The 254,325-nt window shown below is 35.1% G+C and overlaps 1 protein-coding gene across 1 annotated transcript; it reads left to right on the forward strand.

The window, feature by feature from the left end:
• The first annotated feature begins 33,057 nt into the window (after positions 1-33,057).
• Positions 33,058-195,689, forward strand: LOC133523769 (protein embryonic gonad-like). Its single transcript, XM_061859499.1, has 3 exons — positions 33,058-33,390; positions 116,463-116,540; positions 192,848-195,689. Exons 2-3 carry the CDS (start codon positions 116,463-116,465, stop codon positions 193,757-193,759), a joined length of 990 nt encoding a protein of 329 aa, XP_061715483.1. The 5' UTR covers positions 33,058-33,390; the 3' UTR covers positions 193,760-195,689.
• The last annotated feature ends 58,636 nt before the right edge of the window (positions 195,690-254,325 follow it).

The raw sequence follows: 254,325 nt of genomic DNA on the forward strand, positions 1-254,325 counted from the left end.
AACGATTTCGATGAAATTTGCTATATGGGGGTTTTCGAGGGCGAAAAATTGATTTAGCGAGGTCTCATCTCTGCTCTTGTAGTCATATCGATAATTTTTGTTAGAGATATTTCAACTGTCGGTCAGCTGCAGAGAAATACATATAATTTATTCAGTAGGAACCTTTTCTCTGCTGCTAACTGTATCTATCTAACATTACTATCTACATCTAGAGTTGCAGGAATGTCCACACTGAACCAACGCACCATCTATGTATATCATTATAATTGGATTAAACGATTTCTTTTGTCATTCTTCTTATACCCCATTGTTCTTACCCGTGTGTCTGACGGCGTCATAATGACCGCATACAACTTGCCACTTTACGTTTAGTTCTTGTCTTTGCATTTTAAATATTGTTCCTTCACCTTAGGGTTCAAATTTGTATTAGGTGAATGAAAGAATTAGGTAAAACCTAAATTAGCTATAGTACAAATTTTGTTAATACGGTTTAATGTGTTTCGATATTTCATTCCGATAGCGTAAAAGGTATAAGTACATTTAAATGGATGATTTAGAACAATCAGGTTAGATAAATTTAAAAGGGTTACATAAATACCTGATTTATGTATTAACTATATTTTGGGACAAAAAAGGATACTCGATACTCCCCATAATCTCCATCTATATTGATGTCCGAAGCAATACATCTCATTTGTAAATTACTTTTTGTACGATACTTTCTTGAAGCTTATAATTTGTCATTGAAATATTAAATAGGTACCTATTTTATTAGCTGATTTTGTCGTTGAAGAGCGTGTCAACGTTATAGTCAATAAAATTAAAGACCAAATCGAAATACCTCCACAGTGATAATTATCCGGATTAAATTTTAAATGGAATACTCCAGGCGACTTATTAGCAGGAATAATATTTTATGTAGATGTCTTAAATTATTACTTTAACACAAAGGCAAAGATTAGACGAATTTTTAACATTGCGAATATAACGAAATTGCCTCTAAATTTGTAAAATAAGGAAAAATAAATGATTGAAATATCCATTTTGACGACGTTTTTACGATCAGGCTAAATTATAATTATTATGGCATGGTTCTTTAGAAAATAAATTAAATTAATTAGTTAGGGGATTTGCGGAGATAAGTAGCAAAAAGGTTGTTATATTTTTCAAAAGGTTCGTATAAGTAAAGTTATTTGAAAAAGTTAGAGTACGTTAGCTCGCTGGTGAACAGAGGCCCTACCGTGGAAAACGAAATTTCGATTTTCTTGTCCCGCGGTAGGCCCTTAGAGCACATGATTTGTGTGACCCTGAATATTTAAAGAACGAGATGTCGCATATTCAGGAGGCACATAGATGAAACGGGTAAAAGGTAAAAAAGTGGCAACCCAGACAAAAATCAAGAGTGAAACGTCCTGATGTCTCCAGACAACCTACATTTTTGCCTTATGTAAAAGTGGTAATGGATGAAGTTGGCACAATACTCAGGAAATACTCTATAAAGACGGTGTACGCACGTATATCCAAAATCTCAAGAAACCGAAGGACGTTGTTCCGTTCCAGTCACCTGGTGTTTATAAAATTGATGCTGTTGTGGTAGTTCCTATATCGCAGAAACAAAACGCACCATAGTAGAAAGAGTTAAAGAACATGTCGCAGTTGTCAACAATCGTTACGTGAACAAGTTTGTTGTTCTTGAGCATTTACTAGAATCAGGACCAAACCCCTGGATTGAGCTGCATAACGCTAAAATCATTTTGCAACGTTTCTATAGTGGAAAAGTGCTGGAAGCCATTTGATTGAAAAAAAAAATACAATATTGATCGGGAAGATAGGTTTAGGATCTCATGAATCCATATGGAATCTAGTCATTAGTGTATGCGGAAACGAATATTGCCGGTTGAAAAACCGAACTAAGTGTTAGTTTTGTGCGTGCCGAAGTGTGCAAAACTTTCAAGTTGATAAACAAGACCAAGTCCAGGTAGTTAGAAAAACTTGCGCAGTTACCTAAAATATATGTTAATGTAAACTTACCCGTTTTATCTCCGAAAAACCGTCCAAAAATGCCGCTCCAGAGATATCGGAGGTATTTAGAAAAAAATAACTACGTAGGTACTGGTATCTTTTGTTCATCAGCGTAACGAAAACAGCTCCACCAAATCAATAAATCCCAAAGAAAAATTAAAGCAATGCTATATCAAGACAGCTTATAAATAATGTGTTAATAATTACGTACTTGTTTATTAATAAATATAACTTCTTACATTGTTATTATCAACAGCACAACAGCTATTTGATACTTTCGCGTCAGTGTCAACATACTCGATAAAACAAATCTTTACACACGCCGCATAAATTACATCGATACATAACCGATCAACTTTAAAACATAAATCATCGATAGTACGTATAATAAATCAATCGATCTATCAGTCGATTGAACCGATTCGATTCATCACTCGATTAGGGCAATTTGATCCGGTGCGAAACCATCGATATAGTGCTTATGAACTTTGATCAATTGTTCTGATTTCTTGAGGTCAGGGTCAGTTTTTGTTGTTTGGAATAGATTGTAACTTGTTCTTTTTAAGCTTTGGAATATTTGAAACGTCGGACATGTAGAGGATGATTGTGACTAAGGAATGAAGCTTGGTGCCATTAACATTATTAATACATCACTATTACTAATATATATCCTTTCTAAGCTTTTTATGATCCCGTTGTTGGACATGATTGTTCCCTATTTTTTATTCTAGGATTTTCCTTTGTTGTTGTAATTTTTTTTGCATGTGTTTTGTTGTGTCTGTGTTTAACGGTTGATGATTTAATGTCAATTAATTATAGAAATAAGTTTTTTTTAAGTAAGGGCATTATTATTAAAAGTGTGGGTTTTAAAAATTGCTATAATATTAATATCATTCTTACTGATTGTGTCAGGTCTGCATTAAATGCTTGTCCCAGGATTTATCTCCGGATGTCTCGAAATTCTATTATAAACTGAATCTCTAGTCTAGCTATCGATAAACAAGTTTATTACCTAGTCCAACATAGGCAAATTAGTAGCAGTACCTGATGCATGTCCATAAAACAATCAGCTTGGCAGCAACCTTATTACTTAGCATCATATATTATGCTACGTTGCACAAACTTAGTCCTTGTATGGCATTACATAGTTAAGTTCCGACTATGCATTACCTATGGATTTTCGAATTTCAACTGAATTCATTGCCGGCAATTGCAATATACCTTTTTCCGGATTTCATTATTTCGAATTGATACTGTACAACTTGTATTTTGTGAGCAGAACAATATAATCTTCAACAAATTGAATCAACGATCTATTTAAAAATGCACAATTCTTTTCCTTTTCTTCTCAGAGAGGTGAAACAGCAGTGGTCCACATTCGCTTTATATAATGAAAGCTATTATTACGTTTTTGGTCAGAGGCCTTAAGTCACAACACTCACAACTAATATGGTAGTGCCTTTAATATCATTACGATAGGCCGAAATATACATTTTGAGTATAAATAAATCATTCATGATAGAATTATCTGCCAAACATCATCCTCACTAGGAGCCTAGCCAAGATGATAATCGTACATCGACAAACGCCAAACGAAAAAAAAAAGAAGTATCGGGATGATAGATGCTACGAAAAGTCATGTGACTATTTCCATACATTAGGTATTTAAATTTCAATTGGCGTTTTCTATCAAAATTTGTAATCTTGGCTAGGTCCCCTGGTCCATTCAACTGCCAAGGCTTCATTTTAGCACTAAGTAAATATTTCAGTAGCGACCGCTATCCCAATAAGTTATAGTTTCTCATCTAAGGGCCACTTCCACTATCCAGGGCTAGCAACTAACTCGGTTAACACAGGGTTAAATTTGTACTGGTAACTCTGGGTTTAACCGGTTAAGCCCGAGTTAATGGGTAACCCTGGATGGCGCAAGTGGCCCTAAGTTAAATAATAATGGAAATCTTCCCCTTGGGATAAGAATTTTTCAAGCCAGATAAGCATTAGACAACTTAACCGTAAAAGTTTTCAAGCCGCTAATCAAGGACTAGTGTTGTTCATACAAATGATACATTTCCTAAACACGGAAGGGCTCACAACAAATAAGCCCAAATAAGGCCTAAGAACGTAAGCCACACCTTCGTGCATGACGCATGATAGAACGATCAGCTGTCAAACACCCCATTAAGCGGTGTGATGTATGCCTCATTGCGCAGGCAGTCCTAATAAAAATCAGTTACGGCCGCGCATTGTCTCGCCGACTCCCACGCTGGCTCTAGATAAATTATTAATAGTGAATTTGTAATGACGGCCAAAGATTAGGCAGAGAGTGTATGTTGAAGGGCATATAGTGCGGAAATAAGACGATGAAGTATTTATTTACATAATAGATACAGAGATATTACTATTAATAACTAGCTTAAATCTAAAATAGTTGTGCGAGGAAGCCGCCAGTTCTTCGGTCACCAGTTACGTCAACCAGACGCTTCGCAATTTCCGCAATAAACTTGTGCGAGCTGAGACCCCATGGACCTAGAGTTTCAACGCCAAATGGTACAATAGGTACTCTTTACCGAGGCTCTTATATTTATTACGTTGCAAAATTTCGGCGCTTTCCGCCGCTCCGCCTGCTTTTAAAATAGTCCGTTGAAGGTGGGATGGTAGTACCAGTGTGTCTACGCAGGTGGCGTCCCATACTCCGAGCTCCAAGGAACCAAGAACACCCCATCAAGCCTCTTGCCATGAAGTATTTTGAAGTATTCCTGACCGTTAAATCCAGAATTAACGGTCAGGAAGAAAGCCGCTTCCACATAAACTCTTACTGCAACTTCAGTTAAAAACATTGTATAATTATCAACTGGTGACAGCCCACTAGTAGAAATTGGTCTTTCTCAAGTGAGAGACATGATGGATAAAGGGGAACTGCCATAGTTTTCCATCTATGCTTAGGTTTCCTGCTGTACCCTGCGAATCCTTTCGGTTCACTCTATCTATGATAGACAGATACGAGTTGCTGCAGATACAGTGCATTAGAATCACAGGGTACTGATGTTTGAATCAGAGAGTTGATCCACCTTATTGCCGATATTTTCCAGTCTGCATACTTCGCAATTAAGTCAGCATTAAAGATCTTTTTTGCCCCAGCAGGCAGCCATCAGTTAAGAGTTTAAGAGCTATAACACGCAGTACTTTAAGTACTTGTTACCTGAAAAGTTGTTGAGTTGTTGTACCTGTTGCATACAGGGATGGTTTAGGGAAGCAGTCCGTAAAACAAATTTGATAGGTATGGGCAATACATCAAGGCGAACAAGAATTATCTCATCAATCTTGTTTAAACTTTAGAGGATTTTATTAAATGTTTGTGTGATAGTATAATGTTGTTAATAACGTTTTGTACCTTTCATGCTTCTAGAATGTTAAAATTTGCATTTACATGTCTATCCATCTATATGTCAATTTTAGAACGTATTGAATAACTAACTAGTTTATTCTTTTAAGTCGGTCCCTCACTACTGAGAATCGTTACACCGCTTGCTAATTTTCCTTATAGCAGCTCTCCACTTCTCCCCGTCCGTTGCTTTGTGGAAAGCGTTGCTTAGTGTGATGTCCATCTGTGATATTTGGTCACACCATCTCGTTGAACTTGGTCATCTAGGTCGTCTGCTGTCCACCTTTCCCATCACCACAAGTCTTAGAAGCATTTACAATCCCGGAAGCCTGATGATGATAGTAATAACAACTAGTTATTATGTAACTAATAATTTTAGAACACGTAGAATAGTTATTTTTTAATATACGTTGTTGTTATTCTTTGCCGTTTTCGGTGATCGTATAAAGTAGTTAGTCAGCGTACAATGGGCCGCTCAGTTCTACATAGTGTTACGTATTGAGCTATCGGCTTGTATTTGCATAATTTGTCGCCGGCGCGAATAATGGGGAACCAGAGTTGAGGACTCTTTTAAATGGGTCATTTTATTTTATTCTTTTAACTAGGGAATAAAAGTCTATGCTGTAAAACTATACGTGGCAATAAATATGGAAAATATTTTTTTGATTGCTGCCGATTTACACGATGTACCTGTAAATTATGAGTTTATGAGGTAGGTATGCCATAGTAATGACATAAAAATATTTTTTATTAGCACAACTTTAAAAATAATCCAATTAGTATGTAAATTATCCGCAAGGCAGGCTTCGTCAGGTAGCCACAGATGCAAATCAGCAACATGCTTCGTCCTTCACAAACCAATGACGATATCCGCAACAGGCTTCGTCATTTTTAAACAATAATTTAAGCTAAATAAAATAACCGTCATGAATCGAACCTGGCTCAAATATCCCCATGTTTTTTTTGTTGTATGAGGCAGGTATTATGATATTAATAAATTAATGTTTTATGTTTGTCACCGACGTGATATAAAAATTAATGGAGATCATTGTTTTTATTTTGAATTTATGCAATGTTTTTATTTTTCATAAAAAGTGGTACATACAAGTAATTAAAAGATATTATCGATATAAATAGCCTTAGGTATTCTATTTCCACTACCACAACATCATTGCTTTCCAGTCTGTGTCTGTTACATACGTCTAAACGGTGCCTCCCTTATCAATTCCGATTAGGGAATACTCTCGGTACAGACAATGTATGGTAAAAAACAGGAAGAAAACCTGTACCAAGATCACACCCCAATGAAAAAAAAAAGTAGATAAGTATTCTCCACAACTCGTGAACCGGGTATTAATGCAGTAAGTGTCTGGCATTGAGGCGTATTGCCGCTTCATTACAGCGATTATCCTTTTAAACTCTTAAAGCTTCGTGATTATTTAAATGTATTAACACACGGTGAGCTAACGCCGCCTTATGAGGGAATGATTTATATCGATAAAGAGATTGATCTAAATAAATCACGTCATACTTATTGGTTGCAACATGGTTAAGGATCGGTACCACTGAACCGTCTGTCACAGTTAAAACGTTCGCTAAAATTGGGAAGTTCAATATTTTACTGCTGAAAGACTGTGATCGGTCCGTCAATTATGGTTGATTAGCGTTGTATGAGCATTTAATGAGGAGGGATGAATGCTATATAGGCAAAAGAATGTTAGGAATGAATGTTGATGAACGAAGAGCGGATGGTAGACTAGAAGATAAGATAAGATAAGATAAGATTTCTTTATTGTCAAAGCTGTGTTTGTACATAGGTCTTATAAACATCACAAATGTCCATCAGCTTGCCCATTTCGGGCGTACAATAATAAACTAAACTAATACATGCAAACGTAAAACAATAACAATATCATAACATCAAAACAATTAATTTTCTATATACATAAAATATTCATTTAAATTATAGAAACTTTTTACTAACAGCCATTTCTTGAGCGTGTTTTTAAATCTGATCCCATCTTGGGCCTTTATATATTCAGGCAAGTGATTAAATATTTTTATTCCTGTGGCATATGTGCTCCTGCTTAGTATAAAACTAGAAGGTCTAACCGTGCAAACATCATATTTATATTGCAATCTTTATATTGATGATTGAGAAGATTTTTTTTTGACACGACACTTGTTTGCTCTTTGTATGGTTATGGAGGGTTGGACGACTTGGCCGACCAGTCCCAACAAAAAAACTTTTTCGTGAGAAAATTTTTTTCTTCCACATTTTCCTGATCAGAACACGATACCAAATATGCTCTTAAACAGATGCTCACTGTTTTAGTTACATTCTGTAGAGATGCAGTTTTGAGTCATTTTCTTTGTCATCTTGTTCTGTTTGCAACCTCATGTTCATACCTATGAACAGCTTAAAAATGGGTACTGTGTAGTTGACGGCAACGTGATGAGATTCTCGTAACAGTTATTCCAATATACTTAAGAGCAATGAAGACGGGTCAGACAATATAATTATTTTTGACCCGTTTTCTGTTCCTGTGAGAATACCTATGTAACTCAATTTGGGTACATGTATTGAGCGTATAATTCGTCGTATATTATTTATGAATCATACGCGTATAATTTATGTTTGTATTTTTGTCCAACAATAATTTACACAAAAATTTGAACCACAACACATTCGAGCATAATCAGTCTGCCACTTTTTCTCAAAAAGTCATATCTCTACCGAAGTTTTATATTGACTTATGACTTTTACTTACAAAAATAAATTCCAGCACTTAGTAGTGTTGACAAAAATATAAATAACCATCCGTAATGTTATCTCCCAAATCCGTAATAAATTTAGTTTTTTTTCTCAAGAATCTAAATTCCGTAGGTAATGTATGGGGCTGGGATGCAACAAATCATAGCTTTGTGCTATTTTTTACTTTAAAAAAGTCTTAAGTCACATTAAATTGGTATGAGATTTCGTCATTTTTGCCTGCACATGAGAGTAGTGTATTGAGAGGCGACGATGTGGAAAGATTTATGCGATCGGGTGACTTTGGAAACTGTTTTACCGTTATTGTCGTTACTTTACTACCCCGAATGAGAGGAGTTAGGGTACGTGTTTATAAGTACATAAATATTTAATGTTTTTGTCGATTTTAATGCAGTTGTTAAAATGAAGAATAGGTAAGGTCATTTAGAGCAAGTAACAACTGGTCCAATTCGTGCCTTCTTCTGGAAAATTATTATATTGTAATGTGTGCAGTGGTTGGCATGATTTGATTTAGATGTTTGTCACATATACTAGTAGTAATACTAGTAAGATGTGAAAACGGACCTGGATGACCAAAACAATGAACGCCTTATAATATTCGTACTGTGGCTAACTATAACCTATCAGAAATGATAATTTACGATTTTATTAATCAAAAAAACCGGCCAAGTGCGAGTTTGACTCGCGCACCGAGGGTTCCGTACAAACCTGTAGGTATATATTATTATATAAATAAATAAATAAATATTATAGGACATTAATTACACAAATTGACTAAGTCCCACAGTGAGCTCAATAAGGCTTGTGTTGAGGGTACTTAGACAACGATATATATCATATATCAATATTTATAAATACTTAAATACATAGAAAACACCCATGACCCAGGAACAAATATCCATGCTCATCACACGAATAAATGCCCTTACCAGGATTTGAACCCGGGACCATCGGATGATATGATGTAACTAAAAATTTACGGTGTTCGCAATTTGTTCTTTATCTGTGTTTAGAAGTTGCTTCGTACCAAATTTCAAGATTCTAAATTCACGAGAAGTACCCTGTAGGTTTTGATTCCCTTTGCGAGTGTCGAAAATTTGCGGCATAAACGGCTGTATCATTTGATTGAAACAGTAGTCCTGAAAATTTGAATTAAATTCCAGCTTGATACATCCACGCACTTCTGTGAAAAGGGGTCTTGACAGACAGACAGACGGACGGACGGACAACAAAGTGATCCTATAAGGGTTCCGTTTTTTTCCTTTCGAGGTACGGAACCCTAAAAATATGTTATAATGGTAGTATTTATTAAGTTTTTAAATAGAATGTACTAAATGTACATAATATGTGTAAAACTAGTCTGAGAGCCCAAGAGGGGATTTTTGTAGTTACTCGAGCGCAACAGATTACGATATGAGTGATATCTTACTATCCCGTGGAGTCTACATTAACCACTTTTAGCCGTCTATGTTGAGCCGTTGGTTGGTGGGGGATTGGTGGAGGGTTCAACAAATTGTCAAACAGATTATGGATTTGGATATTTTAGTCCAAATTATTGGTATAATTGTGCTATTGCTAAATTTGACGATTATTTGTAGGTATTTCCTTATTAATCTGACGGTTACAATATGAAAATCGGCCATCGAACTTCACAAGTCGTTAGATTAAGGAAATGCGTACAAATAATTGTCAGATTAAGTTATAGAAAAATTTAAGCATTAATTTGGACCAAAATAACGAAATCCACAATCAACTTAACAATTATTCAACTCTCCACCAACTCCCAGAAATTTTAAATAAATCTGTACACGCTTTCCTGCTCGCTGAAAAAGAAAACTTGATATAAACTTTTTTCTTCATATCATCTCATTTTTCGAGTCCAATACATAGGTCTCTACGATGCCCGAGTAATACTCACTTCCCCAGCATAACACATAAATACTTTTATTTATGAAAATTTTAAACATTACAACTGTTTACTTGATTGTGTGTTAAGAATGTAAATATGATTTTTGCTGGTCATTTGTATGTTCTATCTGTCGGGTTGAGATTGTTAGAGCAAAATGCAACCTGCTGTCAATACGATGCTTCCTCATGAGCTCTAGAAAATGCGCCTAAAACTTCAAAAATTAAATCGAACCCTCATGAACAATGATTTTATTTATACCTGCAAGTAGATTCATTGTTAAACATCAAGCTACTTATAAATACAATGTACTTCTGAACTCCATAAATGTCACATTCTCTATTAAAACCTTATTTAAAAGGCATTACAAATCGTCGACTTTTGTCGCGCCCCTTCAAAGGTATTTAATTGTTACAATTCTGTTCAATGCAATATTTATAGGCACTTAGAAATCGGACGGTTTTGAATTTACGACCCAATTTGCTTTCGAATTTTGTACTTTATTATCTCCATTTTAAAGTAGACATTTCAGGGTTGTTCTGTTGGAGATGATAGTATTATTCTGGTTTAAATGCGATCACGCTTCATAAATAAAATTAGCAGAAGTTATATGTCGTTCTGCCACCCTAGTTAACCCAGCTGTGGGGTGAAAATATTTTGACATTTTGTTTTGAGTGAACCATACAGCTATTTATATTGAAACTGGATGAGTATCATATGTTTCATATTTGTTTAATCATTAGGTATGGCGTAATATTGTAAGTAATATCATAAGTCTTACAAGTCGACATTGGACTACGGAGCCATCCGATCGCTACTGGTGTCAGGTTGGTGTGGGGATCCTCCGAATTGACTTGGTAACGTTTCGTTGGTACATTATCATTCAATTATTTATTTTACAGCAGTTCCATTTCAAAAATGCCAAATACCGAACTGTAAGTAGTTTAATTGTGTATGTACGAACTTAAATAAATTAGTCTCCAACATTGTTTAGATTTGTAATCCCACGCTGTGCAATGTAGGATTGTAAACTACTGTGAATGCTCTTTATCAATAATAATGTGAAAATGTATTCGAATTAGCCTATATTTCACTCCAAATACTTGTCAATGTCACATTATAATAACTAGAACAATAATATTTGACTGTAACAAGCTACTGGTTCTAGAGAATTATAATAATAAAACATGACATTGGATGCCTACATGATAAAGTAGGTAATACAAAATATGTTCATTAGAATTCAACATCTGATTGAATCCGTGATCATGTTGACGATATGTTGTCTCTCTAGATAAAACTGTTAAGGAACAATTTAAAATGAAATGCCTAGGTTTGCATTTGTTACATTTATAAGAAGAACTGCTAATATATCGTTTAAAATTAAGTTTACAAACTGGTTGCATGAAAAGCGTTTTTATAGTATTAGGGAGTACTTGGATAAATATAATTAGGTTTATAAGTATTGTACATATTGTATTTAGTAAGTAAGCGATGCTCTCAGCAGCACGTTGCATGTTGTACTTGCATGTACTATTTACACATCTGCATGCAGATTTAATACGATGGACCTATTTTATTATAAGATCTGTAATTGTACCGTGTTCATGCAAATAAATAATTTTGAATTTGAATTTGAAAGAGTTTACTGATTGTCAATTCTTTTTTCGACCTGGAACTTTATTCCAATTAGATTTGGGTAATTTTTTAAAATCGATTTTGGTTATTTCAGATTAATTGTAACATAGATGGAATGACGTTAGATTTGGCATTGACGTTATAAGTAAGTAATATCGTGACTAGAAGTTTGAAAATAGCCTGAAATTTCCAAAAGCTTTCGTTTCCAACCAACGAGTAGTTCCCTGATTTAAACCCCGGATGGCACCAAGATTTTATTGCAGCAGCATTAAATCTAACGCCACCACGCTTGTTTGCCACCGATGTAGTATAAAATAACGCTTGTTCACGAAACTGCGAATGGGCTATACATGTAAATAGACAGATATGAATCGGTTACAATGGTGTTGTAATAAGAGCATTAGTCACCAAAAGCTCGCGGTATGGTAATGAACGAGACGACGAGTAAATCATGAACTACCAAGGTTGGAACAATGAACTACGAACAGATTTCTGTGCATGATTATTATTAAAAACGGAACTTAATTTGTATTTTAAAAAACCTTTGGTACCGAAAATGATCACAGGAGTTGGCCATAGAAACTCTGGGATAAAACAACGTAACGCAACAAACGAAATATGTGTAGGTTTGCTAGAATTGTCTCAATGAGTATTAGTTGCCTGTTGAAAGAAAAGTGGTCAGCGATAAAAACTTGTATCAAAAATTAAATTTTTGTTTCTCATCTTAGTCCAGGTTTTTTATTCTTAAGCTATTTTCAGAGCATAATAGTTTTAATTAATTACTGCGTGAATAATTTTTTTCGTTTTATCTTACCGCAGACAGCTCTTTTATTTTCTGCAATTAAGGTATTAAACATACCCTCTACTCTGTCATGCAGATACTAAAGCACAGTAACTGGCAATTTACCATATTTTTTTGTGACGTATAATCAGTACACTCAGACGCATAATTATATGTAATCGATTTTCAATTTGGACACCTAGAATCATCATCATGTTTCGCGTTGTCCCGGAATTTTGCCACAACTCATGGGAGCCTGGGGTCCGCTTGGCAAATAATCCCAAGAATTGGCGTAGGCAATATTTTTTACGAAAGCGACTGCCATCTGACCTTCCAACCTAGAGGTCTTAATTGGATAATTCAGTAATTGACTGGTTCTTCCTACACAATACTTACTGCTTAAAATACAGTAAAATGGCTTACTGTTCCGAATTTTGGGCCAATGCAGACTAAACCGATGTGCAAATGTACTTTTGCATACCATTTAAACTGTACTTTTAGTAACACCTTAAGCGAGAAAATTAATATAAATGCAGTTTGCAATTTTCGTGTACTTCGTGTAGCATCCGTTTGGTTTTTGGGTATTATTACTATTTTAATTGCAATAAAACCAGTTAAATAGAATTTCTTTAACAGTAACTAACGCCCGTAGCACTAAAATTTAATCAAAATACGACCTAAATCACAGTCCATTAATATCATCTAAAAGCTTATACAAAACGTGTGCACAGTAATCGTTTTTATTGCGTTTTAAGTATAGTTTATTGTATTATTCAATCTATCTGGGAGCGCAGTACAAATTCAATTTTTTTTAAAGCCTTATATATTATTTTAGGAAAAACTCAAGTATTTGTTTTTGAGTTCATCGTATTGTGTGCTGCGAATATTTCGTTTTTCTTTAAAAATAAATCACATTTTAACTATTTTTCGGGTTTATCTCGAAATCGATTGTTTGCGGTTACAGCAGTTTAGGGATTACATGGCAGTAGTGCATCAGGACTGCTCCAGGTTTGAGCCAGATTAAATAATCAACATCATTTTGATAGCGTTGTCACGAGATTTGGCCACTGATTTGCTCGGCTATACATATAAACTCAAAAATTTTATTGGCGCAGGGATTATATTAAAGTCAGAAATCAGAAGAAAATCGTGACCTTTAATATTAAGATTAGTAAAGTTTCCTCACGATTATTTAATTTAAAAGTGACTGGTAAATCTTATCAACAGCACATCCAACAATTCATAGTTCCTCTCCCAGCATATTCGCCGACATGAGATACAGAATCATAGCGCGGCTTAAACTGCGCCCACGCAGCGAGTGTGACCTTCTGCTGCAGATCTTATTGTTCACGTTATCCCCACGACTGTGCGAGTTGCGAGCTTGCTACAGATACTTGGCTGTATAGTATAGAACACATTACTTATTTGACAGGCTCAAGAAATAACTAGAGAACGACTTAAATACTACCACCACAAGACCAGACGACGAGACCTAGCCCTCCAGTGGCGTGGCCAAAGCTGGATTTAGCGACTAACGCCGTTGCCCCTAGGTACCTGAAGATGCTCTAGTATACTCGTAGAAATGATATCTGTTTTAGTTTTTAGTCCCAAGAAAGAATTGGACACTGTTTTATTTCACGAACAATACGAGTAACTTGAGAAAAATTTATTGGGTTAAGCTTAACCATCTCTTCTCTAATTCCAGTCCCTAGTATAGTATTATAAAAATGTAACACTATAAATAATAAAAAATAAATAAAATATTTATTTCATTCAATATAAAGTAATACATAATACAACTTTACTGCGTATTTATAATATAATATGTTGTGTGCTAGGTAAATTAAATTCTGGTATTGTCGGTCTTTAAATAGTTATTACTAGGATTATGGAAGCCTCAATGAATATTACCTGCGTACGTTTGCGAACGAGGTCTTAACCCAGCAGTTGAAGACACGTAGTCTGACGGAACTCAATAGAAATAAAGATGGCAAGACGATCATATCTTTTGTGGCGATTGGCGGGAGACTGCACAAAGCCGTGACGAGAGACAGGCGGGAGGTCTTCGCTCAGCAGTGTAACACAATGTTACAAAAATTAATATTTAAATGTTACTGCGTAGGTAAGATGTAAGTACTTCACTTCCTATCATCCATCACACACATTCGACCGCAAACTAACATCCCAACAGCAGTGCATATTTACAGGCGTGTCGTAAACGCGGTAATGTTGTGGCTAGCTTCAAAGGTGTTAGGACTAGTGTTCTTATTTAGATGGAGTTCCGCTTTGGAACTTATCACTACCCATATTTTGGTGTATTTCACGTGCATATTTGCATAAAATACGTAAAAAAATACATGCACAAAGCGAGTCATACCTATCAGGCAACAAACTACTATTGATAAAATAGTAAATCCTTTTTTGCCAACACATTTTACTTCGTACGTACTTATGTATATATTTTAGATTTATTGGCTTAATAAATATGCAACCCTAATAAAAAGAAAATTAATGAATACCAACAATCATACCGGTAAACATTAAATACGAGTACACGGATTAAAGTACGAGTAACATTTTTTTACAACGAAATGTACCAAGCACCTTTCTCCTACTGGCATCAAATCAAAACATTATTAAAATCGTCCTTATTGAAAACCGACAAAGCGTTATCTTTTGCATAAAAATGTCACAATATGAGCTTGTTGCAGGCAAAATTGAACAAATAAAATCCCCACGCACCCAACAAGTTACCTCATACCCTCAAAGCTGCAAGTCGCCGCAAACCCCAACAATACACCGATCATTACCCCACACATGCCCCATACAAAACACTCTGTACGCATCGTACTTCAACCATTTAGTCACACTGCTGCAGGCAAGAAACAGTAGGTGATAAATTCCGTGTTTCTTGCTCTCGCCATTGTCAATTTTGTATTGAGGACGAGCTATTGTTGGATGGCACTTCGATTTTGCTCGGATTTGTTGGTGTGTGGTGTTGGGGAAGAGTGGGTAGTCCAAAAAATATTTTCTTTTGGCCTATTTAAGCCGTAGAGGGTATTTTAGATATATGTCCGACTCACAGAGATTATAAACCAATAAATAGATTCATACTATTATTTTCATTTTCGAAGTGGAATACATCAGGAAGTACCCGAGTCCTGAGGTATTTACTTTTTCGATACCTATGACATAGGGTCCTTCAAGAAGCGAGTATGATAGTTCTAAACGTTCGGCAACGCATAGGTAAGTGGCTCTTTAGATGTTGATTCCACCACCCACTTCCCATAAGGCGGCTCATCTGCTCGTTTATTCGATTTAAAAAATAACTTCACCTGTTTTTAGGCTTAAAAAATATGCTATAATATACTCCGAACTTAAAGCTGATTTATGATGCTATTTGAAAATTATTACCTACATTAAGTGTATGATTTTTTTCAAATGTTAATTTACCTGTCGCATCTTATCTACTTCTATGATAATCGATCGAAATATACTTACCTAGATAACTTTTATTGATTCTTCGGTAAAATAATCGCTCCTACTTGTACCTTGCGGCACACGCAAAACGCTGTGCGTTCGATTTTACTCGGATCTATACCGGCAACAATGTGGCTTCGTTAGAGCGCATAGTTTTACGAACTTTTTACCGCCATTATGACCCTTTATGCGGTATTAGCCTCGTGGGGCATGGGCCAGGAATGCGCTTTTTGCTCCTTAACCGTTCCATTACTTAGTATAGTGTGGTATTAAAGCTACGCTCGTAACTATATACTTTACGGTAATTAAAACTTTTGCGGCATAAGAATCTGTGTTTTTGAGCAAACTGGGATAAGGACTATTTAAATCTACATCTTGTCAAATAAAATTACTCACTTTTCGGTGATTGCGTAAACAAATCAATGAGTTTGGGCTACGTGTGCGCAGTAAACTAGAAAACAGTTTTCGCTAAGTAAAACGTTATCATAATGAAAATTTGCCGAATGTTGTTTGCAAAAGTTGCCTCACTAAACATAAGAGATGTAACTCATTTTGAAATGTCATTCAATTGTGTACCTTGTACTTGTACGGATATGTTCTACAATTGAAAGATATTTCAAAATGAGTTACCGCACTTATGCTTAGTGCAGCAGAGTAAATCATCTGCGAAAAGTTGGTTGGAAAGTGAAATTCGGACAATAAAACTTCGGCGAAAAGGCAAAACACCACTTCCAGTTAACACTAATCATTGTGTAAATCGGGGTTAAGTAACTATAGCTATGGGTAAACTACACGATGGTGGAGTATGTCTATAAAAAATAAGACTAAACCTAAGGCAAGGAGTACATTTTTTTCATACTACGCCCTAATCAGTCAATTTCCGTTTGGCCCAGTGGTTGACTGGTAGAGAATGCCTCAAGGTATTAAGACTATTAAGTCCACCTTATGTACTTTTTACTTTTTTTGTGCAATAAAGTTTTAAATAAATAAATAAGGAGCAAGCTTCAAAAAGTTTTGTGGCATCATATTTTAGACGAAGCCCAGTACACATATATAGGCAAGTGCCTATACTCGTATTTTATTAGTTATTACATGGAATTGCAACCGACCTCTGACATTGGTTTAGATTTACTGTCAAATAACACGTTTTAGCAGGGCCCGTTACATACTAAACTCGACGCCTACACGCCGTTTCATTGCTAGTTTGAGTTAATAGTCCTGTTTATTCCGCACATATTCTATAATAGCAGCTAAAACATATGAAATGAAGCACAAAGAGCAGGAGTGTGATAGTTTTTTTTTTTACAAATATTTGTATTTGGCAGTTGATATTATGAGAACAACTAGGGTCATCTAAATCGTTTTCATAAAGAAGCACTTAAATAGTTCTTATTCACTACTGCCCAAATGTATATACCTATTGTTTCCAGATTTTGAAAAATAATGTCAGCCTTTATGAGCTAGTATGGTAAAAAAAAATTTTTTGCTATGAATATGTAAGCTAAAGAAAAATTATGTAAGATTTGTAAGAACTAGTGTTCTATTATTTTTGAGTGTACGCGTGACCCTTGCAAGGTGCACACATTACGTTTGATCACCTACCTAAAAAAGAAAAACAATATTAAGAGGAAAGTGGACGACCGTTACTTCGTACACATGTAGTTTTCCTATTTACATATGAACAGTATTGAAAAAAAAGTATTTTAATAGTATTTCTATGAAAGAGAAACAAACTGAGGACATTTTTTTTGGAAACTAAATTAACTTTTACATTCATCACAATCGAAAAGGTCAAACCCCCTTCGTTGCTGTATGTAGTTAATATACATCAAATTGTGTAAATATATTTTCTATAATGTTAATGTCCAGAAAGGAAAATGGGACTATTTGTATGGAATAGTGGTCGTCTAATATCCTCTTAATTACCCTTCTCCTAATTTCATACTCTGCGATAAATAAAAATAAATGTCTAAAAGCAACTATGCATTTTAATATTTTCTGCCTTGATGAACTATATCTTGACTAAATTTAACAAATTCAATTTATCCTGTATTATCTAATAATCCCACACAACAAAACTATGTATAATCCTAAAGTCAAATAAAATCAACCGGAGTAACTAAAATAAAGCCAAATTCAAAATTACCTCATAGTCCACAATATTCCCATTACTTTTTTCCACACAAACAATTCAGACCAACAAAAAATCCCAAACAAAAAGTCGTAAATATCATCGATTTGTCCAAAAATCAGATAAATATTTATAACAACTGTCTGCAATCATAACCCCCAGCATGCTGCGAGATAACATCTCCACCTGGGCCTTTATTTCTATCCATAAAACATTAGTTTCATAAACCAGTATAAGTTTGGCTACAATATCCTTAAAACTATATGCAATTAGAGCTCACATTTACACAGGTTTTCTGGAAAGTGCGCAGAGGCGGGAATAGCATGAGACGATTGGGCCCTCATAATGTTGGGACAAACAGATGGTTTGGGACAAAAGGAAATTTGGTAGGCGGTGACTCGTAAACGGTTAGCGGTAAGTGTGGACAAGGTTTAATGTCTGGCAGCTAATTTGATTAGTGTGGATATAGCTTTCATAAGGATATTATTTTTCTTTTGACTTGTTATGCAATTAAACTAATTTTTGATTATATTAGGTATAATGGTTATGCTATCTACCTTTATCAACAGTTTAGTCTTGTCTTTTTTGTATTCGAAATAATCACAAAAATATTTAGGTATCTAATACATTTTTTTTCTGGATACACGCGATGTTTTTTTTAGCCACCTGCACTATTTTATGGGGTGAATATATAGGTCATACTGTTTAACTTTTACTATGGGATTAATACCGAAATTGTGAAAAAATTAACTCTCCTATACAAAATATTAACATCAGACCAGCCAAAATGTATGAAAGAGACAAAAAAATCTCGATTTCGGGATTGGACCCATAGTAAAAGTGGCTCAGTATGACCTATATATTTACCCCGTAAATTATTGCAGGTGACTAAAAACATGTCCTGTATTTTATGTACTACACAACATATAAATATATTTATTATGATATAAAGTTAACTAAGGTAGATGTTTGACGAAACTTAATGACAAAATACGTTTTATCAGTACAGTACACATTTTTCTATAGACGTTTATTTTGCTTGGGAAATTTTAACTAAATAAAAATTTTAAATTTTAACTATCTTTTATCTTTCTAAGTAGGGCGTGCTATATAGCATATACTTTTGGTTTTGGCTCACTAGTACAATATTGTTTCTTTGAGGTGCATGTCCATAGTTGCAATTATTTGTGATATCCAGATCCACATTAAGTCAATTTACCGAACTAATCCCACAAATTATACATAACAGTAAAAAAAGCAGTAGCAATTTATCTTCGCCGGCCACAATGGTAACGAAAACATTGTCCAAAGTATTGACATGTCGTTCACAATGTTTGGGGTTCGGACCCTTGAATAGCGGGGGCAGTTGGGGCTTTATGTACAAGCGATAAGCGGAATGACCAGCGGTAGTAATGCGACCCTGCTGCTACCGCTGGTCATTCCGTCGCAGTATCACAGAGCAAATAATGGGTACTCATGTCAGTACTAATTATTCAAATCAATTATTTGATTGCAACATGTTCTTGAATTAAAAAACACGTTGTTCAGTTGCTTGGTTTTTTCCTTGTGTAGGTAGTTGTTATGAGAACTTTTAATAGCAGATTAGGAACTAAAACATTATGTAAATTGTATATTACTTTCCATAAAAGCCGGAGTTTAGCACTATGATTAAATATAACAAAACATAACCAAAAGAAAGCAGTTTTACAAAAAATAATGTTTATGATTTAATATTTTGCTATGTAACCACTATAACTATAACATGTATACTGTATACGAGTCTCTTCTTCTTCGTGTAGAGGGATCAAACTTCGTAAAATAATTTTTTTGTCTGCCAATGCTTTGCCAGTTCTAGCCCTGGGGGTAAGGCCTTCAAGCCTCAGTGCACGTAGTTGTGCACAAAGGAACACTGTCTCATGTGTATTGTTGCTTGGGGTACTCCACACTCCACCTTACAGAAAACAGCAGCCAAATAACACTAGACCCTACTCATAGTGTTGTGTTCCTGCCGGTGAGTAAGGTTGCCAGAGCTCAATTAGGGGGGGGGCGGGTTTAGGGTCGGCAACGCGCATGTAACTCCTCTGGAGTTGCAGGCGTACATAGGCTACGGAGACTGCTTACCATCAGGCGGGCGTATGCTTGTTTGCCACCGACGTAGTATATATATATAAAAAAAAAAAAACTCGTAGAATGTATCACCTTGTCACCCAATACGACATATTATGATATATGATATGATTACATAAGCGCAAGCGATTGTAACCCGCCACCGCTTAACCGCTACCCCATAAACCCTCCACCCAATATTGTACGAGATCGTGTCAACGATTATCTGTTATCATTGCCATCAGTTGCCATTGCTCGCCATTGCTTACCATTGTCTGCATTGCGAGTGCATTCGTCAAGGTGCTTGAGCATTGTCGTTTTTTGTCAGTAACTTATTACTTTCAATTATTTATGTCGGTTCAATTATGTATGGGATTTCTAAATAGTTTTCAATGAGTATGTGGTGCGGTTTTTTGTAGAAGTATGGTTATTGTATGATGTTGCAGAATACATTGAATTGACGAGCTGTTATTTTTAAAAAGGTCTGACGAATGTTGTTTATGTTTTGTACTGTGGAACTTAAGGCAGATATCATGAACTTGGGATATAGGTCAGATCATTTTTACGGACTATCAATTGAACTTGTATTTAATCCAAATTAATCTTCTTTTCCTTTACGTCATGCATTGTAGATTAAACCAAATGCTGCTTACACAACTTAATTATTCAAATACTTGAGAAAGAGATACATTTTTACATTCAGTTTCACATTTGAATTAAATTCCAAATTGAACAGGAAAAATCGTAATCGTTCAGTTTTATTCTTAGTAGGTATCAAATATTTAGTTAGTAGTTTTTACGACCGGTCTTACCTAGTGGATACCCCTGCCTATGAAGCCGATGGTCCTGGGTTCGAATCCCGGTAAGGGCATGTATTTGTGTGATGAGCACAGATATTTGTTCCTGGGTCATGGATGTTTTCTATGTATTTGTATATTATATATATATCGTTGTCTGAGTACCCACAACACAAGCCTTAATGAGCTTACCGTGGGACTTAGTCTGTTTATGTAAGAATGTCCCTTTATTATTTATATATTTATTTTATCCTACCATTAATGACACTTGAAGGTTCTCCATGAGCTACAACTCTTAGTACACCATTGTTAACTAAAGCCAAATAATGATAAAAGATAAATATTTTATTTAACAAAATTTCACAACACGGGCAGGTTTCCGTAACTCGACGACTGATGCCTATTTTGCTTGAAGGGGGTGGAGGTAGGCTAGTCTAACCAGCCTCTCCTCAAGGAATCCTATCAAACCTTTGATGTTGCGTGGGATATTAGTGAAATCTCTCGGAGATCCGAGATGTTTCGCTCTGTGTACCTCTCCGCTGCATTCAAGCACTACATGAGAGGCTAGTTCTTATGTCTTCATACAACCAAGGTATCTGTATTACCTGAATTAAAAAGATAGTTGTTAAATGGTCTATAGCATGTTATGACATTGGTTACCAACCTCAATTTGACCTTACCGAGTTGAGGGAGCGCCTTTGTGAGTCTTTCATAGATGGAGTTTATAAAAAATAATTAACGCATAATTATGTTGTGAATAATATGCGTTACTTATTTCTTATAAATCTTAATCCTTCATCAGCGCTGTTAAGTATTTCGAAACCTCATCTTCAAAAAGTTTTGGTCAACAATTTGTTTACGATACTAACATAAATCATGTAACTTGCTAAAAATAGTTCGCATTCCACAAAGAAGCACAAAGTAAGCAAAAACTCAAAAACACCTCTACTAAGAAACGGTTCGCGATAGTCCCGAATATTCCGCGCTCCAATAAAAGGATGCTCCCAAAACGATAAAACTCAATAGAGAGCATTAATCAAAACGCGGTGCGCAAAAAATACGTCGCGTGGGCGAGGAGTTTTTATTGGTCAAGCGTGAGAGTTTATCCGCTGGATAGAGTCAGAATACGCTCCCTCTGCATGGGATTTGCAATTACAAAGTGTGGAAATGTCATTATTAACATCTTTTTTTTTATATATATGATAATATGACGATTATAATGACACTCCCTCATTTTGTTATATTCAAGTTGGTGAGAAGTTAGCTTAGACGGACTTTAATACGTTTATTCATGTCGGCGGCCGATCATACATGAGGAAGATTCGTAATGTTCCAGTGTAAATAATTAGACAGTAATCACAATAAACCAATAGATAGGTAGGATAGGTTCGTTAAGTTGCTTTAGATGTCCATATGGCAAACTGTGTAGATATAGGAGCCCCGCGCCGGACCGTGCTCGCTGATATCTCCATCCCCCATGATGAAAATCTCGTGAAAGCCGAGAAGGACAAGTCCAGCAAGTACCTAGACTTGGCCCACGAGATAAGCGCCATGTGGGATGTTGATTCGACGATCATTGTTCCGATAGTCGTGTCAGCGAATGGTCTCATAGCGAAGAGTCTCGACCAACACCCAGAGAGACTCTCGATGGGTGGCTGGATCAAAGGTCAGATGCAAAAGGGTATCTTAGACACGTCGCGCATAGTACGTCGGTTCCTCACTCTGCGGCCCTGACCACCGGCAGCTTGGGCCCTGCCTCGCTGCTGGTGGCACTCTAAATTATAGTTTTTATAGTGTGTTTATGTTTTGTATGTGTTTTTGTACTTTACTTTTATATCCATATTGTAAAATACCTTACCTAAGATCACAGCTAAGTAAAGGGAAAAATAATAACAGAGCGACGAATAAAATAATGATAATAATAATATTTATTTATTTTTATTTATTATTTATGTATGCATTATTTTATGGTTATTTTTCTATCTATGTATATTTGTATCAATGTGTATTCAAAACGTGCATTTCATTAATTTCAGTGATTGTACACTTTTGTTTGTGTTTGTCATTCATTCACCGTTACTTCTGTTTTACTCATTTCCTCAAAGGTTAACTGGAAGAGATCCCATACAGGGATAAGTTCGCCTTTGTTGTATTTAATTTACTCTGTAACTGTGTTTTTCGTGTTTTTATTTCTATGTACAATAAAGTATATACATACATACATACATACATAATGCAGTTTAAAAAGAAGTATCGATTATTTTTAGTTTACAGTGTAAAGAAGTCCTACCTTTTTACGCTATGAGTATCATTATGTAACATTTCTTTGAAAATTATCCGAGCGATCCCTAAATATTCGTGACAAGTTTTTTAGCCTCGACCCGTATTGGGCACAATAAAAATATTGAACGCGATCTGTCAACGGAATTAACGACCGATACATTACATACCCTTTGTTTTCGCTTTGTTTATTTTATTTGAAGTTTTTGGAATTATTGCGCGTTCCGTATCGATCGACTTTGAGTTATATTAAAGAATTTATTGGTGATCGATGTGCTTAAATTGTATTAAAAGAAAATTGTGGCATTGATATTATAAAAAAAATATTTGAATATAAGTTTTGAAATCTTTTTACGTTATGAAATCGTTTTTATTGCATCATCAGCAGTGCAAGTGCGTCAAATGTGTGTATGGAGCTAATTTGCCTTGAAGTTGTTTAATACCTGGGCACCGGTAGGAAAAGGTATTCAAATTAGGAGTGAGATTTTATTTCTATGGCCGCCCTGTCATTTATTTGTAATCAAAAACGAAAAGATCGTAGCGAATTTTAACTTACCTTAAATCCATTCGAGGATTTAATATTATTTATTTCCATTTTTCGTCTGCCTTATGTTAGAAGTCAGGTATCACTCTCATAAACAAATTTTTCTCACATTTTAGAAAAATAATGATAAACTTTTAGGGTCCCGTAATTTTTATTTCTCGGATGTCACCTTGATGAAAGTTCGTACGTTTGTGATGTCATTGCTCAGTGCGGTCACGTATTTTATAAAATAAAACTGCATTATCTTGTCATAAAGCCCACTCGTAAACTGAGCAAATGTTTATTTTAGCATTTCTGAGGACCGACATAAACCAAAATATGAATACTGCGATGATAAAGTTTATTTTCCTCAGTGTGCCTACAGTTTGTTTTATAGCAAGCAAGCTAGCGTAGCAGCAAATTGTACGGCCCGATTCGAAGAATGAGATACGATAACTTTAAGTTCTGGTTTAGATAAGTTCTCATTTAGATTTCGTTTGTATGTCGTATAATTGACAGAAGCAACCAATTCGGGCAACCAATGTCACTTTGACGTTAGAAATATCGTAGATAGATCTTATTGGCATCACAGCGGAATCGAAATAAACGTCAATTTTGACATGTCGTTTAGTGATCGATCTTTTAAAGATCTTTCCAAGATCTTAAACGTGTCTTAATCATTCTTCGAATCGGGCCGCTAAGGTAATATATAAAGTAAGTGGACTAATTAGTTTAAAAGATTATGTTACGTTTGCTTGATACAGTTGTGGTATTAAAAAATCTTTCACACTACCCTCGTTTTAGTGATACTTTAAAAAATAATTACATAAAATATTTGTGCACCTAGTTTGTTTCGTCATTCTCAATACATTAAATTAAATGCACATGATGATTATTTTTAGATGTTTTTTCGGTAAATGAAAACAAAAAAATAAGTAAGTGAGAACTTTCTTAATTTCCATTTGAAGTTAATTGTTTTAATGTACAGTACCATCTCTTAAAATATCGGTAACTAATTTGTTAGCTCTATATATTTCATGTATTTTTTTTTATTTTCAAATAGTGCAACTATAAAAAAAAATACTTACTTTATTTATCTAGAATAACCTCACAGAATCAGACTGGGAACGCCATCTGTCGCCGCCGCTCAGAACTTCGTGGCGACATCGCGCACGCATGCTCCGGTGCATTCTTGCATCTGCCCTAATGTGTCACGCATAGAGTGCAATTTTAAATGACAAACAGAATCGTTTGTGACAGAAAAGATTAAGTGATTTTTTGATCGTTAAAGAAGTACTTAAACTTAAACTTAAAGAAGAACTTAAACTTGCTAGTTTTATGGTTGAAATTGGAATAATAATTATGATGAATATACAATATTTTTGATGGAACCACTGAAATTGTGTAACTATATTTCAAAAGATTTTTCAGGTTCGTGGTCGATAGGTAGGTACGAGATAACAGGCGTATTCAATATGTTTCCGAAATGATACTGATATGTGAATTTCAAAAGTGACATTTCTTCAACCAAAAAAGTCACTGTTAGGCAGTACCCTGAGTGAATAACGCTTTTCGAAAGTCGCTCAACTTCGCTTGGAATCTCACCGTGTAATTATAGTCCAGGCGCAATTCTGATTTTAATTTCTTGTTATAGATTTGATCAGTCAGAAAAATGACGTTTCTTCTACATTAATGTAACTAATATAATGCTGATATAACATAATCCATAACAGTTTCAGAACAAGAAATTAAAATTTGTATCAGGCTCCTAGCGGCAGTTAGGTATCTCTTTCGTGCTGTTTGGTTTCCATACGCTTGTAATAAAAATGTTACCATCTCAATAGTTACTGTATTGACATGGCAACATTTCTAAGCAAACTATTTTTAAAGTTCTACGTACTTTTGATATCAGGAGTAAGGTTCAAAGTTGCTCATATATTTTTAGACGTTAGGATGTCCTCATAACTTGGCGTTAGAATTTCGTAGACACTGTCGCGGCTGCACGCTATCACAATAAATCCTGTTAGTTGACACCCTGCTTACTTATTCGAATGTCCCTATTCTGGTTGGGAACTTAGAACGACATCTTATTCGAATTCCTTATTTTATGTGGATAACATTTTGGAGTAGGTAGAGTCGAGAGAGGTAAGTGCTACCAAGGGGTTATTCCCACTAGTTACCACGAAGTTGTTACCCGTGGTAACTACTGGGATTATTTTTCCAACTTTTACCACAAAAGTTTTGTTAGAGTTCAATACTAAGAAAAACAGTATAAACAGTATTGTATAGAAATAAAGTACTTCGCCACTACCAACTCAGCTTGGTTCGGTTTGGTGGTAACTACTGCTTTTTCCCCCCAGTAATAATCACTGAAAAAATTCCCAGTAGTTACTGTTGGTAACAACTTGGTGGTAACTAGTAGGAATAACCTAACCAGAATGCGACTTATTAGTATGATATAAGAGGCAAACGAGCCGACGAATCGCCTGATGGTAAGCAATAACTGTCGCCCACGGACACCGGCAACACCGGAGGGGTTGCAAGACCATTGTCAAAATTTAAGAGGCTTTTCTTGAAGGTTTGAAATACCACAGGCGGCAGTTTATTCCATAGTTTAGCTATACCACACTGAAAGAAATGGTTTGCATAACTGTAACAAAATTTTGGTTACTGTTTACACAAAAATTGTGACTTGCGAACTATGTGTTATATGTTACAAAACCGTGTTTGGCTATCAGTGTTCAGGTACTGGGTATACACTACAAAATAAGTTTGTAAATTTATGCAAAGTTTATTTTCTTATAACCGTAGTTTAGTTATTTAGTAAAGTTACAAAACCAGTTCGGCTATCTATTTTTTTCAGTGCAGGCAGGGAGTTGGATATACTATTGGATATTTGACATAAGAAACAGGACTAATAATTTCTACATATTTAGGTAATATATTTTATCGTTGCTCGTTTAAGATCTTGGAAAGATCTTTAAAATATCGATAACTAAACGACATGTCAAAATTGACGTTTATTACGATTCCGCTGTGATCCCAATAAGATCTATCTACTATATTTCTAACGTCAAAGTGACATTGGTTGCCCGAATCGAGCTGCTTCTGTCAATTATACGACATATAAACGATATCTAAATGAGAACTCATCTAAACCAGAATTTAAAGTTATCGTATTGCATTCTTCGAATCGGGCCGTTTACCTACCTGTAAATAGTGTCATCATCTTTAGTCGCCTATAACATGTACAATAAAGTGCAATCAATGCGGTTACATATTGTTAACTGACCCGGAAAAACTAAAATTGTTTTCCGAATTAAAGATGATATTCTTGTAACGTAAAGGTACCTACTGCAACCATCTTAGACCCCGCGAGCCAACCCGGAATTTAAAGATTTTATGGACATACGAATTACATATATTTTATTGATTGTCTTACCCTCGATGTACAGTGTCTACTTCAGAACTCGGCTGCAACGGTAGTCGGAACTTTCATTTCATCTGCGGAACGCGTCGCAGTCTCGAGAATAGGGCCCCTGCCTGTTCGGGCCGCGCAAAAAACGTCAAGTCGTAGCAATTTGTAGCGCGCGCGCGATAAAGTCTTACCGCGCGACAGATTGCGAGACCGACCCATTTTATAATGGACTCCTTATTCCTTATTCGAGGGCTTTTGACTTGCTTAACGTTTCGCGAATAGAGTTATGACGGTAGTGTAAACGAATAGAATTAGTGAGCTTAGTAGCTGATACACACTTTCATATGACGACTGGTCTGGCCTAGCGGGTAGTGACCCTGCCTATGATGCCGATGGTCCTGGGTTCGAATCCCGGTAAGGCACAGATATATATATATGTTCCTGAGTCATGGTTTATTTGTATATTATATATATCGTTGTCTGAGTACTCACAAAACAAGCCTTTTTGGCTTACCGTGGGAGTCGTGGGACTTAGTCAATTTGTGTAATAATGACCCTATAATATTTATTATTATTTATCGTGTCATTCACGGAGACGCCTTGACTCGTATCGTCATGTTTTTAAAGATGATATATTTATGATGAGTCGTAGAAAAAAGATAACAGTTATTCTTTTCAAATATTCCTTTGATAATTTTTAAAGCTCTTGCAAAGTAAAATCCCTACATTTTCTTATTAGGAAAAAGTCTAATTTGAAATTACACCTTATAAAACAAAGTCCCCCGCCATGTCTGTCTGTTTGTATGTATGTTCGCGATAAACTCAAAGATTTTCATGCGATTTTCAGCAATCTTAAAGTCTTAAGAGTGACACATAAAGAAACGGCCCGATCCGAAGAATAAGATACGATAACGATAAGTTTTGATTTAGATAAGTTCTCATTTAGATATAGTTTGTATATCGTATAATTGACAGAAGCAGCTAGATTCGGGCAACCAATGTCACTTTGACGTTAGAAATATCATAGATAGATCTTATTGGGATCATAGCGGAATCGAAATAAACGTCAACTTTGATATGTCGTTTAGTTATCGATCTTTTAAAGATCTTTCCAAGATCTTAAACGTGTCTTAATCATTCTTCGAATCGGGCCGAACGTTTTGGTGTATAATTTATTAAGGTTTGTGTAACCCGTGCGAAGCGGTACGGGTCGCTTGTTTTATTTTATAAGTTATGATAAGTATAGACAAAGAGAATTTGAAAAAGAGGTGTATTGTCAAAGAAAACTTTGTAGCGACGTAAGTTTACTGCCATCTTTCGACACATAGTTAAAACGCTTAGAACGCCATTTGACTTTAATCCTTCTTAGTCACTGATATGTGTTCAATTTGTTAAATATCAAAAAGGGGCGCCATCTTACCGGGCACTACCTAAAGGTTATGGCGCCATCGCTCGAAACGATTCTGGTATACCTTTGGCCTTTGATCTGTTAGATGGCGCCACTTTTTTAATTTAACCAATTGAACGCATGGTGCTATGATTGTTGAGTCAACTGTCTCTTTATCTTATAAAATGGACCATCTTCATTAGATGAACGAGGACTGCAAACCGTAATCTCCGAGTTGAACCAAATCCCTAGGCAATCCTAAAAGTTAAAACCATCAGAACAATAATTTGAATAAGTTATCGCGCCAATACATGTATGGACAAGTACGAGCAAACACATTCTCCTAGACTGCAAACAGGTAGAAATATACAGGAGCAAATACCTAGGGACTCCGTGCACAATAAAGGAGGCAGTTCGCAACCTGAAAACATTACTAGGCTTGGTGGAGAAGCTGGGGTAGTTAAAATAGCGCTACCTCGATTTCACGCAAAATAGGCACAATGGTTGTCGATTTGCGGAAAATGCCCAGAAGCACTAACTAATTAACAAAGTACGGAAATACATGATTCGAATATCATTCTGATGTCAGTGTATGTTTTAATTGGCCGGTTTGTAAACGCAATGCCTAATCCGACTGTGAACGGCGGAGGATAAGAATAAAATTTAGAATAGAAGCGTTTATTTGCGTAGCGTACGTATCTAGGTACAAGGTATTACATGATATAAATGTTGTCACAGTATTCAGCCGAACCGCATACAAATGTTCAAATGTACTTAAAATATATAGAAATCCTTATTTTATACTTACTCACTCTGTTGGCTAAGCGACCCAAATTGAGACAGCCTCCGACACAAGACAGCGCCACTTTTCTCGGTCCTGTGCGACTTCTCGCCAATTGTTAACTCGAAGTTCGCGCAGATCCGCCTCCACCATGTCGCTCCAGCGATACCTGGGGCGTCCGATAGGACGTCCACTTGCTATGTGACCCAGATACGCTCTTTTCACGTTCCGATCTTATCCATTCTCTCAAGATGGCCCAACCAACGGAGTCTGTAAGTTTCACTCTCTCTCTCGATGTTAGGTTCAGCCACCAAGGTATTTGTTAAAATAATAATATATGCCAGCGCAGAGCGGCGTTGACCCATATCCCTACCAAATTCTAAAAATATAAACTAAGTCGGTATCTACTTTATGTAAAATTAGAAACCATTCGCTTTTACAAGCCAATTGAAAACCCCAGTTTAGACTTTCTAATTACAGTTTTCATTTTCAACCCGACTGTGAAAAGTGGAAAGCGGTGTTGCTGTTGACCCATATTCCTACCAAATTATAAATTATAATTGCAATGCGGGGGGTAAGTGGACTTTGACCCGCAGGCTGATTAAAGACTCTTGCACTACTCTTACACCCGGATTTACACACAATTATTTTCATCACACTTGCGAAGAAAGAACTAAATTTTAAGCGAAATAATTCTTACATATGTTGACATTTCTAACATTCGTCTGCCATATTTTCATTATTTGATGGTATAGGTTAGGCACAGACTTATCCGACATTCAGCCACGATTGAAAATTCCGTGAAAATATTTTAAACTGCTATTAAATTGAATATTTTTTAAGATAAACAATAAAAAAACAACAGTATTTTATAAGTTAAAGTCATTTATAACTACTTGGTTTGTACAAACTAGTGACACAATAAAAAAAACTATAACTCCCTCGTTAGTTAAAGCTTTTTTTTCACAACAATAAATCCCTTTATCCTTCAGTAATGCATGAAATAAGAAATTTTTCGAGCAAGTGTGATGAAAAACAAACCATCTGCTTTATGTAAAACTAGAAACCATTTGCTCCTAACGAGCCAGTTGGCAGACCCAGCCTAGACTTGGTAAACGCAATGTTCAACCCGAGTGACCTCTTGCGTCTTGCGCTACCACATTACATTAGTACCTACTTAAATTCACTTACTGTGTTGCATAAATGGTATGACTGTGGTTTTCCATAACATTTTTACTCATAACTACCTAAGGTAAGAAGATTTTATGGTTAGCTACTGCCTGATGGATTGGCTGCATGAAGCTTTGTATTATGTTAAGTATGTAAAAATATACCTAATATAATAAACTACATTTAATTCTAAAACTCAGCTATTTTCTACTAAATCACTTCGCTACTTAAATTCTTTACTAACCCGAGAAGATGAAGTAGGTAGATTAAGTATCGATATTCCGACCGTTATTCGACCTTTAACACTTACTAATAATTTAGATTGTACTCCTCAAACAATTATACTTTTATTATTAATTTTTAAAATTATGAAGTCTTATCATCTGACGAAGCATTTGAACGCCAATTACCACTTTTTATTGGATAATCAATTTTATTATGTAAAAGAATACATGGGAATGACATTTAATATTATGAATTGATTTTAATATATGATAATTATTATTTTATTCTCATATTGTACTTTAACTAGAGCATCATTATGAGATACCTAGGTATAAGTAGCCATATTGACATCTTTACCACAAGTATGCTTTTATTTGACATTGTATAATTATTTCCTAATATTTATTTGACATTAATTTATTTTGCTATTGATATTTGATGATTTTTTCTATCTTGACACTGTATATATTAAATATTTGACGATCATAATATAAATTCTAAAAGAAATACATCTAAATCTTTATACTTCCTATTTTTCATTCCATACCACTTCTGAATATTTTCCATTCTTCATAATTTTTAAATATGTTTTTGACACAATGAAAAACAAAAAAAAATTTTTTTTTTCAAAAAAGCGAAGCCTATAAACCTAGAACATATAATACTGAAGCGATGGACATTAAAATCAAAGTGATTTGTTAAGATTTAGTTAGTGGATACCGTTTTTTCCGAAATGGAATTTCATAGAAAAAGTACCGTTATTTCGGTAGGATCGCAAAGCTATTCTTCCCTCTTAAGGATTTAGACATATTTTCGAAATACCTATTTAGTTAACGAGTATCTGGGTATTTCTGTTTGAACTAAAACTGGCGTAACATAAGCTTAAAGCAAAAAAGGAATATGTTTAAAAGTATTTCATGCAAATTTAAACGTTAATGCGTATTAACAGAGTGCTAAATGTATTGCAGATTTTTTTGAGATGCCTTTTGTTTTGTTTTGAAGGCGAATCTCCAGTTATTTGGTATGCATGAGATGACTTTTGAACCCTGAAGCATCCTACAAAATACATTTATTTCCATCCATTATTATTTACAACTCTATTGCGACATGAAAACATAAAGTTTGCTCAGTAGCATGAACATTTTCATAACTTATTTTAAATGTGGGTCGTAAGTGTCTAGTTGAAATGGAGGAAAATGTGCGGAATATTTTTTATTTAAGTACGTTTATTGTTATTATATCGTTAATGTATAAACCTATTCGATTACCTGTAGAAAATAAAAATACCATACAATTACCTTGAAGTGCGTCGGGTATTTTTTATTTATTCATACCTCGTTAAGAATTCAACTATCTAATATTTATATGATTACCGTTTTATCGCCAAAACTTTATTAACGCGCAGTAATATTTCAGTCTATTTTTACTTTTTGAAATTAATAAAACTGGCTTAAAGTATATTATTTACAAAGTTAAAAATCATTAAATAAAATGATTTCTTATGAGCACACAATTACCTCAATTATTTCATAATTACCTACTAAAAATAATATATTTAAGGACCGTTACAGTCGCGTATTTGGAGAGTGTAGAGTTAATATACATACAACAGTAATGCAATCGATGCTCGGAGTACGCATATACTACAGGGTGTGACCGCTCTCATTAAAACCCAATCAACAACTCACAATTACCAATGTCACCCCACCACTTATGAGATTGATCCAAATCCCCACTTTAAGTCAATGCCCCCCTATAACGGTACCGGGCGTGGTTTGTGCGTGGAACGCCAATAGCGCGCGCGCGCAGCGAATGATCTAAATGATCTAGCGTGCTTGTCATTTCGCGACCGTGCGATTGGCTGACGACCGGACGAAATTTGGAGCGGCTATGTAGATCATAAATGCGAATTTATGACCAGTTAATATTCATTTAAACTTTGACCCACATATTTTTTTTGTTGTAATTTATTTATTCGTAACATTTTTTATGCTGTCAATGTTATTTTTATGACCTAATTAAAAATATGATTTATCATATTTATTAACGATAAACAATAACTGTTTGGCTTCTTGGCTACGGAAATAAAATGGACATCAAACGTCATAGACTACGTGCCTTATGGTAGAGAAAGTAACGGGACTATCGGACGCGACCTTCCCACCCGGCCGCCTCGTGCCAACTGACAGATGAGCCAAGCTTAACCTCTGATAATAAGAGTAAACGGCGAAGCACTACAAACCCGCGCCGCGCGCGAGCGGGACGCACGACGTATCTTCTTCGTGAAGTGCAAGATGGGTTTACAGTCACACACGGACCACATCCGAGTGAGGCGAGGGAAACGCACGCGCAGGCGCCCGTACGCGTTCGATTTACGAATTCGCAACTTTTTTCTTTTTTAAACGGCTCGCGAAAATTGCCAGTATTTTTTATTGACGTTTATTTTGATGAACTGATTATTGTGATTTTTGTGAGTGTATTGTGTAACTATGGAGAACGAATCTTGCAGCTGAGTGGACACCGGTTTTTTTTAAAATTAAAAATCCAGGGATAATCGTGTACCTAGACAGCTGATTTTTCAAGATCCAAGGTAAGTGTAATAAACTATTTAAAGGTTTTTCGTAGAAAAAAATAACACTGACATTATTGTGTACACTTAATATTTTTATTTCTACTACCGAATTACTAATATTATTTTTAATTTATATAGGCTTCATAATAAATCTACACAATACATACATAGCATTATTTAGCTTAAGCGTATCACTGCTGACCTAGGTACAACAACTTTAAATTGACACTGGACAGTAAATCCTTTTATCGATTATCTTATCTTTATTACACGATTGGTACACGTGGGTATCGTATCTGTACCAATATCTGAGATTGCACTTATCGGGACATCCCTATTGTTTTAGAGCTAAGGGCTACAATCATAACTAAGGATATACTAACTTATATATGGTTTCTTTATACTAATTTATTATTTTAAAATTGTGTCATACACATTTTATTGTATGGTCAACTCGTTCGCATCTTTCTTGTAGATACCGCAAAGACAATTTTAATCTAATTTATAGAAGATAAGCTACAAATTTACAGGCGTGATAAATTTTTTAGTACTTAAGAGTTAAATAAGCAAACCCTGAATACCCGGGTAACTTTTATTGTATTGACCACAGAAGAGATATTTTTGTATAATGTGTTTCGATCCAATTTCCATGTGATGCGGAGGGAAGAAAATTATGTAAGTCTAGTGTAACATAAATCTAAAACGAATTTCATATCTGTAACTGTAAGGTCTTGGTCCCTTTTTGACGACGCGACGTACGCTGTGTAGTATCACATGCTTTAGAAATGTTGCAGTTTGGAGTCAAACGAAGCAAGCTCCAATTATAAGTTAATTAGGGCTGTTAATTAAGGGAGGTAAAGCAACAAATAAGCTTAATGGATTATGGGGAGATTGAGTACCTTGAGTTAGCAAGAAAATGAGTGACGACTCATCACCTATTTTCTGTAGCGCCATTCACGTTTCATGTTTGGAAGAAAATATAACAATACCAACCTGAAGTTAACCAAGCCGTTGATGTTGTGGAATATTTGTTGTGGTTATGGTTTTTAATTTAAAATGATTATAAAAGTATTTATTTGATACTTATATGTGATATTTAATTATGTTCCCCATAGTGTACATTTATTCGATAGCGAAACGTGACGTACGTTTGCGTTAAGTCTCATTTTGTATGGGATTTTGAGTTTCCAAAACGGCCCGCTTGGCGCGCTGTTTCTAAATCCCATATTAAATGAGACTTAACGCAATCGGGTAGGTCACGTCACGAAATCGAATAAATTTATACTAAAGGGGCTCTGGTCTATAATATTTGTAAATGGTCACTAAATCTATACTTATTAATTCAGTTAACAACTCAACATTTTATGAACTCATATCTAGGTTTCGTGTCTGGAAAAGTTAGTCTAAACGTTACTCGAAGTAAATAATTGAATAAATAAATGTTATTAAGTTACATCCTATATTATACCTATATAATGTGGAATAGAATCAATGTAGAGTTTAAGTTTGAATGACGCTCCAGCTTTCATTATTCTTTCTATCTGTGTGCGGAAGAAATGCAAATTATTTTGTTATCTTAATACGTTTGGTTTTAGTAATATTAATTAGGTTTTGAGGCATATAGTGAATTATTATCTGGAAACCTTTTAATGCGTTGTTACTTGTTGTTTATAAGTTTGTAAATATACGAGTATATAAACTCACATATTTAATAACATTAATAATAGGCGATACATTTTTATTAAGTATATAAAATTAAAAACTTTCACGTTTTGAACACATTTTAAAACATATTTATAATATAAGTTATCCGTGATCACGACCAGTGAAACCTGCGTCAAAACGTCGGAAATATAGGTAACAGGATAAATTCGCGATAGACCTGGTTTTAAATATGTTTGAAAACATTTTATGTTTACAATAAAACACATCTCTGAAGTCGCTTTGCTACTCATACAACTTTTGATATCAACAACCTTGGTAAGACCGAAACTAATCGATCCATCTTATTTAAAACGTTATCCTTACTCCAAACTGTTGATAGACATTATAAAATCCGCTAGACGAATGCTTATTATTCATATGTATCAGTTTTTTTTAATCCGGAGTCAGATCCGTGACCCGCCGTAATCAAACGCAATAAATATCATATGTGTTTGTGATCCCTCACATACATCAAATATATCACACGCATGATTGATTATACGTACGTATTTCCTAATCGAATTATGTATATATAGTATTACAAATTTATATTTGCGGTTTTTGAAACGTGGTGGAGAAGCTGGGATGAAGAAATGGTGCTTTTTATTATTTGTTCGAGCGCATATGTAATTTTGTGTCCGTGGAAGACCTTGGTGCTTCTGTAGGTCATTATAACGCAATGTTATATTGACGCCAATTAATTTTGAGATTTAATTTGAGTTAATTAGTTTGTGGTTAAAAATGTCAGTCTGATATTTCTAATGACGCGAGACTAAAGATGTGCGTTATGAGTTTTATGACTTGTTTATTTTGACTTGTTTTGATGACGTTGTTTTACTTTTATTATTTATTAACCTGGTATTGATCTCATCTCAAAGCGGGTGTAGATAAACATGACAAGGACTAGTTAGAGAACGTTAGACAGAAAAGACTCCGCGCTGCTAGACCTCCTCCCTTGGACTCTAGTCATGTTTGTGATTGCTGTGGCAGAAGATGCCGCTCTGGTAATGCACTCTTCAGTAATCGCAGACGTTGAAATTAACCTCCGCAACACCTGATTTTGCCCGACGCTGCAAAAATCATCTGCTATAGATGACGTGGCCAATAATATAATATATTAAACATCAATGGTCAGCTATTAATAAGAGACATTGTATAATGTCTAAGATAAAGCTTTTATGCCCTTAAGTATTCTTCAAGTGAAACTTAGGCGTATATGTGTGGATATTATTGTTTCTTTTAAACTTTATATTTTTTGTGTAAGAATTTACTTGTTTATCAATTTGTATTATATCAATTTTTATTTCAAAATTTGTGTACTTATTTCTAATGCTCCATTACGTTATTTTACGTACGTTAATAACTTACAAGTGCACAAATTATCTCACTAACCCTTTGATCCTGATATGTACTTTACATCCGTGACAGCAGCAATCAATATCTCGATAATTAACTTAATATACGCATTGTTGAACAACCGAAGGTTTTTCCGACAGCCTTTATTAACAGTCAATCACGTAGAACAATCTAATTAAAATGCTATACAAATATTAAGGACCAATACGAGGTTACAAAGAAGGACACTTAAAACTCCGTTTAACATTTACGACAAAATGACGCATTTAGAATTACGCACCCAAAAAGTACGGCTTTAAAACGAAAGTGGAAAGGACCCGCGCGAAATCGCCTTTTCAAACAAACGTAGTCCTCATTTTCCTCTCTGGATATTCACATTATTGAAAATATTTTGACACAATTTATTGTATATCAACCTATGCGTACGGATTTTTTTTTTCGAATTTTTAATCATTATAGGACTTAGAAGCATTTAAAATTTTGTGTGAAATCTGTTTATCACTCCTAATTTTTATAGTAATAAAAAACGGGGCATAGCTATGGCTAATATATATTAAATTATGTAAAAATATTTCCCAAAATGTCTATATCTAGAGAGGAAAATGGGAACTACATTTGTATGGAGAATCGGCCGTCCTCTTTCCTCTTAAACCCTGAGGTCGAGGGTTCGAAGCTCAGTTCGCACCGATAACTTTTTTAATGGAAAAAATTATGTTTTAATTAATAAAGCATATTTTCTAAAAGGTTTCTTATTGTGGCGTCTAATACGAAACTTAAGAACGAAATTTTATAACACTTGAGGTAATCAGTTAATTTTCGATAAAGAAAAACATCGCGATGAAATTGGCTGAAAAAAGCGTGGAACAAAAATTGGCATTTTTTAGGATGAAAATACTAGACTAATATCTACTTATTAAATTTTTGGTTCTGTATTAAAGTAGCTTTATTATTTTGACCAATGAAAAACTTCAGACGTTCTGACCACAGGTTCACTGCAATCATCTCAATTCTCACCAACATACAAAAACTAATCTTACACACGCACAATATTAAGAGCATATTTCGTAACTATTGCATTATCTATGTCAAAATGTGGTAATATTTTGTATCAGAATTGTGTTTATTGCAAAATTTCCTTACATTTGACCTTTTATTTTGCACAAAGTTACGGTAGACCGCAGGCCGTCTTAATAGGTGGTTAGTGCAAGTAAGAGATGCCGGCGAAAGTAGGTACAGTAAGTCTCGGAAGCATAGACGGAAGACCAGCGCTAGCCCAGCCAGGCTAGTACCATGCTGAGCCGGGACCATTTCGTGGCTTATACGTTATCTTATGTTATGTTACTTGTTGTTTTCTTTTATTATTATTATTATTTTGCCACGAATAAACGCTCTCACTCTCTCTCTCTCTTTCTCTCTCCATAGTTGAATCTAATTTTTTTATTATTTTATAACGCGGCAAGGTAAAAAAAATACAAGGTGCTAAAGTAAGGTGAGTAAGGTTTTCATAGCTTCCGTGTCACAGTAATTTCTTGTTCACTTTTAAACAGGTCTATAATGTGTTTTCAAAACGTCCGGGTACTCTAATGGCCGCAGTACACATGTGTCCCATCATTATTGAAAAAATACCCAGCGAATTTTGATACTGATCATACTCTTCTTCCTCGCATTGTCCCGGCCTTTTTATCCACGGCTCATGGGAGCCTGGGGTCCCCTTGGCAACTTATCCCAGAAATTGGCGTAGGCACTAGTAGTTTTACGGAAGCGACTACCATCTGACCTTCAAACCCAGAGTGTAACCTTCGTCTTATTGGGATTATTCCGATTTCCTCACGATGTTTTCATTCACCGAAAAGCGACTGGTAAATCTCAAATGATATTTCACACATGAGTTTCGAAACCGGTACGAGCCGGAGTTTGAACCCGCGACCTCCGGATTACAAGTTGCACGCCCTTACTGCCAGGCCACCAGTGCTTGATACTGATCATACTAATATTTAAAAAATATAGCGACTAATACGAATATTTCTCAAAATGGATTTAAAACGTACAGTTAACGCGTGCTTATATTAGCTAAAACACTTCTACTGCTGGACAAAGACCTCACTTGACAAAGTGGCCTAAGTTCGCTCGTTCTCAGGTTAAAGGTTCGCTTCAAGCTTACACCTTAGGCCGTCCACACACTAGAAAGTTTCGAAACGAACGTTTTTACAATAGGGTGTGACCGTGGTCACAGTTTCACCGGTATTTATGGGCAATCGTCTGATGACAACAGGCGTGTTAGCTATTTACGTGTTTGTTACTATGTCATTACCTTTGTGTCGGTTTATAGATAATGCATCGTTTTGTATATGTGGTGGTTGGGATGTGATACTTTGTATCCGGATGTGATTGAATCCTAGCGAATTGAAATGTTTATCGTACTTTTTTCCTAAATGGCTTTTACTCCTCGCCAATTTTAGCAAGGTGGATTCTTCTTCTTTTAAAATATGGCTTCCATCAAATCTATGATGATTTTGCCAATGTCAAGTTTCGTTGTAAGTTTTAAGTGTGCTCGTAGAGCATGACGTTGTTCGGTAGTTGCTTTTAGTAAAGAGATAGATTTTACTAAAAGCACCGATGGATTGCTGGATGTTGATTAAAACATGGTTAAACGCGTTTCAAGATTAGTTTTTCATTAACTGCACACTTCCACGATAGTTCACTGCATAATAAGCTATCAATACTACACTTTGAACAACATAAATGAGCAAAACACAAAAAAATATTCTCGAGACGTCTTCGCCATCTTCAATCTCAACGACAACCCCCAGGTAGATTCTTCCAATGATGTTATCGTACTTTGACACTAAGTACGTTATGCTGTCTGTCTCCTGTCAAAGCCTTATATTTCGCAAATTAATTTGATAAATTTAGCTATCAGAAAATGAAATAGATTAGAAAAAGTGACTAAAGTCTTCCGGTACTGCTCAGGGCTGGGATCGAACCTGCCTCTTCTGCATTCGTGCTAGACACCTTAACCTTTAGGCACCAATATTTTAGTAAAATGTATTCGATTTGTTTCCAGTTTGTATTAGGTTTAAATAAATCAAGTGAATTTACGCTAATCACACAAATATGTGCTTTACCGGATTTGAACCCAGACCGTTAACAAATATAACGGCGTCGTAAAATACACTAGATTCTGTCTAATTAATAGTAACTGTTGAGTTATCTTGCCGTCGTGATATATCACAAAAACAAGTCCAAATAGAAATCAGATCGGAATGATATGGCGCAATAGTGCGGGTTGAAAAAGTCGTAATAACCTTATGCGTATATAACGTTTAGGACTTAAAAAAAATATGGCATTGGGAAACGTACAGACAATTTATTACTTAACTTTTATAACATTACGTCAATAATTAGGTTAAAAAAATACAAATTTCAGCAGATTAGGTGTGTGATATTAATTCCTTTGACGGAAAGTAAGGTGTATTGGAGTAATTTTTGAAGTTCCCTTTGCACCTTAGTAGATTTTTTTATATCACATTGGTATCCAGTATACAGTCCGTTTGATGGTAAGCCGTTAAGTAACCATTCTGCCCGAATTTAACTTTAAGATACGTCAAAAGGTTTAGATACGATATGAACGTGCTGAGATAAGGCCATTTCGTGACACTTTATTCTCACTATGTTCTTTTATGTATGTCTATTCATCTATTGACTCTGTGTGTATTTGCGAATAAAAAAATCTATTCTATATGAATCAGATATGTCAGTATCAAAATTGACGTTTCGTTAAACAAAAACGTATAATATCTAATATTTGACGTATCTTTAAGTTCGAATCGGACTAATTGTCTATTATAGATGGGTCAACTCGGTGTCACATGCACTTTACCGACTATTTCAAAACCTGTATATTTGATTATCGAAGAATCCATTACAATTCAGAATTTGAATAGTAATGCGGAAAATAGTGTATTGGAGACTTTACTGGCCGTGTCCGGCTTTATTGAATGGGCTATCAGAACGTTAATTCGACCCTAATCAAAGGGTATTGATAGTAATTAGATTCGATTGCTATTTGATCAGCCAAGTAATTACTGGGTGCGAGTGAGTCTGTGAGTTTAAACACAGTTCACAGTTGAACAGCAGTAAGACAGATATGTTAATATATTATTAGTACTGGTTATAGTCATTAGGCGGGTCCACACAGAGCGAGCATAAGCGCGAGGCAATTGCCTCGCGCAGATGATCACTCTGTGTGGACCTGCCTATTGCAAATTGATAAAGTGGTATTGCGAAAGAAGTTAATAATTTGACAGTTAAAATGATACTTAAATCGACTCTAGATATTTCGACGCGTGTAATTTGTCGAAATATCGGGAGCTCGAAAACAATACAAAAACTAATCACGGTCCATATCCCAGTCGATTTGTCTAGTGAAACTAACCGTGAATCATCCAAAACTATTAGGTAGTTAAAATTATGTTCTTAGTCAAAATGAGCTTTGTCATTTATAACTAACCCGTCATAAGTCGTGAATATTGACAACTTCCAATACAAAATTTGTACACCTAGCGTATTTTTGGTGGTGAATGTGCTAATAAATAGTAGAACATCATACAAATAGCAGTTATTTATACGTATACTGAAAATGCACCAAGACGAGGAGGAGATTCATATAATAAAATTATGACAATCATAAGCTGATCCTATAATATTTTTTACATAGCTTGGTCAATTTAATTTTGCGTTTTAAGCTTATAAATTGTATGGAGCGAACAGCTGTCACCGTACCCATGCTACCTTATATATCATATCTTGTCTTATATGTTATATCGTAAGATATAAAATTAAATTCTTTTATTATATGTGTTATCTTGTATGTTATCTTTTCGCGGATTAGCAAAGTAATATTTTTTGTTTTAAGTACCCATGCTATGTGAATAATATTATAGGTAATATTGTTGTCGTGTTACTGTAGTGCTAAATTTAAACAATAAACTTTATTCATTTTTTTTTTTCACAGTTTACCTTGTACCAATCGGGCTTACATTGCCGTACTGTCTTACTACGTTCTACTAAGACCAATTTTCTCTCTACGTCGCCCGAGATAGTTTTGTGCTGACATTTCGGATTTATTGTTTTTTTTAATCACCACTTAAACCAAGGCCAGTCGTTTCCTGAATTCTCGACATTCCAGATACTGATGTGATAACAGTTTGACATATTAATGGGGTGTTTACAAAGTGAGCAAGTTTTTAGGGTTCCGTAGCCAAATGGCAAAAAACGGAACCCTTATAGATTCGTCATGTCCGTCTGTCTGTCCGTTTATGTCACAGCCACTTTTTTCCGAAACTATAAGAGCTATACTGTTCAAATTTGGTAAGTAGATGTATTCTATGAACCGCATTAAGATTTTCACAGAAAAATAGACAACAATACATTCTCGGGGTTCCCCATACTTAGAACTGAAACTCAAAAAATCTTTTTTCATCAAACCCATACGTGGTTTCTAATATCATTTTTTTCTAAACTGAATAGTTTGCGCGAGAGACACTTCCAAAGTGGTAAAATGTGTCCCCCCCCTGTAACTTCTAAAATAACAGAATGATAAAACTAAAAAAAAATATATGATGTACATTACCATGCAAACTTCCACCGAAAATTGGTTTGAACGAGATCTAGTAAGTAGTTTTTTTTTAATACGTCATAAATGGTACGGAACTCTTCATGGGCGACTCCGACTCGCACTTGGCCGCTTTTTATTTACAAAGTGTAATCTACAATACAGTGTTTACAGAAATAGTTGAACTGCTGACCTTTCTCGGGGCATGTGATGTAGTGATTTTCCGCACTAGCATTAAAATACATTGTTGTTATTAAATACACTACAGTCTGACTATCCGGCACTAATGCTGACACAAGAGAGGTGGATCTGGAAAATTCGGATGTCTGGAAGTTAGGGCAAATCTGCCTATTATTTTGATGTGGTTATTACTATATAGTAGAAATACATTTTACTAAAATACTAAACTCAAAGAAAATCCTACTGTTATCTGAAACTTAGCCATGTATTTATTTAATAAAATTTTATCGCACAAAAGAAAAATTATCGTACATAAGACGGATTTAATGCCAAAAGACATTCTCTTCCAGTCTATCATATTATATAAAATATTCAATGAAATGTATACATTCAAGCATAATTCAAATCTCTATGTTCAAATTTAAGTATGGCAATTTTATATTCAAAACTCCTAGAGCTTTCAAAAACTTACCGGTCGTTATTCCCAACGAATAGTCGTTTGCCACTTTTTGTATTTTTGTAATTTATAAGTAAACCAGCATTTATACTTCAGTCCACTCTTATTTATCACTTCGACAATACCTGACACCAGCGAAGATTTTACAGTAATATACTTGAGATTTTTTTATTACATGAGTTTTGTAATGTAGAGACGTAGAGCGCGTTGAAGTCTTTAACAATAGAGCCAACGAATACCAATCACAATAATAACACAAATAATGTAATTCTGATTTCCTCTGTAGTTGTTTTTTTATAACCTGTGGTTATGAAAGTTTTAATTGACTTTTTTTTCTTGTCCCCGAATTAAGTTTCAGTTTTTTTTTACATACAAACGTAAACTAGACGTAGGTTTAAGTGCTATAAAACAATTCTTGAAAGATTTTTTAATTTAGTCCCAACAACCAGAGAATAATTAATTTTTGAAAATTTTTCAAGCGTCAATGTATTTCGTACATCATGATCACTTGTGACAGTTTGTGACATTGCGTCATTAAATGCGACGTTTTGAGTTAAAACAAATATACATGGCGTGCTGAATTATTTTATATGGAAAAATAAAAGTCGTCTGTTTTTTCTAAAACCTCTGAAACTGTGTTCATTAAAGTCTAAACTAACTACCCTTTGGTTATGTGGTCGTAACAAAAATACACGATGTATATTGCATTAATTAGACGCACAAAATACACTAGCAATTTAGCACTGATTAACTAACACAGTAGTACAGGATGTTTATTTAGTCACCTGCAATAATGTAGGGGCTGAATATACAGGTCATATTGAGAAACTTTTACTATGGGACCAACCCTGAAATCGCAAAAAAAAAAAATATTCTCCCATAGAAAATGAAGGTCAGACAGCCAAAATGTATGAAACAGCAGTTTTTTTCGCGACTTCGGGCGTGATCCCATAGTAAAAGATGCTAAGTATGACCTATATATTCACCCCGTAAATCATTGCAGGTGACTAAATTAACACCCTGTATTTGTCTTTTTATATGTTTGGAATACATAGTGTTGTATCGAGAGTTCAAAAGAACTAGGTACAATTGACCACAATGCCTACGCAATAACTAAGTACCTTGGTAATTCGTAAAACGCACTAGGCACATCGTTCGCACATCGTCTGAACAACACTCATTGCAGTCTTCATACTTGGGACTTTGTGCGGGTGTTCACTATCGGGCAAGTACTTGTACCAGTAGTTAGACTAAGACTGGTGCAAGTAACTGGAATCGAATGTTCGTCTTTTTAATTTGATTCTGAGTAGAGAATGTACACAACAATGTTCAGTATAAGTTCTTGAATGTTTGAAACAGGTAAGCTTTTAGTGACTTCGCGACGCAAGCCGTTAGTAACTAAGTAATCAAATTTTTAAGTACTTGTCGAAATAAAATGTTGAAAACCGTCTGAAAATTCTGAAACTCATATTCTTATGGATTTTTGGGTAATTTTCATCTGAATTCCGGAATTATCCGACAAACGAAACTACTCGAATACACCTTAAAAATTTGGAAATTTAACTTCAGATGGCTAAATAAATAAATAGTGTTCAAGTCACTAGCACTTTGGACAAGGATGCCGTAAGAAAAAAGGAGCAATTTTTTTTTTCTTTATAGGTATAGGTAGGTATACTTCTAATTAGTTAATCGACTCTGGCAAAAATAAATTTTGTCGAGTGGCTCCTTATCATTGAAAGGTTAAAAATTATCCATTTAACTAAATTATCGCCTCGCCAAACTCCTTCAGCCATTCAGACTATGCAAATTAATCTCATTTTAATACTACTGGCTACTGATAATCAAGAAGCAAGATACTTTCTTGCTCTTAATTACGCAAGTGAATATGTATATAACAGGTTAAACATCCATCGTGTAGAGTATTGCTACTCGACAATAGATATCGCGGCAGCAGTTTTGAGAGTGCCGCTACTCGATTCTAGATGTCGACTGCGAAAATAATAAGCATTGTGGTACCAAAACTTATGTATGGAGTTGGCATTCTATTACTTCTTATTTCTCTATGTCAAAACCTAACTATCACGCTCACCGAGTACTAGTAAATATTTATCTTCATCGATTGTAATTCTACAGATTTCAGCCTTGTAATAGTGAAAGTACTGCATACAAAAATACAATTTGTAAAACTTGCTTTAGACGAGTAGATAAAGAAAGCACAGGCCGAGTTTTGCAATTACGCGATGCCCGCGTTAAGTAACATCACATGCGCGTGAGTTTCCTAGAACGCTGCGCTAAATGTGCGCAGCCTATGCGCCAGTTTGTTATTAAAATAACTCAGTATGAATTAAATGAATACAATTTATTACGGAAAACAGATTTCATAAACAATTACGAAATTTAAACTAGATAAGTAATTATTTTATTTTATTAATGCTTGATTTGTGTTAGTCACACTAGTAATTATAATCCTGGTTCGAGCTGGCGTCTTCAGCTTACGCAGCTAACGTCCTGACCACTAGACCCGGTCACCATCTTTTTTAGGGTTCCGTACCCAAAGGGTCAAATACGGGACCCTATTATCAAGACTTCGCTGTCCGTCCGTCCGTCCGTCTGTCACCAGGCTGTATCTCATGAACCGTGATAGCTAGACAGTTGAAATTTTCACAGATGATGTATTTCTGTTGCCGCTATAACAACACATACTAAAAACAGAATAAAATAAATATTTAAGGGGGGCTCCCATACAACAAACATAATTTTTTTGCCGTATTTATAAATAATGGTACGGAACCCTTCGTGCGCGAGTCCGACTCGCACTTGCCCGGTTTTTTCTATAGTATACTCGTATACATATATGAAATCTATTTCAGTTTATTACTATGAAGGTAATCCGTAAAAATTTTCATCCATAAAAAACAGCTTACTCCTATCCATATTTATGTCCTTCGTCTTGTCTCAGATTCTCGCCATGGCTCGCAAAAAGATAATAAGATCCACCGTAACCTAATTTCAATAATTAGCGCAGAACAGTAGTCGTAGGTAGACTTTCCAATTCAGAGGACAGGTATAACCTAATGGGATTAGTCCGATTTGTGATGATGTTTCCTTTCACTGAATATTGACTAGTAAATAATCAAATTATATTTCGTCTAAGTTCCAAAAACTAATTGGTAAAAGTCAGGGTTCAATGTTTACTGAATATTATCAAGAGAAAGAAGCACCTAAAACAAAATATAAAAATACGTAATGATTTGGTGTTGACTCTTATTTCTATGAACGATGAAAATCCACTTATCTATAGAAAAACAAGCTTGATACAAGTTAGATCGTTTTCCATTTTCACATAACATCACATATAAAAAAATGTGTGTAAAGGTGACAGTCCATTTCTGACCGCAGCTGCACTACTGCTCCGACATTACTGCAGCGGCCTGAACGCGTCGGTTTTATTGTCAATTTCCATAGTAAAATCAATGACGGTACCGACTGCACGTAATATGGTAATTTTAACGTATTTCCGACCGCAGCTGCACTACTGCTCCGACATTACTGCAGCGGCCTGAATGCGTCAGTGTTATTGTCAAATTCCATAGTAAAATGATGACAAGACCGACTGCACGTAGCATGGTGATTTTTAGTGTTTGGTGTACATACGACCGCAACTGCGAACCGCACGTCAAATCTTTACAGAAATGTCTTTGGTCACAGATATTAGTAGCTCTAAGCAAAGAGGATATAACCACTACAATATAAGGAGTTTATTACACCCGCGGATAAACAACCCCGATAGTTTCTGTGTTTCGCGGTAGTTCCTCTGTATCTTGGCGTTGCTCTTATTGTTTTTTAATGTTTCCTGATAAATTCATTAAATAAACAGTTCTTTCCTTTTTTCGTAGTTTTCCGAGAACAGCTATAAGCTCGAAAGGGCAAGAACGATAGAGAGGCAAATATACGATTTTCAAATTAAGATTTTGATGGTAGGCAATAAGTAGATAGTAGCTATGTATGTATGTATATATAAATTATTTACAAACTAATAATTTTAGTGAAAAAACTGGAAAACTAGTTCGCCTTTGTATTAATGATGAGTGTTTTTTTCCTGTTTTGTGTTCATTTTTGTACAATAAAAAGTTTTACTACTACTACTACTAAATTACAGGACGCACTTATGTGTTAGAATAAGATCGATGTAGGTATGCTAACCATTATCGTACAATCATGTACACATAGCATAAAAATGCAGCAATACTGAACGGAGTGGTCGTATGCAATTTCCTCTCTCTTTCCTCTTTCTCTCTTTTTCCAAATTTTGACTGAGAAAATGTTTCGAATGAAATAGCTTACTCTGTATCCACTGTATTTGTGTTAGGATATTACGAAACCACAGTAAATTACATTTTTTTTAGTGGCAACAATGATCGCGCACTGTGCGGCTTGAGAGGAATTTCCTCCCGCGGGCGCTCCGGCTTTAGTATGAGGGAGCCGGAAAGCCACTGCTTGCTTGCCGAGGTTTTTCTGAAGGTCTACAGTATGGGTTCTTGAAAAAAGAAGTGTACAGGTTTTTAAAGGGTCGGCAACGCGCATGTATCACTTCTGGAGTTGAAGGCGTGCTTAGGAGTTTCAGTGATGCTTATATTTAACAGGATTAATTACTGAATTCTCGCTGACAGTACCGTGGCGTCCGTGGCACAGTGAATTTGGCGTGATAAAATGTGAAAGTGTCGTAATATCATATTATATACACCGTGGGTTGGTAAAATCCGACAGATCTTAACCACGCATTCCTGAGGATCAAAAAATGTTTAGTAAAATTCGGAAAAAAAATGTTCTGTTTTTTCTTTTAGCCGATTTAAAAGCCATTTTCTGCACACAGCACGTTATTTCTTTCTACATCTTGGCGGGAAAAAAAACGTTACAACGAAGAAGAAAAGTTTTCTTAATTCATCTATAGATCAAAATTACGAGTGTTCTTTTTAGTTGAGTAATGTTTGTCAGAAGGTATGACTAAACCAAGTCACATAGAGGCAGCGCCGCAGCGAAAAAGGCGTTTTTCACAAAGTTATTGCAGAAACAAATTTTCGCAAGAATTGCCATTATCTCTGAAAGAAGACCGATTACAGAAAATTTGTATGATATTTTAGCCTCTAAATGCGATTAAGAATACAACTTTAAATCTATCAGGTTTTACCAGTCCACGGTGTATAATATCGTGACACTTTCTCACTTTGTCATTTCAAAGCCATTTCTGAGATAAAAGAAGCAATAATTCAGTTGTATTACCTAGAAATACAAAAGGCAAAGTTGTTGTTTAACACCTCACGGTAGCATATGGATACTCAAACGTAAGAAAAATTACAAAATTGAACCACAAGAGAAGCGACAGCGGTTTTAAAATAAAATTGTATTGACAGTTGCGGGGACTTCAAGGCATGAGGGTTAAACAAACTTTGCTACAGAGCGCAACACGAATTTATTTTATCACACCATCACGAGGAAAATATTTATTATTCCAATTAATTTATTAAATATTCTTTCTATCAGCCCCTTGGCTTTAATGGTAAATAGCTTTCTTCATAAAGGATTTCTTGTCTCGCCCATCAAGTTTTATATGGTCTAGTCATAAACTGTATCTGCCACGACCACGAGTGCCGTCGCCCATGGACACCTGCAACACAAGAGCGATTATAAGATTTAAATTTGTGTTTTAGTTTGAAATAGGAAACTGGACAATATTAAGTGTAAATTGCGTAATTATAGCTCTTACAAATCCATTTATTCGTTTATTCTTTACTTTTAGGTAACTAATGAAAGATTGGTTTAATATGAAAACTCAGAAAGATAAATCTGTAATATTTTGCTAACACTGAACGACTACATTGGAGAATTTATTTTGTCGCATCGCCATCTCCGAAACCCACGAATCCCTTTGCAAAAATAAAGTAAACCCGGGATAAAAGAGCCTACCTAGCTTTTTGAGGGGACGTTTATCGCAGACTTCTACATCCAGGCGGTACTAGGCCACCAAAAACGTGCAGACACCACCGGCTGGATTTGGCTGGATCACGTGATGCAAGTGGATCAAGTGCGCATACCGTATCCATCACGAGCAACATGAGTCCCGCTCTCGTCGGGTTGCTGTGTGCGGTGGTCACGCATTTAGTCAAGAGGATGGGGAAGATAATTTCAAAATGTTAACTTACCTTAAGTGAAGAAATATTTCTCCTCTGCATTCATTTAATTCGAGTAATTTAATAATATTGCGTAGCTGCCTTCGACTGACTGTGACTTTTGTAGAAAGGCAAATTGTTTTTCGTTTTCGTGTACCATGTAGCATTATCGTCACTTACTTCTTCTCGTAAAAAATACAAATAAGTAAATTAGTAATTTTATTTATACGTCTGACAGTGTCATTATTCATTGACTTTGACAATCAACTGACGAACGCTGCCGCGACTGCACGCCGCAAACAGCAGCAGTCGGCCGCTGCAGTAATGTCGCACCAGTAATGTCGCAACAGTAGTGCAGCTGCAGTTGGAAATGGACTGTCACCTTAAGTCTCAAGTTTTCTGTAATTCGAGCCAGGAACTGAATTCACGACCTTTGATTTAAAAGCACGCTTGATTACCTCTACTGCAGTAGCTCATGTTTATAACCACACGTCTTTCTGGACACATATTTTTTCAGTTACTCATTCAGAGTATAAAGAATTGAAAAAAAAAAACTTCTACAATCTTTACCTTACCAATTATCTCGTATGTTTAATGAGATAAATTCAGCCGTAAAATAAAGATATCATAAAACCACATATCTTAATTAAATATGTGGGTTTATGACAAAAACTATAACGGAGACCGTAAAAGTAAAACTAGTGTTTTACAGCAGTGATTTTGAATTTTATTTCAATCAATTTCTAGTTAAAGGTTCGTAAAATGCCGAAGATGCATACGAGATGCTTTATCAGAAAATGACTATTTTACTGCATTCGTGGAAGTACAGTACGTAAAAATTATAATAATTCTTTCGAACTATATATATTAGGTACCGTAAAAGCCCGTTTTTAGTGAAAACCCGTTTTCTTTAATTAAAACTAGTTTTCCGTATCACCTCAGTGAAAACTCGTTTGCACTAGTTAAAACTAGTTTCCGATTTTTCAGTCAAAACTAGTTTTCGCAAAGTCCCTGGATGAAAACTAATTTTAGTTAGAGATCCCTAAAAGATTTTTTTTTGCTCATTTTTTAAATTGATATCTTTTTGATTTAATTAAAAAAAAATCCTCACATGATATATTATATGCTAGTTTTATTAAATATACAATCTAGAAACATTCACGACTTAATTAATCTATATAATTTTACTGGTACAAATTGCGTTTCCCAATGCATAATAATTAACAAAGTAAATGTGTTTCTATAAACGAGTATACGAAACAGGTACAGATAGAGATGTCAGTACTAGACGATAACATCATCTATTTCATTGTATTCGTTCAAAGTTTTTTTGTATATATCGTGTCATTCACGAAGACGCGTGCCTTAACTCTTATGCCATCTTATTAAAGGATAGATTTGCTAAATCTGTGCGTCATCGTGGATGACACAAACTATAAATTCTGTGAAGGGCCGAAGTATCTACTCAAGCGTCGCCTTGAAAAATATAGTCTCAATAATCAAGGCCAGTTTTAGAGATAAGCACTCCAATGTATCCAGACTGTATAATTAATACAGACACGTGTAGATACACGTCACACAAACACAAAAACAAGAGCACCTCTCAACTTTCAAACATAAATTTAGCAGATCACCGGTGACATCACCCCCATGTCACAACAGCGATATCACAAATTATCATTAAAACCTCGTGAATACGGCACAACGGCCACTGGTTTCTATCTAATCCACCGCAGTCGTAAAAATATGAAATAAACTTTAATGTCATTTTATGTCGATTTGTCGATACGCTATGTAGTTTATATTTAACGTCAATTCGTTTTATTAAGGACATTAAACGACCTACGATTTTTATGGTTTTTATTATCTATGAATAAGGTTGTTTCAAGATATGGCCAAAGCTTCTCGCCGTAATATGCCGATAAGTTGTTATGGGTACTATATACGCGGCGTATTAAACGCTGGGGGGTGACTTTTATAGTTCAGGGCTATAACTGTGTCTAGGATCTGTGGGTACTTAGAGCAATTAACAGGTTATCGGTGGGCCTTATGTGATTGCAATAAGAATTGTTGCTTAATAGCGTGGATGGGTGATTTCGTAATAAGCAACAACGTCTACAAATGATACCGCAATGCTTATAAATAAAGAAAAAGTGTGATTGCTGCGATATTTAGTTTAATAGACCTATCTTAGTTTTATCTTGTTGTTACAACAAATGGTAAATCATGTTTATAAATTATATACTTATGTGTCACAAAACATTAAAAACAGGTCATTTTTGGTGTATAATATATTTTGGTGGCCATAGGAAATTCTGATATTTATTATTTTTTTATTTACAAGTTAAATAAAGCAACAAAGCCCATATTACAAATACCTTACAGACTAATATGCATTCTATAAACTTAAAACTAAACACTATTTGGGCGACAAAACGGCGTAGTTCTGTTGAATCGTCTGGTCTTGTATCGGATTCGGCAGTTTGCTCCGGGACCTCCGAAACACGACACCCTTCGGCCAGCAGTCGGTGCACTCGATGGTCCCCTGCAGAGTTGAAGTGCACGTAGTGGCGCGATCGAAGCTGGAACACCCTCAGCGTATAGCCGAATGGACCAATATCGGATGTCAATACCATTGTCGACCGATATTGGAGGCCCTAATGTAGATGATAGTACGTATTCGGCGACTGACATTAGCGGGAGTGACAATCTCATTACGAATGGAAACTTGGAAACCTAATTGATTCAGAATATTTGTTAGTAACTGATTGTATTAATTAAGTAATTTTCATTTCAGGTAAGTAATAACAACTACTAAATGGCGACATATATAAGCAGGCTATATAAAGTAAGTACCTAACCATATGCATAAAATACTATGTTTATCTAAGTCAATTTACAACGTGACCTAGCTCTGGGCTGGCTCATTCCTAGGCCAAAGAATTGGCATCAATGGCATCGCCATTCAGCGTGGGAATGTGTTCTAATGTTTAATATAGCAAATAGGTCCAATAATAGGTACAACAGGTCAGCATATAAAACTAATTCTACGTTTAAAGAGTTGTTTCAAACTCAATCATTAAAAAATTGAACAAAAAAACAGCCAGCAATTACGAACTACTAATAAGCCAATTAAAAAATTAAAGCGATCTTCTAACGCTTTATTCAAAAAACGTCCAACACATCTTTATTCTTACTCCCAGTATAACTTGACCCTTAGATTAGTAAACATACATTGTGTATAAAGGGCAGTAGACAAAAAATTACGACCGAGTGTGAATCGAAGCCCGAAGCCGAGGGCGAGGGCTTAATTAACACGAGTTAATTCCTGTACTGTCCTTGGCAAACACAATGCTTTTCATCACATTTTAAGGAAAAAAAAATCTGCCTAATTTCGGACGCACATTACAGCCCCAAGTCGAAATTTAGGACTTACTGATGTGCCGCATCGCCTAGCAAGTGTGACGAAAAAATACATTACAACCCTAGGTCCCTAGGTCATTTAGGATTTACGAGCAAGTGTGATGAAAAAATGATTTAAAACTTATACTGGTCATTTAACGAAGCTTTTTGAAATGCCGCTCCAGTTTGGAACTTGAGCGTGGCGAGTGATGTGACGTATGACGCATCGTGACGCACCGTGACAGTCAGCTGTCAGACTGTGACGCGACCCGGATCATAACATGGGTGAAGATCGTGTGTTTTGTAAATGCAATTAAAGAATTTGGAGCGATCCCCACGCGCTTAGATAGAGCAACGTGTGTGCAATATGCGGTTTGGTGCGAAGAATCTCTCTAAGTTTGTAAAGGTTAATAGAGAGAGAGATTCTTCGCACCAAACCGCATAATGCACACACGTTGCTCTATCTAAGCACGTGGGGATCGCTTAATACCTACGCACTCCGTTTTCACCTAATAAGAGGTAGATTAGAAGATTTTATGAATAATAACAGTTTATTTGGTTAGTTTTGATATGAGATTATCAGACATCTGAGAGATCTCGTAATGTACCTATGACTAATTAAACGGGATCGTTTAAACACATTTTAGCATACAGAGAGACCCCACATTAGTGTTTTCTGAGCGTCGGTGTCTAGTCAACTCTATGGCTGCTGCTCGACGCAACGTTGGCGCAACTATGCAGCTATCCCATTTTCCATAGCGCTGTAACCCTTAGAATAAGTCGTCTCTAATAGTAAAAAATATTTTAAAATAGAGTCAGACCAAGCTAACTCTACATGGCATTTGCTATGATAAGTGTAAAAATGTCATCATCAATGTCAAATCTCTATGAAAATATGACGTTTATAATGACAATTCCACATTTTGTCCTTTTCAAATTGGTGCAACGTTAGATTAGACGGACTGTAGCTGCCAAATGACGATTCAATTATTTTAGTGTCATAAATACTAGTATTTTATACAATCGTGATATTATAGACAGGTTTTTAGTCGATTACCGTGTTTAGCTAAAGAATCTTGCTGAGTTGCGTAAGTAAGGTACAAGATTGAAAAGCTTGATTATATCACTATTGTATACAATACTTTATCTACGAGTAATCTAAAATAATATACCATTTTTAATATAAAACGTAATAATTAATGAAAATTGGTAAGTATCTCAGTAGACAAACATGTAGTACAAAAGACATAAATGCGCGACCTGGGAGTCAGGGGCCCGCCCGTCCCTCGTTTAGTCTTTTCTATGGGAGCGCGGTGGCACGTGATTGGTAATTTTTTTATAGTTGACTACACCATATCGTAATGAAAATTATAGTTGAGTTAGGAGCGCATACATGAAAAGTAATTATAGTTTGGTATACGAAATCTTAATTCTACCATTACCAGTCGACGAGTAGAAAAATTATGTTAATTGTTTTCCTTAAAAAACATTCAATAACAGCAATAGTTACAATATAACACTTATTATATCAGCTCATCAAGACCATAAACAAGTTACCTTTTTAATCTGTCATTCTGACGCTCGGTCATGACATGACATGTCAAATCGTCTGCCGTGACACATGAGTTAATTTGAGCTGTTTAAGCATTTTAGGGTTCGGTAAGTTTCGGTTAGGGTAGCGGTTTTTAGGGTTCTCTGTCATTTAAGAAGAACCAATAGTCATGGATTATCTGATAGTTAAATTGTTTACGGTTGCGTAAATAGTAGATGTGAATTTTGACACCAATTTCCAAACAACATACGAGCATGTTGAAACTATACTAGCACGAAATTGAAATATCTAAGAATGAAGAACTTTAATCATAACTTTTCTCCAAAGACATTAACAAACTACGATTTTTCTATAAATAACTGCTTTTAAAAATTTGGATACGAGGGTGGTAAATCCCGATAGCCGCAGGTTTGAGGGAATTAAAGACCCGAGTTTGCAATATTCTTACCCCCGCAGTTACACACAATGTTTTTCTTCACACTTGCGAAGAAAAAACTAAATTTTAAGCGAAATAATTCTTAAATACGGTGACTTATAAAACATTCGTCCGCCATTTTGTAATTTATTGGCAGTTGACAGGTAGTAAGCATCGAAGGCACAGGCCTATTCGGCATTCAGCCACGATTGAAACTTATGTAAAAATAATTTAAACGGCTGTTGAATTAATCAAATTAAATAATTTTAAACATAAACAAAAATAAAAAAAGTTAAACTCATTTGACTACTTGGTTTGTATGAACAAGTGACAATAAAAAAAATGTATAACTCCCTAAGGAGTTAGAGCTTTTTTTCACAATCCGTAACTCACACGGGAACAAAATAGGCCTTTCTCCACTTGAATGAAATAAGATCTTTTTCGAGCAAGTGTGATGAAAAATATATTCCGAACACAGCGGGAAAAAGTTGATAACTCGTGATATAAAATTTAAGAAATTTGTACCTTGTGTAATTTTATTTAAAGTTGAAATTTCTTTAATTTTATATCTCGAGTTGAACCTCTTCCCTCCGAGTACCGAATTGTTCCATTATATACTTGAGACTCGCACTTCACTCTTTTACATTAACTTAATAAATTAAACGAGACATCACTACGTTGGTATATTGCGTAACCAATTTGTAGCAATCACGCAACTTTTAATAACTTAGCCGTTTTGCAATTATGCACTCTATTTGTAAGTCATTAAGGTTAGATTAGCGATGGACAAGTGTAGAACCGAGTATGGTTTTTGTCAAAAAGTTTTTGTTATTGATGTCAATGATGTCTCTTGACAACATTTAAAGTCCTAGCACTTATTTTAATTAATATAAACTACGAGTATTTATAGTACCTAACAGGCACACATATTGATAATTCAAATTTTAAAGAGCATTGCTCAGACCGAAGGTCATAAAGGAAAACTCAAGCAATCCAAATTAAGACAATAAAAGGTCTTCATAATACATTTTTATTAGACTTCACGTTGTTCCGGCATTTTGCCACGGGTCATGGGAGACTGGGGTTTGCTTGGCAACTAATCGCAAGAATTGGCGTAGGCACTAGTTTTTACGCAAGTGACTGCCTTCTGACCTCCCAACCCAGAGGGTAAACTAGGCATTATTGGGATGAGTTCGGTTTCCTCATGATGTTTTCCTTCACCGAAAAGCGACTGGTAAATATCAAAAGATATTTTTTTTCGTGGTGGCAAACAAGCATACGGCCCACCTGATGGTAAGCAGTCTCCGTAGCCTATGTACGCCTGCAAACCCAGAAGAGTTACATGCGCGTTGCCGATCCTAACACTCCGCACCCTCGTTGAGCTCTGAGGGCTTACCGCGAACCACGTTCGACGTGTTGTACGTGTACGTATGAATATACAAGTGCGACAGAGAGGCAACACGTCGAACGTGGTTCGCGGTAGGCCCTCTGTCTCGTTAATATTTCGTATATAACTTCCGAAAAGTCATTGGTACGAGCCGGGGTTTGAATCCGCGACTTTCGGATTGCAAGCCACACACTCTTACTAGGCCACCAGCGCTTCTGATTTTATAATACATATCTAATGACGACCAGTATGGTCTAGTCGGTAGTGACGCTGCCTATGTAGCCGATTGTCCTGGGTTCGAATCCTGGTAATAATGTCCTATAATATTTATTTATTAATTTATCTAATAAAATTGATAAGTAGGTACATATCATCTTAACTGTTTATTACCTTTAACAACCTCCTTTCATATAAAATGGCAAATAAATTACCAATAAAACATACATATTTGTACTTCAACTTTACGATAAAAGTAAATCTTTGCTAACCCGGATTTGACCCCAACATACCGCACTATGTCATACAGCCGCTGCCATCCTGTCCACAGGAAGTCATATTATAGCGGCGCACGCGCATATATCACAGCTATGTTAACTAGCATATCTTCGCCATCTTGTATGTAATGAAATATCTTGGAAACTGGATATAGGTATCTCTAGACTGTGCTGGTTTACTAGAAAGGTCAATAAACTTTGTCTCGCCCTAAAGATAGTTGTGACATTATATGTAATAGTACATTACGATACAAGTGCGAAGCACAGGAAATTCGCAACAAGTGGCAATAAATTAACATACAGCCGAAGAAGTGTTTTAAATTGACACGAGTTGCGGATTACCTATTCGCACATTTCTCGTACAACGTTTTATAGTGCATATGGTCTTTTAAATTTTCGACATAGTTACGTGATGTGCTAATTATCGCACTAGTGCGGTAAAGTAGCACCATATGTACTGTAAATTAATTATTACCACTTTTTTGTTTATATGTAAATGTAAGTGTTTGAATCTTATTTGGCGTAATTGCAAGAAATTTTACATCTATTCAATTTTAAAAAATTGGAGTCAATGTAATTGAATAGATTATTTTGAAAAACTCAAAATAAGTGAAATTAATACAACAAAACTGTCTGTAAGTATATTCAGCGAGTAACAAAATTTCATGGACTCATTGTGAAAGAAATTCATGCATGAAGTGACCATGGACTTTTACAGCTGAATGTACATTAGGTAGGCAATCAAATATTGTTATATTTATTTCATCATCTTAATAGTAATGTTACAGATAAATAAATATAAAAGCCACAAAAATATCGCAAATCAAGTAATAACGAATTTCCACTCAATAACAAGAAACTTGTTTTTGTGATGCATCAATGCTCCCACATTGTCTCTAAGCAATGCAGTCATAAAGTGGTCGTAAAGAAAAGCTGCGAGCTGTCACTTTCTTGTGAACATCGTAAAATGGCTTGGAGGCTGTCAAGAACGCTTCCGTGAAACTTACTTAGTTGAATGCTTTCCGAACATTTACAAAATATTTCGTTTTGAGTTTGAGTATAATTTTACCCTAAATTATATAATAATTATTGCTTTCTTAGTATCATTCATAATCAGCGATCATTGTTATGTAGATGAGGATGATGTAGATATCATCGTAAATATTTATCGTACGACGAAGATAGATGTTTTTTTTACCTTTATATTATTGATACAACGCGAACATTTATTGATACAACGTAAAACAAGTAGGCGAAACAATATAAAACACTTTTAAAAAATGCCCTAATTTGTGGTCGCTTGGGTACCCATTTGGCTGCATTTTCTAGGATGCTGTAGCAAAGAATTTGCCTTAAGAAAAATTGATGGATAAGGTCTTCTCAAATCACTGAGAACTGAAATCGCTTCACCGCCAAGGGTCTCGTAGTGAAGGTAACATATATGCAATTTTGAATTTAGATTCTTAATTATGATATGAAAAGCAAGGTTGAAAATTGCTGGGTCGCCTTGAGGTCGCCTTATATAAAGATGCCCATTGCAGAACTATGTTATATGAAAGCTGACAAATCGTGCAACTGCTAACCAACGGTTTCATATCGTCTTGAACAGATAACCTTATTTTGACTGGTTTCTATTAACATAAAATCAATAACTTAAAAAAAAACTAGAATCTAGCCTAGTCCAATCTAGACTTAATAAGATTTTAATGCTTAGTATTTAAACAGCCTAGAACATCATAAGGTTCCAGTCTCATCTCTAAATGGAAATAAGATAACAAACAAACATCTTGTACTAGAAACATTTTACTCAAAACCAAACTGACCTAACTGCAAGTACATTTTCACGCAATTCTACGATGTGAGTTCTTAGTCATATGAAATATAATTGTGTGTCAAATGATATTATGAGCCTGGGTCACTCTAGTATTCTAGTAAAGAAATTAAAGCAGTTTCGTTCTATTTGTGGACATTTTCCTTCCAACGCTGGTTAGATCAAGATCCTTGATCTAAAGCTGTATAACTCAGTCATGTTATTGTGGCTATATAAACTAAAGGATGACAAGATGTCATGTGGAGTTGCAAGTCTAGAAGGAAAATAAACTTTAAGTAACACAGCATACGACACAATTTTAAACTGTGAGATGGAACATTTTATTAGTCCTAAGACTCCTGAGTATGTGGACGCGTATGATTTTAGGTCGGTTTATTTGCATTTTATAGATGATAATTATTTAATAATCTAGTTGAACAATTAAGTCATACGCAAGATATTATTTGGTATACCAGTTTGCTTTAAATATTGGTGCACGCACCTTTTTCCATCCATCTTTTTTCTTTTTGTATATGCAAAAGTTATAGGTATGTCAAAGAACTCATATTTCATCGTCGGGATCAAAATGTAGCAGAAAAAGTAAGAGCGAATCGCCCGTGACGAGAAAGATATTACGAATGAATGTGGTGGGATGGAATGGGAGAGGAAAACCTAGGAAAAGGTGGATGACATGAAACGAACGCGAGTGAATGATGAGATGACGGGCGAGAGAGGTATGGAAGAATAAAACATGCTACGCCGACCCCAAATGAATGAGATACGGGCAAGCGAAAAATGAAACAAAATATAAAAGTTAATCGAGTACATTGAGGAAATTTGCTTTATTAGATTGACATGTATTCTTTTCGTTTATAAATCCAATTACAGCTAATAGGTGACAGTTAAAAATGCTATCACAAGCTCAGATCGTCATCTCCTTAAGTTATTATGCAGTTCTTTTTTAATTAATAAAGGATATTTATGGAACATAAGAATATAATAAGTGCAGGCAATTATCGGAGCGAAAATTGACACATATAAAGTGTATTATTTGTGTTTATTGTTCCCGCCGTTATTTTCATACACTGGACCCTAATTCTGTGCAAAGGTCAGGTTGCGGATCACTCGGCGGGATGCGCAAGAGACACTCAGCTTTCTTACGGGCAAGCGCTTCTAGAATTAAAAGAAATCTATATTGATGTTTTTTTACTGACTGTTCTATTGGTATATTTGATATTCATCAATTATAATTTAGGGAGAAAAAACTAAACAAATTGACACATTTCATATTCATAAAATTTCCAACCATTTATTTCGGAATAACACCTATTTAAAATAATTAAATTAAATTAAATTTTGCTTCGTTTATTTAGTCTCAAAGAACACTTATTGTAATAAAACTTACATATAGACAGGAAGTTTTCCCGACGGGCTACAGTATGGGGTTCTTCAAAAAAGGAGTGCACAAGTTTTTAAACGTGTTGCAGGTGTCCATAGGCTACGGTGACGGCTTACCATCAGGCGGGCCGTATGCTTGTATGCCACTGACGTGGTATACAAAAAAAAATATAAACACAGGAACTTAAAAAAACGTGATACAGTTTACCTTATCAACTATTAGGTAATTTGTGTGTGTGTTAACCAATTTTTTATTTTATTTATTCAAACAGGTTACACAGTTTTATAGTGAGACACTAAGGCACTATGCAATGCACACAATATTATTATTATCAATAATATTCTGCAAGAAATACTGCCCCTTAACAAGTTAGAAAGCTGCGCAGGTCGAGTGGATCTTCATTAGAACTGGCCGAGCATTCCTATTGCCTGCATAGTTCAGGCGAATCTTACAGTCAAACTATTGTTACGAAGCTATATTTACGACCCGATTCGAACTTTAAAATACGTCAAATATGAGGTCTAGATACGATATGGATCGGATATGTCAGTGTCAAAAGTGACGTTTCTTCAAACAAAAATGTCGCTTACACATGTCGGCCATAAATAAATTTAAACTTTGGGAACTTTGTTATTATGGTCTGTGTATGTTCTAAATAAATTTCAATTAAATAAGTAATTTAATTTTTTTTTTATACTGCTGGAGGGCATATAGCTTTTTGACGACCGGTCTGGCCTAGAGGGTAGTGACCCTGCCTATGAAGCCGACGGTCCCGGGTTCAAATCCTGGTAAGGGCATTTATTCGTGTGATGATCATGGGTGTTTTCTATGTATTTAAGTATTTATAAATACTTATATATTATATATATCCTTGTCTAAGTACCCTCAACACAAGCCTTGTTGAACTTACTGTGGGACTTAGTCAATTTGTGTAATAATGTCCTATAATATTTATTAATTTTATTTATTATTTATTTATTTAAAAGGATACATGCCACAAATTTCGTAAGTATATATGACCTTAAGGGCTAGCCCACGTTGTATTTAAAAACAATGAAAAAAATAAACTAAATGTAACGGTATCGCCGTCGCCACAAGACCTGATATGTCACGAGTTAGAAAAAGTTAGAATACCATTTCCTATGTCACCATCGGTACAATTCTAAACTCCGATTAACGCGTTCCCAGGCCCTCGGAGCAGAGGTCCGGTGCACCCGGTAGCTAACTAATTAACAGTTAATTGTTTCGGGCCCAGTTTACCGCACGAGGGATAAAAGTTAAGGTATTTTCTAATTAGTGTTTATAGTTAGAGTCGAGTGTTGCCGGGCGGCAGTCATTTGTTTTTAATGTTTTGCCCAAGTTATTAAATCAAGTGTTTAAAGGCATTTAACAGTTATCTTTAGTAATAATTGTTAAAGTAAATTAAGTAGTTGATTGTATATTATTATTTTATGAGTATAGCTTCTATTTTAATAAAGTTGTTTATAACCATCGACGTTTAAGCGTAGCCGGTAGCAATGGACATACGCAATAGATATACGCAATTTGTGTTAAGAAGCAATCTACAAATGGCATTCTTAACGTGAAAGTTTCTAAGTAAATTACAAAAACGCCTGAACGAATTTAGCTGAAATTTTGCAAAGAAAAGTTTATAAGTTAGATTAACAGGCAAAATAATTTCTATGCAAATAATCGCGTATATGTACTTTAATCTTGCATAAATAAATGTACTTTTGTAGTATTTTTTTATTGATTTATTTAATAATAACAACTTAATCAGTTATTATAGGTTATGCCTACTGCAATATCAGGTGAGGCATGTAACACGTCCCACACAGGAAAAACGTCCCAATTTATCGCTTGACATAAGGATTGTTTTACCGGCCGCGGTCACAAATAATTGTAATATAGATTGTACTCCTCAAAGAACGACATTTTGGTTCAGTATTTTGGTTTGATATGACATATATATATATATATATATATATATATATATATATATGTATATATATATTATCAAATTTCTATAAAGAAAAGTAGCTACTGTATGTAATTGCATTATTTCTATAGTAATCTAAATTGTATTTTTTTTCTTATTTAATGCATGTTAATTATAAGATGTAATGTTTTCAAAAAATGTGTCCCGCCGAGTTTCTTGCCGGTACATATTGGGATACCCTCCTCCAATTGAGGGGGGATTTAAATCTTCCCGGGTCAGAGGTGTAGGGTTAGAGCCGGTGTAGCTTTATTTGACGATCATAAGCGCATTGTAATATGCCTACTTTAATAATAAACTATCTTTATCCTCAATAACTTAAAAATTATGAAGCGTTTATATTTTTACTTTACATACAAATTAAATATTATCTTGAATGTACTCTATCATTATTGTGATTTGACGTTTCTTTTCACGCTTTAAACGTAACGAAATTTGCATTACATTCCGTCTTAGAAAAAAACTTAAAAGTGTACTAAATATCAAAAATCAAGTTATTTTTAAAAGTCGCTGATCAAATCTTGGTCAGTTTGAGAAGTATCTGCAGATGAGTTCTCATTTAGATATCGTGTATGTCGTGTCGACAGAAGCAGCTCGATTCGGGCAACCAATGTCACTTTAACGTTAGAAATATCGTAGATAGATCTTATTGGGATCACAGCGGAATCGAAATAAACGTCAATTTTGGCATGTTGTTAAGTTATAGATCTTTTAAAGATTTTTCCAAGATCTTAAACGTGTCTTAATCATTCTTCGAATCGAGCCACAACAGCTTATTTTTTTGCTCCTGTTATAGGTCCTATCCGGTATTTGAAGACAAAATACAGTTTAAACTGAATTTTTGCCACTCTTTTACATTCAAACTTTTTGCTATGGCTCATTAGAGCCTGGGGTCCGCTTGGCAACTAATCCCAAGAATTGGCGTATGTACTAGTTTTTACGAAAGTGACTGCCATCTGACCTTTGAACCCAGAGGGTAACTAGACCTTATTGGGATTAGTCCTGTTTCCTTACGATGTTTTCCTTTACCGAAAAGCGATTGGTAAATATAAAATAAAATTGCGTACATAAGATCCGAAAAACTCCTTGGTACGAGCCTGGGTTTGAACCCGCGACCTCCAGATAGAAAGCCGCGCGCTCTTACCGCTAGGTCACCAACGCTTCTTATACTACCTCTAGAAGTACATATTATAATAGGAAACGGAAGTAACTAGTATAAGATAAGGACTTAAAAGATCATAAAAACTCCAGCTCGGTAATATAAACATCAAGATTTATGCTTTTATAAACCTTTAATGCAATTTTATACAGTAGCTCTGTTTTATTTTGATCTAGATTATTGTAATGCTGGGGACAGACCGTCGTTTTATGTTGTACTAGCTTCTGCCTGTAACCAGTGGGGCGACACTCCTCCTTTCGGACATTATCGGCTCCGTTCGGCTCAGCATTGCTCCGAGCAATTATTAGGGTTGGCAATTGACGTCCCTATCTGTGCACGACCACAAATAAGATAATTACTTAAATTTTGACAACCCTAAATAGCTGACAGGAATAGTGCCATACATTAGAAAGGGATAGCATGATTCGCCCCTGAATCGCTGTCAAACTGTTCTGTGCTGCAACGTCGTCTGCGTGGAATGATAATGATGATGATTGATGTCAACTACCGTACGACTAGATTTAAATCGACCTGGATATAGACCAGTGGTATTCGAATCAAACACGCGTAGTAACTATGAGGGTAATGTGCTTGGATAGACCAACAAGTGTACACGCGACCAGTGGTAAGGTTGAAAGCGAACGCAGCCGACGCGCACGAATGACGGCCTGGCCACGACATTGCCCGACTATCTTCGGCTAAGGCGACAACGATAGGTTATGAACGAAAGGTCCCATCACTGTGTCTAGCTCCAACCTATGGTTGTCGCCTTAGCATATGTGGAAAGTGTTATATTTTAATACAACTCGGTGCCTAGCCAAGATGCCAATCGTTTGCGTAAATGATTGGCATCTTGTAGTACATCCATGTTTTGGCGCGGGCGTGATGCACGATATCTAAATAACATGATTATCATTTGATGTCAGTGTACGTTCGAACGAGCCTGTAAGTTTAGAAAAGGTGTAAATATAGTGAAATTATTCTTCTTCGTCTTCCTCGCGTTGTACCGGCATTTTTGCCATGACTCATTGGAGCCTGAGGTCCACTTGGCAACTAAACCCTAGAATTAGCGTAGGCTCAATTAAGAAAGCAACTGCCATCTGACCTTCCAACCGTGAGGGTAAACTAATAGGCCTTATTCCGACTGGTAAATCTCAAATGATATCGTACATTAGGTAGTTCCGAAAAACTCATTGGTACGAGCCGGGGTTTGAACCCGCGACCTCTGGATTGAAAGTCGCACGCTTTTACCGCTAGCCCACCAGCGCTTTCGCTTGTAAATTTTGTGAAATTAAAATTCAAAAATCTACTGTCCTTCACCATAAAAGTTAACCAATAGCTAAATACTGTGTGTAGACCCAGTATTAGCAACTCACAGTCATTTCCACACTATCCGTTGAGATCTTGAAGCCAATGAAGTCATTTACAAGATTACAGACCCGGTCTATTTCAATGAAGACCCGAGATTTTGGAGATAACTAGAATAGCTCGATAAAAATAACTAGAGTTTGATGATAGCTTGAGATTCCATGTTATTATGTATTCATGGTTAGATTAATTAACTGCAGGGAAAGTTTTGTGCAATATACAGAGAAATGCTCTCAGAAAACTTTATTGAGATACCTTGACTATTTCACGAGCTCTAGAAATGGGTCATTTTGCATAGCAATTAAGATACCGTACGTTTGAGAGCGAATTTTTTGAAAATTTTGCAGTTTTTTTAGATAACAATACGGTTGCCAAAAATGTAATTAGCAATCCGAAGAATTTCTCTAGGGACTACAGCGATTCGAATCCTGATTTTTTGTTTTTGTAACAAAGGTAAAAATATGAAAATTACTCCTAAAAACTATTTTTGGGAGTACACAACGATATTTTTTTCCGTGGTCCCGAGCACGCACATTGCATATCCATCTCTCTCACGGTTACGCTCAGTGAAAGAGAAAGAAGAATCGAAACGGGGACTCAAATACTCAAAATCTGCGTTCTGTTCCAATCGATGGGTAACGTACTTCTAAATGACCTAATCACGAGAAGTCAGAACCCCTAGAGTAAATTTATTCGATCTCGTGACGTGACGTACGCGTTTGCGTTAAGTCTCATTTTATATGGGATTTAAAAACAGCGCGCCAAGCGGGACGTTATGGGAACTCAAAATTCCATACAAAATGAGACTTAACGCAAACGCGTACGTCACGTCTCGATATCGAATAAATTTACACTAGGGGTACAGAACGTGTCAACTAGAAAAGTACGCTTGACACGTACAAAGTTTAACCGGCTACGGCACTTACTGGCCACAAACAATAATGTACGACGGTGCTTTTGATCATAAAAATAATAAAAGTCGTTAGCATAATTATATAATGTGTCTGCCAAAGCATAAGTAAAATAAATAACGACCATAGATTTTCGACACTACTCGCCGTAAGCATCGTCATCGTTTAAAATTAAACATTTAAAAAGTTGACACGAAATTAGTGCAGATCCGATTAAAGCGTCCTTATTCTTTATTTAAATTTGAATGTTTGTCGAATGGTGTTCGAAATTCAAAGTGTAGATATGAGTCATCCTCGCCGCTGATTTGCTGGTGAATTTTTGATCGTATTTAAAGTAAATCCATGAATAAAATATAGATAATTCATAAAAGATTACGAACGAAAAGGTTACATTTCAATAATTTGCGGCGAATACGTATTGGAGCTATTCTATGTTATAACGTCACTTTAATACATTTATGCTTTTAAACAGCATAAGTACAAGTAAAAAAGTAAATGGTAATATCTATAATTTACAGACATTGTAACTCAAAATTTGTATTATAGACCAAATATTCCAATTTCTATTCTAAGTTGTATTTGCATCTGAATAAACTACAATGAACTGAACATTATGTAGACTAAATTAGCCTATTAAAATCTATACCAAACCCGTTCCTAAGACTTGAATCGTAAAAGTTGCGACAAGATGGCCTAATGCGATTTTAATCATTTTTATTTCGATAATAACTTCGTCTTCATAAGTTCTTGTTCACCTGCTGGGACTGCAGTTTTATCAAATAATTGGGCCCCTACGTTCGGCTTTTGTGGCAGTCGAAAAAACCCAGTTTCTGCTATTTTCTGGTGTGTGACTGGTATGGTAAAGCAATTATCAAAAAAGATTTGCAAATTTAAATGAACGTGTTACGAAATAGGTGATCGATTTTCGAATTTTGAATGCTCGATTTTGTATGGCTCCCTTCAACACTATCTCCACTACTAGGCACTTAAATTCTACTAATAAAATCCAAAACAAGTACAAAATAGCTTTTTACCATTTTCCACAGGTTTTCGAGTGACTCACCCACTAAAAGGATTTTTTTTATTGTTAGAAACTGGACCTGCTGTATTGTAGTGGTTAGGTATATATTCTAAGACTAAAGATCGTAAAATATCATACCTTTCTGCACCTAATCGAACAATCCTTTAGCAAAGCATTGACGCGTTAAAGCTCCACACATACCACATACATATTCCTTTTCTTCGGCTCCATAGACCAATGCCTCCCATCCGTTAGTCGGCACTTGTAAATTGTCATTCCATGATAATTTTATTACTATTTATTGGTCTTTTTCTAAAGCGCCGGCTACTATCGGCTGAGGCTTCGTTACCAGTTAGTTTTGAGCTCAAAACCTGTAGTGTAAATTTATTCGATAGCGTAACGTGACGTACGCGTTTGCTTAAGTCTCATTTTGTATGGGATTTAGAATAAGCACGCTACGCGGGACGTTTTGGATTCTCAAAATCCCATACAAAATAAGACTTAACGCAAACGCGTACGTCACGTCACGCTATCGATTAAATTTACACTTGCAATCGTCACAAATATGCATCGGTGTCAAGTTATGTTAAGACTATGTTTTATGAAATGGTAGAAAATTTTGAAGAAAAATAACTCCTTCACTTGGAAATTCAAATACACATAGCTTATTTGAAAAAAAAAAATATTGGTGTACGATCACGTCTGGAAATATCGATACGGATAAAGTGACAAATATATGTATACACTACCCTAATATATGGGCCATAAAGTCGTGTATACATAGTTTTGGCACTTCGATCGTGTCGATGTTTTCAGACGTGACTGTACTTTTTTCCTAGTCAGAGCACGATACCTAATATGCTAAACGGATCTCTACTATTTTTGTAACATTCTTCTTATACACTGGCTACGAGTAGTTTGCACAAATATTTAAAAAAACGCTATCAAAGTATCAAACATTTTTATACTTATGATTCGATATATTTCATAAAATAAAGTAAGTATAGAGGTTAATCAAACAAACATATCAGATCTTCTGGACAATATACCACGCGTCCATTATCTGATATAAAAGCACAATACCGATTTCATGCAATCCGCAACTCTTAAACCGGTACCGGTACCACAATCTTGAACGGGAGCATCTGATCTAAATACGCACTACCCTATCTGACGTACCAATTTATCTTTGATACTAGTCAGACTAATATAGACTCTATTTCAAGGTGATAAAAGTATCTGAGATGGAACAGTTAAGTTGGTGATTGTGTACAATGACACAATATAATTTACTGTCCAAATTATTCATACGGAAGCCTACAATTGAACCCTTGAACCCGATAACCGGTATTAAACAATGGTATCAGTTCATGTTATAACATTTATTTGGGAGCGCACTTACGGTACAAAAAATATCGAGAGTAGCTTGCATTTAGAGGGTTCTGGGATTATATTTATTCAATAAAAATATTAAAAATTGTTCACTGTTTTAATTATACATAGTTAAGATTTATTTTTGTTTTAAATGGGTACCTACATGTCTTGAATTAATTATGATTCATAAGCTTGTGTGAGACTTGTAGTTATTTATTACAAAAAAATAACCATACTCATTATAACATTACACAAAATGGATATATATAGAGAATTGCTATAACTAGCTTACATCTAAATTAGACCCTTGAGCCATTGTACCAAAGATGCTGGCGGCATTTCCTCGTTGTAACGCAATTAAAATTTCTTTATTAAAGACAACATAAGGTCCGTAAATGTGTTAGTTATAGCTTGTCAGTTATGTTAGTAGCAACCGTAACCTAATAAAAATACTGATACGTTAAAAATTAAATATAAACTATAAGAGTATATTGCAACACTCAATGGATCGGACAGAGTTTTCCTGATATAGAGAGAAATTAATATTAAAGTAAATAGCCAACAAATGTTCACGTTATGGGGAGTGAATCGTTATATCGAGTGACGTTACGCTCCATAGAGTTAATATTGTACTTTAATACGAAGCTCACATCATCAATCATCATAACAGCCCTTTATCACCCACTGCTGAGCATAGGCCTCTCTTCCAGTACGCCACTTGCCCCCGTCCTGAGCCACTCTCATCCAGAAGTGACCCACAATCTTCCGAATGTCGTCCATGCATCGAATACGAGTCGAATACGAGTATTACATATTAAGTCAGACGTAAATCAGTCGATAATGTTATTCCAAGGTAACTAATAAGCTAACTAGTGAAAAATTAAGATACTTATACAGAAAAAAAATTGTAATTGTGTATTTTGTAATCCAGTACCCCTAGTGTAAATTTATTCGATAGCGAAACGTGACGTACGCGTTTGCGTTAAGTCTCATTTTGTATGGGATTTTGAGTTTCCAAAACGTTCCGCTTGGCGCGCTGTTTCTACGAGTAAATCCCATACAAAATGACACTTAACGCAAACGCGTACGTCACGTTTCTCTATCGAATAAATGTACACTAGGGGTACTGTTCTAAGAAAAGTATTGTTCATTTATTCAAAATATGCGATCAGTAAAAATCGCTATTCAGTAACAGTAAAAATTCAAGAACCGGGAACCCTAATGCTATCACCGACATTAATGGCATATAGCCAAATAATACCATTGTCACTAATGCACTTTACCGCTTTAATATAAGGTTGCAAATTGCGTAATCATTTTTTGTCAAAGAAAGGTCTATTATTCAAATATTACGCCACTTAACTTGACAAAGATGAACATACCAGAAGTCAATTTTGAACTTTTTTGAACTGGTTCATATTTTAATGGTCAATGTTTTTGGAGACAATGGTTTAGATTTATGATTGTATGCTAATGTGATAGGTTTGTTTATGGGAACTTTTTTTTTATTTTGACAATATTATTTCGCGTATGAAAAAGGGTAAGGAAGATAGCGGGACAGAAGTTTATCGTTTCAATAGTTTAATAACATTATCATACTTCGGTTTTTTTTTAAAGCTTAAACGCTCAAGTAATAGCATTCACTAATGAAGTTAACTTATTAATTGCTGTTGTTGAGGGCCAGGTACACACATGTAACATCTATGGAGTTGCAAGGGTCCAAATGCTTCGGTGACTGCTTACCATCAGGCGGGCCATATGTTTGCTTACCACCGACTTGAAAAAAAAAAGAAGTCACGAAACAAATACAATTAGTATAATTGGCAAAAAAAACTGTTTTATAGTGAAAATACGGCTTTATAAAAGTTTAGAAAAGTTTTGTACAAATTTAACTGTGATGTGCAAATCCACTTCCAAGATATCGTGATAAAAAATATGGTTAAAGTAATAAAATACGCGTGACTATATTCATACATGACTTGTAATACCACTCAAAGATCTAAATTGATTAACAGTACTTGTAGCTATATCATAGATCTGCTTTATCAATTCAATACCATGATCCGTGTCCAAACACATGTCATTTTGGTTCATGTTTTTGCGCGATAATATCGTGTATTGTCATATTTTTGACATGATTTGATCAGCGTTTGACATGCTATTTGTAACGGTTTCAAAAATGGGAGAGATTTTTTGTGTGCGTTCTGCTTGTGGTTTTTCTTAGACGTAAATGTATAGAAAAAAACATGAAATCAGAAACTTTTGCTTAGTTGACTTATCTTAAATATGAATCGGGCCGATCATTTCTATCTACCGGTGTTTGCCCACTAGCAGACTGTGGTACTGGAATATAGTAAATTAAAAACTACTTTACAAAATAGTTGTTATACCTAACAAAGTTTGGAAAAGCAGCTTTCCATCTTAGTTTACAAACCTAGAGGCTAACGCAAAACAAAGTAAAATATGTACATTGTGTTAGAAACTTTGATAAGGTACTTCATTCAGATTCAGATTCTTTATTTGATTTCGAAAGATGCACGTATCATACAAAATTGTTTAGGTACAGTATTAATAAAATAACATTTCATAAAAGACTGAAAAATGCCCTGAGTAAGTGATACTCAACTGCATATAATTATTATTCTTAACGACATTGAGATGTTTAATATAAATGAAAATAATAATATACGGAAGCAAAACTGGTGAAAAAGTAATTTTATAAATGTATCGAAAACAATATTAGTCATATCGTTTCCCATGAGTTAATATAATATCGTAGGCATATTAACGGTATACATACTCAAAATATCAAATTATAAATTATCTACATACACATAGAAATCCGACCATTTGATATTTGCATTTCGCGTTGTCCCGGCATTTTGCCACGGCTCATGAGTGCCTGGGGTCTGCTTGGCAACTCATCCCCAGAATTAGCGTAGACACTAGTTTTACGAAAGCGACTACCATCTGACTTTCTAACCCAGAGGGTAAACTTGGCCTTATTTGGATTAGTCCGGTTTCCTCACGATCTTTTCCTTCACCGAAAAGCGTTTGGTAAATTTAATATCAAACGATATTTCGTACATAACTTCCGAAAAACTCATTGGTACGAGCCCGGGTTTGAACCCGCGACCTCAGGGTTGAAAGTCACACGCTCTTACTGCTAGGCCACCAGCGCTTGTAATACTGCTACTATTGGAAAAGTAACCGGATATTAGAGGCGTCAAGTCATAAGTTCAAATGTAATAGTTCTCCGGCAATGCTCCAATTGCCGGCCGCTTCCCACGATAGAAATGTTATAACCCGCCTGACCTGGTATTAGCGGACGAGTAGCTCTTTCGTAAGTTTGTTCCGCTTATAACTATAACTAACTTTATCGCATCGGATTAAACTTAACACAATAGTTAATAGTTATGTGCAACAAATCTTACAAATGAGTTGTAACTAAGAAATAACTTATGTTATAACTTTAACATTATTGATCACAATATACCTAGTATTCATTAACTTTGATCATGAAATAAGACTATTTTAACTGATTTATTATTGACTATCGCGTATAATGGATTTATAGTACATCCCGATGTTCTTAACCATTTACAGTATTCATAGTCATCGGGAAACTGAGAAAAAAGAATTCCTCTACCAAAATTACAATGTGCAAAACTACCCTAATAACAAAAACTATACATTGTAAGGCTAGTCATACATACGAAATAGGCTCATACATTAAAACTATTCTAAGTAACTTTATTAAACTAAAATATTCACACTATTCAACACTATGGTCTCACAGTCCTATATCTTGCTTGTTCCTTAATTAGATAGGGCCATATAAAAAAAAAATTGTTCAGTTCAAGCATATTTTTCGAGATTGTTGAATCCTGGGACAGGAATGTTTTTACCACGGTAATTATAATTAATTTACGGAGATTAATACAAGTGCTATTTTCCTGTCGTTTTATCATCCTTCCTCAACGCCTCCAGAGGGCCTATAGCCAAGATGCCGATCGCTTGCACCTTAGCGAGCGAAACGGTAATGTCTCTCTATCACTCTTCCATATATGTACACTAATCCCCGCCTGGAACGCTGCGGCCAACGATTTTATTGACGACTAGCTGTGTTGGCAAAAGCTAGTCGTAATAAAATCGTCTATATTCAATAAAAATCGAAAGTCAACACCACTAAGACCAAATAAGAAGAAACCTCCAAACGCGATCAGTAATGTTATTATAATAGTGAACGGCGATGATGGCACCTTAATGATTTAAGGCGATTTGCCCAATAACTGTAATCAGTTCAAAACCTCTGATATATCAGGCTTGATGTCCACATAATTTAGAGTTTGTTTTAAGCAAGTCACGCTAGATGGTGTTGTGGCGCTAATACTATTATGACACCTTATTTTGTATAATATCTTTAGATTTGCGGTGTTTTTTACTAGTTATGTTAATGTATTTTTGCAACTAGCGACAAAAACTTGTACCGTAAAAATATTCAAATACGTTTTGCTGCTGTTCTTCCATACCTTTATTTAGATAATCGTAACAAATTTTTCGTACCGTTTAAATAGCATAACTCAAAAAGTTTTAGAAACATAAGCTAGAAACTATTAAAAAACGGTAGACAAAAGTAAAAGTGGAAGTCTTTATTCTTCAATTTAGTCGTATTACAATCCACTTATGAATGTCAGAAACTAATACCGGTTCTAATCCTATAACATAGCCTCGAGAAGCTACTGGCGCAAGGAAATCGGCGGCCATTTTTTCAAATAATTATAATTATATATAATCTTAAAAATACGTAACGCGTAGTTCTTCTAGAAAACATATCAAACATATGGCTAAATAGTCGTCCTCATAAACAAGGTAGATCACATCAAGATGTAACCGAAGTAATTGCTAAAACCAAATTTATTTCAGACCAAATAAAAAGGTGACGTCGATTTTACCGTAACAATGAATACAATGGCGATGTCACACAATGTAAGTTTACCAACAAAACACTCACAATGCGATGCGTGATTAATTCTATCATGCAGTAAGTGCTCCCTTTTTGTCGTTAAGTGCCCTTTGTAAAGTTTGAATGAGGTTTTTTACTATTTTGAAAATAGCAACAATGCAATGATATGATACAGAAATTTGATAATTTGTCATATTGGCCTAGTAAGAAAAGTTGAAAAGGGAATTGAAATTTAAAATGAGAGAACTTTAAATAGATGAAATGTCGAATATTGTATTAAAAAATATCAATTAAAAAATAGGTAATTATTGATATCTCTCTGACAGTCTGAGAATCAAAAAATCGTAAACGTAAAATCATTTCACAGAACATAAATTTGAAAAGTTGAGGAGGTGTAGAAATTAAAAATTATGAATACTTATAATTTCTTAAGTGTCGCAAAACTACGATTATTATTATTTACAAATGGTTGGCAGGTTATTGTATTTACGCAGTTATGTACAGTAGGCATCTCTGCATACACTTTTGTACCTTTGCTGACTGTACCCGTTGACTTATTAATATTATTGTAATTTTGACATTTTGAATAAAGCTGTACGATAATAATAACCTTTAGAATTCACGGAGACGTATAAGCTCATTATAACATTCAGGTATTAAGTGATTTCACACTGTTATTAAAATCACAACATGTGTGCAAACAGATTTGCAAAATCACAAATTTTCATTGGTAATTAACATTTTCTAATCCAAGCTTTAAGCTTTTCCCATATTATAAATAGAAACCCATCACTCCATTTTATGTTGTAGTATTTGTAGTTTGCTATTTTATTGCTAGTTATTAAATATTATGATCGCTATAAATAATATCAAAAGACGAATGGAGGTCTCTATAGAACTAGATTATGTCATTAGGAAAAGTCTTTAGAATGTTGTAGACTAGAATGAATGTTGGTAAGACTGGGATTTTACAAGATTAATTTTACCGATGATATTATAGAGGATAAGAGTAACTATTGAACAGTCATCTGTTCAATACTCTTCATCTTCCTTTCTAATTCTTAGAGCTGAAAGAGAAATAGTGATTCCGATTAAAATTAAATTAAATTTTTATTTAATATCCATTATATTCAGGCAACTAAAGCCCAATATAATATATAAATAAATATTATAGGACATTATTACACAAATTGACTAAGTCCCACAGTAAGCTCAATAAGGCTTGTGTTGAGGGTACTTAGACAACGATATATATAATATATAAATATTTAGAAATACTTAAATACATAGAAAACACCCATGACTCAGGAACAAATATCCATGCTCATCACACGAATAAATGCCCTTACCAGGATTTGAACCCGGGACCATCGGCTTCATAGGTAGGGTCACTACCCACAAGGCCAGACCGGTCGTCAATATACACCCACAAACTAACATATGAACATACAATAATAAAAATCTAAAAATCATCGTGATTTGGCGACGCAGTTTTCTGTGGCGCCCCCTGTTTTAGTGCGGGATTCGGCAGATTCCTCTAGAGTTTAGGCCCTAATGAACACACTTTCAAAGGTTATATAAAAAAAAAAACAGATGGCTTTTATTTTTCCATATAAAATAATTCAGCAAGCAATGTACAATCACTACTTTTAGTCCAAAATCCCAGGGCCGCCAGACCTTACTTAATATTTTCTCATGAATAAAATGTATGGCATAATATAGTGTTTACATACTTGCTTTACTAAAGGATGGTAAAAATATTACTAACTTTTCTTAATATTCTTATGGCTGATTTTTATGTATGTTTTAGAAAACATTGTTAAAAATTGATAATCTACATTGCCGAACCATTTTCGCCAACGATATTTTATTTTCCTATATAACTCCGAGTATTTTATTCTCCATTTTGTTCGAGCCTTCCTCTCCTGGTTATCTTAAACGTAAATTCACTTTCATCACCCCTCGTCCAGAATGTGAACTCCGTTCCTCCCGTTCTCTCAAACTCTCGATTCCTTCTCACCGTACTGGTTTTATGTCTAACTCTTTCACGGTTGGGGCAACCCGTCTCTGGAATTCTCTCCCTCTCTTTATTCGACAAGGCCCAAACCCGCTTTCAAACGCCTACTTCGCAAGCGTCTTCTGTCAGAAGAACTTAAATAAGATTCACCATCATGTATATGTACATAATCATATGTATTGGTCTATCTTTTATACATTATATAAGTAGTAGTATTTAACTATTTATTTGACTCCACGTCACATTTTTTCCTTATCATTTGTTATTAATTTTTCCTGCACCAATATACACAAATATCTCTGATTGACCCAATGGTTGACTGGTAGAGAATGCCTTTTGGCATTAAGTTCGCCATTTGTACATTTTTCTTTATGCGTGCAATAAAGTTTAAATAAATAAATAAATAACTATTACCAGACGCATTAAAACTAGCGATATATCATAAGTAACCTACTTATATAAAAATCAAGAGTGATAATGTAAGTAACAATATTTTTTTACAGCTTTAAGGCGTCTGGTTATAGTTACCGCCGGCGGAAATGGTCTGGCAATGTTGATTATACATTTTTAACAATATTTTCTAAAACATACATAAAAATCAACCATGAAAATTTAAGAAAAGTTAGTAATTTTTTTACCTATCTTTAGCACCTTGTACCGGACAAATGGCCGTCGGGCCAATATAGCAAGTATGCAGATATTAAAAGTACATACTAACACTATATTATCCCATACATTTTATTCATGAGAAAATAAGTAAGGTCTGGTGGTTCTGGGATCTTGCTCTATTTGTTTTAACTCAAAACATCGTATTTAATGACGCAGCGTCACAACTGTCATATGTGATCACGATGTACGAAAAACTCAAATAAATTTTAAAAATTAATTATGATTAAGAATGTAAGGTGGTTAAGAAAATATAAAAAACAAACTTTTTAAATCGTTTCATAGCATGTTAGTTTGCAGTTATATCAAAAATGCACACTGTATAAATACGCAATTTTAACAGAAAAACATGGAAAGTGAATTATTTTTATTGCAATCTATAAAATAAAAATACTTACCTAGCCGGACCAGTGCACAATTTATATACATCTATTAAATAATCAGCCGTTACAAATTCTTTAAGGAAGTATCGACAACCACAGACACTACGAGTACAATTTATTTTTACTATAAAGTACAACTGAAAAACTTCCCTGCATTTATCATCTGGTTCACAAAACAATCGGCACTGCACAGAACATCCGTTCTCTCGAGACCTATGAAGCAATAATCATAAATAATCATAAATTAGTTGAACCAATCTGCCAATACGGGACCCTGTAAGGCAACGAGCCAACGATTGAGTTATACGTCAGCCTGGAACGTGACTGATCCAAATCTGCTACAATTCATTGGTTTTATATTGAAGAAGTCGAAGAGCAATTGATCCGAGAGCTCTATAAGCAACCATCAATGTCGCTTTGAACTTTTTATCTGAAGATATGTGCGTGATTTTATTTTTCCTTTATCTAATTTATTCTCGCTTCTAAGCCGACTTTTTACATTTAACAGTTGTTTATCATATTAATTAGTTAGATTCCATTATAATTTCAGTCTTCGATAAGAAAACGAATGAATATTTAAAAGATAAAATTGTAATTAATATGGATTTGTAACGATTCGTGGCTATGGATTCGCATTAATTAAGCCTTTATTTAAATACAAAATAGTAGCAGACCAGTTTTTGGTTCAACTTTCTAGAATCAAATTTAAAAGTGATCTTATAAAAGCAATATGCTTTTAAAAGGAAATTGATGGATACCGGATGCATTACATCAAAGAAGTTAAAAAACATCAAACTTTGCCTAAGCTTGCGTCAAAAATTGACATCATTAGTCATGCTCAGAATTTAAACGTCAATTGAACAAAAACAGACGACGTAAACAAATTGAATATTCCCACATAAGAAGGTGAAAATCCACAAGTAAATATGGGATCAAGTATGATAACAAATGATCTTTTCGTGAAACATTACAATCTCAACCTTCATGTCAAAGATTTAGAGTATACAGTTGTTTATAAGGCAGATAATGTCGTTAGCGAAGGTATTAAAGTTTACAATCAAAATGCAGTTTCGTTTTATGCAGTCTAAAGAGTGATCCGCATGTGTTCTTTGATTAATGATGTTAACTCCTGGGCTATTATCAAAAGATAGTGCAGGGACAATTGTTACAATATGAGGTTGTGACCAAAAAGTTTACAAAGGTACATTTTCTATTACCCTACTAATGTTTTTACAGTATTAATGCCCTGTTACTTGTCGTTAAGGACGGAATTGGTGCAGCCCTTGTTTTTTTATCTGAAATGCAAGCTTGGGAATTTGTCCTAGTAAAAAAGTTGACTAATGATTCTGGTTTGAGATCAAAACGATATTCATGTGTGTTTTTTTTCTGGAAGGTGACGCATTTTGTTCCACTTAACGCTTTTTACTGAGCATCTGTTTAATGACGTTAACGATTGCTTTTGTGTTTGACTAGGATCCACGCTTTACTTTTTTAATAAATTAAAGGAAGTGTTCCATTCTTCGAAAGCTTTTACTAAATGCATATGGTTAAGAGGACCATATTATTATATATTAATATATTATATATTTATCTTATAAAGGTTGCAATAGATTAAGCTTCAAATCGCTCGCTTTGGCTTGATTTTTTTTTATAAAGAACTAAGAAAGTTTGCAAAAATTAGGAATGAGTGCTTTTATTTTTTATTTCGTTTTCTTTGTAAAACATACAAAAGCCAAAACTAGTAGTCCTTAGTTAACCCCTCAAATTAACCCCCAGCGAGTGACGTAAACATATAACAGCACTTTTAACTCTTTGCTACTCGTATCTTCGTATGTAAATAGCGTAATCTCGGAGCACCACTTTCATCTACGCCTGTGATCCCAAAAGGAAGTTATCTTAACAGTAAACATCGGCTGTTACGCCCTACCGCGCGAGAATGGCAACGTCGTACCTTTAAACACAAAATGTCGTAAATGCCACTAGGTATTATGGCGCTTTATACGTTTTGATTGTAAAGGTGTCGTTATATCACGGACTCGTTCGTTAGACGCAGGCGCAAGGTCGCGATAAATCGGTGAACTTAGCGAGCTGAATAGAACGTGGTAACTAGGGCTCTTATTCTAGCTAGCATTTGCCTTAGGCGAACTAGTGTGGTCATTAATTACGTAGTTATTGAGGGTCAAGGTCATACTTAAACTAGTTTGTAAAGGGAGTAAATTAGAAAATTAAGGATGCTAATTTAAATCGTAAAGAAGTTGATAAGCAAACATTGAAACAATACCAACGTGTGAAAAAATCAAGCGATTGTTTTTGTTGCAACACTGAAAGCTCATATAATTTTGGGTGTTTAGTCTATTACGGTTTTATATCCTGGTTTACTAATAATAAATGTAGTTGGTTAACTAATATAATAATTGAACTCAAGCTAACAATTTAAGTTTCCCCATCATAGTCATCAATTTTGAGTTAGTTGTGCATTAGTACAAATAAAGGTAATATATATTCTAATGGAATATCATCAAACCCGCTCCTGTTTCACATGCTCCAAATTCAAACAAGAAAGTTTATTATAACATGACCAACCCATCAGCATAAAAAAGTATCGATTCAACTGAATTAAAATCTAACCAGAAGACGATATAAATTCAACTAACTAAACGCAAAGTTTTCTGTGCATTATGGCATCACGCAACCCACGCCGTTTAAAATAGGAATCCTCAATTTTATTTATGAATGTAATTACCCCCTTCATTAAAAGATACATTGAAATTGATTCATTGCACTCTTCTAATGATGAAAGCAAACATTTGTGAACCAATTTGAATATAAAATAGCGTAGGATCGAAATGAATGTTAACTTTTAAAGAATTTCTGACTTTACGCGTTTTAATTTGGTTTCGTGAGATATTTGGTCGCGATTAGAATGTACGAGTAAGATGAAAGTTATGAATTATGATTGAATTGATTATATGGTGGAGTTATGAATAGCTCAATCAATGATTTTAATTGCAGTGTTAAGAGTATTTTTAGAGATTCAATAGCTAGCAAAATATTTAAACATTTTAATATTTTGAATGCTGCTTCTCAAAATATGATGTCTAAAAAACCTACACTTATCTAATCAGCTGGTATTCAAGTTGTTTTGCTTGAAAATTAATTTAATACCTAACTCTAACTACTAAAAGGCGGCAATACTAGTATCGGTTAATGATGAACATCACTATGGAGACGATGCCGTGAACGGTCGCGGCATAGTGATGGCAGCGGGGCGACACTCCTCCTTTCGGGCATTCTCGGCTTCGTCCGGCTCAGCATTGCTCCGAACAATTATTAGGGTTGGTACAACTTGACGTCCCTATGCGTGTACGACCACAGATGACTTGAATTTTGACAACCCTATTTAGCCGAAAGGAAAAGTGCCGTACATTAGAAATGGACAGTATGATTCGTCCCTGAATCGCTGTCAAACTTCAGTTTTGTAGGAAGTGTCATTTCTGTAACAAATACATTCATCATACAACAAAATAATACCGATTATATATTCTTTAGCATAAGGTTGTTATTCTTTTCGTCTTAAACTGTTCTGCATGTTCTAGTTGATGGTTGTATACCAACTTTTATTGTGGTTTTTATATCTGTTTTATTACAACGACATTGTTTTAACGAGGCGTAATAGCCTAGTTTCTATTTTATTTTACTTGCTCATTTATAGACAGTTGTTGGGTTTTTTCTTTGATACGAAATTCTTCTTTATTAGTATGAGTTACCTTATGCGACTTTTCTGTTGACATTATCAAATAAATGGACTTAGAAGCCTAATTTTCGTACTTTATCCATAGAGATATAGTAAAACCTTCTACTTCTTAAAATTTGTATGATGAAAGTCTTATGATATCTAATGAATAATGATTATCTTGATGTATCCAAAGCATTAACTTTTTTAATGCCCGCAATGACACCGGATAATATATATTTACGAACAATTGGTTCAAAATTATTTTCGTTGTCTTTTTTTTTGTCCCCGAAAAATGTGACGGAGTGGAACTTTTTCTATAAGATGAAATTTAGTTATTAATTTTTCTCATGTGAAATATAATACACAGCTAGAAAGACATGCGATAGCAGTCGACTATTTTATTTATTTGATAGAAGATGGAAATACGAGCGTGATAGAGTAGTCAAAAACAAGACAATGAAAAGTATTTTCTCCCAATTCGATATTTCAATAAAACTTAGTTTTATCTACCAATAGAGTAGTGCCAGAGCAACAACCACGAAAATCGAAGTTCGCAAATTGCGGGCATTTTTCTCTAATTACGCCTTCATTGGGGTTGGATTGGACCAATGTGCAAATTTCGGTTTTCGAAGTAGGCCACCAAATCCTTTAAAGGCGTTTACATGCTTTATATGACCAATAGGTACATAGCTAAAGTGTTCATTGGGATAACAGGCAAAAAGTTTTTTTTACCTACGTAAATGCAACCTCTGTGAATATTATAATTATTTATTTTAATGTAATCGCATGCGAGTAACCCATTTCGGAAGACTATAAAGACTATGCGCAAGTCATTATATTTATTGTTCCGTAGTGTATGTAGACATACAACCATTTTATAACGGCCAGTAAAGCTCGCAGCAAGATGCTAATTTAGTGCTACGAGTAAAGGTATTATGCCATTTCTGACAGCCGGCAGCGAATACAAGCCGTTGAACCGCTAAGTTGAACCTTTATGGTCTCAGTTAAATTAACATTGGCAGAAAGAGTGTCGCGATCGAAAAGCGACATTTACTCGATTCAAATAAAACCGTTTATGCTCAGCATATGCGTGCAATGTAGCGTTCATTTGTAAGTACAAACACTACCTGAATGAAATGAAATTTTACCTTACGGCCGCTTTAATATGAAATTCGGATTGCCACTGAAGCAGCGTTATTGTTGCGGCGTTACAGCTGCTGCGTTGACGCGATCGAATCCATCTCATCGATAAACGGATACGAAGAATAAAATCTTGGAAAGATCTTTAAAAGATCGATAACTGGGTGAATCAACTTTTTTTGTTTTGTTATCCTGTCCCGTTGTCCAAGGGACAACAGTGGCACAGTTTGTTTGAAGAGACGTTGTATGCCGTTCTATTAACATGCTTAGTAGGGGGCCCATTATGGACATTGGTTATAACGACCACAAAAACGCAAGTTTAATACATTTAAGTACCATAAAATCAGTATTTCAATGAACTTTTGTCCCCTGGACAACTAATCGTAACCATGGCAACGAGTGACGCTAAAAAGTTGATTCTCCCAACTATACGACATGTCAAAATTGACGTTTATTTCGATTTCGCTGTGATCCCAATAAGATTTATCTACGATATTTCTAACGTCAAAGTGACATTGGTTACCCGAATCAAGCTGCTTCTGTCAATTATACGACCTACAAACGATATCTAAATGAGAACTTATCTAAATCAGAAGTTATCGTTATCGTATCTCGTTCTTCGAATCGGGCCGTATGTGACGAGTAACGGATTGAACGTTCTCATTCCAGCAGTGCCTACCTAATGTGACAACGACTATCATAGAAATTAAGAGAAAGGGGACAACCGCTTCTCTATACAGACGTAGTCCCCATTCTCCTCTCTATTTAATGACATTATGGAAAATATTTTTAAATAATTTGATTTATATTAACCATAGCAATGGCCCCTTGATTTTTTAATTTTTTTGATTATTAGGTATAAGAGTTAAGAGCGAAAAACAAATGCAATAAAAATGTTTCAGTGCTTCTAAGTCTAATAATAATTACAAATTCGAATAACAACAAACGAAGGGGCTGTGGTTGATATACATAAAATTGTGTCAAAATATTTTTAATAATGTTAACATCTAGAGAGGAAAATGAGTACTACTACCTTTGTATGGAAAGCCAAGCTAGCGCGTTCGTTGACTCATTAAGGGTGTAATTTCTCGCGTCAACTCCGCAGCAGTAACGTTGCAATAACAATACTGCTGCAGTCACTATCCGAAGGTAACCTTAAAAAGCTTCGCTGTAAACACGTGAACGTAAAACAGTTGAGAAACTAATAGTTGTCGGTTTCACACTTCATATTAAGCAGTTGCGTGAGACGCTAAATTGAAATATGTTGTAAAAGGATCGTTATTTCGTTACAAACAGGTAAGTACGAATGATTTTATAATAAAGTGACTGCGTAAATATTACGTTTTTAAAATGTATGGTCTCATATTGCGCACTGCTGTATTATTTCTGTGTTTGCTAATTTTATTCATACTTCTGACGTTTTTAGAATTGCCTTAAACAAAATATAGTTTTGTTTTAATTATAGCAACAAATTTATTGATCTAGCAACAATATCAGTGACAACTGATTGGTGTGGCAGTATATTTACGGAATTATTAATAACTAATAAATTTCACTTGTACCTTTTTTTAAAAAGTTAAGAAGGTTTATATAATTGTAAAGAAAGTATATTTCTTTAATCTAGTGTACAGCGCTTGATGGTCGATAAGCAGTGACTGATTACATACAAAATTGCATAGGTGGCGCTGTCAGTAATGGCGGCCCACGCTGTCGTTAAAGCAGGGACTGTTTTGTACGTCAGAGGGAATAAAAACTCGCCATGATTGTGCATAATGTACATACAGTAAATAATTTAGTGATATAAAGAAGGAATTGTAAGAAATAGACTTTAAATGTCGTTTCTTTAATTTCAGGTAAGATAGTACATTTGTTGTAGTTTAAAAATGTAATTATATTTTATGTAATGTATGTTACTAAAATAAAGAACTTTGATTTCAGAGCAACGTCGTTGTTTATTTGAGGTTTACAATTCCTGTTAAAATCAGATACACCAATCGTCTTATATAACTATACAGCAAGTCTGCGAGTTTAATTAAAAAACTATTTGGGTAGGAAAAAAACTAAACTTCTCAAAAACTGATAAAATACAAAAAGTCAGCGGATACGCAACACAATTTATTAATCTAATCAGCACAGTTCCCATAGCTCCCAGTGTCAAATCGTATCATTTATCAAAATCTAACTTCTGTCCTAGCCTATCTACCACACACAGAGTACCTTATATTTTAAATTTGTATTTTGAACCTTATTACATAAAGTAAAAGTTCACTTTACATTGATACAATTAACGTCATCAAGCAGACGATTATTTTTTGTAATATGAATCTTATCATCAGTGTAGAGAGTTGGTTTTTCATTAACGAAAGTGACATTATTAAAGCTCGCGCGAGATTTTGTTTATTGTAGATGTGTCACTGAAGGACAGATGTGGTTTAAATACTTATTAATGATGCTGTTGAAGTTTAAATGGGAGTGAAAAACGATTTTTGTGGTTCAACGGATAAATGACAATGGTTTACTCTAATCATGATCCAATGTGGTACTTTTTTTTATTATATAAGAGTTCGACTTGCTATGAAATTTATTATTTACCTAGTGAATGTACCTACTTTAAAACTGGGCTTTAAAAACGTGTTATTAATTTTGAATTCAATTGCAAAATTGGACTGTACATCATTTATTATATAGTAATACGGTGAAAAAAGTAGCCCATGTGATTTACGAATTTAAAAAACCAAAATTTTTGTAGAAATAGATGGCCCCACCCTACTCCTATATTTTATCATATTCTTACTATACTCAAACCGCCTCAATGCCTTAGATACCAAACGCCAACAACGTAAAGAGAGACCGAAGCCCTCTTACACGTATACATACAACGCGTCTGGCCAACTCTATTGTAACACCTGCAAAAGAGTCTTTAAGACCAAGTTCGGCCTGGCCAGCCACATTAGGGCCCATAATCGGCGTAATCCGTAATTGCTGAGGTCGCCGTCATCGAAATCGATGAGGAGGACTATATACTATACTATATCCTGAATCCTTGATTTCTACCGTAACATGACAAACGCCCTTTTACGAGCACACATTTATTCCAATTCTCAATTCACATTTTCCACTCGAAGACTACACTTTATTGCGATCGCTTCGCGTCCCTATTACACTTATGTTACATTTACGACAGATCCGTTACTATTATCGATTCAGCCAGACCACCTAGCTGTGACCTAAAAGAATCTCCTAAAGAGGAGATTAGAGCGTCGTAAAATCTATCAAAGCTTGTTACAGTAAATTTTATGACCGTTGTCTCACTAATATGGAGTGGTCTATCAAATGCTGTGTTATACTTGACAATTGCGTCCAAATTTACAGTTGAAATCGTAGTCCTTAAAGATTTTTATCTACTTTCATGTCATAACTTCCCTACAATATATTCAGAAGCGATAAGCTAATTGGTCATACTAACAAACCTTCATCTGTTGTGATAGTCTCGTATTTTTTTTTACTTTCTTTATAGCCGATATTTTAATTACATTCAAATGTAGCACACCTTTGAGAAACAAAGGAATTTGATTTGATTTGATCTCATAGCAGTCGAGGTGACGTTTTATTCGTAATGAAATTTCAGTTGCAAACAATTTTGACAAATCTCGCACGTTACTTGATATCGAACTACGAGTATAGGTAATATGGCAGTCGGCCCCGCTCTAAGTTTGCCTCTCAATTAAAAAAAAAACTATGGATGCGTGACATGCGTGAAAAATGTTTTCATTTACCGACATTTGACGTTTTGTTTATCTTTTAATTCGTTTATAAGTATAAAATTATTTTGTTTTGTTGAAACTTATGCTATGAGTGTAGATAAAGCAGTGTATGTAACTGTACATAATTAGGCATTAAAATACTCGTGTGATCCTTTCATGAAACTAATTTCATTCGATTCATAAACCCACACTCATTTTTTAATGCCTTTCATTATATAGCAGTCACATAAACTACTATTAGAACATTTGTTTTCGGTATCATCGTATTAAGTAATAGCGTTAATTGCTTTTTCTTCAACTGTAATTGAAAAGAGAAAGGTAAAACAAATGACAATCATTGTGGCAAAAGTTTGAGTCGTTCATGAAACACGTCCTGCAAGTTAATTTAGATTAATAATATATGCAACACAATTTATGCATGAATGTTCTCATGAATACAACGATAATTTAAATGGAATCAGATACATAACGAATTATTATGCAAGAATGAAACTAATTACAACTTTTTACTGATACAGTGATAATTTAAGAGGTCGTTCCATCTTAAATGGCAATGCCTCCGAGAATATGGCCAAAGATGTATTGATTATTCATAGGATTATAAAATTAAAGCGTACGGTGTGACAGGGGCCCACGCATTGAACATTAAACTAAAATTTACGCTGATGACACTAGTGATCTAAATTAGATCAAGTATATCGATGTAAATAGTATTGGCTGTTACACTGTTATTACTCGAATGCATATTTTCTTGTAGGCTTTAGATTTTATGAGTGTCAATAGTTATGACTTAAAATTTAGGTTGAAGTAATGTCAAAATATCGTTAAAATACCTTCGTGCATAGTTGCATACCTACTTACATTACCACAATTTACATATATATGTACCAGCACAGAAGTTTTCACAGAAGCTCAATAATGTTCACACAAATCTATATTTTTAAACCTAGTTTTACACGAGTTAAATAATTGTAATCTAATAAAATCTTCATCTTAAAATCACTTAAATAAATTAATTAATTTTCTTTTTAATAAATTCTTGGTGTCTAATATTAGGCACCAAGTGAAGTAGCATAGTGTTGTGTTCCTGCTGGTGAGTAAGGTTGCCAGAGTTCAACGAGGGGGCGCAGCGTTAGAGTCGACGACGCGTATATAACCTCTGAAGTTGCAGGCATACATAGGCTACGGAGATTGCTTACCATCAAGTGGACCGTATACTTGTTTGCCACCGACGTAGTATAAAAAAAGTGATTTATAGTATTTTATCTGGAACGATAATGTAACCTATTGCATTAAATTTTATGTAAATATCTATGACATGTGACACTTTTACATCCGGTAAAGAAATAATATGTTTATTATTTATTTTATTTATGGGTGTAATAAATTAAATTCTTCGGGTGTAAGCATCCGTCAACTTTGATTTTATTAGAACATTAAAGTATCAGATTTGTGTTTGTCTGGTTTTTAAATCGTCTCATTAGGAGTTACAATTGCTTTACTAATCTAATTATTATTATATATATTGAATAAATGTGACAATATTATGCAGACGAATATTATGTGATACGAATCAATTAAAAAGGATATTATGAGTAGTTTACATTACACAACTTATAAGGAACGGGTCGTAAAAAAATAATCGGACAGACAGACGGACATGACGAATCTATAAGGGTTCCGTTTTTTGCCATTTGGCTACGGAACCCTAAAAAAAGTACCTGACTTTGTACAGTAGGCAAAAAAGTATGGTTTTATATAATACAAAATATCTATCAACGATAAGAAAAGGAATAAAACAACGAATATTATATGTATATATATCTTCCTTCCTTCAATTTCTAAATGTAAAATACATAATCGAAACAAAATAGACTAGAAATTGCAAACTCAGATGAAGGTGTCGTATCCTATCACTTTACACTTAGAATTTAAACATGTAAAACAATTGTTTGCCATCTAAACTGACACATTTTATGGCATATGGGTGAGGTTCTCTACAGGAACAAATTGCTAGAGCCGTATGGGCACGCATGCTTCTAAAACTGGCTTTTACATTTTACAGTCGGCGACAAATAGGTGTAAATGTTAACCTGTGAATATTGTCGGTCTAACGTTAGGAAGCGGTGTATGTTGCTGGAGCGAGCGTTATTTAGATAAAATATCGGATTTTTTGATGACGAAAATTTAATAGAAATATGTTTTTTATAATAGGGTAACTTAAGAAATCGATTCAAAAGATATTAGGTACTTTACTAATACATAATGGACTACTTATGTATCTAACTAATACAATGTTGTATTTGAAGAATAAACCCCTCTGGTGTGACATCACATTTTCGAAAATTTTGTTTCCAACGAAACCAGCAATACTAATTGGGTATTGAGAAAAGAAATAGTAGTAATTTTATAACACAAAACCAATAAGAACAGAAAATTACACATACAAAAACGAATTTCGTTCCAAAAACTAAAAATTAATTTCCGACGGTCGAAGATGGGTTGGAATGAAATTGATCTTTATTAATAAAGTAAATGTTACTTTATTTGTTGCTGTATTTTACGAACTCTAGAACACGATTTGATATTTAAATTCATAATAATATATTGCAGAGTTCTTCAAGGAGTAATTCTCTTAACATTAATGTACTTAATCTTAAATCTCGGACTTAACAAAGCGTTAAAGTGACATGTTTATTAAAAATAAAATATACTTTCACTTGCACCACAACACCACGTGGGAGGTAACGAGCTATAGAATAATATCGTTCCCCATTCGCATACGAATTGAGACGCTCTATGGCTGGTTCGGTTGGACCGGAGCGTAAATTTGTGTAATATTACTTTCCATATAACTTGGTGTTACGTTACCAATGGAGGCTCATGAAGCCCAAAACGTTACTGATGCACATTACCATCTAGTTCCCACGACGTGAAAGGCAGATTCACTTTTGATTATAACTGTGACAATTTAGAATAGTAAAGTGGAATATTTGTAGGAGTCGAATATTCTGCCTGTAACTGGCCAACTTACTTTAGATTTGTCTTTTGCCTTTAGTTTCTCTTTCCCTCAACTGTTATAAATACTTTTGTAGAATTCCAATAAAATTCTAATAAGAATAATGTTTCAATTTCTGACTAAGTTTGAAAATGTATTCTCTATGTATTGTCACATTAATGTCATAGATTTCTAATAATATACGAAGATAGAAAAAAAAAGGCTACTCTTAAAATAAAACTAATAAATCTAAACCTAACTAAAATAAAATTCTGAGTTGATCATTCTCATTTACAAAACCAACAATAGCAAGTAAATTTTTTATGGCGTTTTAATTATGTTGAATTATTCATAACATTTATGTTTACAGTCCGACAAATATATTTTACGTAACATAAATATAAATGACAAAAACTATTAGCCATGTCAATCGTATTATTTTCAATGACTTTAACGCGCTCGTAAATTCGAAGTTCACAATTCAAAGCATAAAACAAGCTATTTTTAATGGCGTCGCTGGAGCCTGCCCCTTATCTGTAAAAGGGCTATTAAATTAATAATTAGATAGCATTCAACACTTCGCAAATGGATACATAATAAAAAGATAAAAACCTAATTGCACCGTGCGGGATTTGAACCGGCCGCCGCAGCCTAACAGGACAGACAACTCACTTTAATAATATGTAATTCGTTTTGTAGTCATTTGAATTGGGATTAAAAATTGGTCAGAAACTTGTCTATATTTTTATACTTATTTTTTTTATTGACATTTAAAAGCAAATGACTCTGCCACTTATAAACATTCATGATACAATTGTGATGAGCTGACAATCAAATTAAGCACGGTAAAGAAGTGAATAATCTGCATCATAAGGAAAATAATAATTCTAATTACTTATAAGAAATTAGTGGAAGCTACTAGTATTAGAAACAAATAAACCATGATTATTATTAGAAAAGGAACTGATTATTAAATAAATTCGTATACAATTAAATCTAGTAAGAAAAGTCTTTCCGTCGATTTGATACAAGTAACTTGAAAAAAGTTGAATGATACCAAAATTAAATATCAATTATCCCTGACATTAAGTATCCTTATTGAAGTGGCTTCCCCAATCCAACGTGGCTTACCGCATTAATAACTTAGATTCGTACGCGATACGGCCGCTCACACGACCGGCGATTTTTCTCGAAACACCGATACTTGGTTACAATTACGAGTAATTTATCACTCGGCTCTCACCGTATTAAAAATCGCGTTTACTGGCTCTTGAGTAATGACAAGTGGTTTTTGGGAGCCTGATACAGACAGCAAAAGTACCTAAACAAAAGGGGTATACGGGAGTCTTGGTCAAGATAAGGCACTCTGGAAACACCGATTTTTTTTGCGGTGGAGAGAATACTCATGTATACCGCCGACCCGTATGCCCGAGTCAGCTGGGAATGGTGCCCAGCCGCTTACGGACTAAAAACTCCTCCACTTTGTGAAGAGTGTAGTATGTTTTTATTAGGCGAGTGTTGAGTGTTGCTGGAGTGAGTGATTGTTTTGAATTTAGGGATAGCTGGCCCTCGCTAGGAATACGGGTGACCAGCTATCCTTGGCAACTTGGTGTGTGGCTAAGAGGAAGAGACAGTAATACACCTAATGTATGAATGTCACGCCCTCGCCAGACGGAGAATGAAGGACTTTGGGGCAGGGTATCTGGAACCGAAGGAATTCAAAGTGCTGCCCTTGAGCTCCATCATCTACACTTGGAGATGGAAATGCTCTTCAGTAGCCAAAAGTTGCTCTTGCATAAAAGATTCCGATGGCTCGAAGTGTATCCGCAATGCGGGGGCGCATAATAACTTCTTTGGGCGGCCTTCTCAGGGAGTTGGCAGAGCGCCTCGACTCTCCTCTCACTCGCTACTGGGTGGAAGTGGCGATTGGCAGGGCCAAGTAGAGCAGGTTCTCTGCCCTGCTTGTCCCTGGCAATACTTGTACCATTTATACGAGTATCTTTTTTATTTTATTTTTTGCTTTTGTTTTTGTACTGTGCCACTAACATAGTTATTAAGATACTCTGTAACTAACCCTATATGGATCAACCTGGTCTGAAATAAATGTTTTATTATTTATTTATTATAATAAAATAAGACGTGTTCAAAACGATCTGAACACGCTCTTATTCTCTTGACACTAAAGTTGTGTTCGGGTCATTTTGAACACTTAGCCAGCTTAGCTATTTCTGTTGCTGACTGTAAGGAGCCCTAAAGGTCCGTACTACTGTTACGTCTGCCACGGCTTTGCGGTCATCAGTCACACTGTTCGCCAGTTTCAAGTAAATTTTGCAGGATTTAGACGTTTTGTACTATTTTTTGCATTATTGCAATCTAATAAGAAATCTGATTTAAAAAATTGAAACTTTAAAGTATCTTACTTTGCTAAAATTATTTTCTCAATTTAAGCACGTCTGGAATTTTGCCATTTAATTGTTTATTCAAAACTTATTTGCTTTCTTCACTCATAATTATTAAAAACTTATAAATTCTTAATAAACATAAAAAAATTGCAAATGTAAATAATAATCATTCGGATTACCTACTTCTCCAATCACATTATACAACGTGTGTGGTATGTTTTAAACAACTTCGATGAAACCTTTTTTATTAAATTAGATTACCGACTAGCACACTGTTCTGTTATTCTGATTGGAATATTCTTATAAAAAAATTAACGACTAGGCATAAAAATCCATTTTCTTAAACAGATCAACACTGGACACTGGATTTAAATAGCTACCGAAGCGATGGATTCATGTATTAACACTAACACTTCAAAGCAATTAAAAATCAAATAAGAAACGTTATTAATTTGCACACCATTTTCAATTCTCGTTATTCAATAGCTCTAAATGTAATAACCAACATGCCAATAAAAATAATTCAATGGATCGTTTAAATATTACTTAAATGGATTTAACTGGCTGGTGGTAACGCCTAAAAAATAGAAAACATTTTTACGCAATTTGGTATAAAATAATCACATGTATTCATTTGATATATGTATTTTTTTGGGTTCTCTGCCTTTTCACCGAAAATCGTATTGCCGAATTTCACTTGCCAACCAACTTTTCGCAGAAGTTTCATTTGGATGAATAACTTTTACCAAATAACTATTTCGCAACCCTTTCAAGGCGAAAAGACAGGATACCCTTTTAAGGATTGTTAAAAGAATTAAAGCTTGTAAAAAAAATGTATGGAAATGTATGGATGTAGGAAAATCAGAGGAAAAAATATTGGCGAGTAGGTATATTTTTTTTGTATGGGGCAGGACGTCGAAGTCGGTCAACCCTCCATACAAAGACCAAAAATTCTTTGCCTCAAAAAAATTTTTCTTCCTTTCCTAATCAGAATACGATAACAAATATACTCCGTTTTTGTTACTTGCCACTATTTCACCACTATTTTTGTTACACCTTGTATATGATAATGCCTTACAAGAGAAAAATACCTACCTACATGTTAGAGATTTTTCCTTAAAGGAAAAAAAACACTGTTACAGATACTGGTTTTAAAATAAAATCACAATTACTCAGCGACTTCATTCGATCAAAATCGTATCGTGAACTGTGCAAAATCAAATCGATACTCGTACAATGCATTTAATGCATTAAATTTTAATTACAGTTACCCAATAAAGTATAACTTTTTTAACCTCGGATATCGTCTTTTCCTGTACTTCAAATTTAAACTTTTATCCCCAGAAAATAAGGTGAAATTTTCAGTGGCAGGACAATAGTAGATGGGAGGTATGAGAAGTAAATAAGTATTTTAAATGAATCATCAAGACCAAAGGCGATGTATGCGATCCGTCAAAATGCGGAGACGCGGAATGTTCATTGCAGATCGATTTTTAAGTTGAGTGTAATTTAATATTTAACCGATGGTTCCGAATGGTAATTTTTTTTTTTGCTCATACACGCCAGCGGCGGTATCATGGTCGTATTTTTTTGTTAGAACGTGATAGGCATGGTGACAGGTGATAAAAACCGACCATCTTAGCCCTACTCGTCAAGAGCACCCTAAACCGGCGAGCGTGTAACATGAAGAATGTTTTGAAAGTGAAGGAATCGAAAGAGGTATGTCCGAATCGTAGCTAGTGGAAATCCGTGGTCTCTGTCTCCGGGAAATAGGCCTGATTATATGTGTGTGTAATACATATACTATTTTATTTTACCGAATGTGTTATAAACAGAATGGTTAGTTACTAAGATTTATATAATATAATGAATATTACAAGGATCTCTAAAACCGACCACCTGCATTCTGCAAGTAACGGCCCGCCATCTTTTAGCTTCGACACCTTGTCGATATTCGGTTATTACGAACGATTACTCGATATCGATTCAGGTATCGATTATTGCCCAATGACATTGGTAAATGTATCACCGTTAGTCAGTTTTTTTTTTATTTGACTCGAATGCTAGGACATGGGTTAAAGTGTGGGTTGGGTAAGCTTTTAAAATGAGATTTGTAAAAATATCGAGTGCTCTTAGAACTGTTTTAAGTGTTAAATCGACATACTAAAGGATGACTCACCCTAGAACGGTGCGTGTCCAGGAGGCCTACCGCGAAAACCGAAATTCGCAAATTGCGGGGTCTTTCTCTTCTTTTACTTAAATAATACGCATCATACGCGTTGCTGCCATGTGCATGTGGCAGCAACAGATGCTGAGAAATGGTGCATCTAAATCGCCTAGATTATATTTTATTTTATTTCTTTTATTATAATACTTTTTGTGTTGTCTTAATGTGCCATGTGTGTGTTTTAAGTTATTTGTAAATTCTATGTCACTAACCCCAATTAATTTTAAGATTCTCTATACTGTACTAACACTATATGGATCTCCCTAGATTCGATACAAATAAATAAATAAAAAATACAAAAGAAAATAGTGCGGGGTTTCAATTAGATAGTTTTTAAACTGATTAATAATATTAGGTTTAAAATCTATTGTACCGTTAGTGCCCAAAATTAATATAAATGTATTAAAGCTAAACTAGATGAGACAAATTTGACTCGCTTAGTTAGCTTTAGCTAACACGACTATTTTACATTTATTTGTTATTGCGCTATGAAAGACCTAATTTCATTGCAAATATGCTCACAACAGTTTCACCTCATTACTAAATATGGCACACAACATAGCTTACAGAACAGAGATTTCACCGGAACACTAAACGCTGTTTGTCTAGTGCAAATTCCGTATCGGCAAAGCCCCGTGCCCCGTGTGTGCGATGGCTTTTCACACAGCGCGAGCTTTTGGACGCTGCAGGCGGGCGGCTGGAACGCGGCGGTTAAAAAACCACCAGGTCTAATTCGATCGATTAACTTAGGTGTTATTGAATTATTACTTACATATAGGATACGAGTAATAAGATAGATAGATTGCTCTTTATGGTATACCTCAAAAAAGAAACAATTTCAGAAAAAAAACCGCAACTGTCTAGAGATAGAGGCAAACAATAGAAAACAATAGGCGTTATTAGTTACCTAGTCAATAGTAAGCTATAATAACTTCTTAACAAATTATATCACTTGGAATTATACGCGTTATTTTGAAAAAATCACTGTATCCGCAATGTAAAGTGATAGCCATGACTGTATTGGGTTTAAAATCATCATCCTATTTACAATAACCAAGGCTGAATAATTAGCCTTGTCTATGAGCCCGTATTCTAAAATTGTTCGTTGCAACCATGGCATTACATGGTGGATGTTCTTTAACTAGAGTACAATCATGGACCCTACTAGGGCGTAACAACATTTTTATGTCTACTTATTTCTAAGGCACTCTCTTATAAAATAAATCTGTAAACAATAATGACAAATAGAATAATAGGTAATTAAAATCAAACATTTACAGTATCACAATAATTAAAATCTCGTATTGTCTATATAAGTAGTGTTATTATTATATCAATAACAATAACACTACTTATATAGAATATTTATCATGCTCCATTTTTATTAAGTACATAATAATGGTTATTATTAAGTATTTATTTAAAGTTTTACTTTAAAGTTTATTACTAAGTTACCGAAATAATTCAATAATTAGATCGCCAATTTTATTCCATGACGTTCTCAAATTTTTAAATGTGAATTAGTTTTCCCAAACAGCGTAACAATATAAAGCTTCACTGGCACATATAGCTTTTTTATTTTAAAACAAGTTGCTTTGCATATTTAACAGGTTACTTCACAATTTATTGGCGGACCAACTAGTCCGAATCAATGTTAATCAAAATCGTAAAACTGTGCATACCGTTACATACTTATGAATAAAGTTAAGGTAGGTCCCTTAATTATGTAGCTGTTTTAGTCAAAACATTTCGTCACATACATATGTATATTAATGAGGTTTTTAAATTGCATTTGTTTGTTTCGAAAACTCTAATTCCTTATATAGCCTAAGTCATGTTTTATTAAAGAAGCGCTATAAGAGTTTTTAAATACTTTTAACAGATAAAAGCTGAATTAATGTTAATCTGTACCTAATTCTACATAGATCGCTACTTAAAAATAGTTGGTAAAATATAAAAAGCCGCTAGTCTGTTCCAAGCTCATATGAATGAAGAACGCGCTTCTACAAACATTGCTTATTTCTGGTCTGCCAGTGTTGACGGACAAGCCATCCATCCATTTTAGCTAGACCCACAGCAATCACCTTAAAACCTTCACACTCCTCACATAACAAACGGTTAGGAAAGCAACGAAGGTCTTCTCAAATTGGGAGCATTGTATGCTTAGAAATGAGATCGTAATAGCGGCTGTTTGACATAGAACTGTCCAAATAAATGCTTTAGAGATCAGAATACGACGAAATCAACTGTGCTTAAATTCAAATATCTAATAATTAATTATAATTGGTACGCAAAGGTCAATCTTAAAGTTTTAATTGCATTATATAATTGAAATCTGGTATAATAGATCTAGACGTCATTTTGTTTGCTACTGTATTTTAACTACACATATTTTAAATCTTATGACAAGGATTTAGGATGCAAAATTGTCTATCTACAAGTTATTAGACGTTAATGGCAGTTGCATATTCATTTGTTAATACGTGAACTTTAAACATTGGTAATTGAATGATGTGAACTTTGAGAAGATTCATTTCATATTCGATCCTTGACTTTGCCAATTCATGGCAATTAAGGCAAATTGTCTCGAAAATTGATTTCAGGACAATATGAAGAGAAACAGTGAACAATCTTAAATTATTAAGGTGTGTTCAAGATGTCACGCGGTGTGGCATTTAGCAATAAAAATGACAGGTCTTTTGGGGTCCCGAAAGGTTGTCAATGGGTGCCTTTTAGCTCAAAGAGGTAGTTAGAAAGAAGAGCTTTTGCATATAGGTATAAACAAATTTAATTAACATGTCTGTACAATGTATATTTTAAGGTTTCATTTATTTTATACCAGTATTGGCAGTATAAGAAATAAATTACAGTTCAAGTCTACTGTTACATTTGACTGCCATTTACCCGAGTTACTTTTGTCAATGTGTGTTGTGACTAGTGATGCTCACATCACGTCGGAATGTTTCCAAAATTGCGAAATTACCACATTGACCAATTTAAAAACGTTGGACATTTTTGTATGGGGATCGAAGTTTTCAGTCCCCGAAATGCAGGTTTGTTAATACCTATGAAATTTTCTTGAAAAATCTGAAAAATTTCCGACACTTTTGATACTTTCCCCAACTTACGCATATGTAGTTGTGACACGACACGAGGATGCGTTAACACAACTGGTTCGAGACAGTATTCTTACAATACATAACTAGTGTCTCTGTGAGTTGTCGTTAAGCTTAGAAAATGTAAAACTGAAAAATACTTAGTTGTGTCGTTATCACAGTGAACTCACAATGGTCAATTAACATTTATGTGTGGCAACATTTAGTCATAACAACAAAACTTACTAGTGATATATAAATTAAAAACTGAATTTTCTTATTAGCTCCATCCATTCGTGACCAATCGTTGCTCGTAAATGATCGGCGGTTTCCGTCAGCTCCGGGCGCTGCAACGAATACGAAATTGATTAATGAATTTTTGTATACAAATTGTTTACCCCGGAGCGCATTTTTGAGGATTGTAGACTTTGAATGGAGCTTCTTGCTATGGGGCTTGGGAATTGAATGAGAGCACATTTATTAAAGATGCGATCACCTATGGAAATTGCTTGACTTACTACACTTTACTTGGTTTACTAATATTTATACTAAGAGCAAAGATAATTGAGTATATATAGAGGCGTATTGTCAAAGTAAATTTCGTAGTCGACACAGGAGTAAAACTCTTAAAATGTCATCAGCTCTTTAACCCATGTTCTTTCACTTATATGTGTTAAAAATAAAACGGTGTCGCCATCTACTCGAGTATAGGCCAAAGGTATATCGCCATATATTCGAGCATCATTTTTAGGGTTCCGTAGCCAAATGGCATAAAACGGAACCCTTATAGTTTCGCCATGTCCGTCTGTCTGTCTGTCTGTCTGTCTGTCTGTCTGTCTGTCTGTCTGTCTGTCTGTCCGAGGCTTTGCTCCGTGGTCGTTAGTGCTAGAAAGCTGAAATTTGGCATGGATATATAAATCAATAAAGCCGACAAAGTCGTACAATAAAATCTAAAAATTTAATTTTTTTTAGGGTACCTCCCCTACACGTAAAGTGGGGGTGAATTTTTTTTTTCGCTTTTACCCTTGAGTGTGGGGTATCGTTGGAAAGGTCTTTCAAAACTAATAGGGGTTTTCAAGAAACATTTTTTGATAAAGTGAATATATTCGGAGATAATCGCTCCGAAAGAAAAAAAAAATGTGTCCCCCCCCCTCTAACTTTTGAACCATAGGTCCAAAAAATATGAAAAAAATCGTGGAAGTAGAGCTTAAGAAAGACATTAAATGAAAACTATAGCGGCCATGATCAGTTTAGCTGTTTTTGAGTTATCGCAAAAAGTTTTACCTTCATAGTAAAAAGACTTACTTTAATTAGGTACAGATTATGCAAATTTGCCTATTTGTTTAACTCGGGTGAAAAAAACCATTTACTACACTTTAAGCTCCAGTTTAGCTTATTGTGACGGAAGAGTAACTACGGAACCCTACACTGAGCGTGGCCCGACATGCTCTTGGCCGGTTATTTTCTTTATTTCTTGAGGCACGTTTTTTTCTTCGACTTTATTTATATTATACGGAGTTATATATATAACCCCATTAGTTCCACTGCATGAGGGGACGATGTCCTGGTGGCCATCATCAGCTCCTGCCAAGCGACCTTACGTAATTGGTGGTGAGCGCGGCGAACCTGTCCCCCGCACTGCCGCGCGGCAGCGGCGCACAGCGCAGCGCGGCCTGGCGTGCGCTTGTGGCTCGACCTCAGTGACAACATTCTATTGGAGCCCGAGCAGCTGGAAGAGCGATACGGGGAATATGAACCAATGAGGACAGACTACGAAAACCTGATCATAGATCTTACTGTTAAGGATTAATACTTATGTTACATGTTATACTGACTCATATCTTTGCTCAGAGCAATATTTGTTAATACTATATTTGTCATTTTTAATATATTTGCGAGTTTTTTTGAAGGATAGTTAAGTAATGTACACAATATGAAGTTCTCATGTCAACATAATACATGTTTGAAATATTAAAAAAAATACTTAAATATAAAATACTGTGTAATTTTTACTTTACTTTTAAAAATTACTTAATACGTGGCTCGATAATGACGCAATGACTTGCATCTGTATTTCTAAATACTTAGCAAATATCGCTGTGTTATGATTCCACAATTAGAATCCCTCATTCGTCTAGGTATGGGTCATATTCTAACAAGTTACTAGAATTGTTTACTTACTAAAATGGAAGTTAAACATATTAAAGGACAATGAACTCATTTATACCAGTGCTCAGCTAATATTTGATCTGAACTCGCCATACATGTTACACGATAATCACTTGACCAGTTCATACAATCATGACTGTAATGCTCATCTAGGTTAACTACACTTGGCCTGTGATGGCTGGCTAATCGAAAGGCCACAACACGTCCAAGGATCTCAATGACTGGTTATACGATGCCCAGATTCAAAGCTCAAGATCTTCATTCTTTAAGATAAAGATAGTTTATTAACCAAGTAGGCATATTACAATGCGCTTATGAACATTAAATAAAGCTACGCTGGCTCTAACCCTACACTTCTCAGCTGAGAAGATTAAATCCCCTCAATTGGAGGAGGTTATCCCAGTATGGGACACAAGAAACTGGGCGGTATACATCTTTACAAAACATTACATTGTGGCTTATAATTAACATGCATTAAATAAGAAAAAATACAATTTAAATTCTTATACAAAGTGTTTGTCCACGTATAGTGGAGCCGTTAACCACGTATAGTACGATGAATTTTATCGACAAATCACCCCCCATACCTATGTTTTTTCTCAACCATTTTAAAAATGCACCCTTTCAAAATTTTATGGCGCCAAACACTACTGCACTTGGTTAATGTACCATTATCTGTCCATTCACCTATCGCACATTTAAAAAATAATAATCATGTGATGGCTTATGAATTAGGGCATAAATTTAAAGCATAAATGTCACAGAGAATTTCCCACAAGTACTCGAGAATTAATAACAAAAATAAAATTTGTCATCAGAAATTTACTTTTTTTTTACATTTTATCTTTTTTTCGAAAAGAGGTCGTTAACCTGTATTTTTTTTATTGTTAAATGATAGTACAAGATATTAACTAAAAGTTGACATCAAAATGATAGCCCTAGTTAAAACAATTCACAAGTTACACGAGTCCAAACAAGACGGGATAGGGGAGGCTCGCGTGGACTTCTTGAGGAGCTTGGGAAGCGGTTGAGGGAGGCAACAGGGGACTCTCGCGCCGGCAACTTACTCGCGCAGAGGATTGCTATCGCTATACAGCGCGGGAACGCTGCCTGCGTGATGGGCACCTTGTCGAGGGGCCTATGCTTATAAGGTAGTTTTAGTTTTTTAGTTAGGTTTAATTTTAGCTGTCTTATTTTATAAGTATCCAATGTTTTTTTGTATATAATTCTACTTTGTTACACTTAACTTCAATTGGGTATTTAAAATGCTCGTACTTTCGTTGATTCACAAATAAAGCTGATAGGTATAAAAAGCCTTTCATTTGTAATAAAATGACACTAACTTAATTTATGTTTATTGAATTAATTTGGACCTAAAAATAAAACTGTAAATTAGCATAAGCTAACGTTCATAACTGATCTCATTTATGACATCAATAAAACCACTAAAACTTGAATACTTTTATGTCAAATAAGTATAAATTAGCATAATTATGCAGGAACACAATAAAATAAACAATTTTGACGGACAGGTTCTAAAGGATCCGCGATTTATGTTACTACAAGATGTAAAATATCTTATCTTATAAATCTTATTGTTTAATTGTTTCTGTTGTAAATCTTCATCGTATTCAAAAAAAATACACAATTAAAGTAGCTTTTCGCTTTTAAAGCGGTTTTTAGGGTTCCGTGCCCAAAGGGTAAAACGGGACCCTTTACTAAGACTCCGCTGTCTGTTTGTCGCCAGGCTGTATCTTATGAACCGTTTTATCTAGACAGTTGAAATTTTCACAGATAATGTATTTCTGTTGCCGCTATAACAACAAATACGAAAATAGTATACGAAAATATACGAATACAGTGAGTCCGACTTGCACTGGTCCGGTTTTTTGTGTAACTAGCTCAGTATTATAAGCGCTCGTAAGATTCCATTTGTGAGTTTAAATCCCCGCCTACGGTGAAATTAATGTAATGTTTGCAATATTGGGAAATTTATTGATTTGCAACGTGAATCGTTATGATCCGCAATATAATCAAGGAGAAAAAAAAAGAGTTTTCGTCTAAGCAAAACATACACGTCAATAGAAATTGGTTAAACTGTTATAAGTATATAGAAATATTAAACTACACATTTCAATATACAGTAATTCCGTACGGGCGAATATTTAAACGGCAGCATAGGACATTAGAAGTATATTGAGATAACTTTCATACTAAATAATTCGGCCTGTAATGTAAAGTAACGCACAAGTTACGAGTTTTTGAAAGTAATTGCCAACGCTTGTTCGCAGTTACTATAAAAGGCTCTTATCTCGTAATGTCATGTCATTTTATGTCTCGTTATGTTTGCAGTACGGTTTGTTTTACATTGCCGCTCGGTAAATTTTCTAAAATTAATCACGTGTAACTTACAAATACTCCTTAATGTGGGATTCTGATTACACGTATACATTTTATATCTGGTTTAATTCATCGCCTGTATTAGATTTTTCAGGCCGGTACGAGTATATACTCTATTGCTATAATATAGTTCTTACTCGTTTACATATCAACACTTAGAATTCTTTGCCCGAAAACATTCTGTTACACTTTTTTACGCCTAAACCGATTTTCCACTTCACGCATTCGACATCAAAATGCAAACCATGTGACACCTCCTTTGTGACACAGTGCGGCTACCGCTAAATACAAAGAATATTTGGAATTTGTAATTCTCTTGGACAAAACAAAAATGGACCGTCCAAATCGTCCAGGGTACATGAACTAGATGAATGAGATTTTATGCACTAGTTAGTTGGATTTGGTATGCGCAAAGCACGTTATGCCTAGAGAAATAATACAATGCGTGTGTTACAGTTATATTTTATCATAATAATCTTTGTATTACTGACCACAGTGCTATGTGAGTTTATGATAGAAAAGACTACAAAACTCGACACGTGTTTCGCCTCTCTACGAAGCATCATCATCAGTCCGTTGCCGAACGGCAGACCGTCAAAAACTCCAGCATCTCCTGATTTTCCCTAGTTTTCATCTATTTCTTATATTAGTAGAACGTGTTATTATTGACGCCTGGCTGACGAGATAGAAAAACAACAAAATCCAATCTATGTTTACCAATCTTACGCCCTTCAATAATGACAAATTTAATTGACAGATCGCTAACCAGCGGTGGCAGCATGGCTCCTTTTTTATCACTTGTCACTATGCCCGTCACTTTCGCGCTTACAGACTTGTTAGAACGTGACAGAAATGGTGACAAATGATAAAGAGCCGACGATCTTAGCCCTACAGATTAAAAGTTAATATCACATAACCGCAGTTAATCTCATTTCAAGATACCTGTCAGCAGCCTGTTAACGACGAAATGGGCTTAATTTAGATCCCTTCAAAATATATTTAACATGTTAAACCGTATCATTTATTTAAAGTCAACATCAACAGCCATCATCCTGTCTTGAAACACCTCACATCATTCCAGTGCAAAGAGTACCAATTTACAAATGCAGTCGGTTAAAATGTCAGTTGGCTTGTTCCATCGTAAAGTTGACTTAAGCCACCGCCAGTCACTTGTCACTATGCCTGTCTCGTTCTAACAAGCATGTAAGTGCGAAAGTGACAGGTATAGTGACAAGTGATAAAATTGCGACCGTGCTACAGGCGCTGTAGTGGCAGTATGGTTCCATTTTTATCGCTTGTCACTATACCCGTCACTTTTGCACTTACTTGTTAGAACGTGACAGGCATGGTGACAAATGATAAACAGCAGACCATTTTAGCCCTAATGGACTCATTATATGCTAAGACAAATGAAACAATGATTTGCCAAAATAAAGATTTAGACAACGGTCTCTAGTGAGTAATGACCCTGCCTTATGAAGCCGATGGTCCTGGGTTCGAATCCCAGTAAGGGCATTTATTTCTATGATGAGCACAGATATTTGTTCCTGAGTCATGGGTGATTTCGATATATTTAAGTATATATCGTTGTCTGGGTACCCACAACCCAATTCTTCTTGAGCTTACTGTGGAATTTAGTCAATTTGTGTAAGAATGTCGTATAATATTTATTATTTATTTGTTTAAAGAATCAAAATAAAAGGGCGGCTAAAGGTTTAATTAAATTAGGTACGTTTTTTTTCAAATGCTTTATTCGTAGGTATAGATTTTTTTGTCTCAAGCCTTTTTTATAACTTGGACACTATATTTATATATTCATTTAAAACGCAAAATAATAATCTACAAAACTTTTGGTTATTAAAATGAACGACCTCGGAAAAAAAATCGCCAAAAATTACTTCAACGTTCAACCGCAAAGCTTAATTTGTACGCTTGAACTGAAGGGCCGAAAAAGTGACGTGAGCAGGAATTAATTTTAAAATTAAACAGAACTAAAGTTTCATTGATTTTTTAAATAATTCGCGTGAGGGGTTACTGCTGTCGTCACTTTCTGAGAGTTACCTTGCCAGCTTATTTATAATGCAATTAAAAATTACTGTAAAGGTATAGTCAGCATAAACAGTGCATTAGCACCAAAAGTATCTACCACCCTCGAATACTTTCCCAGATACTCCTGTACCCCTCGTGTAAATTTTGTCGATAGCGAAACGTGACGTACGCGTTTGCGTAAAGTGTCATTTTGTATGAGATTTTTGACTTTCCTAAACGTCCCGCTTGGCGCGCTGTTCAAAAACCCATACAAAATGAGAACGTTCGAATGAGAACCCATACACGTTTCGCTGTCGAAAATATTTACACTAGGGGTACTGTATCTAAACAGTTCGCGTTTAGAAGTTTAGTATGTGTGATGATATAACTGTACCCCTAGTGTAAATTTAATCGACATCATAACGTGACGAACGCGTTTGCGTTAAGTGTCATTTTGTATAGGATTTTGAGTTTCCAAAACGTCCCATTTCTAAATCACATACAAAATGAGACTAAACGCAAACGCGTACGTCACGTTTCGAAATCGAATTTATTTACACTAGGGGTACTGTTCTAGAAATCTACTTTTGTAAAATTTTTGCTGTTTTTTTTTTTGATATTTTGATGCTAACTATACACCTAAATTAACAGCAATATTCTTGCATATTTAGACCGATTCCAAATCAAATTGTGGATTAATGTAGATGTAAATAATCTCTCAAAAACAAAAACTGTAATATGACAGCACCAATTTTTTTACTGAACTGCGATCCTAAGTATTTAAAACTTTGCAGTTCCGCTAAATACGCATCAGCGTTTTGATGATATCTGGTCTGCCCTAGCGGGCAGTGTCCCTGCCTATGAAGCTGATGGTCCTGGATTGGAGTTGAAAATTGAGTTCCGGTTACTCTAGTTATAATATTAGCGGAAAATCGTAGAGCATTAGACTTTTTGTTTGCCGCGACATCTAATTGTCGAATATCAGTACCGAGAGTTCCGCTACTTGACGCTAGATGTAGACTACGAAAATAATAGTCTTAAACAGTAATCTTTAAAATATAAAAAATTAAACATAACGAAAGCTCATGTTTATAAAAGCTCTAGCAACTTCCTTAAACTACGAACTGTTTGCTAAACAATTTACACCCACCATCATTGTTGTTTCAAAAAACTTGTAAACAAATATAAAATCAAGTTAACCCATTTTTTGCCAAACCCTTAAACCGGTAAACCGAAGTCCCAAGTCCCGTTCCATCGTGTTAATATCTATATTGACGAAGCTCGCTCAATTACTGATAGCGATCGCTAATTAGCGATTTAACCGAACTTTTTAAGGCCTGACAGTTAAATTACGTCTTTATTTATCTAAAATTTGATTGCTCGTTATTCGGTGTGGCCAGGGAAGACGACTTCAGGGTAAAAACTAGTAGGTAAGTTGATTTTTGTAAATTTTAAAAGTTATTTTTTCACGCCCTGTTTGTTTTAAACATAAACATAAAATTATGTAAAGTGCCTGTCTATTATGTTTTCTGTCTAACAATGGCTGCACCTAACATCAAAACGATATTTGAATCATATCTTAACGGCCCGATTCGAACTTTAAGATACGTCAAATATTATTAGGTCTAGATATGATATGGATCGGATATGTCCGTATCAAAAGTGAGGTTTTTGTTTAAAGAAACGTGCTTTTGACACTGACATATCCGATCCATATCGTATCTAGACCTAATATTTGACGTTTCTCAAATTTAGAATCGGGCCGTATCTGTAATTCGCGCTGGCCTCTCGCTCGCTCTAATACATGTACGGAAAACGGAGCGAAATGAACACGCGAATGACAGATAACTGATATGATTGAAATATTAAATAGAATGGGCCTGTTGGATTCTATTCCACATTATTAGTCATGACGTCACGGGACATTTGTGATTTATGTGAAAAGTAGCATATCTATTGGCGGATTGTAATTATTTGACATGCAAACATAAAAGTCTCTAATTTAAACTAGTCGCTCTGTGAGCTGTAGACCTCGCGATAAGATCGATAAGCTTAAAACATGTAAAAACAAAAAAAAATACTTCGTCGAGTAATTTTCACAGCGTACACACAATGGTCATAAGTGCCATGGAACATAACGGCACTTAAGTCCTTTATGCCATTTTCCACAATTTTGAAGATTTTCCAAAACCCGAAACGATAGAAAAAATCTATGTAGGTAGCTACTAAACCTGCTTACAAAATGTCACGAGATTCAGTTGAGAATTGCGACCTGTAGAACTGTCGGACATACGAAAGCAGATTGCCCGAGTTACAGCGTAGACCTTCGCTTCTTAATCTTTCTGGTTTAACCCATCGGAGAATGCCTTACGGTATTAAGTCTGCCATTTGTACCTTAATGTATAGTGCAATAAAGATTAAATAAATAATAAATAATCAATTAAAAAAGCTAGGCCGGTTTGGCCTAGTGGGTAGTGACCCTGCCTACGAAGCTGATGGTCCCGGGTTCAAATCCTGGTACGGGCATTTGTTCGTGTGATGAGCATGGGTATTTGTTCCTGAGTCATGGGTGTTTTCTATGTATTTAAGTATTTATAAATATTTATATATTATATATATCGTTGTCTAAGTACCCTCAACACAAGCCTTATTGAGCTTACTGTGGGACTTAGTCAATTTGTGTAATAATGTCCTATAATATTTTTTTTTTTTTTTTTTTTTTATTTAATGTGGATATTATTTGTTTATCGTTGTCGTAACTGGAGTTAATTGGAACCTTATTATTTTACCAAAAACCCGTTGATTGAGTTGTTTCGAATAAAAAATATAACGATGTCTCCGTTCCCTATTCGGAGTATGTTGATTGGTATATTTCGGAAATGTCACAACAATTTTACAATTTAACATTCATATTTTGTTATTACTAAAATTACATGAAGGTATGTCAGTTCGCCACCTAATTAAGGCTTCGAGTTTAACAAGTAAATTATATGTACACATGCAACTTACAATCTTCCTAGTACTGACAACTCAATTAGTTATTTATGTACTATTAAGGTTTTATGAATTATCTTGGGAACTTAAGTGCAAATCTGTTGCCACTTGCGACCTAGGTGCGTATAGCCAATATGCCAGTTTACGCTCCATAGCGTACGAAACGCAACTATCTCTGTCGCACTAATATGGAAGAGTAATAGAAAGAGATTACCGTATTGTACGATACGGAGTGAACGATTGGCATCTTGGCTAGTCACCATGTTTCTGATAAGTCAAAAAGCCTCCCTGAACGCCGGATACAATTCTTTTAATCTAATCGACTGTTAAAATAAGCTAACTTTTTTATTAGTAGTTTAATGAAGATACCTATTATGTTTTGTCTCTATTTAACAAACGCTGGAAATATAGATTGGGTTCGTACTATATGCAAAGGTTACCATCCATACCACCACTACCATCTACCATCCATAACGGTGTCAAAACATTCGAAGATAACCGCCTCACTAGCCTAGACATGAAACGCCAGTTACGGAAAGAGAGACCTAAGCCCTCCTACGTGTACACGTTCAACGCAGCTGGCCAACTTTATTGTCACGCGTGCAATAGAGTATTTAAGAGCAAGTTCGGCCTGGCCAGCCACATTAGGGCTCATGCTAGACAACGTCCATAATGTGTTTATTTGGGGTCGCCGTCATCGAAAACGATGAGGAGGACTATATATACATACTATATGCAATAAATTATTATTTTTCTACTCGTCGACTGTAATAAATAAGATTTCGTATGGCAAACTATAATTGCGTACTTTTCATTATATGGGCTTCCAACTCAAATATAAGATCCTTTTCGATACGCTGTAGTCAACTATAAAAAAAATACCAATCACGTGCTGCCGCGCTCCCATTGAAAAAACTAAATGTGTGCGGGGCGCGGGGTCGCGCGGAGTCGCGGAGTTTATGTCTTTTGTACCACATATTTGTCTATTGAGCTACTTACCAATTTTAATTAAGTATTTAGATTTTATAGTAAAAAAAGTATTATTTTAGATGACTCGCAGAAAAAGCATTGTATTAAATAGTGACATAAGCATAAGCAAGCTATTCAATCTCGTACCTTACTTAGGCAACTCAGCAAGCTTCGTTGCGTAAACACGATACTCGACTGAAAAGCTCTCTATTATATCACGTTTGTATAAAATACTGTTATTGTTCTACAATAATAAACTATTTACTACTACTACATATTATAGATAACTACTTATGTACTACTTTTTAGAACACTGGCGTTACAAGTAAATCAATCATCCCAACAATTAAAAACCATTGCGGTTTTGCCTTATGCTACACTAACTCTGGTAAAGTTGCGTACCTATATTAAAAAGTTGTACAGCGTGAGCCAAAAGAGGATAAAACTTTCTTATTAATTACTTACATACATTCCCCTTTTAGGGTGTCTTCCGTAGGACGTCGTTCGATTTGTCAACGCTTGATTGATTCGCGGTTTTTGCTCTAATAATAAATGTGAATAAAAACAGTACGTTTGTATTTATGAACTTTTTATAAAGCCATTCAAAAAGGGTTTGTGCTAGATTTGTCGGAGAAAAAACAGAAGGTATAATAAAAAAAAATAACTTAGCAAACTGTGAAAATATTAACAGGTTTAGTAGATTCTTACCTAGTTTTTAATGCATTAAGTGGATACTTTTAGTTTTAGTTTATCACATAAACAATATTGAAGTGTGTATGTACCTAAATCACTCGATTAATACGCATTACGCATAATATCATTTTGCTTTTTTAACTATATTTTTACGAAAAAAATCAAAATTAGTGCCTTCATTCTAAATACAGTTTCTTCATTTTTACGCGCATGTTTTCTGACAATCTGTACCTCTAGTGTAAATTTATTTAATAGCGTGACGTGACGTACGCGTTTCCGTTAAGTCTCATTTTGTATGGGATTTTGAGTTTCCAAATTGTCCCGCTTGGCGCGCTGTAAATCCCACACAAAATGAGACTTAACACAAACGCGTACGTCACTTCACGCTATCGAATAAATTTACAGTCTGTTCTTAATTAACGATTTATTTCATTACTTTTATCGAACAGTTAGTCGCATTTGTAATACATTTCTTAATAACGCATCGCTATCTAAAATCACAATTTAGCCTTTAATGATACTTTTACATCGTTTCGTGTATCCGTGGTAGCCCCGTATCGAGCCATCTGCCCCGCCCGGACGAAATTTATTATTGCAATGGAGTTTCAAGTGAAATTGGGTCGAGTTAGGGACAGGTGGGACTGGGATTTTCAAAAAGGGTTGTAAACAGGTTGTTTTCAAGGACTTGTTTGGGCGAATGAACGTTTAGATCGACACTAATCTGCATGCCTACGAAGTTTAAACTTCAACCGAAAAGTAAATCGCTAAGAAATAATATAATATGTTTATATCATTTTATACGTTATAATATGTTAAACTTTATAACAAGCGATTTGATCTCAGATACACCTAAACTTTTATTTAGAAAAATATTAAATTGGAAACGAAATTTCGGAAAAATTGGATACATTTTTGTAACGCCAGAGGCGTGAAACGTATCGGTCTAAAGTTGATTGGCATTTTTTTTATTCTGCTACCACCAATATGATTGGAGCCTATTTTAAAGGAATTCCTCTTTCATACAATATCTCGCATTGATGCCTGTTGTAACATTTATGCTTCAAACATTTTCTTACTTATTTTCATATTTAGTGTACAGTCAAGTGTAAAAATATGGGTGTACACATGTTACTCAAATATATGTCCCATAGCATCTTATTCCAGTGTAATAAGAGCGTAGTACCATATTTATGAGACGATTCTCTCGATACATATTTTTGCAGCTGACTGTAAGTAAATAAAGTTTAGAAAAAATAAATGTCACGAGCTTTTAGCCACATCACACCTGTCTTTGTGACATGTCGAATAGGCTCCCAGGCTAATGCTAATACGGTCAAATAGCCAAAGCCCCATTTAGCTGTCTCACACAATGTCTGGTCCATACAAGTCGCGACAAGGATTGAGCTTCACACTTTTACAGTACTCGTCACTACGTGAGACAATTTCCCTGACTACCTTTTTTGACGCGGCCCAATTGGATGGCTTTATGCGATGGATAGATTATTGATATCGTAATATAATATTGGAAATTACGAACGGAACATAAAAAATAAATATTACATCCAAATTATCCAAGAATGAAGAAAAACAATGAAGTGTTTTGTACGAAATACATTAAAATATTATCGATATTGATATTTATTTTACCTTAATGTTGTTTTTACTTTAATTATTATAACATATATTTCCTACTCATACTCATAAGCTTTATTGCATATCACATTGTATTTTATCCTATTACATATAATTGTATACAACATGACACCTTGTAGAGCACAGCAAACAATTTATTTAAGATGAGATCGAGTTTTTTCTGCAAGATATTTTATAAATATTATTTTTTAGTGTAGATACTTTATCAATTGCAATTATTGGTCATTAAAAACTCATTTACTTAATGTATAATAAGCTTTTTTAATGAGGTGAACTTTTTATTTTTTAAAGAATGCATAATCATAATACATGAATGTTTATATATCTTTGGCTTATTTTGCACTGTTATTTTAATTAATAATAATAAGATTTTTTAGGATTCTCCGGATGAACAGAGGCCTTGTATACAGCAAGACGACACTAAAGTATCATAGCTCAGTAAGAGTAATGGTACAAACCATCAAGCAATATAACCTCATTGTAAGCCACTCAACGGGAAACTAGCCTACGCAAAACCAATATATACAGTAAATACTGACTGACACTCTTCTACATACCACTGTCCGTTGTAACTCAGTCCGGGCATGCAAATCACGCCGGGATCGGGCTGGCCAAGTTTAGAAATTCCTTTTTCGATGTATTCCCTTTCTTGCAATGACGTGTATTGGTTTAAGTTGCCAATTCGATGCCGTTTTGGACATCCGAGTGCATGTGGAGTTTAGGGGATGAGAGTAGGCGTTATAGATGTAATATAGTTTTTAGTTTTTTTACCTGACAAATTTTAGCTAGAAAATAATATAAATTACTTATTACAAGATAAAAAAGTATAACCGGGTACTCAATTTATTAGGTACTAGCTGTGCCCGCGGCTCCGCCCGCGTGGTATTCGGTCTGTGTCAGTAACCGGCTCATTCACCGCTAATTTCTCTGCCTCTCTCCTGGAGGTGGAACTTCAAATAAAGTTGACAGATGGATACGCTAGAGGACTGTAGTCTAGATAAAATATTTTACAATTAGGTACCACTTAATAAAACTACACTCCAAAATCTATTTTTTTTTTTCAAATTTTTAATTTACTTTTAGCTGGGTTCCGTTGCATAACTTCGGAGGCGACAAATTCCGAAAGAAGCATGATTGGAACTCCAACTTTCAGGGTTAATGTGTGTGCTGGGACTCCTGAAGCACTCAATGAGCTAAGGAACTAAGGAACTCTACCGGGTATGTTGTGACATTGCCTTCATCCAAGACAGTGTTAATGGAATTATATACTGCATGTTCACCTTCGATTTCCGCCTGCTCATTTTTCTGCGTGAGCATGGACCGTTCCTCTATGGGCGTGAGTATGGATCTCTCACAAACCCAAGAATGGCTCAGGTCTCCGTACACGCTACGAATGAGGTTTTCAACGGATGGAACGATCCTGCATAACGTCTCTGGTAGTTGTGGCTACGCCTAAAATCACGATCGTCGCTATAGTTTCGTAACCTCAATGCGTTGCGAGACTTTCGTGAAAGGTTCGCTTTTTTTCGGGAAGGCATTTTCAGTTTTTAGTTCTTATGGCATTTTAACGCGTATAAAATGCGAGTCCCAAATCGTTTGACATTTACACCATTACACCGCAAACATCAGAGAATATTTTTTTTCATAGTACCCACCTTCGTAGCCATTATTAAGTGCTTAAAAGAGGCGATACGTATGAATATGGATACGATAAAATTACGATTAGGTATAATTCATGACGGAGAAAATATTTTTTTAAATAATTATGCAGTTATACGCGTGTTGATATGTGTGTTCATTTTGCCACTACTTAACTATGTAAGTAAACTCATTTTTAACCGACTTCAAGATTTCAAAAGGAGGAGAATCGAGGGAACTCTTCAAATATGAAAGTCATACATATAATGATTTTTGTATTATCTTTAACAAATCTAGCATTTACATTTGTAGAATTGACATTTGATGATGTGGAACTGTTCATGATGAACAGAATGGAACTCTTCAACGATGCATAGTTCACGTTTGGCAATTTTTTCTCTTTGCATGTTTGTCAAGCAGTTAGGTTTTCAAGACACATTTTTATATTTCTATCCTATTTAGTTTTTTTAATAATTATCTGGTGCTTTATTTCGTGCATGGTGTGAAATAATTTATCTTAAATACAGTCGAATACCCTATTGCGGGTATCTTACCAGTCAACCATAGGGCAAATCTGAAATGTGTCAAGTTGGGTGCAGTGACAAAAAAAAACATGTTACCTCCTTTTCTACATAATTAGGCGTAGGACGCTGTCTTTTTAATTTAATTTTATGAAATCAAAAATCAACAATAATCGTTCTTTCACCGGTCTGCCTCATTAAAGTCGGTTTTTTTTTCTTAAAAATTATTAGTTTACTTGATTACTAAATTTTTACTCAGTTTCCCGAAAGAAGGCACTGTGCAATGTATGGCAATTAATTTACTGTCGTTTAATTTCGTTGTATTATTACATCAACACAATTGAAATTGAATTGATATCCGTACCCCCCTCTTCTAACTTTAGAGTTAATTTGGCAAAATCCTTCCTCGGTGGCTTAATTTTAACACCATATCTGTTAGTTTAGCAGGGTACTCGATACTTGTAGCACATATTTGTTGTAAAAGTTTGCACCTCCTTCCTAAGTAGCGCCATAAGATTCAGGTGCAAACTTAACTCAATCGAGTGTAGTGGCTACCCCCCCTTCTAGGGGTTGAATTTTTATAGCCTATAACTTGGCCGGGCATTTTCTCGACAGATTAGTAAAGTTTGCATCAAAATCCGTTCAGCCGTTTTCACGTGATGCGAGGTCAAATAAACAGACAAACAGAGAAACAGACAAACAGACAAAAATTCTAAAAACTGTTGGAACGTGTTCTGTTAACGATTCTTAGCATCCCCAGCCTACTTTTTTTCTAATATCTTCCATGTACAGACTTTCGACCCCCTTCAGCTTTATTATATGTATAGATAGATAGATTCGCCTGCCTTAAAAAAAGTATACATTGAACTTAATCTGCCATTCTGTTTTAAAAAAAACGTTGCTCAGTTATCATGTGAACTAGATTCATTGTTTTATTGAATTAGTATGATATCTATTTAAACATAAGTAATTGTTACTAAAAAAAACATCGGAAACAGACGGACTGGCGGACACCAATGTAATTTCATAGGAGTCTCGAATTTACAATAGATAGATTGAGTACTCTTTATTGGCACACCTCAGTAAACGATACAGCTTAAAGAAAAACAATTGATTAATGATAGAGGCAGACAACAGGCGGTCTTATCGTTAAAGAGCGATCTCTCCCAGACAACCTTTGGGTAGCAAAGACAATTTTGCTGACAAGGCTGAAGGTTCTTGCATTGCGGATTACAAGCTATGAATTATTTTAATATGTCTGTCTAATGTAATAAAAAAGAAAGTTTACACTCGAACTGTGCGACATATGACTTTGTACCACACCACACGTGGGCATGTTTTACAGACCGCGTCAGTCCTACATCTTTTGCTTGTTGCAAATTGCATATTGTTTTCGTCAATCAACGTTCCCGATTAGCCCGCGGCGCGACCGCTTAACGACTTCTGGTTTTCTGTTTAACTTGAATTAAATATTGAACCTATTGTTCTGGAGCCCTGGATTTTCCAGTCAGATAATTTAAATTGCAGCATTTGTTTTGCCCGTGACTTATGTTTTGTTACTTATTAGTTCGTTACGTATATCGTTTTTCTATTTACTGTAGGGCTAATATGGTCGCCTGTTTATCATTTGGCACCATGCCTGTCACGTTCTAACAAGTATATAAGCACGAAAGTGACGGGCATAGTAACAGGTGATAAAAATGGAACCATGCTGCCACCGTTGGCTGAGGTTTTGGATCAAATGTCGCGCAATATGAGGTTAGCTTTTGAAATATTTTAAACACGGTTGTATAATAAAAAAAGTTATTACTCAAAAATCTTATCAAATGTAATGTTGCATTGCTAAGTAACCTTTTTTTAATATTTTATAGAAAAAAATAAGCGCTAAAACTATAAATCGTTGCTTTAAAGTAAGTAGGCGCAATACCCTTTTATAAATTCATACTAAAAGATATTTTTCCGTCATGAAAAGATATAAAATAATATTCACCACAGAACGGACAATTTTACCAGCATGAAAATAATTTCAATTACAAAGAAATAAATAATAACGATGATGTAAGCTGGAAACAATTTAGCTAATAGGTAAAGCAACATTTTATCTGCATTTTAATTTCACCACAAAACAACAATAACTAATTTGCAACGCTGAAAAGCACTTAAATATGCATCCATATACCGCCTTATTCGCTACAACCCAAACAATAATTACAGTATAGTTACTGTATGATAAATAACATTCATTTGTAATTCAACCAAAAACGCACATTTAAGCATGAATCTCCCGATACGATCAACAATGATTTAAATTTAGCCGAAAAAATTACTTAATTAAAGTGACGTATCACGCATGGCAGTAATCAGATAAAATTATTAAGATTGCAACCTAAATTTCGGACTTTGATATATCATTCATACGTTTCGGAGATGCTTGTTCAGATAAAATCAGGTCAATTTATAAAATGTAACTTTGTATTCGTATATCGATCCCTGAACAAATTAAGGACGTTGAGTTATCGCGCGAAATAAATCTACCCTGCTAAGCTAAAACGCCGTATCTGCCTTCTGCCTCCTTAATCACTAACGACTTTTTCACTAAGGAAATCTGAACAAAATATGGTTTTGAAATTCGACGTGTACTAAGTTGGGTTCGCATTTTTGGTAACGATAATGATGAGATGAATAACAAGTGCTTTTGAAATGGATTGGGTGTGTTTATGTTGAAATCTGTTGCAAATGAGTTCAGTTAACGCGTTATGGAGATGATGTAATGAAATGATATGAAAATGATGTAGATGCAAGTAAAGTAGATAAGGAAATAAAATATGTTCATAAATATTTTGTTAATAAGTACAGCCAGCTGCATAGATAACTAACCCTCCACCCCCTGTAGAGTTAGTTTACCATGACCATTCAAACAAATTTCTATGCATGGGGGTCAACTATCTCTGCAGCGGACTCTATACGGCTTCTCTGGTAAATAACCCGAAAAGCTCAAAAAGTAAAATTGATCTAATAAAATTGATTAACTTTTAGCAATGAGAGATGCTTTGGTGACATAAATAATATAAGCAAAGAGGTCATTCAACCAAGCTTTACAATCTCACGCATTTCATTAAAATAAAAGCAAATACGTTACTAAATACCTACATTTAAGCCTACACGCTCCAACACGAAACTCAACTTTTTCGCAAAAATTCCGACGAAAAGAATCCATTTAAATCCGCTGTCTTGTACCAGCGCAAGAGTTGCACTCAATCCGTCATCGCCTTCTTTGAGCGAATCACTAAATTCACGGTCATAAATATGTATACATTATTAACCTTACATCATGGGAATAAGACGAAAAAGTGTATACATGGTTATGACCATGGTTGTACAGGAGTAAAAAAAGCGAGGGATATGTTAACAGAGGGCAGTCACGCCATCTTGTTAACCGAACGTATTATTATTGTACATATTTTATTTTATTTTTTTAAATAATGTGAACCCGTTTCTGAATTGGTGAATGAGGAAATCAGTTTAGTAAAATACACATTGTATGCACGCGATCCCGCGGTTTTGGGAAGACAATGTAACGATTGTTTATTTGGGAAAGCAATACTTTGCTCAGTTAGACATTTCAGTAGCCCTAGTGCAAATTTATTCGATAGGGACGTGACGTACGCGTTTCCGTTAAGTCTCATTTAGTATGGGATTTTGAGTTTCCAAAACGTCCCGCTTGGCGCGCTGTTTCTAAATCCCATACAAAACGAGACTTAACGCAAACGCGTACGTTACGTCACGCTATCGAAAAAAAAATACACTAGGGGTTCTGCACTGTAATGTTATTTACCTGTACTGTTTTTTTTGTCTAAGGCTAAACGAATTCAATGCCTTACTTAATTAAGTATGTTAAAAATGGTTAACTAGACTATACAATTATATATTAGGTATACAATCCTGCAAAATAAACATTCTCTCAAGTAAAACGACAGTGAATTTCTTATTTTTATATTACAGAAGCAAAAAGATATATATAAAAGTAATAATTTTTATTATTCCAAATTAAGCATATCAGTACAAACAATAATAACTTAAAAAATACGAAACAATTACATCAAAAAGTGTCCGGCAAGTTGTCCCCGGTGCAAAGGCCTTCATTCACACTAGCCGCACTGCCACGTAGATCGATAAAATAGATCTTGACTTAATTATTTTACCTGCTTTTTTAGAAACAATTCAAGAGTAGGTAATACGAATACGGGATATTTAGCAAACACCATAAGAAAACTGGACTAAAATTATTTATCTATTTCCAATTTAAAAACGAATAGAACAAATGGACAAAATATCAAATATTTATTAAACTAAAGCATTTAAAAGTTTCGGTAACGACAATATGTCAGTGTAATTGTTGACTCAACGTAACTAAATAGCGCTGTGTCATATTGACTGGAGAGCGTGAGAAAAAAACAGTATTAGATCATTCGTATTTGTCCAAGTGTGAGCAATTTTTTTTTGTAAATTTTCCTGTAATTAATGAAATATTGTAAAGCAGAATATATTGCGCATTAGTCAATACTTAAAGTTCAGAATGACTAGCAATCTTTACTCTCGAGTACTTTCAATATATCGTCTTAATTGTGTTAGGAAATATTTAAATGCACATTAAAGAGACTTTTAACGTAACTAACATCAGAAGTTATGTTTAAAAATACATTTTTAATTGTAATAAACTGGGTATGTGCACAATTCTTCTAATCAAAAAAGACGTATGTCAATACTAAAATGATATGTAGATATGACTTTTTAACAAAGTACAATGCAATCATAACATGGTAACTAGAATTTCAAATCCAACTTGACATTTTAAATACTCGTGTATTAACGAGAACGACCTTCCAGCACTCGATGACACTCAAGTTTACAATCGTGACTACCATATTTGCTTTAATTTTTTAGGCAGCACCCAATTTTTCGGCCTCATCGGCACTCAAGTGCGATAACACTTGAGTGCTGGGCTTCGAGTAGGAAGTGATGCTGTCATGTCCAAGTGCTTCGGTATGAGTATGACAATAATCGATAAATATGGGCAGCGGTGAAAAAATCGGTCAACGCACCGGATTTTGAAGCACAAGATGAACCGCTCATTACATTAGGAATACCTAAGGCAACTAGGATGGGCGATAATAGGTAGACCAAACGGCTGACAGTATGGTTTCCGCATGAAGGTAATAGAAACCTAACCTGAACCTGAGGAAAAGATGGAGGGATATATTTAACGAAATAGTTGGCGACACCTGGATGCAAAAGGCCCGCGATAGAAAAGTGTGGAAACGCATGGGGGAGGCCTTCGCTACAGAGGCGACTTCTATTGTCAATAATTCTTAAAGTATAACTGTATAATATATCATATAAGTAATTACAAATGGGTAGTAGTAACAATGAGAGCAATAGTAGAAATAAAGGTTATTTTAATTTTATTTATGACAACCTGTAACTTAAGTTGGCTAGCGTATACACTGAAAGAAATGTTTGCATAACTGTAACAAAATTTTGGTTACTGTTTACACAAAAATTGGGACTTGCGAACTATGTGTTATATGTTACAAAACCGTGTTTGGCTATCAGTGTTCAGGTACTGGGTATACACTACAAAATAAGTTTGTAAATTTATGCAAAGTTTATTTTCTTATAACCGTAGTTTAGTTATTTAGTAAAGTTACAAAACCAGTTCGGCTATCTATTTTTTTCAGTGTAGTTTTCACGATATGTATTAATAAACAGATTTAATACGCAGATTCCCTTTAAAATAATGTACGGTGACACAGATAGGCTACTACTGTGCTACTAATACACTAGATTAAAATACTTTCATGTTTAGTTACTGATGTTTGTACGCTAATAAAAAAATATCCTAAGCTTTGTAAAATAAAATAGAATACCTCGTTACAATCTGTCAAAAATCGTAATTCCGCAACTTGTGCATAAAATATATCAAACGGATGCAAATATGTCATAAATTGTTAAACGTGAAATCAATATCGTTAAATGATTCGAAAACGGCATATCGAATTGGTTTCTTTCTTTATGACTGCAATATTCATTGAAAAGCATAGTTTATGTTTGTAATCAGTCCCTTTAGGGGTCTGTTATAATTAACCGCAATACTAAATTACGCATAACTCGAAAATTGAACCCGTTCATTCTAATAATTACAACTAGTGCAGTCTTTTTATCCTTCCTTGTAGTTCCTACTAAATTCTACGACGCTTTCTATTATTTCTTTGTATTTTGCTAACATTCATTAAATATCTGACAATTTAGAAGTTCGAACATGAAGGTTGTGCAGTCACGGTCTTTAATTATTGAGCCATTTGGGGTTCAAGCTAATTTGATTGTTAAGTGCAAGTATTACAACAACTAAATTGGTTTGAACCCTAAATGGCTAAACAAAGACCGTGACCGTACACCTACCGATAGGATACAAACCCAAAACATGTAATTTCATATCTCTTTGAATTCCAAATTCTTGCCTATAACCTTAACGCCTAAAGATATAGTTGTGCCGTTCTCGAGAACGTTCTCCGTTTTGAATGGGGAATGTTCTCGTGCGAGAACAAACCATTCTCGACAACGGCACATCTATACCTATAGATACAATTAAATTATTGATACCAAAAAATTTACTAAACGAATCGCGAGCATTTTCCATACATGAACATGTACATGTCCGTTTATGTATTTTGAACATCGTAGGTAAATGTATTTAGAATATGTAAAAAATTAAATATATCAATCATCGGCCCATTATTTACTGTTTTGTACATAATGCGAATCGAAGTACATGCTTATGTAATGTAATATAAATATTTTTTTGCAGATGAATCAACAATGCAAAGTCTGCGGGGAGCCAGCCGCCGGCTTCCACTTCGGCGCTTTCACCTGTGAGGGCTGCAAGGTAAATATTTATTTATTGTGCGACACACTTTAAGGTCATGCGACATGGTACGGATGCGGCGAAAGTTGGCTAACAACGGGGTTCCCACCCCGCTTGTCGGACAAATAGAATCAATATTTATATTTAGTGTTCAGGTTTAATTTAAAATAAATATGTCGCATCACAAAATCCGTAATAGTCTGCATAAAAAATAGTAAGTAATTAAAAAAGGCGGGGTTTTCTCTTCTTCATAAAATTACCTTGATCTTTCAGGTAAAGAGCTGCTATGGTCAAATTTCATCACCAAATAATGTTCATGAATGTGTAGCCTTAAAACCGTTTTTTTTAAGTTTTTTCAGTTATTATCAAAAATTATTTGCTTCCAAAATCTAAAAATAAATAATTTTAATTAATAATAATTTGGTCATATACTCGTGTTTATGAATATGAACAAAATAGATGAAACATCAAAAAGTACTTATATAGTTTAATCAACATCCAGTAATTACATAATGACTTTAATATTCTAATGGGCTAATGATCTTAAAAGCTAGTAGCCCTGGCAAAGATTAAATTATTATTAAATTAATTTTAAATCATTACTTTAACTTAAATTACATCGAATGATTAATGGAGCTTGCACAATTGAACGGAATCATTACGTGTCAGTTATTATATATTTCATAGCGATTGAATATTATTCTGAGATTCAAAGCGTTTCTGACTTTAATGTACTGTAACTCATTTATGACTTTACGGAAATATTCTTGTGTTGTTATTTATATAAACATCTCGGTCTAGTTTTATGTTAAGGTAAAAAGTCACAACTGCAAAATCGCGTATTGGATATACGGCTTGTAGCTAATATTATTGAGTAAAATATGCCACGTTCTTCGTTGTTATACGGTACTATAATTCATGAATATTACAATTTTAAAGACTTATTTTATTTTATGAGTCTAAATGATTATTTAACTACCCATGTTAAGCATAGAACTCGGACATAATTAATATAAAATAGTAATATTTCATACTCGACTTGTTCTCGTTTATTAGGGCTATGTGCGAAGTGACAAAATGCAAGATATATAACCGTGTGAAAATATAAAGCGCGAACCATAAAGGTTCCGCAGCGAATGAGTAATTCTTTACGCCCTTATTCATAAAAGTTTACAAGACTCAATTAATTACTTTACGTTTTATACCTTTCTTGCAAATATATAAGTCTCTATTACAGATAAAGACGATTAATGTCTAATTCTATTTATGAAACGTAATAAAATGGACATAAAAACTCTTAATAAGAAATCCAAAATACATGTTGCTGTTGATAAAATAGGAAAAGTTTTTATTCCCAGAGATAATGATTCTAAACAAATATAGGTCACTTTTTCTAAGCTACGCTGTCAAAGGTTTAAATATCTCACTTTGATGATAGCTGAACTGGCGCATTTTATACTTCTTTTTATCTGTCAACTGTCAAATAACTAATACTTTCTATAGACGCCAAACGGGTGAAACAAGCACACGACAGTTAATATTAGGTAAATAAATGTAAAAATGTGTATGTACTTCAGTAATATGTGTATATATTTTATATGTAACTCAGTTATAAGCATTCGTTTTTACGTTTTCTCTAAACTGTAAAACTGTGTATCTTTTTCACTTTTACTTACAAACTTCTAAAGGTTTTTTTGTCTCTTCACAAGTTACTATAAAACGGTAAAAACACTAATAACCTGAACTTGTTGAAAACCCTGTCATGGTAAACATTTTTTACTTCTGAAAATTCCCTTTGCTTCACGTAATAAAGCCGAAGGCAATTTGCTACTCCAAATCAATTTGCCAACTTTTTGTCCTTCATAATGTCGCTGATTCAATTTTCTCTACAGTATATCTTTGTAGTCTAAAATAAACCATATATTATAGTCTATAAGGTACAAATCAAGAAATTAAAACAGTTGAATCTTCCTGTTCAGTTGTTTTGTCGAACGGATTGCAGTTCTGACTTGTGGAACAAAAATGGCATACTTTGGAGATCTGGCAAATTGTTGCACTCATTTCCTTTTTTTTCATACTTCTGAGCAATCAATTTTGAAAATTTGTAGTTTGTGAGTTTACGGAATACGACATGAAAATTTAAAATATGTTGAAGGTAAACTATATTAAATATTTATTATAAGGGTCCCCAGCAAGCACGATTTGTATGGGAAGGTGAAATTCGGCCGACCTTGCCGGGGACTCTTAAGGTAAATATTCTATTATTCGACATGTTAATGCTCAATAGATGACACTTTTTTTGACAAAGTCTTATCTTTAAAAATGACATGTACTGGGACAGTAGAGACATTTGAACATTAATGTTATTTACGCATAGTTATTCATAGTGGGACAGACTTTAAGAGCATAAATAATTAGATATAAAGAATTTCTTAAACCGTTTGTGACATTTATAATATTAGCTCAAACATAAAAAAATATAACATTTATAACAATCCGTTTTAAACATTAACTATACTTTAAAATGCATAATTTATAGACGGTGTGAAAACTACAATTATGTGACCAAAAAACGCGCCTTGACCATACCGCATCTGAATCATTCCCAATTAAGGACCACCCGTTGTCTCCAAGGCAGCCTATTATAATATGTCATTGTTAATAAAAAAAAACTTTCATTAAAAATATGATTAAAAAAAATTGGCCAATCGATCTGCATGACAAAAGACTTAAGCTTTTAATGACAGAAAAAAAGATATGTATTCAAATTTAGAACTCATAAATCTATAACTTGATGCAATAAGGTCGGATGTGTTCTTTGAGAATTTACTTTTACGCCCAATAGTTTCTATAGTGGATATATGTTATAAATCGTCATTAATGAACTAGTAATAAATCAAAATCTAATTAATTGTAACAGTTTTAAGTTAAACATAAGTTTGCGTAATAACTACGAAGCTATCTTAATAGGTGGGTGGATATATATAAGTAAAGGCCTAATACATCAAATTTTGTCTTTAAAAAATCATTTCTCAAATTTAAATACCAGTACGTATTAAATACCTAGAAGTTACATTAATTATAGATTTTACTGTGAACACTAATTATTTTAGTCTTGAGTTTTTTTTAAAACAATTAACTATTTTTCTAAGCTATTATCTCTTGAGCTTTTCTAAAAAAAAAAAAAACTAATTGGGCTTTGTCGATATTGTCGGTGATATATGTAATAGGTATCTTGAAAACTCGAAAATATCTTAGTAACGGTATAATTTCTAACCGGCTACACAGTAGCCAATACCATGAGTAATAGAGTTGACTGAACGCTCCAAATTAAGTAAAAATATCCGGTAAACGTTTACTTAGCGATAAAACTATCGTTTTAATTAAAAATATGTCAATTAGAGTCCGGTTTTACTTTATCAATATTTTAATTATGTATCCATTACTTACGTCCGTGACGAACAATTTATTCGACACATTTTATCCCATCATTAGGTCTAACCGGGTAAGAATTCCACTGATTAGAGATTTAACATAATTAGGTATTTATTCAAATGTATAAAACAAACACGGCGTGCGTGGGCGCCGGATTTATGTTTGGGGAGTGCCCTTAATGCGTGATGGTGTCATATTTCTCTATCCTATTTGAGGATGGGACGAGTGAAATGGTGGTTCCGCAGAATATTTTTTTTTAAAATTATAACATTTATTGATTTTCGACGACCGGTCTGTCCTAGTGACTTTGCCTTGTCCTGGGTTCGAATCCCGTTAAGGGCATTTATTTGTGTGATGAACACTGATATTTGTTCCTGAGTCGTGGGTGTTTTATATACATCTCTAATAAAGTATTTATTATTTCATAGATTCGATATTTGTAATTGTTTTTTTTTTAATTTATTGTTTGTAAAAATGGACATGTAAAAGTGCCCCTGTGGCCTATTTGCTGAATAAATGTTTGATATTTGATATTTCTATGTAGATAAGTATGGATTTAAAGTACATATATATCATCGCCTTTTACCCATAGTACAAGCTTTGCCTAGTTTGGGGCTAGGTTGATCTATGTAAGATGTCCCCTAATATTTATTTATTTATATTTATTTAATGACAAAAGTCATTGATGTAAGCCTAAATAGGGTTATATATGTTTTTAGAAACGACGGTTCTAAAATATAGTCCTTATAGAAAAAAAAAAACATTTTGCATTTATTTGTGTGATAAACCTAAATCGGTATTTTTTAAGAAAATGTATAAACGATTTGTAAAAATGGAAAAAGGTATTTTTTTTTTCAAAAACTGTTTCTAATAATTTTCAATAAAAAAATATTTTAATATGATCAATTACAGTGCATACAAATTCAATTGTATAACTAAACTATAAAACTTATAACCTAAATTTAAGAATAAATAATACTAAACTTAAAATAAAATACTAAAAAATATCCCCCTGCGGCATGGTGCCGTAGATGCTGGCAGCATTTCCTCGCTGTAATGCAAGACTAATTCTAATTTTCAATTATATACTCATTCTGAGATTTTTTCGCTCTAAAATTAATACGTAGTATTATATTTATATGTTATTGATATAAGGAACCCTAATCAACATCCATAACCAACATTTAACTAACGTTTAGATTAAATTTATTATGAATGTGAATTAATTTCTTTATGTCGGCGATTTAATATGCAGTCGTTTTTGGCATTATTGTTGATTTGGAGATAAAATTTAATGAGACCGAACTCTTTCTAGTTTCGGCGGAAATATAGTTTGATTATGTTTATGATCTCGTTAGATTTAATTTTTAATTAGATTGCTGAGTTCAGTTATTGGTCAAGCAGTTATATAGTGATTAAAGCGTTTGTATGTTCAGTTTTACTTTATTAATTTTGTAGGATTGTGCCAAACTTTACTCAGAATTGTTTCTCTTTCGAAAATATTGTATTGTAAATATTTTTTGTCATTTCGAAAGGTTTCTAATAGTATTAACCTATATATTAAAAAACAAGAAGGCCATGCCTGGATAAGCTAAGTGAATCTGCCCCAGCGAGTTTTGGCTTGTATTTTTTAATGTAAATATATATATTTTTTTACCAAAATATATTTTCTAATCTGTCTAAATATATAGTATTTGGGGGGCTGATATTTTGCATACTTGCTACTAATATAAAGCCACATCATCAAAAAAAAATACAAGCCAAACTCGCTGTGGGCAGATTCACTTAGCTGATCCAGGCATGGCCTTTATCACGCAAATGATTATTGTCTTTTTACAAGCTTTTATTTAACTTGCAATGTATGTTTGTACGGGTCAAATATTGCAAAATGATTTAGCCCAATTCTCGGTTTCCGATGACGCTAAAAATTTGCATTCATATGTAAATTAGATGACAATGCAATATTATGGTACCATCGAGCTGATCTGATGATAGACACAGGAGGTAGCCATAGGAACTCTTTGACAAAACAACGCAAACTAATTGTATTTTAATTTGTTAGAATTGTATCGATGAGTCTTAGTTGAATGTTGGAAGAAAAGTACAATCATCAATATAAGCTTGTCTCTAAAATGGAATTTTTGACAAAAAAACATATGTTAAACACAGGTTAAAATATAATGAAGACATTCAAAGTAAAAATTATATAAAATCGCCCTTAGGTAGGGTGCCCAGAAAGCCCAGAAAGCGTATTGCCCCGCTGGTTAGCAATGGCAAGATATATAATGGCCAGCCCTCTGGTCACCAGAAAACTCTATAAGTATATCCACACATATATAAATTATATCCACATACAATTTCATCTAAATCGGTTCAGCGGCTTGAGCGTGAAGGGGTAACAGACAGACAGACATACCGACAGACAGACATACATAGTTATTTCGCATTTTTAATATTAAAAGAGCCAAAAAAATCTTTGTAATCACTAAGTGCCATTGACTTTTGATGAAACACCTCATTAAAAAAATTAACATAACAAATCAATTATAAGACATTTTCTGATGTAAATAATTAATTTTGCGAATTAAGATCTCCATTATGTTATCGCAATATAGTAAATCAAGATGCCATTTAACACAATTTGATTGTAAATTACAAAAGTTATCTTATTTAAATATCTATTTAAAGTGTTAATGACAAGAGTCATTCTTTTTCAAAACTTCCGCCACTAATTTTCAATGATTTGGTTTATTGATTCCTTAGAGGTAAAAAAGTTGTCTGTGCCTACATAAAATTTCAGATATTTGCAGCCCTAACGATAACGGTTGAGATACATTAGAGTGGTCATCAAATATATCGGAGAGGCAAAGCTGCTCAGAAATATCAGAACACGCCACTGTTATTGTCAAGGTGCTTGAGTTCATGTTCAGATATTTTTGAGATTAACTTTTGCCGGTCCGATATATCTGATGGCCACTGTACCTAGGTAATAACAAGGTCGATAGTGTCAATTTACAACTCTTAATTTTCCAATGACGTTACTGTCCTAGTGACTAGTGACGATCGATCTGGCATAGTGGGTATGAAGCCGATGGTCCCGGGTTCAAATCCTGGTAAGGGCATTTATTTGTGTGATGAGCATGGATATTTGTACCTGGGTCATGGGTGTTTTCTATGTATTTAAGTATTTATAAATATTTAAGTTGTCTTAGTACCCTTACTGTGAGACTTAGTCAATTTGTGTAATAATGTCCTATAATATTTATATTTAATTATTTATCTGTCATCCATTATCTGGTAAGTTCTGTCCTTTTCGTATATTATATACTATAAAGTGAAATTATGTTTGAAAACTGGAAGCTTATATTTGTTTGATTCGCTACATAAATAGGTCTTATAAAATATTCGTTACAAACCCACAAATAAATGGCGTTACCTTGATCCGAACCCGGGATCTCCTGCTTTTAAGCCCTGGCGCGTTTATGTATGTGCCGTGTCTGCGCTAAACTGACAATACTTATATTATTCGCAACATCATTTAAAGTTAAGATATTACATTACCTAATAATAATTCTGATAGTACCAAACATTATCTCTTAATTCCGAAAAGGACGTAACTGTCGTCAAAAGCTTCGTAAGATCCGTCCTTTTCATTTAAAATGTCATTACTGGTCGAGCCTGAGAAGTTTAAAATCAGATTAGCGAGTTTCATGATTCACGACAAGTCGGCTTGTTACTGTTATTTCCAATCAGAAACCATTAAAGGTTAGTTGATGTCGCAATAATGTTTATTAAAACACAGACATCAAGTGTAACTTTTAACGGTCTTTTCATTACACTTGTTCGTAAAAAGGTGTTATCACAAATTTCTACCTAGGGCTGTAATGTATTTTTTCATAAACTTGCTAAGCGATGCGGTCCGTAAATCCTTACTAGGGCGTCCTAAATTAGGCAAAAATTATTTTTTTTCCCTTTTTTCCTCACAAGTGTGATAAAAAAATATTCTTTGTGCCACGGGCGGTACAGGGATTAAGAACTTGTGTTAATTCAATTCACACTCGTTCGTAAATTCTTGTGTACCGCCCTTTATACACATTTGTTAATAAGTCATAATCATTAAGTTAATGAGCGGCCAAAAGTTATATTTCTAAATGATGGTCGTGTTTATTACGTGATAAAGATATGATTAAGCGTCTGATAAACATCAAATAATTTATTTATAACCATATTTATAAAGACGTAATTTCTCAATTTTAACTTTTGCTTGAATAACTATAATAGTCTACAAGCACACACAGGCAAAGTAAATAAAAATAAAGTGCAGAACTTAAGAAAACGTTTCAACCAAATAGCTTGTTATTTTCAAACATATATAAACCTTGAAATATAGTTTTCTTTTAGGAATTTACGTTTTTATGATAAATATGTATCAGTACTACCTACCTACCATACCTATGTATTTTAATATAACCTGAAACTTAAACTATCTACCAGAGCCCTTACTGTAAATTTATTCGATTTCGTAACGTGACGTACGCGTTTGCGTTAAGTCTCATTTAGTATGGGATTTAGACACAGCGCCAAGCGGAACGTTTTGAAAACTCAAAATTCCATACAAAATGAGACTTAACGCAAACGCGTTCGTCACGTTACGCCATCGAATAAAAACATTTCGAGCGGCAAAGTATTTCGTACATCATGGTCACTTTGTCACAGTTGTGACGTCGCGTCATTAAATGCGACGTCTTGAGTTGTTAAATCAAAGTAGATGTAGGTAAAAAACTTAAGTAAGTCACCTGTTGTATGTAGTTGTGACGTGTTCGAATAGACATTTGTTTTGTTTGTGTGTGTCTTGAAACATGTATTGTCTATTCGAACACGTCACAACTACATACAGCAGGTGACTTACTTAAGTTTTTTACCTATACATACATTGCTTGCTGAATTATTGTATATGGAAATATAAAAGTCGTCCATTTTTTTATAAAACCCATAAATATGTGTTCATTAAAGCCTAAACTAACTACCCTTTGATTATGAGATCGTATCAAAAATACATGCTGTATAATAATAATTATAATGTGAAAATAACTGTGTTTGTCTGTGTGTTACCTCTTTAAGCTTTAACCCCTGAACCGATCTAGGTGAAAGTTGTATGGAGATGAATTGACTCCCGGGGAAAGACAGGATAGTTTTTATTCTGGTAATCGTTCCTTAAGGGGCTGAAAAGGTAGGTAAAATTTATTATAGTTCGTGTCATCCACGATGACGCGCAGATTTGTCAAATCTAACCTTTAATAATATGAAAATAAGAGTAAAGGCACACGTCTTCGTGAATGACACGATCTATATGGAAGTAATAAGTAAATAAAAATACTAATTCCATGTAAAGATTTTACGTGAAATTGCGGGCAGTTCTTCACAACGTATACATTTACAAGATTCATAAGTCATAACATGTTACGTAAGTTGCAGCAAAACCTAAAACACAAGCCGTTCAGACGAGATACGCCGTTACTATATGAAATTAATATTATTACCGCGATATTAAAGAGACGAGTAGCCGTATGTGGAACATTAAAATTATACCGAAATTTAAGTGAAATTACCCGCCGGTAATCGGGGCCATTACGGCCGAATGTTATCAAACAGCCTGTAATTTGCACACTTTTCAATAATCGATGTGATACGATTATTTTTTTGTACGGTTCGAGCGATTTATTGGCGGTACGAAATTAGATATGATTGGTTTGTTTTTGAAGAGGATTTAATTTTTAAAATGAAAAATTGAGGCCTATTGGATATTTATAGTGTAATATATTGGAAAATATCGCTTAATCGACTGAGAAGATAATCTACCACCTATAAAACTAAAATTATAGGAAGCTTGTAAAAATATATAATGTCGTGGTTAGATAATTGAATTTGATCATTTTATGAAATGTCATTTTAGAATTGATCACTACATGATATGGTTAGATTAAATTAAATAAAAATAAATCAAGTGTGACTTTTCACGATGTGGTCAACCGATCATTTAATTAAATTATTGCTACGTAATGAAATGAACAATTCTAATATCTGGCCACAACTTATATACTGCAGTATCGCACGGATTTTTTGCGGAACTTGGCTGGGCTGATATAATGTCTCTCGATACGTGCAAAATATTTAAGAAAACGGTTTAATTAAAAATGATTTTATCTTAAATATATAATCGACACCTACAAACAATTCATTTTTTTACTCAAAATTTAAGCGTGGAATCTTCATTTCACAATCGATGGCTGAGATACCGGTAAGAAATTGAAATTAAAGATGGTTGCCGCATACGATATCATAATGACGTATAATACGGCAACGTGGTATGAATTATGTATTAACATTTTCGACCGTAACGTAGCTTAGTTTTACTACAGTTATTACACTGGACGGAATATTATAGAATGTTTAATGGTTGATATATTTTTGAAATATTAATTAAATATTTTTATTACATTAAATTTAAATGAAGTGTAAGCTGATCATGATAAAATTAACCGATGTAATAGACTGTGGCTTAATTAAATAATAGTTGAAGCAATTCAATATATTTACTGTATTTTTATTACTAAAATGTTGCATCTCTAAATAAATAAATGTGCTATACTTCCAAAATATATCTTACAAACATTTTACGTGACAGTTACTCCTTATAAATATGTCCCACCGAGTTTCTTGCCGGTCCCATATTAGGATATCCTCCAAAAAATGATGTGGGATTGGAATCTTCTCGAGTCAGGTGTAGCTAAATTTGATAATCATATTGTAATATGCCTACTTGAATAATAATAGTAGTTTATGTGACTGCTACATAATAAAAGGCGTGTATTTTAACACGAGTGTGTGTTTAAAACGATCACACGAGTGTTTTAATTCCTAATTATGTATAGTTACATACACTATTTTATCTACACAAATAAACTTTCCATGAATTATTCACTAACCCAAATTGCAGCCTCCGTTAGGGCATCGTTGCCAAATCGTTGCTCTCTTGGCGGAACTCGCGGATATGTGGTGGCGTCACCGAAATATTTTTATCGCTTATTTTACACGAAATTTTTGCTATAGTTACCCTAAAAACAACAAAACATATTCAATTCAATTCAATTCAAATATACTTTATTCATGTAGGCCTAGCAACAAGCACTTATGAATAGTAAGACAGTATTACATATAATTATCTTAATCTAATTATCAGAGCAATTTATTGATGTTGTAAATATTATTCCATATATAATACTAATGAATATAATTCATAGATCAAATTTAATACTAAAACTTTCACAAAATATAGTCATACAAAAAAAAATGTATAAAAAATACTAGTCTAGATTGTTTCTAGAATAAATTCTAAATGTCAAACAAATATAATAAAAACAACAAAGGAAATACATGCATTGGAATATCCATTTCATCATCATTATTCAAATATAATAAATAATTAATCATTTCGAATCACAATTAATCCCACGTTGTTTTATCATTCATGTAGTCTTGTGTGGTATAATAAGCTTTAGAAATAAGTTTACGCTTTACATGATTCTTAAATTTATTAATTGGAAACTCAGTAATATGGTTTGGAAGTTTATTATAAAATCTCACACAATTACCCATGAATGATTTTTTAATTTTATGGAGCCGAGTGAAGGGCACGGCGAACTTATGTTTATTTCTAGTATTCATATTATGAATGTCACAATTTTTCTTAAAATCGGCAATATTTTTATGCACATACAGAATATTCTCATAAATGTATTGACAGTGCACTGTCATGATGTAAATTTCCTTAAATTTATCTCTCAGTGAGTCTCTATGGTTCATTTTATATATTGCTCGAATAGCCCTCTTCTGCAGAACAAAAATGGTATTTATATCTGATGCACCACCCCACAGTAAAATACCATATGACATAATGCTATGGAAGTAACTAAAATATACTAATCGAGCTGTTTTTACATCAGTTAACTGACGGATTTTGCTTACTGCAAAAGCTGCAGAACTCAGTCTATTCGAAAGAGTAGCAATATGGGGACCCCACTGGAGTTTAGAATCTAAAGTTATACCAAGAAAAACTGTACTATCAACTAATTCCAATTCCTCATCCTTCACAATGACACTTGTTTTTACATGCCTTACATTACTAGTGACAAACTTAATACATTTAGTCTTATTCTCATTTAACAATAAATTATTAACATTGAACCAATTTACTACTTTTGAAATAGCATCGTTTACATCATTGTAAGCTTGTTGCTGTCGTTTGACTTTGAAAATAAGTGAAGTGTCGTCTGCAAACAATACTATATCATGGTGGGTCTTTACAAGGAATGGCAAGTCATTTATGTAGATAAGGAACAGGAAAGGTCCCAATATTGACCCCTGTGGTACACCCATAGAGACCAATGACCCCGGTGATCGCTGTCCATTCACATCGACCCTTTGTATTCTACCATTTAAGTAGGACTTAAGTAAATCCAGTGCCGCTCCTCTAACTCCATAATAGTGTAGTTTCCTGATTAATGTTTCATGACAAACGCAGTCGAAGGCCTTAGACAAATCACAGAAGATACCTATAGCATCTCGTGACTCCTCCCAGGCATCGAAGATATGCTTAATTAGCTCAACACCAGCATCGGTTGTCGAGCGACCCCGTGTAAAACCAAACTGCTTATTATGCATTAAATTATTGACGTTAAAATGTCGTACTAATTGAGAAAGAATTAATTTTTCAAAAATCTTACTGAACGTTGGTAGCACAGATATCGGTCTAAAGTTAGTGGGGTCAGAGTTGCTACCCGATTTAAATAAAGGAGTTATTTTACTATGTTTCATTAAATCAGGAAACTCGCCGCAATCAACACTGTTGTTAAATATAATTACTAAGTCAGGCGCTATAATTTCTACTAAGGATTTGACAGCATGGACAGAGACTCCCCAGAGGTCATTCGTTTTTTTGACATTAACCGAATTAAACGCCTTTACTACATCGGAGGTACAAACACGTTCAAAATGAAAATCTCCACAACACTCTGGAGCGTTATCTTTTAATAGAGTAACAGCGGATGAGGGTGATGGGCATATTCATGTTATACTTAAAACTATTTAAAAGATAAACTGTACGTCAAATGGCGGTAAATGAAAACTTTTTTCACGCATGTAGTTGTTTTTTTTTATTCAGAGACAAACTAGAGTCGGGGGCCTATTTCCGTATCATTCGATACAAACTAACATGTGAGATATGTCAAAATTGTATGCAATTGACATTTCATTTCGAACAAAAAGGCATCTCGACTGATATTAGAATAGAGATCAAATCGAATTGCTTTTTTTTCAGAGATGTTCCAAATTTGAATGCATAACCAAATCGATTTTGATGTAGTTATGAAGCAATAACTACATTATCACAGATAAAGTTGTTACAAAACATACCAAATAAAAAATAATATGCTGTTCAATACCAAAAAACAACGACACCAGAATTGTATATAGGTACCATATTCTATGAAATAAATTAATTATGAATTATGAACAGTTTATCGTAATGTTAGCAATTATTTACGGATTTTGGAGGCAACATAGAGGGTTTATAATATATTGTGTGTAGATAAACTATCTTTATCTACAAAATGAACTGTCACAGGGATCATCATTCGACGCCACAGGTATAACTCGCTCTACTTCATTACGAGTGAGCTTTCTGTATGTCACCGCTGCGGCACCTTTCGGGCGGGCAGCGTAAATAAAATGTGCCGTTATCCCCGCGACTATGTACACGGAAAACGCTGACATCTGAGTCATGTACAGATTTGTATTGTGAAAAGAGGAATTTTGTTTTGTGAAGCCGCTGGTTTATTGAACTTTCTTTTTACATAACTAGTTTTGTGACTGTCGTTTTGTGAGCATGGCTTTATGAAATGCTTATTAGAATACTTCAATGGCATTTTTAGGAAATTTATATATTTATATTTTGTTTTTTACTAATATAAATTTGACTAATTTCAAGCAAAACGATATGATTTATGTTTTAAATATCACTTAAGCAGTGGCATAGTAATCAGCTGGCAATGTTTAATTTATTTTATTCATATCTATATTTCATACTATATACATACTGTATATACATACGTAACTTGAAGATTGAACACTCGAGGTCAATAAAGGTATATGTTACCTGCCTCCTAGCCTACGTTAGTGACCCTGCCTACAAAGCAGGAGAGTTCGGGTTCGAATCCTGGTAAGGGCATTTATTAATCGTGTCGTTGATCGTCAAATATGTAAGTTTATGTCCTTAGGTGCTCAATCTCTTATCCACTACATATTATACCTATAATAATAATAATAAATATTATATCACATTGTTACACAAACTCACTAAGTCCCACGGTAAGCACAATAAGGCTTGTGTTGCGGGTACTTAGACAACGATATCTTCTCTTCTTCCTCGCGTTGTCCCGGCATTTGCCACGGCTCATGGGAGCCTGGGGTCCGCTTGACAACTAATCCCAAGATTTGGCGTAGGCACTAGTTTTTACGAAAGCGACTGCCATCAGACCTTCCAACCCAGAGGATAAACTAGGCCTTGTTGGGATTAGTCCGGTTTCCTCACGATGTTTTCCTTCACCGAAAAGCGACTGGTAAATATCAAATGATATTTCGTACATAAGTTCCGAAAAACTCATTGGTACGAGCCGGGGTTTGAACCCGCGACCTCCGGATTGCAAGTCGCACGCTCTTACCGCTAGGCCACCAGCGCTTATACAACGATATATATAATATATACATATTTATAAATACTTAAATACATAGTAAACTACAACGTATGAATAAGAACATTAAGCTGCATGAGTTAAGGAAAGATTTAAACTCGTAATTTGTAACCGACGATCAGCCCACATTAAGGTTAAGTTTTTAAGTAAGGGGCATTGTACATTTGGGAGCGTCAGTTAAAGTTGTTATTAAATATCGTCCCATCAGGTGGCTCGTCTGCTAGTTTCCAATCAAATATAAAAAGTAAAGCGATTAATTTTGCCTGTAAAACTTAGTAGGTACAGTCGCCATCAGATATATCGAAGCGGCCTAGGCGCTCACATATATAGATATAGATAAAGCGTTTATTTGTTTGCTGCAAATACACACAATTTAAAAACACATAGGCAAACAGAGAAATACACAATTAACAAAGTACACAATCAATTAAAACAAAATACAGAATCTTATAAATATTATAAACAAACAGGAATAGTGGAATAGTAGTAGTTACAATGTGTGCATTGCTGCAATAACAAAAGGGTCACGGCTCTCTATTGTCAAGGCGTTAGAGTGCGTGTTCAGATATTTTTGAACACTTTGGCCGCTCCGATATATCTGATGACGACTGTACGTGCTTAAAGATATATGTCCATAATCTAATAGAAGATACATTTAGAAGTAGAGAACATTATTTTATGAGTACCCTATCCATAAGCGCCATTGTGACATATCTCATTAAACGAATAATTGCATTTGTTTCGTTGAATTTCTTCTTATTTGGATTTATTTATTCACTAGCGAGATCATACATTTTGCCAAACTTAAGTAGGTATCGTACCTATAGTAAATACGGTCGAGGAAATTGATTCTTTAGCAATTTGCGGTTCAAGTAAATTGGTTTGTTCACACTTATGTTAAGAGCAGTCCAATGTAAAGTGAACCGTAGACTGCTAAAGAATCAATTTCCTGGACCGTACATAGTGTGTGGTATCCTAAAAATCGTGCTCAGACAATTACCACTTGTTCTGATTCTACACTTATTTTTAGCACACAGTTATTTTTAGAAAACATTTTCTTATTTTTAGCACATTGAAGCACATCGAATATAACTTATTGAAGTGCCGCCGGAAAGCTTCTAAAATTGCTAAATTCCCATTCAATTCAATTTCAATTGGTGTTTTTTTGTACGGAATCGTACTTTTTCCATTTTCAATATGAAAGTTTTCTCCATTTCCTGTGATTTTTTTCCGAAATATCCGAGACCTTTTACAACTTTTTGAAAACTTTCCGCAACATGCACATTTGTAATATTATTATTATTTTATATTATTGATTTGTTATATTGAATCTATAAAAACATATTTTTTTAATTTAAACTGTTTATTATAATAAAATTACAAAATTACAATTACCAATTACATTATTATTACTTAATTAATGTGGTATATGTAATGTGTATTTAATTTTCTGCTTAACAACTTATTTATTCAAGCAGTGCTTTTTTAATATTAGTTTAAGCAGTTACTTAAAAATGTTACTTGTAAAATTGTATTATATTTTGACTTGTAAAATGTACTTTTATTTTACCAATAAAAATCTGAATCTGAGCTTTATGTTGGTGCGGTACCCTAAAAATCGTGCTCTAACGAGCGCTTGCCCTGACTACAAACTTACACCTTGTTAAATCCGGAGTCGGCTACTAAAAAGCCAAGCACATAATTAGACATAAACTTCACTTATTTGGTGTAATGATACTGCAATTTTATTCAACTGTATCTAAGGAACGCGATACTATAGACTAAGCGGTAAGGGTTTATGATAATGAGATCAAATGCTCTAGTTAGTTTGCTATATTAACATTGCTACCAGATACGGACGTCTAAACATCTCTTAATCGGTGGTTAGACTGACAGGCCTGCAAAACTTATTGTTAGATCAAGGAATGCCAAAGTACTAAAAAAGTCCCGAGGCTGTCTCATTTATAGCAGACCAGACATATATATGAAAATTTACATACAATTTACAAAATTTAGCGAACGCTTTACCGTTGACAGACGGTTTGGTACAACTCTTTTAGTTAGTTAGTTATGCTGGGCATTTTGCACGAATAAGGACTATTTCCACCAAACGGCCCGCATCGCAACGGAACGGAAAGAATTTTACGGTTTATAAACGATACTGAATCATATCCGCACTGTTTTTAAGTCTTTATTACCAAGCAACGCACAACAACCTCTCCGCGGGCGTCTTCCGCGGCATGTGATCTTCACCGAAAGTATCCTGCGACACGCGATCGGCACCGTTTGCTTGCCGTCGTGTCCGTTCGGAACCTTTCGGCTGTCGTCGCGTACGATCGAGGTCGTGGCCTGGCGAGCCCACCAGTCATCACTCATTCTCGAAAGTGCACGCGCTGCATAGATAATTATGCATCATGGATTTAGAGGAAAAATTGATTTGTTTGGTGCAAAAGCACACGTGTCTTTATGACATTAATTCCCGCTACTATAGTGATAAAATAAGCAACTGATATGAGGACGGAGAAGATTTACTAAATTTTGAAACTTTTTAAGGTCCATTCTGTAATATTCTTTGAATTTTTGGACATCCAATTTCAAATCATTATGTAGTGTATGGAATTCGCCATTCTTACACCGCTTTTGCCATAAATAATCAACCCAAACTTTTCTTTTCCTGCTAGCGAGTAATGCTACGTCAACTTCAACCATTTTCAAAAATTATACGTCAACGTGGTAGGAATGACACTAATTGACTGAGCGCGGATACGCTTGCAAGCAACGGACGTACGGTGCCGATCGCATGCGTCGACATCCTGCCGGCCGCGATAGGCTGTTACCGCCCGACCGTATACGTCGACAAGCTGCCGGACACGTTCGGTTGTCGCCGCATTCGTTCGTATTCTTTCCGTTCCGTTGCGATGTGGGCCGTTTGGTGGAAATAGGCCTATACTTAATAGACAACCATTGTTATTATGCGGGAAAACGAGGTAGCGCCCACCCCAGCTCCTCCACGAAACCTAGCAGTGTATTAAGGTTGCTGCTTCCTTTCGTGCCATCCTATATGGTGTGGAACAATCATAACTTACACCAAAGCCGTTAAAAAAAGAGTGACAACTCAGTCAATAATCTCAACATCTTTAATTATTTGTTTTCTATATATGGAACTGAAAATGTTCCATATTATTACTGATTTTCTTCGTTTATTTATTTTTCGTCTAAGTTGGGTGGATAAATATATGAATGTTAATCTATCCAACAAGACACCCACTTCGACACCTTAAATATCAGTCTAGCGAATTTGACAACCGCTACGGTCAAGTGGAACGATTCCAAATCCAAATCGTTAACGGTCACTTTCCTTTCCATTGTGTCGCAGACGGCTCGCGTCCCAATGTCGATCATAGTCCATCCAAAACAATTCAAAATAACAAAGACTTATGCGCAAAGGATTTAAATCAAGATACGTCTTTAACACCGCAAGGTTCACAAAGGGTAGCTTAGAAGATAAGAGACGTATGTGCGAAATATTAAAAGGAAGATATGTCTTTATTGAAAGTGTTATATATGAATCGAACGTGATTGTCGATAACGGTAGTGATTTTCGATTCTCAAATTCGAAGGCTGATTAGGCTCATTGTTGATTTTTGGATAGTTCATTAATGCTGTGGTTTGTGTGAAATTTGGAGTACTGTAAGCAGATTTAATGCACGATATTTTGGTTTGGTGATTTTTAAATACAGTTGATTGATGATCGAGATATGATTGGACAAAATTATGACACGATGTCTAAGCTAGTTAGGGATTTTGTGAAGTCTGCGTATTACATAATGATCAGTATCTGGTAGTCATATTTTGAGTTAAGCTCCTTTCAAGCCGATTTGCAGTGGTCACTGGTCAGGTCAATAAACTCAGTTGATTGTTGCAACAAAAAGTAGATTAATGGAATTTAAAGGACCATTTACGCACCTACAGTACGTGTCATCCACGATTTGTCAAATATAACTTTTAAAAATATGAGAATACAAGCCAAGGCACGCGTCTTCGTGAATGACACGATCTATATATTGTTGTGTGTAAGTTTCGATCTTTAGTTTTACAATCAAGCCAATTAGTTGTGTCCCTATTACTATATAATATTATAATTGTGTAAGTATCTCTGTTTGTCTGTTACCTTTTCATGCTTAATCCACTTAAGCGAGTTAGATAAAATTTTGTTTGGAGATAGCTTAAGTCCCGGGGAAGGAGGTTTTATCCCAAACATCCTTTAAGAGTGGAAGTTTGTATAGAGACTCAATAACCGCTGAAACGATTTAGATGTAATTTGGTATGGAGATACGGCCCGATTCGTACTTTAAGATAAGTCAAACATTTGCTAAAGATACGATATGGATTAGATATGTCAGTAGTTAAAAGTGACGCTCCTTCAAACGAAAACGTCAATTTTGTAAATTTTTGAAGGTAGGATAAAGTATAGTTTTATTATGATTTCTGAAGTTATTTTTACGGGTAATTACCATACATTTCACCTTGTACTTCAATGCGAAAATGTTAGCAATGAGGGTTGGTGCTAAAATATAAATTTAATGAGATGAATTCGAAAACTTGAAATAACCTGTCGAGCGAATTATAAATCGCGAATACTAATGGGCGTCAACATTGTATCAGTGACGGGCGTGAAATGGATGCGCACGCGTCTGTTTAGCAGTTGTTTAAATTTGTTTTATAAACGCAAGAATCATAATATGACCTAGTCCTTTTAAGCTTAATCTTTTAGTACCCTTATTTTTATAAAAAAAAAATGATTATTATGGTGGTAATACCACACTCTACTCTTTGCAAACTTGCTGCAGTTAGTTTAAACAAACTTTAGTTAGCTTAAGAGTATAAATATTATTATACAGTATGTCGCCTACGATGGTATGGACATGTACTCCGCCGCCCTGAAGACCACATGGTACGAGTTGCCCTGAGCATACCCACGACAGCGCGTGGCGCCGGAAGACGGCCCGCCACCTGGTTGATGACGGTCCAGAAAGACCTGAAAGAGATAGAAGTAGATGACACCGTAGCCACAAATTGGGAACAGTGGAAAAGGCAGATAAGGAGAGCCGACCCCAGATAATGAGATAAGGCTTAGAACAAGAAGATTATTGTATAGTTTGATTTCACGAAACCATAATCAAAACTTACTTCGATATTTTGGATTTATACTAATTACTACCTAATAAGAATAAATGTAAAGATTTTTTTTTATTGGGGAACGTAACACATTACAATCTATCAATTGTATATACAGATGTCAATCACAATGAAAAAATCAACGAAGATCAACGCTGGCCAACGTGGGACTCGAACCCACATCTTTGGATTGCCGGCCCAACCCGTTACTAATTGACATCTGTATATACGATAAATAAGAATAAAGATTATGCTTAGATTCAGTCGACCAATTTGATTAATTCTGTATGAGTTTGGTAAACATTACGTCTAAAATTTGTTTTCACTAATTTGCTCTAAGAAACTTATGTCTGCTAACGTTTTACGATTGATAGACCACCTATTCGTAAAATTATCTGTTTTGTGGTAACATGGAAATTGTCAGATTTTCTCGCTTAACATTGTACCTACATGGGACTTGCAAGGTTCCCAGGCAGTAAATACGGTAGGTAGTACATCAGTGGGTATAACCGCAGCTTGTCAAACGCGGCTTATTTATATCGAGCGACAGCGTGTGGCCAGACATCATTATGTTAGTCCACGATACGCTGGATGGAATATTCGGGTCTGTATTTCATGCTATATGCTTAGGTTTTCTGCATTCGTATATTAATGTTTTAGTTAAAGATATACAATTAAAAATAACATACGTAATTGATTCACAAATTCTCAATAATTAATTCTAACGAAACTTAAAAAATATTTGCAAGGAGGAGAGTTTGATCGAACACGAGCTCCGTAGACCGGACAACCACCTGGCCAAGCAGGGTCTCCACTGGCATTTGGCTGGCAGTAGACGATCGAGGAGGCCTTGTACTGCATGAAGGCAATCAGTGGAGAAGGAGGCTGGCTCAATTGGACTTGGCTGGAGAGAGCTGGAAATAGCCACTCAGGATCGCGACAAATGGAGAATTCTTCTGCGAGCCCTTTGTCCCTAATGAAGAATAACAGGGAGGCGTCATCATCATTAGTTTTTATACCACAAATTAATAGCCTTGTGAGCTATTTTTCTGTTTGATAAATAATCAGCTACAAAACAATATTACATAAGTATTACAAGTATGGTAGATACCATACGACACTTCAACTTTTGACTGTTTATTTTTGAAATTTGATAGATAATTAGGTTTGTCTTCCATCCCAATGGATGGTGGTCTAGTAGGCGCGGACGCTGCGCTCGCGCCGCTAGTGGCAATCCCATCACCTGCTGAGCGCAGCCGATAAATTTGTGCGTTTGCGCAGAACAGCGTTGTGAAAACGCGAATCACTTCAAATATCCCACAAAATACAACCACTGTCAACCATTCAACCTTCTACCATAGAACTTAAAGCCGATATTTGAATGAAAAAATATTACAAATCAGCTAAGTTATAATTTCAAGTATAAGCGCGTGATTTGTATGAGCAGATATTTTTGTTAGGAAAATTAAATTATGATCCTCATGTTTAATAGCGTGGTAAATATTGAAATATAGGCGTTTAATCTTCAGTAACAATAATATGAAATTCTTAAGGCGTTCAAATACTTTGCATCATGTTAGCCACAAAGCGGGTACCGCCACGGACTATGGTGTAGCGCGACTGAATTAGCCTGGCTGATAAGTTTAGCCATATTGTTGTCCATCTTAGCCTATTGATGGCCTATAATGAGCCAGCATTTTACTAGTTTAACGATACTTATTAAATAAGTTTAGATATCGTTTTTGTAATTACCTGAATAAATAAATAAATAGCCCAACTTCGACAGAGTAAAATATTAAAGTAAGAAATTTACCACGAAATACATAGGTTTGAAGAAACAAGTAAACATTCTAGAATACCCCAACTTCGTTACCCGACCCCCAGGTCGCTTTTTAATTTTTTAATTATAAAATTATAATAAAACTTATTCTAAATCTTAATGTGCTGCTCCCACATTCGCTGTTATAACATTGTGTGACAGAGACATCTTGATAATATTAGTAGTGTTTTCTTATGTTATCCCTGTCAAACAATGTTATATAATATTTTAAATAGCAATGTTGAATGACTTTTTAGCCCATGATACAAGTTATAGCTAGCGGTATAATGCTAGTTATGTACTAAAGGTGAATTTACACGTATTTTTGAAACCTCTTATTTTCAATGAACTTCGACATTGATGACGGGATTTAATAATGAGTAGTACTTAATACTAATAGTAAGCAACAAACCAACACTAAAAATCCTCTGCTTACAAAAAAAAATTGTATCATACAGGTCCATCAGTTATTTTGTACAGTTTATTTCCTGGCTGGTCAGTCACAACTCTTATATTTACCAAAACACAACCAACGCGTTCAATCCATAAGTTATCGGGAAAGTAATCAATTTCATTTCATGGGCGTTACGTTCGATGAATCGAGAATGGGCCGCAAAGTGCTAACTCGGACCACCTCGGACGAAATCGGACCAAAATCCGATGTAATTTGGCTCACGCGTGATTGCCACAATTTGATACAATTGTGGGTCTCCAACTGGTATTTCTGATTCGCGGAACGGTTAAAATTATACCAAATGTCATCTGGTTGTGAATTGTAGCTTTGATGCAGTTTTTTGCAGTATAAATCAACTTTTACAGAAAGATTGTGATAATTTAAATTATTATTGATGATCATTACGTATGACGAGCAGGAAGAAGCTTTAGAAAGAGCTACTTGGAGCATTATTGTAGACATGTAAAGCCCGACCACAAATATATGATCATTATCAGGAGGGCGCTGTTGTTTTCATGTATAGGGTGACAGTTCAGTTTAGTATGAAAAATTTAGTTCCAATGAAATTCCGCAATATGGCGCGTGATCATCTATTACTGGTCAGGCTTTAAACTGGCTTTGTTTTTAATTTTAAGTTAGATTTTAATTTACTAGTAATTCAATTTTGACATGTAAATTTGACTTAATAAATAGATGAGTATGAGTAGAAATCGAATAACATCAGAGAGTCCGTAGTAGTTTTCTGTGCACCAACCTGGGGCCCATTTCTCAAACGGTATCAGTCTAATATTATTATTGTGTTGCCATGATGACCCATTCAACTTGATAGTTCGAGAAATAGGCTCCTGGCAAGCGACAGAATTACTTTTTAAAATGAAAATACATTTGACCTTTGCCACACTTTGTTGATGCCAATTTGCTGCAGAGTTGGTTTAGACGAATCTAGGTATATAGATAGATAGATAGAATACTCTTTATTGGCACACCTCAGTAAAAATATACAAGAAAAATAAACAATTGATTAAATTTAGAGGCAGATAACAGGCGGTCTTATCGCTAAAAAGCGATCTCTTCCAGACAACCTTTGGGTAGCGGAAATAGAGAAGTTAATCGAAAAAGTAGGTGTTGCTAAACCGTTATGAAGCCTACATTCACACCCACAATTACAGTGAATAAACGTACACATTTTTATATTTTTTGGTTAGTTTAATATGGGATTTTTACTGCCGTTTTATCACACAATCTACTAGTACACCGCACACAAATATTTTACCCTATTTTAAAAAGCTTCGATAAAATGTATCAGAAGGATTCACCTTCGTGCTTCAGCTATCTTATTAAGACCAAATAATTAAGAAATTAATAACACACAAGCAAAAAACAATTAGTACAGTTTCGTACTTGCATCACAGACGTACGAAATCGAAAGTAGACATTTATAATACTAAGCCTCGTTTACGCGCGCTAGATTAATGTCTTGCTATTAGTCAAGTTCAAGTAGATAGTCAAGTAGATACTTTATTTATTTCTCCACAGTTCATTACGAAGTGTTTTGCATTTAATTTTTATATGTTGGTAATTAAGCTTGTACTTGTTATTGATATAGTAAAGCTAAGTATTTATTATAGTTATTAAGTACGTTGATTAAGTGGTAAGAGTTTATTTATTGGGCTAATTTGATTTAAGTAAAAAAAAAAAAACAAGATTTGGACGTGTTTTTGCTTTTAAATTGAGATTGATGGGAGCGTGAACAGGTCATTCCATTCTGATTTTTTATTTTGAGTTATTTGTTAAACCTTTTGACAAGATGTATTCTAATTTCCGGTCAGCTAGGAATTAAATACCTTGTATCGATTATTTTAATCAGGTATAGTATATACCTATATAATTTGCAGAATTTGCAGAATTATGTATCCATTTTTTATCAAGTCAGTTGTATAGATTTGTATTAGTAAAGCTTTTTAACGACAAAAGTAAGCATATTTATGATACTTTTTATGGTAAAATGTTGACAATGTTTAAAAACTGATGTGTGTGTGTGTGTGATGGATACTTATTTTATAGGATTTACGGCTTACGTCTAATTTTTTATGTTGTTTTCTCTTTCCATTTTAAACTATATTTACTAGGTCCTGTTTACATCTATCTTGGAATTAATTAGTCACTAAAATGATTTATTTACTGCCTAGGTAATTCTTTTATCATAGGCATAACGCCCGGTTATTTGTGCACATTTATTCCACTAATAAGATGACATTATTTTATGTATCATAAAGTGCTGCCTGTCAAAGGTATTTCACAAAACAACTCTGAGCCATGTTTTATTTAATTTTATAGTAAAAACTTAGTGACACAATGTTAGCATTGATAGGTTAGCATTGAAAGGCGCGACCTGAGCATCGTTTACATATGCCATTACATACTCGCACGTAAATTGTCATTATCCTAATTCTGATTCGATTCCTCGCTTCAAACGAGTCTTATCGAATCAGGGTTGCCAAGAAAAAAAACATGGGTAGATCTATTTTTCAAGATTCCTTTGGTGAAATTTTTGTCAAAAAAGCATTTTTAATAAATGGGATTCCTGTCATGAGGTTAAATTTAATCCAAAACAGATTTTTGGTTAAAACTAAAAGTTGCTTTAACCTTTCAGGTAGTAAAGTTTTTAGCTTATGAAATAATTAGTATTACTAACACATTCATTAATATCATTTAGTATGCTAAAACAATATAAATACAATAAAAGTTTTGACATATTCACGGTTACCTTCACTAGACTTATATCGACCGGGATATTGACCGTGATTACCTTTTGTATTACTTTTAAGGTAATCATATGAATCTATTTGAATACAATCATTAATAAAAAAAAAACTTGTAAATGTTATCTAAAAATGGTATCTAGTTTTTATTTAAACTACCAAGTAATAGAAGTTTTTTTTATGGCAAAGATCTCTCGTTTTCTCCACTCAACCCCATCGGAGGTATTGTCTCATCATTTCTCATTTCTTCATTTCAGTAGAATACGTTCAAGTCAAAATAGAAGAATACATTTTCATATCAATCGACAACCCTGTTTCGACATGGTTTGACGCGTCTAAACGGATCATAGATTACAAAATCAATTGGTCCCTTCGTTTTTAAATAGACTTACTTTACTACATTGAACCGAACACCGATGCGATTATCGGATTATAAATGTTGAAGAAGGATAATACTCGTACTACCTAGTCGATGCGTTTTGATACTACTATATTTTATAAATAGAAGCAATTGAACTGGAACTTTCTATGGGTGGAAGTAAAAAATTAATTTGAATGAGAAAACTTTAAGAGCCCATCAACGTGCTCACTAGCGCCATTGCTAAATAATTGTGATTATTCAAATTTAACGAAAGATATTTAAAATAGGGAGCCGCTACGTACTTTATTTTGTATTTAAGTACCCTTTGAATACATGATAATAGTTTTTACGTTGCTGGATTCGTCAATCTAGGCGTCCAAAGTTAAAACGGCCGTTTTTGTTTTGAGTTCATAGATCGACGAATCCAGCGACATAGAAACTAGTTTGATGTATTCAAAAGGTACTTAAATACAAAATATAGTACGTAGCGGTCCCCTTTTTTAAATATCTAGCGTTAAATTAAACAATCAGAATTATTTTCCAGTGGCGCTAGTGAGCACGTTGATGGGTTCTTAACCCTTTAAGGGCAGTTTCAGATGAGCGTTTTATACGAGCGTACAAAATTGCTTTTAGAAGCGCGCGTAGAAGCTACGAGCTGACTCGCAACGGTTCGAGCGCAGACGCTGGTGTAAGCTCGTATACGAGCGTCCGGAGTTTTGAAGCGCGCCGAAACGACCGTATACGCGTAAACGCGTGACGCGTACGCGTAAACCCGTAAGTAAAACTGAAAAAAATCCTCAATTCAAGACTAATCGCCAAACTTTAATCCTAAAAATTTTATACAAGAAAAAATACAAAAAAATATGTAACGGTGTTGTTGTTGTCGTTGCCTTTCTTCTTAAACGGCCAATCACAATTGTCAATCACGTAATCACGTAAACAAAACTGTTTACACTACGTTGACGAAGTTTTGACATCGTTGAACTGATAACCATACAATCCATACATGTTTTAAAGGCTGTCAAAGGCTTGCGAGATGTTAGGTCACCTGACGTGGACGACATACAAACGGTATTGATTAGTGACGATCTGTAATACGAGTCTTCAATTCAATTTAAAGTAAGAGGGTTCCGTGCCATCGTTTAATGTAGACCACAGATATAACCAAGTCAAAGTATATACGAATAATTGGGATTATGATCATTATTAATTAGATATATCACAAATACCACCTTGCGCGACATTTTTTTTTATACTTACTACATGCAAAGCGCTGGTGGCCTAGCGGTAAGAGCGTGCGACTTGCAATCCGGAGGTCGTGGGTTCAAACCCCTGCTCGTACCAATGAGTTTTTCGGAACTTATGTACGAAATATCATTTGATATTTACTAGTCGCTTTTCGGTGAAGGAAAACATCGTGAGAAAACCGGACTAATCCCAACAAGGCCTAGTTTACCCTCTAGATTGGAAGGTCGCTTTCGTAAAAACTAGTGCCTACGCCAAATCTTGGGATAAGTTGTCAAGCGGACCCCAGGCTCCCATGAGCTGTGGCAAAATGCCGGGACAACGCGAGGAAGAAGGAGGTGGCAAACCTGCATACGGCCCGCCTGATGGTAAGCAGTTACCGTAGCCTATGGACGCCTGTAACTCCAGAGGTGATAAATGAGCGTTGCCGACCACCCCGACACCCCGTGCCCTCGTTGAGCTCTGACAACCTTACTCACCAGCAGGAACACAACACTATGAGTAGGGTCGAGACATTCTGAAAATAACATGGGATCCGTACATGTATTAAAAAAAGAGGACAAGTCAATGTTATAGGTGTTGTTGTTTACCTACACTAAACAATTCCACAGTAAGGTAGTTAAGCTGAACGGTGGATGGTGGCCACATTGTTCCGTTTAGGCGATAGAGCAAAAAACGAGCAAAATAAAACTATGTGACCAAGACCAAAAGTTGGAGAATCAGTAGGACAACAATATTAATAGATAAACTGATTTATACGAGTACATACATTAATAATAACAATACCTATACATAATGGATATATACAGAGGATTACTATTACTAGCTTAAATCTAAAATAGGCCCTTGAGGCATTGTACCAAGGATGCTGGCGGTATTTCCTCATTGTGCGAGGAAGATGTCAGCTCTTCGGTCACCATTTACGTCAACCAGACGCTTCGCGATTTCTGCAAAAAAACTTGTGTACGCTCGGACCCCATGGACCCAGAGTTTCAACGCCAAATGGTAGGAAATGATACTCTTTATCGAGGCTCCATTAATTGCTTTGTTAGAAACTACAATTCCCCTAATGAGGGCACCACTGGACGGTCGACGCAGTCTTATGATGTTGTCGGTGACATTTAGTCTAAACACCATATGAAAACAATACAACGGAACGCTAAAACTTCACCGAACATCAAGTACATTGACCTATAAATCCACTTCTACTTACATAACAGCCTATCCCAGGAATATCAATAGGATATAAGTATTTGTAGCGCGTGCTCTGCCGTCATCGATGTCTTTAATTATAACACTCATAATCTATAATCGAATGTAAACCTTACCTCTTTCACTTAAGTCTTAAATTTAGACTTTGAATTCTTAAACTGTATCAACTCCACCTTGTACCTGAAAAGAAACTTATGTGTGTTCATATAGGATTGAAATTACGTTGTTTGCTGTATTGTTTTTTTTTCACTGAGCATTTACGTACTTTGTTTCGAATCTTGGAACGCTTACAGGCTGTTAAGGTGTTTGGATCTAGTTTAAGTCGATACGTTTGATCGTAATAATGTATGATTAGAATTCCAAATTTCTTAAGGCGTTTAAGGTCAAACAGTTTGGGGGTGATAACGTATGATAGTCATGTAGAAGCGTTTTAGTGACTGAAATAAAATAACGAGGAACTACATATATAATTAAAAATGAATCACGACTTTTCTTGAAATAAATCGACCTTTAGCAGCTTAGAGAACTTATAGTATGTAAATTAAGTACGAATGTAGGTAAGTACAGAAATGACACTTCCCACAAACCGAAGTTTGACAGCGATTCAGGGACGAATTATGCTGTCCCTTTCTAGTTTATGGCACTATCCCATTCGGCCATTTAGGGTTGTCAAAATTCAAGTCATTATCTTATCTGTGATCGTGCACGTATAATAAGGAGGTCAAGTTGTGCCAACACTAATAATTGCTCGGAACAATGCTGAGCCGAACGGAGCCGGGAAAAGGCGAAAGGAGGACTGTCGAATTTTACAACAGATTGTACAGTCAGCTGCAGCAGAGAAAGGTCACCCCTCCCCCAACCCCTTCCAAAGACTGATTGTATGGAGGGGTCACTTCTCCCTGCAGCTGACTTTTCAGCTAGCAGTTTTAAGCTAGAAATGATTTTTTTTAATGTACGGGTGTCCTGTAAAACCATTAAAAACTTTAACTGTAGACTGTACTCATCAAACTTACCAGTATTTTGTTCCGCGACTTTTAAAAATAACTTGTGTTCTGATTTTTTGCACACTTTATCTAAAATGAATTGCGAATTTCATTATGTTTAAAGCGTGACAGCGTACATTGAAGATATTTAATTGGTATACAAAATAGGAAGTCTAAAGTCTTCATATTTTTTAAAAGTCGGTGTATACATGTTGGTATGTTTAAGCAGCCTACAGTTAATTTTTTTGTTCGTGTTACAGGCCAGACCCGGTATTATATTTAAAAAAATTAACTACCAGGACATAATAAAAAAATAACATTAGGGAGACGCCACGTAGATTAATTAATTATGGTATAACTAAAATACCTACCCATAAAATGTTAATGTCTATTTAAAGTATTTAATTAAATGTGACTAACTCATCGTAAAATCAATGTTTGACATTTAATTGTTAAAGTGCTAAAGCCGGCTATCAATATTATTTGTATAAATTACGTATTAATTTAAACATCATAATCCCGGCAGTAGAATAAATGCATTTTCCTACATTTCCACTTATATGACTTTTATATGACTACTGGTTGGTTACGATTGTATAGTTTACAGAGCTTATTAATTTACATGATGGAATCTGTATGTCGCTTGCCGTATAATCTAAGCTTAGACCAGTATTTATGATTATAGATAACTTTGTTGACCGTACAGGATATATTACGGTCGTATAATTTTTTAGTATTTTATAACAATAATAGTAAAATCGCTGTAGATCTTGAGAAGCAACTATTACTTGCCTTCTCTTGGCGTTATAAATTATATTAATTCAAGCCTTTTGGAATTTGATAGAGTGATTTAATAATCATATAAAAATATGATACGTTCTTAGGGAAGATAGAGATAGAGAGAGTTAGAGGCGAGTAAACATTTATACAAAAGTAAGCAGTAAACCAAAACGTAGCTCATTAAACCAAACATTATAATAATTTCGAGTAAAACAATCAATTGGTCAACAAATTTAATAATTTGAACGTCAAAAACTAAAAATAAATCGGACATAGCTTTAGAGTTTTCAAAATTATGACATCATGAATGAATAAATACGTCCTTACTTACATTAACTGTACAAATACTAAACTAAATTAATACCTAGCTTATCTAAAATAGGCCCCTGAGGCATTGTACCAAGGATGCTGGCAGCATTTACTCGCTGTATTGCAATGCTTATACATTGTACGAGGAAGCCGCTAAATGAATTAATAAATATTTGGGTAAATCTTACACAGATCGACCCAGCCCCAAACTACTTAAGCAAAGCTTGTACTATGGACACTAAGCGACGATATATGTACCTACATACTTAAATATGTGTACTTTTAATAATATTTATATTTTTAAATAATAAATCACGTACTTAGGTACATACAAACAAAAACACCCATTACTTAGAAACAAATATTCGTGATAAACAAACAAATAAATGCCCTTTCTTGGATTCGAATCCGAGACCTCCAGCTTCTTAGGTACACGTACTGATATATCTACTAAGTAACTATCGTTATGCCTAGTAAGTAAACAAAATATTTCAAATCGCTAAATCGAATCAATTTGTCAAATACCAGAACAGTCATACCCAACCTATTCCATAAAACACTGCCCCGACATATTGCCTAGATCGAGTCCGATCAGTATCGTAATAATTCAATCATCAATCCTATGCAATATTGATGCCAATCAGGCTGCGCCCGCGACGCTTTTCAGGTAACTTTAAACTTTACTTGCCTAATTTTAACGTAGATTTTAGATTGCGCGTTTAGATTTATTGTGAGCGAATAGTTATTTGTAGATTCCTAACACGGGGGAATTATAATACAATGCGTACGCGCTGCGTATGTGACGTCGGCGCGGTTGAAAGGATGCGGGCGACGTTAAATCCTTTAGCGGTAGGGTTGCTATGATATCCTTGTTATGTACCTGATATTTCTGTATAAAAATTTTTTTATGGAATAAATACACTGAGAAGCTTTATATAGTTTGGAAATTTACGTACAAGGTATGAAATTTTTCGATATTTATTATTAATAATCTGCTTAGTTTCATTATCAGCTATCAATATACTTAGCTTTTTTTTTAATCGTTCATGGTTTTGCGACATATAAACATTAGTTAAACCAAGGCCCAAGGTTAAACTCCTCTAAGCTCTCTAAACTTGTCAACAAATTAGTTAATTTGGTTAATTGTACTCGAGTGCATTCAAATTTGAAAGATTTATTATAGTACTTTATAACTTTAATGTCTATAAAAAAGGTACAAAAAACGGTCCAAAAAGGGATTTGACTAGCCAACGATATATCTTTAAATATCGCCAAAGGCCAAGTTCAAAAATTTTAACAGAAGAAAATGGTAACAAAATGGAAAAACCTTAGGACACTTATTATCTCCTATTAGGATCGAAAAGCTCGTGAATCCGAGTAAAAATATGTAGGTAACATAAGAAAAAAAAAAACAAATTATAATAAAGTAAGTAAAATGACCCCTATATCAAAATTAAAAATCTCTAATACTGCAGCAGACACTGATAGTAATGTTATTTTCTCCTTCTAGTTTAAAATATAAAATCCGTATACGTTTTATAACACTTATAAGTGCTATGTAACTCTTCAGTAAATCTAGTTTAAGTGTGATACTCGGTAGCTGTCTAGTAGCTGTAATCTATTAGACCAATATACAGGTGCGGGGCCCTAAATACGAAAATACACTCTAATAAAGGTATTAGCAGGAATATATGGCTGGTAAGACTTCTACTTGGAATCTGTGGAGCCATATAGAACATAGATAATGATAAGTTTTAGTAGGAATGTTATTATCATTGCAGTGATTGAAACAATAATAATTATATATCTAAGGTAAATATAATTTTAGTATAATAATAATAATTCAGCCTATATACGTCCCACTGCTGGGCACAGGCCTCCTCTCATGTGCGAGAGGGCTCGGGCTATAGTCCCCACGCTAGCCCAATGCGGATTGGGGACTTCACATACACCTTTGAATTCGCGCCTTTGGAAGCGGTGGTGGCCGAGTGGATATGACGTCCGACTTTCAATCCGGAGGTCGCGGGTTCAAATCCTGGCTCGTACCAATGAGTTTTTCGGAACTTATGTACGAAATATCATTTGATATTTACCACTAGCTTTTCGGTGAAGGAAAACATCGTGAGGAAACCTGCATACATCTGCGAATTTTAGTATGATATTTATAATTTTATGGGTATAAAATTATCCTGAATACTTAATTTAAATTCAAAGCTATGATTGATTGACTTCTGCATTTGAGGGGATTAGATAGGTATACGGTATTACATACAGTTTCAATCGGTTACAATTCTTGGTTTCATAGTATCACATATATACATAGATCTTGTCTTTCACAACGACATGTGCTTTGACTTGTAATGTATTTTTTTATACTACGTCGGTAGCAAACAAGCATACGGTCCGCCTGATGGTAAGCAGTTACCGTAGCCTATGGACACCTGCAACTCCAGAGGTGTTACATGCGCGTTGCTGACCCTAACACCCCGCACCCTCGTTGAGCTCTGGCAGCCTTACTCACCGGCAGGAACACAACACTATAAGTAGAGTCTAGTGTTATTTGGCTGCGGTTTTCTGTAAGGTGGAGGTACTTCCCCAGTTAGGCTCTGCTCTAGATCTGGAATGACATTCGCTGTGCTGTGCCCTACCACACTAAGCGAGATAACATTCACAGTGCCCATACCTCTTTTTTGGCCGCAGTTTAAGGACATACCCGGGACATGTTATTAAAGTTAGATTTGACAAATGTGCGCGTCATTGTGGATGACACGAACTATATTTCAGGAGCGATTTGTGGTTAAAAAAAGAATGAACAGTAGTCAGCCAATTAGCAACGTGTTTATCACTGGTATAAAGCAGTCTTTAAATGATTTATTCGTGATGGACAGAGACAGTTATTTTATATCGGCTATAAACATACTGCATATTTTACTTAATTGTGCTATTATAGATAACTGACAATATTATTATTAAATATTTATATGAAAATTTGCGTTAGTTCGCCTGCTTGGGAAAGGTTTTATCACGATTCAAATACATATTGTGTTAAGTAATCTTTCGCAAAAAACAAGAAAGAAAATAAATATTCCCTTGGTGGTCAAAAGTCTCTTCTCACAGGACAAATACGAGAAAAGAGAGAGAGCTAGAGAGAACAACCAATTTTTATGATTCTGCGATAGTCGGTAGTGGCCTTGCCTACGAAGCAGGAGGTTACCAGGTTCGGATCCTGCGGTGGCAGTATGGTTCCATTTTTATCACTTGTCACTATGCCCGTTACTTTCACACATACATATTTGTTAGAACGTGACAAGCATGGTGACAAATGATAAACAGCTGACCATCTTAGCCCTACTGGTCTTCTTCTTCTTCCTCGCGTTGTCCCGGCATTTTGCCACGGCTCATGGGAGCCTGGGGTCCGCTTGACAACTAATTCCAAGATTTGGCGTAGGCACTAGTTTTTACGAAAGCGACTGCCATCTGGCCTTCCAACCCAGAGGGGTAAACTAGGCCTTGTTGGGATTAGTCCGGTTTCCTCACGATGTTTTCCTTCACCGAAAAGCGACTGGTAAATATCAAATGATATTTCGTACGTAAGTTCCGAAAAACTCATTGGTACGAGCCAGGGCTTGAACCCGCGACCTCCGGATTGCAAGTCGCACGCTCTTACCGCTAGGCCACCAGCGCTTCATCTTAGCCCTACTGGTAAGGTTATTAATTTGGGTTTATCACAAATATTTGTTCCTGAGTTATGGATGTTTTGTATATAACAATATATAATATATATTGCAAGCCTTATTGAGCAGTACCTAAGTACTGTGGCTAATTTATAATTTATGCATCTGGAAACCGCATCAGTGACATAACCGTATAAAGCACTAATGAGTTTGTATTGTGTGTAATTTTAAAAGCAGAACGAAACTTTTTTTTTTAAATTAAATTAGCTTCAAGTAAAACTTACAAAGTGCGCACTTAGCTTGAATCTAGAGATCACTTGAACAAACGTAGAAACCTCATCCCTAGCACGCGTACACATTACCTAGTCGTCGCACGCGTCGTTTTCACGTCAAACAAACTAGGATCCACTCTTGCGCATCCAATAGAAACTAAACCTTAATATCAAAGACATAAAGTACGTTTTCAAACTAGTCAGGTTCAGATATGTTAGTTTGACGTAAAGGTAACGTTTTCTATAAAGTTATGGGCTAGAATGGCGTGTTTGAATGGGTAATGGAGTAAACAGTTTAGTGTTGCTGGTTTTATGAATTAGTACGTTTTGGTTTGAGCGTTGGTTACCTACATCTACACCGTTAGGTGTTTAGGATGTGCGCAGTTGGCGGTATGGCCGGTAGATAAAGTAGGTATATTGCGGAATTTATACAGGATTACTTTAAACATAGAATGCTTAGTGATTTCTTTTTTCATTCGCTGCTGAGCATATGCCTCCTTTTTTGCGAGAATGGGCTTGGGCTATAAACCCCACGCTGGCCCAATGCGGGTCTTAAGGTCCAGTAGGTTCAAAAACGGATTTTTAAATAGACGTAGCGTTTTTTGGAACACAATATGGCTGCCATAAATTTAATTAGCAATCTTTCATAAGGCCCTTTTATAGGGACTTCAGCGGTCCGAATCTTGAGTTTTTGACTTTCGCTCTATAGAAAAAAAATCACAAATATAGGTCTAAAATGCACTATAAACATTATAATAAATTTTGCACAAAAGCTAAACATATAATTTTTTTTTCTAAAAATGAGCAATCTCATGCTTGAGGGAACACAGCGATAACTTTTTTATAAAAAAAAAAAAAAAAAAACATGATATCTGCGCTCCCAGGAATGGACTACCGCTCACTATTATGATAAGTAAGAAAAAGAGTCTTCTCTCACTAAACGTGTGCATTCACACGAACTTACTGCACCTTAACTGCACTTATTTCTTCGCGAACGTATGCAGGTTTCCTCAAGATGTTATCTTTCACTGAAAAGATATTTATAAATATCAAATGATATTCCGTACATAAGCTCTGAAAAACTCTTTGGTACAGTCAAAAGTCAAAGTGCCAAAAATATGCCCATACATTAAGGTAGTGTGTACATATTTATGTCACTTTGTCCGTATCGATATTTAATACCTTGACTGTACGAGCCAGGAATTAAATTGGACCCGCGACCTCCGGATTCAAAGGACGTAAGACTTAGAGAATTTGCTTTCTCAATTTTTAAAGTTAAAATTTCTCTTACTGTATTTTGCACGAGCGATACGCTAACAATTTTATTGTTATATAGCAGGCATTGAATAGAGTCACCTCGCTATAAACAAAGCAACCGACAAAGGTATTAAGTGCCGTTTCATGGAGGCGGCATTTTTATTCAACCCTTAATAGCAAAAACTTAACAGCTACTTACCAAGTTAATGATAAAAAACCTCCATGTCAAAGGCTTTCATCGCGGCTTTCTCTTCAGTAAATTGGCTATAACACCAAATTGCGGAAACACTTCTATGTTCCAAACACAAGTTCAAAAAAGTCTTAAGCACTAGGACAATCTCCTTAAATTAAGACCTTTTTGTATAACAGAAGTCTACGTGACATTCGTACAGACGTGCACAAAAAGCCATAAACCACAGGGGAACAAAAACAGTACAAGACTACACAGGTACAGTCGCGTACAAAGCTGGATAGAAGGTAATGTAGCAAAAAGCTGGAACTATCTGATTTCGCATTTCACGAGCGTTCTGGGCTTACGACACTTGAGGGAGGTTAGGATTTAGCTAGAGCTGTTAGTACGTGTAATTTAAATGTTATTTTTTTTTTAATTTAATACTTACTCTAACGTTTTAAACTTCAGACTACTTCAGACCGAAAGCCCTAAAAAAAGCTGGGGTAAGCTTTGCACCTTGTAACATTCACAAGTGACGTTCACTGCCACAATACTGCCGCGATTAAAACATTTTATCCGTCACTCATTTTATCAAGATATTTGGCCTCGCACCAGAAGGCCTACCGTGAACACCGAAGATCGCAAATTGCGGGCATTTTTCTCTTTTACTTCAATTAAGGCGTAACTAGAGTGACAGAGAAAGTTGCCTAGGCCTTCAGTAAATAAAATTATGTGGAATGTGGTTAAACTAAATTTATTAAACATTTCTATAAAAGTCTTTGCATTATTGTATATACTCGTATTTGTGTAAGTTCAAATACAACTTTTAGTAGTGGCCCTGCCTATGAAGCCGATGGTCCTGGGTTCGAATCCCGGTAAGGATATTTATTTGTGTGATGAGCACAGACTGATATTTCTTCCTGAGTCATCAGCGTTTTATATATATTTAACGATAACTAATTCACTACATTTTAGTAAGCTCAAACAATTGTATATAAAATATTTGACTTTATAGCATGATAGATTAGATCAATAGATTCTCTAAAATAATCTATTAAGTGTCTGTTTGTGTTAATTATGCGCGTTTCATGTCGTTTGAATACTCGTAACTGTGTTGGCTACCTACAGGACAGGCTCTGCCTAGTGTAGGAACTATATATTATTCGAGTACCTGCTTATCTTTTATGTCTAATATTTATGCACATTATCAATTTATGTACTGAAATAAAAATACTTTACTTTTACTTTTATATATATTTATTTTATTTATTGTTAGCCTACTATAGTGTCCTGCTGCTGGGCAAAGGCCTCCCCTCGTTTTCTCCACTCGACCCTATATATTTATACAATATATATATCGTTGTCGGAATACCCACAACACAATCCTCCTTAAGCTTACCGTCCTTAGTCAATTTGTGTAAGAATGTTTTGTGTAATACTAACTTTTAGTAGCGTTAACCCCTTTATATAGATCCATCGACCATCGATCAGTAATCAAATCACTCAGCACCCGATCGGCACCGGCTTCCATTAAATTTGTCACAGAACTTCTTGTCTAATTGAACCTCAAGCTAAACTGAACCTTATCCTGTATCATTTAAGTATATTTTAGCAAGACTGTATGGTCCAGGTACGAAGATGTCTCTTGGCAGGTTTTCTTACATGTTGATTCAGATAGAAAGTGACGGATGGGGTTTTTGTCGGTTAAAGGTTCAAACCTGTGACCTTTTGTACGTGGACTCTCTACTATATGCATAGCCTGTTTATTGAGAGTAGGGACCGTTTAGCAGCTCGTATAATAAATAAGCAGCTGGTTATTCGCTATAGTACCACGTTACTAAATACACGTTTGCGCATGCGCATAATTATGATAACGGCACCAATCGTAGGACTTTTATTGGCATTAATGTGAGACACTTGATTCGGTTCTTGTCTGCTTGTCTGATTTAATTTCTTGTTTTTTAATTATTTATATAGAATTGAAGTCTTGGAAACCCTTTACATCTCTAATGATAATTTAATGATCGTTTTTTTTTAAATTATATTTTATCACTGACACTTACAGATTTTTACATCTCTGAAGAATTTTAGTATTTTTTGGTTGTATTTTTAACCATCGTTTTTTTTGGGTAAATAGACATTTAGAGACTGTATGCATCTCTAATAAAGTATCTAATATTTCACTTATTCCATATTTGTAATTGTATTTTGGTATTTTTATTGTTCGTAAAAAAATGTCATGTAAAAGTGGCCACAGGGGCACTGCTGCATTTGCTGAATAAATGTTTGATATTTGATATTTAAGAGATAATTTGGAGCATTTTTGATTTTTCACCGATACCTGTAATATTTCTACCGCTTTATGCAAAAGTTGAAATTCGTATTCATCCTTTATGTTTTCAATGTAAGTATATAATCAAAGCTGCTGCAATTGGTTTCAATTTTATTAGCAAATTAAAACTATATATATGGATATATGGCGCCATTAATTTTCAAACGAATAAATATCAATAAAAAGTAAACTTAAGCAGCTCTCTTGTTCATGCTTAAATGTTGCCAGCGTTTAAAAACTAATGGTAATTACTTATTTTACAGGATTTGTCTATACCATCCCATTACTGATGCCAGTCCCGTCATAGGGGTGTTTACTATACCTATATTTATGTTCAGTGACACTTCAAACATGATACTAAGCAAATTAGGCCAAATCTATCTATTTAACTCTGCTCATTAAACATTAAAACTGCTGATGGCCTAACCAAGATAACAATCGTCAAACGAAAAGTACGAATGCATCAGTAGATGCTACGAAAAGTCACGTGATTATTTGGATACATTACTGAAGTTTCGATTGGCGTTTTCTATCAACGTTTATCATCTTGGCTAGGCGACCTGACCAACATCTGCTGGGCTAAGATGGTCGGCTTTTTATCATTTGTCACCATGTATGTCAAGTTTTAACAACTACGTAAGTGCGAAAGTGATGCATAACATGACAGGTGATAAAAATGCGACCATGATACCGCTGCTGGATTGTAGATTATTATTACTATTAACACCCATATAAAGTTCAGTAGGTAATTAACCGGTGTCACAATGATTCACCAGCGCTATACCAGCGTAAACCAGCATTAAGGCCTCCAGGTTCGCTCATTAGCAAAGCACACATCAGACGGTTATGTTAACAACGCGCCGTTAATGCGGATTGACCCCGGTTTGACGACTGTTAACGTTTGACAGGGTAAGTAAACATTAGCGGCAGTAGTAGGTCATTTATGCGTCACTATAACCAAGCTATTACTATTATTAAATATATTTAACCGTATAGTTTCAATAACAAAACTTTCGTAAGATAGGCACTGACATTGAAAGCGCTGGTGGCCTAGCGGTAAGAGCGTGCGACTTGCTACCCGTAGGTCGCGGGTTCCAACCCCGGCTCGTACCAATGAGTTTTTCGGAGCTTATGTACGAAATATCATTTGATATTTACCAGTCGCTTTTCGGTGAAGGAAAACATCGTGAGGAAACCGGATTAATCCCAACAAGGCCTAGTTTACCCTCGGGGTTGATAGGTCAGATGGCAGTCGCTTTCGAAAAATTAGTGCCTACGCCAAATCTTGGGATTAGTTGTCAAGCGGACCCCAGGCTCCCATGAGGCATGGCAAAATGCTGGAACAACGCGTGGAAGAAGGACTGACATATTAAATATATTAATTCGGGTCACTCACGTATATAAAGTCGATGATTGCTCGACATGTTTCATGGCATGTTTGTTTGGTGTTAATATGTCGAACAATCATCGACTTATATACATGAGTGATTCGGTTTAATATACCTATTTAATAATTATGTATGTCAGTGTCTCACGGTTTATTGAAGTTTATAATTGACAAGTCTGCGCGTCACCGGGTATGACACGAAATTATATCTATAATTAATTTAATGTTTGTTTTCTATGGGTCTACATTTATGCATCTCGAATAGTCAAACTTAAAGCTACAATTGAATAAGTCGAAATGGTTAGTTTCTAGGATCAAGTAATTTTTTTATTTACGAATAATTTAAAAACTAAAACCAAACCCATCCAAAGCGACAATATCAACTAAAGTCACAAAAACAAATATCTCATACTCTAATTTTATAAAAGACATAAAACTTAAGCTTAACGTTGTAACTACGTATATTTTCGACTTCCGATAAAAGATCACGATTTAGAACCGATATTGAAATTCGATTTAATAACCTTCTTAGCTGCATCATTAAGGGGATCACTTCAACACCGGCTGTCATACAAACGAGACTTTTGATACACGAATCGTTATTACTTACTTTCAATTCAAACATTATTAAAAGGTAAAATATCTACCGACTGTGCAATTATAGGAGATTAACCCATACAAGAAATCGTGATTGATGTTCATGTACACTCTGTGAAAAAAACTTTGGTATAATAAATCCTTGCTCGGCTCAGACGCTGACTCTTGGGTCTTGGGGCCGAGGTTTTTTTCTTTGAACTGGATCGGTCCAATGGATATATATCGCGATTCCTAAAATGTTCCTCTTAAACACTGATTTATATTTTCACGATTTTTACACGATATTTAATTATAAAAGCGGGACTTAATCGCGTATAGAATTTAAAACTTAATTAAAACTCGATTAAGTCATGTTTCTATTATTTAATAATGTTCCTCCTATTTTTGCATTCTGCACTATTACGTTATGGCAAATAAGTGTTATGATATGAATATTAAGTAAAGAAGTTGCGCAATGATTTTCTAGTAGAAATTAGCTGAGTTATGAGGCTTAACTTAGGTCATATATTACGGTTACTAAATTAAAACTATACAAATAAGTGCAATATGCTTCATGCAGTCCAACACATTTTTGTTTGAAGAAACGTCACTTTTGATACTGAGTCTACTGACATATCCGATATTGTATCTATAACTAATGTTTGACGTATCTTAAAGTTCGAATTGGGCCGAATGACTTCTTATCATACCTCCTCAGTTAAACCGTAGCTATAGTAGTTTTTTGACACGTATAGATTGAAAAACCCTTATCGTAATTTATTTATTCTTAAAAATACTTAAACTTTTTTTTAATTATACTTATACCTAATGCTAATTAAATAAACAGCTAACAAAACTATACGTTCAGAAAAAAATTAAGTATTATACTTTTATCGTACAAAACGTTTGTATGGTCCAGCGGATATCATATCACACTGTTAATGTATAAATTATGCAATTAGTGGGCAGCCGTTAATTTACTAATGAGACACTTTACGTGACTATATCGATCGACTCCTAATACCTATTGCTTACTTTACCAACCTCGTATTTAAGCCCGGAAAAATCAATGTAGATCAAACTCTAACCCCATTAAAATTAAGCTGACATTTCAATGCAATGTAGTATAAACCGTATGACCTAACGTTATCAATGAAAATCAAACCTTATGCTGATACAGATAGGCTTTAGTTTTCAGTATGTCACTAGAGTAATTTTTTATTGAGAATTCTATATCGATTTTATCTTATTAGAAATTATAGCGCATCTATTTTTTGATGTTGCCGGCGGATTCCTTGAGTTCTATTATCGCATTAAAATCACAATTATCATAAATAGTGTTAAGTGTTTACGAAGTGCTAAGTCTAGTGTGAGCTTTTTTACTAACAACTTTTTTACGCTTACATATCTAGCCCGCCATGTGCCGAATATAATATTAAGGAAAAATCCCATGGCAACACTTCTGACAAAAATCAGAAAAAAGCATGAAAAGTCAGTAATTAAATCGAGCTTCCATAAAAAAGACTAAACGATTTCACTTCGGGCGTTTATGTCTTTTGTACTACATTTTTGTCTACTGAGATACTTACCAATTTTCATTAATTATTTAGGTTTATAGTAAAAAAAGTATTATTTTAAATGACTCGTACAAAAAGTATTGTATACAATAGTGATATAATCAAGCTTTTCAATCTCGTACCTTACTTAGCAACTCAGCATGCTTCGTTGCCTAAACACGGTACTCGATTAAAAAAAAGCTCTCTATTATATCACGACTGTATAAAATACTTTATCGTTAATGATGGTACTGTTAAAGCCCGAAGTACGGTAAAACCTAGGATTTACCGGTAAAACCTAAGTTTTACCGATGCCGATCGGTATAAGCCCGAAATGATGTATAATAAATGTTCACTTCGGGCTTTTACCGACATGGATTCGGTAAATCCTAGGTTTACCCCGGCGACCGGTAAAGGTTGAATCATGCACTGGTTCTTAACATTATTAGATATATATTACAATCTGAGTCACAAATAAATACAATATCCCCAACGGAACCCAAACTTCCTCTCTCATGCTACTCGTATCTTAACAGCTTTCTTAATTAAAATCATTAACTTTAATTAACTTAAGTGCAATAAACGGATTTGAGGCAATCATCCCATGCGAAAATTGCCGATTGAAAAATATTCCATAATGAAGATATTAAATATATGATTTATCGTAAGGGCACCGTTACTTTTGAGAACTTTCGAAAGATTGAATCACATTGGCTATGCATTTAAATGTATTTATAGATGTGTTTATGCAACAGATTTAAACCATGCATTTAATATATATTTGTAGACTAGAGTAGAGAGCGTTTATTTGTGGCAAAATAAAAGAATAAAACAACACGTAACATAACATAACATAATATGCTTATATTATAAGCCACGAAATGGTCCCAACTCAGCATGGTGCTAGCCTGGCTGGGCTAGTGCTGGTCTTCCGTCGGGGCCATGACCGTGTGCAGGACGAAGCGTAACTTAATATTATGGACAAATAATTTAAAAATATGCATCATTTGTAAAATAAAAATAAAGATGCCTGGCTAGAGCCAAATAAAGGTTGTTTATCAGTGAATCAACTCTTTTTTGTGCAGCAGGTTGCTAAGGATACGTCAACTGTGTCACAATTTAAAATAGTCATTATAATGGACTTTAATCGCATCAAACTTTATTTTTATTTTAAGTCCATTTATTTGTAGATTATCTACTAATCATTTACGCGTTTCAGCATCTAATAATCTTTGTAACTGGTTCACGGAATGTTGTTCTAACACCAAACAACCGGCCAAGTGCGAGTCGGACTTCCCAACTGAGGGTTCCTTACAAACTTAACAATTTGTTTATAAATTTACAGTTTTCGGACAACGAGAAGTACCCTATCAATTGTAATTCCCTTGAGTGTCGAAATTTTAGGTTTTTTGCGGTATAAACGGCTATATCTGTTTTTACGTTAACTTAGAAGGGATTGTAGACTTGAGTATATGGGTTTAATTTCAGCTCGTTACCTCCCCTCCACGCGTTCTCGAGATAAAGGGGTTTAACAGACAGACATACGGACGGACAACAAAGTGATCCCGTAAATTGACCCATATAAGAGAGAAACCCTACAATTAACGCATATAAATCGTAAACAACCTGATCTTAAGAATGACCCCCGTATAATGCCGCGGCCGCGGTGGTAATTTTAATTTTCAGCAAGGACTTACAACTCGCGGATGCCGACACATTAGCGCCAATGAAGTCCTAGAATGTTGACATTGTTGACCATGAGCAGAACCGTCAAAGGTGCCCTCGGCAAGTTGTATGGACAACCTAATTTTAAGACATGCTGGTAGCCTATAGATGTGAACTGTGCCATTTTCAACAACTCCTTAAAAAATTATCTCAACACCGAAAAATGCTATTTAAATTTTGTTGTCATCATCAAAGAGCGATATTTCAGCTCAATGGGATAATAAATAAATAAATAAATATTATAGGACATTATTACACAAATTGACTAAGTCCCACAGTAAGCTCAATAAGGCTTGTGTTGAAGGTACTTAGACAACGATATATATAATATATAAATATTTATAAATACTTAAATACATAGAAAACAGGGTCACTACCCACTAGGCCAGACCGGTCGTCGAAAATAAAATAATAAGATAATAAGTGAAAAGTGGGTTGCAAATTTTGAGACATCCTACTTACCTATATAGCAAGTTATGCAGTGTGTAAATTCAATATGGGCAATAAATCAAACTAGACATAGAATTTACTCGTATAATCATGAATTACGAAGTTTTTTGAAATTACACTTAATTATGAGCCCGCAATTATTGTTTGAAAATTTACCGAGCAGCAATGAACTGCAAACATTACGATACATAACATGACACGACATGACGATATACGAACTTTTTATATCTGTACTGTCAACAAGCGTTGACATTTACTATAAATGTTATCTCGTAACTTGTGTGTAGCTTTACATTGCGGCCCGAACTGTTTCGTATGGTTAATATTTTAATTGTATTTCTAAGCAAAAAATATCTCAATATACTGCTTAGGTCCTGCTAACCATCGTTTAAAAATTCAACCGTATAAAGATAAAAATAAGTTTATTGCACACATAACAATACCCCTAGTGTAAATAAATTCGATTTTGAAACGTGACGTACGCGTTTGCGTTTAGTCTCATTTTGTATGGGTTTTTGAACAGCGCGCCAAGCGGGACGTTTTGGAAAGTCAAAAATCTCATACAAAATGACACTTAACGCAAACGCGTACGTCACGTTTCGCTGTCGAAATTAGTTACACTAGGGGTACAGGTTATGAATCGGTACAGAATTGGTGTGATATCGGGTGAGTGCATAGCATGGTTACATAACAGAGTTTCCAGCGGTCCCCGCACTAGGCTAGATCTGTACCACGGGAGACCAAGTATGCATTTGTATGTCATGTGTGACAGTTGGAATATAGTGAAGGAAATATGACCTAAACATATATTGTTTACTTTACAGTTTTACAGAAACTACTCTCGTAATGGACACAGGTTTATTAAGGTATTGAATTTATACACTGTAGACCTGCAAATATACCAAACATTTATTGACAATAACAATATACATAATGGATATATACAGATGATTACTATAACTACCTTATATCTAAAATAGGCCCTTGAGGCATTGTACCAAGGATGCTGGCGGCATTTCCTCGTTGTATCGCAATACTGATACGTTGTGCGAGTAAGCCGCCAGCTCTTCGGTTACCAGTTACGTCAACCAGACGTTTCGCGATTTCTCCAAAAAACTTGTGCGCGCTGGGACCTAGAGTTTCAACGCCAAAAACAAACATTGATCTAAATAATCCACAATAATGTAATGGTAGCAATCAAAAACACCTGGCAAGGTTACACGATTCTAATAGAACTTTACATTATCTGCCCCTATAATTGCGGCACGGATGCACTGTTCAATTATTTATGATATGTTATGATCTGTTTCGTCACTACATTGACATATTGCACGATTGGCATTTTGAAACATTAAATATAAATCGGTTTGAAAACTTTCAAAGCTAAAAAGAAATTTCAACTTTGTTATTATGAATATAAGATTTACATTGCTAGTGCTCGGAAATGTTACATATAACCTTATTTTCAAGTTATTTGCTTGCGTTCTGAGCTCGATTGGATTCGTAAATCACATGTAATATCGCTTTTAATTCAGATGCCACTAATATTAAACATTCGATTTGATTTCTAACCTTTATTAAGTTTGAACTGAATTTGTATGAGTGTTTACTGTTTATTTTGATTAAGCAATTTACGGTCTAAAATTGTGCAAATTCATATACTTATTTTTATAACCGAGCCGGAAAATCTGTGGCAGTTGTAAGGCAGAGTTCAACACTAGAAATAAATTAAATTGCAAAGAATCTTTTTTTTTTTGTTTTCAAGCACACCAATATTTTCAAGCAATAAAAATTCCATGTTAATATAATTGACACTGGTATGCATGCAAAGAGGAAATACAAAGGAGATTCCCTAGACTTGCTCTTCCCTGATGTGAACGGAGCCCAGGTGAAGAAGCTAGATATTAAATAGACTTTAGTTATTTATATTTCCACAAATATTTTGGTTTAAGCGAGCAGTTTTGTAGCCATACGATTAAGTAAACTGACACGCTAAGTTATTTTCTTTGATAGGAATTTAAACCGAATTATATCAGTAGAAGGTCAATAAGGTTCTTAATTCCATGTACAATAAAGTTAAAGAGAAATGGTTCATCATAATCGCCTGACATAAACCTGTCATTTGCCACGGTTTTGCCAGCTCCGCTGCGGGTTTACAGTTATAAGTAGTTAAATAAGTCATCGTGTGTCGCTTGTCAATATAAAAGCTCATTAAAAATGGCCATAGATTGCAGAACTTGAAGATTTTTTAATAAGTAAACTATATTTTGTAATTTTTGCAATCACGTTTATTCACGTTTAGTACGAGTAGGTAGATGTTGACATCTCGCCATTCAAGTTAATTAATTTAATAAAATGATAAAAAATATCTTTGCTTTGAAATGAACCACCGCTTTCGTCGTTCGTCGTTCATCAACATATCTATTTTTAGTCGGCAAAGATAAACAACTTACCTACGTCTCATTAAAGCTATAAAAAGCAAATATTAAATGGTTGTCTGACTCGCAAACTAGACATTCCATTTTGTAATAATATTTACTTATTGATTTTAATGACAACTCAACTCAATGACAACAATCTAACAATAATTAAAAAGAGGTGCTGAAAAGCACAACTTAGTATACACTTACACAATTAGAAGTGATTGTAACCATCATATTGCTCAGTCTGTTCTGTTATCAAAAACGTACCGTTAACTCTAAAATATAACTAACCAAATCGCCGGTCTGCGGTCTTCCCACGACCTCGGGCTGTGCTCTATCCAATCTTACTTCCTAGTTCAAACGAAACTAGACTTTGCCAATAGAAAATAGGATACAAAATCGATCCAGCATTATCGATATCCATTCAAAACCGATGTCGCTACACACATGCGGATCGCAACACCTTCGAAATGTGTGCGTGTGCGTCCGATCGGGCGCTCTTGAATGGATTAAATCTACGCCCTGTAATCTAAATACAACCTTATTCTAACCTGCTAAAGTGCATGTTAGGTAAGTAGGTATTTGTATATGTGTGTTTATTGACCAATAGTGTATTAATAACGTAGTGGATGGGAGGTCGCCAGCCGACAGGTGACGCCGATGCTCTATGTTTTGAATGTGTGTGTGGAATGTCAGAGTTTACTGTTTAGATCCGTAATACATTAGGCTTTGAATATATTTTCCTTTTATTCTAATTCTATTATGTGTAATGAGGTGCTATTAAAGGTAAACGGTTCGTAATTTATGTTGAATTCGTAAAATGCTTTGTAATTTCAAAATGACTGTGTTTAAACGTATTCAAGTGTTATTCGTAATTAAAATCAAATCAAAATTCCTTACGGATGGAAGGAATTATCAATATTTATCACATGCCGATGTCAAAGAGTAGTATTTTATCTGAACATAAGTAGTTTTAGCTGTTTTGTTTCCATTTCATTATAGATCTTTTCGCTATTGGGCTTATACAAATATTATTTAACGCCAATTTAAATAAGATTTTTTTTTCACTTTATTTCGTTACCCTACAATCTAATAATATCGAAAGCTAAAGATAACTAAGCTGAAAGTAAAAAAAAAATGTTATTCTAGCTTACCTATTACTACAGTGAATATCAAAGTTTTATAAAATACGTTTTGCTTAATTCTTGAATATTTCAGGGTTCTTATTTTATCCTCTAGTTAATAAACTTTTATTATACTTTTAAAACGCGCAATATATCGCACAACCTCTATAGTTTTTGAAACTTAAAAATAAAGTTTGATTAATCAAATTTTCATAATTATAAATGCCACCCATTGCACCTCCGCCCTAACATGTGACAGTGCGCACGAGTGGATCGCGGCAGGTGAACCGGCACCTGTGTGCGTGAGGTCAGCTCGTGGCTATGCGCCGTCTATGTGTGCGTAGGGCGTGTTGCAGACGATCACTTGTAAGGTTCTGTGTACAACGGGGTGAAACTATTTTGACAAATTAAGTATAGTGACGTGAAAATTTTTGGAATTACGGGAAAATAAGATTTTAGGGGGAGCTTAGATATATCCTTATTGTTTTGTAAAGTACGATTTATTTTAATATTTTAATAAATAACACATTTAATAACGACCTTATTTTATTCTTTATTATGTTTTTGCATGCACCCTAACAAACGGGCGCAAGTTTCGAACCCTAAATAAAATGAAAATGAGCAACGAAAAATATGTTTCTTTACTTGACACTAAATTATATAGCATTTCAGTTAAGCACCAATGTGCTGTAAAATGAAACGGTGATTAAATTAGTTAAATATTTAAAAAACTAACTAGGTAAAGTCACGGACTTTAATTGTTGAGCCATTTAGGGTTAACTTTACTTATATGGATTTCGATCTAGCCAACATTATGTCAAATGAGATTATACCACACACGTCCTATGTCTGAGCCTTATCCCGCGACAGCTCAAAGCTATGATTGTAAACGTAAGAACATGCTCTCTGTTATTATTTCACTGACTAACGGAATACTTTCACTTTTTGACAACTCTTCGTGATCGATTTTTTTTTATAATATCCGGTATCGTTTTGAAATCATTGTATTTTATTGCACCAATTTAAAGAAATACGTAATTCTAAGTCGGTGTTATAAGTATAGGCTGGATGTTAACGGGCTGGATTAGATTAGAGTTTATAGTATTTTTTATCTTGTTTTTTTATTCGATAAATAATATCGGAGCGAATAACTTGCTTGCAGTACTTAATGATGATTCTTTCTGTGATACTTAGATGTGTTTTTATGATTTTTATAAAGATTAGTTCGTGTCATCCACGACAACGCGAAGATTTGTCAAATCTTACCTTTGATAAAATGACATTACAAGTCAAGGCACGCGTCTTCGTGAATGACACGATTTTTAAGTACCTACTAACATTTTCAAGAAAACAAATATGGGCTATCATTTCAATTTAAAAATCTCGATAAATTCTAAGACCTAGTGTTTTTATTGTATTGTATGTAGCTAGTGGCCAAAAATATGTGAATTCCCGTTGCCAGGGAGGTTTTGGGCTTATACTGAGCAACTTTTTCCATGGGACCAACCCCGAAATCGCGAAAAAAATTTCTGGCTGTTTCATACATTTTAGCTGGTCCTTTTTCCATGGGAAAGTAAAAGTAAAATTTTAGTAAGTTGCTCAATATAATCCCAAAACCTCCCTGGCAACGGGAATGCAAATATTGTTTGGCCACCTTGTGTATATTTTCTCATAGTAACCGACAGTACCTACTGTCACACCATGTCAAATTAATATAAATAGTTACAATAATTTACTATGACACATTTCAAGTCCGTCCAACTTAACCGAGTGTTAAAATCTGTATTAAGTAGGTAGGTACTTTGTTGAGTCATAAATCACAAGTAATACAATATTCTATGCGAATCCACTTAGAAAATAAAACTTTCATACAATCTATAATTTTATAATCTCTAATAATTGTCGGCATCAATAATTACACGATACACGATCATTAATGCGTTACTTTATAATTTGGCCTAATACACTAATAGAGCCTTTAGTTCTAAAACGTAGTAAGTGCATAGTAGTACATATTATTTTAAGTCTCTTTTGAGATATAGATGTAATTGAGCCGTCGAAAGTATATGATCGACATCGATGGGAAGATTCAAAGTATGCATTCAAAGCTTTAAAATACAATATCAATCAAATTATAATATGAGGTTCGTCATACCTTTATGTGGATTTTGTTAAGTTGAAACGAGACCTACCAACCAATCTAATCTAATCGTTATTTAGAGAGTCCCAAAAAAGCCCCTTGACATGAACTGTTTTTTTTTGGCTGATTAGTTTGACCTCTGTGTGATATTGGCATTTTAACACTTTGATCATTAGCTACGTTGTGTGTGCTATAATTATTGTTGAAATACCTATTGTATTAATAGAAGGAATCAATTTTAACTACCATAGATGGGGTTAATTAGAAGCCAATTACTAAGGTGAAAATGAAATTGAAAACAAATTAGAATGTCAATCTTGATATGTACAAAGGTCATCGTACAAAATATAAAGCCTTTTACTTATAAAACGGTCCATAGAAAAGTTTGCAAGATCTGACTGTTTATCACATCTTATTGCTTTTTTTATGGCAACTTACACATTATAATTAGACATCGGCGTCAAACATTATCCCCCTTACTCATAAACATGTACTAAAGTTACGATGCCGCCAATCATCGTTTGTCCCTTTCCGACGTATTGGTATGATGGAAAGGGACGAACGATGATTAGGGGCATCGTAACTTTAGTACACGTTTATGAATAAGGGGGTATGTGTCTTTGATTATATTTCTGAATACCGATCGTCCTCATCCGTGAATTCCTTTTTGCATTCAGGCAATACAAACTAGCTCATTTTATTATGAGTAAATCAGAGTCTGTAAGAAATATTTTAGAAATTATTTTACTAAAATTGTTATGCAAGATGATGTGGACAACATGATACCTAAGACTGTATAAAATAATATATCACCCAGCTGCAAAAGCGACAGCTCACACACCAAATATGGAAGTCATTAGTAACTATAAGTTTTTATCTCAAATCAATACTCTCTAGTTCTCACTATCGGCATTTAAAAAAAGAACACTGCCCGCGGCGTTAACAATTATATCGGTAGCTGCTACCTCATATTATTATACGAACAGTTAGATCACAATCGGAGAGATACAAATGATAAATTATATCTTACGGAGTATGGATCCTGAGACAGGCCCCATTTTGAGCTGATGGTAATTGTCCGAAGTGTTAATCATTTCTGTGCGGGGTTATTAGGTGTTTTGCTCAAGGGAATATACCTATAGAAAGGGAAAGGTGTGTTTGGTAAGAGTTATGAAATTATATCATGTGTATTTTCTTGAATATTTGTTGGAAATATATTTTACATCAGGGTTATATAACAATATATTCATAAATTTTGAATTCCACTTGGTTGTAATATTTATAATTTCAACGTGGGGACGCCGCTGGTGTTATGGGGACATTTGTGCCGGGTACTTACCGGATTAGGATATAGGTTTTCTCTTTTTTATTATTATTATTGTACTCACATTTTGTTAATTAGTTTTGACGATGCGTGTTGCAGATGATTTATGTGTAAATAGACATTCTTTTTTGACGCAACCTGAGGTGGACGAGCTTTGTGTAATGTGACGAAACCTACGCTCGGGATCTCATGGTATGCTATTTTTTGGTTAATAAATGCAACTGATTCATTCTTTTAAAGTGTTTCTGACTTACGTGCCCAGAAAAGCATGATAATAATTGGTTAATATTTCGACTGTGGGACATTTATTTCTCCTATATTTTTCCAGTAAAAAAGAGGTTACACATTATAATTTTCGGATCATTATGATTTTTATTTTATATAACACTATCCTATTAAAATAAACCTATCGTTTTATCGCTTTAACTGTAAAAAATATATAATAATGTACGAATAGTCTTAAATATCTCACCCACGACGCTCCAAATTCACGTTAATTAAAAAAGTCGTATTTCTTTCACACTCCATTATTTATCGGATCGCCAGTAATTCGATGTAATGATAAATATCCAATTATCGATAAGTTACGCCCGACTTTCAATAGACTGACTGACAAGCCGAAAAATTATAATAAATGTTTTATATTTTATAATGGTGGAAACAATTACTTGTTTTTTTACATCGGGTATAAGTGATAGGCGAGTAGTCAAGTTTAGAATCTGTTCCTATATTAACTTAAGTGACGGTTTAAGAATTTAGTTTTTAGAAATAATATCTCAAAATTATTTACTGGAAATATGGTATAACGAAAGCAGACTAACCAATTATTAGTATCTATTCCGACTTCACTTTTCGGTCGGAAGGTTCTTTAACCCTTTCTGTACGGGTGACAACCAGAGTTGCCAATTAAGCATCATCACTGTAGTACGGGTGTCAACTATAGTTGATCGAAACAAGGACGAAGTTTGAATTTTTTTTTCAACTAACTTAGACCTTATATGTTGGTAATAACGATGATATTTAGTAGTAGCATTAGTATAGATTCAAAGAAAAAAATGGCAAAACTTTCTGGTAGATGGCGTTAAAACAAATATTTATTTAAAAATCCCGCATTTTTTTTGTCAACTGGGGTTGACACCCGTACTCCACGAGTGCAGAAAAAGTAACTCAATATGGCGGCAAATAGTGTTGTTTTATATTTCATCGAGTTTTAGTAGTTAGGCTAGTTGCAAGTGTTATAGTTGTAAATTTCGTGATTTATAGAATAATTATAAAAAAAAGTTATAAAATTGGATTATATTACAGTGTATGGTAATAAACAATAATAATATGTTCTTAAGATTAAAATAGTAATGATCTCTGCTACACTTTTTTATTTTTACCCTTGAGCAGTACAGATAAATATCGACAACTGTATCGAAAGGTGCACATCACTATTTTATTCAAATGGCAGTCGTGTTTTTATGTTGCGTTAAAACGGTTGATATTTTTTGCATTTTGTTAATAATTATTATCATTTCAAGGCCTTGTTCTATTCAAAATATCATAAACTATTATTTACAAAACTAACAATAGTTAAAATCGCTTGTAGTAACTTACATTTATACTTTTTTTAGTGAGAGATATTACGCGTGAAATATAAAGTACTAGTGATTATAAGTGCAATAAGTGAGTAGTTATCAAAAGTGCATAATGTTTTTAATGTGTGTACAAAATTTCAACAGCACAGCTGTTATATTTCAGAAAATACACGTAAATGAAAATATGTCTAACCGCCGACTCTCGCAAAGACATGCCCGTATTGAGGCGGTGCTAGGCGTTCCAAGTCCCCGTACAGAAAGGGTTAATGTTATAGTTGGCAAACGAGCAGACGAAACGCCTATGGTAAGCTGTTACCGTCGCCCATGGACACCTGCGAGGTCAGATGGTAAACGTAAAGACTAGCCTGCGACAATTCTTGGATTTACAAAACATATAGATATGAATTACAAAATTATAACAACATTTATATTGAGATGCTGCACTACGAGTAATTAATCTCGGTAATTGAATTCGAATATTGAAACAGTATGATTTTTTTTATTAGAATAAGAATAAGAAAGTGTTTACTGTCCATTGTGTAGGTATAGGTACATATAGATGATATGTACAAAACATGGTATCAACAGCTGCCCTTTGCGAACATACAATAGAATTCTTAAAACTAGTCATAATTTTTAAATTTTGATCTTTCGTTTTCTTAACTGAACATAACGTACGATTGTCTGGATTAACGCTGACGACGCTTCTCTCAATCCATATAAGTATAATTATGTTTTGGTGTCATTGATTTTTACTCATTGATTTCCGCTCATTTCTATAAGTTAGTCCACAAATCTTCCTTCATTCACAGCCTGTATGATTGATTTTAGATTCGAAACAAATTTCAAAGTGATATTTGACGGCTCACATTAATCGAGCGTCATTTGAAACCTGCACTACGTACTATTCGCCGTTATTATGCAGCTAATTATGATATAATAAATTCAAAATTAAACCAAATAAACTGGGAATTATATTTAGACATTAATAACGTTGAAAATGCCGTAGATTGTTTTTACACCATAGTTAATAGGATTATAGATGACTTGGTTCCCACAAAAACTTTATCTAATAATAATTGTAAGTATCCAATATGGTTCTCTCGTTCTCTTATTTCTTTAATAAAGAATAAAAACAAAATACATAAAAAATGGAAAATTTATAAAAGAATATCTGACTATAATGTTTTCTCCAGTTTACGATACAAAATTAAGGTTATGGAACAATCGTGTTATAAGTTATTTATATCTAGAGCTGAAAATAATATCAGATTTAATTCCAAACATTTTTGGTCATTTATAAAATCCAAAACTGACAGAAACAATACCGGTCTTCCTGACACGTTATTTTTAGATAACAGAATAGCAAATGATGGACACTCTACAGCTAATTTATTTAATGACTTTTTTTTATCAGTTTTTGAACCCATTGTAAATGTGGCGAGCTCACTTGATTCCGGAAATAATCTGCCAGTAAGCGTCATCAACAACGTTGACATCACTGTGCCATTAGTCGAGAAGCATCTGAAGACATTAAACGAGGCAAAGGGTAGTGGGCCCGACGGTATTCATCCAGTATTTCTCAAGCGTTGTAGTAGCTCTTTAGCGTTACCGATAACTCTATTGTTTAATAGTTCCTTGAAATCAGGAATGTTACCCAAAATTTGGAAAAAATCAATTGTAGTTCCTATTTTTAAGAAGGGTGATAAACGAGACATAAAAAACTATCGTGGCATATCAAAACTATCAGTTATACCTAAATTATTTGAAAAGATTATTTATGATACTCTATACCCAACGGTGAGATCTTTATTGGTAACTCAACAGCATGGTTTTATTAATAAACGATCCACTGAAACAAATTTGTGTGAATTTCTGGATTACATATTAACTGCCATGAATGGGGGCTATCAAGTCGACGCCATTTATACAGATTACTCTAAGGCATTTGACAAAATCTCCCATGCCATATTACTTAAAAAGTTGGAACACTTCGGCATTCATGGCGATCTACTCAGATGGCTCACATCTTATTTGCGGGATAGGTCCCAGGCTGTAACTGTTAAAGGCTTTACATCCAGTTTCGTCCCCATTACGTCGGGCGTCCCGCAGGGGTCCCATTTGGGACCTTTGTTATTTAATATTTATATTAATGATGTCATCAATTGTTTCTCACATTCAAATATATTACTATATGCGGATGACACTAAGATTTTTACAGTTATTAAATCTGAAGACGATTGTCTCAAATTACAGGAAGATTTAAACAGACTGGATATCTATTGCGCAAATAATAAACTTTTCCTGAATATCGATAAATGCTCCATAATTACTTTCTCGCGGAAATATCAGCCTATACATTTTAAGTATAAAATAGGTACGCAAATACTTAACAGAGTTAACGAGGTCCGGGACTTAGGAGTGTATATTGATAGTGAGATCCAACTGACGTCTCACGTTGACAGAATTACATCTAAAGCCTATCGATTGCTCGGGTTCATCCTTCGTCAGAGTAAAGATTTTAAAAATCCCAACACAATACTTCTCCTTTATAATGCATTTGTTAGATCGCATTTGGAATATGCATCTGCAGCATGGAGCCCTTTCTTCTCAGTCCATATAAATTCAGTAGAAAGAATTCAAAAAAAGTTCCTTAATCGTCTAAAATATAAATTCAATTCCTTCGTCTGTGAGAATATAGAAAGTCTTCAGATGCGTAGAGAAAAAAGGGATATCACGTTTTTATATAAGATTTTGAATAATATTGTTGACTCCCAATATTTGGTAAACAAATTATCGTTTAGATGTCCAACCTTTCGTACCAGGTCCACTTATTTGTTTTCTATTCCGTTTAGTCGAAAAAAATATGCAAATAATAATTATTTAGTAAGAGCATGTAATACTTATAATAAAAAATATTTACATATAGACATGTTTCAATTAAATCTCCGTAAATTTGTATCTGCAATGAAAGCAACAACGAACTAATAACAATAAATAAATAAATATAAAAAAATCAATTACTAATCAATGAGCACTAACTTTTTATATGGTAATTCTGTCTAAAATGCATCTTCTTTCTCTTTCTTGAAATGTATTAAATTAAATTAAATTGTTCATAAATTTTATATCAGTAATTGTATAAACTTCATATTTCTTAAATGTTATCATTAATTAAGTACTTAACTTATTTATAATCTTCATTTTAGCTTTTAATTGCCTTGTTAATTGTTTAATACGTGCATTTTGTTTTTCTCAGAGCAATAATTGTGTTACCTATAAGTGGAAACTGTTCTGGCTGTTGTATTAACTTAATTTGTTAAACTGTATGTGTAATGATATGCTGTTTGTTTCCCTTTGCAATAAATTACGATCGCATCAAACAGAAGCTATTGTGAAAAAATTGTGACAATATTATGAATCTATTGAAAATACTCAATATTAAGGTGTTATAATTTCGTTGATGGTCTTATTTAAAATATTGCCAAATGAAATTTCGAAATGAACCAAAAGAAAATCGTCGGAAATATATAATTTTTAAAGTCAAAAGTGAAAAAGCGGCAACCGAAATGGGTTTACCTCTTTAAAAAAACATTGTTCTCCTAATTGATATGTTTGTTTTTAATTACATTATCTCTTGAGTTATCTATTCTAAACATTATTAGAAGCACACTTATTTTTCGTTGTTTTATTCCATTATTATCTTTACTAGAATAAAAGTCTGATTAGTAGTAAGCTAGTAAATAATGAGGAGGAGGAGGCGTTGACGTCAAACATACGAGTATGACGACTGAATTATTTTCTATGGTGTTCGACCCAAGCTTTCGTTTTGGTTTCGGTAAAAAAAAAAACAAATTTCGGCCGACTGTTCGGTTTCGGCCGAAACTAGAGCAAAACCACCACTAAATATAACTACACTACTCCTCTCTGCGGCGAAACTAGCCCACGTAGATAGTTTATAAGTTTTAGTTTGTATATAATTTTCATAATTTATCGTTTTAAAATACTAACGCTAGGTTAATACTTGACTATAAATTATTCACTAACCAAGCTATGGAATGAAATTCTGAAATAAATTGAAACTGAATTTAGTTGGAAATCGAGTTTTGGTCTGACACTAATTTTCTTGTTCTGCATTAAGTATAACAAAATGCTATTGATGTCGAATAGAGTAAAAAATATTATTGTTTTTGAATATTATGTTACTTATTACGTATACATTGCGTAAAATAAATTATGTTTGAAAATCAAAGGAGAACCACCACCACAGACCTAATTAAGAATCTGCGCGCGACTATGGCACTATTCTATTATGCTAATCTAAAATGGCGCATCTGTACCAATCTCACAGTTCCATGCGGCTTTTTGCATAGGACGCTGTTATCGGCGTCTGGTATCGGCCTTTATTACGAGACACAGTTCCACACTAGTGTCGGTCAGAGGTAACGAGGGGACTGGGTGATGGAAGCCGCGATTGCCATCGAGATTACATTAACCACTTAATTTTATCTGACAGTTAAAATTATAGAATAAAAAATAGCCGTTTTTATTATACGCTATATAACCCGTTTAAATAGTTTTATTTCCTGAATAACTTTCGCGATAACCGAAGACAATATTAAAATTATATTAATTAAAACTTTGTTAAAGTACTTGGCAAGAATTTAGGATCTTATTAAACTGATCCTGCTGCTATTTTTAAACTCCTGTCAGTTTATTACGTAGTATATCCGTATTCTGATTTTATTAACAGGTTATGAATAAGATATGGAATAATTGTAGATCTGATCTGACAGTGTCAAAAGTGATCTGAGGTCTAATTCATAAAATGTAACCGAATACGCCTGTTTGTATCTGGACTATCTGGTCTCCAATTTATTATGTTCAGTACTTATGTACGATTCCCACCGACCGGCTGGAGTCGGGCCTCGCCAGAGCGCATTTTTAATGTATACATTATGTACTTATGGCAGAAGCGATGAAATCTGTTCAAAACCGTCCGCAAGCAATGAATGAACGAAGGCGAAATGCGCTCCGACTCAATCCGTTCGGTGGGAGTCGTACTTTATAAAACTTAAATTTATACATATAACGTTATACGTAAGTCCATATTTGGATGTGTTTTATGACATATAATTATTGTATACAAATTATTTTGGCTAGACTTTAATTATATTATCACTTTTTAGCAATATCTTATTCTAACTTGATATACATTGATGTGCACCATTGTACAAATACACATTGTCTAATCTCTCTCGCTTATCGCTTCTCTTATGCACCCTGACCCGCCTCTAACTTGCTTAAGCATCGTTAAGATAACACCTTACTTATGGTAACCTTTTTACTGTGTTTCTGAACATCTGTGCTTTTTATGTGACTTTAGATCTGTATAACTGTGACTTTTATATTCTAATTTTGTTTATTTATCATTTGACATACATTTTTTGTCTTTATTATTATTTGTTTCGAAGTCTGAGTGAACTTTTATGTTCGTTTGATAAGGTGTTAAAAATAAAGTCATGGTATACTTAAATTTTACGACGAATTTGTATCAATTTGCGTGACGTTTTCGTTTATTTATGACAAAACCGCTACTCGCTCACACACGTACATACGTAACTTTGTATTTAAAACTTACTACATATTATGTTAGTCGTATTATGTCTTTTTATATATATAAATACATTGTCTTTCTAGCTGCTGAGCTGATCCTGGGTCATGCTTTTGAGTAGTTCGAAAACAGTAAACATTTCTTATTTCCTTCATCAAAACTTTTTAAGTACCTATGAGGTAAGGCCCCGTAGGCCTGTGTTCACTAACTCTCACTGATGGAGGTACGTGCTCGGGACCGCGAATATCATGTTTTTGAATTTTAAATTGTTGTAAAAGTAATCGCGGAGTTCCCTCAAAAATAATATTGCACATTTTTTGAAGCAATTTATTTTTAGCTTTTGTGACAAATTGTTACAAATTTTTAAAGTGCGTTTTAGACATGTTCGGGATTTTTTCTATTGAGCGAATGTCAAAAAATTAGGAATTGAATCGCTGAAGTCACTAAAGTTCAAATATTTTTTTTGACAACCGTATTGTTATCTTAAAAACCGGTACAAATTTTCAAAAACTCAGCTCTCTACATTATCATTATGAGGCATGTTAAGACCTACCTCTTAAAATTAGTATAATGTACTTACTTATTTACTGCTACGCCGCAAGTGACCCTAAGTGGATCTTGGCATCCGACACCAAAGACCGCCATGCTTCTGTCTAAAGCCGTTTCTGTCGAGTCGACGGCGTCGAGTTCACTAAGGCCTTTTTGTCATCGTCTCTCCAGCGGTACTTAGGGCGTTCAGGGTAGAGGGTCCACATAATGTCTTAGAAAAATGTATTAAAATCGTTAACTTTGGATTACAAAACATTATTCCACAGTAAAGACGTTCTTCGCGGACATTTTTGACCCATTTAAGGTCTATCAGTTGACCTATAAGAAAAGTTTCACAAATTAAAACTAGTCTAAAGTTAACCCCTGGAGTTTCTAAAGACCAAATCACTTCAGTTACAATACTTTCAACACCCCTATTTTCTACGTATTCTATTAAAAATTAGACTTCATTCTAATTTCTTCGTTCGTACCCACACCCTTGACTCCGAATTGCCAATAAATCATGATTATCAGTAAAAATCAATTCGGATGATAATCGTGACGTTTACGGCATGTCAAGTGGCATAAACAGTCGTTAACTTAATGAGTCGCGTGGCAGTGGGCGTCGTGACGTTTTCCGATTTGATCAGATGGAGGTTTTGGGTTTGATGTAAATCAATTTTAACACAACATACAGTTGGAATGATATTGGGGTCAGAGGTATAAAATATTTGAAGTGGTATTAAAAGTGTTATTTTATCTAGTTGGAGGAAACTTATTGTAAAAAATAAACTGATAAGCAACTGACCCTGATGGAAAGTGACGATAGAGCCTAAGAGCACAGCGTTTATTATTAAGTTTTACATTTACCTTCGACCAAGGCAAGACCAATTGTTCGTGGTAGCTCGAAAAACGTGGCTAGAAGATGTTGATGTAACTTTAGGCAGTCTTCTCCGAGACCACGGGGACAACGCCGTCCTCGAAACGTCGGAGGTATATTTAAAACCTAAATTGCGACTAAGTCCCGTTTCTATATTATTAGGAGACTAAGAGCGTTTTCGGATTGTCCGATCAGATATCGGAGTCGAATAACCTTTGGAGACAAACAGCTGCTAGAATATTCCCTGCTTCTTTTATTAACGCTGTCTTTTGAACAGCAAATAATATTGAATTGTTTAATGAATAAATTATTTGTAGTCGTTTCAGATTTCCGATATCGAATCAGACAATTTGAAAGTGAAAACGCTCCAAAATGTAAGTCTCTGATTCAGTTACAGCTTATTCAGTCTTACCCATAAGATACCTACGTATACAGATGACAGAAGCGAACTTACCTTAGAGTAGAATTTGAGGATTATTAACGTCGCCATTATTTTATTTCAATGAACCTCCAGTAATACAAACATTTGGCAATTAATTTATCCAGTTAATAACCCTGCGACGCCCTAAGTCTCGACTTTTATATTGTGATTAAATTCCTGTGTTTGGTCTTTAAAGTGTGGGTAGGAAGGTAGGCGTCTTGTTATCTAAAGATCAATGTTATCGACCTCAAAAATTAGTTTATTTTTTGTATAAATTAGATTAATAGAGATTTTAATGAATTACCCGAAAGTTCAGAAATCGTTGACCTAATGAGCGCGCCGCGACTCATTGAGTGGGCGCGACCTTTTCGTGTCACAACGATGTGACACCACACGAATTATGTTTGTATTGTAAATTGGTTGGAGTTTGTATGCGATTGGTTTGACCTGTGACGTTAAGTTCATGTTTATAATTTTATAAAACCTGGTGCAAAGGTTGTTCATCGCCATTCAACCTGGCAACGCGGCTAGTGTGATGGGTACCTTTGCGCCGGGGACAACTCGGGAGGTACTATTCAACTAGGCTTAAACTATTCTTAAGTTATAATTGTTTTGTTATTTTTTATGTCATGATTTTTTTATTCCATTATCGGGTTTACATAAAAATGACACAAAAATAACATTTTCACCTCATTTAAAAAAAATATATAATAATGAAGTGATAAGCACTTACTATAATGAAGCTCACAGTCGCTGGGGTAGATTACGCTGTGGTTTTTGGAGTGACAGCCAGGTACTGGAAAAGGTAGTAAGTAATCCTAATATTATGAATTTTTGAATTTTTTCACCAATTTGCCAGAGTCTGGTGCAAATATTTTTTGAATCTATGCGTGTTCAATTATGTTTTAACGTGCATAGATAATTTTAAAGTCTTGTCATTAGCCTGCCATTTTAACTGCACACACAGGAAAATATGTCAAAATTGTTAAATTAAACATGAGGATTGTGCAACCCAGAATATAGCCAGATGCTCCTTCATACTTAACACAAGTAATATACAAGCGTATTAATACCCTGTTAAGATAAAAGACCTCTTTATCATAATAGTCTCATATAGACATACGGCCTTTCGACCTAGGACGTGACATAATGAGCGTCAGCCATGTGTGGGCGGGCACGCTTTTGTCGCATGTCATGTCGTTTGACTTAACGAGAGTTTAATACGACAAGACGCATAACTACTGTTTAATACGGCTGTGTTAAGTACTGTTTTTGACGGGTCTATTTTGACTAGTTAGTTAGTGCTTCTGGGCATTTTCCGCAAATCGACAACCATTGTGCCTATTTTGCGTGAAACGAGGTAGCGCTACTCTAACCACCCCAGCTCCTCCACGAAGCCTAGCAAAGTTTTCAGGTTGCTAATTGCCTCTCCTAGTGTGCACGGAGTCCCTAGGTATTTGTTCCTGTATACTTCTACCTGTTTGCAGTCTAGGAGAATATGTTTTGTTGTTTCTTCTTCTTCCATGCACGCTCTGCACATGGGGCTGTCCGTTTTACCCATATTGTGTAGGTGTTTGTTAAGTGTGTTATGTCCTGTAATTAATCCTACTATTTTACGTAGTTGGTGTCGAGGTGTTTTCAGTAGTATTTTGGTGAGTTTGTGGTTCAGTTCCGGTAGAAAATCCTTAGTCTGCCTGCATGTGTCCATTTCATTCCAGTATTTATTGTGCAGTTGTCTGTGATGTAGGTCTAGCTGGTTGTGTATATAGGATATTGGTAGGGGTATGATGGGCTCGGGTCCATATGCCGGCGTTTCTGAGCCTTTCCTGGCCAGTTCGTCCGCTGCATCGTTTCCTCTTGATCCACTATGCCCCTTTATCCATTGAATTGTTACTTTGTTGCCTTCTTTGCTCACTTCCGTGAGGCTTCGATGACATTCGAGTATGAGCTCTGAATTAAGTTATATTATTATTATATATTTTGACTAATATATGTTCTTATATTGCACTAGTATGGTTTGTTACATTTCAGGCTGCTCTAACACTGGCGGCCCGATTCGAAATTTAAAAGTACGTCAAAAATTTCCTAAAGATACGATATGGATTGGATATCCCAATGTCAAAAGTGACGTTTTTGTCTGAAAACGTCACTTTTGACATTGACATATTGAATCCATATCGTATCTTTAGCAAATGTTTGACGTGTCTTAAAGTTTGAATCGGGTTGTGGCTCTTAAAGTGCTGATCTTATGCAACAGCTAAAACCAGTAATTTAGATATATATCTATGTATCTTAATTATGTAAATTAATGTATCTAAACTGAACAGAACTCAGAACTTGTCCTAATTTAATGAAGTTACGACAAATTCTGTGTTCTGAACCCCTGGTATAAATTTCTTCGATAGCGTGATGTGACGTATGCGTTTGCGTTAAGTCTCATTTTGTATGGGATTTAGAAGCAGCGTACCAAGCGGGACGTTTTGGAAACTCTAAATACCATACAAAATGACACTTAACGCAAACGCGTACGTCACGTCACGCCATGGAATAAATTTACACTAGGGGTACCGTACTAAAATTTTACTAGTGGTTTACTTCAATTTGTCTGATAGCTGTTTTAATTGCCTTCAAAGTTTACTTTACAACATATTGCGAAGTAAATCGTAGTATCTAGTAAAATTTACATTTAACAGCCTACAGGTGTTAAGACGACAGTGGAGGACCTGCGCGAAATCACCTTCTCATACAAACGTAGTCCTCATTTTCCTCTCTGGATATTAACATTATTGAAAATATTTTGACAGAATTTGTTGTATATCAACCACAGCTATGCCTCTGCGTTTGATTTTTTTCGAATTTTTAATTATTATAGGAGTTAAAAATTTTGTATGAAAACTGTTTTTCGCTCCTATTTTTTATAATAATACAAAAATCGAAAAAAGTCAAATGTAGGGGCATAAAAACAAATACAAATATATATCAAATTAAGTAGGTAAAAATATTTTCCAAAATGTCAATATCCAGAGAGGAAAATGGGGACTACTTTTGTATGGAGAATCGGCTGTCCTCTTTTCTCTTAAGTCCGTTTTCTAAATCATCATTTACCTACATTTGAAATCATCTTCATCTAGAATAGCAACGAATGACCTTTTACGTCCGTTCACCGCTAGTATTAGTCATACGTCAGCGGTGGGACACATTTCTGTTAATGAATTCAGCTTCTTTATACCTTTCTCTCTTATGTTTATTCACGGTTTATCTCTGTCGCGCACGGGCCGATAAAATACCTTCTATGCAGCCTCAAGTTATAGGATATAGCGGATAAGATTTATACATAAATAATTTTCCTACGCCTTCATACTTTTTACGAGCTGAAAGGAGTCTCAAAGTAGTACCGACAAGTTTTTTTGGCACAGCCAATTCCAAGTTTTATGAACATTGAATATTTGGAATAATTTCGGTATTCGTGACCATTTTTCTACCAACCTGGTGCTTTGGCTATAAAGAAGAAAAAACATGTTATCAGCTGCATTCGCAGCGCATAGCTTGCACAGGCAGTGAATATGTTAACCGACTGTCAGGCCAATTCGAACGTACACTGACATCAGAATGACATCCAACAGATATCATTCAGTTATCGTGTATTTCGCTCGTATTTTTCCGTACATATATTTGATTAGCGCAGGCGAGACACACGATGAATAAATAATATCATTCTTATGTCAGTGTACGTTCAAATTGGCCCTAAAATTGGTATTTTCATCAGTACACAATTTATAAGAAAACTCGACTTTTAAAATATATTTGAAGCTGCAACTCTCCGAATGATCAATATGAATGTTTTCATTACTATGTGTAACTACTTACTGGGTACTTTGTCTAATTAAAAATTAATAAAAATAATTAATAAAAAATATATTTCAACAATTCAAAGGTTGTGAAGTCCCTAATCCACATTGGGTTAGCGTGGGTACTATAGCCCAGCAGTGGGGCGTATATAATGAGAATTATTATTTCATGTATCAGCGAGCTCTAAATATAAAACTTATTAGCCTCACCTTGTTTAGCAGCACAAAAAACCTAAAGGCACTGTAAAAACCGCCTTAAAAGAAAAATATTGAATCGCCTATCGCTTCTAACTCAAACTAACCTTTTAGTTTCGTAATCAGAGCTTATGGTGGCCATTTTTTATAGCACAGGTCATCGGACACTGCTGGTGTCGTATTGTATTCTTTATGGAGGAGATTTAGAGCCTAAACTGGGTGAGGTGATAAATTTATAGGCTCTTATCACGCTGGAGAACGATTTAATAGTTTTATTTTAAGGAATTGAATAAAACCGACGGTCATTGGCGTTACGAAGGAGCGTTCTAAGTACAATTCTAAGCAAATATTTAGGTATTAAAAAAAAAGAATTACCTAAGCTTACTGTTAGCGCGAGATCGGCCCGATTCGTAATTCAAAATACGTCAAATATTAGATCTAGATACGATATGTATAGTATATGTCAGTGTCAAAAGTGACGTTTCTTCAAACAAAAACGTCACTTTTGACAGTGACATATCCCATCCATATCGTACCTAGACCTAATATTTGACGTATCTTAATGTTCGAATCCAGCCATATGTAACAAAAATAGTGGGGATCTGTTTAAGGGCATATTCGGTATCTTAATTCTTATTCTGATTAGTAAAAAGTACCTACAAGAAAAATGTTTCGAAGCGAAAGAAAACAAAAATATGGGGCAGGTCGTCCAAATCGGCCAATACCTACTCCATACAAAGACCAAAAATCTTTAAATGTTTAGGTCAATGTAAAGTTGAATGGAATGATGTATTTTTAACAACATGAAGAACGTTTTTACTGATGAAGAAAGTTTTACTGATGTAACTGACATTAATTGCTGTTGACAATTTGAACACAATATTATGTTTAGATGATGAAGCACACTTTTTTCGAGCACAAATTAGATAAATGTCATCGAATGACGATCAATGAGCGTTGAATTGAAATTGATGGGTCGTCAACGTGAAGTGGTTCATTCAAGAAGTTTTACATAACGGTACATATACAATTAAATATAAATGAAGTCTGGTTGATTAATATTCGGCCTGATTATAATTTTGATACACATAAAAACTTAGATCTGGATATACGACGATATGGATCGGATTTGTCCGTGTCAAAAGTGATGTTTTTATTTGTAGTAACGTCACTTTTGCAATTATGAAAGTTAGAGGCAAGGAACAGAATCTCCATATACCAAAAAGTGTCCGACAAAAAACCATAAATAGGTGGCGCTACAATACCTAGAATACTTGAGAAAAAATGTAATCATAGACAGCACATTTCACTCCGTCAATAACGCCTAGGTTCTTAGCTAATCTAGCGCTACTCTGGAGAGATTTGGAACTATTATTTATAGCTGACAACTGGACACTTTTGCAACAGTTCTGCCTAAGGAGATTCCATATTTGCAATATTAAAATTAGAATCAGGCTGATAGAAGATTTAAATCTTCAAATTATTAGGGGAACGTCGTTAAAATATCCTATACGTACTATATGTTTTTTGTATAGAATAAATATCGATTATTTAAATTACATGATGGTTCTATAGTTACCAAAATTCTGAATACCTAAAAACTAAGACCCATTTACGTATAGTTCATGTCATTCACCACGACGCATGCATTAACTCATATAATCATGTTATTAAAGGTTATATTTGACAAATCCGCGCGCCATCGTGGTTGACACGAACAATATATAACAAAATTACTGGTTCTACATGTTGAGTAAGATCTGCACTTTCTGAGCCAGTCTATTACATGGCGATTTCTCATAACATAGTGAATACGATCTTCATGACGTGATGACTGACCGCAAAGACCACTAAAAGACGGCAAATGGACAAAATATACAAAGAAATGTCGCGAGACGCGGATGATGTCATAGTTCACAGAACCATGTGAAATGAGGAAAAGAATATGTCGTGGGAGTCGCACTGGCTTAGAAATTAGAGCGAAATATTGTCAAGTCACGCTTTTTTTTGCAAATAATGCTAAATGCAAACCAGAGGGGCGATTTTTGAATTTCGAGCACTTGATTTCACTTGAAAATCTGTAGAAAACGGAGAAATGCTATTTTTGAAATATGACGATAGAAATTGGGAATCTAGTGGTATTGACCACTCGTTTTAAATATTAGTAGTAGAATTCAAATACCTAGTAGCGGAGATATTATTAAAGGGAGAACATAAAATCGAGCGATCGAATCAAAAATCGCCCCCTAGTAACTTTACCGCGGTTGTCTTAGTAGAGTCAAACTGACATATGCAGACGTGATATTGATATGATCTGTTAATGTCAAAAGTGGATTTTTTTTAAGAAACGTCACTTACCCACAGATCATACCCATAACCTAATACAAATCAAATTCATAACCTGTTATTACAATCAAAATACGCCTTCTGGTGATAGTGGTGATACTAAAGTTACCTACGACGACCGGTTTGGCCTAGTGGGTAGTGACCCTGCCTACGAAGCTGATGGTCCCGGGTTCAAATCCTGGTAAGGGCATTTATTTGTGTGATGAGCATGGATATTTGTTCCTGAGTCATGGGTGTTTTCTATGTATTTATAAATATTTATATATTATATATATCGTTGCCTAAGTACGCTCAACACAAGCCTTATTGAGCTTACTGTGGGACTTAGTCAATTTGTGTAATAATGTCCTATAATATTTATTTATTTACCTACTATATTTTGATTGAAATCACTTCAAGACTAATGATGATAAAATATTATACTATCTATTTTTGAGGAATTTTGCCTACTTACATAATTCCTAACAATCAAGAACAATATGTGTCACAATAAAGCTGGTCTTAAAGAATCCTGTACATAAGTAAATGTAGATTGAAAGAGTTTTTGCAAATAAAAACACCGTTTTGAGGAATAGTATTGTAAAATGCTAATTCAAATGTTTGATAAAATTTCATTCACCTTTTAACCTAAAATCATCTGCCCACTACAAACTTAATTATACAAAACAAACAAGACAATACTTAATTATGAATTCTCAACGGAATTTAAAACGAGAGACGGACAGACAAACATCCGCCCATACCATAGTTGACCAAACTTACAGCCAACAAAATCTTATTCACGGAAAATTAGGACGTAATTTCGTAGATATTAGCAGTGAAATTGCTTGAAAAATAAAGGGGACTTACGATATTTTGGAATATACATTTCAATAAAATTAGCATTAAGTGTGGAAGATTTTCTTTTGATGCGTTTCTGGTAGTATATGGTAATCGGGTGTAAACTTTCTTGGGATTTTCCTCCTATGAAATATACTGTGGGTATCATAGGCCTTTTATTTAACACTTTCTATCTTCATTTCAGTCATTAGCGGCAAAATGTAATAATTAAATCCACTTAATGTATTTAAATAATAATTATAATAAAATTATTTATTGTGCACTACTAGAGAAAAGTTCATTTTACAAACAAAGACAGGACTTAAATGAGTAGGTAACAGCAGGCGGACTTATCGCTATAAAGCGATCTCTTCCAGCCAACCTTCAGATAGCGAATCAGTGGCAAGAAATAAGCTATTGGGCAGTGCAAAACATTTTAATATAAACTCTATTTTTTTATTTAATGCATATCAAATAAATAAAGTAAATAATTTATGAAGTGTAATGTTTTGAAAATTTGTGTCCCGCCGAGTTTCTTGCCGGTCCATATTGGGATATCCTCCAACAATTTAGGAGGGATTATTTAAAATCTTTTCGGGTCAGAGGTGTAGGGTTAGAGACGGCGTAGCTTTATTTGACGTTCATAAGCGGATTGTAATATGCCTACTTGATAAATAAACTATCTTTATCAGTATACATTCTTGAATTCTTCTCAATTTTCATATCTTTTGAAATATCTAGGCATAGTATCATAAATAGCAGCCAGATATTATCTGCCTATATCTTTTGGAAGACTATATGGCATATGTCAGTTTCCCCATACTCTTTATAGTATATGTCCATTTGGATACAATCGACAGGGAAAATGTTAATTAAATCGTGAGTTTTTGCTTCTATGCGTGATGGTCGTGATGTTATTATTATTAGCACTACTGTAAATAAAACAAATGTGCATTAAAGATAAACGGATATGGGTCAGAGCGATCAGGGTGGAATGATGCACCGCTACCAATGCAGTGCCTGCGGCGGTGGCTATTATGTGGGTGGTGGGTGATAGGCTGAGCGACAAGCGGAGCGTTAAGCGGAACAGGGCTGTCCGTTGTCATGATTTGGCGTGAAAACGCTAGGAATAATTGACTTGCATTTCAGAAAACAGATCTGTACTAGTACATATTATGTATAATATTATCCGGGGTCACGCCATTTTTTTCAAAGCCAGTCAAGTATAATAATATTCACTTGTATCAAGTCATGTGTATGTGTGTAACTAAATAGTTTGAAGACTACGGTACTACTTAGTTATTTTTAAACTATGAAACTGGGGCTCTGAGGCTCGCCGCCTGATTGCAGAACTGGGTCGGCATCTTCGGGAGTGCAGTGCAGCGAGGAAATGCTGCAGGCATTATGGGTACTTTTGAGCCAGGTACGATACAGGGTGGAGGCGCATATTAGGTTACTTACACATATGTATTAGTTTTTAGGTCTATCGTTTTAGTATCTTGTATTTATAATTAATATTGATGTTTGTTCGATTACATTACACTGTTGTTTTGATAATTTAAATTTGTGGTAATAAATACTAATTTAGTACAAGTTAATACGAAATTAGTCTAAGGTCACCCTCCAAAGGAAATTTATTACTCCCTAGCCGCTGCCCCTAAAGTTTTCTATCAACTTTTCGGGTTAAAGATATTTATTATTCTCAAAAAAAAATTAACATTTCACTTCATGAGACTTAAAAACTATTTACATACATGCCATGCAATTGCGCCCGTGAGCTCTGATTTTATACTTACATTATTTGCAAATATCACAATAACAACATTCACATTTTACCATATTGCTAATTTAAACTTAACACAAGACATGAACATCACAGACTTACTTTGATTCCGTTTGTCGCCACACTAACTCCGCACCATAAGGATTGATAGCCACAGCGTGAGAACGGCAAGTGGCCGTGGCACTCGCCATTACGTTGAACTATTGTTTGCTCTGTATGTACCATTTATCAACGGTGACGTCATTTTGACGTGGTCACGTCATAATTCAATCGGATCAAAGCACGTTTTTGCCTTTTCGGGATAGATGATGGGTCGCCTGAGGCTTGATAGAGCCCATTGTTTGCGTTTTCAATCGAAGGGTACTAAGTGAAAATCATTCCTTTTTTCGACTATGTTATTGACAAACAAGCACACGGCCCCTAACACTCCGCACCCTCGTTGAGCTCTGGCAACCTTACTCGCCGGCTGGAACACAACACTATGACTAGGGTCTAGTGTTATTTGGCTGCGGTTTTTTGGTAAGGTGGAAGTACTTCGCCAGTTGGGCTCTGCTCTAGATCTGGAATGACATCCGCTGTGCTGTACCCTACCACACAAAGCGAGATGGCATTCACAATGCCCATACCTCTCTTTTGGACGTAGTTTAAGGACGTAGCCGGGTCCGAAGAAAATCGTGCCTCAACAGCACTCAGGGACTCATTGTTTCGAAAAATGCTGTTTCCTCACTGGCAACACACAATTCACCTATGTAGTTATCTACATAGGTGAATTGTGTGTTGCTTGATGTGTGAGATTGACGAGAAATGACGCAAGCCCATATTAAGTAGCCCAGCAATTTACTTCAAGTAATAAAACCACGCAAACCACAATTAAATGTTATTCTGATCAAAAGATAGATTGCAAAAATAGTAGGGTCTATACTAACCGTATGGATCAAACAAGAATATGCTTATGAACAATGTGCAATATATTCCAAGACAGTTAAATTTCTACAATCGTGTACGTCAAACAGCATTCGTTAATACTTAATACGTTCTTATTTGGGTATTTTTAAAGTAATGAGTTGACTTTAGATAGTTTAGCACTTCAAATAAAAATAAAACGAATCAAATATGAGGTTGACCATCGAGTTCTATGCATTCACGATTAAATAAAGTAACATATACATTCATTTTGAACTTTGAATATATTTGCTATGTTTTTATTTGCGTATACCTAGAAAAGAAAGTAAGAAATTAATTATAACTTAACCTCCTAGCGCTCACGTGATGGTGCTACCTATTGTTTTTATTAAGTTCCATGAAATATAATTCATGTTCAATTGGAATTGGGCTGTATTTGTTAAAACAAAATAAAAACAATACTATTTAAAATTGCAAATTTTGGACTTTTTCTGCTTTAGAAGTAGAGGTGGATAAATTGAACCTTTTAAACATTAAATCTGCAAACCAGGTGAGTAGTGATGATTCGCACCGACATCTAGTAATGCGGTCGGTATACACCCGGCTAGCATAAGTCACAGGTTGCTCAAGGGGTCACTCGAGGTCATGTCGCAACGTAGCCGGGCATTGTCGGAGGATTAAACGTTAGCTTTTTGTGCATAACACATGCAACGAGATGTGAGATGATGTTCAATGAGATTTCGCTTAATTGGTATAACTTTTGACATTTAGTAATAATAAATAATATATTTTAGGACTATTTCACACAGATCGACGAAGTCCCACAGTGCTCAGTAAGGCTTGTGTTGTTGTAGACGACGTTACATATAATATATAGTTATATACATAGAAAACAACCCTTGCTAAGATTCGAACCCCGGATCTTCTCCGTAGTGACCCTGCCTACGACGCAAAAGGTCCCGGGTACAGAAGCAAAAGAAGAAGAAGAAGGTATTGGGTATTGGGTTCATAAGAGTTGGAATCGTTTATAATATGTGTGGTTTAAATATCATTCAATGGCGTTTTTGCTATACAAACTAAATATGAAAAAAATAATGTATGTCCCTTTCATAATACTTATTGACCTGATGTAAAATCAACATCAGTATCGTGGCATGCGCATCCAATGCAAACTAACCTCAAATACATCTCCGCCCATCCTAACCCCGTGGTTCATAGAAAGTGAATGGCGACCCCAGACTGTAATACTTTAATTTGTCAGACACTGCGTCCGTCAATCCTTATGTTATGAGGGACTTTTACTTTTGAGATAATGCCTCTTGGGATACGAACGATCCGGGGGCAATGTTTTGAGTATTCGCTCTAAAAGAAAAAGATTTTGATGTACACTATAGACTAAAGATCACCGGCTAAGATCTATAACAACATGGTGGCAAGCTTGGAAGCTAAAATTATTTTTTATTGTATAATAAGTGTCAGTTACGAATAAAATATTTGAGCTTATGTTATGGAGACCTTAAAAAAACATTTGACATTATGAAAAAAAACGACTTAAACCAACAATTACGAAAAAAATCATTTAAATGCGATTTTCCCCTCCGGCCGCGTACGCAACCAGAGCTTCGTAACCAGATGTGATCGAAAACTATTTCTGCCTTGTACGAAACCGGTTGCGATCAAAAACTAATTTCGTCTTACCCGCAACCAGTTACGATCGAACACTTCTCGTTCTTACACGAAACCAATGTCTGGGCCATCTAGCTATAGGTTTTTTTTTTCAAATATTTTGTCATGATACTCATGATAATTTCTTATCCTGTGCATTTTTTGGAAACTATTGATTTAACAAAACTCAATATAACATATTTAGATCTTACATGAAACCTTTACAGTGGGTAATATAACAAATCACTGGCCACTTAAACATTACTTCAAGTGAGTTCTAATCTGATTACTCTAGATAATGTCATTATATTGTTAGCTGTCATTGGTTATTATTCGCATGTCTGCAAATAATCTATGTACTCTGTAATAAAAATGAATGATATAAACGCTGAAATTGATTTTATTACGACAAGAAGAGGAGAACTGTTACAATTTTTGTGTTCTGATTTTTGACTAGATATATAACGTGTACAGTACTTATACTGTATAACAAGGTGTATAAATATAATCTTAGCTGACTTTATCAACGGTCGAAAGGTTTCGTACAACAAAGAAAAGTGTTCGATCGTAACTGATAACTAGTAAGACAGAATTAGTTTTTGATCGCAACCGGTTTCGTACAAGGCAGAAATAGTTTTCGATCGCATCTGGTTACGAAGCCCTGGTTGCGTACGCGGCCGAAGGGCGATTTTCCCTGAAAGGGTTAACAGGTCTGATACGAGTAAATACTATTAGAAGTAGGTATTAGAACAAATTAAATTATTTTCAGAAAATATTTTATTTTGTTTTTATTTCAAGTAGAAACACCACTATATAAATTATAAACTGAAATAAATGTCATATACGAAGAAAAAGTGACCAAGGCCTCCAGTGCCCCAGGCTGGAATCGAACCAGCGTCCTCTGCTATTGCGGCAGGTGCCCGAGGCCGAGTGGCTCACTTTTTCTTCGTGTATGACATTTATTTCAGATCTGATAAATTCATGCTTATCTTTATTAGGTTAATACTTATCTTTATTAGGTCAAATCTTTACTACTTTTGCTGTAACTACACAAACTTGATCATTAAATAACTGAAGCCTCCGCCAACCGATACGTCTATAAACTTCCAAACGTTAAGACTTTAAGCAGTACCGAAAAACCGTGTACCTAATTTATAAGAAAGAATAGTTTATGATACCTTCACCGTGAGAACTGTGCCCCGCCCACGCAGATTCCACGGACATTTGTCACGGGGCTTGTAAAATTGTTGAAAAATGTATTGTGGCGTAACCATTATGGACGTCGGTTTTATGCGGATATGATATTTTGAGAGGTTTGTTTGGCTTGCAGTGAACGGAATTTTGGGCGTCGATTTGAATTGGATTTTTAAAATGATCGCTGAAAATAATATGATCTATCGAGCACACATTAAGGTGATTTTCATTAAGATTATAATAAGGCAGTTAGCCTTATATAATATAAACAAATGTTTGAAAAACAATAAAATACAAAACAGTAACGTTAACTGTTTGAACATTTCTAAATATTGAAGAAACGATAAAAATAAACGAATTGTCACTACATTTTGCTAATCAAAAGAGTAAAATTTACTGTCTTTTGGAACAGTAAAAGTCATATATGGAACTGCTTAAAGCATTAAACATTAATGCAATTTCAATTGTTTTAAATGTTTTTTTGTTCAATATAGGTCTTTTTACGATTATATACCTATTTGGCAAAAAAAATATGCTAATATGTGACAGCGGCCGTCAAAACGTCCCACTTTGTCGCTTGTGATAAGGACGCCTTGTCAGATTATTTTTATGTATAAAGATACAAACAAATCTCGTCTTTATGGCAAGCAAAAAAAGTGGGATTTTTGCCGGCCGCGGTCAGCTATATCTAACAGTGCAATATCTACTGGTTTCTTCTAATTTGTCTTGACTGCTGAAGCTAGTTTTAGATTCAATGAGGTTTTTCGTTCTCCTTTTAGGCACGGAACAAAATACACAAAAGCTCTTGTCTAAAGAGCTTTCTTTTGTAAATATTTCACGATTATTATGATGAGAAACTTTTTTATGATTGGAGTATATTACTCCTAATATAAATGGTAAATTAAAGTTATAAATATAACAATATATAGGACATTCTTACACAGATTGACTAAGTCCCGTAGTAAGCTCAAGAAGGCTTGTATTGCGGTTACTCAGACAACGATATATATATAATATACAAATATTTAAATACATTGAAAACATCAATGACTCAGGAAAAAATATCTGTGCTCATCACACAAATAAATGCCCTTACCGGGATCGGAGCCCAGGACCATCGGCTACATAGGCAGGGTCACTACCAGTGTTGGCCGAACGTTAATTAGAATTGAAAATATTGTAAATTAAACCGTAAACTTTAACCGTCCGTTACAGTTCAATTTATAATGGTTAATTTTCAATTCTAATTAACGTTCGGTCAAAATTGGTCACTAGGTCACTATCCACTAGGCCAGATCGGTCGTCAAAACGTTACGTTAAGTTAACGTAAGTTATCAGTTTCATAAACAGAATTAGGTATCAATTCCAGTTGTAAGTTAACGTAAGTTATCAGTATCATAAACAGACTTAGGTATCAATTCCAGTTGTAAAGTTAACGTAAGTTATCAGTTTCATAAACAGAATTAGGTATCAATTCCAGTTGTAAGTTAACGTAAGTTATCAGTTTCATAAACAGAATTAGGTATCAATTCCAGTTGTAAATAAACTGACATCTGAGTTTGATAACTTAATTTACACTTACTTTCTATCTAAAACGATGTAAGTTTACAACATACAGTTCCATTTAAGCCCTTTTATATCTCAATGCTAGTTTGTATAGATGTGCAATTCTCGCCCTATTCAATGTATCTATTTTACATGTCCATAAATCAAAGGGATTGCTCAATTTGGCAATTTAGCTGTGTTTAAATATCTCCTGCTGATATCTAATAGTGATAGCTGTATAAATAGGAATATATTACTAGTGTGTGACCGCTACTGCAAGAGGTTGGGTCAGATTAGATTATGGTCGTATATTAGTGTACGTGAAATCACATTAAAGGTATGATGATACGAATATCTGTACCCCTAGTGTAAATTTATTGATGGCGTAACGTGACGTACGCGTTTACGTTAAATCTCATTTTGTATGGGATTTTTAGTTTCCAAAACGTTCCGCTTAGCGCGCTGTGTCTAAATCCCATACTAAATGAGACTTAACGTAAACGCGTGCGTCACGTTTCTAAATCGAATAAATTTACAGTAAGGGCTCTGTGCTCGACTATACATATTTATATATAGTGTATTTAAGATACGACCGCATAGCCAAAGGGTAGTCACTTTAGGCTTTAATGACATGACAAAAACAGACCTAAACAGACCTAAATGGTCACGTACAATGGTTATGGTGGTTAGTGGTTTAAGAGGAATGAGCACCCTTCCGAGGTTTTCCCGAGAGTCTACAGCTACAGTATGGGTTTCTTCAAAAAAGGAGTGTACAGGTTTTTAAAGGGTGGGCAACGCGCATGTTACACCTCTAGAGTTGCAGGCGTCCATAGGCTGCGGTGACTGCTTGCCACCAGGCGGACCGTATGCTTGTTTGCCACCGCCGTGGTACTAAAATAACTCAGCAAGCTATGTATCACTTTGTGTTAACTCAAAACTTCGCATTTAATGACGCGACGTCACAACTGTCACATGTGACTATCATGTACGGTCAACCAATTTGATTCCTAGGCCACTATAGAACCATGTCATAATGACTTCTACGACATGCATGTCATGTATAGAGTAGTTAAAGCGACAAGGTTCTATAGTGGCCTAGGATTCAAATTGGTTGACTGTACATTGCCGCTCGAAAAATGTACAAAAATGAATTATGCTCTGGTAGTTAAACTAAATTAAGAATAACTTTCAGGATCGTTCTATAGCTCCAAAACCTACGTCTAGTTTAAGTTTGTGGTTATATCAAAAATATACAGTGTATAAACAGTCTTAATAAAAAAATATACAACTCTTAAATCGAGCTATACTTTTGAAGCCATAAGAATTTTAGGATATATTTACGCTATGTGTCTTCATTTTTTTTATGTATTCTGCTGTGGCGTTAAATAAATGCATTTTCTTTCTTTTTTTTCTTTCAACCACAACAAAATGTAAGTTTTACCTAGAGAAAAATGCAGCTTTTAACTATACAAACAGCCAAGCAGAACTGAACTCAAATAATTTAATATTAAGTAGTAATATAATATTTTAATGTCTAGAATCATAAATAGTCGTAAGCAAAAACGGGAAAGTAATATATTCGTAGTCTAGTAAAACACAACATAGTTAGTCATCACAAAAAATATTTTGACAAAATAAAATCAAGTCACGTACAGCATTCTGCAGAACAAGCGCTCAATTAGAACACTATCTGTAGCTTGATCCGCGCCCATAAGGCAGAAGGACTTATCTGAAATTTCTAATCAACTGACTCACATACATGCGTTTGTTAAATGTTAGCTTTAGTGATCGTTTTAAACAATTTTGAATACTTGCTTAAAATAAATTAATTTTATTTATTTAAAATTAAAAGTTTGTTTCATACATAAATATGTTAAATATATAATTAAATTAATAAAATATTTGTTCGATTAAAAACCACAAACAAAAGTTATTATGTGGGTAAATGTACACTATATGAATTCAGGTAAGTAAAAATAAAATGACGAAATCAAATAAAAGGTTTTGAGACTTAAGCTTCATATTTTTATAACAAAAATATAATTATCCTAAATTCGTGTTTCCTCTAAATAAAACTTGAATTAACGTATAATTTAAAAAAAAAAAAAACAATATTAAAACATGATCGAATTCATCGAATCCTCTTATTTTTCTAAATTAGTCAGAACCACAGATCAGTCAGAACCCATTTTACTAGTATATTGGGATCATCTCAACTAGAGTGAAGCAGTTTATACGCCCCCACCTCAACAGAGCACGTCCTTATCTCGTAAACACCGGTAACAAGTGTGTTATAAATATTATCTTTCTCGAAATGGCCTTTATCTTTCGCCAATTTACTCTTAATTTGAGCTTTGGGCTCTTTAAAATAAATATTATGTCTGAAATTGAGAAACTTTTGTAGATACTTAACTACGTTAAAACTTCAGTTAGTACCGATAACAAATTTTAAATAAATAAACCTTCTCGTACAATTTAATTCAACTTATTTAATTTAGGTACTTATATATATTATAATAGCGTGGTGGTGGTATTCTGCTTTCTGTAATTAAGCTTAAGTGGAAAAAACGTTTTTTTTTGCTATAGTAGAATTTCAACACAGTTAAAAACCTAATTTGAAAATCTCATTTCGATAACACTGTAATTTAGATGAAACTCTGTGCCGCAGATCGAGTAAAAAGTACTTTGTAAATGGATTTCCATTTGAAAATACCGAACCGAAACACCGAGTCAAAGCAATAAACGCAAATAAATATCGTTATAAGCCGAAATAACGAGACAACCCATTATTTAGTCCAAGTGTACCCGCCACAGCCGAAACTGTAGCACAATCACATATTTTACGCTTTTGTATGGGTTTAATTGAGAAAGAGGCTCAGCGGGGGAACATCCGAATTTATTTAAAATTCGCGTAAGAGTGCCATTACTTACGTCGAAAAACGTAACCGAGCCAACTCGCATCTGTAATATTAAGTGTGAGATACTGCCTTATTCGCGTTGACCCAGATTTTAACGGACCACAACGCTCTTTATGATGACTTTTTGAAAAATGTAATTTTTAATTCCGCGCCCAAACGAATTGAATTTCCCCACAGACGATTCTTTTAACTGTATCGATTATAAATCGCTACTTCTTATGCGACGCCAACGGAAGTCGATATTTTAAGCGTATTAAAGCCACCGTTTTTCGATCAAATTGGATTCTTAATTTCCGTTTATTAAAATTGCAATTTTTCTCATTTGTTACAGTCGTTCTTCGGGCGGACGTACAACAACCTGTCTTCGATATCTGAATGCAAGAACAATGGAGAGTGCGTTATAAACAAGAAGAATCGAACGTCGTGCAAGGCCTGCCGGCTAAGAAAATGTCTGTTAGTAGGAATGTCAAAATCCGGATCTAGATACGGCCGGAGATCTAACTGGTTTAAAATCCATTGCTTACTACAAGAGCAGCAGCAACAGCATATCCAGCATATGCAAACGAATAAATCGCCTCCAACCTTCAATAATTCTTCTATCAACACTTCCTTTCCTCCTATTAATCTACTGCCGGCCGCAGCCTTAGCAGAGTATTACAAAAGCTCAGAGAAGAGCCAATTCACCGAAGACGTGACGCGGCAAAGCATATCACCTTCAGACTCTGGAGCATCATCAGCTGATCCCGAAGACGATAATAGCTCTCGAAGCACTAGCGGCCTAAGTATATTCAGACCTGCTTCCTCGCCATCCAGTGAAAAAGACGTCAGGCTACATGCTGTTAGAAGCCAAACAAAAGACGTCAGAAAACGAAAACCTTCTGCGCTTCCACCGTCTCCTTTCGGGGCTACTCCTAGCTTTACCAGAACGGGAGCGTACCTACAACCCGTTCAAAATCTTCGATCGTTACCAACCGGTATTCCTACATGGCAGAACTGTAATGGTGGTGACCTGATCCTTCATTCTCCAGCAGTGGCCGGAGTGGCCATAGAACAAGACCAACCTATCGACTTGTCCATAAAGTCGGCTGTTCTATACCGTAGTCCAAAGAACGATGAGTTGAGCGACTCAGAACCGGAGTTGAGTATTGACATGAGTGAGGACAGTGCGAAAGATATTATGAAGAATCCCTTAGACTTGTCCTTGGTACCGAAAAGGAAGGAAGAAGTTCCTTTAACTGGTTAACTTAAGCTATACATGTCTTGAAATGGCCTATTCCAATGTCAATTTTATAGCGTTGAAATTGTACATTGAAGTCTGACACACCTACGTAATATGTAATAAGTGACTAGCAGCCTAATTTCAAAACGCTTGGTATTAACGAATTGACAGGCCTGACACGGTGGCAAAATCGTTTCCAAGTAAGCCTGGTAGACGCAAGATGGTCAGGGAAATTATTAAAGATTAAAATTCAGAATTTTTGTGCTCTGATTTAATATGTTGTAATGTTAGGTAGTAAGACATGTCACGGCCATGTAGTTATTTTCCTTTATAATAAGTAGATACTTAAGTTTCTAGTTTATTTCATACGAATACTCTGCCATACAGTATTTATTAAGTCTGTACATTTCTGTTTTCTTGATTACCTGACCTAAATACCATAATCATAACGTTTTATTTCGTAAATTTAGGTAGTCAATATATATTTTTATTTGAATTCAATGGACAAAATTACTGGTAAAATTTATTCAATATATGTTTGCCATATTTATATATTTTTTTAAATACAATCTGTGTCATAGCCCAGTAATTAAGCTAAAAGGTAAAAACTGTTTTTTTTTTCTTTCCTTTTTTTACTCATAAATTGTAGTTTAAAATGCCAGTTAGTCCTAACATGCCAGTGTTGTCTTACCAGATCTAGCAAATTAATGAAAGGGACGGGGGCCAGTTGAAAGCTCAAAATTAAAATGTACAAATAATAATAATTGAGACTTGTATTATAACTGCGACTAGGATAAAAGATTTTTTATAATATTTATTTTATTAGTGCATAGGCCAGTTTGTATTGAGTCATTTTTTAATTTTCACTTAGGTAATATCCTTTTTATAATTTATGTAGGTAGGTTAATGCGTGTTTTTTATTACTTTTTGTTGTTTGTTTAGATTGTTGGAGATTTTTTAATTACTTTTAGACATTCCATTTGTGAATTTGCTCAGTTTTTATGTACTTTTTATGATAAGTAAACAATTCCAATTCATTTACAAATTATTATACATTCCTGAGGCTGGTTCTCTTTTTGTCCTAAGTTATTAGGTGCCATGCAAAATTAGAATTAATTAATAACAAGAAAAACCGTAGTTTTTTTTTCTATCTGCTGTATGTGAAAACTATGTACAAAAAGTTACCTCTTTCCTTTCTTAATACAAAAAATAAACAGAATTTTAAGTTGAAATCTGTCTGTACTCAAGTAATTATTTTAATTATTGAAATAAAGTTGTTGTTGCTGTGTGATACGATATTTTTTATGTTTACAGTTTTACTTTTATAAATGAATCTTAATATATTGGAGGGAAATAAATATGAGTGCCTTTATACTAATTTGTTTTATTTTAATTTTAAAGTAAATATTTTACAAAAGGGAATTTTCTGAAGATTTATAGGTACAAGGGTTTCTTTTTCTGTAGCTAATGGTCAAAAATATGCACAGAAAAATAATCACCTGCTTTAACCGCCGAGAACAAAGTCGCAACACAGGAAATAACATGGATGGGTCCTATGGTCTATGGTAGAGTAAAGTTTGGCTTGCCAAAATTCCATTTTGATAACCTAATGATTATTAGGTACCCCGGCAACATCAATCCGTGAGGAATTGATACTCAAGTGTGAGCGCAACGAATCATATTATACATTTCTTAGCGCCACTTGCACCATCCCACTAACCTGGGGTTACCCGGTTAAAACGTCAATTCAGTGACAAATTGTACTGGTTACCATGGTAACTCCAGGTTTAACCGGCAATCCCGGGTTAGTAGGATGGCACAAGTGGCTCTTAGTGGCAGTTGCACCAAGCCCAATCGACAGACTGGACTGATCAACATCACTCAACAGAAAACTATGAAACTTCCCATACAATAAAATTTAGCAAAACTTTTAACGGTTACAGATGGATTGGTTCAACAGTACCCCTAGTGTAAATAAATTCGATTTCCAAACGTGACGTACGCGTTTGCGTTTAGTCTCATTTTGTATTGGATTTCGAAAGAGCGCGCCAAGCGGGACGTTTTGGAAACTCAAAATCCTATACAAAATGAGACTTAACGCAAACGCGTTCGTCACGTTATGATGTCGAGCAAAGTTACACTAGGGGTACTGATCCTTAATCTTGAACTTTAGCAACTGTTGAGATCACAACGAACAAATTAGCACTTATATATTTTTTTATACTACATCGGTGGCAAACAAGCACACGGCCCGCCTGATGATAAGCAGTCTCCGTAGCCTACGTACGCCTGCAACTCCAGAGGAGTTCGATGCGCGTTGCCGACCCTATCACTCCGCACCCTCGTTGAGATCTGGCAGCCTTACTCACCGGCAGTAATACAACACTATGAGTAGGGTCTAAGTGTTATTTGATTGCGGTTTTCTGTAAGTTGGAGGTACTTTCCCTGTTCTAGATCTGGAATAACATCCGCTCTGCTGTGCCCTACCAAACAAAGCGAGATGACATTCACAGTGCCCATACCTCTCATATATAATGCTACCAGGTAAGTTTTCAGAACAGCCAGGAGTTTTAACCTAAATATAAAATGGAAGCCTAGATGGAACAAACACATCTGAAACATACATAATCTACCAGTGTTGACTTAAGATGACTTTTTTTGTGTGATTTCCTGGCCTTCATTGCAAACCAATTTAGACTCTTGTCCAGTATCTTTAAAGTCCTTTTCAAGATTTAATGAAACGTAAAACCATGGGCTACTGTTTTATTCATTAGAGCTACCGTGAAATGCGTTATTATTGAGTTTGTTCTTAATTATCATTGTCCTGTTGGTACGGGCTTCTGGTGTCATTTCTGTTGAAAAGTTATAAATAATTAATCAGGATTTACTTTAAGATGCCGTAGGTTAAGAAAGCGGAGTTTTTGAAAATCGTACCGCTTTTTTAGATTACAATACCGTTTCCAACAGTTTAAATAGGAATCTTGAGAATTTTCTCTAGTGAATTCACTGATTCACATGGTTCATGAGATACAGTCTGTCACCAGGCTGTATCTCATGAACCATGATAGCTAGACGGTTGTAATTTTCACTGATGATGTATTTCTGTTGCCGCTATAACAACAAATACTAAAAAGTACGAAACCCTCGGTGGACGAGTCTGACTCGCACTTGTCCGGTTTTTAGATAATGGTACGGAACCCTTCGTGCGCGAGCCCGACTCTCACTTGGCCGGTTTTTTTAATATTTAATAATTTTGTCAACAACTCATTAAGTCACGACTTACAAGAACTTAATCCATCAATCAAACCAGTATGGTCCAGTTTAAATCCAAACAAAAAAATGTTGTCAACACACTGTACAACAAAAAATAACTTTGACAATGTCATATCCGATATGTTTATGCCATTTAAAAATCGAACTTAGGTCAAAAAGTGTAAGGTTTATTTTTAAACGGACAGAAGGATCTTGATACATATTTTTGTAAGATATTGATTGACATTCCGTCGAAGGAATAACTGTCGTTATCCTAATAAGGATACAATAAAACCTTAACAGATTTAATTGTCATAATTATACTTTCCGTTCCAATTCTGTCACCGTAACGCACTACGCACAAAACAACATTTAACCAATGGGTGATTCGGTGAAATTTTGTAAGTATCAGTTGGAGCAGCATGGTTGCATTTTTATCACTTGTCACTATGCCTGTTACTTTCGCACTTACATACTTGTTAGAACGAGACAGGCCCACCATCACTACCACCATTGACAGGCGATTAAAATGCGACCGTTCTTGGTCCGCAGGGGGCCGATTTTTGAATTTCGACCACTCGATTTCGTGTATTTTGTTGAATAATATCTCCACTATTAGGCATTTAAATTCACCTAATGGAATTGAAAACGAGTGGTCAATACCACTCGATTCGCAATTTCTATCGCTCGTGTTTAAAAAAATAGCATTACGCCGTTTTCCACAGATTTTCGAGTGACGAAATCGAGCGCTCGAAATTCAAAAATCGGTCCCCAGGTATCAGTTAAGATCATCGTTAAGACGAATTCCTTCGGCAAGGTTGGTCTATTATTCAAAGAAATGTATTCAACCCATATCAAGATTAATTTTAATCTACGTTTAAAATTAATCTTGATATGGGTTGAATACATTTCTTCGTTGATATTTGTGTACAATGTAGGATGCATACTTACTTACAATTCTCACATACATATAGAAATCATTTCACGGACACATACATATGGTATAAAAACTTGTATTTATAGATAGCGTTATAAGTCTAATTACGGGTTCTGCCAACGGGCCATGGAGAATACTGGTAATAAGCTAATTTACTATACCTACTATTAGTAATAGGGTATTAAGTACAAAATTTAATGAATGTTTTTGAAACATCGTTATTTGCCAGCAGGACTCAAATAGATGACGTCTTTCGAAAGACAGCCAAATTTTTTACCGATTGTACAAATTCAATGACTTTTATAAAAAAGAAGACTTAACAGGTAAAGTTTACGACGTAGTCGAAGAATTATACCGAGTGTGGCCTGTAACACGATTAAAAAGTTTAAGTGTAGGCTGTACTCCTCAAACTAACCCACATTTGTTCAGCGACTTTTAAAGATAACTTGTATTTTGATTTTTAGCACACTTTAAAGTTTATTCCAAGACGCAATGTATTGCAAATGTTGTTATGTTTAAGGGCCTCCGCTAGCTGGTGCGGGTGCACGGAGCGGACGAGCGGGTTAACGAAAAATAGTATGAGCAACGCTAACTGAAGCGAACGCGTGCGGCGGATTTCACCTACAAATAGCATTAGCACCCGCGTGCGCGCACGCGGCGGGCGTCCGCGTCAGCTAGCGTAGGCCCTTATGCGGACAAGCACCGTCAATTACACTGATGACGGCCTACATTGAAGATAATGTTTAATTTGTCTGAAATATAGGAGAACTAAAAACTTCAACGTTTTTTTTTAAAGTGTTATCGTTTGTGGAGTATATAATCTATGTTTAAATTAGTTGCCTGTGTTACAGGGTAAATCCGGTATACTGTCTATCGTAAATACGTATGTAAGTCTTCACATAATTATAAAAAAACCTTCAATATCCGACTCAAATGTGCAGATAGGTACTCCCCCTTCGTTGTATTGGCGGACGCACGTATGTAGAATTGTAGTTACTTACTCAATTATGGAGATTTTCGCATCGAAGGTAGTCGTATAGAATCACTTCACGGTAAGACATAAAGATTTTTTCACTTCTCATGCTATGAATATGGGTCGTAGTTGTTATAAAAAGTGTGCAGAAAATGATGATGACGTACTTTTTTTTTACGATAAGCAATAAAAATTTTGGTTTTAAATGGATTTGTTGTACAATTTCCGTTCTGATAATGAACTCCCCATTCCATAAATAATGATATTTTTACCTACATTGTTAATTGAAAATACTTTCAAGAAAATACTACCTACGAAGTTTATACCGTGTTTTTATAAATGCACATGTATTGTAATAAAATGTTCTCGTGTTCGAAATAAAATGTAGAGTGTTTAACTCGGGTGAAAGGATCCATTTCAGTCTCGGACTATTGACGATCTCACTGCGTTCAAGCGCCAAACTTCCTTGACGGGAATGGGTGCCAAATTCCATACTTAACTTAACAACATGTAAAGAGAGTAGGACCACGCTATGTTTTCATGCCAAATGCTACAGCAAGCATGGAGTTTATAAGGACATTTTTGCATTCTTAGTATTCTTACCGCTTAGTTGTGCAACGTTAGGGTGTCCAGGTCTACAATTTAGAATATCGACTAAATTGTGCAGATACCCCCATTTGTCGCAGTGGCAGACGCACGTACAGAATTTTTGTCACTCAATTAAGGGCCCGCGTCGGTGGTAACAAATCATTATTTTTTGGGAATGGGCACCGTTTACGCGCGGAGAAATGTGCCTCGTTAGTGGTGTAATGGTTTTGCACCGGGTACTGGTGTGTGCGAAAGTGCTTCGAGTTGTCAACGCGAGGTCGTTCATTCAAAACACTTCTCTAACATTATCCTAGCGTTGTTGCGGCTTCTTTTTTCAACTCACTAGGGAATCTACCAATTATAAAATCGGGCACTAGTTTTTAGGAAGCGATTGCAGTCTGACTTTCCAATCATAAAATTAAATACAATATAAGTAGTCATCTTCCTCGCGTTGTCCCGGTATTTTGCTAACGCTCATTGCTTCCCACCTAAGGTCCACTTCGCAACTAATCCCAAGAATTGGCACTAGTTTTTGGCACGAAAGCAGAGGGTAAACTAGACCTTATTGGGATTAGTTTGGTTTCCTCAAGATGTTTTCCTTCATCTGAAAGCGACTGGTAAATATCAAATGATATTTCTCACATTAGTTCCGAAAAACTTATTGGTACAAGCCGGGGTTTGAACTCGCGATCTCCGGAGTCGCACGTTCTTACCGCTAGGCCATCAGCGCTTCCAAAAAAAATACAATATAGGTAATTTCAATATAGTGTTTTAAATTAACTAGCCAATATATGTCCCCAGCTAAGGCTAATGGGCAGGTAAAGGCCTGGAGAACTCCACTTCCCTGTTCAAAATAATTTTCAAAGCAGTTTTATAATTTTTCAGCTAGAATCAGATCAAGATAAGTTGGCAGTGATTTTGATAGCTCAGCCTGTGCAAGTGATAAGTAAACGGCATAATTTCATAGAAGTTTGACGTTTAAAATAACACATGCACTGTCAGGGCTGTCAAAATCACTAGCAATGTTTGTTTGTTTTTATTTCACTTGTTACACTTATAATATCTCTCGATTCCAAGAGTACAAAAAATTGGTGTAATATCTGCAAATTTTGTAGTAGATATTCAAATTTCTTTGTTAATAGTTCTGCTTTCTTCTCCGGATCCGGATTCGAACAAGGATCCAATTAGAATAAGCAGTCACTCACTGTCCCAAAATGACCACTGGCCGCGATAGTACCATTGAAAAGGTCCAGTTTGCTGAATTTAACGAGGAAATACATCGCCCTAATTGAGATTGCACCTCGCGCTGACGTTCAAAAAATCATGTCATTATCACCAAAGATGGCGCAGATTTATTAAGACGCAGCCGAAATAGACAGCCAGGATCGAGAGCAATGACCTTTTAAGCTTTTACGCTTTCTTTCGCGTATGTTGTTTATAAATGGGTTATTTATTTACGAATGTGTGTGTTCATTCATTTCTTGCCGAAATGTGTCAATGAAAAAGTGACATTTCATCAACCAAAAACGTGTTTGACACTAACAGAGCCGATCTATATCTAAATCCTATAATTAAAATTAGAATACGCCTGTAAATCAGTTTGTTTATCAGTACGCTTTCAACTCCTAATTTTTTTTATCGTCAAATAAGTGTAATTATTATTTTCTCTAATATATAATGTTGGTGACAAAGCGCGAAAGAATATCTTAAAAGCCATGAGAGCGTGAGCTTTTTTACGCGCTACTTTGTGTTAGATATTATTAGTCAAAATGAACATTTGAAAGAAATATTTTTTTTTGTTAATGCTTGTGTTAATTATAAACTGAAATAGATGTCAAATATAAGAATAAGTTTTTGGCAAAAATTTCATTACATACAAGCTTTTATCGCTGGCTGTACTTTTCTTTCCACAGGCAACTAATACTCATCAAGACAATTCTGTCAATTCTAAACATCCCGAAAAATTTGGTTGCGTTGTTTTTGGTTGATCACAGAGTTCCTATAGCCACCTCCTGTCTCTACCATCAGATCAGCTCGATGGTACTAATGGTGGTGCTGTAATATATTAATATTGCACCATCACCCGACCTACATATGTATGCAAATATTCAGCTTCATCGGAAACCGGAACATGGGTCAAATTTAACTTGCAAGATTTGACCCGTACATTTACGTTGCCACCAAGCCCTCCGATGGCTGAGGCTGGAATCGAACCAGGGTCATCAGCTTACGCAGCTGACGCACTGACCACTAGGTCACCCGGCCACGGCGGTATCCGTCCTAGACGCATTTGACTATCTCTAAAAGGCCAGCAGTACATGCGTGCAGCTCCTACTAGATCTCGTATGCGCAATTTGCGAATCACTTACTTATATCTAGGTATGAAAGAAAAATACACCAAGGGGACGATTTTTGAATTTCGAGCGCTCGAAAATCTGTGAAAAACGGCGAAATGCTATTTTTGAAATACAAACGATAGAAATTGGGAATATAGTTGTATTGACCACTCGTTTTCAATAATATTAGTAGAAGTCAAATGCCTAGTACAAATAGTATTGAACGAAATACACGAAATCGAGCAAATTAAATTCAAAAACTACCCTTAAAGCCCACATATAATTTTATTTATTCCCTACTTGTTTGTGAAAATTCATGACTTTTTGTTGATACTGGTGTAAAGATAACTTTTTTATTATTTAAACATATGACAGCGACAATAAATAACAGATAAATGAGCATCATTATGTCATGTATAATTGGCAAGTTACAATATACTAAAATAGTATTAGGTATTTTCTAGTTTATTAGGTATTAAAATTTATTACCAAACACCTAATACATTTTTGGTAATTTATTACAGAGTACTACATTTTCTTTATTCTTTTTCATTTGAACTTAAACTATTTCTGCAGTGGCAGCATGGTTCCATTTTTATCACCTGTCACTATGCCCGTCACTTTCGCGCTTACATACTTGTTAGAACGTGACAGGCATGGTGACAAATGATAAAGAGCCGACCATCTTAGTCCTACTGGACCAATTTTAGATCGGTTTATGTTTTCTGTTGTATTCTATAAATCAGTAACAATGTATAGACTGTTCGAACTTAGATTTATTCTAATAATTAATATGTGATTAAGTAAACAAATGTAAAATAAACGAAGAAATGATAATCAGCCCGATTCGAAATTAAAGAAATGTCCATTATTTGCTAAAGATACGATATGGATTAGATATTTCAGTGTCGTTTCTTCAAACAAAAACGTCACTTTTGACACTGACATACTCAATCCATATCGTATCTTTAGCAAATTTTTGAGGTATATTAAAGTTCAAATTGGGCCGAATGTTCACAATTTCACAGATAATATATAGTTTAGGTATACCAATTGGCATTTTTATCGACTTTTGAATATGTATTCAGTACATTTTCTCATTCCAAATTTCGAATCCAATTGCAAATAAGGTAGGGTTGTGCAAGTTTTATAAATGGTATTGGTATTCAATGCTTCCTTTCCCTTTGAGATACCGCCTTAACAAGAGTAAAGAGTTTGTTAAGAATTATTTGCTTGGCAGCTTTTTGTGACAGTGGTCTTGTTAAATTTGTCCGCAAGTGTAACGTAATTGTTACGTGTTCGCTGATATCTGATTCAATGTACTACAGTAGCTTCTCTGCTTGTTTTTGTACAATGTGTTGCAAAATAATTTGTCATTTTTAGTTTTAAAGATTCACTTCTTTTGTTGTAAGTAAATGTATAAAAATAAAACTGAATACTAGTTGGTTCTACTTCCAACTAAATATTGAATTGTTAGATTACCTACTTTCTATAGGAATATTTTAAGAACAAACGTTCCACTTAACATTATTATTCATTCGATCAGTCATTTTAACGAATTTATTCCCCTTCGGCCGCGTACGCAACCAGAGCTTCGTAACCAGATGCGATCGAAAACTATTTCTGCCTTGTACGAAACCGGTTGCGATCAAAAACTAATTACGTCTTACCCGTAACCAGTTACGATCGAACACTTCTCGTTCTTATACGAAACCAATGTCTGGGCCATCTAGCTATAGGTTTTTTTTCAAATATTTTGTCATGATACTCATGATAATTTCTTATCCTGTGCATCTTTTGGAAACTATTGATTTAACAAAACTCAACTCAAGCCAGTGTCTTTTAAGGAACAAGATTACATTGTATTTGCCAACAAAGTATTTGAATATTATCAACTGGTACAATTTTTGTGTTCTGATTTTTAACTAGATATATAACGTGTACAGTACTTATACTGTATAACAAGGTGTATAAATATAATCATAGCTGACTTTATCAACGGTCGAAAGGTTTCGTACAACAAAGAAAAGTGTTCGATCGTAACTGATAACTAGTAAGACGGAATTAGTTTTTGATCGCAACCGGTTTCGTACAAGGCAGAAAAGTTTTCGATCGCATCTGGTTACGAAGCTCTGGTTGCGTACGCGGCCGAAGGGATTTATTCAAGTATTGAAAACGTCAAATAAATATTTGAATGCCTGTTGAATTAGCTATTCACTAAGAAACTACAATTATTATGATTGTCAACTTTTTCAGACCTATTTATTGATATGATTAGTGATAGATGAATAATAAATAACAACAATAGTTTTTATGATGTGTTTTAACAAATACGTTAATGCTTGTTGAATTAACTATGTACTATGAAACTGTAATTAATGTGTAATTAATGTGATTGTCAACTTTTTGGGACCTACTTTTTAATATGAGTAGTGATGATGACTAATACATAAAGGAGAGGTTAGATAACTTCAAATATATAAAAAATATAAAAGTACTTGAAAATGCCGAAAAAGAGCATATATGTGCTAGGACAGCGTGGGTCCGGGCCGAGCTGTTCAACACTACGTTATCACTTATCACCTATCACCGAAAACAAAGTATTGGTCCTCTGCCACGACAAAGGTACGTTATGGCGGTTAGCGCTTACACACTTATTAACGACGCTCTAATACTACTGCGCTGCTTTAAGACATAAGCGCCAACCACTATAAGGTACCTTTACTCGTAAAATGTGACATATAATAATTATTACAATATGCCCTTGAGCCATCCTAGATGTCGCTTTTTGTGGGGGCCCATCTTATGGGGGCGAGTCACCGTCTGCCGAAAATAAAACTGAATACTGTTTTATTAGGCAGGCGTTCGGTTTCTTATCCCATAGCTCAGTATTTAGTCCATGGCTTTCACCCATTAGCCCAGTTCATTTTACATTCCATAAACACTCAAATAGTCCTTACACCCTGGCGGGTGCTGCCTCTGCGTGCGTCCCATGACACGGACAAGAGCAGCATCCGCTCGGTGTACCCCTTACATTTCATTTAAGTGTCAAAAGGGACTCTACGTGTTGGCTTCAGCTCCGCGCACGCCTCCCAAAGATCCGGAACACCATTGTTCCGTGATGGAAATTACAATATTAGACACCTACCGCCCGATATCAAAAACATCACATTTTCAAACGTAAGCACCTATCAGCGAGGATTACGGCTGCGTAAAATGTTGCGATCCAAAAAGGTATGACAGCCCGTTACCTGCCACCATACAGCATCCTCCTTTTAATTACAATATTGGTTTACATAATCGGCGATCGAACTTAAAGATATGGTATAACGAGTTACAATATCCATACAAAAACCGTTCCAATCGTAAAATGGTTGTCGGAGTGACAATTTTGCTGCAATTTTTACATCATATTTACATTTTTGTCCGCAATAATTACTGGTTTGTCACACTGTGCAGTAAAAGTCGTATAAAATGCGTAAAACACAGCTTTCGATTTGACACGTTATTATACATAATGCTATGTGGTTGCAGTTATTTAACGATTCTTTAAAAGTGCCTTTAATTGCGTTCTGGTATGAGATTCTTTGAAGATTGTTATACATTAATTGCGTTATTCATAAACGCGTTATAGGCCTGAATTAGCTATGAATCGTTTGTCTTTATCTATCATTTTGACTTATGTATTTGTAAGAAAGGGATAAAACATAATTTAACTAAATCAGGCCCGTAAAGTTATATGAATAAGAGGGTAAATTTGTACAGTCTGAACAATGCTACTCTGGACCCGGGTACGTCCTTAAACTACGTCCAAAAGAGAGGTATGGGAATTGTGAATGTCATCTCGCTTTGTGTGGTAGGGCACAGCCAGTGGATGTCATTCCAGATCTAGAGCAGAGCCCAACTGGGGAAGTACCTCCACCTTACAGAAAACAGCAGCCAAATAACACTAGACCCTACTCATAGTGTTGTGTTCCTGCCGGGGAGTAAGGTTGCCAGAGCTCAACTAGGGGGGGCGGGTTTAGGGTCGGCAACGCGCATGTAACTCATCTGGAGTTGCAGGCGTACATGGGCTAAGGAGACTGCTTACCAACAGGCGGGCCGTATGCTTGTTTGCCACCGACGTAGTATAAAAAAAAATGCTATATAGCATAAGACATGAGTAAATTTTAATTAAAATTGTAGTCTGTCAATTCTACTAGGAGAAAAAAAAGTGTCCAAAGATTTTTTATTCCGTTACCATTTTTCATAGACTTTCGGATGAAAGGAAATTAATTTTTTTCTCTTATTACAATCGAAAGAGATCGGGATTCGGAGTAGGAATAGTTAATATAAAAACTCCCATATATTGATACGAAAACAGTGCCAAAAATATGTATACACGATTTTATTGCCCATATATTAAAGTAGTATATACATATTTTTTTTGGCACATTTTTCGTATCGACATTTTCAGACGTGACTGTACAACGTAAGTATTATGGTTACGGATTAGATATAAGGACCACACATCTCATTTTTCTCCTTCTCGGCATAATGGTAAACATAGAACATATGCCTCTTTCATGTATTTCCATGTTGTTCAGTATGCAGCTGTTCTATCCAGGTCGGCCCTGCCGTCTTTCTAATGTCGGCCGACCATCTAGCTCGTTGTTTTCCGTCACTGGCTTTCCAGTCGAGTACATAAACGTATTGGTTGTACCCAATTGTTTAACATAATGTTCATAACGCCAAATGTCAATAAACGGCGACCTACATTTTTCTACAGCTAACAAGATTTGGTATCTCAGCAGTAGGTCTATTTCACTATTCATAATTAATAACTTCTAAAAGATAAAAGTCACTATAGATTTGGTCACGCACATGTCACGTAACATTTTAATGGCAATATTATGATTATTAATGCCTTAAATGAGGGTCAAATGTCATATCCTGGTAGACACTTTTGAATTTGATATTAGACTTTGAAAGGAGTGTTGGTAAAAGCAGGGTTAGGAATAGTTTTTCCCATATATTTGTAATATAATAATAATAATACAAATTAATAAAGTGATTTTGACGATACATATTTACAAATTAAGGATGGCTGACCTAGAACGGCCTGGGTCCGGGCCATTCGTTATCACCCATCATCGAAAATAAAGTAGATAGGTATCAGTGCTCTGCCGGGACCCGGACAGTTCGAAAGTGAGTAATGAATGATGACTCATGCTGAGAAAATTACTAATATCTTAGCTATAGTGATTTAATAAACTAACCCAAAACGTCACTTTATATTTTTATTATTTTGCCATTTGCATCGGTGGAAAACAAGCATACGGTCCGCCTGATGGTAAGCAGTCACCGTAGCCTTTGGACGCCTTCATTTAATTTCATGATTTCATTTCTTTTACACATAATACCTAATCATAAATGTGCTATCGCAGAGGTATCTGATGGATATTTTTTGCAATATTCTTATACTTTTATCAGATACCATACCAACACGCGTCTTGCTCTGCTTGGTAAGCACTAAGCGTTCAGTGCCGTCTATTAAAACTTTTGCCTCTAGAAGTTTTTAAAAACTGCGCCTTTAAAAACTTGTACCTTGAAGAAATATTAACTGTACAGTAGTACCACGAAAATAGTTACTTACGATACAAGTGCGAAAAATAAGTCTAACCTATTCGCACATATATCGTACAACGTTTTACAGTACATATAACCCTTAAAATTATCGACATAGTTACATAATGTGCTAATTTACGCACTAGTGCGGAAAAGTAGCACCATATGTACTGTTAAACTTCTTTTAATATGGCGCAGCTTGAACAAACCATACGGACTCTGAACACTTCGAAATAAATGCAAAACATTTCTAAACACTACAAATCTAAATCTACTACCAAAATTAGTAGCAACAAACGATCTCCCCTGGTGCGTATAAATAAATCTTCCCGATAAGTCGCTAGGTGGCGCTCATATCAAGATGGCGCCGATGGCGATATGCTTTGTTTAGTGGATATAGAGTTACTCGCATGCGCCTACGTTATGGAGTTCGATGGGAGATTATTCCTTTTTTAAATTCGTTGGGATTCTTTCCCAGGCAATGGGGTTCCGGTTTCTTACATTATTTTTTCTGAAACTTTAATTTTTCACGAATTATCCAAAAGAAAATAAAATACCCTTAATTGATTTGGGGTAAAAACCTACAAATCGAAGGACCAATCGTTGATTTGTAGGATCTGTTTGAGAGTTGGCATTCTTGAGCTTTTTTTTATTACGTTTCCGCCCAATATCAACGGCGAAACGAAAGCCCACAGACTTTGCTGGTTCGGTCACCTACTCAGAATGGGAGAGGATCGGGCTGTCAAGAGGGCGCTCTTGGGACGACCGACTGATCGCCGTCCTGTGGGTCCAGGTATTGCTGGGAAGACAGTGTGGCGGCGAATCTGTGTCAAATTCACGTCAGCAACTGGCAGGAAGTTGCGCCGGATCCAGACAGGTGGCACGCTCTCGTTTCGGAGGCCAAGATTCGTTTTGGATTTTGGATGTGTCCGACAAGAAAGTGACATGAAAGACATTGATACTTCGAGAAGCTAGTCAGGATCAAAAAGATACTAACCGAGTATTTTTATGTTAACTTTGCACATTTTTACATTAATGACGACATTGCCACACTTCATCATTACAGCGTGCTCCACCGTAGACCGCATCATCACTTACCATCAGGTGTGATCGTGGTCAAACGCCTGCCTATCCATAAAAAAAAACAAATGCCATGTGAAGTTAGATAGGTCCCGAGTCTATAACGGTACATCATTCATAAGTCACATTAAATTAATTCAATTTATAAAACAAAAGGCTGCCCAGCCAAATGGTTTATATGATAATTACGTACATAAATATGTATGTGAATCACATCTATGCTTTATTTTATGCGTGGCATGTATGGAGGTAATATATTAAAATATTCAAATGGTATCAGTCATAGAAATGGATATTATTGATATTTGATATCCAGTGACTGACAGAGGATTGAATTGAAGATGATATGAGTAAATTATCTATTAAAATAGGTAGGACGGTTTGATGTATATATGGGCATTTTATTAACGTAAATTCATATGTGTGATTTCCAGAAAATTGAGGTTCTTTCTACTCAGAATTATGAGCACTGATTCTGCTAGAAGAAAAAAATTATTCCAACGATTCAGAATACTGTAACGCTACTTTTCTATGAGCAATTTTTACTCGACTGCGTCAGGAGGGTAATGTTTTTCGAGCGTATGTATGTATGTCCATTTCTTTGGCACGCCCTACAGCCTAAACGGCTGGACGGTTTAATATGAGGTGTCGTTGAATTCGTCAGAATTCTGGTATTACCATCAGGTATATAAATTTTATAAAAAAATGGGGGTTATTTTTTTTCTTACCATAGCAATTATGGGTATCAAATAAAAGCTAGTGAAAAGAGCATTACAAAAATATATGTAGGTAAATAGTAGAGTTTTTCTTTTTTTTTATAATAGCAGTTCCTCTTGTTTCTCCTACAAGTTTCCGAAAATGCGAAATACATGAATTTAACACCCTTAAAAAATCACCCAGATAATGGATTGAAACAACATCAATCATCATTTGAATTGACAGTGTAATTTATGTAAAAAAAATGGAATGAACAGTGACAATAATAATTTTTAGTCAACTTACGCAATGGGTAATATTTTACGTTAAAACTTATTCAAACTTCTTAAATAGGGATTAGTTTTGTATAAGTAACAATTAAATGAATATGTTCACGGTCCTTCGTCCTTTTTCATGATTTTATAAAAAAAAAATATGCCAAATTTTATAAAAAAAAATCCGTTCAGCTTCTTTAACGCATTATAATATTATTACTTTAGCCCACCTCTGTAGTCGAGGTGGGCTAAAACACCACAGAGGTGGGCTAACTAGCCGCGGAGTGGGTGCCACAACGTCAACGCCGGTATGGTCGGGCTAAGAGGAGATGGCGGGACGACCTGGATGTATTTCTCAGCAACTGGACGGATGCTGCAGTTAATCGGGAAGTTTGAAAGCCTAGGGAGATGCCTGTGCCCAGCAGTGAGACGTTTTATAGGCTCGTTATAAAATATTAGTACAAAAACATCTAAAACAGAATCCGGATGCACCGCTCTTGATATTGACATTTTAACGCCTGAGAATGATTCTATCATCAAATCTAACATTTGAGAGGCATTCAAAAAGGTATAATGATCGCATTTGTTTTCAATTTAAACAAACAGACTGACAACAGATCGATATCGGTATGGTACAGATTGGTAAAGCAACAGACGCATTACATTTATTTATTTAAACTTTGTTGCACGATATAAAATACAATTTGCGGTTTTAAGATCTTAAGGCATTAAGGTGACGGCTTCCTAGCCAAGTCGGTAGTGACCCTGTCTACGAAGCAGGAGTTTACGGGCTTGAATCCTGGAAACGGCATTTATTTGTATGTTCATCACAAATATTTTTTCCTGAGTTATGGATGTTTTCTATGTATTAAAGTTATAAAATCCAGTTAAAAATAAATACTTGATGTCGTCGTCTAATATCCACAATATAAGCTTTATTGAGCTTAATGTGGATCTAAGTAAATTTTTCTAAAGATTGTCCAATAATATTGAATTTTATTATTTATTTGGGCAGTCGTGTAAAAATTGTTAAAAGTTTTCATAGCACATATAGATAGCACATAAACGGCCCGATTCGAAGAATGAGATACGATAACGATATGTTCTGGTTTAGATAACTTCTCATGTAGATTTTATTTTATTCGTTTAAATTACATTTGCAACTTACAGCTAACACCATAGCGTCACAAACTCAGTCACTATATACTAATTACCACATTCACTCCTCTCAAACATTCTCTTACATTCATTAATTAAGCTCGCCATCCCTGAAGTGAACACATCGCAATACGGAGCCGACCTAAGCATGGAGTTTAGCATGAAGAGCGTGTGCCGCAATGGTTTCGACGACCGGTCTGGCCTAGTGGGACCCTGCCTACGAAGCCGATGGTCCCGGGTTCAAATCCTGGTAAGGGCATTTATTCGTGTGGTGAGCATGGATATTTGTTCCTGAGTCATGGGTGTTTTCTTTGTATTAAGTATTTATAAATATTTATATATTATGTATATCGTTGTCTAAGTACCCTCAACACAGGCCTTATTGAGCTTAACTGTGGGACTTAGTCAATTTGTGTAATAATGTCCTATAATATTTATTTATTTATTATTTATTTAATGGTGAGTATCGATACAGGCCGGTGCGCGCGCCCGCCGGCGCCAGCAGCCGCGGTGCTAGGAGTCTGCTCCGCGAGTCGGGCACGAATAATAGATATCGTTTGTATGTAATTGACAGAAGCAGTTCGATTCGGGCAACCAATGTCACTTTGACGTTAGAAATATCGTAGATCTTATTGGAATCACAACGGAATCGAAATATACGTCAATTTTGACATGTCGTTTAGTTATCTATCTTTTAAAGATCTTTCCAAGATCTTAAACGTGTCTTAATCAATCTTCGAATCGGGCTGCAAGGCCTGTACTCATTGGATGCGTGTGCGTATACGGGCACGTGCACGTTGTAATATACAGATCCTTATGAGAGACGGCACACCACTTGGATGTCGTATGCGTGCATGGCACCAACATTTTAGCGCACGCGCACATACACGTCCACGCACACGCAGTCGATGATCTCAGGGCTTATTCAAATTATGCATCTATAAAATCGGAGTGACGCATCTGTTTTATTCCCTCTTTCAAGATCTATATCACAAATTCATAGCAAAACGACCTTCGCCATATCGATGACACCGGCTGTGAACCTGCCATTGTGCGGATATGATCTGTTTTACTCCTTATTCTAAAAGGTCTTAACTTCCAACATTTTCTTATGAACATGAGACGTTTTCTGTGAGACTATCTGTTCTAAAAAGACGTAAGCGTCAACGATTTGTTATAGACATGTGACGTTTAGTGATAGTAAAGGTAAAGCGGATCTGATGTAAGCGTTGAATATTTATGTCTGTATTTGTTTCCAGGGGTCTATCCTCAGATCACTAAATTTAAATGAAAATTGTTATGTTGCAGTTCCTTGGTGGCGAAGTTGTTGGTTAACCCTTCGTGTTTATATTGATATACGAGCAAGCGAAGGATTCCAAAATTATTATTATTTATATTAGTAACTATGCCCCAGGGGCCCTCTTTAGATATAGATTTTTAGTTTTTAATTTGTTTAAGTTTGTATTGTAGTTTTATTCACATTTTACTGTCACTCAACGCTTTTAATCATAGCTTGAACAAATTATTTAAAATCAGTAAACGTTTTTAAAGTCGTATTATTCAAAAACATCACTTAACAGACATTTAATTCAGTTAAACAACCAACCACCAACCAACCAACCATCCAACAAGAGAAAACAATTCAAAATATGCATGAAATACTAACTTTGCCACTCTAATGGATCAAATGTTAATTTCTTATCAGTTTTTGAAGAACTAAGAGAACCTGTACATGTGGTGAAAAGTTATTTTACTCACGCTCGCTTTAAGACCAAATTTTGTTGGACATGGCCAGACATCAGCGAGGTCTTAATTTTTCCAGAATCTGTACTCTAAATAAACCTACTATCATCAAATAAATATGAATTAATAATTAAACAAACTTACCTTAAGTAAAGTTCTATCATAATTAACCAAGTTGCTTCATCGAACAGATTTGAAAAACACTTAATGTTTGTTTAACGTAATGCATGAGCTGTAAAGAAAAACAAATTTAAAAAAATGTATTGATATCTTTTTTTATACTATGTGTGGTGGCAAACAAGCATACGGCCCGCCTGATGGTTAGCAGACTCCGTAGCTTATGTACGCCTGCAACTCCAGAGGAGTTACATGCGTGTTGCCGACCCTAACATTCCGCACCCTCGTTGAGCTCTGGCAACCTTACTCACCGACACAACACAACGCTCTATGAGTAGAATCTAGTATTATTTGGCTGCGGTTTTCTGTAAGGCGGCGTCTGATCGACATATCGGATTTGGCATTCTGGACGACTTAACGTCATTTCACAATTTACAATAATTATTAAAATTAATATACATTGTAAAACAATGTAGATTAATTAAATAAATAAATATTATAGGATATTATTACACAAATTGACCAAGTCCCACAGTAAGCTCAATAAGGCTTGTGTTGAGGGTACTTAGACAACGATATATATAATATATAAATAATTATAAATACTTAAATACATAGAAAACACCCATGACTCAGGAACAAACATCCATGCTCATCACACGAATAAATGCCCTTACCAGGATTTGAACCCGGGACCATCGGCTTCATAGGCAGGGTCACTACCCACTAGGCCAAAAAATCAATGTAAATCAATGTATCAATCAATGTAGATTAATTAAAATTAATATACATTGTAAAACAATATGTGTAACGCTGATATGTCAAATACAAATTATTATAGTGGACTGAAGAGTTTGGTTTCTACGGTAGAGCAAGATCGTCATACGAAAGACTTCAACGCGCTTAACGACTCTACTATTATCAAGGACTCTATTAGATCAATGTCGTTGACAATGGTACCTAGATGAACTTAAACTAATAATGGACAAATTTAATATACTTCTGAGCCTTTATGCAAAACTATTATTAATATATATTTTTTTAAACTTAGTGATATATAGTTGACGAAATTTAATTTGCACCGATTAGTCATAAAACTTTATTTTTGGCTAATACAAAAGGACAAAAAAAAAGCTAAGCAGGTCACATCCGTATAGTAGGAATAACTAGTTATGATACTTTGTATTTCTGGAATAATATCGATACGTTAATGTAAATGAAACTTTTTTCAGCACCAATCGTATTTACTTTGAAATAAATGTTTATTTACATTAAATATTTTATGCAATTTAACAACAAACTATCAATTGAAAACAATTGACGATTGAACAATCAGTTGTTGCATTATTACTATAGAGGCCGCAAAACGAAGGGTTGCAGGCCAAGTATCCCTAGCCGACCTCACTACGCTCGACCGTTTGTATCAAATTGGCCTGCAACCCTTCGTTTCCCGGCCTCTATAGTAATGTACTATTCTTCAACTATACCTACCTAATTCTAAAGTTACCAGATAAGACTTAAATTAAATACAAATGTTTTTATTGTAACAAATTTATAATTACACTACATTCTTCAATGATGAAGATTGATAACACTATCTTATATCCTACACCAGAAATTGTAAGTGTTGTAAGCGTCCATAGACTACGGTAACCGGTTAGTATCAGGCGGGTTATATGCATATAAAACTGTGCTATTAAAAATGCATCTAGATGCAAACCATTTGAATATTCAAATGTCCTATTATACTATCGACGAATCTTAACGGCCTTGGCATTAAGCTTATATAAGCGTTGATTTTAGTAACCTTTTCCGATGCACTTGTACGATTGCTTTTGTTTTGATTATAGTGATGTCAAAAACAGGGCTGCAACATTTATAGGTATAATATAAGTAGTATAATCTAGGAGTGTTCTGTATAACACAAAAAAGCGGACAAATATAACTTTTTTTTTACAAATTTAACGTTGTGACATTTTTCTCTCTACTTGTCACTACAAGTCCGCTTTTTTGTGTTATACAGAACACTCCTAGATTATACAACTTATATTATACCAATAAATGTCGCAGCGCTGTTTTTGGCAAGTAATATAACATTGTCTTACACTTAAGACAATGTTATCTTACTTGCCAAAATTCATAGTTCTAGGTCAACGGCAAGTACTCTAAGAATTTTGATTCCCTAGAGTATCGAAATACACATTTTTTGCGGCATAAACGGCCGTATCTTTTATATTAACTTTGATTTTTTTTACATTCTTTAAATTTGGTAGGCATGCGTGGGGCGAAAGCCAACAGCGCAAAGGCTCTTTAAGACATTTAATCTAAAAGCAAGGGATACACGTTGCGGATACCATCCCCGAGCGTACAGTGTGATACATCCGGAGATGGTTCCCGCCAGGAGCAAAGACTATTGCAGTGCAGCAATTTTGGGCTGCGATGGGACCTAAGGTCATAGCCTCATAGGCTATTGATCTGTAAGTTAGATGGACCAGATAATGGGAGGACACTAGCGGAGACCTGCTGTGACAATCAGTCTCGAAACTATAAAAGTCAGGTGGCGACTCGCGAACTTATTGAGTGGACCCCGCATTGGCCGCACGCACAATGCGACAACAGAGCAACACTTGAGAGCGGCTGTGAGGTTGTTGAAAGGTGAGTCTGCGGTAGCCAAATCCTGGTAATCCGTTCAGCATAGGTCCCGCTCTTGCGATTCCACTCTGGCCGGCCGGTGAAGGCAAGCGCAGAGGCAAGGTCCAGATGAAAGTGGCCTCTGGAATAGGGGTCCGCGGTCGTCACTCACCGTCAGCTCGGCACATTACCTTTCTATTCCTAACATAAGTTTCCAAGTTCCCGTTATCTATATTCTTCTTCTTCTTTCTTTTCATCCTGTTACCCCTTGCTGGGGTGTAGGGCTCGAACCATTTTCTTCCTCTGACTCCGGTCCTGGGCAGCTTGCGCAACCTCCTCCCACCCCATCCCCAATACACCCAACTCTTGCTCCACGGAACGGCGCCAAGTAGATTTAGGGCGACCATGTTTCCGTTTCCGGGCATCTTCCAGGTTAGGGCCACCTTGGATAGGTGGGTGTCAGGCTTCCTGAGGATATGCCCAATCCAATGCCATTTGCGCGTTTGGATCTCCTTATGCACGGGTGCTTGTCCGGTTATATATTAAACGCTTAAAAAGCCGTTTTAGAAGTAAGTTGGTTTGAGCTATTATTCAATGGGACCAATAGGTATATTTAAGGGTTAAGAGGCCATATGTTTAATGTGATTATTGACTATTATCGCGCGAAAAATATTGTAAGTACACTTATTTGCTACGCACATCATTATTAAAGCTCACGTTAAGCTCTTGTTAAAGCTAAATAAACTCAAACCAGTCCGATCGCGGAAGAGTAAGCCCTGGCAGAACGATTAATTATAAGGGCAAAGATTAGTTAACTAAAAAATCAGATGGGAAAAAAAACTGTAAATAAGCAATTATCGCCTAATTGCGTTATTCATAAACGCGTCACTGACCTGAACTAGCTATGAATCGTTTGTCTTTGTCTGTCATTTTGACTGACGTATTTGTAAGAAAGGGATAAAGCATAATTTAATTAAATCAGGCCCGTAAAGTTTTGTGAATAAGAGGGTAAGTAGGTACCTACCTATATCAGCAAATTGTCTTGTCTCTTAGAACTTTGAAAAAGATGAGTCTGACGAAGCATGGTATTTACAATGTCAAAATGTGAGAATGCCATCATTCATGTCTAATTTCTATGAAGGTAATATGACGATTATAATAACGTTTTCTCACTTTAACCTATTAAATGCAGTGCAAAGTTAGCTTAGACGGGCGGGCCCTAATACACCTTTATTTAGGTACACGTTTTTATTCTAAACGAAAATAAAGTAATCTGTAAAGCCCATAGAGTGATATTTTTCCACGTTTGCCCGTTTGCGCACGGGATCGCTGCCGGTGGAGCTATTGGTATTGCATATGTATTAATTTTAGTTTTTTAGTGAATTATAGATAATTTTTTTATTATCAACATAAAACTAAGGCATGATAAACTGTCTCTCAGAGGCATTCAATGACTAGGTATAAAGCTGCCCATATTTTAGATTAACCTTTGCCCACCCAATCATATCTATCGAAGGCCCATAAAGGCATCTAATTACAGCAGTGTCGTCGCAACGTCTTCATTATACTGATGGCCTTTGATGTGCCTCACACGCCCGTTCCATACAAAATGTGGACTACGATCTGAGCCGGCGGCGGAACTATGGGTGGAACATTAGGCGTGGGAATGTCATAGATTGGAGTCGAATTATGGCTGACGTTCTAGTTTTATATAACATATGGGAAAGATTGGAGTTTTTGGATTACGTCTAGAAAATGAGAGTGTGACAGGGGTAATATGTCTTTTGCATTTCGGCCAACACTGGTTAAGAGCGATCGGACCGGTGTTCCGAGATTTTTTTTTCTTTAAAATAAATATATGTACTCTGGCTCGCAGACGTTTTTACTTGATAAAAATTGGCTGTATTACTGATGTATAAGCAGTATTTCAGTCGGCTACACTACTGTCGCAAATATCGAAATCGATGTTCCTACCCGGATTTTTTGGAAGCAATGTAGTCGGCAGGAATGTTGCGCTCAATACTATATAAATAAATAAATATGATAGGATATTGTTGGTACTTAGACAACGATATATATAATATACGTAAATACTTAAATACATATAAAACACCCATGATTCAGGAACAAATATCTGTATTCATCACACAAATAAATGCCCTTATCAGGATTTGAACCCGGGACCATCGGCTTCATAGGCAGAGTCACTACCCACTAGGCCAGACCGGTCGTCACAATACTGCAGCTGTAATGCTGTTAAGTAAAATTTTAAACGGTACCTTTAATTAATCTAATCCCAGTCTCATGAACAAATGTTAGATAGCCTAAATAATATACTTATTACTAGTGGTACCAAATATAGTACTCACCGTCACTATTAAAGTTAAAAATCCAAAAAAGGACATTATTACCTTATTGACACCTACCAAGTTAACCCCCTAACTAGGCTTGGAAATTGCTGTAAATAAATTTCCGTATTGAATTTAGTATGGGATAGTGTTCAGGGAGCTATAATAATAAATAAGGAGCTAAAACACGGGTTACGGTCGTGCAACACTAGCTTTGTCGATCGCCGCTCCCGCGCTACGAGCCAGGAGTTCGTAACATTTGGAAATTATTGAACCCGATTCGAGCTTTTCGATACGTCAAAAATATCCTAAGAACACTATATGGACTGGATATGTCTGTGTCAGAAGTGACAGTTATATTTGAAGAAACGTCGCTTTTGACACTGAAATATCTAATTCATATCGTATCTTTATTTATTTATTTAAACTTTATTGCACACATAAAGAAAAATGTACAAATGGCGAACTTAATGCCAAAAGGCATTCTCTACCAGTCAACCATTGGGTCAAACAGCGACATTGGTGTATGTTGGTACAGGAAAAATAATAACAAAGAATAAGGAAAAAATTAAACGTGAAGTCAAATAGTATTACAAATATATAAATAGTTAAATACTACTACTTATGTAATGTATAAAAGATAGACTGATACATATAATTATGTACATATACATGATGGTGAACCTTAGCATATATTTGACGTATCTTAAAGTTCGAATGGGCCGTTAGATCACTAAGGTCACATAAATTTAATGATATGCTTAACTCGTTCGCGTATTTAATGTAGACATCATAAATTTAAAAGAATATAAAGCTACTTTTTACGGTTCACTTTTACAGGCGTGATACATATTTTCAGTACTTGTGACTCACATAAGAAAACCCTGATCATACACATATAACACACACATACACAATTCACAGGAGAGACTTTTCTGTTTAATATATTTTATTTGACCCATTGGGAAAATACGTTATTAAGCATGGAATCTACAGCGCTTCAGCAATACCTACAAGCTAATTCTAATGTATATACATCAGATATTTCCGGTTCAAAAATAGTAAAGTGAGTAAAGATGTAGATGCTGGCCATTTTGGAATTATAGGGGTAGAAAAATCACGGAAGTAAATTAACCCACATTATTCCACATCTTTATTTTTAGCCTCAAAATTCAGTAATGCTTACTTGAATTATTTTATAATTTGTATTTAATTTTGCTTTTTTTATGTTCGTGTATACAAAAAGGACAAGAAAAAAATTCCACCACTGTCATCACCTAGAAATACTAAATTAACATAGGACCGAGGATTGGATCTTGGGTTAAATCCTCGACCAAATCTAAATTGTGAGTGAAATACTTTAATACATTCTTATTAATCATATATATGTACAATACATATACTTTTTCTATATTTTTATATTGTTTTAACGTAACTTATCTTACAGTCAATTCAATGGATGTCTATTTCTTGGTCAAATTAATAATTTAAATATTTTGTGTGAAGTTGAGCGCTATAGGCGAAGTTAGGATATTTTGTAAGTTACTATTGCCAACCCTGATTTTCAAAGAACGCAACATTGATAACGGATTTTTTTATTACTGATAACAATCAAATGTCGTCATTGTAAAATTTGTAATCCAAACCACCGGTTTCAGACCCCTGCGACTCCCGCTTACCCGTTCGTGCGCCTGCGACTTAATTTTCGCGGGAATCGAACCGGCAATCGATCAGCGGCACGCAACCGCTGGTCTAATGATCTTTATAATTAATTCCTGCTCTTTAGGCAATTTGTATAAGGGCTTGATTTGGATTTGCTGCCTCGTTAGTCGTTATGCGGTGTGTGGGTATTTGTGGCCGCGGCCGGCAAAACGTCTCAGTGTGTCGCTTGCCATAAACACGCCTTGTCAGTTTTTTCGTATAAAGATATAAGAGAATCTCGTCTTTATGGCAAGCGACAAAGTGGGCCGTTTTGCTAGCCGCAGTCACATTTGCTTATTTAATCTTTATTGCACAATACATGATTGTTCAAATAGCGGACTAAATGCCTAAGGCATTCTCTGCCAATTCGCTAAGCCACTAATATTAACCCTTTATAAGGCATAAGCATCTAGGGGTGATACAATAAAACTATTTATGTTTCTAGATTAGTTTTTTTATTCTTTTTCACAAAATAAAAAAAAAAATAAAAAAAACACGGTGGTAACAATATTCCCTCTGCCTGCCTGACTCTGCACTGCTACAGTAGGTACAAAACCCTACTCCTGGTGAAATGGAGCGAAGCATGGTGTTATACACAACACAACTTACACCACTCCCCATTTTTGGCAAGACACTTTAGACCTCTTGTCTTGTCTCTGTTTCTTTCTCTCTCTCTCTCTTTCGAATAGGTACCTCGTCAGTAAAGATTTTTGAAACAAAGTTACAGGTCTTATTCGGCTGGTAAACATTGGTTGAGGCATCATTATTGGAACTAGGCGTTGGCCAATATGATGTTCACTTACTTTTTTCCAAGATTCTTACTTCATCGCCGTCTCAGTCTTCGGTTTCCGCATCATCTTAGACATTAACTGGAGATCTTCTCCTTGATTGAGAGGTCTGCTGAGTACCCGATGTACTAGATAAAACGTCAACTCTTGTTACTCCCGTAGGACGATCATAATGTGATGATTGGGATACTGGATTAGGTGGAAGCTGAATGGACGAAGCACTGCAAGGCTAGATTTCAAGTATTGAGCTGCTAGACGGTATTCGGTGTTGGTGCCATAGGCCCGTCATTTGACTCTTCATAGTTTTCAAGACTCCTTGCAAGTTTCGCGGTACTGTACCAAACCTCATCTTCATCCGATTCTAAATTATCATCGGACACTTCGGGATTGTCAACGAGGCCAAAAATATCTTCTTTATTCATTAGTTATCTCTAAATTATTGAGTATTCTTTTGCTCCTTCTATTCATTCTGAGAATATTATGAAACACGCAAAAAATCATGCATGACATGCCCACTCCACGGGCAGAGGGAATATTTTTACCACCATCCGTAACGCTCACACCGGCAGAGGGAATATATTTACCACCACAAAAAAAGCAAATAAAAAAAAACTTTCTAATCCCAAATAAAAAATATGAGTGAATAATAGTAAAATACATATTAGAAAATAAACAAAATAGCAACATACCTTGAAACAGTCCCGGAAATTTGAGATGCATAAAGATTTATCAACTGGTGCCGAAATTCACTTGTTTTCAACTCGTTAACCGCCACAGACTAAAAAAAACATTACGACCGTTCTAAAGTCGTATACCAATCATTTTAAGGGGATGTCCACAAATATTGTTGCCATAGATAAAAAACCGATCAGTGCAATAGTTTCAGAAAAAAACACTCAAACGTTTGGTGGGAAGAATATTCCCTGTGCCTTATAAAGGGTTAAGTAAGTGCAGGGTCTTTCGGGTCTGTATATGAAGTTTGGTATCATTTTAAACTAAATTAAAAGATGTAGACGTAGATTTCATCCAAATCGGTTCATCGGTTATTGATTCCTCATACAAACTTCCACCTCCCGTTTTACACTTTTAAGGAATAATTTTTGGGATAATAATGATCCTATGGTCTTCCCCGGGACTTAAACTATTCCCCATAAACTATTATATTTCTTTCTCTGCACCAATTCTAGATATCTCTGTTTGGCCCTATGGTTGACTGGTAGAGAATGCCATTTGGGATTAAGTCCGCCATTTGTACATTGTTGTATATATTTTATGCAATTAAGTTTAAATTAATAAATGAGAGTTGTAAAATGTCTCCAAAGTCATAGAAAATATACTAATACTAATAAGATTTGGAGGTGTAAAAGCTCTCCAAGCCTAGGCTATAACGATAACTGTCGGCCCGATCCGAAAAATGAAATATGATAACGATAAGTTCTGGTTTAGATAAGTTCTCATTTAGATATCGTTTGTATGTCGTAAAATTGAGAGAAGTAGCTATGGAGTGTGGAATTAAGAGGAGTGACATCTCTTATGGTAGAACTGTTGCAAAAGTGTCAGCTATAAATAATAGTTCCAAATCTCTCCAGAGTAGCGCTAGAGTAGCTAAGAACCTAGGCGCTATTGACGGAGTGAAGTGCGCTGTCTATGATTTGATTTTTTTGTTCAAGTATTTTAGGTATTGTAGCGCCACCTATTTAAGGTTTTTTGATGTCACTTTTTGGTACATGGAGATTTATTTCCTTACCTTCCGTAGAAGTAGCTCGATTTGGGCAACCAAAGTCACTTTGACGTCAGAAATATCGTACCTAGATAGATCTTATTGGGATCACAGCGGAATCGAAATAAACGTCAATATTGACCATGTCGTTAAGCAATCGATCTTTTAAAAATCTTTCAAAGATTTTAAACGTGTTTTAATCATTCTTCGAATCGGGCCGTATATATCGAATCGTAGAATTTCACTGCACCTACTGTGGTGACCTCGTGCGTAATATAATGCGGTGCCTGTGTAGTCTGTGTTCCCAACGAAGCTCCCCTCTAACCCACGACCCTGCACAGATTGCCTCCTTATTCACCGCTTATCTCATGTCATTTCCTGTTCTCCAAAATTATCGTCGGAATTCCGTAACATCATCATCCCAAAATACATGCACAATGTACAGTTCACTGAATTTAAAGAAAAGTTTTATATTTAGGATTTTTTAATATTTAGGAAGTTTTTAAATACCGTAAAAATTTATTGAATATAGTGGTATAAAATTAAAGCATTTTTATTATTGTCATACTTATCCGTTTTTGACGAACGATGTGAAACAATTTTTGTGATAATTTCCTGTTAAAATAGTGTAAATTTTCAATATTAATGTATTTTTTATAAAACCGATTAGTGTCAATAGTAGTAGTAGTAGTAGTAGAGCCATTTATAGCAATAAATATTACATTGGTTTCAAAACATGCAATGATTTTGAAAATAGATTTAGTGTTAATAATATTTCCTAATTTGCAGTGTACATTTATACAATTATAAAGATGAATACTGAATTTCATTTTTAAATTATTGTTCCATGCATTCTTATAATTTAGGTTGATAAGTTATGTTACTAATTATTGTATTTATTTATTTATTAAATATTTATTGTGATGTCCATTTGTGGACATAGGCCTCCTCCATCGTGTGCCATGTATTTCTGTCCGCAGCAATTCTCATCCAGGCTACGCCCGCCACGGTGTCAATAGTATAGTTTATTTTATTTTATGAATCATTAAAAATACATTTTGCTCGAAAATTGATATGGCACACACGTATTCTCAGCCGACATAATATCTACTAAAGTTGAAACACTTAATACTGTAGCAAAAGCAAGCTAAGTGCCTTGCTAAGCGTCGCAGTAGCGTATGTTGCTGAAGTATTAACTGCTTCGAGTATTATCGCGCTTTTTGCAATTTTTAAAATTATTTTACCCCATTACAATTTACGTATTTTTATAAGCATATTGAGCAGGTAAGTTTTAAGTTTACACGTTTAATAAGTAAAAAAAATTCGTAACCAAAAATGAAATTCAACTGTACTTCGTCATTTTTTTGCAAATCATGAGCGAAATTGATGACCCGCAGTCATCAGATAGCACTAACAAGTAGCCGATGTGCGCGTGCGATAACGTGGTAACTGTACGGATGACATGTTCTCGTTTTTTAGGGCGCCTGGGCGGGGTTTTGATTTCTAACACATGCAGTCACGTAGTTCGAAAACAAATGGAGCCTTGGGCCAATGAATCATATTCCTCGCGTTGTCCCGGCATTTTGCCACGGCTTATAGGGGCCTGGGGTCTGCTTGGCAACTAATCCCAAGAATTGGCGTAGGCACTACGACAGCGACTGCCATCTGACTTTCAAACCCAGAAGGTAAACTAGGCCTTATTGGGATTAGTCCCGTTTCCTCACGATGTTTTCCTTCACCGAAAAGCAACTGGTAAATATCAAATGATATTTCGTACATAAGTTCCGCAAAACTCATTGGTACGAGCCGGAGTTTGAACCCGCGACCTCCGGATTGCAAGCCACACGCTCTTACCGCTAGGCCACCAGCGCTCCTTGGGTAAATGAATCTAAAGTCAGAATTGTATAAAAACCAGTACCCCTAGTGTAAATAAATTCGATTTCGAAACGTGACGTACGCGTTTGCGTTTAGTCTCATTTTGTATTGGATTTAGAAAGAGCGCGCCAAGCGGGACGTTTTGGAAACTCAAAATCCTATGCAAAATGAGACTTAACGCAAACGCGTTCGTCACGTTATGATGTCGATCAAATTTACACTAGGGGTACTGATATTAATTGCAGTGCGTTGTGTAACTAAATCATTTTACATCAAACCTTCACAAGGTCTATTTGACTTATGAAAGTAATAGGTCAATGACTACATTTTTTAGATTATCCATGCAATTTTTTTCTATTTTCATTTGTCTATCAAGTTATATATCAGTTAAATAAGATAAGATAAGATAATCATTTATTTCATTTCAATCTTAGTTGGAAAATACACAGTGGTCGATTTTTCATATTAGGTATGAAGTACCTGTGTCAGGAGACAATTCAATTCGTTATTTAAAATACATTGTATTCTTTTTTGACCAAATATGAACAAGAAATCACACGCACATAAGTACAGAGTAAGTGTATTTTGTGAACTTTTCCCATGCTCGGTACCGATGGAACTTAAGCTTCCATCCATCTTCGATTTTCATTTTTAAGAACAGGTCCTTGTAAGCTTGTAAGTTTGCTACATGAATTAAATGTGATAATGTTATGTTATAGGTATTCTTCTTTCATATTATTATGGATATTTGTGGTTAAAAAAAGGAAAGGCATCTCAATTCCTTGGATTCTTTCATAATAAAAGGTGTTGCATAAATGTCGTTACCGGTAACGGCATAACACTAAACATTGTCAGGTACACGTAGGGTCTGAAAAACTCTACATACTCACACCATATCTGTCTAGATATTTTAGCTTTTAAGAGAGAACAGTAAAACAAAAACTGCTCCCCTTAAAAATCTCCGTTAGCCCCAAATTAATCTTTTAAGGTCCAAATGCGTTCCGAGATCCAGATTGTCGAGTAAATTGACGTAAATGCGTATAAATGCCGCAAGAAGCAAATCATCGGGTAATTAGCTGATTAATTATTTAATTAATTGTACAGAGCGCCGACATTGCGGCTGAGGAGCTTTTTTTGTCGGCGAGAGGACAAATTTTTGGTGTAGTTTGGCGCTGGCTTGAGATGTAAGCGGGAGAAAAGTAAAATCGAGCTTCAGCATTTTTAAAAAGCACCTGTTTCAGTTTTGAAAAAAAGGAATGTCCCATAGAAGCAGTGCTATGATCACATGTAATGTGGTGCCGTATATTATAGGACAATTTTACACCAAAGAGAATTTGATATGTGGATTGTCAAAGCAAACTTTGTAGCCACGGTAAATTTACTGCCATCTTATGCATAGGGCATAGGCCAAAGGTATGGTGGCATATTTTCGAGGGATGGTGCCATAACCTTTGGCCTAGCAGATGGCGCTATTTTTTGATGTTTAACAAATTTAACACGAATCAGTAAAATAAGGATCAAAGTCAAATGGTGTTCTAGAAGTTTTAATCATGTGTCGAAAGATGGCAGTAAAACTGTGGCTATAAAGTTTACTTAGACAATCCAGCTCTATTTAAAATTCGCTTTGTTTTACACAGATCGACCTTGCTCCACAGTAAGCTCAATAAGGCTTATATTGTGGGTACGATTATATAATTATATATAAATACTTATTGTAGAAAACAACCATAACTAAGGAACAAATATTTGTGATACACAGAAATAAATGCCTTTACTAGGATTCAGTCCTTACCAAGCCCTCCGGCTTCGTAGGCAAGGTTACTACCAAGCTAAGAGACCATCAAATATAGACATCGACAGCTATTTATTTCAGATCCATTATGATTTTGCCATAGTGTATTGGATTTATATAAGATTATTTACGTTAACGTCTGTCTGGAATCGCTAGAGTTGCATGCGCCTATGGCTGCAGTAATTTGCTTAACATAAGGCAGATCATCGATCCCAGTGCGCCCTCATTAACGGCAAAGAGGGTGAAACGCCGGAGTGGGTTTAGTGGGTAGGGCTAAATTCTCCCCCCCTCTTCCCTGGAGAGGGGAAAGGAGTGGCGAGTCCCACACACCGTGCGTAAATGCATTCCCACTCCGTCAACAAAAAAAAAAAAAAAAAGACCACGCACCATGTGGGACATCGTCGTCGTAAAAAAAAATGAACACCTGACTTTTAATTACAGTTTTTGACTTGCACCACAACGCTTAACGCTCCGACTAGCTTTTTATGTTTCTTTGCATTTAACGCCGTTCACATTTTCGCATTTGCTTAAAATCATTTTTTTTACAATACAGCTTCTAAAAAAACCGTTATATCATGCATTGGTATGACTAAGGAGTCTATACACGTTATATTCTGTTGGAAATTAATAAACTAAAAATAGTAATATTGCGCTTGGAATAGCAAAATCAAATTTAAAATGGGTGTGGACTGTAATCCGAAATAATGAATAAAAGGAGAATTCTAATTTCGATATATATTCACAATAAATACGTAAAATCACAAGTTTCACAACAATGACAACAACCAATCAATATGAATTAAGAACCTGAAGTAAGAATTACTTTTTCTTTAGAATGTACAATTTTGAATTTGAAAATATAAAATCATAGACAATTAAGTCTATGCTGCATCCTGCAAGACTATTTTTTTTGCATGATTAAACTGCATTTAGTTTTTATATTGAACTCATTTATACCCTTTAGATACTGTTGTTTTAACGACGTAAAAAAAACTTACCACAGTGCAGAAATCTCCAAAATCTCCCAACTTTGTATGATATAAATGACAGATAACGATCGCAGGCTTAATAATTTCTCCAACCCCATTTGCCTTCCCACGCAACACATAAACCATAGCCAGTGCCCACTGTGCGGACATACCTATCATAAGTCAGCGTAATCTGCGAAGATGCCGCTTGACTGACAGGCGCTATAAAACTTTATGAGGATCGAACGCGGCACAGTGGGCTGAAGTGTGCATTTCGTCGGACAAAAAATGGAGCACGGTTACTCATGAAAATTAATAAGCTAAAGTCCAGTTTTGGGGTTCTTTCGAATTTATGTTAAAGAAATGAAATACTGTCAGTTAAATTGAATGCATTTTCAAGATTTTAGTTTAACTAATTATGGAATAATACTTAAATCGTTGATTGTCTTGTAAGACTAAAGGTAATAAAAAAATATAAAACATAATATTGATGGCGTTTTTCATAAACGCGTTACTGCCCTGAATTAGCTATGAATCGTTTGTGTTTATCTGTTTTTTTTTTACTTATGTATTTGTAAGAAAGGGATAAAACATAAATTAATAAATCAGGCTACGGGTCTTAGTTTTATACATAAGGGGGTAAGAGTTCACCTATAATGTTGAAACATACATTTTGCTATATACCTAAGTAAATTATATTCATTACTTTCACGCTATATTTTAACCTTGATCACAAGACAATTTCAATATATCTCCAAAAACCGTTTCGAAAAAGTCATCCATCCATTTTTCCCGAAATTAAGGTGAAACACCAGCGCAGCAGGTCATCTCGTCGCCATATTTGGCGGCCGATCGGGCGGTCGGCATAAAATGATTCGAAATTGTTTCCGCGAGTAAGCGACGGCACAAAAAACACGTGTCACAGCAATAAATCATTCGGACTCGCCCGAGCCGAGTTTACTCGATTAAACGACCGATTCGATTGCCGATGCCACGATTACACATATGTGTTTATAGAGAGAGTTGTAAGGAAGAATGTCGTCGGGCGGTTTTTGTTTTAAACGGTTTTCGAAACTCGGTACACGTTTGCTCGGTGCCGTCTTTTGTTTTAATTTTATTCCACGTTTTGTAACCCAATTTCAACATTGTACTCGTAACTATGCATGGTTTAATCGTATTTTTCAGTATTATTATACACACTTACGCTACTTTTAATGTTTTTCGTTGAAAGTATTTTAAGTACGCTTGTAGGTCCTTGATATTTATTTACTAAGTATTTACAAGTGTAGCTACACATTTCTTTTGAATTTTATTGTTCCGTATTATTGACAGTATTTACACTACTCTTTAAAGGCGATAAATTATCAGGTTGCCGTGTAATTAGGCCTACAATTACGCTTTTTAAATGCCACGTCCAACCGACGGAACTTTGGTCTCTTTGCCCATATATTTAACAATAATTATCATATGTCGCATAAAGATGTTTTATGTTCACCGATTATATGCGACAATGATAAATTGTAATAATTCTCTTGTTGACAGTACCGACACTAACTTGAGGGAATTTTGTTAAGGCGAAATTGATTGCTTCGCTTCGTTCTTTAATTCTGTAATTATTGTTAATTTATGACTTGTTTCTTTAAACGGAAACAAGGCAGTGTGCCCTAGTTAACTGTGAACATCGTATTGTGTAAACGCATGCTTGATTAAATACCTGTGATTGAGTATTCATTACAAATATATAAACTTTCTGTCCCGTTCAAGACATTGTTACAGATAATTCAAAAACATGAGGGAACGTTCGATGCTACCTTTCTGTATATACACATAGAAGTAAAGTTGTCACTGCTGTTTTATTTAAAGGCGTTTTTTCTTAGTATAGATGATTCTACTTACGAAGCTGGATGTAAACGTAATTAATAAACTGCGTTTACGTAAGTTAGGTGAGGACTAAATTAAACCTAGATGTAAACTACAGTCTCCGCACTCAGTTTTCAACCAGAAAAGACGCATAATATCCAAATAACTACGTCATCATTCATGTAAAAATATTCAATACCAATTTGACAAAAGTCCCTATATAAAAGTCACTTTAATGTCCGACTGATTTAAGAAATCTCCGTTTATTACAAAAAAAAAAACAAATAAGTGTATAATAAATAGCTAAAACTAGACATCTTAAACTTTCTATTTCAACCAAAAATACCCTGTCCCCTAACAAAAGTATCTACTTTTCTATGCGACGTGTGTACACTTATGGTACGGTATTAAACACGTATTAAAGCATTTAAAAAGGCAACAAAATCGAACCAATTTTAAACAAGTGCTTCCAAGACTTCATACCTCGTAATGTCGGTATCATTCCGCATGTGGTGACAGCCCAAAAAGCACCGCTCGTAAATAACAAATGCGCTCGCGCATGTACGGGATGCGCCGCAAAAAAATGGACTCTGTAATTAAACTTGCTAGGGCTCTCACGAAACAGCGCGAAATCGACTAATCGTTTGCAGAGTGGTCACTTTTTAACGAAAAAAAAAATGCTTTTTTTGTATACCATGATGGTGTTAAATACCGTCTGCTTGGTAGTAAAGGTTACTTTCGTATCACGACTGCAGCAGCGTCACTGTTGCAATGTAATTCACAGGATTGACGCGAGCGATGTCAATGTCAATTTCCCTGATAAATTGCGTTACTATTGTTGCCGCATTGGTGTCACGATTATAATAATAAATAATTTATTTCAAGTAGGTTACACTCATATCTCGCCTAGTAAAACTTAATTCTAAAATAGGTATGTATTAGTACTTAAAACCTAGGAATATATCTATATACATTATTTTTCTTCAGCTGACTACGGCACATGTAGCCGACTGCAGCATAGCAAATAAGGAGAGTCCAGCCTGTCCCTGTCCCCTATCATTTTCATGCGTATCCTGCGCACCAGGGATTATAATGTTCAACTGTCTCATTTTATCCAGAATATTGACCGAAATATCGCCCGCATCAACGCGACAGCAGTAATGTAGCAACAGTAACGCTGGTGCGGTCGCAATTCTATTATCACCTTAACGGTCTATATATATATATATATATATATATATATATATATATATATATATATAATAAGAGCATCTTAGCACTAATTGCAAAATAGTCCTAAAAATTCTAAGTAAGAAAAAAATACAAAAAGATGATACTATAGGCTGGTCATTTTTTCAATACAGATTGCGCCCTATAAAAGGTTAAAGGTACAACACAACAGGAACTCTAGAGCTGTCACATACACGTGGCTGACCCTACGTATAAAAACGATAATTCAACCCGTTGCGGAAATCTGAGCCAGACACCAAATAAATGGCAATAGAATCTGTCCACAGGCGAATAAACTGCAACAAGCTAAAGGTCCATTGATATTTCCGTGACGTCATTCAACACAATGTGTTCTCAAAAAGTGTATGTTAGAAGCGACTTATTTTGCAGCGTTTAGAAAATGTGCAGTTCGAAAAAATACTTCTACAGATTTATCTTGATCTCGACAACAATAGATGCTGAACTTTTTTGTTAGGTTAGGTTAGTTTGTAAATAAGGCATAGTGTTATTTATACAAGTAGATAGAATGGCTGGGCATCATCACTATCTGCAGCCTAATGCTGAAATGATCATCGCCAATACGTTTGGCACTTACTATACAAATTTTATTACCACATTAAGTAGGTACATTGGACCGGCGGCGTTCTGAATTAAATGATTTAGCAATCACATAACATCAAGTAAGAAAACTTGCAGAGACGTTTCATTTAAGATATTAAATAGTTATTTTTTATTTACATAATTATTATTGCACAATACATGATAGTACAAATGGCGAACTTAATAATGCCTTAAGGCATTCTCTATCAGTCAACCAATGGGCTGACAGGTTAAGTAGATGCAAGGTCTTTTAAAGTAAATGAAATTGTAACGAAGACATTAGATGAATATTAAGCTATATCGATAAACTTACACATATACAAATAGACATACATACATATTTATAGTTTATTATAATTTATTTACTGCAAATGGATTACGTGTAACAGCATGATAATATTTCTAGTTTTTCTCCATGTTTTCATAATAAGTCACTAAACGGCACTTAATCTGACACATCAGCGGAGGCCAACCTTTTATGGAGACATGTTGCCCGGTAGTTTTTCATATTCTCCAAGTGTCCATTCTGCACTTTTTAATCATAAGAACCTAGAGGCCTCTCGAAACTGCTTTCATACTTTGAATGCCTCGGTGCACAGTGCGTCCGAATTCGCAGCATTGTCTCGTGGCCAAAATTGAGCCATAAATATTCTAGACTTAATTTTCGATTGTGAAATTTCGTCCGCATCATTTGCATATTCAGACCACTGGGGAGCGGTGGTTTAAAAAGGTTTATATTTAGTGTTATTTCGTTTTTGCGTTTACGGCGCTTTAAGCGGCTGCTTTATTTCCCGCGTAGTCAACATGCCAAACGTTAACGCTCCGTAGCAAAAGAATCGCCACTGTGGCACTAATATGGAGGCGTGATAGAGAGAGATGGCTATTAAATAAATTGTTTAAATACCTACTATCATTCCGTTAAACGTTACTTTCTTTTCATTATAGATAATTACCTAGCCCGTCACACATGACCAAACCTGTGATATAACATGACAGAGATATTTGCGCGAATGCCAAATATACACCTTTATCTATTTTTGCTAGCGAGCGACACAAGACGCTAAGTGCGGTATAAAGTATTCTTTAACATACATACATAACATCTGTGCAATAATTTCTAATAAACTGTGAATGAAATGATTAATTCATCTGGTACCTACTTAACTAGTACAGATTTAAGAAATCCCAATTTATTGTAACTAAATTAGTCGATAAGTAATAGCTATAACTATTTCAACCAGTTGAAAAATCTAATAAATCGACCGCCGCCAAGGCGTTACGAGAAAAAATCCGTTTTGGTACGGTAAAACATTAAGCTAAGCAAATTACCAGACCGACCGTTAAAATATTTACATTGCTTAACAGATCAAATCCATACGCCGTCGTAATTCAGAGCGCGTAACATTAAGATCGGGACGCCCTACATGGCAGCCATCTTCTGTATTTGGCGTTCTCTGATTTATTGGTCGCGAGTGATCTGGATGCGTGGAATTGATACTATATCAGTACCGATCGTGGAGTTAGGTTGGTGTGTGCCACTTGGTCTGTGGATTAGACGTGATGCTTGCCACGCGCCGATACTCTTCATTATCAGATCACACTGATGTGAATTCTTATGTTTCTCCGGTGTGCGAGTATTAGCGTGACAGCGCTATGCGCATATATAGCGATGTCCCTCGCAAACCGGAGCGGCGTACGAATCTGCATTCAAAATAAGGACTGCCTTACAGTCATCATCGTTGAAGGCATGAAACAGACAAAGCAATTTCCACATATTAGTTAATATCTGTCCTCAGTTCTCTCTAATTTGACAGCTAGGTTGACACGACACAACGATTACATTTTTCTTTGACAAGATTTTTCACTACCAAGAATTCAACATGAGATGGTATATAGATACTAACATTAATATTTTGCAATATGTGTTTCCTAAATTAGACTGCTCAAAATCTATATTTTGCTGGAGTGTAGGGCTCGAATCATTTTTTTCCAATAACTCCGGTCCTGGGCAGCTCGAGTAACCTCCTCCCTCATCCTCCCTCCTCCCATCATCACCGAGTAAGAATTGTTCATCAGCATCACCAATAAATCCAACTTTTGCTCCAAGGAATGGCGCCAAGTAAATTTAGGGCGACTATGTTTCTGTTTTCCGAGCATCTTCCAGGTCAGGAGTATCAGGATCACTCTGGTATATACATCGTGAAAATAACAGAAGGGCTTCCTTTTCAACTAATACTAATACATAATAAATAAGCCATAAATCAGTTCAAAGTGGAGCACATCACACCGCGTACGGTAGGTTTTTTTCTCCACCGCTAATATGTTACCCTAGTATGGCCCAATGATATGTGCGGCTCGCATTTATTTCATACTATGCCCATACACAAGCCATGATTGAAACATGCATCTTACATGTTAAATGAAGGCGTGGTATGGTATTTGAATATGAGTTGGCTAACGGCAATTAGGTGTTCTAATTAGATTTAAATGTTTTCCTGAATTGGCATTCTTTGAGTAAACTTTGAGGCGACATTACGTTTCTGCCCAAGCATAGTAAAACCGTTGATGGATGTACGAGAAGTCGGGCCTAGTGGGTAGTGACTCTGCCTATGAAACCGATGGTCCCAGGTTCAAATCCTGGTATGGGCATTTATTTGTGTGATGAGCACGGATATTTGTTCCTGAGTCGTGGGTGTTTTTTTTAAATGTATTTAAGTATTTATAATATTTATATGTTATATATATCGTTCTCTCATTCAATTTGTGTAATAATGTCCTATAATATTTATTTATTTTATTCAATGCATTATTCTTTGATTAATGACTGTAAATAGTGTAAAGCCTCCCGAACAATTTATACTCGTATCCAAAATTAAATACCTACTAAAAGAGAAATATACACCGTGAGCTGATAAAACCCGACAAATTTTAAAGGCTTATTCTTGACCGCATTTAGACGCTAAAATTTTATATAAAGTTTTCTGAAATCGATCTTATTTAATGACATAATGACAATTATCTTGAAAATTTGTTTCTGTGATAACTTAGTGAAAAACGCCTTTTTGGTGGCGACGCTTCCACTATGTGACTTGGTTTAGATATACCTACTGACAGATATTACAGTTTGAAAGGAAACTCGCAATTTTCATCTGTAAAAAAAAACTTTACTTATTTGTTGTGATGTTTATTTTGCCAAGATGTTAAAATAAATAACCTGTCGTGTGCAGAAAATACAATATTTTTTTTTTTTTGCCGATATCGATCATAACTTATTTAACATTTGTTGCTCCTTATGATCTTAGGAATACGTCCACGGTGTATAATTTCTAATTCTGAATATCAGCATTATGAGCATAATTACAATGAGAGGAGCCTACAGGGTGCCTAGACAAGGTGTCAAGCGATTGACCTACGACAACGAAAATCTTTGTCTCTCTATTACTCTTCCATATTAGTGCAACAGTGATAGTTGCGTTTCGTTCACTACGGAGCGTAAATTATTAGCATGTTGGCTACGCACCCTGTTGCAGGGATCGGAAATCGGTATTTTTTGTAAGGGAACGAAAATTTTTTTCGTTCCTAGTTAATTATTTCATTTCTAATTCTAATAATACGAAGTCGTTATCAAAAAACAACCGAGTCCTTGATTTGGAGTATAAAATATACAGAAATATATGGTTATTTCGAAGTTTTTAATTAGGTTCCGGTCCCGGCCCTGTTGTGAATCTTGCGAAATGTTTTCAAAAATTTGGGAAAGTTTTAGAAAATTGCAGGAAAACTTCACAGAAAACAAGGAACATATTCAATGTGGAAATGGAAATATTCAATTCCCTTACAATAATACTTATGAGTAGTTAAAAAAAATGTGGAACACCCGATCAGATCAGATTTCAGATAACACACCGGTCGGTAGAGGAGTCCATTATACCTAGAACGTATAGATCAAAGATTTTTTACTAAATAACAGCAACTTGCTTATGATCATAATTATTGGATGGTCTCATCGGATGCGTCATAACGGCGTATTGACATTATCAACACAATTAGGTTTTTAAACGGAGCCAAAGGACAAGCATAATGGCACTTAAAAGTACTTTTTATGCGATCGATTGACAGAAATTGTCATACCTTACTGGTAGGGAGTTTCTGAAAATAATTAAACAGTTTTTTGAAATTGTTTAGTAGAGGCAAAGAACGTCAGAAAAAAATGATGACAAATAAGTAGCCCCACAGGACGGATCTCGGAGCAGTGGAAGACCAAAACGGAGATGGCGGGACAACTTTGATACATTTTGTATAGAGTGGCGGGCGTGTGCATTGGATGACCAAATTACGAGAAAGAGGAGAGGCTTTTGCCCAGCAGTGGGACACTTATACAGGCTCAAAATAAATAGCAGCTAAACTGAAGACCTTTTAAATAGTAAAATATATATTGATATATATAAAGGAAGGAAAGGAAAGGAAGTACAACTCAGGGCATGATCAATATCATAATAAGTTCGTGATGATTAGAGCTTCTGTCTTGCTGTTGCCCCGAGTTGCACTTCTTTTCCTTTCCTTCCTTTGAAAAGTACATTTAAACAATAAGCCTCGCGCAGTGATCACGAACAGTTAGAAACATTTATAAGCCTTGGAGCAGGGTTCAAATTTTTAAATCTCCTACGGTTTTGTTGTGGATATGATCTGTCAGCTATCAAAGAAGAATCAAGATAATTGATAACATTATATCAAAAAAATACTAATAAAATATTGCTCTGCCAAGAGCGAAGCGACAGAGAAGAAGATAGTGTTGACTCCGTAAGTAGTGTAGGTACAGAGACTACACAATTATAAATGATAAAAATACGCTTCCAAGACCAGATAATGGGCAATTTTTATCTCTAAGAACATTTGTCCAAATGAAAACTGGCAATAGAATCTTCTTCCTCGCGTTGTCCCGGCATTTTGCCACGGCTCATGGGAGCCTGGGGTCCGCTTTGACAACTAATCCCAAGATTTGGCGTAGGCACTAATTTTAAACTGGCAATAGAATACAATACAAATACTCTTTATTGCTTACCTCAATAAAAACAATACAGAGAGAAAACAGCATCAGAAGATGAGGTAAACAATAGGCGGTCTTATCGCTAAAAAGCGATCTCTTCCAGACAACCTTTAGGCAGCTTAGAACGGATTTAGAGATAGGACGGAGAGAATAACATTATAAGGGAGGACAACGACATTCCTAGGTATAGGACGTGATGCTGTACGTAGCATACTTGCATAGTTATAAATATAAGTCACGATGACCACGGTAAAGCATACTAAATTTGAAATTATTTCAATGATTATAATCCTGTGAAACGCCCAGTAAACAAACTGAAATTAAACCGTGTTGATTATTACGTTGTGCGCTGATATTTAAAAAGACAAGGTCCAATGTGTTTATTTATTGTCTTATTTTTAAGCGTTAAGTATCGTAAGTAATGACTGGGATTACTTGTACTAAGTTTACAATTCCTTACTTCTTCCTCGCGTTGTCCCGGCATATTTGCCACGGTGCCCACCGTTCATGGGAGCCTGGATAGGCACAGGCAGGATTTGCGAAAAATGTTCAGCAAAACAAACTATTCTGCTGACAGGCTATCCATTTTTATATTGTATAAAAATGGTTTTATAATTTTATTGATATTAGTCCATAGGGTTCTACTGTTAGGCAAAGGCTTTCCTCCTATTCATCTATTACGTAACCTTATCCCATGACATCTTTTACCAGTCGTCAAGCTTGTTCCGCCATCTCTGGTGAAGACTACCGTGACGCCTTACTATTTGTTGGAGCCAACTGTTGGCTCTTTAGGTCCATAGGTCATAGGTATACAAAGGTACTACTTATTAATTAAGTTAACTTCCTAACTCAGTAAAAAACCTTTTCCCGCGATAATCACGACTATTACAGACCCGGCGTCCTCATTCGACGAATGTATGGTTGTTTGACACTGGAGTTATCATTTTTGAACTATGGCGTATGAACTGGGTACTTTATTTCGCAGCACCTATTGGAACTAATTTTCTATGTAGGCCACTCCTCGTATTTTATTGGCTTGAAACTGTATTGTAGTTCAGTTGTGTAGGGATAGCAGAAAGAAGCATAATCATTAAAAAACAATATATTTTTCAAGATTTATACATTTATTTATACATTATATTTTGCAACACCGAAGACTTGTCTTAGAGATACGTATCAAAAATAACCGTTTTTTTTTAATAACCTATTCTAATTTGCAGCTTATTGTTATTGTATCTCCAACACTATTTTGACGGATCTCTTCCGCATTAGTGTAGAGCATGATTGTGATGCATACTTAACTAAACATTAATCTGTATTGTGATTGCAAGAAGTTTTACCAATATTTGTCAATTAATGGTATGGCTTTTGCAATGTAGATTAAAATATAGGTACTAGCGCCCTCAGAGTATTAAACCAAACGGTATCGCCTTTAAAAGCTTACCCCTCAGTCGAAAACCTCGGTCAATGGTCACATTCACGTCATACTTATTGTATGGAATGACGTTTATCTGACATGGCTATTTGTCGTGCCCGTACATTTGACGTGTCCCTGCCCCGCAAACATCTGCAGACTGTTGTACAGAAAATTACAGAAAAAGCTTCTCGAGTTTGTTAAGTACTCTCAGGCTAGCGCCGGACGACGCCCAGGGTGACTAGCCAAGATGACAATCGCTTGCGTTCGCTGCGGAGCGTAAACGATTAACATGTATAATATGAGCCATCCTTGATGCGAGTTTTACAGTACGTACGACTAACGTGTTGAAAATTGACGCCAGATTTCTCGACGCCTTTTAGACGCAAGGGCGAGGCGTCCTAAAATGCGTCTGCACTCTCCGCTTTCAAGTATATGCTTCTGACACAATGTCCGCCAAGACATGACCAACCAAAATCAAAAAATATAGAGATAGGTGCATGAAGGGAAGCTAATTGACTAAGTAAACAAACAACACTCAGATATATCATGAGTCTCTATATTTAGGATAGCTGAGAGATTTTCAAAGCATTGGTAATGATCGACGCTGCCATTGACATGCCCCTTGATACAATGAAACAGTTTATAGGGTTCATATTTGCTGACCATACATCCTTGACCACACGAAGATACCCGAACAATGCTCAATATTTACGAGCCTACGGTCGGCAGCATAGGTCGTATAGCCACGGGTTTATAGAACTACTACTAATGTAGACTAGTTTATGTCGCGCTCTGTAACATCGAGCGCCATTGTATTTCGACTGATTTGTTTCCTTATAGGTTCCTGGACGTTCTTAGAAGCTACTGAAAACTGTCATTTAAGGCGAAGAGTATTGTGGAAGAGGAAAAGAGACTGTCTAAGCTAACTTTGCCCCGATTTGAATTGAACAAAGTGACGGAGTGTTGTTATTTATAGACGTGATATTTTCATAGAAATTTGACATTAATGACATAGCCAAACATTGTCGTTGCAAATGGTTTGCAGAGTTAGCTTGGTCACACTAAAATTGTTGTAAATTATTTAAATTTTTATTTTTGTATGTTTTTTTCTATACAATACCTCTTTAAGTTCGGAAAAAATATAGGATCGTCGTCGTCTTTTTGGAATATATCGGTGTGATTTTTTTAAATAAAATTCGGTTTTAATAAAAATATCATGGTTTATTTAAGGCGCGCATATATTATGTCGTGATCTGATATACGCTCGCGGTCGTAAAGGAATCTCGTCGCCTTAAGTTTAGCATACAAGGCACTATGAAATTAAATTAGGATTCATATATTAAGTAAGTGCTTATTGTTTCCACAAGACAAATAGTATTCACAATTGTGAATTCTAGAAATGTTTCCACAACTTAATTTAAAGCATTGTTAAGTAATGTCTTCTGCGTGAGTAAAAACACTATAAACAGCAAGAATTTCGTGATAAATTATAATGAAAATATACTAACTTGCAGAAAGAAATGAATACCTACATACTTGTCATAGACTATCTCGTAAGAATTGCGCTTTATACATTATGAAGACTTGTGGTCAATACAAATAGGCACTTTCGTGACTATATATTTTTGACTGTGAGCGAACACACTGTTTATTTATTATTTTATTTTTATTTAAACTTTATTGCACAATAAAAATAAGTACAAATGGCGCACTTAATGCCTTAAGGCATTCTCTACCAGTCAACCATAGGGCAAAACAGAAATTCTACTAACAGTCGCAAGATACCGATAGATGTCGGTTTTCGTCCACCTGTTTCGTATTAGGAATATCTTAACGAAATTGAACCCTATCAACTTTGAGTCTTTGTGTGCAAGTTTGAGGAGCCATTCAGCAGTAGCATTCAGAAGCAGTTTCGTAAAAAATGAGTCGTGTTCTTTAAATAGTTCATATCCAATAAGTCTCGACATTCTTAGTAACATAATGCATGTTAGTATGTGGTACCTATACACACACACCCTGTGTTATCTAGAACGGGTGGTGTATTAAACTTTCACACATAAAACACATTAAACTTTTATACATTAAACGTTTTTTTAATATATCTGGATATACAATTTATCCGTGGAATCATTAAAGAAGTTTTTTAAGTTACACTAAGGTATGACCCCGTAATTGTTTTTTGAAAATTTTACAAGCAGCAATGTATTGAAAACATTACGAGAGATAACATGAAATGACATGACGAGATACGAGCTTTTTATAGTAACTGCCAACAAGCGTTGTGTTGCAACTTGTATGTTGCTTTGCGTTGCGGGCCGAATTATTATAATTCTTTTTAATATTTTCTTTGTATTTCTAAGCAAATTTTATCTCAATATAATTCTTAAGCATTGTGCTAACCACCATTTAAATCGCCCGTATTGAATTTACACACTGTATACCAGGGGTCGCCAAATGGCGGACCGCGGTCCGCATCCGGACCGCCGACCCATTTTGTGCGGACCGCGAGAACACAGCAACTTTTGCACTACAGAGTACGTAATTTAAAATAAAAATGTATCCCCCGCATTATCTTTGTTGACGTCAATTTGAAAACGGCCGGGCGAAGTCACTAGCTAAGATAGTCCAGATAGTCCGCAACAAAAAATGTCATTTTTCTCATTGATATGTAAAAAAATACCTTTGTTATTTCTGTAATTATATTTGTTTAATAAATATTTTTTCTATAAAATGTTGTGCGGACCGCGATGGTCATTTCATTTCTTAAAACAGACCCCGAGCGAAACTAATTGGTGACCCCTGCTGTATACTCTCCGTTTCCAACCAGAAGATGCACCTCAAAGGTCGGTGCCCTCGCGAAATTAGTTTAAAACCCGCTCAGCACGACACCGGCTGCAGAAATCAAATAATCATCAATCATCTGCTCAAAATCAGCGCGGCCATTCACAAAGCTTACTTGGTTACTGACCAACAGTTATAAGTCAGTCCAGTTACATATGTATATACGTATATCTTATTTTCTGAAAAAAAAACTATGAACCTGTATAAGTTTAGGAACAAATTAGAGTATCGGCCCGATTCGAAGAATGAGATACGGTAACGATAAGTTCTCATTTAGATATCGTTTGTATGTCGTATAATTGACAGAAGCAGCTCGATTCGGGCAACCAATGATAGTAAAATAAAAATAGTTATCGATCTTTTAAAGATCTTAAACGTGTCTTAATCATTCTTCAAATCGGGCCGTATGTTAGTCCAGTTACATATGTATGTAAGTATTATCTTATTTTCTGTGAAAGAAACCATGGAAACTAAGTTTAGGAACAAATTAGAGATGTATTCTTATGCCTACAGTGAACATTCATAAATAGCACAGTCCTTTATTTCTGTGGCCAGCAATATGACGTATACAAATTATCGTTGTTGATAACAATATAAACAAATCGTAATATGTATAACAGTTCTGTAAACTGAAGATTATAAAAGGATCTTTAAATTATAAATATTTATAATCTTTATCAAATATTCTGAATTCCACTAAGAAATACACATATTGACGCGACGGAAAAAGGACGTTCGGTGCTCGAGTTTGAATTTGCCATTTTTTTTTGTCTATGCAAGCTGACGGTTGTCTGTTACTTTGCTTAGGTTTTCTGTTATTTTTTTTATTCGGTTCAATTAGATACTTGTTCGTGTCTCGATGTATAGTACTTTCATATATAAAATTGTTTATCAAATGTCACGCGAGATGGCGCTGTACCGAGAGCGGCGATTTCTACATCGCACTATTAAAATTTTTTTCAGGTTTGGGATTATTTTTAATATATTGGTTTTATTTGTGGCTGTTTAATTTCATAGTCAATCCTTCAATTGGTATGTGCGCCTTTTTTGAAGATATTAGGAGTGCATACATTGGTAGATGACTACCAGGAGTCAAATTACATTTGAGATTATTCAAATCACGGACTGAAGGCTTTTTTGAACATTTAGACAGTGGTGAACAGAATAATTATTAAAAAACTATTAAGTTAAACTGAGTTGAGCGATTCTGCTGTAGGTGCAGTTTGAGCTCAATCGCTAATTATATTAACATTTATCCGTAACAGTTTCACTTCTGGTCGGTTTATAAAAAGTTGAAAAGTCACGGTGGTCTGACGATGGCACTATTCAGGATGAATTTGAAGACCATTTTAGAAATAAATTTTTCTGAATCTATAATGGATCGGATTGCCATTTCAATATGATATTAGTTGAGAGTCCCCGGCCAGCTCGGACGAAATTCACCTTTCCCATACAACCGGAGTTCCGTTCTCGTTTTAAAACTGTAGTGAAACAGTTGGATTGTAATGAAACTTTGCACATACAATGACATGAGGTATATCTAGGGCTATTATCAATTTATATTGCTTCGCCTTGTAAAACAAATGAAACAAAGAAAAACAATTTTTGCATTTAAAAAAAAAAATCCTCTTTAGGGTTTCGTAGCCAAATTTAATGGCAAAAAACGGAACCTTTATGAATTTGTCATGTCTGTCTGTCTCTCTGTCCATATGTCACAGCCACTTTTTTCTGAAACTATAAAAACTATACTGTTGAAACTTTGTAAGTAGATGTCTGTGAACTGCATTAAGATTTTCACACAAAAAAAGAAAAAAATTTTTTTTGGGGGCTCCCCATAGAACTGAAAGTCAATTTTTTTTATCAAACCCAAACCCAAACCCATACATCCATAGGGATAGGTCTTCAAAAATGATATTGAGGTTTGTACTATCATTTTTTCTAAACTGAATAGTTTGCGCGAGAGACACTTCCAACTTCAACTTCTAAAATAAGAGAATGATATAACTAAAAAAAATATATGATTTACATTACCATGCAAACTTCCACCGAAAATTGGTTTGAACGAGATCTAGTAAGTAGTTTTTTTTATAAATGGTACGGAACCCTTTGTGCGCGAGTCCGACTCGCACTTGGCCGCTTTTTGTTACTATAGGCTCTGAGGCTACATAAATTACTTACAGCGCTAGTTAACTTTGTACTTACAATAGGATAAGGTATATCTAGATATACATTATTCTATTGTAAGTACATAGTTTCAGATCAATCTAGCAAGTCGATTTAAAATGAGAGCGTAACTACGTTTGTATGAAGAACCGAGCTTGTACAAATACAATACAATATAAATGTTTTATTGAACGTAAATATAAATGTTTAATTAAGACTACACAGGGCTACAGTATGGGGTTCTTCAAAAAAGGAGTGTACAGGTTTTTAAAGGGTCGGCAACGCGCATGTTATGCCTCTGGTGTTGCAGGCGTCCATAGGCTACGGTGCTGCCATCAGGCGGGCCGTATGCTTGTTTGCCACCGTCGCGGTCTAAAAAAAAGACTTAACACTATCTCGCCAAGTACCGAAAGGATAAACTTAACTAAGTTTGTCCCTTCGGTTTTTAAAGTCTAAAAGAACTTCGAAAGACCGGGACAAAGGAAAAGGTCTGAGAACCTACCACGGAACACGAAATTCTAAATTTCGTTATCTGTCTCTCTACCACTTGCATATTCGAGCGACAGAGAGGCATAACGAAATTTAGATTTTCGTGTTTCCCGGTTGGGCGTCTGATACTAAGGTTAATTGATACAAAATTACCTTTTACATTTCTTCTGAACATTTATCGAGTATTTTTAATCGCCTTGTAAGCAAGATGTCACTGTCACTCTTATGCAACTGTTACCCATTTTTATCCTTGTATCCCTTTTTGGGAATACAGCGAGTTTATTTCCCAAACATAACTGGATTGGTCGGTAATGCATATAGTAAATCCTTAAGCAGTCACCTGTCGCTGCGACTAGTTGCAGACAAGCACCGACACACGTAGTCGACCCGCGACATCTGCTCATGCAACGTGGGGGTGGTGATAAGCGGAGCGGTAAGAATAGAATAGAATACAATACAAATAAAGTAGGTATTCGTAAGCACAGAAAAAAATACAAAACAAAAAACGAAACGAAACAGAAGAAAACGGTGATTCTATAATTGTAGCAATCTAATTCCGAGAATCGGCCTAGGCACTAGAATTTAAAAGCCTAATATGTAGCTAGTTGTTGTATGGGGCTAGAAAGACTAACACACGCTACTCCTTACCGAGTCCTAGCCTCTACAGATTTATTTATAAATAGGTTTATCAGTCTAGCCTGAGTAAAATATATTAACACCGCCAGCTTATAATGCGCATGGCTAGACACAGGCCTCCTTTAAATTTTAGGAGAGGGTTTTGACTACAGCAAAGGCTACAGAAAAATTAGAAGACTAAACGCTAAACAACATATTTGCCGGACACGGTCGAGGTGTGGTCGAGTGAAACAAATTGCTAGCGGTGAGGCCCTGCGCTGCGGAGCCGCAGTAACCAACTATTTTGTAATTGATAAATAACTACTCGTACCTATAGTTTATACATTATAAGGTGTACATAATTATAATCAATAGGCCCATATTACAGACTACAGGTTATGAAAAATATATATTAAAAATAGTTTATGTCAAGTAGGCATATTGCAATGCGGTTATGAACGTCAATAAAAGCTACGCCGGCTCTAATCCTACACCTCTGACCCGAGAAGATTTGAATCTCCCCCTCAATTGAAAGAGGGAATACCCAATATGAGCCGGCAAGAAACACACATTTTCACACATATTTTCAAATTCAAAAGCATGACAAATAACATGAGTAAGAAAGTCCCAGCCGAATTGACTTAATTATAACTCGCTTCTGCACCCTGTCCTCAGCGTGTTCATGTAAGCACGTAGCACGTCGGGAGCGTTACAAATCATATGTGACAACGTTTACAGAAGTACCGAGGGTCGCCAGACAACCAGTAAAAGGCCTTTACCGTTAATATTTAAGAGGACTAGAAAAACAAGCGATTTGTAGTTCGCAATTTCTTTTAGGTCAACTTCATCACCGCGGCAGCTTTGAAATATCTACCTTCTATTTTCAAAAGAATGGTAGGCTAACTAAAAGGTAGGAAACCTAAAAAAAATAGGTAAACGGTAAACTAATTTAGGTATTTAATAACTCTATAAACTTTGGAAGATTCGGATTCAAAGCTTACCTATAACCCAGTTTTATATAATTCTAGTAACCCCATAGTGTTTTAAATAACGCAACATTAGCTTAAGTGTTCTTGTATTTTGATAAGCAAAATTAACTTTGACGGATGCTCAAATATTACTTTTGACCTCAAGCGATATATGAATACTTAAATAATACACATTTTTTACAATTTGTAGTGTTCATTAATAAGGTTTACAAAGGGTTAGTTAATTGTATGATGGCAAGGGGAAGTTAGAAATGATAACTTCGCAAACCTAACGCAATTAAACTGTAATGTGTGTGTTTTTTTTTTAATAATAAACTCGTAGGTCGAATTTTGATCACTATTTCACATATTTACCTACTCGAATCAAGTAACTAATGAGAACTAAAGCCCCGAGGCGAACACAGTCGTATATACACATATCTCATTTTCTCAGGTTTATATTTTTGTCTCAAAAACTGTTATCTTTACCCGTGACTCAGATCTCTTTACTCGTCCGAGATAGTTATTCATATTTCAGAAAGCTCATGTAAGCTTACTCTACATTTCGTAACAAAAATCTTTCGGTTCACATAAAGGTGTCCCATTTCATTCCATTAGTTGCATACTAAAGAACAGTGCAAGTTTTTATTTTATATTACGTCGGTGGCAAACCAGCATACGGCCCGCACAGCATATGTACGCCTGCAACTCCAGAGGAGTTTCTTACATGCATGTTGCCGAGCCTAACACTCCGCACCCTCGTTGAGCTCTGGCAACCTTACACCTTACTTACTTATAGTGTCGTGTTCCTGCCGGTGAGTAAGGAATAACATTAGACCCTACTCATAGGAGTAGGGTCTAATGTTATTTGGCTACTCACCAACAAAAGCTTGCAACAAAATTATACAGTGCAAGTGTTTGCAAGCTTGTGTATTCACACTTAAATGTATATTTGCGTATCTGTTTTTTTATTGACCCTAATGTTTACCTCCCTTTAGCTTCAATTAGTGACATAACTGAAGAAAAAAAAACTACAACACTTACTTTTAATTGTAAAACACGAGAAAACACTCACGGAGTGGCAGCTGTAGCCGTAGCCGAAGCTATACTGACTGTAACCATCTAAACTTCACTATAAATTGTCAAAATGAAGTTTGTTATTAGAAATGTTCCTATGTCAAAGAGGTTATTTCTTTATGCATCAAAACGCGCACTGTTGTAAGACGAACTGACTCTAACCATCTCAAGCCCACAATAAATTGTCCAAGTGCGCCCGTAACTTATTTCCGGAGATGTTCTTATTTTAAAGCGCACGCGCACGTTTTTGGGCCGAGAAACATGGCCGCCGGTTTCGCATAAATTTTAAATTTTTAGACCCAAGCCTTTAGGCATCGGCTTACGTTAAAGGTGAAACCGGAGAGAAAAGGTCCTTTAAAATCTGTAATAATTTTGTTTAAATAAGTATTATACTTAACCTTGAAATACACTATTGAAGGAGTTAATATCAGTTAAATTCTCAAAGTATAGGAATATAATAGGAATGTAGTCAGAGACGTTGACACCTCGATTTTTTGTCTACCTATACACTAATATGTACTACCGGAACGATATATTAGTCGCCTTGCACGCAAGCATGTCGTCGGTGTGTGATATCAGAAGTGTTTTATTACCAAATTGATATCCTTGTTCCTTGTAATTCTTTTGTTAAATTTGTCGCCCCACCTTCCGCGGCAAATCGCGTTTGTTTGTTTCGCAGTGACGGAGCGTCAAATATAAATTCTTTGGACAAAGCATAATGGTAAAGAATAGAATACAATAAATATACTTTATTCGTAAGCACAAACAGAAGAGAAAATTATAAAAAAATGGAAATAAAGGAAGGAAAATGCAAGTTTCCACTTAGAAAGTTCCCGTTCAGATCAGGGGTTTGTTACTCAATGTTTTTAACTGCTAAAGATTGTTTGACGTTACTCATTTGCACCTATTTCAAGTCTAATAGAAATCGAAACTAACTGTTAGAAGGTTTGGCAATAAACGTGCAGAAAATAATACCGAGAACATTTCATGGGACGAATTCTTTTTGGCACATTGCTCTATGAGGTCTTTAAAAGATCGATAACTAAACGACATGTCAAAATTGACGTTTATTTCGATTCCGCTGTGATCTCAATAAGATCTATCTACGATATTTCTAACGTCAGTGACATTGGTTGCCTGAATCGAGCTGCTTCTGTCAACTATACGACATATAAACGATACCTAAATGAGAACTTATCTAAACCAAAACTTATCGTTATCGTATCTCATTCTTCGAATCGGGCCGTTAGGTGTCAGGTAGGTGACCCAATTCTCTCATATTCTCTCTTATTGGTGAAGCTGGACAAGACTGATACGAGTTATGTCTGTCTGACTGCAGGTAGTATTATTCCTATTTACATATTATGCTGATTGCTAAACTAAATATTTTATGGTATATTGAAATTTCGCACCTCAAATACATTAATTATCAGTTGAACGTTACATTTAAGACAAACGTTATATGCGCTCGAACAAATAATAACTATTTGTCCAACTGTCATTATTATAACATATGCCAAGACAGTTAATGAAGGATTTGCATAATTAGAAAACGGGTTTTCAAACACCAATGTTTATCGAATGTGCGGTCAAAGATAAAAGTGATTATAAATAATGAATTTGGACTTTATCTCATTATATTATGGTCTATAGTTTAAGCTTGTGTTTAACCATGCTGATTTGTTTTATTTACTTATATTCTAATAGCTTAAAAATATCATAGACAAAATTAAAGTTATGTACGTGTATACGAATATGCTTCTAACAAGTAAATTATTTTTATAATGAATTACTTTTATTTTCTACCTTCAAATAAAAATTTGAAGAAATACACATTCAATAAATTGACGCAATGTTATAGACAAAAGTACATATTAGTCTACATTTCTGAAAAAATATTTCAAATAAAGTTATAAATAAACGATTGAACTATTACTTGATATTTTGCATTCAAGTGGATTAATTTAAAATGTTTTAGTCATAATATGAACAAATTTAACAAGTTACACACATAAAATACTCGAGTAATAAAATAGTAGGTATATTGTAATATAAAATTTCTTATTCATAGTTGTGGTAACTAAAAGCATAATATCATATTCATATTACACTTACTACTATATGCACGTATTGTAATTCACATGTTTTATAGTAAACCAGGTTTTTGTGCAATCGGTAAGTTCTAATAAATAAATTAAAACGGGTCTTTTAAAGTTGAAGATCGCTCGACGTATAAAAATATACACTCCGTTTTAATACAATAGATATGTCTGTGTCTCACGGAAGTTTCGTCAGGGGAATCCTACATCACATTCTCCTACTTCAAACATAAACCATTTAGTTCAAAATGTAACTCACTACGTGTGTGGTCTAAAACCCAGAAGAGAGTGTGACGCTCAAACACAAATTATTAATTTCGGTCTGTCCACTTGTTTGATCAAGTCTTTAGAACATAGTCTAAGAACTTCTTAAGTAGCTGTCTTTTCCATATTGATGTGTTTTCCGTTTGACTTATCTCTTAGTAGAACTACAGACTGGAAATAAGAAGATAGTGTACTTATATGGATTTCAAAACGCCAATAAATGAGGCTTATTATTTTTTACGATCTTATGTATACCTTCTCGTATATTACGATTTTTTATTACATCGTACTTGGCTACCAATAGCTCTCGAAATAGAACCCAGAAGGGCATATCGTTACATTATTAGATTGAATTGCTGTTTAAAATTTTCTTATTTTATTACTCTCTTAATTCCACTACTATACCTGACTACTACTATTATATCTCACAGGCAATTTTTAAATAAGGGCTCATTTACACGGTGCGAGAACTCGAATGCGAGCTTCATTACATTGCGGTATTTGATCGGTCGCCGAATTCGTTGTAACCTCAATAGTCCGCAATGTAACTAAAATCGCATGCGAGTTCGCGTGCCGTCTAAATCGGCCCTAAATCAGTTTTTCTTAAGCTTGCGTTCCTTTTTCAGTTGATATATAAAATAAATATAAAATAGAATGTACCTTCCTACAAAGCAAACAAACACGTAGCTCGCGGTTAAAGTCCATAGACAAAAATATGCAATGCAAAATCCTTGAGTGGGTAAATGAAAATAAAAGATTACAAAATCTTAAACGTGACTTTTCTTATGAGAAAATAAGCTGTGTTCAGTACAAATCAATATAGTTTGTAGTGCGTAGGATTTTCTGGTGGCTTGTATTGATTACATAATCTGAGCTCATTAAAATATTAATTAGGGTTGACAGTTCTATGGGTATCGACGATACGTATTACATCAGAAAAATGAGATACACGATACTCGTATTTTTAATGTTAATTGAATGAGGTTTTTTTATGATATACACCAAGTAGGCAAACGAGCAGACAAATTGTAAGATGGTAAGGGATTACCGTCTCCCATGGATACCTGCAACACCAGAAATTTAAATGGTAGTACGCCCTTTTCTTTATAGTATTATTTCATAATAGAACACGTTTGAGAAATATAGTATATTTTATATATAATTCAGTCCGCAAATAACCTTACATTTATTGTATACTCGTTATAATAAAAGCGCGAGGCATTTTTTAAATTCGAATTAGGAACTCATGGATCATTCACTCAGGATATTTATTTATTTAAGCTTTATCGCACAATTAAAGAAAATAACAGTACAAGTAGCGGACTGGACGCCTCATACTTTCTCTACCAGTCAACCATTGAGCTAAACAAATAGAGAATAGACATCAGAGTGGACACAAGTTGAGGCTACTACGATAAGCCAACAGAGTTTATTTACAATAATAAGATACATAATGGATATATACAGAGGATTACTATAACTAGTTTAAATCTAAAATAGGCCCTCAATGGTACCAAGTATGCTGGCGGAATTTCTTCGTTGTATCGCAATACTGACGTGTTGTGCGAGGAAGCCGCCAGCTCTTCGGTCACCAATTACGTGAACCAGACGCTTCACGATTTCTGCAAAAAACTTGTGCGCGCTGGCACCCCTTGGACCTAGAGTTTCGACGCCAAATGGTAATAATATACTTACACAAATATATATTTAGTACTTACGCCGCGCTCCGCTAACTAGACATCCGCTTTACATCAAAATAAAAACAGATCACATACAAGGTAACAAATTGAGACCGCCTAGATCAAAAACCGCCGATACAAATTCAGCCGGCGCTTTGACAAAACCGTCGGGAATCAACGCGTCACAAAAAGACGATAAATTACCACGTACACGTCGAATTAAATTTAATTACTTCGCCGACATTGGTTTTTTCCCAACCCTAGCCTAGTTGAGACAGACAGGCAGACACATAGGGACATTTCCCTAATTAATGACCTGGGAGCGCAATGATCAAATGAAATAGAACGCAAAAACAAATGATAAATACTGCCATGTTGGTCTCGCAGCCATGAAGATACTAGGTATTGGAATGTATTTAATCAGATTATAAAAATAGTGAAATTTATGGCAATATTTTTCTTATTTAACAGAGTGGTATAATAAATTATCATTATTTTGCGAATTAGTATTGAATATTTGACTAAACCCTTCTATTAATAATGCAGCAGGTGTTGGGTAAGCTTAGAATTTATTTCCAACATGCGAAAATCAAGAAGTTCTAAGACGAATTTTCATGATAATTATTAATTCTCGGTACATTTTTTTAGGGTTCCGTACCCAAAGGGTAAAACGGGGCCCTATTACTAAGACTCCGCTGTCCATCCGTCCGGCCGTCTGTCTGTCTGTCTTTCTGTTTGTCACCAGGCTGTATCTCGGGAACCGTGATAGCTGGTTGAAATTTTCACAGATGATGTATTTTTGTTGCCGCTATGATGTATTTTTAAGACATTAAGTACGGAACCCTTGGTGGGCGAGTCTGAGTCGCACTTGTCCGATTTTTTTATGATAAAGACTTCTACGATGAAACCCAAAATTATTAACTTATTACACGATAAACATTATTTTTAATAATTCTCACTGAAAATACCAGCTAAAACTCCTCATAGCTGCAAGACCAACCTGCGGTGGTATCACAGGAACCGGCGGACAAATTAACCGCATCTAGTAAAAAGATCGGCCGCCGCCGGATGAAAAATTCACCGCACGGAGGACTTTATGTCGTCCGTTGCCTGACAAGGGAATTGCCATCGATGCGATGTCAATGGTTCAGCTTAAGTTGAATACGTAGCTAAAAATTAAAAAAGATTTTAATTTAAAAATAAGCATGAGGGTCAGTTTGCAGAAGAGATAAGTCATCTTGAAAATACGCGCCCATCTCAAGATATCATTCGCCTACATCTAAAGTAATCTCAAGTTACATTCAGATGGTGAATACAAAAAAAAAATCAAATTTTGATCATGACAGCAAAGCAACGATGATAGCAGTGCAATGTTAAAGACAGCAGCAGTAAAGTTGCAATAGTAACGCCTGTCAAGTCTAACTTGCCTTTCATAATAGTTTGTCGTCTGTCACAAGTGACCATTATGTACGGAATACAATGCCAGTCAAAAAAAAATCATAAATCTAACACCTACGTCTTTTTTTATATACACACTGTAGAATACCTATTCGTAGTATTCGTACCACAGATACTCATGCAAGAAAGTAAAGCACTAACGGCCTATACACAACCCAAAAAGGGCCACGAAAGACCAATTACCAGACGTTTCAAATAGTATTAAGAGCGTTAAACTAATTTAGTAGTGTAATTAGCTGCGCTTAAGGTACGGGCTTTCGCACCAGTGCCAATCTGTGATTGCGTAAACAAATCACGATGCGGCTACATGACTAGCGACTAGCGATTTAAGAAGATAGAAAGTAAATATCAAAATGAGTACGTAATTTATATAAATATAATAATCTGATCCACAACACAGGGATTCTGTCAACACTGTCTGACATCTCTCAAAACAACCCGGAAAATGTTGATTTCGCGTCTTCAATAATGATAAGTTGATAATTACAAGTAAATGTATTTGAATGTCATGGCGAGAGCTGCTAGAGTTCGTAAGACGTGGTGTGAGCTCATGAAGAGGGCCTGAAGCAGTGGGGTATCATGGGAGTAACAACGACAAGAACAACAATTAGTAGTGAAAAGTAAGTCAAAATCAACTGCAAAAATATCGACAGAAAACGAAACGACGAACTAAAAATAGTATCATGAATACGACAAAGTAATGTAAGAGACTGTCAGTACATTTTCTGTCAAAATACTTAAAGTAAATAAAAAAGCGGCCAAGTGCGAGTCGGACTCGCGCATGAAGGGTTCCGTACCATTTAAGACGTATTAAAAAAAAATCTACTTAGTAGATTTTGTTCAACATTTTACCACTTTGGAAGCGTCTCTCACGCAAACTATTCAGTTTAGAAAAAAATGATATTAGGAACCTAAATATCATTTTTGAAGACCTATCCATAGATACCCCATACGTATGGGTTTGATGAAAAAAAAATTTTTTAAATTATATGACGTTTTAAAAAAAAAACTACTCGCTAGATCTCGTTCAAACCAATTTTCGTTGAAAGTTTGCATGGTAATGTATATCATATATTTTTTTTAGATTTTTCATTCTGTTATTTTAGAAGTTACGGGGGGGGGACACACATTTTTTCACTTTGGAAGTGTCTCTCGCGCAAACTATTCAGTTTAGAAAAAAATGATATTAGAAACCTAAATATCATTTTTGAAGACCTATCCATAGATACCCCACAAGTATGGGTTTGATGAAAAAAATTTTTTTTTTAATTTTATGACGTATTAAAAAAAAACTACTTACTAGATCTCGTTCAAACCAATTTTCGGTGGAAGTTTGTATGACAATGTATATCATATATTTTTTTTAGTTTTTTCATTCTGTTATTTTAGAAGTTACGGGGGGGGGGGGACACACATTTTACCACTTTGGAAGTGTCTCTCGCGCAAACTATTCACTTTAGAAAAAAATGATATTAGAAACCTCAACATCATTTTTGAAGACCTATCCATAGATACCCCACACGTATGGGTTTGACGAAAAAATATTTTTTGAGTTTCAGTTCTAAGTATGGGGAACCCCCAAAATTTATTGTTTTTTTTCTATTTTTGTGTGAACATCTTAATGCGGTTCATAGAATACATCCACTTACTAAGTTTGAACAGTATAGCTCTTATAGTTTCGGAAAAAAGTGGCTGTGACAGAATCGGACAGACAGACGGACATGACGAATCTATAAGGGTTCCGTTTTTTGCCATTTGGCTACGGAACCTTAAAAACTGTATTATCTCTCTAATTTTTTGAACACCGTAAATACCAAGAATGATAACTGATTGATTAGATTCTTGAATAATATTTAAGTTCCATATGTGATAACTGATTGTTTAGGTTAATTTGACTTCTAGAAGTCTTCTTTCTTGGTAATGGAACTTTGACCTACAAACAAAGCCAGTCCTCGCCTTCCTCATTACGCTGTACGCTCTAATTAAGAGCAGCTTATGGTGTGGCCCGTACTATATAAGGGGTAATGGTTCCGCGGCCTTAGGCGACTCCCGTAATGTTGGTTCCATCAGACGTGTGTAGATGATGGGCCAAGTTCCGTAAAGATTCACAAATTCATGGCAAAATTTAAAGCATTCTTTCAGTCTTTTTAAGCTGAATTAATATAAAACTTAAAAAAAAAATCTTGCTTGCAATGCTTTGTTTTTAAGACATAAACATATATACCTATGAATTGATGTTATAATTGATTGTTAAATTTTGTTTTTGATAATAAGTATTTTTTACCGGAATTCCGAATGTATGTTCCCAAAAGGTTTTTTTTTTCTAAAAATAGTTCATGGCCTTAGGGAACTCCTGGAATGTCGGTTCCGTACGACGTGTAAAGATGACAGGCCAATTCCTTTAAAGGTCAATAAAATATTGCCTACATTTTTAAGAAACATTTTACTTTTATTTTTCAGACGCTTTAAGCTATATTACATCAGAACTCGAAATAATTTTACCTATTCATAATAATTCTCCGTCCGTGTCTTATTTAATGTATATAATGTTTTTAATAAAAACGTCTCAATGCCTATTGTGTTTATAATACGGAAATGTTTTCAAGAGGTCGTTATCGAATTTAGTCGCTAAAATGACAAATTGATATAGCTTTAGTCGATGAAATTGGACACCTTTTCTTAACTATTAAAACTAACAAGTATTGGTTTCTATTAGCACGTCTTAGTATCTTTCATTTTAATTATTAATTTTTTTGAAAACAGACTCACTTAATTAGTAACTTATTTTCTGATGGACGTTTACGTAAACGCGCGTAAAGCACTGATTTTGTCGATTTTATTTGTAAATTTCCTAAAGTTTAGACTGCTAAAAATTTTAATTTTGTATTAGACATATCCAGTTATACTTCAACTTTATATACAAGACATACATTTTTGTTATTATAAATTTGAAGTAGTGTAAATGAAAGTTAGACGAAATCTGTTTTCTCTAGAAATTACTTCAAAACAAGTGACAATTTCTCTGAAAAACGACTTAATTTCAAAGAAATTTTGATACTGAAGTAATCTACAACATTTGCTGAAACTGTTCTTATACATCATTTTGTATAATTTATCAGAAAAAAAAATTGATGTTTTTTTTAACTGACCCTTGTCACATATTACCGAGGACGTACGCTTGCGACCTCATTATTAAAAGGCAAGATGAGAAGACGTGCTAATAGACACCAATACTTGTCATTTAGATATTATTTTTGCTCCAAAATCGTTACCGGGCCCTTAAAATGTGTGTGAACTATAATAACATCAATTCACAGGTTCCTTTCTATATTTTACGTCTTAAAAACAAAGCCATGCAATTTAAAAATAAGCAGTTGAAAATTAGTCATGTAATGCTGCAAGGAATAGAATATGTAGCGCAGCAAGCTTTTTCTTCTAAACTTGGTTGATGCACTACCGTGCTTGTTCTTACAGATGGGTGGTCCGGATTTATAGTTATTGTGCTCAGTTGTACGGACTGGGGTGTTTCTGGATTAGTTTTTCTAGTGCACGCTAAAGGCAGACGAAACGACTGACAAATAACCGTATCAGGACGCTGTTAAACTTTATCGGTAACTGACTAGATAGTAGGCATCAGAAAAAATGTTTTTTTAGCATTTGTTAGCAAGACTACAGTTTATAAACCCGACTGTGTCAGAAATAGGGTAATGTTTTTCGAGCGTATGTATAATGTATGCCCATTTCTTTGGCACGCCCATACGGCTGGACGGTTTTTGACATATGAGATGTCGTTGAATTCGTCACAATTATGGTAGAGATATATACTCGTAACATAGGTTATATGTATTTGGAAAATGGCGCCCGAATATAAATAAGGGGTGGTCGTTTTTTTCTTACCTTAGCAATATGGATAAGAAACGAAAGCTATTGAAAATACCATTTCAAAAATATATGTAGGCGTCGGGTTTTTTGTTTTTATAATTCATTTACTTGATTGTGTAGTTTATTTACTTATTCGCTTTGAACGCAGGGAAATCATTATTATACTTGATGAAGGAGCGCTACGTAGACGATCAAGTGTGCTTGACATACATATGACGTAGGCTTGTGAATCACGATTGATCGTATACCATCACGCAAATATTTTTTGACTTGAATTTTTATCAATCGCACTTCAAGGAGCTTTGTCAATTATGTTTAA

The sequence above is a fragment of the Cydia pomonella genome, chromosome 12 (assembly GCF_033807575.1).
Source record: "Cydia pomonella isolate Wapato2018A chromosome 12, ilCydPomo1, whole genome shotgun sequence".
NCBI lineage: Eukaryota > Metazoa > Arthropoda > Insecta > Lepidoptera > Tortricidae > Cydia > Cydia pomonella.

Excerpts from the sequence above, each read along its gene's own strand:
- LOC133523769 (XM_061859499.1), top strand. The coding sequence starts at position 116,463 with ATGAATCAACAATGCAAAGTCTGCGGGGAGCCAGCCGCCGGCTTCCAC. Across the intron at positions 116,541-192,847 it reads TCACCTGTGAGGGCTGCAAG|TCGTTCTTCGGGCGGACGTA; the intron begins GTAAATATTTAT and ends CATTTGTTACAG.